A 288,358-nucleotide genomic window follows, 5' to 3' on the forward strand; every position below is an offset into this window, starting at 1 on the left:
ATAGGTTTGTTGTTAATTTATATTGTTTCTGTAAATTTGTTATTTATTTTTTAATTTATTTTAATGTAATTTTGACGATTCGAAAGAGGTTGTAAAATCCTACTTGAAAAAACGATATTTTATCTTTATCTTTAAGCTGCCAGGCTAAATTAAATATTAAAATGATAAAACATATCGCTGTGAGACGCCACATTATGTGCTCGTATGTTACAAAGGAAAGGAGGCAATTAGATTCAGATTCAGATTCAGATTCAATAGTTTATTCATGGTAACCACATAAATTATTTACATAAGTAATTTCATAATTACAAAAAAAAATAAGCCAAGAAAAAAAAAAGTATGTCGGGTTTACCACGAAATGGTCACGCCTAATTAAAAAAATAATTACACTAAATTATATCATAAATTGACTTAGAGATATAAAGGTCTCTAAGTGTCAGAATCATTAAAAATATAGATTTATACAATTAAATTAAAATAAAATCGAATAGGTATTAAAATATGAACTCGGAGATGTATATGGTTTCCAAGTGTCCACACTAAAATTAAGTAAAACAATATAATCAGTAGAGAATATAAAATATGATGTTCTCATATGTCAATTGGACGGTGTTATGGAATAGCGAACTAAGCGCCAAAATCCGAAAAAAAAGTTATGAATGCAGTTCGGATATAAATGTGATAATCTATAGTATTGATTATTTCTTTGTTGAAAAATCATGCTTACAGCCTTATTTTAAGGGGTAGAATCAAGCGACACGTTAAAATTTGTATGGCCCTGTGTACTAAGTCGTTACGTAAAAACGAATTGAACGCCAAATTTACTTTTACAAATTATAATAAGCGTATATTCTAAATCGCAAAATCGAGTTAAACGCCATAAAGATGTTATTAATTCGTTTTGGTTTAAAGTTTTGATGATTTATAAACGCAATATCGATTTAACCGCCCTATTGGTGTCGTTTAATTCGTTGTTACATATTTGAAATTGCAGGATTTCGCTTAATGAGAACTAAGTATCAAGAGGTTTTGTTATATGATAATATCTTATGTGTGTAATCCTGGCTAGTACTAATGAATTATTATTAGTTACAATGCCAATTTTGCCATATATGCTGATTTTTTTGACATTTATTAAAAAAAGTTGATTGCAGAACAAAACTAAATTGTTAGACGGATTAGTCCTAATCATTGTGGAGGAAAACATTGTTGTTAATTTATTTACAATAGCACTATTTACTCAAATATATGGAATTTTATTTTATTCCAGTATTCACTTTACCTCTAACAATTTGCATTAAAGAATCAAGCGACAAAATATGTCTCATAGTACGCTACGGCGAAATAAATTAACCTCATCGCAGTATTAGTTCAATAAAGAATCAAGCGGAAAAACGTTAATAACTTCGAAACTTAAATAGGTATGGTGTTATTTTTTTTATCAATTTAAATTATGAACACTTTTATAGGTTCAATGTCAAAATTAACTTTTTTTCTTTATAAATGAACTTACAACAACTGATTCAAATTTCAAATCTTTCTAGCTCATTTTCTCGATTTCAACTAACTGTCGCTTGATCGCTTATTCCATAACACTGTCCAATTGAACACTAGTATGCTTAATTACACAATGAAAGAAAAAGAAAAAAAAACATATATTTACAACTTTATCAATCTATTGACTAGCTACCGACTTAAAGGCATCATTGTCTTCTATAAAATCATTGACAGTGTAGTACGCCTTACATAACAACAAACGCTTGATGTGTGCCTTAAATTTGTCAAATGGCAAATCCACAATATCGGTTGGTACTTTGTAATAAACTGTTCCTCCGTGTCTTACAATACACGCCGCAGCTCGTACCCGAGTATGACGACTGTGCAGATTATCAAAGGCTTCAATAAAATAAAATCAATCATTTATTTCAGACTCAAGGTCCATAAATGGTTAGTAGAACATTAAAGATCTAAAGAGCTAATATTAGTGTTAGTAAGACATTTACCTAATGAGGACTTAAAAAACTAAAACAATTCAAACTTAAAACCTAGCGACAGAGTGCAGCATTTGCCATCGGTTGAGCATGGGGCGATTTTCACGCTCCATAAATACGCTCAAGATGCTGTTGGGGCTGCCGCGCAGGCGACGCATTAGTGAGGCGCACCTTTTGCGCATTATTGCCGCGAATCTGTCTACGTTGGCCTCTGCGAACATACCCGAGGCACTGCAAAAACGCGGCAGCCCCATCAACACCCGGAACGCATTATTATATTGGACGCTCATGCCGTTGTACGCCTTCTGCGTAAAGTTGGTCCACAGGCTGCAAGTATAGAATGACTAACAGTACGCTTTGAAAAGTGCTACTTGCGTGCTCGTGCGTGTTGTACTTGTGCAGTACATTTCGTGAACCTGCGGGCCAACATGTTACATCGGACGGCCAACGACCTACGCTCTCTCTCCACGTCCAGGTCGTCACTCGGGTTGTCAGTCACCCAGTGACCCAGGTACTTGAACTTCGTGACGAATTTTAAAGGGATACCGTAGAGTGTCACTAAAGGTACCGCAGGATACGTCTTTCTACTGGCCTTAAAAATCATCACCTCGCTTTTTTTAACATTGTACCTGAGTCCATGGGCCACTGCATAGGACTCGCATATCTTCAACAGCCTTCTCATTGCATCAATTGAGGGGCCAAGCAGCACCATGTCATCCGCGTAACTAAAATTATTAGCCTTTGTTTCATTGCGGCAGTTGGGCATTCGGTTCTGTTTTGCACACATTAGATCCGGAGATCTGGGACCAGGGCCGATTTATCATCCCCAAACATATTCAAGTGTGATGTTAATTACTGTCTTTCTTCTTCGAAACTACACGACCGATTACTTAATTTGAAATTTGGTTCATAGATGTAAACCTGTGACCCAAAGACGGGCATGTAACTTAAATAAATATTTTTTTCATAGAGGTCACTTTTGGGGAATAAACGTGCTGGTAAATACCTAACAATTTAAGTTTTTTGAAGTGTGTTGTGTTACATATCAAGTAAAAGATTGCATTAAAAAACCGGCCAAGTGCGAGTCGGACTCGCCCACCGAGGGTTCCGTACAAACTTTCAATCATTAAAATAATCTCATGGTACTCATATAAGACTTGTCTAGAAGCACAGTATAATAACGAGTACTATCGTACAGTATGGCCACTCCCGCTCCCCGCTGAAAGTGCCGCCCACCCCCTCTCGGTTACCTCACAGTTACCGCCTGTCAAAAACACGAACAGTCGACCTGTCATATTTCACTCATACAAGCATAGTACGCGTTCACCTACACGAGCTAAGACTGTGTGCTAGGAATGCGCCTCTTTCAATATATTTGATCGCCAGTGTCCGAGGTGTGCTAGAAGTATAGGTACTCTAATGAGTATTTGTATTTAGCGCCATCTCTCGGCAAATTTTACTAAGTAATTTACGCGACTTGTAACTTGTGTGCCTTTAGAATTGTGGAAAGTCACATGAAAAGTTGTCGAAACTAATAAAAGATGGCGCTGCATTTGAATATCTTGATTGATAACTCTATACCATACTAAATTGAATATACTCTAAGGTAGAGCAGAGTCTAACTGGGGAAGTACCTCCGCTTTACAAAAGACCGCAGTCAAATAGCACTAGACCCTACTCATAGTGTTGTGTTCCTGCCGGTGAGTAAAGCTGCCAGAGCTCAACGAGAGTGCGGTGTGCTGACGACGGGAGGACCTACGGAACTAATTGTCCTTTGAGTCGTCGGCACCCCGGACCCTCCTTAGAAATTAGTACAGGTTTGTACAAGTTTCTAATGAGTCGGCAACGCACATGTGCCACCCCTTGAGTGGCAGGCGTCCATTGGTTACAGTGACCGCTTTCCATCAAGCGGACCGTATGCCTGTTTGCCACCTACGTGGTACAAAAAAAAACTCTCGACGAATTTACCTTAAACATTAAAAACTAAATCAAAATCGATTGATTCGTTCGGGAGCTATGATGCCACAGACAGACATGTCAAGCGTCAAACCTATTATTATTATAACACTCCGTCGTTTTGGCGTTGGTAGTTAAAAACAAGAAACCTCCTTCAAAACTATAATAAAAGACAACTTTCTGAACTTTCTATGAAAATTTGTCAAGTGCGCCTAAAAATATGTGATGGCAAAGTCCACTAAATTTCGTACTTTCAAGATTTTGCGTATATCTCGGAAACGATAAGAGATAGAGCAAAATGGACTTCATTTGGGCTTTCGGTGGCACAAATTTTATGTTTTCGTTTATAAGGTCCTAATTTATTAGTTGCAGATATTTTAACACATGATACTTTACATTAAAATAATTAACTTTAAATATAAATTAAGAAATCTTTTCATGTAACTTTTTTGATTTCATTATCCTAACAAAAAAATTAATTATAATTTCGTCTATAAAAAATCATCATGTGCATTATCACATGTCACAATAACACTGTCTGTCATGTCAACAATTGTTTCATAATTGTTTGTTGTAAATGTCGTAAAGGTTCGGCGGGAAAACTGCACATGTCATTGAAGTGGCCAGTTACAGTTAAGTGGTACGTAAAAGAGGTACTAGAATCTGTTCAATGAGTTTTCATTTAATACTTAATCACATAAACAGGGTGTTTTTACGTAGCAAATTTGTTTTTCCGTTTTCTCCAAAAAACATCGTAAAAGCTATAATGTTTCACGGTTTAATATACTCCAGATACCTAGTACTATCAGCTGTAAAAATATCTGCATCTAATAAATTAGGACCTTATATATAGACCCTTTTTTGGACCGATTTGGACAAAATTTTGGACAGTCAACTTATAAACGGTCTTAAGCGCCTCCTTTTTCGTAGGAACTTAAGTCATTTTGGCAAATGATCGAAATTTTGAACAATTTCTAAACAGAAATGAATTTCTTTCTACCTGTCAATCGCGTTCACAAAATTTAGTAAGTACTTGCAGCGGCAGTGAGTGAAAATCTTAATTTGAGTTTTTTTCTCTTAAGTCCGACTCACGCTATAGTCATACTTGTTATGGAGAATTTTTGGCCAAAAGCTGCACTTTTGGATGGAAGCAAGCCGCTTTGCATGGTGATAGTAGACATCATAGTAAACGATTTTTTCCGAGGATATCGAAATTTCATCCCTTAGGAAGCCGAGCGTAGCGAGATGTTTTATGAAAATGAAAAAACTTCTATCTTTTTATTGTATCGTCCGATTTTGACAAAACGTATCTCAAATGAAAGGTTTTAATTTGTGTAATTAAAAAAAAAATACAAAGAAAAAAAACTTGAAAGAAAAGTAAGAAAAAAATAAAAAAAGTAAATTTACGTCTCGCTCTGAATAACTTCAAAGAATGACAGACAAAATGTACAATGTCGATATCGAGTTTTTTTTATTCGAAGACAGATAAATTTTTAGTTGAAAACTGAAGACCGCATCGAAATGAGATTAGCATTTTTTAAGATACAAGTTGCCAAAGTTGGGAAAGATCGCTTTATATGGCCACTTTGAAATTCCTTTGCCAGAAAGTCAGAAATAATATGTTTTTCTGACACAGAAAAATACATAGTAACAGTACACATCAAAATAGAATTAAAAATTCCGAGGATATTATAATTTCATCCCTTAAAACGACGAGCGTAGCGAGGTCGGTTACGAAAACCGAAAAAAAAATCTCATTTTTTTGTACGTCGTCTGATTTTGACAAAACATGTTTCATTTGAAAGGTATCTTTATGTAACTTAAAAAAAAAATATTGAAAAAAATTGGAAAAAAAATGTAAGATTTAAAAAAAAAAAACCTTAATTTTCGTATCACACTGAATAACCGCAAAAAACGGTAGACACGGTGTATAATTTCGATATATGATTTTTTTAAATTAAAGACAAATAAATGCATGATTATAAACTAAAAACCGAATCGCAATCGAATCAGTAGTTTTTAAGATGCAAGTTGTCAAAGTTGGCTTAGTTTGTTTATATGGTCGCTTATAAATTCCTTAGGCAGAAAGTCAGAAACATTATATTTTTCTTACAGTTAAAAGTATGCATAGGTAATAGACATCATTATAAACATTTTTTTACAAGGATATAAAAATTTCATTCCTTAGAAACCCTTAGAAAGACGATCCAATAAAAAAAAACTGCCTTTTTTTTGTTTTTCGTAACAGACATCGCTACGCTCGGCTTTCCAAGGGATGAATTTTTTATATCCTCGTAAAAAATTGTTTATTATGATGTCTATTACCTATGCATACTTTTAACTGTAAGAAAAATATAATGTTTCTGACTTTCTGCCTAAGGAATTTATAAGCGACCATATAAACAAACTAAGCCAACTTTGACAACTTGCATCTTAAAAACTACTGATTATTTAGCATTTTGGATATATAATGAAACGTCTTTATTTTGTTTGTATGAGAGATCATATCAATTTAATTATGCGACCGAGTATGTTAAAGGGGTATAATAAACAGCCTTTTTTTGTTCAAAATAATAATCAACGTTTTTACTTCAAGAAAGGTGACTAACTTCCAAGGAACAAATTACGTTTACTCAAATGTCATATGACCTGAAGTGACTACTAATATGACGAAATAACTAACTTCCAAAGAACAAATTATCTTTACTCAAATGTCATATGACCTGAAGTGACTAATATGATAAAATAATTATAAACATATATTTGTTTTACAGTTTGGGCAATTCGCCGTTTAAGCAATCCTGATTTGTTTTTGGAATAAATTTAAATATGTAATTCAATTGGCAAATATGGGACATAATAAAACTGCATTGGTTATAAAGCAATGACACCAATATATTTACTTGTTGGAAACACATCAAATACTCGACAAGGGAGTAAAATCATAAACAGGGTTACTATTAAGTTTCGTATAATGAAATAGTAAAATATATCTACTAATTTTTAATTACAATTTCATTAGTCAACTTTATCAATTTATTCAGGTAGTTTTCATTAATTAATTTCATAGTTAAATTCAGGCAATTATTATGAAATAATCAGACATAAACAGTATTGTTGTCGAGTTATTACGAAACACTAAAACATATTAACTTTTTAAATACATTTTTATTAATCCATTTCATAAATTAATTCAGACAATTTTCATTGAATAATTCCATAAACTAATTCAGATAATTTTCATTGAATAATTTCATAAATTAATTTAGGTATTTATATTTATTAAATAATCAGATTAAGGTACTTAAAATAATTTCATAAATTAATTCAGGCAATTATTATTATTAAATAATCAGATTAAGGTACTTATCTCTGTTCGTGGCGCTGGTAGAACTAAAAGTGACTGCTCGCCGACGAGCAGTCCCTTTTATAACCAGTCCAGGTAAACTTGCCAACCGACCCGGTCTACCGACATTATTGCCATAAATTTAAATGTTTGTAAGAAACGTACCTTAAAATGTTACATAATTTTAGAACAAAACGGGACTTAATCGCGTAAACACTTACATTCATATTAGGCCCGACGTTTCGAACATCACATTATGTTCGTGGCCAGTCTACCCGTGACCACGAACATAATGTGATGTTCGAAACGTCGGGCCTAATATGAATGTAAGTGTTTACGCGATTAAGTCCCGTTTTGTTCTAAAATTATGAGTGCAAATCGTGTTAGTTTAAAATGTTACTATTATTAAATATTATAATGGCAAATCCAACATTCGATTTCGATTCGGTTTTTAGTTTATAATCATGCATTTATTTGCCTTTAATTTTAAAAAATCATATATCGAAATTATACACCGTGTCTACCGTTTTTTGCGGTTATTCAGTGTGATACGAAAATTAAGGTTTTTTTTAAAAAAAAATTTACATTTTTTTCCAATTTTTTCAATATTTTTTTTTAAGTTACATAAAGCAATAACTTTCAAATGAAACATGTTTTGTCAAAATCGGACGACGTACAAAAAAATGAGATTTTTTTTTCGGTTTTCGTAACCGACCTCGCTACGCTCGTCGTTCTAAGGGATGAAATTATAATATCCTCGGAATTTTTAATTCTATTTTGATGTGTACTGTTACTATGTATTTTTCTGTGTCAGAAAAACATATTATTTCTGACTTTCTGGCAAAGGAATTTCAAAGTGGCCATATAAAGCGATCTTTCCCAACTTTGGCAACTTGTATCTTAAAAAATGCTAATCCAATTTCGATGCGGTCTTCATTTTTCAACTAAAAATTTATCTGTCTTCGATTAAAAAAAACTCGTATATCGACATTGTACATTTTGTCTGTCATTCTTTGAAGTTATTCAGTGCGAGACGTAAATTTACTTTTTTTATTTTTTTCTTACTTTTCTTTCAAATTTTTTTTCTTTATATTTTTTTTTAAATTACACAAATCAATACCTTTTATTTCAGATACGTTTTGTCAAAATCGGACGATACAATAAAAAGATAGAATTTTTTTCATTTTCATAAAACACCTCGCTACGCTCGGCTTCGGAGTCTTGTCTGACACGCCGTGGGAGACGGACGCATCCCCCGAGAGCCCAAAGTTGTAAAACCTCGGCCAAAACAAAGGAACCCGCGATAACCCTACGGGTGGCAAGTGCGACAACTAGCCGACCGCAACCTACGCCAAGTTCCTTACGCGTCCAAATTGCACAAATAGTTGCTTATAGGTTTCACGTTACGAGTGTATTGTGTGTTATTTACATAATCATTTAGATTTACCTCATTTATAGAGACAGTGTTAGATCTATTTAGAATCACGAACCTCTTCCCGCGTTACGAGTGTGCAGTGTGTTTACATTCCTACAGTGTCTGTGGCTCAATCCTAGGGACAGTGTTAAATCAATAACTTATAGAGACACCAGATCTAGCAGCGAACTAGCCTAGTGTGTGACTCTCGCTCTCCCAGACCGGGCCAACTTTCCCGCGCCCGGCGCCTACGATCCAACGCCGAGGAACAGCAGCTGCTGCCAACTACACCTCCATGACCAAACTGGTGAGCTCGTTCCATCTCTGCTAGACCTTAGCACTAACACCAGTACTGCAGTATACTCAGTCCACTAGGTCCACGAGTCACAACGTACATATCACAAACGAACCGGTACAGAGACATAGCGGGGGTGATACACCACAACCAGCCGACTACAACTATTATACATGCCTAGTTCACCCGGAGTATACATACTGTTCCTAAGTACCTAACATATAAGTACCTAACTTATTTGTACACCCGTAACGCGACCATACTACTTAATGGACAAACCTCATAGGCATCGTATACCTGTCCAGTGTCCATACCTATAATATACTTCAGCTAATAACACCCTTATGAAACATTTCATTTTCCAATATTATTCATCTATTCATAAAATAATAATTTGCACATTACGTTTCCAAATTTACAACATTAATTTCTATTAGGTATAGTTAGCATAATTTATTTCATAATTATTTTTAGGTAATCTATAGCATTAATACCACCGTAGTTCTGTAATTTGTTATTCAAGTGGTATAAATAAATCTCGTAGGTATAAAATTTGTATAGTTTAATCTTTATTTCATTTAATTCCGAGTAAGAATGTTTTCTTAGGTATACTTGTGTAGTAAATACTAATTACTACGTTAGCCTTAATATTGCCTAGGCCTACACACCACATTACCTTGCGCCAAATATCAATTAGGTACCATACCTCTTGTACCCTTCTAACGAAGGACTCTTCCGAGACGAGATATCGCAGCCTGGAAGGCACATTAAGCATACAAGTACAAGCTTCATATTAAGTCATAATAGCAGCACCCGCGGACACAGACATTCGGAAATACTAAACAGCAAGATTCAAAGCACAAAAAACCCGGACCTTTCTTGGGAACAATTTGGATAACTTATACAACATAATAACAAACACATTGCGCACCCAACTCATAAAACAAACCAATAACTTCCCATTAAAGAAAAGGATAAATTTCCCCCAAAAAAAACGATGACAACTCCTTAGTAGAAACGCACACATATGGCGTCCAGCCCCAGCCATCACTTTGCTGTCGAACACGGTCATAAACGATAAATTACGTAAAACTCTATTCATGCAGGGTTGTTTATCTGACTCGCATTGAGCCGTATTGTCTTTACCCCGGGGCACTCGCTAGACCGTAATTATTCCCACCAAAAAATCGGGATCCTTGGACAACTTTACACCACGAACAGGAAACTACGAGTCAAAGAAGAAGGATAACTATACAAATTCATTTCGAACGTTAGCTATATCACAGTTATAAAAAATTGTATCTGTATGTACTACCCATTCATAAGTAAGTAGTATACATAAAAAACGCAACGGGCTACTCAATCGTGGCGCAGTCACACAGTTAGAAACTAATGTTAGTAAACAGAAATAAATATTAATTAGGCACCACAAGGCCCGAAAGCCATTGCACACTACTGAAAAATAACCTAAATCACACCATACCCTGTAAAACAGTATAATCCCAGAAAGCGCAAGTACTGCATACCTAATAAACATTACTTAATTCTATAAGCACACAGCAAATATTATACACTTAATTATATTCTTTACTATATAAGTTAATTAGCATAACCCAAGTTCTATGTAATTAGATACGTAGTTTGGTACAAGCTCACTTTTATTTGTAAGTTGAACTCTAGTTTTAATGTTGTTTAGGTCAACATAATCAGTAATTAAATTGTTCATTAGTTAATGGTTAGTAATAATAATTCAACCAAACATTACTTAGCCCTAATATAACATATAAGTACATCACACTAAGTTGCACGAACTGCATGACACATTAGTAAGAAATTAACCCTAAACATAAATTAGACACATAAGTCCTCCCCACAGCATACTCTAGCAACGCCAACTGCAACATCAAATTCAAGCCCCAACATGGATAACAAAATCATAAAGATACAAGGCGACGGGAATTGCCTATACCGCGCACTAGCCCACCAAATAAACGACCTATATAACCTAACATTTGACTACCAGGCAATCCGACGAGATCTCGCGCGATATGTGGAAGAAAATAAAAACGACCCTAAAATACATATGGCAATCATGAGCAACCTGGACACCTTTGCGCAAAACGCAGAAATCGACAATTACATAAAATCACAATACGTAGATGGTACATGGGGTGGCACCGATATACTAATTGCAGCGGCTGATTATTATAGCATAAATGTAAAAATATTCCAGGGATCCCCTCCACAAGAAACAGCATGCTTTTCTCCCACCATACCACATGACGCGGTCGGTAATATAGGCCTTATTTTTAGTGGCAATCACTACGACTGTTTTGAAAGCCATCTAGGAGTATTAACGAGAAATATACCACATAACGATCTCAGTCTTACGGCTGGAACTGGGACCCCAGAAGATATACCCGATAAGACCGGCTACAGAATTACCCGCACCAAACCGCGGCCTGCCACCCATAAACGTGATGTAGAAAACATAAACGTGGCCACTTGGAACGTAAGAGGTGCGGCGACACAAATTAAAAAACGTGACATTGACTCACTACTGGAAGAAAAGTCAATCCACATCGCATGCTTACAAGAAACACATCTCAAATCTGGCACACTCGACTCAAAACACTACACGTGGAATCTTAGCGGAAACAACAACAGAAGAGGCGTAGCCATACTAATCAGAAAAAACACCGGGCTTAAGCTAAACTGGTCAAAAGAAAACACAAACAACATGGTGGCCTCAATAGACACATCTAACGGACACACACTATTTATTATCACAACCCACTGGTCTAATGCAGCGTCTGCCGCCGCCAATGACCTAACACGCCTTCTACAACTGTTAGATAAGAAACCAAAGAATGCAACACCTATCATCCTAGGAGACTTGAACGCTCACATTGGCCTCAAAGACACAACTGCACTTCGGGATCAAAAACTAATAGGCAGGAACCTCTTTCATGAAAAGACTAACGACAACGGGGAAATCTTATTAGACCTGATTCGCAGGGAGAAATTCCGATTAGAAACTTCTTTTGGACGGACAAGCTGTAAACTGACTTGGAGGTCAGGAGAGAAAAGGTCTCAAATCGACCATATAATGACAGACGCAAGAAGTCGACCCATATTTAACTTTATCAAAGGGGAGTACACACACTTATCTGATCACAAAATGATATGGGGTAATCTGAAACAAAGACACGGTTTAACCCGTAAGAAAGTTTCTTATCAGACAACCAACGAGACGATAACCGACGAATTCAACTACAGGACCCTTAATTACGAACTGCTCCAAAACAGCTCAACAGTTAAAGAATACCAAGGTTGCCTTATGGATCTAACTGAGAAAAGCAGAGCGGAGAGAACAATGCCACTACCGTGGGACAACATCATGAACATCATGAAAACTGCCGCTAATAAGACCCTAAAATATCAACCTAACTACTCCACAGAACGCAAAGAGGCACTAACAAATCTACAAAAGGCAAAATTTCAAAGTAAACAACACCCACAGGACCCATCAGTTAGAAACAATCTCAGAGAGTGCAGGCGTCGTTTAGAAACGATCGAAGCAGCAGACGACGAAAAAGAATGCAGAGCGTTCTTCAGGGGGCTAGCCAAAACACACCCATCGATGAGAATGAAGATCACTTACGACTTCTACAGAAGACATAAACAAAAAGAAAGACGGCAAATCAAAAACACTTTTATCCCAATGTCAAAATGGGAAAACGAACTAGACAACATGGAGGGGCCTTTCATTGACGGACTCATCGAGGAGGACCCATCAGAACTAGGAGAGGACCCCACAATGGAGGACATTGATAAGATCATCAGCCAAATGAGAAACGGTACCCCCCCGGCATCGATCAAGTGGTCACGGAATTATACAAAGCAAACACCTGGGAGCTAAAATCCGAGATTCTAGGACATATAAAAACGGCTTGGACAAAAAACGTTTTGCCGGCCACCTGGACACAGTCAGTCCAAGTACCCCTCCCAAAAAAATCTAATCCGAGAACGATTGACGACTACCGACGCATCTCTATCTGTACTACCGGCTACAGAATATACGCCAACTTTCTTTTAGCAAAGTTAGAAGAATCAACCAAGGAACTTGGTAATTACCAGGCAGCATTCCTGAAAAACAGATCCACAGACGACCACATGTTCACCCTACGGAGAGTTTTGGACGAAGAGTGGAAAGCAGGCAACAAAACGTACGTTCTATCAATCGACCTGGAAAAAGCCTTCGACACCGTGGACCTAAACGCCCTCAGGGACATACTATTGAGTAGAACAAACAGAGCTATGACCAACAGAATAATCAAAGCGGCCATGAACGATTTAACCTGTATAAAATGGTTCGGGCAACAAACAAGGTGGATTAAAAAAGGCAAAGGCGTCAAACAGGGGTGCCCTCTTTCTCCCAGGTTATTTACGATACTAATGGATGACGTATTCATAACCCTTGAAGAAGAGCTTCCCTTTGTGAAGCTCAACCAGGACCAAGAAATACAATTACCTATCATTTTGGCATTTGCGGACGACGTAATCATTATTTCTAATTGCCAGCAACAGCTTCATACCATTTACGATAAAGCCAAATCCTTATTCGAAACGGTAGGCCTCAGAGTGAATGAGACTAAAACTAAATTACTAGTGAGAGACCCAGTAAATACAAACCAAAACCAGGGAACCTTCGTCACCCTCGGTAGCTCACTAATCTCCCCAGTGAACGAAATTAGATACCTAGGAACATACATCACGTCTACGCTATCTAGAAATAACACAGTTCACACACGTTGCAAACAGGCTCTACGAAACGCTAAAATTCTTACTAAATTCGTCAAAGAATCTAGAATGCAATGGCAGATCACACTTCTACTATATAAAATGGTCATCGAACCTACCATCACATACGGGCTCAAGTGTGCAGCCCTTACTAAAGCCAATAGATCCAAACTCAGACGCTATGAGCGAATAATATTAAGAGACATGATAAACAAGTCAGGAACAGCACCGAAACCAGCTAAGATTCGAGATATCCTCAACGGTAAAACAATCACAAAGAGGATAAAATGCCTCCGAATGTGCTACCTAGGACACATCCTAAGACGCCCTAAACCCCACCTCTTAGAGGCCGCCTATAGATACAGAGCCAATAAACTTAAAGTGGGCAGACCTATCTACACGTGGGAAAATTCACTGATGCAAGACATGGAATATTACCCCAGACATCCTTCCGAATGGCTCAACATGGCAGAGGACAAAAGCCAATTCGTAAAAGCAGCAAGAGAAATTTATACACTAGAAGAGACCGACAGCGAATCAGAAGAAGAAGTAGACCATCGAATCGACGAGCAGCCAGAATTCTAAGATTATATTGCATACAGCTAACTCGAAACAAGTTAGCTAATCGAAACTAAAACGAGGAACAGACATATTATTAATTTTCTAACGCTCTCCTTTAATGACTTAACCTACCCCTCCTACCTTCCAATATTGGCTCAAGGCTGCATAGCCGGCTGATTGACTATCCTCCCCCTATCCCTGAGCGTGTCACTCCCCACAAAACTACGCCCCCTGGTACGCCGGCTAGTCCGGAGCAGGCATGTCCTGGCTGGGTACGGCGTCTCTTGTCTTGTCTTGTTGTCTTGAACACCTCGCTACGCTCGGCTTCCTAAGGGATGAAATTTCGATATCCTCGGAAAAAATCATTTACTATGATGTCTACTATCACCATGCAAAGCGGCTTGCTTCCATCCAAAAGTGCAGCTTTTTTTTCATAACTAGTATGACCTGTAGATTTCTAATATGTTTTCCTGTAATCTACAGGCAGAGGGCTATGTCGTGTATTTTTTTGAAAATTTTACACTCAGTAGTTTCGGAGATAAGGGGGGGGGTGGTCATTTTCTGCCTATTTACTTAAATTACTTCTAAATTACCAAAATAAAAAATTAAAAAAAAATATATTTCAGATGCTCATAAAATGTTCTTTCATTTGATATGTAACACAATATATATAGTTTTAATAACTTTGATTTTTAATTTTCAATTTTACCTCCCAAAAGTGGCCCCTATGATTAAATTTCATTTAATTAAATTACATGTCCGTCTTTGGGTCACAGGTTTACATATGTGTACCAAATTTCAAGTAAATCGGTCCAGTATTTTCGGATAAATCGGCTGTGACAGACGGACAGACACACGAGTGATCCTATAAGGGTTCCGTTTTTCCTCTTTGAGGTACGGAACCCTAAAAAAGATAAACAAATAATTTGTATATTTTCGGATAGTTACATCTGTCCAATCAAATACATAAGTGGCTCTACAACTGTGCGACCTGTTTTAAACCTTCTTATTTTAGTCGTGTATGAGTGTTTTCATTTACCCTCATGTGGAGCAGTTTGAGGGTAGATTTTTTTCATTTATTTAAATACCTAAAGATACATACTATATTTTACGATAGGTCGATCTGTCAAACATGTCCACCAATATATATTCGACCCGAATATGCCAAAAAAAAAAGGTACCTATTAATTTCGTTGTTAACTGATTTCCGTGGCGAAGGTGTTAAAACGTGCTATAAATGTTTCTTTTATGTAATCTAATAATGTATTGACATATTTGGCTAAATCAATTTAAAAATAATAAACCATCATATCAAATAATTACATTTTATTGCGATGTGTAATATGTAATAATATTACATTTCATTAAAGTGTCGAAAGGGCCTCTACGAGTTGGCTTCGGCCCCGCGCACGCCTCCCAAAGGTCCGGAATACCATTGTTCCGTGATGGGAAAGACATACTTATAAATAAATGAGTTTTGGCTCGACTCTCTCACTCGTGTCTAGTTACAAGATAAGCGCTGACTTTTTTAAAAGTTGGTTTTTGTTACGATCCCCTACGCAGTGCGCACGTGCTGCAGGCAAATTTAACTTATCCGGGATCAAAGTGGGCGGCTGCAAAACCGACGTTTATTTATTTCACCGCATCGTTTTAGGGACGAATCTCGGTCTTATACTTCTTATACGGTCTTATATATAAACTATAACAGTATTAGATCACAAAATTATTTGGACCTGTGGAAAAAAATGTTTTATTAGGGTACCCCGGCCCTACACGTAAAGTGGGGAGTGACTTTTTTTTCATTTCAACCCTAACGTGTGATATATATTTATTTTTTTAACTCTATTGCACAAAAATCAAAATGTACAAATGGCGGACTTAGTAGGTATGTAAAAATGAATAGGGGTTTACGAAAATCATTTTTTGATTAATATTTTCGGAAATAATCGCACTAAAAGTAAAAAATATGTGTCCCCCCCTTACCAAACTTATTTTGAACTTGATAGGTTGAACAGTTTTTGAAAAACATACCTACGGATCATTGATGTTCTTCCGTAACTTCCGTCCGTTCCGTTTACGATACGAAATACATTTGGGATTAGAGAGCTTGCTTTCAAATGCCTATACGATATTAAAACCAAATTAATTGAAAATACATAATTAACATAATGCATCTATTTTATTAGAGCAATAAATAGACTCACTAATTGAGTGAATGTAAATATAAAGCAACGTTAACTTAGGTACACATTTACAGCGTGAACAAAACATAGGCACGATTTAAAAACTTATGTCAAAATACTCAAAATACAATTGTTAGTCAATAATAGTTATAATTATAACCCTTAAAATGCATGATGATGATATATACATATATATGCATCATATCTTTGATGGCCCGTGGCTCAATATGTAGCTATCCAAAATTACATTTATTACTTAATTATTATTCACTGTTATTAGTATTTGAGAAATAATTTAAAAAACTTAATAGTATTATGATTTATTTTTTAAGGATTAAGATGAAATGCCGGAAAAGTTGAAAAAACAGGATAATGGCGATTTTTAGTATGTGATTTAGGCCGATTTTTCAGTTAGTATTTATTTTAAGTTTAAACATTTTACTATAGGGGTTTGCCACATAGTGTACCTTTCTAATAGTAGTAAAATTTTTCATATAAAATTTACCAATAATTATATATTTGTATAAATATGATTTAGCCTATTTAACTTCCAACACTGATTAAGTATTACAATCGATGTAAAATATTTTTTTTATTATTTTTCCCAGAGTCAGAAAACCATTGTCTATCATATATATTAATTTCGCGTTAAAAGAAAAAATCATGCATTTAAGGGATAATTCGCATACTCACATCAGCCCGCTTTAATTACTGCATTACACCTCATGGGAAGACCTACGGGCCGATTTTTGAGTTTCACGCGTTCGAATTCAGAAAATTGTCACTGAAAATAATAGGCAAGTCACCGTTTTCAACCGGTATTTTAGTGACAGTGAGACTCAAAAATCGGCCCCCTAGCAGCAATTCGCGACGAGTGGAGGGACAGCCTTTTCAGAGACCGTGAAAACCATGATAGGTCCTGGTTTCAAAACTTAGCCCGAAAACGGGCAATAAGGCACAATGAGGATCGCTTTCGTACAGACTCTCATTTTAGTTTTAATTGTGACAGATGTGGTAAATTATGCCGATCACGAATTGGATTATATAGCCACAAGCGGCGCTGTCGCTCGATCAGAGATGCTGCTTTTTAAATGATCTGTAAAGATGCACAATGCCTAATGATGATGATGATGACTACCATATCATACCATTTAAATACATTGTGACCAGCTGCACGGAAGAGTAATTCTTATATTTAGAGGTATGTACATAATGTATAAATTGCAAACCAACCAGTAGCCGTCGTACATAAGATATGTTAAATACTACCAGATGATAACTATGCTGAAAAGAATTCTCTTCCCAGCGTAAGATCCATTCAAGTTCCACTCAGGGGGTAACTTTGGTAAGTCCACAAACTTTCTTCATATGAGGTTCGCAGCCGCTTCACAATTATTCTGTGGTCCAAGTGGGACCGTAGCTATTTGCTAAACTTTGATAAAGATGCGTGAAGATGAAATTGCTGATACATAAAACAGTAGAAACAACAACATATTGCTTTAGCCGTGTAGTAACTGTTGTATATGTATGATAATATGATTGGCTGTGATTTTCACACAAAGCAATATTAAGACGCTACAGGAGCGAAAATGATAAGGAGCCCCCTTTCAATTTGGGAATTTTAGTTAAATATAATAGTGTTATTAACTAGATTTAACGAAAAAAATGACCATTCAGAACAACTCAGTTAAAAGATATTGCGAAAAAAATCTTTAAAATCGAGATTCCGCTCTCGACTGTTTCCTCCTTCAAAACTTAATCAATCATAACAAAATTTGAGAATCTGAATAACAATGAAATTGTTTTTGTCGGACCGTTTAGTTTTTTTGGCTAACTGTTACCAATTTTGAATACCACACCTTTTTTTGCGCCATAATCTATAAGGCCGTTTTTGGACATATTTGATGAGCTCTAGCGTCTTTAAAAAATAATATCAAAAAAATCAAAACAGTCCAACACAGATAAAAATAATAATAATATGTGTTAAAAAATCAATGCTCTCTTCAAAAACCAGGGAGGAAATAGTCGAGAGCGTTTGTATGGAGAATTGACCCCTCCTGTATCGTCTTTAACGACTTAGGCGTAAGTCATATCCCGAACGAAGCGAAGCATATATCTTTTCTACCGTGTAACCTCGTCATATTGGTACCTAATACCTATAGTTATACCTACTGATGTTCTGATAAACATACTGAAATTCCTGGTTTTGTGGTGGTTGTGCTGGAGTTTTAGAAAGAGGTTGAAAGTAATTAACAACACGAATTATTTCCGCTGACACTATGTATATTAGGTATTATTTTCAAAAACTTATTTAAGCGAAGAAAATAAAGTAATCCACCAATTCCCGTTATTTTTGTACATTTGGATCACATCTCCGATTTGGATAATAATTGGTAGGCTGATAGAGTCCATGATGCTGAGCAAGATCCACTAGGTTTCCCAAAATGTCCTAGGTGGATTGTATGAAACTTTCCTTTTTTGTCACCGAAAATGTATAGAAATCTGGTAACAAAAAAGGAAGGTTTCATACAAACTACCTAGGACATTTTGGGAAACCTAGTGGATGTTGCTCAGCATCATGGACTCTATCAGCCTACCAATTTTTATCCAAATCGGAGACGTGATCCAAATGTACAAACTTATCGGGAATTGCTAAAACAATAAAAATAAAGAATAGTATCCTGGGACAAAATAATGCGACTTTGATTTCATATATAAAACGGGCAATAAGGCATAATGAGGATCGCGCTCGTGTAGAGATAGAGACTAATTCTAGTTTTATTTGTGACAGATGTGGAAGATTATGCCGATCACGAATCGGGTTATATAGCCACAAGCGCCGCTGTCGCTAGATCAGAGACGCTGCTTAAATCATCTGTAAAGATGTACAAGGCCTGATGATGATGATGAGCAGGGTATAAAAAGCCTGAGTAGGTGATGTTAAAAATAAGTTAGCCAATTTAAAAGTTATTTTAAAAGGACAAAACAAAATCTCTAAAAAAAATAAGAGAATTTCAAACGTTCTTTATAATGTTAACCTATTTCGACAATTTTTACTTCATTTGAAAAATAATATTTTACTTAAAATTTCGTATTAATTTGAAGTACGATGTATATCTGCAAGGGTGATTAAATGAAAAGTTAAAATCTGAAAAGTTTTTTTTTATTAAGTCAAGTTCCCAGACACGACTTTATTTTTCCTGTAATATTTGGCATAAAACCAATGTTTCGTAAAATTTTCATAATTTTTCATTGGTAAACTTCGGAGATAAGGGGGAACATCATTAAATTTAAAAAAAAATACTTTCAATTTGTAGAGGTTAACAATGTTCATAACTATTCCAAATTTCAAATCGACAGCATAAGTAGGTCTCGAGATATTTAGGAATGTGACAGACGGACCGACAGACAGACGGACAGAGCGTAGCCATAAGGGTTCCTTTTGTACCTTTTTGGTACGGAACCCTAAAAAGCAACTAAACTGGCCCGACACAGATAATTTCATTACCATTCAGATTTCCAAATTTTGTCACGATGAATGTTTCGGAGAAGGAAACAGACGACAACGAAGCCTTTTTTTACAGATTTTTTCGACTGATTACTTATAAGTAGCATTTTTTTTTTCGTAAATTATTAACAAGTGCAACCGCATAATATATAATAGTACGAGTTCAGAAGGCTCACTCTGATTTGATATTCATAAAATGCCGCCTTCCATAATTCTTACAGACCTACATTAACAAACAGACCACACGCGAGCAGCCGTCAATGATATGAGTTCTATTGCGCCGCGTGAAGTTCGTCACCAGTCACCACTGAATGGTCCGCGAATGCGCAGCCCCTGGCATAATTATTTTATACTTGTCCCGCAGAGTGAGCCGCGCATGGTGCATTGCATCGGGATATTATATACAAAGCATACCAAAGGCAATGTTCTTTTCGACTTTTGAGTTTTAACTCCAGTTCCGTCTTAAACCTAGCAGGAACGAAGAGAGAGATATAGAAAAGTTGAAATATAGAACAAATAAACAATATTTAAAAAAATACCTCGTACCAAGCTTGTACAAAAACATTATCTTGTCTCAGCCCGCACCCGACACCCGACTAATGGTACCGACCATTAGTAGGGATTTGAAACTGGCAAAATTCGTTGCGGAGCAGGTCTTGTATAATGACTATACGAAGGCTCCACATAAAAACTGCAAAAATAAACTAGATTAGAAATTACGATAGGAAAACTTGTAAAAAATCCATTCTACGCTTATTTCTTACTACTTGTACTGAGAATAAACCATGTTTTGCTTTTTCCGCCGACTGTGCTGGTTTACGTTAACAATTTGTGCTTATTCGGCACTTTGCCTCATCATTATGTTGACTAACGCTAAAAATGCTGTTTTTGTTCCCATTAATTTCATTTGCATTAAATTACACTCACATTAGTATTAGTCGGTAACGGGTATAGTCATTCATGAAAACTGTACCTAACCTTTATAGTGTGATGAGATAACCAAAAGGTTATAGGTTATAAGGTTAATTGGGTAAAGGTTATGTGGTAAAAACCACACATTCTTATTACTTTTTTCTATTCGTATTCAAAACTAAATCGGCTGTTAGATATAAATACGCACGGATCTTTTCATTAAGTCGAAGACTAAATCAGCATGAAAGACGAATAAATACATACAAGCCGATTCCCACCGGCTTGCCTAAAATTGATTACTAGGAAAGTACCTAATGTCACAATATAATAAAGAGTACTATCGAGTGTTAATGTTAAGGAAGGATTTCTTTTTGCTCAGTGTTGCCTAGCAGAAATTTTCACCAGCCGCCACTGATACTTATAGAAATACAAAGGAGAAGTCACGGCTCAGCGTCAAGGAATAAGGACGCTCCTGGCATTGGCATGAGACTACAACATAACGCCGTGTCTTGCGTGGGCGACGGTCGCGCGACCGTCGCCGTCGCGTCTCATACTTCCATATCGATAAGGTTTGATTACGTATGCGTCGCATCGCCGTCGCGCGACCATCGCGCGACCGTCGCCCACGCAAGCCACGGCGTTATTTGGATTAAATTTTTCACTCCTTTATGTTTTTGTTCTATCGTTCGTCGTTTTAAATTTTTAATTGGAGGAAGCCGATTGTAATTTAATTTTAAAACATGGTAATTAATTTATTTAAATATTTACATGAACAAATAAAAGACTATAAACTAGGTAAATTAAACTACAACTATACCTCATAACTAATAACAATTTAAAAAAATATCCGCAAATATTGTGATGGATAAAGCGAATACAAAACGTCTTCGTAGACAAAAATGTTTACGTAGCTTGGTGGCTAGCCAAGACGACAAATTGACAATCGACGTACATTAACAAACGCTGTACAAAAATGTATCAGGTTCGACGGATGAAAATAATTGACATCAAAGCCCGTTATAGCCTCAGCGACAATTGATTTATTTTCAAGTCAAAGAACGGGTTCAAATATCAGTCGTTACTCGTCACACACGTCGATATTAATTACAGCTGTATTTATCCACGTGACTATATTTCTATACAGTATTTTAAGTTGTAGTACTGGTCAATATTTGAACGGCTAAACGGAGATATTATTGCGTAATAACAACATCAAAGGAACATTTAAAAACAAACACAACACAGGAAAATGCGTTATATCTACGCAGCCTGAAATGAAACGCACAGCTTAATTTAAGAACCCAGTAATCCGACAAAGAACCCGTATAAGATGGTCTAATTCGTTTTCCCGTTCTCAAATCTTTCCGTTATATTCGCATATAAAGGCGGATAATTTTTTAACTCGCCCACATCAGTGAAGTCTCGGCGAATAAGGCAATGTTTCTTAAGAAGATTTTTTTTCCCATCCTACTAAATACGTGACTAAAGGATGACTACTGAGAATTTACGGTTTCCTGCCATGGAATTATGACAAGCATATTTACTTTTCGTTATAATTCAGTGATTTCACAGAAGTACGCAACTTTCACATACGGCCAATAGTAGTATACTAAGAATCGTTGAAGTAGATCTGTTAAGATGGTACAGGAGGGTAAGTAATACGAGATATAAGAACGTATCGTATATTACTTATATAAAATATACGCTCACTTTGTATAAGCTTGTTCAGCATAACGTTCACTGGTTATAATGCTCAAAATCGATAATAGCAAATCATCTAATTTCGAAGTGGATAATGTTTATTCTCTATAATATCAGTGTATATAAAGATTAATGTATATAACGTTAGGTATACCTAATATTTATAACATATATTAATCAATTATTCTAACATCAAAAGGTGTAATGTTCATAATATCTAAGATTTATGTTTATAACGTTTGGGATACCTAATATTAATAACATATATTTTTCAATTAATCTAACATCAAAAGGCGTAATGTTCATTCTGTGTGTAAGATTTTGAATGCATAATAACCTAACCTAACCCACTTTCTTAGCAACAGTTTTGTGTGGGGGTCGCAGTTCTAACCTAACCTAAACCTATACTCTCTTAGCAACAGTTTTGTATGGGGGTCGCAGTTCTAACCTAACCTAAACCTACTTTTTTAGCAACAGTTTTGTGTGCGGGTCGCATTTCTAACCTAACCTAAACCTACTTTCTTAGCAACCGTTTTGTATGGGGGCCGCAGTTCTAACCTAACCTAAACCTACTTTCTTAGCAACAGTTTTGCATGGGGGTCGCAGTTCTAACCTAACCTAAACCTACTCTCTTAGCAACAGTTTTGTATGGGGGTCGCAGTTCTAACCTAACTTAAACCTACTTTCTTAGCAACAGTTTTGTGTGGGGGTCACAGTTCTAACCTAACCTAAACCTACTTTCTTAGCAACAGTTAAATGTTATATATGGAGAATGGTATGTTATATAAACTGATATTAAGCTAATATAATCGTTATATTAAGTAATGTTATTTATGGTGGACGGTATACTTAGTGTATGGCGTATAAACTGAAATTAGCTAATTTAAACATTATATTAAGAAATGTTATGCATGGTGAACGGTATACGTAGTGTATGGTATATAAACTGAAATTAAGTAACGTAAACGTTATATTAAAAAACGTTATGTAAAACTAATATTATGGCAATTCAGCGTTATTTCTTACAAAAGTATTGATGTTGGTGTTATATCTAACGTTGATTATTGCTGCTGAACGTTAGTAACATGAAAATTATATATACATATTAACGTTATATCTCGTGGGACGCACCCGGTACAGGAGGGGTCAATTCTCCATACAAACGCTCTCGACTATTTCGTCCCTGGTTTTGAAGATAGGTAGAGCACTGATTGATTTTTCAACACAGATTATTATTATTTTTATCTGTGTCAGACCGTTTTGATTTTTTTGATATTCTTATTTTAAAAGACGCTAGAGCCCATCAAAATTTTCTAAAAACAGCCTTATTGATTATGGCGCAAAAAAGGTGTGGTATTCAAAATTGGTAACAATTAGACAAAAAAACTAAACGGTCCGACACAGATAATTTAATTGTTATTCAGATCCTTAAGTTTCGTTACGATTGATTAAGTTTTGAAGGAGGAAACAGTCGAGAGCGGAACTTCGATTTTAAAGACTTTTCGCAATGATAATATCTTTTAACTGACTTGTTCTGAATGCACATTTTTTTTTCTGCAAACCTATTTAATAAAACTAGTATATTTAACTAAAATTCCTAAATTGAACGGGGGAGCTCCTTTCCATTTTATCATTTTCGTTCCTGTAGCGTCTTAAGGTACTTATTATATAAACTGTAAAATATACGTTGCGGTTTAAAACTAAACGTCTGAACTAGTATAAAAGCATCTTTATGGTGATTACGCGCGCGGACAAAGCACGTTTTATTTTGCCGGTAACCGCCACGCCATGATGGATGGTGCCGGGTGACAAGTGAGGCGAGGAGTGCTCGCCACTAGCTGCTGTGTTTTGCCGATGAGGAAAAAATCGTGATGGAGTAGAGGGAAACATGAAAATTGTAGTGTCGCTTACTGCTAGACATGTTTAAAGCTTTCTTTACCGCAATTTTGCAATATTCTTATGAATGATATGTGTTTCCTTAAACTAAATTCATCAAACAATAATCAAACAAAACATTTTTTTACAAATTGTCCAATAAAAATTGATAGATAGAAGCACTGAATCGTTGCGTCGTAAATATATTCAACTTTATCATGTCATAACATTTAAATTAAAACTTTCTAGTATTTGAACCAACTATTAATTGATCGGTTTTGAACTTAAAACATCAAAGGTATTATTTATTAAGTAATAATATCTGGGCGACCGAGCTTCGCTCGGTTCTGTTTCGTATCCTTGACATGTGTCGCCATCTAGTTCAAAAATGAATAGTACCTACATCGAGCGAAAGAATTCTCAGCCTTAACAACACAACTACTCCACACGAGATGGCGCGCGATTCGCCACAAAAACTCAGTGTATTTTTCTATTCATTTTAGCCTTGACCTGTGTCGCCATCTAGTGTTTGCAATAAATAGTACTTACATCGACCGAAAGAATTCTGTCTTAACAGTACAACTACTGCACACGAGATGGCGCGCGAAGAAAAACACATGAAAACTCGAAAAGTCGCGTTTTCCGGAACCTAAGGATAAGTTAGACCGATTTTTCACCCCCAAAAACCCCCACATAACAAATTTCAGCGAAATCGTTAGAGCGGTTAATTTCCGAGATCGTCAGTATAAATAAATATATAAATAAATAAATAAATAAATAAATAAATATACAAGAATTGCTCGTTTAAAGATATAAGATAACTAGACGAATCCTTAACGAATTTTCTAACGAAGGTAATCTGATTAAAGTTTCAAAAGTGTAATTTATTTCACTGTAGGGAATACTCGTACCTATATATAAATAGATAACTCTAAAACAAGTGCTAAGGTCAGATTCCAAATAAGGTTATGGATACATTGATGTAAACAAGAAAATAAAAGCAAAATATAGGGTAATTGTATTCACAAAACAAGTCTGTAAGCCCTCGGCCCATGTTTTATTGAAAAGGTGTGAGCTTTCAGAGATTTATCGTCGTACAATTTCTTAAAGGTTGGTTCTGCTTTGTTTTACGAGAAACTTCACTATTCGCCTAATACTTAAACGATTTTTTTCGTTAGTTTATCTATATGGCCAATGAACAATAGATTGAAATATTTTTACAAGCTTATATTTAACTTTCAATGTGTGTAATAATAATAAATTTGACCTCGTACCTACTTCCCAGTTTCCGCTTAAACTGAAAATTAGCATACATAAATACCTTTTTGTGTAGGTCGATCGGATGACAATTCTATAAGTAAATATTACCAATATGATACCATCGAACTAAATCTAATGTAGACAGAAGATGGCTATGAGAACTCTATAACAGAACAACTCAACCTAATTGTAACAGAACTGACCTGCAACGTATTACCTTATAATAATTGTAGTACCACCTACTTATCGCAATAAAAATATGTAGTTGTTTTTAAATTCCGGGCACTTATTTCGCTGAGTCGGTGAAAAAGTTTGTTAAAATAAACCTCGAATAACCTGAGTGCCTTTATTTTTCGATAACATTGTTAGACTTGTTTTAGAACTACCGTACCTGGTTTAACTTTCGCACTTTACTCTAAAGGAAATAACTTGCTGTAGTTTTGTTTATTTTATTAGTCCACCACATCCTAGTAATCCTTACCACAAAATTAAGATTTTGAAAAAAAAAACCCGACATGGTGGACCGTTTTTTTTATGAAACATGTCTAAGAACACTCCCGACTAACTCAGCTTTCAAACAAAGAAACTAAATCTAAATCGGTTCATCCGTTCGGGAGCTACGATGCCACAGACAGACACACACACACAGACATACAGACAGACAGCCACGTTAAACTTAAAACACCCCGTCGTTTTTGCGTCGGGGGTTAAAAAGTGAACCATGTTATTCAGTTACCGAGCGTCTCGGATTTCCTGACATTGAGAGAGACTTAAATATTCATTATTTAATCGTACAGAGAAGACATATCCAGGAACCTAAATCTCTTCTCGATAACTATTTGATAATGTAAGAAGTGCTTAAATAGTATATTTTTATTATGAGTTTGTGTTCAATACGTCGTCATCCTCTTTGCGTTATCCCGGCATTCGCCACGGCTGAGATTGTGTTCAAATGTGAATCGTGACATAATAAAATCAATTAGTGTGTTGCAACGCGACGCGATTGCTGAAGTAGCAGCAATTTGTTAATAATGGCGGCGTCCTCACTTCCGAGTATATTCCGACGTCCGGTATATATTCCTCGGCCCGGACCATTGTGCCCGCCGACCGGAAACGGCGTAATCGTGCACCCCGCACCGGAAGTTGCCTCGTTCATTCCCTGCTTTATTGTTTGAGCTGTTTGTTACTGATGCAATGGGCTGCGGGATTGTTTTTCATCAGTTTGAATGGTGGAGTAACAATTGAGATTATTTTACCCTTAATCTGGATTGCATAAAAAAGAGACATGTGCTGACATGTGCAGCTTGGCTTGTGTGACGTAATAATTTGAAGTAATAATTTGCACCTATTTCCATCATGCACAACATCAGCATAGCAAAGATATGTATTTACGCTTGTAACCTGTCCTGAAGACCGGCCAACTAGATAACTTAAGTTGACGGTGCTTCAAAATCTAGTAGCTACATGCAACAGCCTATTGCAAAAAGAGAAGCGGGTCTCTCACATAACTCCACGACTTCATGGATTGCTGCAGGTGGATATCGAAAAAAATCAGAACGTCAAAACGTAAGCAGAAAAAAAATTCTAATGAACACAAGTTAAATTAAATATTGAAAATATTTCAACTTGTGCTAATATGAAAAAAAAATATTGCTTAGACTCTACATATTCTTTGGACTCTACACAAGTTACAGTCTGAATCTGAACGTCTCGTCTGTAAAATCCCTCTTAGTTTTTTTTTTGACTGCTAAATACTTACCTCGATGTTAGATCACAAATATCCGTGACTGGAAATTAAAAAAGAGGGCTTTGTCGGCCGGCTTAGGCCTGCAACATTTGTATGAAATTCTAGATATTAACGACCTCTTGTTTCCATGTCGCACCTGAAACGTCATACTTAGCAGCCTTTATTATTTATAAGGAACATAAAATCAATATTTCATACCATGTATGAAGTGTAGAAAGGAAATACCATGTTTGAGATAGTACATTACGATACAAGTGCGTAAAAAAGGAAGTTCAAACGAGTGGCGATAAATTAAAACACGACCGAAGGGAGTGTTTTAAATCGACATGAGTTACGAATTTCCTTTTCGCACGTGTATCGTACGACGTTTTTCAGTACAGATGAGCCTCCGAAGTTTCGACCTGGCATATAATGAACCACTTCTCGCACTAGTGTGTAAAAAAACACCATCTGCACTGAAATAGTACATTTCGTTATAAGTATGTCATTACTTTATGACATTATCTCGGGACGAGTGAAGAATGACATTCTCGCACGTGTGACGAACGACGTTTTTTAATACAGTTGCGAAAAACACTACTACAACGAAATAAAACAATCCGAACTATCAATTTTCCCATGGACATTGACGGATTATTTGACAACTCAAAGGCGTATTTTTGAAGCTTTTAAACTTGCGTGCATATTTTCGAGTTTGCTATTCATCTAACATAATTTATTTCATTGGGTGCCATAAAAACATAAACATTTACAATTTGGGACGATTCGTTAATGTACAACTACATTTTAATTTAATCGATCCATTTATTCCCCGACGTATTGCAAATACTTAACGTAAAATAGTTATGACAAATCTCGTAACATATTGAGGTTTTTGCACGTGCATTAAGTTAAAACATGGTAGACGCCTCTACTGTGACAGTAGAAGGCGCGTTTCGTTCCAATCATGTTCTGTTTACACGACTCATTATGACCGATTTTTCAAAGTATAAACCATTTTAAAAACTATGTTTAGCATGACTAAAAGTAAACAATTACATATGAAATATTAACGTTTTAAATATTAGTCACTTAATAGTATGTTTATAGTTTTATTCTGTCTTAGTAAACTAGACTAATATGAAAATAGCTCGTTAAGTAGTCGTAAAATGGAACGTACTTATACTTTTTACGCACTAGTTCGTAAAATGCAACTTCTCGCACGCTAAACAGCCAAAAAACGGGCACTTTTTGAGCAACTGTATTAAAAAAAATTGTTACTGGTTTCGTAGAAATACTGATAGATGTCAAAGTGGAATATCGATACTTACAACGTTTTTTAAATAAAAAAAGTCTAAAGAAGACAGCGATTATGTACATTATAAATTCTATGAATAGGTAACCTACGGTCAAACAAAATTTAAGGAAATCAGCTTTCAGATTCGTGACCTAAAATTTCGAATTCTGTGCATTTTGTTTATCGTTTAGTAACAGAATCCGCATTGTACATAATGTAGTTACATAGGTAGCCAACTACAGCTCAAATTCCCAATGCAGAGAAACAAGACATTTCGATTGGACATAATTGCATGTCGCTGTATACAAGTGCCTACATAGAAACGCCACATGCCCTGTGTGTGAAGCGGAAGCCAATAAGAATGGAAATATTAACACACAATGCTTGCTTTCAAATCAATTCTACTTTAAATTGAGTATTTTTCAAGTGAGTGAAATGAAGACTAACAACCAAGAATATATAGGTAATTTAAGAACGAATTATTCGTAACTTGACTTCGCTGGCTTTTTTAAATATTAACCAACTAGGTAGTTCGTAAAAAGTGTGTGAAGCTTTTGACTCAAAATATTGAGCCTGATCACGAAACCCTCGTATCAACAAATATTCAGTAGTGTTTCTTCTTCTTCCTAGAGCTATCCCAGCATTTTGCAACGGCTCATGAGAGCCTGAGGTGCGGTTTATTAACTAATTCCAGGATTTGGCATACTCTCGCTTTTGCGAAAACGACTGTCAACCCGGTGGGTAAACTAATAGACTATATTGGGATTAGTTTGGTTTCCTTACGATGTTTTCCTTCTTTGTAAAGCAACTGGCAAATATAAAATGACATTTCGTTCCTTAGTTGGTGGGCCATTTTCTTCAAAGTTGTCCACCCCACTTTTTTTTTTGGATTTGGACATTTTGTGTGGTTTCCACTCAGTATCGTGAGCTATTTCAATCCTAATAGGAGAAAAAAAGTGTCCCAAGGTTTTTTCCCATTCCGTTACCGTTTTTTCATATATTTTGTATGGCGGTAACGGAATGGAAGGTTTGAAAAATGTATGGAAATCTTGGGACATTTTTTTTCTCCTATCAGGATCGAAAGACCTCGCGATTCTGAGTATGAATCGCGTAAAAAATACCCATGTTACAAAAAAAGTGGGGTGTACAACTTTAAAGATGCAATTTAGGTAAACTCGCCCAACTCCCGATTAAAAGCTGCACGCTCTTACCTTTAAGCCACCGGCGCTGATTTAATTTTGAGCAAATACAATAGATACAGTTTTCATGACTTTGTCATCATATCAATTTCATCGTACTGTATAAGGTTTACATAAGGTAACGGACCCAATCATGGACAGTTTAAGATAAAATTTTGACTATTTTTGGTATTTCACTGATCCATGTATAAATTGAATGTATTATCCTTCTTTTACATTTCAAGCATATTGCAGAATAGCCTATTGGTTACTTCATAGTTAACAAATTAAAATGAGATGTTTTTTCTCCAATCATGGACAGCAGTTCTCCAGTAATGAATCCCCCATTATGGACAGAGAAATAAGTTTAAAATTTTATTTTTTAAAGCCAACTGACACACAATAACTTAATTTTATATACCCAAAATAAAATTAGTTTGGGTTATTTTAATTTAACATAAGATTGTTTCTTGTAAATTTTGGTTTCGTAAATTGTTCCTTGTCCATCATAAGAGGTAGGCAGTTTTCCGGTTCCAGTTATGGACACTCGCAAAATAACATAATTTTTTTATATCGTTGCACGTTGGAGTAACAAACTAGTAGGTATGTTTTTTATACCTTATCTCATGGTTAATGCAGTAAGTAAAACATTCAAGTTTACATCGAGTATTCTTTTTTTATTATTTTATACATGAACTCAACTCTCTTTATTAGCAACATTACTAAGAATTCATCGTGATATTTTTTTCAGTAAACTGATGACTTTTATCTTGCCGCCATATCCATCAGAAATAACCGAATTAAATGAAACTTCAAAATAAAAAAAAACCGGCCAAGAGCGTGTCGGGCCACGCTCAGTGTAGGGTTCCGTAGTTTTCCGTATTTTTCTCAAAAACTGCTGAACCTATCAAGTTCAAAATAATTTTCCTAGAAAGTCTTTATAAAGTTCTACTTTTGTGATTTTTTTCATATTTTTTAAACATATGGTTCAAAAGTTAGAGGGGGGGTGACGCACTTTTTTTTCCTTTAGGAGCGATTATTTCCGAAAATATTAATTTTCTCAAACATGCAATGAAATATTGTCTTTACGTTCCTTAAAATGGGCTGGGAAGTATCGCTTTTTGGGCGCAACAACTCGAGAGGACTGTAAAGGGATTTCATATTATTTTTCAGGCCTAGGCCTGCAAAGTAACTTTTTTTTATAAAATATTGTCCTTTAGAGCATTTTTTTTTATTTCATTGTATGTTTGAGAAAAGCACTATACATGCCTCGGCGTAAAAACGGATTCCTGGCCTCGTATCCCTATCCGGCCCTATATACCCACTTGGCCGGAAATCCTCATTTTCCCGGCCTCTGATGTAATGTACTATTTATCAAGAAACGATCTGAGTAAACCCTTATTCATTTTTAAATACCTATCCAACAATATATCACACGTTGGGGTTGGAATGAAAAAAAATATCAGCCCCCACTTTACATGTAGGGGGGGTACCCTAATAAAACATTTTTTTCCATTTTTTATTTTTGCACTTTGTTGGCGTGATTGATATATACAACGTGTTTCCGGTATCACTCAAAACCTCAGACACCCCAACTGATTTTTATATTTTTAAACTCATCTAGAGTATTCATCTTTTAATCTGATCGTTACTTTTTTTAAAATTGAATTTTTAATTTTCTGTACAGCTCTACTTGACTTTTAGCTCTACACTCAATAAAATAATTGCTAACTACCATCATAAACCATAAGACTATTTATTTGTGTACGTTACTGCAACGACATAAGGTTTACCAATAGACAGCTAAGATGTCACTGTAAAACACTTTAAAGCTTTATCACAGTAAACTTCAAATTGGACAGGTAATCGCAGTAAGCAAATTTAAACCCAATATTCAAAATGACAAGGTTGTAATTAGGTACGACTTCAATTTGTTATGACTTATGATAAACATTAAGATTAAACTGACAAACAACGTCAAACTAGTAGCGGAAAAAATAATCGTCCAAGTAACCAGCCAGTATTAATACCCCTAAATACTGAAAAAGGTAAACAACCTCTAGCAATGCGATATACACAACGTTGTATTACGAGTACAATAGAATGGGCACGTAAAAAATAACTAATAATACTAATTTAAATAAAAATATTACCCCCATCAAGATATAGCTCAATCGATTCTACTCTCGATTCTGAACAAACTGTTTTCAGGTTTTTAGTGTTAAGTGAAACACGGTGTATATTGGTACCAAATTTCAGCTTTCTAGTGCTAACGGTTACTGAGATTATCCGCGGACGGACGGACGGACGGACGGACAGACAGACATGGCGAAACTATAAGGGTTCCTAGTTGACTACGGAACCCTAAAAACGCTAATTTTAGATACTTATTTTTAAGCATTTGTGTTTATTTTATCCATAATGGCATCACCATCCATTATAGAGTATTTTACGTTACACCTATTTTTTCATCGGAATATTCCCTAGTATTTATAGTCCTGCGGCGCTGGCTATATTTTGAGCCTTAAGTTAAAATAATATTAAAGTCGATTTTGTTTTCGTTAATAGATACATTGTTAATTTATACATTTTACATTTCGTTTTGTGCAAAGTACCTAAGTTGCTTTTTCAGTAATTTGGTAAATTGTCGTTATAATTTTTGTTTTGACCTAATTTGCTCAAAAAAATATTCGAGATAAAACATGTAACTGTGTTGGATTTAGAATGATATTTTTAACATGTATAAGTAGTTTGTGCAAATTTTGTCAATTGCGATATGGTATTATGTCATACCTAGCGAAACAGATACAAAAAAATATTCATGTTAAAAAAATAAGAAACGTCGCGTTGACTCCTTAAAATATACCAATAAACTGATATTGTGCTGTCTTAAACAATTGCTTTATTAAAATTGCAATAATTTAGCTAAAATGTATTCTTAACATTACAAAAAAATATTAGAGTTACTAGAGTTCACATCTCATCAACTTAAAAGACATGATAAATAAGATACATGAATTTGTGCAAGTTTAATCAATTGCTCCTTAAATAATACGATATTAATATTAATTTTATTTGCGTACGATCGAGTCAAGCGGGCGCAATCCACGCGGCGCGGGTAGTGTAGGTATCAGCGCGGCATCGGGGAAGGGCAATGACCTCTCTCGGCAATCGACAAACGACGCGATGCGTATAAAACGCAAGTTTATTTAAACTGTGGGCCCAAATGAAGCTATTTAATTCAAAGCCTGTTGTGTTCGGTATTAGAGTAGCATTTTAACTAAATAATATTTATGTTGCCCAGTAGCCTATTTCCCAGATATAAATTATTTCAGGCATAAAATAATTCAATTAAAAATTAGCGTGCCTTGTTACTCGTAACACGAATTAGTATGAATATTATGGTCCCGGCCGGCAAAAAGCATTTATCGAAATCTGTATAATTTATTTTGACATTTGTCAAAATATATCAAAATGTCATTTTTCATATCCACCCGCTATATCGCTTTTTGTTGTACATTATTTTATTTTTATAATAGACATTACGATTTACGATACAAGTGCGGAGAAAAGGAAGTTCGAAACGAGTGGCGATAAATTAAAACAGGACCGGAGGGAGTGTCTTAAGTTGACACGAGTTATGAATTTCCTTTTTCGCACGTGTATCATACAACGTCTTTCAGTACAGATGGCCCTTCGAAGTCTTCCTCTACTTATACTTCTCGCACTAGCGCGTAAAAAAACACCATCTGTACTGAAAAGTAACTTTATTATATAATTATTACAAACAAATTGTCAAAAGTCATTTTGATCATATAATCTGTCAAAATGTGATTTTTGGTAAAAAATGTCAAACTAGAATTACGAGTCTAAAATGTCAAAAAAGCATGTTGAGTCAACAAGACAAGACTGTCAAAATGTCATTTTGAGTCAGAACTATCAAACTGACATTTTGGCTCGAATCTCATTGACATTTGCTGTCATAACTGTCAGAATGAAATTTTGGGACCAAACTGTCAAAATATATTTGGATCAAAACTGTCAAACGTCTGAGATCAGACCTGTCAAAATGACATTTTGAATCAGAACTGTCAAAATCTATCAATTGCCATTAAGGTACTATATCTTATACAACGGAATGACTTCAATTTACATTTTGGGTTAAAACGATCATATTGACATTTGCTGTCAAAAGTGTCAAATTGACATTTTGGTCAAAACCGTCAAATTTATATTTTGCTCTAAACTGTCAAATTGACATTTTGGTCTAAACTGTCAAATTGACATTTAGGTCAAAACTGTCAAATTGACATTTCGGTCAAAAGATCAAAACTGTCAAATTGACATTTTGGTCCAAACAGTAAAATTGACATTTTGGTCAAAACTGTCAAATTGACATTTTTCGTCAAAACTGTCAAATTGACATTGTGTCAATTCTGTCATATTGACATTTTGGCTCAACAGTGTCAAAATGTCACTTTGGGTCAAAAGAAAAATGTAAAAATAAAATGTAAGGGCAAAACTGTCAAATTAACATTTTGCTTTAAAACGATCAAATTGGCGATTATCTGTTGAACTGTCAAAGTATATTTTCGATAAAAACTTCGGTCATATTGCCCTTTGGGTTAACAATGTCAAAATGTCACTTTTGTCCAAAAATGTAAAAATGAAATTTTGGGTCAAAAAAGTCAAATTTACATTTTGGGTTAAAACGATCAACTTGGCATTTGTAGTCAAAATTGTCAAATTGACATTTTGGGTCAACTCTGTCAAAACATCATCTTGGGTCAAAACTGTCAAAACGATATTTTGGGCCAAAACTGTTAAAATGACATTTTGAATCAAAACTGTCAAAATCTGTCAATTGTCTTTAAGATACGTAAGTAGTTTATACAACGGTATGACTTTATTTCTAAGTAAGAACCAAATTAGTCTACATAATTTGACTGTATGACTCATACACCGTGTTTTTCGTTTTCCATGAAATTCGACATGCAGTTAGGTTCATTATCGGGAACCACCTGGTATACAACGTGTTTTTATTGATTTCCGTTAACTTTAAGGGAAGGTTGTTTAGGTGAATTACAAATAATTTCTGTAAGAAAAAGAAAGTTATTAAAAAATAAATTTAATGAATCAATTAGTGTAGTAAAAACCGGCCAAGTGCGAGTCGGGCTCGCGCACAAAGGGTTCCGTAGCAGCAAATATAATAAACTTATTATGTCAATTTATACACCTGCCAAAATTACAGTTAAATCAACCTATCTCAAAAACTATAAGAGATACTTTGATCAAACCAAAAATCGTTGAAAGAGTTAATTAGCATGCATCACCTCTATTTTTTTTAGAATTTTATACCCCGTAGTTATAAAAATAGAGGGGGGGGGACATACTTTTTACGACTTTGAGAGCTGATATCTCAAAAACCGTTCACTTTAAGAAAAATGTTTTTTAGAAAACTTTATATCATTTTAAAAGACCTTTCCATTGATACCCCACACGGGTATGTACATCGAAAAAAAAATTTTCATCCCTCAGTTACATGTATGGGGGGGCCCCACCCCCAATTCTTTTTTTTACTATTTAGTGTCATAATTTTGTAGCGGTTCATACAACACATATTCCCATCAAATTTCATCACTGTAGTACTTATAGTTTCCGAGTAAATCGGCTGTGACAGACGGACAGACGGACAGACGGACAGACGGACAGACGGACATGACGAAACTATAAGGGTTCCGTTTTTGCCATTTTGGCTACGGAACCCTAAAAAAAAGTGTAGTACGGCCTTTATACTTTCAGAATACTATTTATTATGACATGTGACGTCAATTACTAGACACTGAGTTGAATGTTATTTTATTCTTGTTTCTCACACGGATTTAACTTTAGGAAATTTTATAGGATGTTACACACGTGTCCAGTAATTAAATTTATTTTTTTAAATAGATCGATAACCGTACAAGTTAAGACGCTGGTTTCATAGAAAAATAATTGTTTTTGACCTAAAGAACCTTTCCTTAAAGTTAACGGAATTCAATAAAAACACAGTGTGTACATACACACACGCTGGTTTCTCGTCCATTTTGTGACAATATTGCCTGGCAGAACTAAATTTGGGAAAGAAATCGCGAACGATTTTATACTCCATTTACTGTACCGCCGTGCGTTTAATTTGCATTGTAATTGGAAATCTAGGAAAATATAGAAAAAAACAAGTTACTCTTTTTTGGGTTTTGCATCAGCTCTATGATCAGTTAATCACTTCCTTAAATACTTCCCTTTATAAAAAATACACCCTGTATTGTGTAACGAAAAACTGAAATCAATAGTTACAATAATAAATATAATCACGGTGTATGAATAGGATACTGCACGGGTAGCATGGTCGCGCGATAGACGATAAAATATCAGGCCGTCCCTATCGCACTATTAGTAAGTGCGATAGGGACGGCCAGATGTTTTTATCATTTATCGCGCGACCATAATTGCCTGCCTGGATCAAATTACCTCCATATTGAGATAAAAGGCGAATTTACCGCAATTACGAGGATTTCGTAGGGAAATGTAAAATGAAATCATATTAAAGATTTTCGATGGTTTTTTCGTTAATAATGTAATAAAATAAAGTTCAGTAATATATGTGTAAGTTTTAATTGGGAAGTCATGCAAAAAATTGGGAGAATCCCGTCAAATCCCGACCATCTGGCAACCCTAAATTATGCATGACTGCGGACGAGCACGAGACGTATGTACTTACGCCGCGAGGCAGCGCGGCGTCGCGCCTTAAGAGCGTTATAACATTTCGGCGTCGGGCGAACTTTGTTTTTAGGTATTTTTTTTACTGCTTAAAAAGAGAAATACCTAAAGTTCGTGCTAAGCAAGCGAGCACAAAACATTATTTTTATATTTGATGAATAGTCTAAAAACAATATGCCGACCCTTTCTAGCACGTCTTATCACTCGCTCGCACTACAATAATGGACTAAACAATCTTGATCCTTTCTATGGAATTTTGATAACAACCACAATCTACTATCTCGATATAAACTTTTGGTTTCTAATAAACATTATTTTGTACGAAAATACGAGAATATAGCGCGAAATAATATCAATTATGTTAAAATTTATTTAAAAAATTAAAGTAATAATTATAAAAGTAGATCCCATCCCAAATATTTGCTTTTGTTATATGATAAGTATTAGAGTAAAGTATATATTAATATGACATTGATAAAATAAGACAAATACAATTCTAATTACTTCAAGGTGGTGCTCAGGGTCTGATGATGGAGCCAGATGGTGGTCACCAATACCAATGAACAATATGACTATACAACTTCGTGGTTTACATGTCATTCTAGCATTTTCACTTTCACATTTCAAGTGCATATACCACGAGTATAAGGGGTAAAATTAATGACCGATTTGGAATCTGACATTGCTGACTGTCACTTTGACACAAAAGTCGTCATGGGTGTCGTAAAATAGGTTTTAGGGGGTGCTGATTCCAAAATTAATGACCAATGTGGAATCTGACATTGCTGACTGTCATTTGACACAAAAGTCGTCATGGCTGTCGTCAAATAGGTTTGCGGGGGTGCTGATTCCAAAATTACTGAACAATGTGGAATCTGACATTGCTGACTGTCACTTTGACACAAAAGTCGTCATGGGTGTCGTAAAATTGGTTTTAGGGGGTGCTGATTCCAAAATTAATGACCAATGTGGAATCTGACATTGCTGACTGTCACTTTGACACAAAAGTCGTCATGGGTGTCGTCAAATAGGTTTGCGGGGGGGCTGATTCCAAAATTAATGAACAATGTGGAATCTGACATTGCTGACTATCACTTTGACACAAAAGTCGTCATGGGTGTCGTAAAATAGGTTTTAGGGGGTGCTGATTCCAAAATTAATGACCAATGTGGAATCTGACATTGCTGACTGTCACTTTGACACAAAAGTCGTCATGAGTGTCGTCAAATAGGTTTGCGGGGGTGCTGATTCCAAAATTAATGAACAATGTGGAATCTGACATTGCTGACTGTCATTTGACACAAAAGTCGTCATGGCTGTCGTCAAATAGGTTTGCGGGGGTGCTGATTCCAAAATTACTGAACAATGTGGAATCTGACATTGCTGACTGTCACTTTGACACAAAAGTCGTCATGGGTGTCGTAAAATTGGTTTTAGGGGGTGCTGATTCCAAAATTAATGACCAATGTGGAATCTGACATTGCTGACTGTCACTTTGACACAAAAGTCGTCATGGGTGTCGTCAAATAGGTTTGCGGGGGGCTGATTCCAAAATTAATGAACAATGTGGAATCTGACATTGCTGACTATCACTTTGACACAAAAGTCGTCATGGGTGTCGTAAAATAGGTTTTAGGGGGTGCTGATTCCAAAATTAATGAACCAATGTGGAATCTGACATTGCTGACTGTCACTTTGACACAAAAGTCGTCATGGGTGTCGTCAAATAGGTTTGCGGGGGTGCTGATTCCAAAATTAATGAACAATGTGGAGTCTGACATTGCTGACTGTCACTTTGACACAAAAGTCGTCATGGGTGTCGTAAAATTGGTTTTAGGGGTGCTGATTCCAAAATTAATGACCAATGTGGAATCTGACATTGCTGACTGTCACTTTGACACAAAAGTCGTCATGGGTGTCGTCAAATAGGTTTGCGGGGGTGCTGATTCCAAAATTAATGAACAATGTGGAATCTGACATTGCTGACTGTCACTTTGACACAAAAGTCGTCATGGGTGTCGTAAAATAGGTTTTAGGGGGTGCTGATTCCAAAATTAATGACCAATGTGGAATCTGACATTGCTGACTGTCACTTTGACACAAAAGTCGTCATGGGTGTCGTCAAATAGGTTTGCGGGGGTGCTGATTCCAAAATTAATGAACAATGTGGAATCTGACATTGCTGACTGTCACTTTGACACAAAAGTCGTCATGGGTGTCGTCAAATAGGTTTGCGGGGGTGCTGATTCCAAAATTAATGAACAATGTGGAATCTGACATTGCTGACTGTCACTTTGACACAAAAGTCGTCATGGGTGTCGTAGAATTGGTTTTAGGGGGTGCTGATTCCAAAATTAATGACCAATGTGGAATCTAACATTGCTGACTGCCACTTTGACACAAAAGTCATCATGGGTGTCGTAAAATAGGTTTTAGGGGGTGCTGATTCCAAAAATAATGACCAATGTGGAATCTAACATTGCTGACTGTCACTTTGACACAAAAGTTATCATGGGTGTCGTCAAATAGGTTTCCGGAGGTGCTGATTTGAAAATTAATGACCGATTTGGAATCTTGACATTGCTGACTGTCACTTTGACACAAAAGTCGTCATGGGTGTCGTCAAAAAGGTTTCCGGGGTTGCTGATTCCAAAATTAACGACTATTTTGGAATCTCACAGTGCTAATTGTCATTTTGACACAAAAGGAATCATGGGTGTAGTCAAATAGTTTTTAGGGGGTACTGATTCCAAAATTAATGAAATGATTTAAAAAGTAATGACCGATTTGGAACCTGACATTGCACAGTACCCCTGGAAACCTATTTGACGACACCCATAACGACTTTTATGTCAAAGTGACAGTCAGCAATGTCAGATTCCAAATTGATCATTAATATTGAGATTAGTACCCATGAAAACCTATTTGAAGACACCCATGATCACTTTTGTGTCAAAGTGACAGTCAACAGTGTCAGATTCCAAATTGGTCATTAGTTTTCAAACACCTCCGGATACCTATTTGACGACACCCATGACGACTTTTGTGTCAAAGTGACAGTCAGCAATGTCAGATTCCAAATTGGTCACTAATTTTGGAATCAGCACCCCTAAAACCTATTTTACGATACCCATGACGACTTTTGTGTCAAAGTGACAGTCAGCAATGTCAGATTGAACATTGGTCATTAATTTTGGAATCAGCACCCCTAAAACCTATTTTACGACACCCATGACGACTTTTGTGTCAGAGTGACAGTCAGCAATGTCAGATTGAACATTGGTCATTAATTTTGGAATCAGCACCCCTAAAACCTATTTTACGACACCCATGACGACTTTTGTGTCAAAGTGACAGTCAGCAATGTCAGATTCCACATTGGTCATTAATTTTGGAATCAGCACCCCCTAAAACCTATTTTACGACACCCATGACGACTTTTGAGTCAAAGTGACAGTCAGCAATGTCAGATTGAACATTGGTCATTAATTTTGGAATCAGCACCCCCTAAAACCTATTTTACGACACCCATGACGACTTTTGTGTCAAAGTGACAGTCAGCAATGTCAGATTCCACATTGGTCATTAATTTTGGAATCAGCACCTCCTAAAACCTATTTTACGACACCCATGACGACTTTTGTGTCATAGTGACAGTCAGCAATGTCAGATTCCACATTGGTCATTAATTTTGGAATCAGCACCCCCTAAAACCAATTTTACGACACCCATGACGACTTTTGTGTCAAAGTGACAGTCAGCAATGTCAGATTCCAAATTGGTCATTCATTTTGTAATCAGCACCCCTAAAACCTATTTTACGACACCCATGACGACTTTTGTGTCAGGGTGACAGTCAGCAATGTCAGATTGAACATTGGTCATTAATTTTGGAATCAGCACCCCCTAAAACCTATTTTACGACACCCATGACGACTTTTGTGTCAAAGTGACAGTCAGCAATGTCAGATTCCACATTGGTCATTAATTTTGGAATCAGCACCCCCTAAAACCTGTTTTACGACACCCATGATGACTTTTGTGTCAAAGTGACAGTCAGCAATCTGAGGTACTACATATTCGTAATCTGAATGTAATCAAGTCAATAATTTCAGTTATTTTGAATCGACTATGATTCCGAATTATTGGTAATAGTAATGATTGTATAGATGATTAGTGATTCCTTTACATGTAATGGTAATTTACCGTTTCACTTGATTACATTACAAGTAATCTGACACCCAGTAGTGTCAGATTAGAAAGTAAAATCAAGTAATCGTGTAATCCGGAATCGATTACGATTTCCCCATCTCTGGGTTTAGTTATATGGTTCATTGGTACTGGTGACCACCATCTGGCTCCATCATCAGACCCTGAGTACCACCTCTTGTCAAAGGTCTTGTTGAGACGAACCCAACGAGCCTAAACACGAAGTCGTTTACTTACATGATTCACTGGTACTGGTGACCACCTTCTGGCTCCATCATCAGATCCCGAGTACCATCTTGATGTGTCTTATCATCTTGACCGTATTGTAATTTTCACATTTTTATCATCACAACGTTGTAATACTTTAACATTCAAACATAACAAAGTATTACAAAAGCAAATATTTACGGATCTAGGATCAAATTCGTTGGTCGCTGTTTACACACACACAATGCGAGGATAGCCCGTGTAGAAACAAGGCGTCCGACCCACACAACAATAAATATTCTCGACGTTTGCGATGAAAACTCGGAGACCAAAGCGACATACGTCTTACCTGCTCGAGCTCCGGCGCGGCACTGAAATCGCAGGCGTCCGTCGCCGGTAAAATAGCGACAGGAAGGCTAGTTTTCAAAAAATTGTCAAAAAATCATGATAAAATATTATAACGACAAATGGATAACAGCAGTTTAAGCACATTGTGCAGATTATTTATATACTAAAATAACTTCGATAACATGTAGATTTTCGGAGAAATGATCACTTGTTTCGATGTATTTTCAAGACAAAATTGAGTTCGTTTTACTTTCAATTTCTCAATTTCAAAGGATTAAATGATAAATATTGTTTAATGGGCCTTAAGTACAAGATATTTGGAACTTAAATTTACCTCATTTATGAGAGTGATCTTATCAAATTGTACATAATAAGAGCTCCGAATTCTGTGCTTCACGCGGTTTTTCCTAAACGAGCATCAGAAAAACAATCATTACTAATTGAAAAAGCTTTTTTTTTCATATATTTTTTATTTAACCGACAGTTAATAAGATGTTCTAACTGAAACAAGTACTTTCACTGTCTTTTAGTATGAGTAAAGTGTACAATTTTGTCGATAAATATTGTGCATTTTACAATATATCGCCTTTTTTTGTCATAGCGCTCTTTGCGATTCCGGACGAGTAACACTTGAGTGTTGTAACACTTGTAACTTATAAGCTATGCTTTTGTGTGTGTTTTACGCCAATCCCTGTTGGTATTATCCATACCAATATATTATAAATGAATAGGGAAAGTGTGTGTGTCTGTTTGTTTGTCCGTCTTTCACGACAAAACTGAGCGACGAATTGATGTGATTTTTTTTAAGTGGAGATAGTTGAAGGGATGGAGTGTGGCATAGGCTAGTTTTTGTCTCTTTCTACCCCCGAATTTCCTAAAATGGGGGGAGGGGAGTGGATGTTTGTATTAGGGATGTCACGAATGTCGATTGTGTCACATTCGCGAATGCGAATGCGAATGCGAATATTCAGAATGCGAATGTGCGAATGCGAATGCGAATGCGAATATCGCTGAATTTCATAAAAAACCAAAATAAAAACCAAGCAATCGTCTACATACAACGCAATTAAGACGATACGGTAGGGGTAAATTCTCCATACAAACGCTCTCGACTATTTCCTCCCTGGTTTTTGAAGATAGAGCAAAGATTTTTTCAACACAGATTGTTATTATTTTTATCTGTGTCGGACCGTTTTGATTTTTTTGATATTCTGCTTTTTAAAGACTCTAGAGCCAATGAAAAATTTCCAAAAACGGCCTTTATCATTGTGGCGCAAAAAAAGGTGTGATACTCAAGATTGGTAACAATTAACCAAAAAAGCTAAACGGTCCGACATAGATTATTTCATTGTTATTCAGATTCTCAAATTTCATTCCGATTGATTAAGTTTTGAAGGAGGAAAGAGTCGAGAGCGGAACCTCGATTTTAAAGATTTTTTTTTGAAATATCTTTTGACTGAGTTGTTCTTAATAGACAATTTTTTTTCGATAAATCTAGTTAATAACACTTGTATATGTAACTAAAATTCCCAAGTTGAAAGGGGGGCTCCTTTCCATTTTAGCATTTGCGCTACCGTATCCTCTTAATAAATTATGTAACCTTAGGGTCTGTAGTCTAAAGGAGGCAAAAGTATCACTCTGGAATTTTTTGCATTCACAGAAATATGCTGAGACAGAAGATTTCGTAGCTTCAACCTTTTAGTTTCAACTTGAGCCTTGGTTGTATAAATTTTACTTTTAAGTAGTTTTATTTAAAATTGTAACTAATTCAGTAACACAATGTAAATGGTTCCCCGCGACACAGGCACAGCCTAGTGCGAGGACCCCTGGAAATGTAGAAACCTAACTCTGTTAATAAACTTTCTTTCTTTCTTTCTTTCTTTGGTCAAAATGCCGAGTACGAAGTAGTACGAACTTCACGCCGTACGAATTTGACCTATCTGCGCATGCGCGAGTCGACAGTCGACAAGTAGCAATTGGAGCGGCCGGCGCGGGCGAGGAACAAGCTGCGACTTGCACACATTCGCATTCGCAAAACATTCGCATCGTTTGAAGCGAATGCGAATGTCAATGCAAATGTTTAAAAGAATGCGAATCATTCGCATATGCGAATGCGAATGCAAATATTCGTAACATCCCTAGTTTGTATAACGCGAGCGAAATCGCGGGCAAAAAGCTAGTATGTATTATTTATTTCAAAACAAATTTATTATCCTTAATACTCATTAACGGCTTGTTCTCAAGGGAGCTGAAGCGTGGTACTGGGGACGCTATTGCTATGTCTTGTATGGGAACCCTGCATTTTATGATTAAGCACTGAGACTTGGCACAGTTGTTCATTGGGTGGCCCTGAGTAGATAAAGATCGGGAGGCATCGAGAGCCCCCCTTAATTTAGGAGGGAGGAGGGGGGGAAGGCTGGCGCCTCCGCGCTTCCTTTGAAACCATATTTCTCTAAAACTATACAAAATAGGGCATGCGATATATCATTTTCGGATAAATGAAGGACGAGGAATTTATTTTTGGAACAAAAAAAATGTATTTTAGAACAAAAATACAAAATAAAATGGGAAAATCTACAAACGAGATTTTTTTTTATACATATTATTGCACATTTTATGAAAACTGTAATGGTTTTTTTTTAAATAAAAAATATTATTTAATAGCTACATTAATGTAGTTTTAGAAAATGTATAATTTGTTATATAAATATATTATAGGACGAGTGATAAAAAATATTTTACATCGCCCGATAGGGTGATTTGAATGCTCATTTTAATAAGTTTTGTCAATGATTTCAGGTATCACTATTTTTAACACACGAAAGCCATAATCATTGTAGTTTATGGCTATTTTAGTGATTAATGTACTTAAAATAAAAAAAATACAAAAATTAAAAAAAAAATTAAAATGTGATAACTATTTTATAACATTATCCTATTTTGTTCTTTCTATACAATATATATCTAAAAGCAATAAATATGAATGAAAAGCCACATTTATGTAGTTTATAAAAATATATAGTTTGTTATATAAATATATTACGAAACGCGAGATAAAAAATAATGAAAGTGACGTGGCAGGTTGATCTTGATGTACGGTACGGGTCAGCATTTATGATTCGATGAGGTGAGGTAAAGGTACTCAAAGCTCTCAAAAAGTGTAGTTATTTAGAGTACTTCAAATTAAACAACATACTCCTATATAGTCTGAATTTAACTATTTATATCACATGAAATGATCGATTGATATGATAGGTCAGATATATACATCTGATCCTAATACATCTTGTGAAATAGTAGTTATCTATATGATTTGCATAATATATGGATAGTTCTCACTTGACATATTTATTATTCCAGATCTGCGTTCGACCAGACTTTGGTTAACGAGTGCCGAAAATAGTTATTAACCAAAAAAGACCGCCAAATTAACAGCATTTCACCGACAAAAGCTGCCTTGCACCATTTTTGTAAGGGTTATAGGTATATCAAGGTGTCCATGTATGGGGTCAACTAAACCCAATTCAAAATTTGCCATTATTTGCTACTTGTGGCTGGACGAAAGTCTGTAACAATTGGGATTTGGGAGCCTACTTGCCCGCAACGTTGCCTGTTGCTGCAGAAACATGCCTCGAAATTGTCGGATGCAGGTGTAAAAAACAGTGCCGCGTAAGGTGCAACCGTAAAAAAAGACTTTTTAAATTAAATGTTCGGAGCTGATGTGCTTATGCAGTGGATGTTGTGATATATACATAATTAAATTCAGACTATTCATGTTGTTTTATTTGAATAACTCAAAATAGCTACACTTTTTGAGAGCCTTGTAGCCCCGATACACATGTTTTCGTCTAGTCAGACCAGTTTTTGATGTTCTCCTTTGTACAAAAGCAATGTCTTAGTTCAAAAATCATTAATGTTTAATGCTTTTAGGAATCTAGTTTATTTTTTATGGCACTATTGCGCAATAACTAACTATCATTGATACTGAAAGGAAGAATATGACTATTTTTATTTTATCTTTTATGGATGGGTAAAACCGATTTAAGGGGGCCCAAAGGAAGTAACTAAGTTCTCTAAAAAATCTTCAAGCCTATGTATGCAGAACTGCTTTAGCAGAGGAGAACGTGATTAAGACATTTTTTTTTTTACAATATAAGTCACATGCAATTTTATTTTACAATCAAAATAAACTATATTATAGGACTTTTACAATTTTCTGTACTGGGTCGTGATATACCTATATGTGTAAACGTTATTAGAATAAGTATTTATTTCTGTATTACTAGACGAACTCCACTGCATAGCGGGTAGTACCTTTACCTCGCCTCATCGAATAATGCAAGCTGACCCGTACATTAAAATTTTCATTTTCATTATTTTTTATCTCGCGTTTCGTAACATATTTATATAACAAACTATATATTTTTATAAACTGCATAAATGTGACTTTTTATCGATATTTATTGCTTTTAGATATATATTGTGTAGAAAGAACAAAATAGGATAATGTTAAAAAAAATTATCACATTTTTAATATTTTTTAAAATTTTTGTATTTTTTTTTATTTTAAGTACAATAATCACTAAAATAGCCATAAACTACAATGATTACGGCTTTCGTGTGTTAAAAATAGTGATTATACCTGAAATCATTGCAAAACTTATTGAAATGAGCATTCAAATCACCCTATCGGGCGATGTAAATTATTTTTTATCACTCGTCCTATAATATATTTCTATAACAAATTATACATTTTCTAAAACTAGATAAATGTAGCTATTAAATAATATTTTTTATTTTAAAATAACTATTACGGTTTTTATAAAAAGTGCAATAGTATGTATAAAAAAAAATCTCGTTTTAAGATTTTCCCATTATTTTTGTATTTTTGTTCTAAAGTACATTTTTTTTGTTCCAAAAATGAATTCCTCGTCCTTCATTTATCCGGAAAAGATATATCGCATGCCCTATTTTGTATAGTTTTAGAGAAATATGGTTTCAAAGGAAGCGCGGTGGCGCCAGCCTTCCCCCCCTCTTCCCTCCTAAATTAAGGGGGGCTCTCGATGCCTCCCGATCTTTATCTACTCAGGGCCACCCAAGGAACAACCTGTGCCAAGTCTCAGTGCTTAATCATAAAATGCAGGGTGTTGTGCAATAGCGTCCCAGCTATGGCACTAATGAATGAATTAAATATACCCACCCGTTCATGATATACCTAAAATTAAATATAGGCAAGTGGCGCTACTAATACGGTACTGAATGATTATTTACATCCCATACAACCATTTCAGTCGCAAAATCTTCAAATCAGTAACTAACTGTCAAATGTGACACAACGCGTGGTAACTTCGTGCAAACAATGCGACCGTATTGATACAATAACAAAATGTAGTCGTCGTGTGCACTCGTTACGGTAACAAAATGTGTACGAATTTGTGGCTGTCAATGTCACTGTCAGAATGACTTTTAACGACACTTTATTAGTCGACGTTTGCACACATAACGGTAACAACATGTGGACGAATTTGTGGCTGTCATTGTCACTGTCAGAACGGTTTCTGACAGTGACATTGACAGAATTTGTACACACATGTGTAGGTCTGATTACCGAACTGCTCCTAAACCACTGTATCCGCAAATGACAATCTGAAATACGAAGGTTTCTCAAACTGTCTTGTGAAGTTGTGGACTGGTTGCTTTGAATCATTTAAATATGAGCGAATTAAATAATAATAAACGACGACGACCATTTAAGCACTCTTCGACATTTTATAGAAATGTGGGAAAGTTAAGAAAAGTGCAGAATGATAATACAAATAAATAAGCACTCTATAGTTACTTAATGTATTAAATATATAATTTTTAATTCTTATTGATAAAAATGAAGTGTAGTGTTGCTTTACACAATAAAAGTAGGAATCAAATGAAATAGAGTATTTACTGTGATATTAATAGAATTTCTGTTGCGCAATGATAGTTTTTTTCAGTACAGATGCTGCTTTTTAGGGTTCCGTAGTCAACTAGGAACCCTTATAGATTCGCCATGTCTGTCTGTCCGTCTGTCCGTCCGTCCGTCCGTCCGTCCGTCCGTCCGTCCGCGGATAATCTCAGTAACCGTTAGCACTAGAAAGCTGAAATTTGGTACCAATATGTATATCAATCACGCTAACAAAGTGCAAAAATAAAAAATGGAAAAAAATGTTTTATTAGGGTACCCCCCCTACATGTAAAGTGGGGGCTAATATATTTTTTCATTCCAACCCCAACGTGTGATATATTGTTGGATAGGTATTTAAAAATGAATAAGGGTTTACTAAGATCGTTTTTTGATAATATTAATATTTTCGGAAATAATCGCTCCTAAAGGAAAAAAAAGTGCGTCCCCCCTCTAACTTTTGAATCATATGTTTAAAAAACCGGCCAAGTGCGAGTCGGACTCGCGCACCGAGGGTTCCGTACAAACCTGCATTTGATATGAATTTCAACTTGATAGCTCTACGCGTTCATGAGGAAAAAAGTAATAAGTTTATATTTATTAAAAAATATATATTTTGTAATGTAACTAAAAATTTAAGGTTTTCGGAATGTTTCCTTTATGTGTGCTATAAAACGTTGCTTCATGCCAAATTTCAAGATTCTAGGTCGACTGGAAGTACCCTTTAGGTTTTGATTCCCTTGCGAGTACTTGCGAGTTTCAAAATATGCAGCTTAAATTGCTGTTTCTTTTGATTGCGTTGACATAGAAGTTTGATTTTGTAACAGCTTAAAGGTATTATAGACCTGAGTATTTGGTATGAATTTCAATTTAATACCTCTACGCGTTTATGAGGAAATGGGTAGTAAGGTTAAAATTATTAAAAATAAATATATTATGTGATGTAACTAAAAATTTATGGTTTTCGTAATTTTTCCTTTATCTATGCTATAAGACGTTGCTTCGTACCAAATTATAAGATTCTGAGTTCACGGGAAGCACCCTGTAGGTTTTGATTCCCTTGCAAGTGTCGAAAATTTGCGGCATAAACGGCTGTATCTTTTGATTGCGTTGGCTTAGAAGTTTGATTTTTTCACAGCTTCAAGGGACAGTAGATCTGAGTAATTGATATAAATTTCAGCTTCATACCTCCACGCGTTCCTGAGAAAAAGGGTCTTGACAGACGGACGGACGGACGGACAGACGGACAACAAAGTGATCCTATAAGGGTTCCGTTTTTTCCTTTTGAGGTACGGAACCCTAAAAATATGAAAAAATCTCAAAAGTAGAACTTTATAAATACTTTCTAGGAAAATTCGCGAGATAGTTGAAAATGGTGTCATAGTTATTAAGTACATGCGTACTGACGACATGCTGGCCGATGCTTTAACAAAGCCTCTATGTATAGAAAGGTTCCAGCGTTTCGTTAGAGACTTCTATATGCTTCGTACTTAGTAGGTAATTTATAGTAATGTGTATTAGATATTATGTTACTATGAACATATAGTTTAAGGGGTGGTGGCAACATGTACCTTAAAAACTACTGATCCGATTTCGATGCGGTTTTTAGTTTTCAATTACGAATTTATCTGTCTTTGATATAAAAAACCTCGTATATCGATATTCTATATTTTGTCATTCATTCTTTGAAGTTGTTTAATGCGATACGTAAATTTACATTTTTCAATTTTTTTGTTACTTTTTCTGAACAATATTTTTTTTTAAATTTTTTTTTAAGTTGCACTAATCAATATCTTTCATTTGAGATACGATTTGTCAAAATCGGACCATATGATAAAAAGATAGAATTTTTTTCATTTTCATAAAACACCTCGCTGCGCTCGGCTTCCTAAGGGATGAAATTTCGATATCCTCGGAAAAAATCGTTTACTATGATGTCTACTATCACCATGCAAAGCGGCTTGCTTCCATCTAAAAGTGCAGCTTTTTTTTCATAACTAGTATGACTAATATGAATTATCCAAGAATCAAGAGAGCCTTTACTAGTTGGTGTGGTGAAGTGAAAATAACTATTTTTGTGGGTTTTTTTCCTAATAATAAAACAAAAACTAATTTTCTGTTCTGCTCTGTAACTTTCGTTTCAGCGCCATCTCTAAACTGAGTTATAAACGATACGCAACGCCAGAGTTACGTTTAAACCACGTTTAAACTGTGAGTAAGTAAAAGAAAAGATGTCGTTGTTCGCCAACAGATCAGAACATATTTATATAAAATAATGATTATATCGATACATCATTAAAAATAGAATAAGCAATTTTCATTTATAACTTACAAGGTTCTTGTAGTTCAAGTTTTAATTTTATTGGTTTCAAGACACTAACTGGCAACATCGCACAGCGCCATTTTTGTTTTATGGAGGAAATCACGTCGTGCCGGTGTGTCGGTGCCGGGTACGTGAGGGACCAAAGAGAATACAATCACAAGCAGTCCGTCGACACTCCATAATACGGTCGCTCATGCGAGCACTTTGTGCCAACATCACGGCAAAAAATAATCTTATTTAATTAAAATACCAGCTATTGTATTGTGGTGGCACAAAATAATACTTCCTTTCCAACATAGACGATTAGACGCATTATCAAAACGTCATACGTCAAATGATCAGTCATGAAAGCGGTAATTCAGATGTAATTTTAATTTATGTATTTTTTTATTCTTTATTGCACATAAAAAAATAAGTACAAATGGTGGATATACCACTGGGTTAAAAAGAAACATTTGATACGTGCAGGCATCGTGACAGAAAACAATAATCAGATATCACTTTCTATTCTACTATTTAATTGTGTGTTAAGTGTTTCATAAAATGACACGTTTTTATTGAAATAAGGCCAACTCTAAGAATAATGTGACATTTGTGGTGTCAGATGGGACATAAGATTAAGGCACGTCACAGACAGTCTCAAAAATTCATAATCTTAAAAAAGATTTGTATGCAACCTGTCAGTTCAATCTGAAAATTCTGTCAGTTTGAACTGTATATTTGACTAGATTTTCACTTGAACCGCACAGGTCAGTAAACTGATATTTTTATGCAATATTTTGTTTTTGAGATGTTTACAATTACTAATTTAGGCACGCCACAGACAGTCTGAAAAATTCATAATCTTAAAAAAGATTTGCATGCAACCTGACACTGACACTGACAGATCTGTCACTTTGAACTGAAATTAAAACCACTGTCGATAAAAAATAAAATGGATGCGGACAGGCTTGAATAGCGCTGAACTGAAGTTTTCTTCCGTTAGTTTGGCAATCATTTCCGTAATAAACTTCATACACTACTTTATATTTTGTTACTAGGGACGTTACTATCCGGGAGGAGTACAACCTAACCAAGTTTATTCACTGTGTTCTTGTTCTGTTCTGTCGTTCGTTGTATCTGTCACTTGCACGCCGACTTCCGAAGCGGAGATCGTGTGATTTGTTTGGAGTATTCTAGTACATTTTCCACATACTTGTAAGTTGCATTTGATTATTATAATTGTAGAATTTTGTTACCTTGTTGTTTTAAAGATTATGCGCTCTCGTGTTTCTCTTAAAATCAAAGTTTTTGCATGTCTATTGTTAAGGTACACTTAGAAAAACGTTATGAACCGTTAAAAGAATCCTCAGGTATATGAGTAACCATGTGACCTTGGGTCAAAACTGCAAGCTATTTCTTGTCTAGAAGACGTAGTGTACTAGCGGTTTTAGTGTTTCTAGATGTACCCACTTAGGTTTTACTTCGATAGTTAATAACTACCTTGACATTCGGCTTTTCAAATATAATAATTACACCGTTTTTGATTTTGAAAAGGACAAAGTTCATGATGCCCTCAGAATCTAATGATAGGAAAAGACACCGAAGTGAATCCGACACCGAAGCCAGTAGCAATGTGGCCAAAAAAATTATGACAGTCACACAAAGGTACTGCTCTCGTGGTGTCGGGGTAGCATGTTTTGGTTAAAAATATTATTTGCTTTTTACTTGATTACATTATTTGACTCTGAAAAATTATTTCTACAAGTATCCATTTCTTTACGACATTCATTTATAAACAAGAATGAAAAATTTGATGTACATATCAATATCTTGAAATTTGTAATGCTTTGAATTGAAATGTTGCTTGACTTCTTTCCTATTATAGTTGAAATTTTCATGTAAGGGCATTTCTCAGAGCGTTTAAATTTTTTTGATTTCGGTGGCAACATTTTTACGTGAATCCTGTAAGAGTCACATGAAATTCGGTCAATTTAAATAGAAGTCGCGGATTTCTACCAGAAACAAAGAAAACTCATGCTACGCTTACGGGGTTCGGGTAATAATGCTGCCACCGAAATCAAAAAAGTTGAAACACTCTGAGAAATGCCCGTAATAAAACATGAATTTGCATGAACAGATTATTAGCTTTTAAACAATTGTAGAATTAAAACATCACCTTAAGCAAGGGGTTTGTCTTTTTGTGGAATATTAATGTTGCAGATTGTCTTAATATGTAAAGAGACGATTGCTTCTCCATACACTTATATATACGGTGCTCATGAGGAAACCAAATAATTTTAACAGCGTATTGCTGGTCCCAATACGCTGTTAAAATTATTAATTGAATTACTAATTGAATATAAATATTTCCTTATTGTAAATCTGTACAAAAATCCTTTTTAACAGTGTTGGTGCCATTATGAAGAACTCACTATCTGCATTGATAGATGACAAAAAGTGAGAAGTAGGTACATAACTTTAAAAAATGAGATTTTTAGGAACCACTAAAACACCTTTTAAGTGTGAATTTTATGAATAACATTTACTTTTCATGTGAAAATACATTGAAAAATAATTTTAAAAAATGCATTTATCATTTTTTTGAAAAATTTTCACTTCTGTAATAATAAAGTTTTTCTTATTTATGGCCTCAGAAATGTGTGGTTAAAATTATTCTGTTTCCTCATGCATGAGCACCTTATACATATAGTGCAGCTTTTGTTTCTCTAGATGTTGACATTATGAAATATATTTTTATTTTTACATAATTTTATCTTTTTTAACTATAAAACTCCCGTGACACTCATACATATTTAAAAATATTTTAAGCGGGTTACTCACGTATTAAGTCGATATAGCGTTCGACATGTTTCGGTTCAATTTCGAGAAAGGTTCTCGAAATTGAAATTGAGAAAGGTTCTCGAAATTGAACCGAAACATGTCGAATGCTATATCGACTTAATACGTGAGTAACCCGCTTAAAATATTTTTAAATATAATTTTATCTATTCTTTTTAGACTTGTCCTTGTTAAAATTAGAAGAGACCAATTGATTTCTTAGAGTGTGTAGTTGTGTACCTACTTAAAAACTTGTATTAATTAATTTTTTATTTAAGAGTTTGAATATGGAAAATTTAGAGTGTGTAGTTGTGTACCTACTTAAAAACTTGTATATTTTCTTTATTCAAACTCTTAAATAAAAAATTCATTGTTTGCATGTTGCAACAATTTGTGTAAATTTTTTATAAAAAAAAAAATTTCCAGAGGGGAAATTCAGTTCAGGTCTATGTTTGTATGAAAGTTAATGTTGCATGGGACCTCTACTTTTGTCTTAAGGTATTTTTTTGTTATAATCAGAAATAGGAATCCTGCGGGCAAATTTTCTTGACAGATAGGTAATTTCTATATTGATAAACCAAATTGCTATAGCTCCTTCCATATACTAGTGATCACTCAAAGGTTTCCTTGCAAAAATATGTTTTCATTTGAACTGTAATTTTTTTTAAATAATAACTCAGTTCTCCTTTTCTTTTAACAGAACTATTTCAAATTGTACTTGTTAACATATTTTCTTCATCACCCAAACCACCAGAATGTGTTCCATATTTTCATACTTGTCTTTACAATAGTTAGAAAAAATGTACAATATTGTTGGTGGTCACTAGTACCAGGCGATAATGATTGCACATCGGTTTTTGTCTTCGTAGAGCGGACAGACTTTTTTATTTTGTTAGGATATTACGGATTGTTGAAAGAAAAGTCAAAATCATCATTACAATTTTATTATTTGGGCAAATTGGCATCTGATGTCCATAAGTATTTGAACAGCTTTCAAGAACAAATTAAGTAGTGATATTTAATTCAGTCGGACTTATTACAGTTGTCAAAATAAAGAAGTGTTAGCAGCCAGGATGTCTTTGGAGCATAAATGTTACTGTCGAGGTGATGAGGTCTCCAGCTTAGAACTGAACAGGCCGGAACATCTGATGCCCATGATGAGACCTTTTTCAATGAGGTTTCATTTTGCAATAAGTATTTGTAGAGTTGTATTGTAATCATACCCCACCCCAACAGACAGAAACACATTTACAAAGGCACATGAAAGTTTAAAATCAAGTAAATATGTGAAATATGTCTCATCATCTTATATATCTCAAATTAAATTACATAATAATAATATGTCTGCCTATTTGATTGCACTATTTTAAAATATGATTTCTGTCTGGGTCCAGTGTCCGTGATATGATTATAATATGTAGTTAGATAGTAGGTATTTTTCATAATTTGTATAACTAGGTGGTATATAAGTATTTATGATTACAATAGATCACATTTACTATTAAATGACTAGAAAATAATATGACCCCGTGAATATGACAACAATACAATTTCAGTTAGGTCAAGGGAAAAAAGTGGAGCTATAGCTCACATGTATAGGTAGTGCCTACCCATAATATGAAAAATATCAATTCCCATGAATTAAAAAATGTAGCCTTTACGGAGCAGTCGCGAGCCATTTAATCGGTATTTTATTGATTTTTTTTATTAGAAAACATGAAACTATCGAGCATATTAAACTCGCAATAAATCTAGGCATAAGTAAACGCAAGTACAAGAATTGTACATTTTATTGTTTTGGGTAGAAGTTCAAATGAACGAGAAAATAATTTATCTGTGTGGTGTTCGAGAAAGTTAGTTGACTGAGCTCTTTGTTCTTTTAGAAATGCTTTATCAGAAATTTCTCGATGAAAATAATATTAAAGCATTTCGCTATGTTGACTGCGTATTTGGGTGACAATGACAACTATTGCCCAATCCACTGCTATCATGAGGCTTTGTGTAGGTACTCTATTGATAGCCCGGGTAGGCCGGGTATAATAATAGTTGTACCTTTTTTTGATGATGAATTAAAAACATGTTATACAACACCTATACTCGTTTAGTCTCTGTAGTGAGGTACCTACTAATTAAAAGTTTAGTTAAATCCATAGATGCATTGTCAAAGGCCCTCATTCCCCAGGGTCAATAAACTTGAAGCAATCTTGACTAACATGCTAACGTGCGGGATTCTCACCGAGCACTTGTACCGCGGCGACGGAACTTTGCTCGCCCAGCTATGGAATACTTCCAGAACGTTACACGAGGTGTACATTGTGCCCCCGGAACATTACTTTCAACTCTTGGAACCGATACACGTTAGGTTCGTTTGCTAACCCATAGCTTTGTATTATCCATATACAATATTTCTTAACATCAAGCTTAGTGGTTAAAACGTTAAAGGTAAACTTTCTCATTGATGTCAGTCTGCCTAGACATAGAATAGATTTTTTTATCAATGAACAAGGTCGTTGTTTAACTCCACATGTTCATTTAACTTCTTAGGTTAAATGACTGGTTACCTATATTTCGACACTAGAGTCGTTATGTTCCTGTATTTATAAAATAGGCTTTATTAATATTTAGAGAAGGTCAGTAAGGTCCCACCGAGCGCGTATGTACGACTGTTATTACAAATTATTATTGACCAATGAATTATACAGGGTTATTGCCGAATTCCGCAGCTAAGTAAATAGAAGCCACTAGTGTGACTGAAACGTACTAATTTATTCCTCATTTATCAGAATACGCCGAATCATTTATCCGCGTACACTGTATTGATTTGTCATCGACCGACTGTTACGCAACATTGACTACTATTGTGTAATATTCATTAATTAGTTATGTAGTTAGGTTTGAAGTACAACCTTTCATGTCAAATTAATTTAATGTAAAATTAAGTTTTAACTGGCTGTGTAGTGTATAATTTAATACGTACCTAGTTAAAAGTAAGTTGTTGCGTTATCACATTTATGTTATCTACGTAGTACGAATAGTTCAGTAGTTAGACATTAATCATTAGGTATATGTATATCTAATTTGCTTCGAGCATTCTGGTGAGACTCCACCTGGCATATTCCTCATTGTAGGTGATGGTTATTGTTAGTAAATATTTATTTATTAACTTGGTTGCACTTTTGAGATTACTTTAGTATATTTACACATTATGAACTTGGCTTATATACAGTATTTATGAAGCGTAGGTATGTAGAATATTAGGTAAAGTTTATAAGCCACTACATGTGACTAAGTGATATTTGTGTGCCGCAGCTTCAACAAGATGCCGCTCCAGATGACCAAGCCCGCCCCCCAGTTCAAGACCACCGCGGTGGTCAACGGCGAGTTCAAGGACGTCGCTTTGTCCGACTACAAAGGCAAATATGTAGTCCTTTTCTTCTATCCCCTGGATTTGTAAGTATCTATCTGTATTTCGAATTCTTATTTTCCCCCGTTAGTACCTATAGGTTTTATTTTCCATATCATGTACTCTCGCGTTACAACTATGTACATGATTTGAGATATGAATTATAATTAGAATTTATACTTATACACCTATAATTTTATACTTTGGCAATTACAATTTTGAATATTACTAAAGAATCTGTAATTTAAGTAGGTTGATAAGAAACTATCCTTTATTTTATAGCCATCAAACTTACTCCATACCAGACTTGCATCTAAACAAACAGGCACTACAGGCAGAGTAATTTTCACATTTACCTGTAATTTTATATTATTGGGAATTACTAATGTTACATTACAAGTATTTTCCTGTTAAAATTGCGTAATTTCTTTTGAATTTTTCCTTTAATCGTTTGGAATCATTTGAAACGGACAGTGACGCACTTCAGTAATTGGTAAATGACATTTAAGTGGATTTTAAATATTTGTAACCGTTCCATGAGTTGACACTTAATCCCATCTCAATCGAAATGTATTATTGTGAGGCGATCTAAAAAGGACTAGAAAGCAGCTCTCTCCAGTTCACGCAGTCTACAAGTTCCTTCAGAAGACTCAGAAGTTGAAAGCGATGCATGTTTTTTTTTTCTCAATTTATATTTCTGTTTGACCAGTTTTAACTGGTTTCTACTACGTCATTATATTATTACAGCATCTAGTTATTTATACTAAACGCGGTGTTTTGACATCGATAAACATATTCTTATGGTGAAGAGGTTAAATGTCGTAAGATCATCGTTAGTAGATAATTCTAGAACACACTTATATAATTTTATGATTATGTAAATACATAGTATTAAAACACAAAATAGTCATACCTATCATTTGTGTGTCGCTTAACACTTTCGAAACCGGGCTCTACGCGGCGCTACGACATTTTCGCTACATACGGGGAAACCCATGTAATCGGCTACGCTTCTACGAGCGGTGTGCCCGACAGTCGGGTTCTTGGTAGCGAAAGTGTTAACTTCAAACCTGGGTAAATCCATTTCTGCTTTAAGGTTGAATATATAAAAAATACAATATGATCTGAAAGATAATCAACCTTATAGCAGAATGGATTTACCCAGTTTTGAAGTTAAGCGACACATTTTAATGTAGGGCAAATGTCAAACGAGCCGCTTCAAAATTATATGTATGTAGGTATACGAAGTTGCATTGCATAAAAAAATATTAGTAGAGGATGTCGTACTTAGAACGGCGTGGACTATATTTTATAATTAGGTGTACTCGAAGTAAGGGTAATTCACCTTACTTCGAGTACTAATTATAAAACACACCTTATAAAACAAAATCCTCCGCCGCGTCTGTCTGTGCTATAACTACTGAACGGATTCTCATGTGCGTTTCACCTATGAATTATAATTTATAGATATGTTTTTAGATTTTAACTAAATCTTTCATTTTAGCACTTTCGTGTGCCCTACTGAGATCATCGCATTCTCTGAGCACGCTGATGACTTCCGTAAAATTGGCTGCGAAGTGATCGCCGCATCCACCGACTCCCACTTCACACACTTGGCTTGGATCAACACGCCACGCAAACAAGGTACGTTACTTATTAACTGACATACAATTAGATGGTTCTCGATCGTCGGAATCTTCTCTTGCATCACTCTGCACATCTGAGCGGCGTCAGGTTCTGCGGTTTTAACTTTGTAGATTGTTAGAATCTTGATTTGAACACAAAACCGCATAGTACTCGTACGGCACGGCTCTGCCTCTGCGAGAGTTCTTTCGCGCTAAAATTATGATGGGATTGCAACAATACAATATATTTTTCCCCTCACTAGCTCGGAAACACGTGTTTTGTCCTTTAATACCAGCGGGTAAAAACGCATTTTATCCACTAGTGGGTAAAGTAATTTGACCTTGAATAAAATCAAATTAACTGCTTTAAAATTGACAAAAGTAGGTGAATCTAGTAATAAAGATGATTTACCACCTGTGAAACTACTGGAAGCAGTGATAAACGCATTTTTTGCGTTTTAGTTTCCTCGCTAGAGTTAGGGGAAAAGTTTTGTGTTACACTCGGGTGCAAATGTATTTTACTTCTCGTGTGTTAAAAATCTCGCAAGTTCAGGATTCTATTCTCGAACCACTCGCTTCGCTCGTGGTTCAACTATAGAATCCTTTCACTTGCTCGTTTTTCAATTCCACACTCGGCGTTAAAATACAACTTTGCCCCCTTGTATAACAAATAACTATAATTGGGTACTATGTAATAACTAATAAGTTATAAGTTAATGCCATTTTGATTTGGCAATTGTTACTTACGATTGTGGCAAACAAGCACAGCGGCCCGCCGGGTAAGCCATCACCATAGCCAATGATCACCTGAAATTTGAGAAGTATTACATGCTCGTTGCCGACCTTAAAGCAGAGCAATAGTCCAAACACGAAAAGCGAATATGAAAACCTGTATAGTAAATCAGGTTTGTGAAAATAATTAATCATAATTGATACGAATTTCCAGGTGGACTTGGGCCGATGAACATCCCCATAATCAGCGACAAGTCGCACCGCATCGCGCGCGACTACGGCGTGCTGAACGAGGAGACCGGCATCCCGTTCCGCGGCCTCTTCATCATCGACGACCGCCAGAACCTGCGCCAAATCACCGTCAACGACCTGCCCGTCGGACGGTAAGAGTCTGCGTTCACCCGTACAAAAGCTGTAATAAGGTATCAGATCTATCGACATGGAATCACCCGTACAAAAGCTACATGTGAAGCATAAGGTAATCAGATCTATCGGCATGGAATGGAACGCCACATAAAATACTATAGACTTCCCACGTGCTTACTTACTCCCGTAATGGAACAGGCGGTTTAACACAAGTTGCGTTCTAGCGCGCTAGTCTATACATCATGCGCGACTACAAATTTAAAGAATCAAATAGCATAATATAACCTAACATAATAAAGCGATCTGCTTTTAATCAGATCCCTGCTATACCTAAACATTAAGTATCTGATTTATGTGTAGCACCCGCGCTCCGCGACAGTGTATAATTTAACTTTGTGTTACGTTAACCTTGCATTTTAAGTACTTTACCACGTGTTGTCGAAACCGGTTACATTTTTTATTATTAGTTTCAAAGTTCAACTCTGCTGAGCTGCTGATTTTCAAACTTGTCTTTTAGAAAGAATCCTTTCTTACATGCATTTTCTTGTCTTTACATATAGCTCGTTTCGTTTCTGTTAGTCTTTTTCAAGTGTGCTATTAGTATTATTAGATATTTAGAATATTTTCCGTACTAAAACAGAGTTAACGCGAGGCGGCACGCATGCAACATTTTGTCTGAAATTCTCGCAACTAGTCATTTACTTAATATGTCAAACCTACTATTTGCTTTTTGTTTGATTAATCTTTTTGGCAGTTGTAAATTCGTAATTTTGCATAATCATAATTAGTATTTATAGACAAATCAATCAGTTTTGTATTAGAATTGTCAATTTTCAAACGATCCTTTAAAAGATAAGAAACAATAGGTACAGGTGTATCCTTGTATGATAACCTATGTAATGTGTATTACTCACTATCTCTACAGCATTAGCAATCATCTGTCTGAATCGTGCGCGATAAAACTCCTTATTGATACGTAATCGTGTAACTCTTAGCGAATAGGCTAGTTTCCTATACTTAAAATAATAGTTATTTGTTATACAAGGGGGCAAAGTTGTATTTTAACGTCGAGTGTGGAATTGAAAAACGAGCAAGTGAAAGAAACCTATAGTTGAACCACGAGCGAAGCGAGTGGTTCGAGAATAGAATCCTGAACTTGCGAGTTTATTAACCGGCAACTCAACGCGCGTTTCAACGCAGACACGAATAATCTTGATAGTTTTGAATTAAATTTTATTAGGAAAATTTTAGTTAGGAACTTGATATTAGAGAATAGTTTAATAGTGATTGCTGTTTTTTAGAGTTCCGTAGTCAACTAGGAACTCTTATAGTTTCGCCATGTCTGTCTGTCCATCCGTCCGTCCGTCCGCGGATAATCTCAGTAACCGTAAGCACTAGAAAGCTGAAATTTAGTAACAATATGTATATCAATCACGTCAACAAAGTGCAAAAATGAAAAATGGAAAAAAAAAATTTATTAGTGTAAAGTGTAAAGTGGGGGCTGATTTTTTTTTTCATTCCAACCCCAACGTGTGATATATTTTTGGATAGGTATTTAAAAATGAATAAGGGTTTACTAAGATCGTTTTTTGATAATATTAATATTTTCGGAAATTATCACAGTTATAGTGACTTTCATATTTTTATAAGAACAGCATGCACTTACGTCCAGAACAGTGACATTTGGTGCATTGGAACTGCTCATGATGTGTCACTTTTTAACCGTCGCCTCGTCGAGGTTCTCAATTCGTCTGTATGTTTATTTATTTTTTTCATTTTTTTATGTTTGTTCCTCGATATCTCCGTTGTTACTGGACCGATTAAAAAAAAATATTGAATGTATATGAATACAGATTAGTCCCATTTTTCTCAGAACCCAGTTCTGATGATGGGATCCTGGAGTAATCGAGGGAACTCCTCGAATCTGAAAGGCATACGTATGGTGATTTTTGTGTTTTTAAAGGAACAGCATGCATTTAGGTACGGAACAGTGACATTTGGTGCAGTGGAACTGCTGATGATGGCCAGAACGGAACTTCTCAAATCTGAACGGCACGCTTATAGTGACTTTGGTATTTTTATAAGAACAGCATGCACTTTCGTCCAGAACAGTGACATTTGGTGCAGTGGAACTGCTGATGATGGTCAGATCAGAACCGATCTTCTCAAATCTGAACGGAACACTTATAGTGACTTTGGTATTCTTATAAGAACATCATGCACTTACGTCCAGTCCAGAACAGTGATATTTGGTGCAGTGGAACTGCTGATGATGGTCAGAACACTCAGAACCAAACTCTTCAAATCTGAACGGCACGCTTATAGTGACTTTGGTATTTTTATAAGAACAGCATGCACTTACGTCCGGAACAGTGACATTTGGTGCAGTGGAACTGCTGATGATGGTCAGAACCGAACTCCTCAAATCTGAACGGCACACTCATAGTGACTTTGGTATTTTTGTAAGAAAAGCATGCATTTAAGTTCAGAACAGTGACATTTATTTAGTTATGTTTGTTAAGCATAATTATTGAGTTTTCAAGTCAAAGTTTGTCAAGCTTCGATTTCTTATAATCGGATTCATGAGGAATTGAGAAACTCCTCAAACCTTAGCGTTAAGTATACGTATATTGATTTGTATTGCCATCAAATAATTAAAGCATTAAAAGCAGTTTTAAAAAATACCTACACATTTCTACATAATCCAACATTCGCAAGTAGCTTTCACCACAACCCGAAAGGCGGCGGTTTTTTTTTCTTAAAAAATATTAAACGTTTTTTTATGGGATAGGAGGCAAACGAGCAGATAGGCTGCCTGATGGTAAGCGATCACTGCCGCCCATGGACACCAGAAGCACCAGAAGTGTTGGAGGTGCGTTGCCGGCCTTTAAGATGGATGTACGCTCTTTTCTTGAAGGTTTGATGGTCGCATTGGTCCGGAAATACCGCTGGCGACAATTCATTCCACAGTTTAACTGTGCATGACGTGACCAAATTTGCAAAACATTGCGTCTTAGAAACATTTTAAAGGGTGAAAATCAAAATATGTACATACATGTTCGTTCTAAAAGTAGCTGATCAAGCATCGTCGGTTTGGAAAGCTTGCGGTAAAATTTTTGCTCATTACTATACATATTCGATTTAAAGGGTTTTGAGATTTAGGAAATAAAACAACGCTTCATTAGATTTAATTTAATAGCATTATGTAATTATAATCTCAATGTAAGTGCAAGCAGTCTTATTTACAATAAACTTAAAAGCGGAAACAAATATATGCAGAAAGAAAAAAAAAGAAGCTGTCAATACTGAATCCCCTAGGGTGGCTATGTATGAATAGCACAGAAAAGTATTAAAATAAAATGAAAACCGGCCAAAAGCGTGTCGGGCCACGCTCAGTGTAGGGTTCCGTAGTTTTCCGAATTTTTATCAAAAACTAACCTATAAAGTTCAAAACAAATTTTCAAAGAAAGTCTTTGTAAAGTTTTACTTTTGTGATTTTTTTCATATTTTTAAACATATGGTTCAAAAGTTATAGCGATTATTTCCGAAAATATGAAAATTATCAAAAATCGATCTTAGTAAAACCTAACTCATTTTTAAATACCTATCTAACAATATATCACACGTTGGGGTTGAAATGAAAAAAAATATCTGCCCCCTCTTTACATGTAGGGGTACCCTAATAAAACATTTATTATTATTAACGACCTTCCACATATTTATAATGAGCCCAAACATGATGGGGTTATGATGAGGAGAATAGCAGTTCTGTTGACCACCTCCTGACTCCATCATGAGAACTTGGACCTCGTCTAGTTCGATGGTGCTCGTCAGCCCAAATCTAATGAGCCCGAACATGATGGGATTATGATGAGGAGAATAGCAGTTCTGTTGGCCACCTCCTGACTCCATCATGAGACCCTGGACCTCATCTAGTTCGATGGTGCTCGTCAGCCCAAATCTAATGAGCCCAAACATGATGGGGTTATGATGAGGAGAATAGCAGTTCTGTTGACCACCTCCTGACTCCATCATGAGACCTTGGACCTCATCTAGTTCGATGGTGCTCGTCAGCCCAAATCTAATGAGCCCGAACATGATGGGGTTATGATGAGGAGAATAGCAGTTCTGTTGGCCACCTCCTGACCCCGTCATAAGACCTTGGACCTCATCTAGTTCGGTGGTGCTCGTCAGCCCAAATCTAATGAGCCCAAACATGATGGGGTTATGATGAGGAGAATAGCAGTTCTGTTGACCACCTCCTGACTCCATCATGAGACCCTGGACCTCATCTAGTTCGATGGTGCTCGTCAGCCCAAATCTAATGAGCCCAAACATGATGGGGTTATGATGAGGAGAATAGCAGTTCTGTTGACCACCTCCTGACTCCATCATGAGACCTTGGACCTCATCTAGTTCGATGGTGCTCGTCAGCCCAAATCTAATGAGCCCGAACATGATGGGGTTATGATGAGGAGAATAGCAGTTCTGTTGGCCACCTCCTGACCCCGTCATGAGACCTTGGACCTCATCTAGTTCGATGGTGCTCGTCAGCCCAAATCTAATGAGCCCAAACATGATGGGGTTATGATGAGGAGAATAGCAGTTCTGTTGACCACCTCCTGACTCCATCATGAGACCTTGGACCTCATCTAGATCGATGGTGCTCATCAGCCCAAATCTAATGAGCCCAAACATGGTGGAGTTATGATAAGTAGAATAGCAGTTCTGTTGAACATCTCCTGCCTGACTCCATCATCATGAGAACCAGAACCTCATCCTGGTCCCAAAATATAATAATAATTCAAACTCTCAACAAACTTCACGTATAACTTAAAATCCAAAATCATATGAAAAGCATGTCGAATGCTAAAATTGCATAAGGTGTAAAAAGGATCAAGATTTGTTTAGTCGCAGTTTACGGCACTTCTCGGAACTATCGAGCTGCTTACGAAAGCTAGGTGCGCCGGACGATCAAACGCAGGTCCGTTGTCTTCGAGCGCTCGGCGCAGACTGAGCGGCCTCGCGTTAGCACAGTGTCTTTTATTCGAATTTTAGGTGTTTTAAAAACATATCTATCGACAGAAAGGTATGTCTTATATGTATGATTTTTTTCTTATAGGTCAATAAGAGGTTCTAGTTTAGGATAATATTATTTAAGAGTTACAAAAAATGCAGGAATCGCAGGAAAAATACATAATGTAAACCTCTTTTTATCGAAAAAATGGGGAGGATACGGAAGGTTATTTATCCACCATTTCAAGTAAATCTTAAAATGTCAAAGTATTAGCTAACTTGTACAGGATATAACAAATAGGATTGTGATCATTTATTACCCCAAATAACATTTTTAACAGCACAATCACGATTCTAAACGAGCTATCCCACTATGAAAATTGAAAACGTCTTCCGAAAAAACTGATTTTTCGGAAGTATAAAAAGACATATTTTAAAGTAGTACCAATTGACTTTCTAGCTTAAGATATGTACTTTTAGGAACATTATCATTTTTTTAATAATCATTTATAGTTTCTTTATAATTTTGAATGAAAAAGGTTCTATTTTGCAAAAAACGCTCGTCTTTAGGAATAAGGCCTCTTAACACACGAGAAGTAAAATACATTTGCACCCGAGTGTAACACAAAACTTTTCCCATCACTATAGCGAGGAAACTACAACGCAAAAAATGCGTTTATCACTGCTTCCAGTAGTTCCACAGGTGGTAAATCATCTTTATTACTAGATTCACCTACTTTTATCCATTTTAAAGCAGTAAATTTGACTCTATTCAAGGTCAAATTACTTTACCCACTAGTGGATAAAATGCGTTTATACCCGCTGGTATTGAAGGACAAAACACGTGTTTCCGAGCTAGTGAGGGGAAAAATATTTTATGCAGTGCACGAAATAAAGCACCAAAACATTTGAAGAAACAGATGGACAGTAGTTATTTTTGAACACAATTTCTATTTAATAAGTCAAAGAGAAAGGTATAAAGTAAATGAATTGACCGTGACGTAGTGACTCCTCACGATTTCATATAAATTCCATATTAGCAAATCGTTTTGTTTTGACTAGTAGGAAACTAGCCTATTCCTACCGCATACCTATACCACAGAATATAATTATAATAGTACAAGTACAGAATGCTCATTTGATATGATATTCACAAAATGCTGCCATTTCTAAATTCCGACCTACATTAACAATCGGACCGCACGCGAGCAGCCGACATTGAATTCTATTGCGCCGCGCGCAGGTCGTCACCACTGATTGGGCCGCGAACTCGCGGCCCCGGCATGTTTTTGTAGCGCAGCGATAGAATCGCGGAGTGAGCCGCCCCTGCCTATACCTAAAACCATAAATTAAATAATTATAACAAGATCATACTATCCCATACATTAAAATGCGACCGCCTACGAACGCGCTTACACTCCACCACACATAGATGGCGCCACAAAAAAATGCCTTGTTGCCACCAATTATTTGTAGATTGACATTAAGGGTCAATTCCGAGCCGTAAATTTATGTCAAAAGTGACACTTAACGCCATCTACAAGTATAATCGAAAGCTACAAGACATTTTGTTTGTGGCGCCATCTATGTGTGGTGGAGTGTAAGCGCGGTCTTAGGCGGTCGCATTTTAATATAAGGGATGGTATGATCTTGTTATATTTAATTTATGCTAAAACTGAAAAATGTATTCAATTGGAATTCACATGATAGTTCTAAATCCCTACTGACTAATGATTCACTGAGATTTTACCGGATGCGTCGAACCACTACGCTCACTACCTAACATATCGAGACATCTGCGTAATCTTTGATTTGCATTTATTTTGCACTATTTTCAAACTCTAGAATAGCTCCTGTCTGTCCGGTGTATGTTTATAAGAAAACCATTTTAAGATGCGTTTAAATGAAGAGTTGTCAAATAAATCATTATATTGATTTTTAATATGATATAAATTACACATATTTGTTCCGCAAGTTGATCACAACACCTTTTTTACTAGGCAATAGGTAAATGTAAATTATGACAATTGAAGTGGTCGATTTTTTCAATGTTTTACACTTTATTAACTTGAGCTCCATGTGTATCCACTGAAAACGCGTGCCATGTGACCATATATACCATAACTTTACAAATAATGCAAATAAATATGGAAAACAAATCGTTGTAATTTGCCCCCCAGCCGTAATTTGTCCCGCTGTACCTTACAGTCATAAGTAACTGCAAATGTAACTTTAATTATTTTACAATGTTTGCATTATTAAATAAAATGTCCACCGGTTATATATGGTAGGCGTGTTCAGTGGATACATGTAGATCTCAACATCATAGTGTAATAATCTAATAATGGAGAAAATGGATTAGTTACAATTGCCCCCCAGTCGAGACTTGTCCCGCTGTACCTTATATATATATATATTTTTTTTGCTTATACAATATGTAGAGATTGGAATAAGTACGCACGGCTAAGTCAAAATTAGTTATAAATTCGTCATACGAACGTAATTAGAGTTGAACATAAAACTACCGTAGATATTTTTGTAGATCCATACAATAATTGACTGCACATATTTTATATTAAATTATTTTTGAAACAGGTCTGTAGAGGAGACTCTTCGCCTCGTGCAAGCCTTCCAGTTCACGGACAAGCACGGCGAAGTGTGCCCGGCCAACTGGAAGCCCGGCTCCAAGACCATCAAGCCGGACACCAAGGCTGCACAGGAGTACTTCGTCGACGCCAACTAAAAATACAGTCTGCCGCTGCTAGTAAAAACGTTCCGATGCCCACTCGATACATGTAAAATGACATCAAAATCGTGATCTTGGCGTGTGATAAAACTGTTATCAAATAACGGAATTAGAGCGTTAAGCCATTTAGCATTTTAACGTTTTTATTAGTATTTTTTTTACATACGGTTAGTAGCGATAACTTGCAATTATGAACAGTCGAGTAGCCAACTTCTAGAGCATTCTCTGGTCTTCATGAGCGCAGTTTTCGATTTTGTATGTTATTAAATTTTAAGTGGGGGATATGGTAGTTGACAGCGATTACGTATGTGAATCTCTCAGCAGTGATTCTTTTTTTTTCTGTTTTGGAAAGTCTATACACTTTACACTGCTCGAATACCCGAAGCATTTTATTGTTATCATTTTATTAGTTAGCAGAAAAACCTAAACGTTGATCCTTCACTTTTAATAGTAGTCGCATTTATGTCATTCACAAGTAATATGATTAACAAGTAAATGTACCTATCCTAGGACAGTCTTGGTAGTGCAAATAGCATTGTAGTTAACACATCAGTATTTACAGAGATCCTACCTAGGTATATGTATAGAATCACTCGAGGCTGTTATAAATAAACTGTGCTGTGCGAAATGTAACTATATAAAATTTGTTTTATTTTTGAACCTACTGAACTGAACCCCATTAGAATACATAGTGCCAACGTGTCGTTACAGAATTGTAGAATGAATAATGGCCAAATGAATTACAGGATTTTTATGAACAACGAAATAGCGCATCACTGCAGTGTCGGGCAGTAAGGGTTGCCGGCAAGTAGTTATAGAAGCAAGCTTAGACAGCGAGGCATAGTGATGTCACTTTCCGTCCCTTCAAATATCTCCACTTAAAAAATCACAACAATTAGTCGCTCCGTTTTGCCGTGAAAGACGGTCAAACAAACAGACACACACACTTTTCCATTTATAATATTAGTATGGTTTACGAGCTGTGCTAATTTGCTGAAAATAAAACGCTTTCTGGGCGTAGTTTTTTTGTAATATCTTCCGTTCCAAAATATTGGTGGATTTGAAAATATAGGTTTTAGGTTCTTTGCGATGAAAAGCCTTAAAATGCAAGGACGATTACAATTGTAAATCGTTCTTGGTACTAATAAGTACATCTAGTTAGATACCATAGGTACCGACAAATGCTGCAACATTGCCTTGTTCAAAAAATGGTAATTTGCCGAAAAGGATTTTATAATGGTGGTCATGGTCCTATCTCCCAAGACACCTATTTTGATTAGAACTACCATTTTAGTCCCAGGCAATGTCGGGCAGGGTGGGCAAAGTTGCAACATCAACATTTGACGGTAATCAAACCACTAAATGAACAGCGCTACCAAGCGATTATCACAAAAACTTTCAAGCATTACATCTACTGGTCTGAGTAATACTTTGGTAATACGTTTTATGGAAGACATGTTCGACTTGCTATCACTAGATGTCGCGTAACGCGTAATATACAATGATAACACTGCCATCTTACCAAAACTATTGGAAACATTACGTGCTGCGTGCATTAAGTGTTCTCGCGTGCTTTGGTAAGATGGCATTGTTATCAACGGTTTCACGTCATCTAGTGATATAAATTAGAACTTACATGTCTATCATAGAACCAAAGCCAAACCAAACCTTTAGTAACCCCGTATAGACAGATAAAGTTTAAGAAAAAAACGTACCTCTGTACCATACAGAAAAAGGCACGGTAACCTAGATGGCATTACACCTTTGGGGTACGCTCAGCTAGATGGCGCTAATATTAATATTTGACATTTTAAAACATATCAAGCTAAGAATATGGACCAAATTGTCAAAACGGAGGTTCAAAAGTTTCAAGCCTGTGTCAAGAGATGGCAGTCTATGAACTATGATTACACATTTAACTTCGACCATAAATTAAATATAACAAGATCATACCATCCCATACATTAAAATGCGACCGCCTACGAACGCGCTTACACTCCACCACACATAGATGGCGCCACAAAAAAATGCCTTGTTGCCACCGATTATTTGTAGATTGGCATTAAGGGTCAATTCCGAGCCGTAAATTTATGTCAAAAGTGACACTTAACGCCATCTACAAGTATAATCGAAAGCTACTTTTTTTTGTGGCGGTTTGACTTTTAATGTTTGGGATGGTATGATCTTGTTATACAGAGTGGGGCCTGTAACAAAGGCGAAGAATTGAACTCTAGGCTATTCTCTTTATACTGATCAAGATTTTTTCGGCGACTTTTAAAAATAACTGGTATTTTGATTTTTATCATCCTTGAAAGTTTTTTCTAAGAGGTAATGTATTGCGAATTCTGTTAAGTCTACAGTGTGACAGACAACGTCAATGACAACAATAATGGCGTACATTGAAGCTAATATTTATTTTGTATGAAAAATTAAAAATTTAAAGACTTCATAATAACACACATCACCATCATCACCATTAACATAGTGGTAGTATTAGGTTTAAGTATTAACCTTGTATGGATTTTGTGGTCCGAAATAAATGATTTTTATTTTTATTTTTTTTTATTTTTTATAATTTTTAAAGTCACTGAACAAATGTTGGTCAGTATAAGGAGAATAGCCTACAGTTCAGTTCTTCGCCTTTGTTACAGGCCCCACACTGTATTTAATTTATGATTCGACAGTAACTCTCTATTGGTGGTCCTCTAATCAAACCGTTGAATGAACAGCGCCACTAGGTAGCGCTGTTCATTCGCCACGAAAATTCTCGAAACAATTAACGAGAAAGGAGTTTACAGATTTCCTTGCTTATGCTTATAATGCTTCCTCTGTTGCTATTGATTGATTAACAGGCAGACAATAATGGTCGCGCGATAAATGATAAAACATCAGGCCGTCCCTATCGCACTATTTGTAAGTTTAATAGGGACGGCCTGATGTTTTATCATTTATCGCGCGACTAAATACTTGCCTGCCTGGATTTGGCTTCAAAGTTTAGTTTCCACTTTCCAGGACATACATTTTGCTTGAGTTGGAGTCGTTTCCCTAAATTAGGGTGCTACGTCAGTACAGTTCCACGTCTATCGATCGGTTTGCCTGTAGACATTAAAAAGCCTGACCAGAAATAATGACTATTGTCAAGAGGGCGCTGTTTTTCTGTATGCGGTGACAGTTCAGTAATATGAAGAAAATAGTTCTAAATGAAATTCAGCATCATGGCGCGTACTGCGCGTAGTCAATACATTTCTAACAAAGAACAGTCGAGTCAACAAGTCGATTGATTGGTGTGGTAAGGTAACACTAACACCTAATGGTGTGGTGAGGTCAGGGGAGTTGGTAGGAATAGAATTGACATTTGATTGATGATGTTGTACGATGAATCTAACTACCTTCACTATCTTACATAGTGAAGTTTCAGGCTACCTACGCCTGAAATGCAGAGTTGGATCGCTGCGCTGCGGTTACGGAATAGTGTAGTTACAGTAAACGGCGATAAAAAATGCATATCGGTCATGGAAAGAGACAATTAACTCAATAAGCAAGAAAGAGACAACGCTCTACGAAAAACGATGTGCAATCATTATCGCCTGATACTGTATGATATACTGTATGGGTGGTAGGTGGCACTAACAAATGGAGGTGAGGTACGTAGGTTATAGTTGTCCTGTCACACCGCTATGACAGCTCAGTGTAGGAGCACCATGAGGTGCCCATGTGGGAGCATCATCAGGTGCCCATCTTACGAGGGGCGAGTGACCGCCTCCTCGATAACACTTGTACGTCACAATTGTATGGCTGGTGTCCGGAACTGTTAGCAATAGCCCAGTTTTATTTTCCATTTAGATTTAAATCATAGAACCAGATATCTTTCCATTTTTCTAAAACAGTCTCCAATTCCAACTGAAACCGGTCAACGGGTATCTACTTTTATAATCTAAAGTTTTTAGGCATAGGGATGTGACAACCCCATCGCCCACTGGTTTGTTTACCAGTGGTGCAATCAGTCAGCGTGTGTGCGTAGCCAAATTCACAAACGCTCACGATAGTATCTCTTTCATACATATCTCTATCGCTCTTGCATATTGGCGCGACCACAGGGCGCGACAGAGCTAGACTGCATTTCTGTCGGCGTCTGGCGTCGCAGAAATGCCATTCGGCATTTGAGGCGAGAGTGCTCCTGGGGACTTCTGTTAGTGCGTTTTTGCATTATCCGATCCGATATCGGATGTAGGACCGATACAATTAAGCCGCCATCTTTGATTTTTGCTATGGAAATCCTTCTGACATCCGATATCGGATCGGATGTCAGAAACAGGAAACGAGGCACTGTAATCACGGTGCCTCGAAGGTAACAAATTAATACCTATTATATTAAATTTACCTATTTCATTTCTCTCGGTGTACCTACTCATTTAATAGATGGAAAATAGTACATTCTGCAACAAGGGGAGGACGTTGAATATTACCAACGAGAGTAAGTTCAATCGCGACGGCTTGCCGGAGCGATTTAAAGACTCGAGTTAGTAATATTCATACTCCCCGAGTTACACACAATGTTTTACATTACACTCGCAATGTAAAAAATATGTAAATAGATGTAAAAAAGTTAAGTACGGTACAAGAAATTATTTATTCCCTCGGGGGAACGATTTTTCTATAACTCACGCTCCGCCTGCGTGCAATATCACATTTAAAGTGCGTGTGTGATGAAAATATAATTTGCACTGATTGATCATAATCATAATAAAAGTTCTCTTTAGGAATAGATACAATAATAAAAAAAGCCTAAAGAGAGGTTTGAGGTTCTTTGCAGACCATACTAAAACCCTTATACCTTAACTTATTTTTACTTTTTAAATATGAAACATCTACAATTCATACAATTTATTTAGATACAATTGAAACATAAAATTCTAATACATAAATTAATAACTCCAAAAAAATAGGACTAATACAAACTACTCACTAAATCTACTCCGAGTCCCAGCTCAGGATGCAAAGGAGCCCAAAACGCTCGCCGCGTTGCCACGTTGACCAGCGATGGTAGCCTATTATGTAGGTATACTTAAGGTAAACCAGGGTACTAATTAGAGATGGGCCGAATATGGACTTTGCCGAATACGAATATTCGGCCGAACATTCGGTTCAGCTTTTACCGAACCGAACATTCGGCCGAATATTCGGTTCCGCCATATTTTTAAAGCGAATGTTAATGTTAAAGATTAAAACTATGAAATGATTGATAATGGTTATACATACTACAACTATGTTCTTATGATTTAGTGGATAACTAAAACTTAGTTAAAACAACTCTGAACTCTTCTCAACTCTTAAACTACGGTTTTTTAACTTTATTACAAAACAATTGTGTTTATATTTTGACGCATTTTTAGTAGTTCCTTAGAAAGCTACTAGAATAGAAGCTTATTATCCAATGAAATACGTAAGATCTTCATTAGTTATTTACTTTGTTTATTCGGCAATGCAACCGAATTATTCGGCCGAATACGAACATTGAAAAACTTGCCGAATATGCCGAATACCGAATATTTACCGAATATTCGGCCCAGTACTAATTATTATACATAAAAGTGCCACTAAGTATATTGTAGCGATAGCATTTTTCGGTAAAATTATATGTTATTTCGTCAACTGTAGGTAATTAGGTAGTTTAGGTTAGGTACCTATAGTTAATGCAGTAAATCTAAACCTACCATTTGTGATGTCTTTTTTTGTGTTATTGACTCATTAAATAACGTTCTAGCAATTCTAGCTTCAATTTTATTTCTGACGTTTGGTGGATTAGCATAAATAACCAATTAGGCCCAAATATAACCGAAAGATAGTAAAAGTTAATGTGCATAACTGTGCTTAATTCTAAGCCGACTACTTAGCTCGGCAAACAGCGTGGATTTAAAAAGTCGCACAAATCGAAGATTTAAGTATGCAAACCCTGCTGTGACATACCTTTTTGCTCAAAAACCTACTAATGCTACAGCATAAATTTAAACCTTAATATAAGGCTTTATGGTCCAAATTAACACGAAGAATTCTGTGAAGCCTTTTAAAAATCGACCAAAATTAAACTCACGCACCTCAACTCTGCATACCGTTTTAATTCATCGAGTAACTTTCAATGTCACTGTAAAACAAACCTTCGGCTCCAGTGCTTGGTGTCATTTTGTATTGTATGGAAGACGTCATTGTAGAACGAGCTTATTGTAGCGGCGTTCAGGGTCCACATTGGCTTGGGATCGGGAGCTCCAAAATATCTAGGCCCCAATCCGGTTGATTGGGAATGTGTGTCGCGGAAGTGGCACGTCGCGGGGCGCGGGGCAGGTGAAAGGGGGCGGGGGAGGGGGATAACTTCGTTAAGATTATGCACACTGCTCAACTGTACCTAAATCCAACGTGTATTTAATTTTGTGCGTTAACTTTCTTTCAAATACATAAATATAATAGATACTTACATTTCACAGCTACATCATCAGTGAAGCGCTACAACAACCCCTTAAACTAGGGGATGGAAGATAAAACGAGATTCTGCAGATAATGATTTAAGACGATACGGGAGGGGTCAATTCTCCATACAAACGCTCTCGACTATTTCCTCCCTGGTTTTTGACGATAGAGCAATGATTTTTTCAATACAGATCATTATAGTTTTTATCTGTGTCGGACCGTTTAGATTTTTTTGATAGGTATTCTTATTTTTAAAGACGCTAGAGCCCATCAAAAATTTCCAAAAATGGCTTTATTGATAGTGGAGCAAAAAAAGGTGTGGCATTAAAAACTGGTAACAATTAGCCAAAAAAACTAAACGGTCCGAAACAGACTATTTCATTGTTATTCAGGTTCTCAAATTTCGTTACGATTGATTAAGTTTTGAAGGAGGAAACAGTCGAGAGCAGAACCTCGATTTTGAAGTTTTTTTCGCAATAACTTTTAACTGAGTTGTTCTGTAGGGACAATGTTTTTTCGATAAATCTAGTTAATAACACTAGTATATTTAACTAAATTTCCCAAATTGAAAGGGGGGCTCCTTTCTTTCAGGCTACAGGAGTGAAAATGCTAAAATGGAGGGGGGCTCCTTTCCATTAGCATTACCTTACCAGCACCTTAGCATTTTCGCTCCTGTAACCTCTTAAAGAGGTATACAAATTGATAGGACTGCTTGTCACGGATAAAATAGGGGAAGTCCGGGAAAAGCGATCACCCCATACAAAACGAATTCAGCATCGCAAATCCCAATCCTAAAACTATGCGTCGTCTTTGATACTCCAGGAGCCTATATTTAAGAGGGCTTTCGTGTGAAAAACAGTGAAATCGCAACCGAGCGCTCGATCATACCGTGTGTGGTATCAAATTAAAGGGCTTTGCGAGTGGTTTACAAATATATATCACATTATAGGACTTTTTCTACTTGGTCTAACAAAATATGAGAAAATGTCCAAAAGTGGTAACAATTGTACCGGTGAAGGCTCGTTTTCAAAAAATTGCCAAAAATTAATAATAGCAATTTATAATTACTAAGGCATAAAAGCAATTTAAGTAAACGTTGCAGATTAATTAAGTACAAAAATTACTTCGATGTGATGTAGATTTTCAAAGAAATTGACACTTAATTTTGGGTGATTTCTGAAAAAATTGAATTCGTCTTAGCCTCGTTTACTCTTTTTCAAAACCTTATAATAAAAATGTAGTCTGAGAAGATTGCAGTACAGGATATACTAATTATAAATTTACCTGTTTTAGTATTCAAAATTGTCCAAATTTTACAAATAAGATCGACTAATTCCGCTCTATATGTGAGTTTTTCTAAACGTGCATTAGAGAAAAATTCATAATTAATTCAGTGAGTTAGTTTTCAAAAATCCAGTCTTACAAAAATCAAGATAATAAGACGCTCTAATTGAAACTTGAAGTAAATAAATCCATTGGATAACGGAAAGTGTAGTATTTCACCGACTAAAACTATCAATTTTACATTATTTTGACGTTTTTTTTGAAAGCTGCCTTAAAGATGCTCGTGACTGTTTGCTCTATGAAAGGCAGGCAACATCTGTGACGAGTCGAAAAGTGATTTTAGTGTTAAATAATCAATTTCGAAAAGTAACGGCTATTATTTTACAATTTTTAATATCGTAAACTGATACAGTTAGGCCCACTTGCACCAAACATTTAACTCGAGGTTAGTGGGCTGTCATCTGTCATATTCCATATAAAATGGTGGGTTAACCCTCCGTTTTCGTTGATGCAAGTGGTCCTTACTGGGCAAAGTGGATAGGTCAAAGCGGATGGCGTATTCACTTTGAATATACATATTGGGCTTTATTTTAATGTCATTTTTTTAATGGTAGGTATACAGAGTGTTACCCGTATTTAAACCGATAATGATATGATCCATAAGCAATCATTTGCATGTATCAGTTATTTAAATTAACTGCAAAGTTAACTAATAACTACCTATCCGAAATCCACCACGTTCAATGTAAGTACTGCGTGCTCTTCGTACCTAATTGTCATTACTCACATCGCTGATGCTTTATTAGCTGTCATATATTTTTGCCCTTGTGTGTAATGTCTGTGCTGTAGTGTAGTACATTGCTGGCAATATTTTTTTATTAGAATTAGAAACTTTATACTTATGTTATTTAATTTATTCATTATTAAATTACGCTCCTTGCTTGCTGGTAACACACTTTATTTGGTATAAGTATTGAATATATCTAAATGAACTACTAACTAAAAGATAACATAAAAATGGATGACAGAATGTAAATCACTACACTACCTACGATGAATGTCTTGGGTAATAGTATGAAGGCTGAAGATCTCGTGGTCTCGATCAAAAAGTTTATAATAAGTACTTAAGTTACTACTCGTACTATTCGAATGAAATTTTATTTAATGAAGAGAATAGGTATCTAATTTTATTTAAATAATAAAATTAAATAGAATTCAATTCCGCCATTTCCGCCTTGCAGCGAGTTCAAATTTTTTGCGTGAGATATCTTTGTACCACATGTGTATAAATGGATCTTTCTCGTCAGTTTTTGAAGAATCAAGTGGGCCTTTGTCAGCTGGTTTGGTGAAAATATACCTAACCCTATTACCATGTGAACTAATCACATTGAACTTAGGTATATGTTGAAATCCCAAAGGTAATTTAATTCTAACATGTAGATTGAGAGTAGCTTAGTTCATATTTTCATGTACGCATTGCCATCACATTCGCGGTGCTTAGATACATTTATATTAAAGCTACATTAGCATAGTAACAAAGTACCATACCATTGCGCTGACATTAATTTTCGGGTCAATAGTTTAATTACACCCACTCCGAGAGGAAAAATATAATGAAGTCCGATTGTAATATCCTCATATCTGTAGGTAACTAGTGTTTAGTAGCCGAGCTCGAGTTTGCAATATTGTCACATAAATATTGACTTTGCCGTCTATTTTATATTCTAAGTTCCGCGTTATCAGTTCACCACATCATACTTTATCCTGGAGGAGGAATATCTTTATGTTTCAGAAGTGCACATATTAAAAAAACAGATGGCTTTGCAATCGGAGGTGCGTAACTGCGTTTTCACATTAATCTGATCCGATATCGGATGTAGGACCGATATCCCATATATTTCAGCCGCCATCTTTGATTATTGCCTTTGAAATCCTTCCTACATCCGATATCGGATCGGATAATGTGAAAAGTTGAAAACGCACTAAGGGCTTGACAATTTCTTGAACCAACTACTTAACTCATTGGCGCAAGTGGCCCTTTCCTTGAGTTAAGCGAGTGGTGCAAGTCGCCCTTAAAGGCTTCTTGTTAGTAACCCCGCCTACGAAGCAAGAGGTCCCGGGCTCAAATCCTGATACTGGATGTGATATTTCGTATAATGCAATGTGTTACTAGTATGAGATGCTCCGTCGTAAGTGGTCATACCTACTAATAAAAAAAAATTACACTGAGAGAAAATACAACCAGTTTTCATGTTCGTTCAACAAGTTTTTTGGTTAAAATAGCGCCTACGTGCTCTTTGGTTCGAACAACAAGCTACTTGTCATTTGAATCGGCAATATATTTGAATCAACAAGTCGATTTTCTAAAAACAACCTGACACATATTGTTTTAAACATACGTTTGTCTGATTCAAACGGATAAACCTCAACAAGTCGAGCTTGTTAAATTCACAATGCAAATTTCTCTCAGTGTAGAATGTAATTTTTTCATAGGTACTTAATTTTTACGGCAGGTAGGTACTGTACCGTATACTAACTGTTAGGATATATTTTGACTTTTTTAGAACTTGGTTGACTTGGTTTCAACACACAGATATGGAATTTTAGTCCTAGAAATATTGTTTAGTTGTATTGGGCTATATCTGTACCTTTTGTTATTGGTTGAGTATGCTCAGGGCATAAGTTTAGCAATCAGAAACAGTCAATCTACATCTGCGCCTACACAGCCTTTGCCCTCCTTCCCCCCACTGAGGAGCGCCGCGCAAGAGAAATGGCGTGACCTTGTTTCTTGACCCACTGCCGACGTCGCGGCCATGCGCCACGCATACGCTCACACCGCTCGCACACAACCAAACGAGTTAGCTTTATACGCATACAAACATAGCTTTATTTTTATTACTTTTTTGGTATTATACAGACCTAAAATTAAAGGGACTAATTCTAATAAGGCCTAATAGTTACCCTTCGGGTTGGAAGGTCAGATTGGCAGTCGCTTTCGTAAAACTAGTGCCTACGCCAAATCTTGGGATTAGTTGTCAAAGCGGACCCCCGGCTGTCATGAGCCGCGGTAAATGCCGGGATATCGCGAGGAGGATGATGATGACAGACTTAAAAGTAAAAATTGTAAACGTGATGGGGATATAAAGAAGTATTTTTCCTTTTGATTTCTAGACAGTTATTTATATAATAGGCTAGTTTCCTACTAGTCTAATCATCTTCTTTTCAAAACGATTTGGTAATATGGAATTACTGACGTCACGGTCAATTCATTTATATCTTTCTCTTTGACTCATTAAATAGAACTAATGTTTAAACAACTACTGTCCATATTTTTTTTTCTAATTATGTGGTGCTTTATTTCGTGCACTGCATAAAATATTTTATTTTAAGTACCTATAGGAAACTAGTCTGTTATTTCTGGTCTAGCCGTAATTGAAAAGTGTGAACGCCATCTACCGTAGATAAACCTCCTCTGAGCAAACCAGTGGATGTCTAATGTTTTATTTTAAGTTGGAAATCATTTTATGAAGGAAACTATCAGTAATACTTAAATTTAGAATGATGGAGGGCAGAGCTTCATGTGACAAACTATAAAACAAAACTTTTGGCGACTTAGGCGTAATATATCTTCTTCGGAACAGGAGTGCATGCCGTTACAGAAATATGACAGAGAATACATGATTTGATAGTATTTGGAATACAGGTGGAGTACAGGTAGACAGGTAGGGCGCCGCCCCCCGTGTGCCATGGCGCCCAGGTGGCCCACGAGAAAACGACGCTTCATACGAGCTCGCGTGTGAAGCCAGCCTCAGTAGCTCACCCATAAGCCTTACCATATTTATAATCGTAAAACCGGCCAAGAGCGTGTCGGGCCACGCTCAGTGTAGGGTTCCGTAGTTTGCCGTATTTTTCTCGAAAACTACTGAACCTATCAAGTTCAAAACAATTTTCCTAGAAAGTGTTTCTAAAGTTCTACTTTTGTGATTTTTTTCATATTTTTTTAAACATATGGTTCAAAAGTTAGAGGGGGGGGGACACACTTTTTTTTCCTTTAGCAGCGATTATTTCCGAAACTATTAATATTATCAAAAAACGATTTTAGTAAACCTTTATTCATTTTTAAATACCTATCCAACAATATATCACACGTTCGGGTTGGAATGAAAAAAAAATCAGTCCCCACTTTACATGTAGGGGAAGACCCTAACAAAGCATTTTTTCCACTTTTTATTTTACCACTTTGTCGGCGTGATGATATACATATTGGTACCAAATTTCAGCTTTCTAGTGCTAACGGTCGCTGAGATTATCCGCGGACAGACGGACGGACGGACGGACAGACAGACATGGCGAAACTATAAGGGTTCCTAGTTGACTACGGAACCCTAAAAAAGAGGGGCTTATAACAAAATTCAAACTGCATGGGCTTCATATAACCAATCGGTGTAACATGAGGAAACCGAATAATTTAAACAGCGAATTCCTCATCATATTAATTAGAAGAGTAAAATGTCATATTAACTTTTCTGAATTTGCCTACTTTCAGAGTTTTTAAAAGAGATAAAGATAAGATAAAGATACTTTATTTGCATTAAACATTACCAGGTACAAGGTCTTAATAATATTTAGTGGTAGGTTTACATGCTTAACCTCATTTGGTATGCAAAATGATAACTTAAAACTATTACAATTATTACAGTAGTTAATAGAGCATTTAAAAAAACAGAGTCGCACCATAAGGGTTCCTTTAGTAACTTTTTGGTTCGGAAGCCTAATAACAATTTTATTATGTACTTATTATTTCTCAGTACAAAACGTTGTTTTGATGGCGATGATGCCGTTATCGGACATAACCTAAATTATCCTCGTTGATAAATATCAAAAAGTAACTAGTGACTCATTGCAAAATAGCACACTTACGATACAAATGCGTAAAAAAGGAAGTTTGAAACGAGTTACGAATTTCCTTTTTGCACGTGTATCGTATGACATTTTTCAGTACAGATGGCCCTCCAAAGTTGAACAGAAAAACGTCGTACGATACACGTGCGGAAAGGAAATTTTCGAACTTTTTGTCTTGTATCTTGTATCGTAATGTAGGTACTATTTTTGATAAAAAAATGTAAATTTTTATTTTAAGTGCGAGTTTTAGGTACCTATTTTTAGGTAGTTTTAGTAATACATACAATAAAACTAAAAAAAAAATACCCCATTTCCGAAATTTGCTTGAGTGTGTAGTTAAAATCGGTTTCCTCATGTTACTCCGATAGCAAGTTGGGCTTGTCTGTCACTGATCACTGTCCAGATCAGGTTATCGCTCAACCTACTGCTACAATAATCCGCTTCAACCCCAACAATAATCAGGTTATCGCTCAACCTACTGCTACAATAATCAACCAAGCCAGCGAAATTTTCCACTACTATGGTCAATGGCTGTTTTGGCTTGGTTGAAGTCTTGGTGGCTCAGTTGGCAGACATCGATCCAGAAGTTCAAGTCTCACATTTTCCACTTTTAAATTTATTCTAAGCCTAGTGGCATCGATTGTAAAATAAAAACTTGCTATTGTTATATAAAATACTGTTAGTTACCCGTGTGGTGACGTGGTTAAGAATTTCACCACCCCCTTTCTTCCCGTGGGTGTCGTAGAAGTCGACTGTGGGATATGGGTTAATTTGTGGCGTAGGCGAGAGGCTGGCAACCTGTCACTGCAATGTCACAATTTGGATTTCTTTCAACCCTTTTTTGCTAAGAGTGGCACTGAAATTTAGTAGTTCATGTGCTCTGCCTACCCCTTTATGGAATACAGGCGTGATTGTATGCATGTATGCAACTTGTTAGTTATTTCATTTCGTACTGGACATGTAATGCTTCAGGGGCCTGTCATTGCAATTGTATTGTATTCAATTAACGAATAGTGTTTTAAATTGTAATGGGTTCTTTCAGAGTACAGATTCCATTCGAAGCTGCCCCTATCACAGATAAAGAGAATCGTGTATGCATGGAGTTCTGATAATTTGCCAACAGGCCGTCGGTACCTGTGGCTTGATTGCGCGAGCGGCGTGCGTCGAGAGCGAACGCGAGTAGGTACACAGTTAGATTCTGCCATGACTTTTACTTTTGTATTTCACTCTTCCGCTACTTCTCTTTATCGTGGTCAGTTTTGTAAGTTGCGATACGTTGTTTAATGTTTACTAATTTATTTAAAAATATTTGATTTCAGGTAATATACGTAAGTAGGTATGTAGGTATATTAAATTTGCCCGATCGAATGGTCTGTAAATTTGATACTTTCCACACATAGACATTAAGTAGGTACCTGACTACAGAGCAGAAGCCTAACAGGCAAGTAATTTTACTTGGTGCAAAATTAATGTCTTTTCTTTGCTTGAATAATATTATACCAACGAAAGCACGAAGACACACGTGTTGACTTAAAACGGTGTGATTTGAAACGTATTGATTTACAGACAACTCGAGAAAATATAAAAAAAGGCCCGTAACCGCCTGGCGAATAGTCTCTGGACTGGACCTATTTGAATAAGTAATATTTCATTCACAAAGTCATGAAACAAAATGTAAGATGTGAAATAATGTACAACGCGTTTAGCTGAGACACTTTTTTTTTTATTTCTGGTCGACTTATGATTTATTCTGCAGCAAGAGTAGGTACAGTCGTTGACGAGCGCTCCGTGGCGAATGATAAGCAAGTGGCTCTGTACCACAGATACGGAGGAGCGATAGAGAGAGAGATAACTAAGGTACGATACGGAGCTCCAACGATTGTACTCTTGGCCACAGGCCTGTTCCACCTTAACCTTTGGCGTTCGATAAAAACTATATGTTACTTAAAGTCTCCGCCGAAAGGGTTGTCATATAATGTATCGAGTCCCATACTGCAACTTTTCTTTCCGCACATACTCCTGATCAAAACTGTATATAAGTATATCTAACTTGACTTAATGCCCATATCAGCGGAAACACGACATTCAATACCTTTTAAGTAGGTATGTAAGGAACATACCCAATATATCCATTTTAATGAAATTCTCTTACTTCCTAAATTTAAATAGGTAAGTAACATTTTTATTAGGGTGCATACAAGAAGTAGTAATCTAATTCCCAAGCTGTCAAGAACATGTTTACGGATGTGGTACCCACGGCTAACGTCGGAACTCAAACTGTGTCACTAGCACACTTTCCAGTGGTGCCGTCCCGCTCGCTCGCGCGCGCCGTGCGCCCGCGCCGCCGCCGCCGCCGCCGCCGCCGGCGCAGGCACAGCTTCCCCGCGTAAACGGAAGTGCCATTTAAGGTCGGTTATGGTCAAGGTTATGGGTTATCGTTTACGTCTTTCACGTCATTTTATTTGCTGCAATTTTACAAAAAGTTGGCTAGAAAATATGTATAATATTGCGATGTGTTTGCCAGAATACATAATTATATTACTTAAAGATCACAGTAGAAATTTCGTAGCTACCTATTTACCTCACATAAGATAATTATTTTAGTTTTTTTAATATGACATCGGTGGCAAACAACCAAACGGCCCATCCGACGGTAAGCAGTCTCCCTCCTCCCTCCGAGGCTTTTGGACTAGTGTAACTCCAGACTCCATGCGAAATATAAAATAGTTTTGCTGGTCAGAATTGTCAGAAAACTTTTTCCTTTTTTAACAGGTCATTTTCTGATATTATTAAAACCAGTCAGATATACGCACTTGAAACTTAGCTATTTATTTTATTGTTATATATAAAATACCTACGAAAAGACTTTTACCCTCACTAGCTCGGAAACACGTGTTTTATCCTTTAATGCCGGCAGGTAAAAATGCATTTTATCCACTAGTGGATAAAGTAATTTGACTTTGAATATACTTAGTCAAATAAATGTTTTTTTGCCTTAAAATTGATAAAAGGGGATGAATCTGGTGATGATGATGATTACTAGATTACTACCTGTGGAAGTACTGGAAGCAGTGATTTAAACGCGTTTTTAACCGCCGGCCAAATCTCAAGGAAGGGGGCTCTCAATTCGCCTGTATTTTTTTTTGATGTTTGGTATTCGATAGAATCGATATCTCCCTGATTACTGGACCGATTTTGATTTTTTTCCGATCGAATGTACATACATACAGATTGGTCCCATTTTGTCAAAACCCAGTTCTGGTGATGGGATCCTGGAGAAATAGAGGGACCTCCTGAAATCTTAAAGGCATACATATAGTGATTTTAGTGTTTTTATAAGAACAACATGCATGTTCAGAACAGTGACATATGGTGCAGTGGAACTGCTGATGATGATCAGAAAGGAACTCCTCAAATTTGAACGGCACACTTATAGTGATTTTGGTATTTTTATAAGAACAGCATGCATTTAGGTACATTCAAAACAGTGACATTTGGTGCAGTGGAACTGCTGATGATGATCAGAACGGAACTCCTTAACGACGCATAGCTCATGTTAATTAGGACTTAGGAGATTTGTTCTCTTTGTTATATTGGGTTTCCATGTCACATTTTGCACCAGCTCGAATTCTGGTGATGGGACCCATGAGAAACCAAGGGAAGGAAACTCCTCAAGTCTGAACCGCACACTTATACTTAGTGACTTTTGTATTTTTATGAAAAAATCAAGGAGTTACATTACAAATGTGACATTTGGTGAAGTGGAACTACTGATGATGATCGGAACGGAACTCCTCTCAGAGAGTCAGAGACGCATAGCTCATGTTAGGAGGATTTTTTCTCTTTGTTACCTGTTTATGTTTGTTTTCAAGTCAAATTTTGTCAAGCTCGATTTCTTACAATCGGTTTCATGAGGAATTGAGGGAACTCCTCAAACCTTATCGGTATACGTCTACCTATTCTATTTGTATTTCCATCAAATATTTTATTAAATTTTTACATTAACAGTTAATATTCTTCGACCTAAAGTTACAAAATATTCAAATAGGTCATTGTTTATTAAGTACTAGCTTTTGCCCGCGGCTTCACTCGCGTTAGAAAGAGACAAAAAGTAGCCTATGTCACTCTCCATCCCTTCAACTATCGCCACTTAAAAAATCACGTCAATTCGTCGCTACGTTTTGCCGTGAAAGACGGACAAACAAACAGACACACATACTTTCCCATTTATAATATTAGTATGGATTGTAAGTACATGTATAAAAAAATACCTACACTCGAAATATAATCTGGGGAATAATAATTGTAGATGTGCGTTCTATTTTATAATATTGATTTATTTTAATAAGTATAACCTATTATTTGACCTAAATCACAGTGTTTCAAAGGTTACGTCGTTGCGTCCAAGTTTCTAGCGCAAGCGGTATTCAAATCACTAACATATTTGTATAGTTTTAGTTTGTATATTTTTTGTACGAGTATAGTTCTACATAGGTAGATAATAGTCCCTTAACTAAGTACCTACCTATTATTTAGTACCTACCTATTAAATAAGTCTCACCGGACATCATCTACAAATGATCGAATTAACCTTAGAAACCAGAGATTTTTAATTCATGTACAATCGACTACAAAGAGATGTATCCACTTTTTCACCTTATTACAATGCAATAAGGTGAAAAAGTGGATACATCTCTTTGTAGTCGACTGTACCTATTGTATTTCTATAAATTGTCAATGAAAGGCGATATATTTTTTTACTCCCATACGTTGTAACCAATCGAATAAACTAGGTAAGTTGGCAATTGGATATATTTACTTTTTTTTTCTTACATATTCTACTCAGTAGACATCAAATTGATTGCAGAATCGGTGCGGTGTGCATTTGCAGCATACCTAAATATACGTTTTTGTAATGTTTATAACAGGCAACATAGGAGATGACTATAAGTATAGCTGATACAGAACCTTAATTTTATCTTCCAACATTTTGCTTAAAATCCGTAAGTTACGATGTATAATATGCATAATTTACGGAATAATATGAGTAATAAGTGTGACCAGGTGTAAATTCCAAAGGTGACCATGAAGATATAGAAAATAACGATAGGTACCTACTAAAAAAATATATCTTCCTATTAATCCTTTTGCCGCCATTGACTTGACATGAAGTCCGAATCCGAACATTAATAATTATAGCATGAAGTGTCTTAAAGACGGCCCTGCAGACATGGCGTGCAGTACCAATACAAGTTGCAGTTGGTTCGTAGCCCGTCTGTCTCAGCCCCTTTGGCCGATTTTTCGCCTCGTGAGGTATTATTAATCGTACGAATGGGTTACTTACTATGTTAGTAGGTGCAGCGCCGTCGTCGCCTGTGTCTCGGGCGCGTCAAAAGGTCACGTGCAAGTTCAAGTATGAAGGGCAAGGCGCGGCGGCGCACGCTTATTATCGGTAGGCATTTCACCTGATCACCGCGCATGCTCTAAAGGTTACACTGACCTTTCCTTTACTTATTTGGGAGTGCATCTTCTGCTTTTACTTATTCTCATTCACACACTTTATTACCTACAAAAGGTTTCGATATTTCTCTACATTAATAGGTAGGTATACAGGATATTACAGGTGTAATGATAAAAAATACATATTAAATAGGTATATATTAATTTATTTCTTTTTATGCTAAGGGGAACGCAAATTTGATTATTTTTGCGCTACGACGCACGGTTCAGGAAAAACAACCATTCAAAGATTTTTTTCAGTATTTTTTTATTTATTTCGTAACATTTTTATGTCACACATATCTGTGACTGGAAATTAAAAAAGAGGACTTTGGCGGTCTACGGCTGCAAGATGTGTAAGGGTAAAGGAATATAACATCTAATCTACATATATTTCGTACCAAAATTGGAACCAAGTTCGTACCAAGAAATAAATAACGTAGATTAGAATAGCGAGAAAGATTCAAGCGAGCAATACATTGCGAGTTGCGACGGTTACCATAGTGCATAGGGTTGTCAGATGTCTGGTTTAGCCGGGATTCTTGCATGTCCTCCCGACCGGACGCAAAAATGTCTGACCCGATCTTATTCGTAGAGTGGTAGATACATTTTTGCTGCCTTACTTATACTTAACATCAGATCTTATACTTAGCCGGTGACTGTACATAAACTTACTTTATTCTATTTTTAGCCCCTTCTTTTTTGCACTGTCTCTACGTTTCCGTTTTCCATTGCTTAAACATATACATAATCAGTCAAATACAAATGCGAAAGTCGAAAGTCCGTCTGATGGTAATGGTAGATGGATTAGCTCTACATACTGACCAACCCCTACAACCCCTAAAACAGATTTTCTGAGGCTCTACTCTACAGAACTAGGATGAGTTCTGTGACGCCGTGTCTTGCGCGACCGTCGCCGTCGCGTCTCATCGCATTCGTCTACTTCCATATCGACAAGGTTTGATTTCGTATGCGTCGCATCGCCGTCGCGCGACCATCGCGCGACCGTCGCCCACGCAAGCCACGCCGTGACACTTGAAAAACACATACTGGGCTACCTATCTTCGCCAAATATTTTTGAGAAATAATTTATATTTTGTCATTAAATGATGAAAAATATACAAAAACTATCCTTTTTTGCGTATTATTAAATATATGAGTGTATATTAAATATATTCCATCAATTACGACACAAAAATATTATTACTTTTAAATAACGCAGTGTAGGAACATTCGCCCCTAGTATGTATGTTATATATTTAAAATAAATAATAATATTTGTTATCTCATGTTTGATGGAATCTATGTATTTAATAGACACTGATAATGCATTTCATTATTTTACGACAAAATAATAGTACATTACGATACAAGTGCGTAAAAAAGGAAGTTTCGACACGAGTTAGTTCCTTTTCGCACGTGTATCGTACGACGTTTTTCAGTACAGATGAGCCTCCAAAGTTTCGACCTAGCATATAATGAACCACTTCTCGCACTAGTGCGTAAAAAAAACACCATCTGTACTGAAATAGTACATTACGATACAAGTGCGTAAAAAAGGAAGTTCGAAACGAGTGGCGATAAATTAAAATACGACCGAAGGGAGTGTTTTAAATCGACACGAGTTACGAATTTCCTTTTCGCACGTGTATCGTACGACGTTTTTCAGTACAGATGAGCCTCCGAAGTTTCGACCTGCCATATAATGAACCACTTCTCGCACTAGTGCGTAAAAAAAACACCATCTGTACTGAAAAAAATGTTTCATGTAACTGATCACCAAAAGTAAAATTAATTTCACACCAAATAATAGTTATTTGTTTTACAAGGGGGCAAAGTTGTTGTTTAACCGCACGGGCCAATATTGATACCCGAGGAAGCGAAAGATTCCAATATTGAACCGCGAGCGTAGCGAGTGGTTCAAAAAGTGGAATCTTGAGCGTTGCGAGGGTATCAAGGCACGAAGGTTAAACAAACTTTGCCACCGAGTGAAACACAAAATTTCACTACACCAACACTATGAAAATATGAACTGTAAAACATCAACATAAATAAAGTACTTCAATTTATTTAACATTTATGGTTCAAAATCATCATTTATACGTGAATTCCAACACCCAGTTTTAGACATCAAGTTAAAATTTGTATGAAATAACTTTGCACTTTGTTCAGTAGGAGGTAGGGCATAGCGAATGATATTCCGCTTTGTGTGGTAGGGCACAGCACAGCGGATATCGTCTCGTTCGAATCTAGAGCAGAGCCCAACTGGGGTAGTACCTCCGCCTTACAGAAGACCGCAGCCAAATAGCACTAGACCCTACTCATAGTGTTGTGTTCCTGCCGGTGAGTAAGGTTGCCAGAGCTTAACGAGGGTGCGGTGTGCTGATGACGGGAGGACTTACGGAACTAACTTGTTCTGTTTATTGTCCTTTGAGTCGTCGGCAACCCGAACCCTCCTTGGAACTTGTACACTCCTTTTTGCTGTGTACTTAACACAGCAAAAGGGAATGTACAAGTTTCTAATGGGGTGGCAACGCGCATGTGACACTGTTTGAGTTGCAGGCGTCCATAGGTTACAGTGACCGCTTTACATCAGGCGGGCCGTATACTTGTTTGCCACCGACGTAGTATTAAAAAAAAAAAAAAACTCTTGTGGATAAAATGCAATTTTGCTATCAGTTTTCGAATAGCAAAGAACGCCTTTATCAGTTGGTGTGGTGAAAATACATTTTACCACCGAGGAAGGCGAGGAATGTAATGTAGTAAATGGTCTTCAAAATCAGTAGATTTTACCTACTTCATGTTATTAAGATGAGATGACATTATTGTACCTACAATAACTTAGTACAGTCGAGTTCGTTTTGATCTATTACACACTTAAGCCAAAATAAATATCTTAATACGCTTTTACAATCATAATATTAGTCGTATTCAGATTTCAGATATTTTAAATATTCTCGTATTGTGTAAATGTAAACGAACTCGACTGTTCTCCTGTGAACTCCTGTCCAATTTGATAATATTTAATTAGAACACAGGTATGTACCTAAGTTCTCGAACGGGCAACTATTGCTGAATTTCTAGTTCCTACCCTAGCTAGACTATAACCTATGGATTATTTTAAATTCAAGTAATGAGTGGTAAGTCGTCACGTCGTCTGTTTTTATAAGCAACAGAACGACGGTCGCGTAGAGGTGGCGGCGGCGGTGAAATCAAACCTCTCTATGTAAGTGGGTTGGTGAAAGAATTTCTCCGCCGCGCTGCGCCGTGCGCCGCCGCCGGTACCGTCGGCACGACAGCGCTGGCCTACACACTCTTACTCATTCAATACTTATACGTACGTTGCTAACAGTCAAATAATATGCAGTATCAAAATAAATATCAATGATTACGTGGAGCAATATATGTAAAAATTCTAATTCACAGGATTCATAGATATATATCCCTTTTAAAAAAAAGTTTAAATAACATCAATCTTAGGTTTAATTTTACCCTTGCCATGTTTGAATAATTAAGGAATATAATTAATACATATATCGCCGGAATCGGATGCAATCAGTATTAAATCGTGAATTTAATCAGGTAAATGAGGATAATTTGTGGGCGGTGTGGCACGTTAGTGTGCGCGGGCGACACTGGGCGCGTGTGTCGGCGGCTGTTTTCTCTCTTGCGCCCTGCACTTGCGCAGTGATCGCAAAAAACCAATTGCTTGCCAGTATGTGCATTATGACAATTTTCACATCCGACTTTCTTCCGAGTCACGGGAACATTACGTGTGTTGTGTGAACTTTTAGTGGAATCTTTCACTTTGTCTGTTTCACACCTTTGTTTGCGACATTGACGTCGTGACCTACTTACGCTAGCATTAAGCAGAAATGGAAAAGTTTCGTGCCAGGAATGCGTTTTAGTGTGTATAATTTAAACGGCGGAGGAAATGTTGATAGGACAAAAACATAGGTTTAGTTAACGAAATTCTTTCATTTTACATTAATTTACAATTTACTTAAGATAATTGGAAAACCTCTCGAAAAATATAACAGTGTTTCTTACAACAGTAATTATATATCTACAAAGAAAGTCGGTGATGTATTACCGTAAGCATTGGAAAAGATTTACAATAAAAATAATTACAAAACTAACGTTACCAATAAATACTTAATAACTATCAATCACTTAGTTACTACATAAAAGGTACTTGATAAACATTATGACTCTATTTATAAGCTGGAGTGTGACATAGTGATCAAAAAGTCAATGAAATTTGCTTTGGTAATGGTAATATGATTGAGGAATAGATTGGAAGAGACAGTTTTTTCTTTAATTTAATGGAGAAGAGATTGGTTAACACCTGTAGGTAATAATAACAACAACAAGATTTATAGATAAAACGTAGTATTCTGAATAGATGAATAAAATGTTTCTTCACTTGATACTAGTTATAAGCCATAACTTCACCAAACCATGTTTAGAACTAGAAAATAAATAACTGTTGAGTCAGATTCAGATCCGATGCAGACGGTCGCCGGCGCGTGAACCAGCGGCAAGAGCGAACCTCAACTATTTTCATTCCAAATTAATCAAAAGCAACTACTTACCTATTATAGAATAGTCATTAATAACAATTTAAAATAGATGTCGATACAGCACTAAATATTTGGTAGAACGAGTAATTATTAAAGTGAGAAAAGATATTGAGATGATTCTCATTCACGTCATGTCATCGTATGAGATAAAGCAATAGATTTAAAATAATTACATACATTATTATTATTTAGGAAAGCGTGAATTTGTATTGTACTATTGTATATTATTAAAGCAAATGTATACTCCATCTTTAAATGCATATGGACTTTAAGATGTTTTAATAAGAGTCTACAAAACGAACTATTTATTCAAAATTAGGTTAAATCAATTTATTATAATCATATTTATGATTCAAATTGTAGTCAGTTAATATTAAGATTGAACTAATAATTGTTTTTAATACTTATTATTTATTATTCATTTTTCTACAGGGGTCTCTTCGGTGAACAAGAAATAGTCGAGAGCTGGTAAATTAATAAGTATGTACTTTTAGGGTGTTGACCGACGGGTAAAAAAGGCATTTTTAATAGATTAGAGGTACCTCACGAACGTAAACAAATTATTTGACTAAACATGAGCCGAATGCTGTATTGTGCAACATCGTTATTGGAACATTTTTTTTAAATATTTTTTCCATCCGCTTCCCGGACGCGGCCAGTTCCGGAGCTCGCGTGCGCCAGCGCAATACGAAAGAATCGATCGACTCGCGGCGCCGCTCAATCAGCGTTTAACTTAACAATGCTACGGTTTGTGTTTCTTTACAAATCATTTTACTGTAAAACCATAAAATAAGGTATTAAAAAGACTTCGCCGGAAAAATAATGAAGAGCTGTATTACTGAGATGTAGAGATAGTACAAATGTAGCAAGTTGAAGTGACAGAAATTTTTCATTGAATAGATTAACAGTATCTGAACGATTCATGCACCTAATTTCATATAATTTACAATTAATATATTCGTTAGAATTGACTATAATTAGGTAATCGGAGTAATCATTCACATTTAGGCATTATAATTATGTCAATTACATTTTGAAGTCGACTTCTTAACATACGTACAATATTAATATGTAGTACAAATAATTAAAGGACATCAAAATAACTGTTATTTAGCCAAAATTGAAATAAATAAATCTAGCTAATGAGATGAAATTTATTACTAAGTGAATAAGTACAGAAAATATCGATGAAAACGTAAATTAAATTTTCATTAAAATTAATATAAATAATATTATCTACACCAAAAGTAATTATGGAAACATTTCTTAAAACTAGTTAACATTGCACTTGTCCTTAGGAGGAGTGTAACCTAAAAGAGTTAATATAAAAATAATACAAGACTATCGCTCATAACTAAGTTAGAAGACATATACATACATTCAATGTTGAAATACTCATGAACGATTAATAACCTAAAAAGTGAGATTCCGCTCATATTGAGGTACTAGCAGCACACAATAATTCGTCCGTCCACAAACAACAATCACTCACACATATCTATGATCTACAAAATGCTTCATTTTGAGCTAGTGGCAGGAATGATCCCGTTTAGTCTTTGCTCTGTGGTTAGTCTCTCCCGATTCGCTTGTGTATTTGCTGGTGCTTGATGAGGTGCGCCTTCTGGCGAAACGCTTTGGCACACACATCGCACCTGAACGGCTTCTCACCCGTGTGCGTTCGAAGGTGTACCTTTATGTTCGACTTGTTGAGGAACCCTCGGTTACATATACCGCATCGATGAACTGGCTTTTCTTTTCCAAGAAGACCGCTAAGTTCGGCTGCCGTTGCTGTGGGAAAGGCCAAAGAACTTCCGTGAATATTCCCTCCATTACTTGATTGTTTCGCCTTTGCTCGACTTCTTTTACTTTTGCTGGAAGGAGTAGCAGTTGTCGTGTGGGCGTGAGGATATCCCAATAGCCGATCCGGACTACAAAGTCCATCGGGCTTCAAACTGAGAGCATAATGAGGTGGGTACCGGCCATTCAAGAGGCCACCTACGCCGTCTGTAGTTGACACAGCGTTTCCGGGAGGGGAAGATGTCGATATTACATCCATACCGAAACTAGTAGAACTGGGTGCTTCTTGTTTCACCGGTGGGCCATTTTGTAGCCTATTTTGTAGCAGAGGCATATAACCATGGGTGAGAAGAGTTTGTAGAGTAGAACCAGCTTGTCCGTGAGATGAAATCTTGTGCAGGAATTCTTGACTTTTTGAAAACTCCTGACCCGGTTTGCATGGAAAATCTAACCCCGGATGGTGAGAATTTGGAAGCGACGGTGGTGGAGAACTAGGTAAAAACTCAGCCAGGTCTTGTGGTACTATTTTATCACTGTGTTGGCTGCAGGCTCCTGCTATCCATGCATCGATATCCATCCAACTGTCTCTTGAATCATTTCTTTCAGGATCTTCTGGTTGTGAGGGTACTGTTGTGTCAGCTATTGCCGAACCAATTATGGCAGCTATATCCTCAATGGAACTAATGTCGTACATGTCTTGTTTGTGACCATCATCAAACATTTTTGCAGGTGGCGAGCAAGATGTTGCGCAAGAATCAGGTGCTCCGGGAGCAGAATTTTCAGCTGAGAACGGTTTCGTATCAGCATCTAATGGGAAAGGTTTAACATCTTCGAGATCAGGGGGCTCAGTCTCCGCAGCACAAGTCGATGATGAGACAACGTCATGATCAGCACCATATCCACTTTGTGTGGGGTAGTTATTGTTTTCTTCTGGAAGACGTTGAGCAATGGCGTGGTAATGGTGACCAGAGATACCGTTTATCGAAAGATGACCAGTATAGCCAGTAAAAGGAGGCAATGGTTTTAGTTCTGCCAGTGGAGGTGGAGCTAGTAGAGAATCCAACAATTCATGGCAAGTCGGAGGGGGCGAAGCGGCGTCCAGCTTGGGGTCGAGCCAGCACGCGCCGAGAAGGAGCTCGTCGCCGCCCCCGCTGCCGGCGACCCCTGCGCACTTCATGCCGCGTCTTACCGCGACCCCAGAACCCAGCGAGATCCCGCCACTGCCATACTTAGACGCCGCCACCCTGACGTGTTATCTGCAACAATTATTCAAAACATATAATCAATACTATAACATACTTTCTTAAACTATGTAAGAATAGTTATTTGTTATACAAGGGTGCAAAGTTGTATTTTAACGCCGAGTGTGGAATTGAAAAACGAGCAAGTGAAAGGATTCTATAGTTGAACCACGAGCGAAGCGAGTGGTTCGAGAATAGAATCCTGAACTTGCGAGTTTTTTAACACACGAGTAGTAAAATACATTTGCACCCGAGTGTAACACAAAACTTTTCCCCTCACTGTAGCGAGGAAATTACAACGCAAAAAATGCGGTTATCACTGCTTTCAGTGGTTCCACAGGTGGTAAATCATCTTTATTAAGTAAGATTCACCTGCTTTTATCAATTTTAAAGCAGTTAATTTGACTTTATTCAAGGTCAAATTACTTTACCCACTAGTGGATAAAATGCGTTTTTATCCGCTGGTATTAAAGGACAAAACACGTGTTTCCGAGCTAGTGAGGGGAAAAAGTTATGAACTTATGCAATGTACCTAAATCAAAATATTACATTTTCGAAGACAAATCACGCGGTATTATTTATTTGCAAGGTCAAACGTTGTTACTGATGGCGAAAATCGTAAATAATGATTTGATCAGGATTGTAAATGTAGGTTCTAAACGCGTACGCAATCAAGATGTAGGCGCGAAATAATCGCTTCCATTTAGCCGCTACGCTTCAGTGGCTATCGGTGTTGTTGCCGTAGCTGTGGATAGCAATAGCAACACTACTTTATGCAAATACTTTTATTCCTATTATTTCATTGGTAGAATGTATTTTGGTTCACAAAAGATAAATTACTTGAGAAGTACGTAAACTATGGTTTACATTTTGTCAATTCGTCGTGCTATTTATGTGCGTTTGAAAGTGGTGATATATCTTCTCTTAAGAAGGGATAACGTACCGTACCTAATAAAAAGGCAATAATAAACAGAGCCAGCAGTTTTGGCAACAGTCGTAATACATAGTTATCAATATTTAGAAAACCTGCATAGCTTGGACATAGTATACATATTGCACAAATTAAACTACGTCATTAACGTCATTTTAAGTTAATAATACCCAAGTAGTGGATTGTGTAGCGTATAGCGGAGTAGGGTGCATTGGGGTAACTTCGAAGTACAGAAATGCTTGGGTAATTTCGAAAGGGGAATCTTGATATGATAGACATAATGGTGATTTTTATGTGATTTTAGAAATTAGACGGCTTTCGAAATTACCCCAATGCACCTAATGGTCCCAATGTTTGGCGTTAAAACAAAAAAATGGTAAAAAATAGTATTGGGTCAATTAGGTAATATATGTAAGTTAAAGGAGAGCTTGAATCCGCTCTATGATAGCTGATGGGCACCCCATCAGTAATTGCACTCATTGCCGTCATATTTACATCCCGCACGAAATCTTTTTATAAAACCTCAGTTCTTATTTCCTCCCTGAATAGTATCATTATTGATTTGATGACTTTCCCGTGGAGTTAATTATTACGACTGAAATTATTTCATAGTTAAAAGTTTCGATTGATTCACGGTTATTTTCATTAGACTTATATTATATTGACCGGGGATGTAGACGTTATTGTTAATTACCTTTTTGATTTTTATCTAGCTCTGTGATATTTCAATGCTATGTGTATATGACGCCTGATGGAAAGCGGACACCGTAACCTATGGATGCCTGCAAATCAAGGGGTGTAACATGCGCGTTGTCGAAACATGGGGATTTCCGATCGGGATTCGGGATCGGGAAACTGCTTTTGTAAAGAGATGCGGCCTTCCCCTTCCATCAGATCGTTAGAATATCTATTGCTAGGTTTTTGAAACGACGGCTCACATATGCAACTGCATTATAAGCTGAAACATTTTATACCAAACATTAAATTTATCAAGCCTTGTTCCTAACCCATATACATTCGAATTTATACTCTGAAGCATGCAAAATTTTTAACATTGCATTCCGATTTGAATATAATTTCGTAAACTAATTTTCAGTTCAGTGACTTAAGGAGCATCTGCGCTTTGTCCAACAACATGACGTATTCAGAAGATTTGAGATGTATTTTATTACTACGCAGTAAGATTGCCTTTAAACACTTTCAGCGAGAAAGATGAGCGGTGGCGGTAGACGTATACTTTGCTGTCGTTAGATATATATACTGTTTTTAGATACAAGACGATATTCTTTGCCAAATTTCATAGATGTTGGTCAACGGATAAACGGCCGTATTTTTGTACTTTAACTTAGGCGCTTGTTTTTTCACACTTTTGAGGGACCGTAGACTTGAGTAAGGGCAGTGCGGACAAGACCGGCATAATTTATTTGAAATAAAGTTTGAGCGGATAAAATTAGATGATTATTAAAGTAGTCTGGGGTTATCCGCACGGTCCTAATATTATATTTTACAAAGCTGTTAGGTATATATAATACTTTAGTGAAATAAGGTACACTTATGTGAAAAAATCTCTTTTTAAAAGGCTCAGCGGGTTGACCATCCCCCGGGATAAGTAAGAAAAGACCGTCTAGTGCTACACTGAGAGAAAATACAACCAGTTTTCATGTTCGTTCAACAAGTTTTTTGGTTAAAATAGCGCCTACGTGCTCTTTGGTTCAAACAACAAGCTACTTGTCATTTGAATCGGCAATATATTTGAATCAACAAGTCGATTTTATAAAAACAACCTGACACATATTGTTTTAAACATACGTTTGGCTGATTCAAACGGATAAACCGCAACAAGTCGAACTTGTTAAATTCACAATGCAAATTTCTCTCAGTGTAGTTCATATGGGAATAAATAGGTATCAAAATCATGATCATTGGTATTTTCCGCAATAATAGTGAATAATGTGTTAGATATTAAATCAAATAACGTTAAGAATTTTAACATATGAGCATTTTCTTTTAATTATAAGGCAAGACGCCATATGTCCTGTAGATGGGATTAAAAAGATTTTTTTTCAGGCCCAGATAAAAGCAAAGCCGGAACTTACAATTAAAGTTAATCTACAACACCCGATTACACTCGACTTATTTCACATAAAGCCTAAAAAATGTTGGTAAGTACTTGTTTATCATCGGCGGGTCTTGCCTTACTCTTATATGACTTTCCGATTAGGCATAATTTCGAAGTTACATATTTCAAAACATAGTATAATATAGTTATAGTTAACTTGAACGCGTTTTAAGTGTATTAATAGTACTAGACAGGAAGAACGATTGTTAAATTACTACGTTACATACATAATGCACAAATATTCCGACTGCTTTTTTATGCTTCTGTCTCGATGTTCGAGTTCGAATACGAATCAAGTTTATTGTTAACTAGTGTTCGTTCTAGGGATATATATTAAAGATCAATGGATTAAAAATGAAAAACTGGTATACCTTCGGAGGTGTAAGAAGCGTAGATATATAAATACAAAAGTTATATTCAGTAGACGGACTTCCCAGATAGACGGTCTTCCCGACACTGACCTTACCTGTTACCTTACTGTTTTAATTACAAACTCGATATCTCCACGCGTTCCCGAGATAAATGTGCTTGACAGACGGGCGGACTTTATGTACATACTTAGTACTTAATCATTGACTGATTTAATCTGATCCCTGGCCGTAACTAGAGGGTAAATTAGAGAGACTTTCAAGCGTCTGGTAAAAGTTACGGCTGGTGGAAATGGTCAGGAATTGATGATTATCAAATCCTTACAGTTTTTTCTATTATGAAAATCAGCCTTAAGAACTTAAGTCCATAAGACTATATTTAAAAAAAAAACCTTGTATAAAAAAATGGTCGACGGGCCGAACAAAGTAATATGCGGACATTACGTCGATACGAACTCTACATGATCCCAAAGTTTCATCGTTGAGATAATGAGGAAGGCCTGGCGGCTCAGGGCTCTTAGTCCATTAAGACTATGCTTCATGATGGCATCCTCGCCATAATAAATTCTGAACTGTAATCAGGAATACGCTGTTAAAATTATTCGGTGTCCTCATGTTACACCGTGTATACTACTGACTTAAATGAATATTTTTTGAGGATATAAATGCGCCATTTGATCATCTAAGTACTTGTATACACAATATGGCAGCTACTTTGGCCAGCGAATAAGTTTGGCCATTCAAAAAGGCAACGCTGCCAGCCTACTGGGCACCATCACCTCCGAGGATGATCTGGGGAGCATTTTTTATTTGTAAATATATATTAATTTGTGTAGTTTTTAGTGCATAATTATATTAAATTGTTTAGTTTAAGTTATATATAAGTCATTGTTTTGTGTTTTTTTTGCTCATAATAATAATGTATCTGATGTATCTTAGTATGTATACCATATTTATTGTTTATAGCAATAAAGTCAAGTATACACAATCACCCTTTTGCGTTATATATGTAAACGAGGTTGTCCGATGTTTGTCTGAATGTAATAGAGGAATCCGCCGATGAGCATGCTGGCATGGCCAGTGGCAGTGCCTGACTACCACCGACGGGCGGCGGCGGCGAGCACTTAGCGCACACGCTAACAATTAACCGAGTTATTCGAGTTACCTGACCGTGTTCTTTGCAACTATCTACTGCCAATCGTAACGAAATCAGGATGCGAATAATAGAAGCATACATGTAAATTTTCTTATACTTACCTAAGTATAAGAAAATTTACAAGTATGCCAAAGTACCTACCTATGTAAAATATGTATGTAAGTTTACTTATACCAAGGAGATAGGTATTTATTACCTTATGAAACGTAACTTACCTACGTTTGCGCATGATAGTATTAACTAAGTAAACCTACATATTGTGGTTGTTGAATTGATCCATTGAATTAGGTTTAATGAATTAGGCTGTAAGTCTATCGTCAAAATTATACGAGATTTTCCATACTGACAAGAAGTTTTTACATCAATACTTCTTATCAATCATTTTAATTTGTGTCTATTATTGTGTTATTTTATGTTTACATATAAATAAAATTCTTCGAAGATATCAAATCTAATCACCATGTTAGGTAGGTATGTGTGTTTTATCGTCCTGAAAAGGAACCTGATACGGTACTACTTATACACATATTATATACTAGTAGAGCTTTAAGCATGAATTAGCGTTACCAGGCATCTATGTCAGATACAAAAGATGAGACCTGCTCCGAATGCGTATTCGCCTGGTTAGCCATTATTTTTTTGCTAGAAACCAATGTTTTTAAATTGAATAACATAGTTTGTTTAATTGTTTTATTTCGTTTGACACTCAGATGCACATTTGAAGAAGAATCTTGGTCCTATTTAGGTCGCACATTTCAGACGTTTTTGTATTTTTTATTGCTGGCGTCCGTTTCAGGACAAATATACCTAAAATGCTAGTTATTGAAGAAATTAAAGTTTACATGTTTAAATCGTTATTAATAACTACATTGACGTACGAACACTCCAAATATAGGAGACCAACAGGTCAAAAAAAATACTTCACAATTTCCATGGCATCATGCAATTAGTTGACCAACAAAGTACTGCCGCACGCAATTTGCAATATCGGTCCAAAAAAATGCTATTAAAATATAGATTTGTTTCGGCTAAGAGCGCGGCCTTGAGTCATTTTTCGCAAAATGGTCGAGTGTGAATAAAGCCCGATTGCACGGGTCAATGGCCCGTGGCGATGGCGGCCGCATAGCGCAATACATCGTTGTAAAAAATACTGAATTACAAGACTGCGATTGCGTTCCGAACCTCGGAACGAAACGTGACTTGAGCGGTGACAGAAAAACTCGCTTTTGTATGCACTTTTTGTTGATATTTAATATTTTGACGAAATACGACTTACAAATACAATTCTTATCTAAATTAGATCCTATTGTATCTGTTACCACTTACGTTTCTGTTTTCACATTGCATGCATGGTTTATATCAATTGGCTTAATAGGCAGGCACTAATGATATTCACAACATAATATGTATTCCTTTTAGGAAGGGCTATTTAGGCTAAGACTAGCTTTAGTATAAAATTTATATTTTGCATGCCTTGTGGCGTAATATGCAGTCATGGAGATATAAAATTGAAAATAAAAAGTAAACGTTCACTCGAAAAAATATAGGGCCATTAATATATCACACAAAACCAAGGATGATTTATAAAGGATAGACAATGTTCACACTAAGCATCGTACCTCCATTTGTTAGCGCCATCTATCAAAAACTATCATAACTACACTAATGAGGCCTACAATTTTTTTTTTCAAATTGACGTGATATCTTCTTCTTCCTCCTACCCTTATCCCACGTTATGTGGGATCGGTACAACACGTCTTCCTCTTCCATTCTCCTCTATCTTTCGTCATTTCAACACTCACATCTTTCTTCCTCATATCCTCTTTCACACAATCCATCCAGCGTTGTTTGGGTTTACCCCTCCCTCTCCATCCATTAACCTTCATCTCCAACATTCTTTTGCCTATATGAAATTCATCCCTCCTCATTACATGGCCATACCACGCCAACCTGCCACTCCTCATCTTTTCCGTTATAGGCGCAACTTTCAAACTTCCCCTAATATACTCATTCCTGATCCGATCCATTCTGGTCACTCCACACATCGATCTCAACATTCTCATTTCCGCTACGTGCACTCTCCTTTCATCCTCCACCTTTGTCGCCCAGCATTCAGATCCATACAATACAACAGGCCTCACAATCGTCTTGTAGATTTTCCCCTTAAGTTTAAGGGGCATCCGTCGATCGCACGTTGTCCCTGAGACCTGTCGCCATTTCATCCATCCCGCATTTATTCTATTTTTCACGTCACAGTCGATGCTTCCGTCATTTTGGAATAATGACCCAAGGTACCGGAAGTCGGAGCAGACTGGTAGGTATACACCATCTAAGGCAATAGGGGAAAAACTGGATATGCCACCGAAATTGCAGAACATATGTTCAGTTTTGGTTCTACTGATTTTTAGTCCCACACTTTCCAGTCTTTCTTGCCATTTTCCCAGTAAGTCTGCTCTGGACCTCAAGTGCATTTTCCCCGACAAGAACAATGTCATCGGCGAACAGCATACACCAGGGTGTTTCCTCCTGTATGTCCGATGTCAGAGCATCCATAACCAGGAGGAACAAATACGGACTTAAAGCCGACCCCTGGTGTAGACCTACCGCCACATTGAACTTGTCGGTGACTCCAGCTTCAGACAGACGTGAGTACTAGCTCTATCATACATCGCCTGAACAAGCCGCACATACTTCTCTGGCACTCCCTTCTCTCTCATACCTCATACACCACCACAGAACCTTACGTGGAACTCTATCGTATGCCTTTTCTAGATCCACGAACACCATGTGCTAGTTCTTTTTTGCTTTTCTGTATGACGTGACGTGATATCATGACATGACATTAAAATAAAAAATAAATATAATATGTCAATAATATGTCATTTATTCTTAGAATAAATTTAAAACACGCAAAAATATTGTGGGGAAAATATGATTTTTGCCCACAGATGTCATATATACCATAGATCAAGCAAACGTATCTACTTAGCGTGTCAAATGAACTCAGTGAAATCCACTGAGTTGTCCGTCTTTAATCGCAGCTTGCAGCTTTCGGGCGTCAATTTTTGTAAGTTGAAGTCAATCAAAACATAAAAAATGCCTCGTTACGTGATATTCAATTGCAACAACACAAAAATTATGAACAATCAAGAGCCTGAGACATATTTAAAATTACAGGCAAGAAACAACTTCAGTACAACATTTGACACGCTCGGCCCCTATACAAATAGATGAACTTGTTTCTTCTATATAAATAAAGTTCTGTGTTTTTGCCCGTTCTAGGCTGCGAAACAGCGCTATCTAGTTTTATCCATAAATAGCCCATACATTTCAGTGTGCGTAGCCGAATGCACAAACGCTCACGATAATATCTCTTTCGTAGCTATCTATCTCTATCGCTCTTGCGTATTGGCACGACAGAGCCAGATTACATTTCAGCGGCGTTTCGGTGGCGTTCCGCGTCGCAGAAATGCCATTCGGCTACGGGGCCTGGGGTACACTTTTTTATATGAGATTGTCAGTCCCGGTACGCCCGGTATATATCGTCCTTGCACAAAACGTATATTTATCAACAATCTCTAACGAATTAAAACGAATTATTATTGAATAAAGTGATATTAAATAAAGCCTTTCTATGTCTATGTCTGTGAATAGGGCACTAAGTAGATCTACGAGTAAATAATATAGTACACATACGGAAAAAAATGAAAACGATAAGTAAATAAATCATGTGGTGACTGTCACTTTCTTTCTTCCCGTGATTTCTACGACAGAAGTCGACTATGGGATATGGCTTTAATTTTGGCGTAAGCGGGAGGCTGGCAATCTGTCACAATTGCGTTTTCTTTTAACCCCTTAATTACTAAGAGAGATACTAAAACTTGAACAGTTTCATGTGTTCTACAAATAATTATATGCGTAAGTATACGTAATTACGGATCTATGTACCTATTTAATATAACACATTAAGAATAGCTGCAAATTGAATAATTTACATTGTATTACAATAATAGCATGAAAGCATATTTCAAGACGCAGGCGTAGTGTTACCAGCGTAGTATTTGGAAACAGAATTGAATATGAGATGTACTTAGCAAGTTATAGTTTAAGCAACTGCTACATTAAGAAAACCGTTATAGTACATTTCGATACAAGTGCGATAAATAAGAAATTCGAAACAAGTGACGATGAATTGAAACTAAGTGAGTTTTAAATCGACACGAGTTTAGAATCACTTATTATCAATTTTTGACATAGTTGCGTAATGAGCTTATTACCTAACAAGTACGGTAATATATCGCCGTAATATGTACTGTAATAGTACATTACACACGAGTTACAAATTTCCTTTTCGCACGTGTATCGTACGACATTTTTCAGTACAGATGGCCCTTCTTCGAAGGTTCGACCTGACAAGAAATGAACCACTTCTAACACTAGTGCGTAAAAAAACACCATCTGTACTGAAAAAATACTAGTGTGGGATTATGAAACGAAGTACATAGTATGTTTTATACAACGGTGACACGTGTTTTAGGTATGCGCAGGCCAAATTCATGATTTTCCATAGTCAGTGTACTATATCATCAAGTTTTCAAAATATTCATTCATCCAATTTCAATTTGAAATAACACAATCGACCACGAGGCAATGGTTTACCTCTTGTAGGGTTAATTGGTTAAATAAGTATCAAAATTATTTTTTTACCAACCTAAAAGAATCAAATTTTTCATGGGTGGCCAACGCTTCTCTTTAGCCTAGTTATGCTTTTACTGGTGACAAAGTGGCAATGCCAGAACAGGCGGCATAATAATTTGAAATGAAATTGGACGTGAAACGGTAAAGATTTTTTATTTTATACATATATTTCATAGTCGCGTCCTGTATATCGTTAGATATCAGCTAAAGCAATATACGAGACTTGTCTAAATCACAATGCAATTGAAACATCATTTAAATAAAACATCATATCGACTGTGTATAGACTAATGCTCAATAAAGATCAAATTAACGTATGGATAGAGTCGCACCATAATCGTTCCTTTTGTACCTTTTTGGTACGGAACCCTAAAATTATGGGCATGAAGAACTTTGCCTCATTACTGGTTATCATGATATAGAAATTTTTAGGCGTATTTTGTAAATAAGGAGTAAGTATAAAAACATTAAATTAATGTCATATACAAAGAAAAAGTGACCAATATTTCCAGTTCAGGCTGAAAATATTTTCCATGATTTAATTTGTTCTTAGAGTATTAAGCGGTATATATTGACATGTATATAAAACGAAGTACAACCTAAGTATTAAACCGATTCGATTATTTTTAGTGGCTGTGATTGTTTTCGATTTCATAATAACCATTAAGTACAAATCAGAGACATTTTGCTGGAATAATGACTCTTGAGATGGTGATAAGTGTGCCGAAATACAGTTCATCCCTGGAGTGCCGAAATCCAAAATTTTCTAGGCACTTAATAACGTTAGAATTTTCAAATAAAGTTCAAATTGTCTGCGACGGATACGGTCGAAGTGGACCCCAGTCTCCTATGAGCCGTGTTAAATGCCGGGACAACGCGAGGAGGATGATGACGGATCCGATTCGAGAGGTTAAATAAAATTGACCAGTATACAAAGTTAGCAAGATCTCATTTTTATAGTCCTATAAATTTCTAAACCTAAACCAGTGCCAAATCGTAGGAATAGTAAAAAAAAGTTTTTTTTTTTTGTTTTACGACTGCCTGGCCTTGTGTTCACATGGGGCCAACGGTTGGTCCAACCCTTGGTGGAACCCCTTGGCCGAGATAAGAGTCACTGTTTACACATTGGTGAACCAATCACTTCGCATTGGCCCTTCATAAAAGATGGACGTAGAATGGAAAAGGCTAGGTAATTATAAGTCATTCACGTTGTCAGCAAAATTTAATTAATAAATAATAACCTCGTGATAAAATGAAATTATCTGAAATATTAACAATCTTTTAAATATTCTGATAAGCACATTTATCTTTTTTAGGCAATACATTAAACATTTGCAAGGGTATTGTATTTCCTAAAATCAACACTATTATTGGCATAGGTAAACATATTATTTTCGTAAATATTTCACTACTGTCCTCTCTGACGGCTGACGACAAACTGAATGAGGCGCCAACGTGTAAACGCAGTTGGCCATTGGCGTCAAGATCCTTTGATGTGTGGACAAAAAACCGACACCAGTCGGTTGGCCGGCCAGCGCTAGCGCCAACTGCCAACATACGGCCAAGTAGCCCTCTACACGCTTGGCCAAGGGGTTCCACCAAGGGTTGGACCAACCGTTGGCCCCATGTGTACAGCGGCCATAAGAATGAGTAAAAGAGGGAGAAGTGGAGAGGAGATAGAAAGTCAATCGCGCCGCGCTGAATTGCGACAGTCCACCCGCTCATCAATATTCCATGAAATCGCTCCTGTGCCCTAATTTTTATTTTTATTGCGGCTACATTTCCACGCTGCTTTATCAAGGGAAACATTATTTCCTTGATTAAACATGTGAAACATATTGTTTCTTGTACACATATAATACGTACAGTGCTGTACTGTATAAATACTGTAAGTACCTAATTGATAATTTATAAAAAGCATTTTTATAATTATGTGGTCAGAAATATCTACAATTCCAAATCACCCTTGAGGTAGGTTTTAAAGTAGGCTGTCTATGTAGGTATTAAAACAGAAGCATAGAACGCTCTATTGTTGTGAATCAGCACCGTGAAAATCGAAAACCAGATTACTTTTCATAGTACTTACGAATCAATAGTAACAGGTCAAGGTTGGTATTTGACTGTTGCGGTGCAGCCGCTTGCTGCCAATCGCTTTTGAAGCACGCTTTACGCTACTGACACACTTCCGTGAGTGTACCGTTAGCCGGCCCTGTTTTTCTTATACCCTTCTCTTTCACTCTCGTTTAGATTATATCTACCTTCTCGCTTAATGTGCGACAAATTTTCGATGCGGGCATAGCGTGTGGGCTGGCCTCAAAATTAATATTGTGATACGATTATTTGTGAATTTTAGTTAAGCTTAAGTGGCTATCGATTACCTATCGGAGAGCTCAGTGTATATAATTAGTTGAAAACCCTAAACTGTGAAGGTAGAAATAGACAACTAAAATTATAAAGTTTAAATATTTTCCTATTTTCATTAACATTCGTGATTCGAAAAACCCCAAACCTCGCTTGAATTGAATTTTTACTGACTTAGTAAAACAGTGATTGGTTTCCCATTAATAAATTTACTTTTCCCCTCACTAGCTCGGAAACACGTGTTTTGTCCTTTAATACCAGCGGGTAAAAACGCATTTTATCCACTAGTGGGTAAAGTAATTTGACATTGAATAAAGTCAAATTATCTGCTTTAAAATTGATAAAAGTAGGTGAATCTAGTAATAAAGATGATTTACCACCTGTGGAACTACTGGAAGCAGGGCCGGATTAAGGGTAGAGCGAGTGGAGCGGCCGCTCTAGGCGCCACATGGTAAGGGGGCGCCAAAATCGAGAATGTGGATCCATACAAAAAAAATATACCTACATTGCGTGGCCGCAAAATGGCGAGAGGAGTCGGGAATGAATCCAGCTATTGAAAATCTAGATTTGTAATTCAGATTAAGTGGAAAGTTGCACCACATTGCCAACATATACCAACACTAATAAGGGTGCTGTTGCTAGGGCGCCGTAAATGGAGGATTCTCCCTTGACGAACCACATTGTTGTGCGGCCGAACGACAAAGTTAAGTCGCTATCCAAATGCAAAAATATGAGTCTATCCGACAGTCCAAAGCGGAGTTCCTCATAAAGCCAAAGGCGCAAAACGTCTCACAGAGGCGCAACTTTGTGAGTCACAGAAGAAGATGGGCGAACTTCAAAGCACTAAGATCCCGAAAGGCACTTAGTGGCAAAATACCGAAATGGGCATCCCGACGGTGACGATCGAGTCCGCAGTTAATCTCTTAATTAACTCTTAGTATTATAAAAATAATAGTGATGGTGAAATATAAGGCCTAAAAGTCGGGAACATAGGCGCCCTGTGAAGTCAAAATATGCCAAAGACGCAGCTCTGCAGGAGATCAAAGCTTCAAAGTTCGCACTGTTCGCAGATTCCCCGCTAGCGGGTTGAGTCTAAATAAATTGCGTCAATAGGAAAAAAACCTTCGCTTCGCTCGCGCTTATTGTTTATATCAGTTCTCTTTTATTTATTTATTTAAACTTTATTGCACAATAAAAAAGAAGTACAAATGGCGGACTTAATGCCTTAAGGCATTCTCTACCAGTCAACCATAGGTCAAAACAGAAACACTTACGAAAAATTCTGCGCTCGCGTTTTCATTTCAAGTCTGCTTTCTTGACTTCATGACTTGGCCACTATAGTACTCCATTTTGTTTGTTATTTTATGTATTGTATTTGTATTTATTTATTGCAATTCACATGTACATTACAGGTTTTACAAGTACTTAAAAGTATAGGTAGGTACACAAATGACACATGAAGCCCTGAGGGGCGCAGCAATAATTAATGTAGGTAGGTAGGAGGCATTTCGCTTATACAATTTGTTAGGTACAATCTTTTTCACGTCATGACGGTGCGCCAACAAATAAGGGTAAACAAATGAAACTGGGTCGGCTATGACTAGGTACTTCATAGTAATTATAGTAAGTAGGGGTATAGGCTTTCAATAATGTTCTTTTATATATATATATATATATATATATATATATGTTTAAAAAGAAAGGTGACTCCGAGCGCCCGAATCGTTACCCAAACGATCTCTGTGTAAGTCCCCACAAACTCGCCATGACACAAAAATTGACAGTGTTTCGTGCTCAAGTGAAAGAACTTTTATTAAGCAAGACTGTGTATACCATTAGTGAATTTTATGAAATGTTAATGTGAAAATAATGAAATGCATTTATTAATTTTTAAATTCTAGACTAGTCACACTTGTTAGTAGTATAGATATTTTGTACACAATGTATATTTTAAATGTACCTATTACCTTGTGTGATGAATAAATGACTATCTATCTATATATTTACTTTGTTTATTCATTATCGTTAAAAAAGTCTTGTAAGCTGTAATAACATTTTTCGATTAAATATTGTTTCAGGGTTTTGTTAAATATTTTATTCGATTGGATATCTTTCATGTCATTCGGTAACTGGTTATACACTTTAATTGCCATATTTTGTGGGCTTGTGCTATGCAGTTTTAGTTTTGAGTTTGTTGTTTGTACGAGGTTATTTTTATATCTCGATTCGTATCGTCTAGGCTGGTCACCGATTTTTTTGAATAATTCGGGGTATTTTCGTACAAACTTACAGAGCTCAAAGATATAGATTGAAGTTAGGGTTAAGATTTTCATATTTATGAAATGAGGATGGCAGCTATCGGGAAATTTAATGTTCGCTAATATTCTTATACAAGTTTTTTGGAGAATGAATAAATCGTTTATATCCGTACTATTTCCCCATAGGATAATAGAATATTTTAGCCACGAATACGCATACGCATAATAAGCTGCGAGGGCAGATTTTAAATCAGTGGTTTTTTTAAGTACCCTTAATGCATACGTAAATTTTGACATTTTGGTTGCTATTTTCTTTACGTGCGCTTTCCAATTTATGTTTGAATCTATGTCCATACCGAGAAGTGTAAAAGTATCAACGCATTCTAGTTTTATGGTGTTGTACGAGAATTCTATTTCTAAAGGGGTTTTTTGGTATGGCCTAAATTGCATTAACTTAGTCTTTGCAAAATTGATTTCTAAATTATGGTCGTTCATCCAGTGCGTAATATCTGTTAATATGTTGTTGAGATTTTCGTGAAGATTTTGATCGTTTAGACATGGTGTAAGCACGGAAATATCGTCAGCGAATAGTACACAAGTTTGATTTATTATTTTTGGGAGATCGTTTATATAGATCAAAAATAATATGCATCCAAGGACACTTCCTTGAGGAATGGAATTCTGTACGTGTGGTACATGTAGGTACATGATATCCACGTTCAGCCCCACGTAACTATACTAGGGTGCGACTGAGAAAGTTCAACCCTTTATCCCTTTCGTACTCTGTATGATGAAATCCATTAATTCTGTATTATATATTACGGCATTACTATGAAAAAATTTCACGCTCGCTACGCTCGCATCTTTTTTCCTGCATAGTGAAACTTCTTGTCTAGGGCGCCGAAACTCAAACTCGCTCTACCCTGATCGAGTGCACGGGCCGGCGCTGACTGGAAGCAGTGATAAATGCATTTGTTGCGTTGTAGTTTCCTCGCTATAGTGAGGGGAAAAGTTTTGTGTTACACTCGGGTGCAAATGTATTTTACTTCTCGTGTGTTAAAAAACTCGCAAGTTCAGGATTCTATTCTCGAACCACTCGCTTCGCTCGTGGTTCAACTATAGAATCCTTTCACTTGCTCGTTTTTCAATTCCACACTCGGCGTTAAAATACAACTTTGCCCCCTTGTATAACAAATAACTATTTCGTTGCTGGTCAGACTACGCGACAAAATGATCACATTTTCCAACTCCTTTACTAAGTAAATATTTGGAACAATTAGACCGGTAAATACTATAGCGTAGATCCTCTAATTTTATCTCAAGTAAACCTCGCTTAGATGCATTTCTTACGGAATTTAGCAAAGCAGCGATTTGTTTTGACATACACATTACTTTTCATCGTCTCCCTATTTGTATTGTCTAATAAACAGTATCAATAATAACTGGTCAGACTAAGCATTAAAAGTAGGTATCTAATTTTCTAACACCTTCACTAAGTCGAACAGTTCATTAGACTGTGGCAAATACTTTAGTGTAGATTCTCTAATGTTCTCTAGTGATATCTCTTAAGAGGGCTTTCGTGTGAAAAACAGTGAAATTGCAACCGAGCGCTTGATCATAGCATGTTTGGTATCAAATTTAAGGGCTTTGCGAGTAGTTTACAAATATATATCACATTATAGGACTTTTTCTAGTTGGTCTAACAAAATATGAGAAAATGTCCAAAAGTGATAATAATTGTACCGGTGAAGGCTCGTTATCAAAAAATTACCAAAAATAAATAATAGCAACTTATAATCACTATAAAGGTATAACAGCAATTTAAGTAAACGTTGCAGATTAATTAAGTACAAAAATTACTTCGATGTGATGTAGATTTTCAAAGAAATTGTCTCTTAATTTTAGGTAATTTCTGAAAAAAAATTAATTCGTCTTAGCCTCGTTTACTCTTTTTCAAAACCTTATAATAAAAATGTACACAGGATATACGAATTATAAATATACCTGCTTTATTATTCAAAATTGTCCAAATTTTACAAATAAGATCGACTAATTCAGCTCTATACGTGAGTTTTTCTAAATGTGCATTAGAGAAAAATTCATAATTAATTTAGTGAGTTAGTTTTCAAAAATCCAGCCTTATAAAAATCAAGATAATAAGATGCTCTAACTGAAACTTGAATTAAATAAATCTATTGGATAACGGAAAGTGTAGTATTTCACCGACTAAAACTATCAATTTTACATTCTTTTGACGTTTTTTTTGAAAGCACCCTTTGAAATAAAATTCAATTAAATTGTTAATCGCTTAGATGCATTTCTACAGACTTTTGCAAAGTGATTATTTTGACATTTAAATTAGGTAACTCTCGTTAATTAAGTATTTTATACAACCGTTCGCCAGAGATAAAAGTTATTTACCACTTACAAACTTACAACATTTTAGTTGTAGGTATAAAGAAAAAACTAGGACTTAATATTAATATAATTATCACTATCACAACACCTTATAAAAACAGGAAAGTGAAATGAATAATATATGTCTATCCTTTAAGGGTAACTTGCTAGAGGCCAGTTTTGTATTTACTCTCCGTGCAAAGCAAAGGCCACTTCGGGAACGAACCCGGGTCTTCAGCTGGCGTGATTACTTCTACACCACCTCTACCGCCCAATTCCCAGCTCTACCACCATCAGTCGACATTATCGCTTTCTCTTTAGCGTATGGAATTTACTATAATTTATAACTCAAACGTTATTTGTTAAATATTTATATTATTATCTATCTATTATACTAATACCTATTGAGAAACCCATAGAATGTTACTATTGTTACAACTGTATAAAAACATTTCCACCGTATACCCGACTTCTTGTTCCCAATAAAATAGGAATACTCGAAACAAAATAGGTAGGTAGTCTAGTAGTCTAGAAACAACAGTCGAGTAAACATTTTTGAAGTACTTATTACAAATACTTCGGTTTGGTTGAAAGTTAAACATCACATTACACACAACACATATATCTTGTTATATTGGTGAACAATAAAGAATATTTGTATTGTATTGTATTGTAACACATACAGTACATAGATGTGTTGTGATTTTGTTAAGTTTATTTATAAATGTTGTTTAATGAAGTCTTTTCATGTTTTACTTTCATCAGGAGTACTTACCGGATGTATGTATGCAGGTCTGTTATATAGTATAATATATTTGTAGGTATAGCTAAGATATACTACTAAGTACCTATGTACTCGGTAGTATGTTATGCACTAACTGCAAGTAATATTATCTACTTAGGGTAAGGTGGGGTGGATTCGTATAGTTTTTCTTCTAAGCCTTCTAGAATAACACAAAAACGAACACAGCATTTAAAATGAAACTTATGCTACTTTACCGCCGACTTATCTGTCTATTATAACAATGTCGTTTAGATTTGATAAAAAACAACGTGTCTTAGTTGTAACAATTTTTTCACAAAATGAGAAATGGGAACTATAAAATGCACCCTACAAGTGAGGTTTCACACCATTCTTTATTTCGCGAGCTTTCGTATACAGCTAAGTATTTCATTTATTCCTGCCACCTTTTAGACACATCTTACTTAGATACGTCATACGTGGTTTGTTTACATTGATACAATATGGGAATCTCACTGATTTAAACATACACGATTTTCACACAATATACGCGATTAAGTCCCGTTTGAATTTTAAATAATATGGAAATCTGATTACCTGCATAAATGATCTTATTAATAGTATACATGTATCAAGTGGCAATAATTTGAGCTTTTTAGCTGCCTGCTACGCCGCGGTCCCGGGTTCAAATCCCGGTAAGGGCATTTATTTGTGTGATGAGCACAGATATTTGTTCCCGTGTCATGGATGTTTTCTATGTAAATATATATTAAGTATTTATATATTATATATATCGTTGTCTGAGTACCCACAACACAAGCCTTCTTGAGCTTACCGTGGGCCTCAGTCAATCTGTGTAAGAATGTCCTATAATATTTATTATTTATTTATTTTTATTTATTTATTTATTTTATTATCAATGAACATAACACTGTCGCGATCTATGCTTGTCTATGCAATGTGTCTTCATTCATAAAATTTTTATTGATTTTTGATTTTCATTGCAATGCTTATATGAATTAGCCATTTGTAAAATGTAACACAATATATTAAAAAAAACCCTAATCAAAGCATAGTTTTCGCGCAATAGTTACCTATTGATTGGTGTACGTGACCGTTAAAAACAAGAGGGTGTTTTTTTTATCTAGTCGGTGAGTGTATTTCCGATATAGACTGATAAAATATATAATAAAAAATAGAACAATCTGAATCCAACAAGGTATGTATGTATAATTAATTCAAATATTTTTAATAGTATACCTAACAATAGGTCAAATAATTGTAATACTTAAAAAAAATATCGGTTAAATACCTGCCTATCAATATTTCTGGTCCGAATTATGTAAATATCTTGGTTATTAGCTTGTGTAGAACAGCAATTAGTCTAGGACTTATGTCACATCATTTCGGAAAAAACAACCTGCAATAAATGTAGATAACGTGAGTACATTTTTTCGTATTTAGTCTTTTTGGTCTAGTTTCATTTGTTAATGACTGATTTGTGTGTATCTTTCCTATTTAAGAGTGGCATTAGTTAGGTATCATATTATTTGAGTGTTTTTTCAATTGATTTCGTTAATTTGCTAGTATGACAATATTTATACAATAACGTAATATGGGGCTACAAGTTCCCTCCTAAAGGGGCCGGTTGTTCCTCGGAACAACTTACCCCATTCATTTTGTACTGGATACATTTTTTTGATGAATCTTTTTTTTAGGATGGTACGTACCTACAGGCGCAAAACTGAACGCGGTAAAACTCCCAAAACTTTACTGCTCCAAGCTGCCAATGCCGTCATACAAGATGGAAGGAAAATAAAAACGGTCGCCAAAGAACTGGAAATTTGCCACATGACGCTATATCGATTTGTTAAAAAAAACCAGAGCTGGTAAAGATCCTACCGTAGGCTATAAAAGCAGAGCAGTGTTTGCTCCGGAACAGGAGAAAGAACTAGTAAGCTACATTTTAAAGTGTTCCTCAATATACTTCGGTTTGTTGCCAGAAGAGGTGCGAAAACTCGCGTATGAGTGTGCAGTTAATTTTTCTTTGGACAACATTCCCCCTTCGTGGCACGAGAATGGAGAAGCTGGGGACGATTGGTTCACTGGGTTCATGAAAAGAAATCCAGAATTGTCAATTCGAACACCTGAAGCGACCAGTGCAGGACGTGCATCTGCATTTAACAAACATAATGTACATGAATTTTTCACTAAGCTCGGCGATATTCTACTCAAATATAAGCTACCACCTTCTAGAATATGGAACCTTGACGAGACTGGTGTCACAACTGTTTTAAAGCCCAAGAAGATAGTAGCTCAAAAAGGTACAAAACAGGTCGGTGCTATAGTGTCCGCTGAGCGTGGGACTTTGGTGACTGTCGAGTTAGCAGCAAGTGCCGCAGGAAACACGATCCCGCCAATGTTTGTGTTTCCCCGCTTGAAATTTAAAGACTTGTTTTTAAGAGATGGGCCCTCTGAGTCTATTGGAGCTGGGAATAAGTCAGGGTGGATGACTGCCACTGAGTTCCTTATATATATGGACCACTTTATCAAGTTCACAAAACCCACTCCGGAAGAACCTGTGTTATTATTGCTAGACAACCACTCTTCACACATAGACATCGACGTAGTAGAGAAAGCTAAAGCAAACTCAATAATAATGCTGTCATTCCCACCACACTGCACACATAGGCTACAGCCTCTGGATGTGGGCATCAATGGGCCTTTTAAATCGTATTGTAGTAAAGCTCAAGACAACTGGCTACGAAATAACCCTGGAAAAACAATGTCTATTTATGAAATTCCCGGAATCGTTAAATCAGCGTGGCCTTTAGCAGCAGCCCCTGTAACTATTATGAACGCTTTTAAAAAGACTGGAATATGTCCCTTTGATCCTGACGTATTTACAGAGGAGGACTATGCACCATCTTTCGTGACAGATCGGCCATTGTCACAAGCTGCTTCGTCTCAAGCGATGTCAAATGAGGAACCCCTCCAGCCTTCAAGCAGTTCAGTTGCGTCCAGAATAGATGACCAGCCTGGACCATCCAATATTCAATTATTACCTCAAAGTAATGTGCAGCCCGAACCTGTAACCATGAACACTTCAACATTGGGTCGGAATGGTGAACAACCTCAGCAACCGGCAAAAGATCAGGGTGATGCGTCTCAGGCTGCCGATTTGACCATCAATAGTGGACAAGAACTTCAATTAACACCAGCAAAGACAAATTGTCCAGCTGTGTTTAACCCTGCAATCGTAAAACCTTTACCAAAGGCACCACCAAGACTGCAGACTGCTACAAAGCGCCGTATAAGAAAGTCTGCTGTTTTGACCGACACGCCAGAAAAAAACGCATTAGCAGAAGAACAGGCAAAGAAGAAAGCAAAAAAGAACCAAGACATTACTAAGAAGGGAAAAGAAAACAAAAAAATAAAGGAAAAGGTAAAGGAAAAGGAAAGGAAAAAGCTAAACGAAGAGTATTACAAGAAAGTGATAGTGATAGTAACGAGGATCTGGAATGGTACTGCATAGTTTGTTGTGATTCATATTCAAATTCTCGTCCAAGAGAACAGTGGATAGAATGTACAATGTGTAAAAACTGGGCCCATGTTAAATGTATAAATGAAGCTGGTATAACTTATGTCTGTCCCAACTGTGAGTCAGATGAAGAATTTAATGATGAACAAGAATAAAAGATGCCAAAGTTAAGTATGACTCCTTAAAACAAGACTAATTGTTTGTCATTCCACCTGAAAATAAATAATCATATATGTCAAGATATAGTGCTTAAATGAAAAAAGTAGGGACGTTACAAGTTTTTGTTTTGTTATTTGATTAGAACTGAAGTTGTGATCTCATTTGTCATTAGACTTATTAAGTAATGAAACGTTTCTTTAGTCTGAAGGTTACCGGTTGCTTTATTTAGTTAAAATAATACTGTTTAAGCTCCATAGGCGGCATGGCGGCAAGCCTGCAGTCCCCGAACCTTCACAGACATACAAAACAATTAGGATGACCTGCGCTAACAAAGCGGCGGCACTTTTGAGAATCCTCTCATCCTAATTGCCTAATATGAAGTATTTGCCCGTCGGTTTGTCAAGGCTCGGTAACGGCGCGTACCGTTACGAGCCTACAACGGGTTTTTGGGAGTGGACCGTGGACGCCGTCGTCCGACCGTAAGGCTTGTTACCTACAGCACGCCACTGACTACGATGCGATGGTATTATTCTCTTACGTTAAAATTCTACCACGTAATAACGCATTTGACTGTCCTTTAGTGGCATATCAAGTTCATAATAATTTTCCTAGAAAGTCTTTATAAACTTCTACTTTTGTGATTTTTTTCATATTTTATAAGCTTATGGTTCAAAAGTTAGAGGGGGGGGGGACACATTTGAAATATATTTAACATAAAAATTGATTTTCGTAAACCCCTATTCATTTTTAAATACCTATCCAACAATATATAACACGTTATCGTTGAAATGAATAAAAAAACCCTTCCCCACCATACGTGTAGGGGGGGGGGAGTTACCCCCCTAATAAAACATTTTTTCCACTTTTTATTTTACCACTTTGTCGGCGTGATGGATATAAATATTGGTACCAAATTTCAGCTTTCTAGTGCTAACGGTCACTGAGGTTATCCGCGGACGGACGGACGGACAGACAGACAGACAGACATGGCGAAACTATAAGGGCGGTCCCGGGTTCGAATCCCGGTAAGGGCATTTATTTGTGTGATGAGCACAGATATTTGTTCCTGAGTCATGGATGTTTTCTATGTATATAAGTATTTATATATTATATATATATCGTTGTTTGAGTACCCACAACACAAGCCTTCTTGAGCTTACCGTGGGCCTCAGTCAATCTATGTAAGAATGTCCAATAATATTCATATTCATTTATTCATTTATTCATAAGGGTTACTAGTTGACCATGAAACCCTAAAAACGAAACCTATAGCATATAAAACCCTTCTTAACGAATCAAATAACCCATCCCGCATCGCCTCCGAAAGGTACCCATTGCGCTTGCTGTGCGATTCCGCGATGAACCGCGAAAGACAACAGACAATCATCAGCTGCATCAGGCAGGAATAACCCGGTGCGGCGAGGCGAAAATTAAGTCTTCAGATGGCATACTATATTAAAATATAAACCAAATAACAAGAAGCTTATCAATTTCTTCTGTACATTTACTTAGTATATCGATTAGAAAATGTTATTATAGATTTACAAAGATACACGTCTTATTGAAACAAAGAAATATTGTCGCTGATTTTGATAATGCATCCATATTTTTTTCTTCATTTTTTTTCTTTAGATAAGTAAGTACCGGTGCTTTAGTATATTTTTTTGTTTTCCTGTGCTAACTATTGAATAAGCGTAGGTAATATTAAGGCAATCCATTGGTTTATTACAAATACAAATTATGCAGGTTAATATAATTATGTCATAGGAACAAGTGCACGTAAGCCAACATCGTGCATCGCGTTGGGCAGCCGGTGGCTAACCCGGTCTCGGGCAGAGATAATTCTAACATCCTTCCGAGTAGAGGCAGCGGGCCGTTCCCGCGGTCAACGGCCCGTATTCATTCTGGGATAGCCTGGGGAAGGACTGTTTACACCGCGTTTACAGTTAGCGTTCCCGAAGAGGTCGTCGCCCACGTGGCGGGAACGACCCACTGCGCGCATTTGGCCTTGAGGATTCTCCGCTCCGAGCGTACCGTTTTAATTCTTGGTATGCTCCTTATCTTACATTTTATTACCAATATTACCTATGCCCAACCAATTTTAACTTATGTTTTTGCTTCCTTTTTTAACCCCCGACGCAAAAACGAAGGGGTGTTATAAGTTTGACGTGTCTGGCTGTCTGTCTGTCCGTCTGTCTGTCTGTCTGTCTGTCTGTCTGTTTGTCTGTCTGTGTGTGTGTCTGTCTGTGGCATCGTAGCTCCCGAACGGGTGAACCGATTTAGATTTAGTTTTTTTTGTCTGAAAGCTGAGTTAGTCCAGCGTGTTCTTAGCCATGTTTCATGAAAATCGGTCAACTATGTCGCAGTCGGGGGTTTTTTCAAAATTTTAATTTTGTGGTTATTTATCTAGCTCTACAAATAATTAGGTAGAGACCTTTGTATAAAAAAAATAGTTTGGTTTATTTTTATTTTTCTGTGTTATTTTAGGATTTAAAACAGATATCATCGTTTACTGGAGCTACGCTCTATACTACTGCCCCACGTAAATAAATCCCTTTATATTTGATTCAGCTGAAAAACGTTCCTTCGTACATGTTTTCAAGCAATAAAGTATGCATTTCAAAATTACAGTAGGTATATTTTGTATAGCAATTATATTATTATATTGTTATTTTTAATAGCCTATAAGGTGTCCACTGCGCGGCAAGGTATATAGATATAAATTACCAATATAAAGTTTATTACTAATTATAATTATGTAAGTATTTAAATAACTGGTAAAAAAAGGTAGTGTACCTATAGTATATTTTATTTGAATAAATGTTGAATTCGTTACTTTAGTAACTATTATAATTTCCTAACTTATAAAGAGATTAATGTCGCCATTTACATCGACCGTCCGAGATATTTCATTACTAATGAGGGCATCTTTCACACTATTCATAACTAGGTAAAAACTAAAAAAATATATTTGAAATAAGCCCGTTTGGAGCACACTGAATTAATACATAGATTTCAGTAACTATTCTATATACTAATAAACGTACGTAGGTACCTACAATATATTAAAAAGTTTGTATGTGTTCAGTTTGAATGTTGTTGATGATATTTCTAATAATTTTTGATGCGGTAGGTAACTATTGTGTTTGTTTGTTAACATTAAATTCATTTTTATAAATGACAAATCTGCTCTGACACTGAACCCACCGTGACAATCCTTTATCGACAACGCCAATAGATAAATAAAAAAACTATAAGGGTTCTAGTTGACTACGGAACCCTAAAAATGTAGGTATCAGGGTGACCGACGTCACCTGACCTACAGATTGGTGTTTGCAGCAAACGTTTGCCACTTTTCCTATACAATTGATTTCCAATTACGATAATAAAAAGGGAAAACTTATAGAACGAAGACTTCCACGGAAGGACGACTTCGGCGGGCACAGTTCTTTCACAGGTTCCAGTTAATATGACGTTCTCAAGCAAAATCTAACATACCACATTGACGCTTACCATAAGGACGAAATTTGCTCTTATCTTTATACAAATTACCAGTTAGAGAGTCCTTATACTTAACCGACTGTAATTCTTATACATATATGTAAATTACCAAACGAGCTTTGCGATTGGACAAAGTTAAGCTTAGTTTCTGTAGCTGTATTCGCATAAGACTAGTTTGTAGAACTAAACAGATTTATCGCAGTGCAACTAATTAGTACATTGCCAATCTGCCAAATGATTCGCATAAGCATAAACATACTACTTAGATAAATAATTCGCACAGCATATAAAAATAGTTCGCACGGCAACATCTTTATCTCGCAAAGCGTTACATTAAGTTAGGCATATGACTTCTACACACGACACAGGTCTGCCTTTAGTTAAGCAAACTGTTTGGCGGACCATGTCCTGTAGCCTGAATATTTGTGTGAAATGAATCACATGTGACAGGTTTCTTTATAACGGGCATTAGGTCTGTGTATGTATACGAAACCAAATGTCTAGTTATAAAAAATTAATGTACAAAGTTATTTATATTCTTTACAATACTATAAGAGGGGTTCAGAATAGGATAATTAAATAAATGTTTAGGTTACATTGAAGGTTCGGGTGGTGCCTAAATATATTACGCAAAGTCATAGTTCACACACAAGAAGCCCGCTACGTATAATTCTCGAGGGGCAGGTCAGCCCGGATCGCGGAGGTCAAGCACCCCAACGAAACACTACATATGTATGTTTCATAATTATTTTTGTTCCGTCTGAAGTTCGTTAAGGTGCGTACACACAAGCAGGTGGAAGGACGTGGCTCCTTTGTGTATACCTACATGTGAACAACAGGCACATCGTGCTCGAATCTACCTAATTGACAGTGTAGTTTACCAACTTTGTCATTACTACTTTAGTCCTATAACTAATGAATTTATATTTTTTCTTATATGGTACCGTTATTGACAGACACTAGTAATGAAACAAATATTAAACTGAAATTATCAAATGATAATCTCATATGCTAACTAATGCGTCTTCATCGTATTTTTTAAAAACACTTATACACGTGATACACGAGACATTATATATTATACCTATACAATTTGAGCTTACCGTGGGACTCAGTCAATCTGTGTAAGAACGTCCTATAAGTATTATTTATTTATACAATGACTTAAATTATTGTCTTGGAATATTAGTTATTACTTATAATAACATTCTAAACTTACCTCTTTTTTAATACACATATGAAAAAGAATCTTATTACTCGAACACTTTTTTTAAATATGGAATTAATAAGAAATGTACTTGCACTACACTTTATTTGCTAGACTTGTTCCGAATATAACCTCTTTAAAGTTTTATAGTGGTTGCAGCAACAACAGACAGAGTAAATAAATGACAGTTTATCACAATACTGTACACGTGGTTTTTTAACTGTTTGTTTTATTTTTAGGATCGTGTCCAGCCAGCGTACCCTCCGCGCCGCACCGCGCTGTGGCCGCGCGCCGAGCCGTGGATGTAAAGACATCAACGCGCGGTACACTGACCCACTGGCGTGCTCGTGCGCCTCCCAGCTTTATGTAAGCAACGTCCCGTTGGGGCTAGCCTTTTAACGTGGAGTGATCATGATAACTGATATCATAACAAAAATATATTTTAAAAAACATCAAGTTAACCTCTTTTTTGACTACCTATTTGCTATTTGACTCGATCCTCTTTGAATCTGGCAAGCTATAGGTACCTAAAGGCTGGTTCTAGGAGGGCAGTCAGCAGATATAATCTCGCTCGAATCAGGAGCAGAGCTCAACTGGGGAAATACCTCCGCCTTACAGAAGACCACAGCCAAATCTTAACTCTCAACGAGGGTGCGGTGCGCTGGCGATGGGAGGACCTGCGGAACTAATTTGTTCCGTCTATTGTCCTTTAAGTCGTCGGCTACCCGAACCCTCCTTGGAACTTGTAGACTCCTTTTTGCTGTGTTAAGTACACTGTTGTTTCTTGAGTGTGTGTTTGTGAGTGCACGTTTCTCATGGATTGGAAACGCGCAAGTGACACTCCTTGAGTTGCAGGCGTCCGTAGGTTACGGTGACCGCTTTCCATCAGGCGGACCGTGTGCTTGTTTGCCACCGACTTAGTATAAAAATAAAATAGATCGAGTACCGATATTTTGTAAATTTGGTAAACGACATTTAATTATTAAAATTAAATAGGGTATAAATGAATAATATAATAAACCTTAATTAAATAAGTGTTACGAGTACACTAGTAAGAAGGGAATAATTTTCCCCAGAGCTTAAATTTCATATCAAATTCGACGCACATTAACAAAAAAAAAACATGATTCAACAGTTTAGCGCGAAGCGTAATATATCCTAATACACGACAAATAGATTTAGTATTGCATTAATATCAGAAGTCGGCATAGCGGTCCGTCTCCAGATTGGAAGACTCCCAGAGATGTGTCAAAGAACGAGGGGAGCGAGGTGGTGCAAGTGAAGGGCCGCATAAGGCGCCAGTTTACAATGACTGCCAGGAGGGAGTGCAAATCAAGGCAGCAAGAATATAGCAACATAATCTGAACAGGGGCCCATTTCTCGAAGCTACAAGTTACAATTTACAAGTGGTTGTCAATGTCTAATATGACAAGTTGGAAAGAGACTTCCGCTTGTAACTTGTAACTTTCAGTTTTGTGAAATGGGCCCCTGGTCGACGTCTTTGAAAGTAATAATCAAAATGTAATAAGTTAAATCCCTCGGCCATATTTTTTTTTACGAGATAGGAGGCAAACGAGCAGGCAGGTCGCCTGATAGTATAAGCGATCACTGCCGCCCATATTATTATTTTTTTTTATACTGCTGTTGAACCTATAGGTACTGCTGTTGAACGTATACGGGGTAACGATATCTGTACCTAAGTACAATTTCAATTATTTTCAGTCAAGTGAAAATATATGTACAGAAAAAAATCGTCTGGTACTACGCTCTTATTAGGTACACCGGACTAAGATGCTATGGGACATATTTTTGAGTGAGATGTGTACACCCATATTTTTACACTTGATGAACAGTCAAGTGTCAAAATATGGGTGTACTGCACATCTTACATTTATAGTTTACTAGCTTTTGTCCGCGGCTTCGCTCGCGTTAAATTCGAAAATTGCAGTGGGGGATAGAAAGAGACAAAAAATAGCCTCTGTCACTCTCCATCTCTTGAACTATCTCCACTTAAAAAATCACGTCAATTAGTCACTCCGTTTTCCCGTGAAAGACGGACAAACAAGACACACACACTTTCCCATTTATAATATTAGTATGGATTATTGAATATATTTAAAAGATGTCTCTTTTGGTTCAGTCCGTGATTGCTTACATTTTCGTTCTAAATTGTTTAAGTCAGTTAATTTGGGCAACCAAATTCGACTAGCTTTTTATTAAGAGTTTTTTCAGTTCAGTTAAGAATAAGATGCTATTATAATTTCATATAGTTTACATTTAACTAGGCAACCTATAAGCAAAATGTGATGTCAATGTGAATATTATTAATACATTCCTTATACGGGATCTCCTACTAAATATGAATATTAGTTACATTAATAGGTAGAAAGGCATATAAGTATAGTAAAAAAAACGAACTACCAAACATCATAATTTTTCCAGCATTTTCGGTGCAGCATGGTAGAAATATATTTAGGAATTCATACATGTATTTTACTGTTATTAATCCTAATTAACTATTCCAGCTTGCTTCGGAGTCTTAGGAGATATATATATGTATATATTACATTCCTTTGATACGACAATGCTGCAACAAAATTGCTGAAAAGTTACGATGTCAGACAATGAACTGAATTGGCATCCCATTGAATCAAAAGACGATAGGTTTGTGAATAACCAACCCATTACCATTAACTATTTTTATTATACCTATTACTAAGTCATAGTACCTACCTACCAGCAGCGGCTGATCCATACAAGGCGATTCCCACAGGCTTGCCTAAAATTGATTACTAGTAAAGTACCTAATGTAAAGGTAGGTTTATTTTTGCTTAGTGTTGCCTAGCAGAAATTTTCACCAGCCGCCACTGCTACCTACCTATTAAAAGTGAGTATGTGCCAATGTGAAGTATTAAAACATTTAGTTAGAAATTGATCCGTTTGGATTTAATAAATATGTAGTTTAAGCATTTCTATTTAAAAAAAAAACTATTTATTAGTGACTTTGAAACTATTTGAATCTATGAAAGTAGAAGTTCTTTTTTATTTTGCTCAATGAGATGACTTACTTATTTATTGTTTTATTTAGTATCATACATAAGTCAAGTATTGCTGTGTTCGTAATGGAGTCCTGCCAAAAGTGCGGCAGCAAACAGGTCCGTCCCTCGTCCCGGGGTAACGGGACCAGCGCGTGACCTCAATAACGGCTTTTTGGAAACCGGCTACATCCCATTCCATACCACGCCTACAATAGGACATTACTGATCTTCTTCACAACTGCGCTCCTTCCAATTATTTAATCTATGTGTATCCACTTTTAAGGAGTTAAGTAGTTTAGGAAACGACGAATTATTTAAAATATTACATGTGATAGACTAAAATAAATGATCAAAGTCGCCAAAGGATTGAAGAATAATTAATTTAGAATTAAGAACAATTTTATTATTGTAGTGTTAACTGATCAATAACAAAATTCAAATGATTTATTTGTGCAACATAGGTGTACATAGATTGTTAGTGTTGTTACAGTTCAATCAGTTTCACAATGTGGCGTCTTACGGCATACACATTTTGAGAGCATGCATGTGAAAACATAACTCAATTAAATACCTACATTGCATATATGTATTTATTTAAAAATCTTTGTTATTAAAAATTATTTTATACATAGAGTACATACCTAGTACATAACTCTTTTGAACTAATAACAATTTTAAGGCTTTATAACTTGTTAAGATGTAATAAAATAATTCAATAGTGTATTGTTGAATATTCTTGGGGCCATATAGATTACTTTTTTTTAATAGCATTATCTTGGGTACAACTGAATGCAATATTTTCCCCTGTAGTCGATTGCTTTTATTGAAACTTAAGAGTAAATGAATTCAAACGAATTGAAATCTTATCTACTCTCTTGGGAAATGAATAAATGAATTCAAACGAATTGAAATCTTATCTACTCTCTTGGGAAAAATCTAATCGATATCTTTATCTATCAAATAGCTTTTTCATATGCCAAAATCTTTAAAATCTGACTGTCGAAATTATCCAAGTTCTGTTAAAGACTTGTAAGTTACGCTATTACACTGGTACTAGTCTCCTATTTGTGTTTTAATTTAACTTGAATGTTCTAGGTCAACATACGTATTGTTTACACAAGCTCCAATTAAAATATTTTCAGCTGAGGCAAATAATACAGAAGATAAGAGTTACAAAGTCTTTCTCCGCCACTGCGCGAACCTTTAACCGGTTTCAGCAACCTAATTATTTAAAAAAATATATTAAGAGCATCCTGTTCGTTGTTCGATGTCCACTAGCGACGATCAGTGGCAGTGGGCCATGTGACACCATTTACAAGAAATTAATAGCAAGAAAGTCTCTCTAACGCGCATATAGCCACCGAACAGACAACTACCATATTCTCACTTCGAACATGATTAAGAACCTCGTCATTTTTTAGGGTACAGTAGTCAATTTCATTATTTCTTTCTATCTTGCGGCTTGTCTCACTGAACAAAGGTTCGGCGACTTCATAGTTATGAAAATATCTATGGCACCAGCCATTTCCTGACTGACCGATATACACAATAGTTGCTTGTAACTAACTACCTACTTACATACATCATTATCATGGTTTACAGTTAAGTTAGAATATTGTATTTGTAATCCGACTATGGATATCAAGCAGCTATCGACTTAAATATAGCGGATAGACGAATTTAAGAGGGGTCTTTTCTTGAATACTCATCTTCTTCGACAGTCACCGCAATTAACCAGGAGAACCAATCCGTGAATCAGTCGAATACTGTTATGGACGTTTCACTTTTAGAGACACGTCCCCCGCGCCACCCGCCGTGTCCGCGAAACCTCGTTTCAAAGTCAAGTACAGCCTACGTGAGGGGCGAGACCTTTCCCCCGCCGCCCCACCAGCGCGCGGCAACTAGCGCGAGAGCTCCACTGACTGGCTGCTTCAGGCGGCATGGTGAAAACTCGATTCGATCGACGTCAGCTCTAAACTTGCGTTTAGTGTCCTCCTTGTACCGACGCGTAGGTTTCGTTAGATCAATACAATAAGCTAACATTATGTTTATTTAAGTATATATTAAAATGATATACCTAACAGGATTTTGCTGATAATTTAACTGGGATTCGTATTAAGATGTTTCTCTGTTAACTACCTATATAATGAAATTATTTTTCAACAGCGCAGCGAATGTGCTCGTAATTGCTAAAATGTAGGATGAGATCTGACACCGAATTAATAGAATGGGCGGTAATGAGCATCGCATAATCGTGTCGGGTCCCGTGGTCGCGACTTCGCGACCACGTGCGGTTACAGTTAACGTACGGACCGCGTGACGTAGCTAACTGCGCGCACGCTTCAGCGCGAACAAGGCCGTTCGCCGCCGCCGCGCGCCTGCGCCGGCCGAGCGCCCGCGCACTCCACGTGCTGGGGAACCGTACGTTCCTCGGGACCCCTGAATCGCATTTACATAATCTAATCGTGTGAATACACACGCACGCTGCATATTGTACGCAGATACAGAGGATACGGTTTTACTTGATGATGGCAGCTATATCACATTTGTTTCTTAGTCCTCTTCCAACGCGCCAGGCATACCAATGTAAATGTAACAAAAATTTCAACTTATGAACTTTAAATGTAAGTGTACATAAAATAATCTACTACTAGAAGAAAATAATTAGGTACATATGTAGTAAAATTTTCATTATCCGCCATTAAATAAAATAAAGTTATACTGATATACAATACTAGCTTATGCCCGCGGCTTCGCTCGCGTTAGAAAGAGAAAACGTAGCCTATGTCACTCTCCCTCCCTTCAACTATCTCCACTTAAAAAATTACGTCAATTCGTCGCTCTGTTTTGGCGTGAAAGACGGACAAATAAACAGACAGTTCTTTCCCATTTATAATATCAGTATGGATAATTACTGGTTAAAATAATTACAAAATGATGCAACACGCCGAAGCGCCCAATTCGCGGCCCTCGCAGACCGTTACTCCGGAGTCGGACGAGCTCGCGAAACCCGCGTTTGCAGACCCTAGCGTCGCCCGCGCCGGCATGTGGACGCGGCTCACTCGCTGACCTACATATTTATGATTCCGTAGCCGAAATGGCTAAAGCGGAACCCTTGCTGTCTGTCTGTATGACAAATCCATTTTACCTACTCGAAAATACGGTAGATTTATTTTAATGACATTTTAACGAAGATTATATATTTAAATAGTAATTATACGATCATAAACACTAATATTATTTATCGGCCTATTATTACCGAAGGTAACACTTTATTTTCTCACTTGTCTCTCAATGGGAACAACTAAGAAAAAGGCAATTTACCAAAAGTAAAACTTTATTTTAATGCATATACAGGGTGGTGCTTTACTATGATTTATCCTGAAAGTATATTGTTATTTAATTAATTTTAAATCAATTTGTTATCATTTTAAAGCTAGGTTAAACAAAACAAAAAGGCATTAAAATTTTATAATTTTATTGTAGGTGACAACCCTAACTACCGCTATAAAGTTACTATTTACATTTGCACAGTATGACACATGTCACTTCACTTCACTTACCTAAAATATTACACTATTTACATGCGATGTTCGAAAGTACCACCATGTCTGATTATGCACGCTGCTGCCCGTGCTCGCGTATGTCGGTGTACCTGCGACAACATTTGGGTGTGGATGTTTCTCCTACGAAGGGTTTCAAAGGCAACCGTAAGCCTATGCCTCATCTCTTCTGCGGTGTTACACTCTTCTTTGTATACCATATCTTTTACAGTACCCCACAGAAAGAAATCGAGTGGCGTCAGGTCCGGAGATCTAGGTGGCCAACGGCGTGGTCCAAATCGCCCAATCCACTGATTTCCGAAAAGCTCAGTAAGTTTCAATCGAACTTCATGTGTGGAATGGGCTGGTGCTCCATCTTGTTGGTACCAGATAAGTCGTCTTTCGGCCAATGGCAAATCTTCGAGATAGTCGTAAAGTTCCGTATCTAAAAGGTTCATGTATCCCGCTCTGTTGAGGGTTGGTGGTAAAAACACAGGCCCTATAATGGTGTCTCCGTGAATTGCCGCCCAAACGTTCACTGACCAACGATACTGGTGTCCTGTATAACGATACGCGAATGGGTTTTCTTCAGCGTAGATATGCTCATTACGGCGGTTCCACATTCCGTTTCGTGTGAATAAACTCTCGTCGGTCCAGATTACGCGTTTGAGAAACTCTCCATCGTCCGCCAACCTTTCCAAAAGCCACCGGCAATATGCTTCCCGGACAGGGCAGTCTCTTGGAAGCAAAGCCTGAACCCTTTGAATTTTGTACGGGTGACGGCCGGCACGTTTTAATATTCGTAGTATTTTTGTATGGTTCGTTCCAAAATGTAGGCCCGCCTGTCTCGAACTAGCTCTTGGATTTCGATCGAAGTATTGCAGTACCCTCTCTTCAAATTGTACAGCGTGCTGCACAACGCGTCCACCGCGTTGGTCATCCTGCCCCGTTCGTGGTACGATGTTTCTATTGTTGGCAACACGATCAATAGCACGCATAATTGTCATATGTCCTGTAGGATGAGGTGGTGGGTACCTATTTCGGTACTGGCGTAAGGCCTCGGCGGCATTGTAATTGCACTCTGCGTACAAGAAAAGCAAATTTAAATAACCTCTACCATTTAATTGAGGCATTTTGAAATAATTTTTAGCACGATATGAAATTTTTGCCAATGACAATGTCAAATTGTATTCAATCAATCGTCAAGCACAAAACTGGCCAGTATCATTGTCTTAAAACAATGTTTATGTAAAAAGTTTCGTTGCTACACGATAGTTGCGTTACCTACTCTGGTTAAATATTCTTAGCGAAGATATTTCACTATTAAAACATTAGATTAACTTACCGATGGATATTTAACAGTGTTATTAGAAAAAAAAAGAGATAGTATGATTTTCTTTGCCTGTAGTTAAAAAGAGTAACTTCCTTGCCAAACTTTGGTTGGCATAACCTTTTTGTTTATTATTTATGATCGGCAATCTAGACCTGTCAAATCATACATTTATTTAGCAGTGACACGTAATTGTCATTTTATTTATGTTTAGTACAAAAGGTCATTGAACTTAAATACATCAGGTCATCGCCCGATCAACGTTCTAGGGTTGAAACAGGTGGATTTATGCACTAAATTTTAACAAGCTTTATCTCGTAAACGGAAAAGAATATTAACATAGTTTATTGGGAAATTATAATGCTCCTAGGGTGAACAATGTCCTGTTTAAGTAAAAGATCGTCGTTCTGTTCCACCCGGTATATCATAAAAAACCGTAAGCTTGTACTATTATATCTTCTGTACCGAAGTAAAAACCGAATTAAATATCTTAGGCATTGTAATAACCCATACCGAATTTTATATACCTAGGTACATACCTACTTTTAAGTTTACATATGTATCCCAAAAATAATTTTAACAAGACTCCTAGTCCATTTCTGAATGAAGTGAAATGTGGGTCAAGTTGATTGCCAAATCAGGACAATGCCCGTGCGCTCTCTCGCATGCTCGGAGCAAGGCTCGCACCCAAGGTCTCCGCGGTCAGGTTCTTGCAACTGACATGGCCGATATCATTTACATAACTCACCTAACTAAAATATTCACAGGGGTTGAGCTTTTTATTAGTAAGAGGTTATTTTTAATACATGCACAATATTTTTAATCAATCAATACAGTAGTCCGTACAAATGTAATACTTAAGTTTAGTTTTATACCTACTTATCTGGAATAAATATTTTTCATTTTCAATTATCCGGATAGACGTTTAATTAATTAATGGTTATTTATCGCCATACAGGGCAAAAACTTAGTAAGGTGCATTATGGTAATTTCGAATCACAGAAATGCTCGTGTGATTTCGAATGGGGAATCTTGATATGATGGAAATAACGGTGGTTTTTATACAACTTTCGAAATTATCCTATGCACCTTACTTAACTTATTATTGATATAAAATATTAACTAACTAGCGTTTGCCCGCGGCTTCGCTCGCGTTAGAAAGAGACAAAAAGTAGCCTATGTCACTCTACATCCCTTTAACTATTTCCACTTAAAAAATCACGACAATTCGTCGCTCCGACAACAACAAACAGACACACACACTTTCCCATTTATAATATTAAGTGTTAAGTATGGATAGCATTTCTTAAGCTTCAGTCCAAATTACGTTCGAGTGAGGAGATGTTAGTTTCTCAAATTGCGCTCAAGGAAATAAAACCTCACAATCATTATTTAATAATTTTCTCAATTCTACTTAATTTAAAAAGATAGTTTGCAGCCATTGAAATTTTACTCACGCCCCCGTAGTTATCTTAAGCGGTTGAACCCATCATTAGAGGCAGCCTATTGTGATCACCCCTTTATTTACATCGTCCTTAAATCCGGAACGAACCGGAAATCGTTTTAATAGGTGCAGGATGTTGAATCACATGGCCGGGGTAACCCGAGCTAGCCCACTAACCCATTGAGGCTCTAGCTCGTCAGGTGTCTCGGCTGTCCCGGCATCGGCACGGGAGCCCCTGCTATTAGTTCCGGTATTTACTTTATCTACTTCATTCCAGCGGCATCAACTTCGCCTTATTAATACCGTTTACTATGTGTGTATTGGCGAGTTTTTATTCCGCTAACCGACATAAATTGTTCATTCCTTCTTTTTTTAATGTTACAACAATATTTTAAAATATCATTGGGCTGTCTTTAACAAAATTCAGTTTTCTACTAATTATACATAAGTAGGTAACTTTAAGAATCATTGCGTATTATCTCCCTTTTATATAAATTCATATTACAAATTGCAAAGAACAGTCTTTACCTAAGACACGTAGGTATTTAAATACTTATCACGCATCATCACCAATTAAACCATTATGGTTTATAACCACCGACAGGTTCAGTGTCACGGTGGGCTTGCACCAGGGATCGGCTCTAAGTCCTTACCTCTTCCTGCTTATTATGGACGCTTTGTCGTCGGACATACAGGAGGAGGTACCCTGGTGTATGCTTTTCGCCGATGACATTGTGCTTGTTGGTGAAGACGGGCTCGAGGTACAGAGCAGACTCGAGAAGTGGCGGCAAAAGCTAGAGAATGTTGGCCTGAAGATCAGTAGATCAAAAACAGAACATATGTTCTGTGATTTCGGCGGTCTCTCTGGTTTTGCTGCCATAGAACTCGATGGCATTTTATTGCCGGTCTGCTCCGACTTTAAGTATCTTGGTTCGCTCGTACAGTGCGATGGCGATATCGACCGCGACGTGAAAAACCGTATTAGCACGGGGTGGATGAAATGGCGACAGGTCAAGGGAACCATTTGTGACGCCCGGATGCCTCTTCGACTGAAGGGCAAAATTTATAAATCTGTCATCAGACCTGTCGTCATGTATGGATCAGAGTGTTGGGCCCTAAAGGTAACGGATGAAAAGAGATTGCATGTAGCAGAGATGAGAATGTTAAGATGGATGTGTGGCGTCACAAGAATGGATAAGATAAAAAATGAGTATATCAGAGGAAGCCTGAAAGTAGCACCGATAGTTGAAAAAGTAAGAGCGAATCGACTAGCATGGTATGGACATGTAATGCGGAGGGATGAAAGGCATGTGACGAGAAATATATTACGAATGAATGTGGAAGGTGGTGGAAGTAACGGGAGGGGAAAACCGAAGAAGAGGTGGATGGACTGTGTGAGACATGATATGGAACTAAAACAAGTTAATGATGAGATGACGAGTGACAGAGATGTATGGAAGAGAAAGACATGCTGCGCCGACCCCAAGTGACTGGGATAAGGGCAAGAGAATGATGATGATGGTTTATAACTCAATATTATAACAACATAAAAAGTAATGTGTAGGAAATACACATTTTAAGATTTATGTAAAATATTAATAAATAAGTATTAATTATTAGATATTTAATGTATCTGTCAAAACGGTTATAAATAAGTACCCTTTACAAAATAACATTTATAATATGCAGTTAAACAACTGAGTGCCCCGAACACAATGTTCCCACACCATACAAGCACATGTTCTTTTTTTGTACCTGCCGTTCCAAATTTCATTCAAATATTGACTGATTGAAGGGTTCGAGGTACATCTGTCGCAGCCCTTTATCTTGCGCTCGGGAGAAAGCCTCACGCGATGGGAAAGCCTTACTTAACGTGTATTTTGGGCAACATGTGTTGCAGAGCTGTATTGTCCTGTTAGGCATGGCATGTGTCCTTTAAGTCTCAAAATGTTTTTAAGAAATTCCTTATCTTTACCTGCATTTTGAACAGAATGTTATTAAATAAATACTATGTCATAAAATACTCATGTCATGTTATATACTAGTAGGAAGGTACTACCAATGTGAAATTTATTTGTTTAGAAATTTTAATAATGGTTACCAATTTAAGGAAAATTAAAAAAGGACTATACTTAGCATAATATAGTCCGTTGCTTCTGGAAAGTTATGTATGAAAATGTTGGCATAATTAATGGAAGATTTTTTTTGATTGGGATATGTACATTACAGGCCGAAGTTATTTTCATCAACCCTCCCCGTCCCTCCCCCTTCTGCGTCACCCCTCTTCCCCCCTTAAATAGCCGAAAATGCGGTTTTTCGCGATTTCTGACAAAACCGTTGTAGATACAGAAAAAGCGTGTAGGAAAAAAGTAATCCTTGATAAATTTACTACAAATCGTTTATTGACACTTTGGTTCTAGCACTTATAGGTTTCGCGTGATCCATCACGAAAGTTGGTCCTTTACTGCAATTTTCTTTAGTGAATGTTAAGTTTTCTCCCAAATTGCTTACGAAATCTGTTTGATATTACTAAAATATTATAAACTGAAAATGAATTTCAGGGGGAAAAATCACTACCATGGGTGGGACTTGAACTCACGGCTGCTGGATTGATACTCCAGGGCTCTACCAACAGCTACCAAAAGCTCATCCCCAGTCATAGATACACTATATAGATCAATGGTACTCCTAGCGACTACTACCGTGAAAATATTACGTCTTAAATAAATACTGGAATTCCAAGACATATTGGTAATTCCACCCATGGTAGTGATTTTTCCCCCTTAATTTTATTTTAGTCATAAGTTACAATATTTTAGTTATATCAAACAAATTTCGACGATTTCGTATGCATTTTGGGCGAAAACTTAACATTCACTAAAGAAGATTGCAGCAAAGGACCAACTTTCGTGACGGATCACGCGTAAACTATAAGTGCTAGAACCAAAGTGTTAATGAATGATTTGTAGTAAATTTATTAAGGATTACTTCGTTCCTACGCGCTTTTTCTGTATCTTCAACAGTTTTGTCAGAAATCGAGAAAAACCGCATTTTCGGCACTTTAAGGGAGGGTAGAGGGGTGACGCAGAGGAGGGAGGAGTGGGGAGAGTTGATGAAAAATAACTTCGGTCTATAACGTACATATTTCAATTTAAGAAAACCTTCCATTAATTATGCCGTAATTTTAGCTAATTTCCCCCTGCTAAATAGGTATTTTAAGTAAATTTAATGGCATGGAAACAAGCTATCAGAATCAGGTGTAGCCGGCTAGTTGCCGGCTGTCGCGATGAGCAGCTTTCTCCTTGCTCGCACCGAGGCAGCAGCTACACCGCGTCATCGTCATCATACTCGTACTAACTATAGGAACCTGTACCTACTTTGCCAAACCCGCTCAAGTCGACAAATTTCAAGGCTTTCAAAAACCGTACACCCTACGTGGAAATTAGTTACTTAAAAGTTGAAATGTAAGTTAAATATTAGGAATCATAAACACACTGGTAAATTTCGCTTTCGCGGACCTGGTATCCGCATGTCGACTTCACAAAATCGCGTCTATTTTGCGTGAAAAGCTACTAACAATTATATTACAAAACGAATCATAGACTGATTTAATTCTGCTTTTGCTCGCAAAGGTTATGGAACATTAGATTGGTCACAATCACAACTCACTACTAAAGGACAATGCCTTTTGGTACACCATAGACAAACTCTTTGTTGAGACATGTCTGTTGCTACATATGTGTTGTTATCTTTTGCAGAACAAGTAGGCAAGGCACTAGACAAGTACGTATAAACTGCGCACGCGACATTAAAATCAATACAACGATCGGGCGGCCAATGGCCATCGCGCCGTGGTGAAAGCGCTCCGCTGACTCGGCCGTCGGGATCAGCTGATCACCACAATCCTGACCGATGAATATGATTCATTTTGAAATAATATACTCATCTAATGTTTAAAAGAAAGAAAGGTAATGTAGGTACATATAGGTATCAATAATAAAATATGGACATTTTAACTCGTCCTATAATAAATAAATACATACTTAAATCTGATCACCAAGTAAGGCCTGACTCGTAACGGATTTGTCAAATTCAAAACTGTTTTAACGGTACCAGAGCCGGCCGAATCAAAGTATGTTTTTCTATAATGTGTTTAAAATGTATTTAAAATTTATTATTTATTAGTAAATTCATCATTCTCCATTTCTCCTCGCTCATGTTGTAAGTTTTGTTGTATGCCCTCCATCGTACATCCGACAGTGTTTTTCGACACATTCTTAGTTTTAGTACTATCAAGGACTATCTTTTTTTAAATATTTTGGTGGCTTATGGTTGGTGTCATTTAAATGAATGAATTTCTTAGACACTCCATCCTATTCCGGTTAATAGGTGAATACTATGAGACTTCGTTAAATTAAGTTTTTTACCCGATTTGAAGAGCGTTGGCTTTAGCAGGCTGCTGGCTTCATAGCTGTGGTGGATGATATCCAGCTATTGTCAGAATAAAGTTGAAAGATCATATTATTAAATAAAATCTGCGAACAGCTTCGTTCAGCAGTTTTTGTTGTAGATTTTTTATCGAAAAGTGGTTACTTTGCTTTAAATGCTTAGTAACGGACACTGCATCGACTGAATTCCTAGTAAAGTGGATATTTGGAGACTCATCTACATTATCATTGTTTCATAGGAATCGTAAAGAAATTGCCTTTCAGATAAGGTATAATTTTGGTTGCCTGGTAGTGTTGAAAATGATTTAAATGCAAGTTTCGTCAACAGGAATCAAGTTTTTGACAGCAATTTGTCGCCGAATTATTTTCAGCGATCACTTTAATTTTATCTATCTAGTTAGTTGAGAATTGCTTTTAAACATGATTCTAACATAATAATTTTGTGAATCTGGCAATTTGAATGGTGTAATGTATATATAAAGTAAGCTAGAAATTATACAAGAAAAAGCACTCTGAATTTGACAAATCCGTTACGAATCAGGCCTTACATAACTAGAACTGTGAAACTGTAAGGAGCTCTTTGGCTAGTTCCCCGTTTCAAATGTTTAGTATGCAATGACCCCTCGTAATAGTTCTAGGTATCATCAGTTCTACCATGTCATCAATTCATCTTGCCTGACATAAGAATGGCCGAATTCGTTTATCATCCGTGAACTCGGTCAGGTGCAAGGCGATGGTTGGCAGTCGTGTTGCACTTGACATGTCGCCTTGTTGCCAGTTCGCGTGGTCATTGCCGCGGATCTAGCGTGCGCGGGCGCGGCGCACATCTCCGGCGCGCGAGTGAAAGTTGCGCAGCACCCGCCGCCGCCCGCGCGTCCCGCGGTATATGTGTCACTGGTAGACGTAGACCTTAGCGCTTGCCAATGTTAAACACTATTGACGACTCGCTAATAACAGTTTTAGCTTTCCACTGTATTTTACTATATGTATGGCGTACATGCAACTCTTGTGTTGTGTGTGATATAAGTATTATGGTAGTAGTACGCGTACACCTGTACGATACTCATAAAATTGGCTCTATTTTGGGGTTACACGATTTCCATGTCACTTTCCACGCGAGCTAAGTATTCAATAAATAAGTGGAACTTTACTACAGAAGAGGCATGGTATGGCTGAAAGAAGAGCGCAGAATTTTACAAGTCCTTACTATTGCACTCATCAATAGGCTATACAATATATTTGCGCCATTGAATTGAAAATATAATGTGACCGTATAAAATAAGAGCAAATAAGGCTATAAGCGTGTATAGCGTATACATATTTTCGGCACTGTCTGTATTCATAGCTGTGTTGTTGACTGTTCACTTCAATTTCTCAAATTTCCAACGTGTACCTACATAATTTCAGTTATGGTCCCAAGAACATAGTGGTTTAAATTTTATTTTTCTGGGCCGCTGAATGTGTCACCTAATAGTCGTAGTTATCACTCTCTTAAGGTCGTAGATGACATAGATTATACATTCATCCTTCGCGTTGAATCCCAAAGCTTAATGAGTCACAGTATAAGCGCGCCGTGTAGCAATCAGCGGCGGGTCGCGGTGGGCGGCGCGAGCGCAGCTGAGGCTGTCCTGCAGCTCTAAGTGCGGAGACATCAACCATGGCTTGGTTCACGTGGTCTAGGATACAGACGCGATTGTACCCTAATTTGCTGTTACTTATTATTATTTAGCTCACGTCAGAATAAAATTTAATTAGACGATAAAAGCACCCATACCTACTAAGCACTAACTATGAATATTTAGTGAAAAATTAATGTTCCTTTCATCTTAATTAACAAAATAGGTACATATTTATATTTTTCTAACGATGATAGTGTTTGCATTTCTAGATGTCACGTATTACAATTTACATCAGCCAGGCAGGCAAGCAATGTCACGTGATAAACAATATAACGTCAGGTCGTCATTTTCGCACTATATTTACCTAAGTGCGATAGGGACGTACCGATGCGATAAAGTTTATCGAACTAATGTGCTATGCCCGCAGGAATTACTAAATTACAAATTATTGAAATTAGTAATTCAAAAACATTGTCCGGCTGTGTAAATTATTGACTTATGATTTTGGATTGTCAGTAGGTAGGTACAAGAGTTACATTAAATAGACTAAGTCGAACTCGGGTAGGTACTACTTAAGTATTTACTTAGATTAATTCGATCTTGCGAAATAATGTGTGAAACCCGTCACGCCTGTGCCCGACTAATAGTGTCGCATCCAAGCGTGTGCATCAGGAACTACCCGACAACCTTTGTTCAATAAGTCACAGGATATTTACAGTTACACACCCACACCTACCTAAAGTTTTAAAATCTTAATGTTAAGTGCCGATATCAGCGGTGGTCTTCAAACCAAAGACTTTGGAATTTATTTTAAGAAGTCGGTTTGGGATCTACAATCTACCTACTATTTTTACCTACGTCGTTGTAAGGGATGTAATCTATTTCATAACACGTAATTATGATCTGATATTAATATGTCGGACATTTTTTGTTATTTTGATAGAGTTTATGAATTGATTCAATGTTTTTATTTTGTTTTAATCATTTTTTTTATTTATTATAATTCCTTATTATCATCACTTACAGTCCAGCTACTCATGTTAAAGGAGTGACAGTTACCAAAGTAAATTTACTTAATTACAACATAGAATGTTAGACTATTGTAACTGAGCTCGTCGTCGTTATGGATTCTAGGTATCGGCTAGGGCTACTAAATATCGTAAAATATGTCTCGGTACTTTAGAATATGTCCAGATTGATGCATGTACATTTGCGGTATATGTATATATTTGTTACTAATCAGGGCGTAATGCAGGGCGTATTCGTACGGTATATATTAATTAGCGTTGAATATTATTTAAGTCGTGAAGTTACCCTAACCACGATAGATACTTTTAATTGTTTTCTATAACAATATGTTTTACTCATAGAAATTAAAGGTGACTAACTAAACTAATGCATAAAGTTATAAATGGAAATAAGTTAATATTAACTAGGTAACTTAATTAACATACACAAAAATGTCATTAAATAATTCGCAATCAATCTGTAAAATGTACATATATTATGTAGAAACATGACGACAAAACAACATAAAATAGAACATTACGATACAAGTGCGTAAAAAAGGAAGTTCGAAACGAGTAGCGATAAATTAAAATACGACCGAAGGGAGTGTTTTAAATCGACGCGAGTTGCGGCCTTTTCGCACTTGTATCGTACGACGTTTTTCAGTACAGATGGCCCTCCGAAGTTTCGACCTGACATATAATGAACCACTTCTCGCACTAGTGCGTAAAAACACACACCATCTGTACTGAAGAAACATAATTAACGTTGTATTATAGTTTTAATATGTGTATTATGTATTAGTAAACACGACCTGCCAATCATTGAAGCTGGTACCTACTAAAAAATTGACACTGATAATTTTTAAAAATCAAAAATATGTAATAGAATATCAGGTTAAATGCAAGGCAGGCCGTGCGTAGTCAAGTGATATGGAGAAGCTTCCAAGACTTACCAGGTTGGAGTTGGTGGAGAGCGGGTAGGAGCGCAGCGTGTCCTGTCACAGCCGAAACAACATCATACACAGTCCACTTGAACAACAGTTCCTCGAGAGTCGTGTCACTTTTCAAATGTCACAGGAGTCACTTGTGTGCCTTCAACAGCGAACGAGGGAGAACCCAGAGTCGTAAATGGGGCAACAAGCACGGGATCAGGGTGGAAACTAGAAAACAAGAATGACAGACTTTAGTAGAATAAGTAATCTACCTATCGAGTTAGAAAACGATGTCTACCAAAAAAAACGACCACAAGATACAAAGCAATTTTACTATATACCCACGAAAGGTCAATAACATGCGTGTTACGTAGTAGGTATCTACATAGAAGCTTAGTAAATCATGATATTAATTATGCCGATATGTGGGTAGATCATACTAGATATACATATTAAAACATTACTAGGTAAGTATTTATATTTACTGACGATTGATATTTAATTATATTGTAATTAGAACAGTGCTAATTAAGTGAAATAAATAATTTCTAACAACGATATTCATAAAAAATAGTGTCGCCGCGGACCGGCGCGCGCGCCGTTAGAACTGTAAAAAACCAGTCGGGGAAGCCGAAATCTCAACAAGCCACGGACTCACGAATTTTCCACCTCACCGTGGCAGAAGACTATATATTACGGTAACTCATAAAACTTTATTGTTTCACACTGGTAACTTTAATGCTAGGCACATGCTGTTAGTTTTGAGAGGCAAATTAGTTTATTACGAACGTTAATAATGAAAAATAAGACAGAGGAAAAGTGTGATTGGCATAAATAAAAATTAAATAACAAATCCCTCAATTATTTACAAGGAAGAAAGAAAAAAATAATTAGAAAATAAAACGGCGTCCAGAGTGCTTATCCACTGTGTACTCCAACAATCCGCGGCACTGTCACGTCACTTTATAAATGCCAATTACAAACATTTCCCAAAAACACCCGCAATTTGCTCCATTTTTCACAAAATTTTTAATATTTTTCGAAAATGGAACAAAAACGTGTTTCAAATTTTTTGAACGTACACTGGTTTAAAAGTCGCTGTAGTGACACTATTATAGTTTGTGGTCCAATTTTAGCGGGAGTGTAACCGCACTGCACGAGAAAAAAGCGGGCGCGTACCGCGCGTAGCACCGACGGACTGTGGCGCGGGCGCACCCTACTTGCTTCCCACCAAAATTTTCTACCACCACCGAGCGGCCAGGGCGGCTCACGCGCGGCCCGCTGCGGCCCGCGCGCTCTGTGCAGAACCGTCGCCGCCCATCGGGTCGTAGCGCACAAATTACTACATTTTCGCAAATGAGGTATTTATAGTACTAATGTATAATATATCCTTAGAGGATATATCCTTAGAGTATATATTATACTATATAGTAATTTATATTTTTTCTTATGAGTAAATGTTGCCAATTTACTTCTAACTAATAAGCTACAGAGTTAAATGAGTCCTTTTGCAAAACGTTTCTTTGCAGAGTATATAGGTCAATTATCACTACAGTTGTGTTCTCTTTCTCATAGTGTTGTGTTTTCTTTATCTCTTATAATGTGTAGTTTATTAGTTAGATACCTGATATTTGTGGTTAAAGATTTTTTATTAATCTCAAAAGAAATTTACATTTTTTGCATGGCATTTCTGCTGTAACCGCTGCATAGAAGTTTAAGTATGTGGTAACGTAATTTCGTCAATTTAGATTCATGTACACGTACAATACAGATGTATCGAAAATATCTGGCTTATAAATACAATGAGAGTTAAGGCAAGACGTACAAATGAGATTAGCGGCACATTTCTCTTTAAGTTGGTAGCCCCCGCGGGCAGCTACTCGTATCTCCGTTGCGTACGGGCACTCGCTCGCGCACGCCGCGCCGCCTACTTCCAGCAGTTGACAGCCTACAGACCTACAAACGATGCTTTCACTCTGTCTAACCGTTACCACCATCCATTTAGACATTATTTTTGCTTGTATTAATCTTTGCGCAAATTTGCAGCCACATGGTAAGTGGCACATCGAATGATTTTCTTTATTGGCCCTTCAGTGTCTGGTCCTCCTAAGCTTCAGCTTCGAGATGGAAATATTTTATCCATGTTTAACCTTGACTTTAATTAGTTTTTGTCTTAGTAACTGTACTTTATTGGAATGCAGTTATATTTTAGCCAGTAAGGTGACCTCGATTAGCGCTGGTGGCCTAGCGGTAAGAGCGTGCGACTTACGATCCGGAGGTCGCGGGTTCGAACCCCGGCTCGTACCAATGAGTTTTTCGAAACTTATGTGCGAAATGTCATTTGATATTTGCCAGTCGCTATTCGGTGAAGGAAAACATCGTGAGGAAACCGGACTAATTCCAATAAGGCCTAGTTACCCGTCGGGTTGGAAGGTCAGATGGCAGTCGCTTTCGTAAAAACTAGTGCCTACGCCAAATCTTGGGATTAGTTGTCAAAGCGGACCCCAGGCTCCCATGAGCCGTGGCAAATGCCGGGATAACGCAAGGAGGATGATGAAGGTGACCTCGATTAAAATTTAAAAATAATTAAAGACGTGAGTAAATAGAATATCAATTTTCGTGGATATATATTGAAGTTATAATAGAAAACATAATTTGACCTGATATCTCGAACAACTTGAACAGGTCCAGATTATTCCTTATCCTCGTCTACTTTACCTACAACATTGCTGCATTGGCATCTTCAGTAACAACCCCCGGTGCCAACACGGAATCAGAACTATCAGAAGTTTTAGTTCGTAAGTTGCAAGCATACCAAAGTAAAGTAATATTTGTTAACTCAAGTACAGTCACCGGCAAAAATAAGTGATGATTTATGTACCTTGTCTTATTAACGTCTTGTTTGAAATGTCACACGAAATTGTCAACGATAAAAATCGACAGGGTACAGAAATCATCACTTCTTTATGACGGTGACTGTACCTAGTTAGATTCCATCATCATAGTTAGATTTCAGGCTTTCTATATCTACAATTAGTTATTTATAATAAGATAATTTTATTGTACTTTCATTAAACTGTTGTATTTTATGTTATTGTACACAAGTGTAAATGTTATTTGACGTGTAATATGATTTTACCAATAATTATGATTATGATTATGAATGCGGGTTCTAGACCTGCCCGGAAGCGTATACATATAATAAAATTTTCCCAACATATAAAATATACTAAACACATCTGAGGGTGCATATTTTTTAAGAGGATACGATACCGAAGCACGAATTCAAATTTGAGATTTTTAGGTCTTTATCGCCGTCGCGCTGACGGGGGTGGAACCCACAGAGAGGCCCAAATTTGTGTGCGTGCGCTGACGGGGGCGCACGCACACACCCCGTGCGTGCGCGTGGCGCACGCACACGCTCCGCGTCTCCCCGCCGGCGCAAGTACTTACTCGCGCTCAAGCGCTCTCTATATTTGTCTAGTTTCGGACTTCTGATGCATAATGTTTTGGACTCCGTGAAGATATTAAGTGTACTGATTTGACTAAAATGCAAATTTGTAATGTTTTAAGGAATGGTAGAAACAATTCCTTATCTTATACATAATGTGATTATCTTAAAAGATGATTTCTTTTAAGATAGTCACATTGTTAGCGAAATAAAGTTATTCGGTATGTAAAAAGCTAAAACCTTTTCGATTTCAAAGAGAAGCCATATTATAGGAGTAGGTACGTACAATCAACCAATTAATCTGAATCCTAGGTCATAGGCCAATCTAGACCCTTTCACAGTAAAAGTAAAACTGACTTCTGTAGCAAATAAAGGACGGTGTCAATACGACAGGGTTCTAGAGTGGCCTAGGATTCTACATAATTGGTTGACAGTATCTACCTACCAAAAATGTATGTGAATCTTATTCTTTTTTTTTTGCACATGTTTGACAGAAGTGACAGCGTAGGAAAATTTAACTAGGTAACAATTTGGTACCTATTATACTTACCAGACACCGGATTATGTTCCAAGGTAATTAGAACTTTTTAGCAGAATTCTAACAAAAAATCTGCCAAACAAAATCTTATTGCATATGAAGCATAAGGACCTTTTTCAGATGGAAAGCTACATATGCATCTTATATTTCTAATTTTCTAGGTTGTGTATACATATTACCTACCTAGCATTAGAAATACAAGGCTTAGCACAGAACAAGACCAACCATAAAAATGCTTAACTAATTTGCCAGCTAAATTTAAACCTAGGTATCGGTACTTAAACGTATAGATACTTTTGATATTTTTATTATTTAAAACTTATTTATACTTACATATCAGCATTTCTGTTACCATAGAATTAAAACGTATATAACACTCATTTCATCTACCAACTAAGGGCATCTGTAATCTACATACAAATAAGGCCCGGTTAAAAGTCTCGAAATGTTATGTACATTTTATAATTAGATAAGTGTAAATGGGTCAAAAAATTGGGTCCATGTGCAATTGTGCATTAAGTAGGTGCACTTTTCCCAAATTGCTGCATGTATGAAATAAGGCCCATCAGTAACTTAACAAAAAATAAGGTATTTCTTACATACCGAATTAAGCGTAATTGTGTCGCTTAACTTCAAACCTGGATAAATCCATTCTGCTACAAGGTTAATATATATTTTTTATATATTCAATCTTAAAGCAGAATGGATTTAAGTACCCAAGTTTGAAACTAAGCGACACAATTGATAGTATGTATCTAGGAGATATTTTCTTTACAAAATCGTATTATTCAAGAGCGCTATGATAAACGCACGTCGAAATAAAGTAAAATTGACAATATTTACCGATGAGATTGTGCTCTGTGTGTAATGGTAAACATTAATAATATGAAAAGTAATTGTTTCAGTCAGAGCATCTTCACTCGTCAATTTCGTCTTACTCTTTAGTTGTGAAACATGGGTGACAAAGGACGGTCGCCGGAAGGAAAAGAATAAAAATATATGGATACCTATATATATTATAATATTTATCCCGTAGGACAGCAGGTTACTTCAAAGTACTTTAATTAACTACCTAATTTTAATGTTGTCTTCGGTTCCCGTCGTCGTTCGTCGTTCGTCGAATCCCGGTAAGGGTATTTATTTGTGTGATGAGCACAGATATTTGTTCCTGAGTCATGGATGTTTTCTATGTATATAAGTATGTATTTATCTATTTAAGTATGGTTTTGTATTTATCTATGGGATATGGGTTAAATTGTGGCGGCGAGAGGCTTTCGTTTTCTTTCAACCCCTTATTTGCCAAGAGTGGCACTGAATCTTTAGTAGTTTCATGTGTTCTGCCTACCCCTTTATGGGATACAGGCGTGATTGTATGTATGTATGTTATCTATTTAAGTATGTATTATTTATTTATTTATTAGTAAAAACATGTTTACATGACATTACAGTAAAACCAATGCGTCACGAAACTTAGATAAAAAAAAGAAAAAAAAACAGTAAGTAAGAACATGAAAAAAAACAAACAATAAAGTTTAAAACTAAACAATTTATTTGGGCGATGACGTAACAGCGTGGCTCCTTTGCGTCGTTTGCCCCGGTGTAGGATTCGGCAAGTTGCCCCGGAATCGCCGAAAAACCACACCTTTCGGCCAGAAGTCTGCGCTCGCGATGGTGTCCTGCGCTATATCGTCGCCTAGCACCCATAGTACAAGCTTTGCTTAGTTTGGGCTAAGTTGATCTGTGTAAAGTTGTCCCCAATATTTATTTAATTATTTAATTACTTACCATAATCATAATGTAATAAAATGTGCATTTTTTCGTGGTTACCAACATGCATACCAACCATAAAAATGCTTAACTAATTTGCCAGCTAAATTTAAACCTAGGCTATTTAAACGTATAGATACTTTATATACTTTTATTATTTAGATCTTATTTATACTTTTCGGCAAAGCATTTTTGTTACCGCAGAATTAAAACGTTGGTAATACTCATTTCATCTACCTACTAAGGGCATATGTAATGTCAATGCAAATAAGGCCCGGCTATTAAGTTTCGAAATGTTATGTACATTTTATAACTTGATAAGTGTAAACGGTTCAAAAATTTCGTGCAGTAAGTAAAAAAGTAAAAAGTAAGAATTATAAAACAGAAAAACTATAGGTCTTATTTGATGCAGGTATGAAATAAGGCCCATGCCGCCCATGTGTCCACATGTTCACAACCTTCGATACCCAAGAAGTAGCGCTGCGGAAATAGAGATGGATCGGATATAATCTTCAAAGATGAGCTATCAACAGCGCCAGTATTTGAGTGGTGGCCTCAGAGTGGAAGGCGACCCCGCAAACGCCCAGTACTTATGATACACAATACACATAAACACAATACATTATAATATTTATTGCCCCGTAGGACAGCAGGCTACCCCACACTACTTTAATTAAGTACCTAATTTTGTCCCTTTAAACTTAATATGAAATAAAGTCTGCCTATCTTGACCACATTGACCTTGACGCACTGCTTGTCTTAACAAGGGGTTCAAGTCTTAACTTGAACCCCTCTAATTTAGAGTACCATATCCTAAATGCATAGTCCTGAATAAATGTGTTTTAGACGACAGACCGTAGTATAAATACTTATCACAAAAATTGATGATTGAATTCATGAACACAATGTTTACACAAAGTTATAAAACTTAAGAAGCGAGCGATGGGCCTTATTTAGAGAAGTAACTATTTAGGGCATTTTTTGATTCTATGTCTGCGAAGAAAATATACAAAACGGCATGATTGATAAAACTTAGAAGAAATATAAGCACTGGGCCTTATTAAGGGCAGGTACTGGTACCAACCTGAACAAACTATGTATTACTAAATAAGGCCCATCGTTTTTTTAAATATTTTAAAACATGACTTAAATTATTAATATTATGTCTGTTTTTATTGTGTGTAAAATAAGTACATATAATATGACTAATATAACTACTTACCTAATTGGTGTTCGGCAGAATAGTAATAAATAAACAATGATGACCGAATACCAAATTTTCGGCAAAATGGCTGAAAAGACCGAATACAAAATAGTTGCCTAATATTCGTGGAATCTATCGTAAAATACAGCATAACTTTATAATTGTTACTAGTAAACCAATGACGAGAAAAGTTATGCATGTATAAAATAAACCTATACCTGTATGCAATTGTTACGTACCTACTTATAAAAATATGGACTTAGTATTTCCACAGAATATATAATACAGATTCAAACTTTTACGATTTTTACACATATTTAAAATTGCAAACGGGACTTAATCGCGTATTTACTATGTTTTAAACACTAACCTCCGACGTTTCAAGGACGGCATTGTCCCCGTGGTCTCGGAGCAGACTGGTCTATTTTGGACCACCAATTTTAAATATGAACATATAATAGTACGTATTTCTAACTAAAAAGTTCGTCAAACACGGTATGTCGATATTTCGACGTAGTATATCGATAACTTTTCACATCACTAGATTATCGACATTAGATGTCGAGTATTTCCCATCACTTTATTTCAGTGTACGTATATAAAAACTTAGCCCCGCCCCTAAATTTGGTGCGATAGGGACAACTGCAGCTCAGGCGCGAAATCCCGCGTAAAAACTGCAAAAATCGAGGTTCCGCTCTCGACTGTTTCCTCCTCCAAAACTTAACCAATCGTTACGAAATTTGGAAATCAGAATGACAAGGAAATTATCTGTGTCGGACCGTTTCGTTTTTTTGGATAATTGATCTCAGTTTTGAATACCACGCCTTTCTTTCTGGCAAATTCAATTAAGCCGTTTTGGCCAACTTTGAGAGGCTCTAATTCCTTTTAAAACAAAAATATCAAAAAAAGCAAAACGGTCCGACACAGATATTGATAATAAAAGTCTGTGTTGAAAAAACCATTGATCTAGCTTCAAAAACCAGAGAGGAAACAGGCGAGAGCGTTTGTATGGAGAAATGAGGGGTATCGTAGCGTCTTAAGACGATACGATAGTTGTCATGCTTACTAAATTTATTTTTCTCACTGCACCCACATTCGCGAATTTCTGTTTGGTCCTATGGTTGACTGGTAGAAAATGCCTTAGTTAAGGCATTAAGTCCGCCATTTGTACTTTTTTCCAATTGTGCAATAAAGTTTAAATAAATAAATAAATACAGGTCAATTCTCCATACAAACGCTCTCGACTATTTCCTCCCTGGTTTTTGAAGATAGATAGATAGCAATGATTTTTTCAACACAGATTATTATTATTTTTATCTGTGTCGGACCGTTTTAATTTTTATTGCTATTTTTATTTTAAAAGACGCTAGAGCCAATCAAAAATTTCTAAAAACGGACTTTTTCAATATGGCTCAAAATAAGGTGTGATACTCAAGATCGGTAACAATTAGTCAAAAAATCTAAGCAGTCCGACACAGATTATTTCATTGTTATTAAAATTCTCAAATTTCGTTCCGTTTGAATAAGTTTTGAAGGAGGAAACAGTCGAGAGCGGAACCTCGATTTTAAAGATTTTTTCGCAAAATCTTTTAACTGAGTTGTTCTTAATGGACATTTTTTTTCGATAAATCTAGTTAATAACACTAGTATATTTAATTGAAATTTCCAAATTGAAAGGGGACTCCTTTCCATTTTAGCATTTTCGCTCCCGTAGCGTCTTAAATAATATGTATTTATTTGCAATTCATATGTATTTATAATATGTATTTATCAGTCGTTTTATACAGGGGTAAATGTAACATATCTCTGATATATCAGTTATTTACTTCCCTAACAACTGGTATAGTCAATAGATATGCCGTTGGTGAATTATTTTTTGCTCTTTAGGAAGGCCTACACAGTCAAAATTTTAACTTTTACAGGGTGGACCAATAATGCATTCTTAAGGTTCATTTTCTTCATTTTATCGTGAACGAAAAGTAAAATATACAACAAAATTCAATTACTGTCCCTTTATTCTTAAATAATACCTAATAGATCGCTGTTAGTAATTCGGTAATTCATGCCAAGTGTACTCATACGTCACATATTAAACACATAATTTTTCCAGATTTTCCATAACCTAGAAATTTGGTGTGACCGATGTAAACACCTTACCTGAATAATGTACATGTACATATATCGAAGGTAATAATTTTAAGTACCTACAATAGGTCGTGAGTGTTGGCCAAAGCTCGCGCCGCGGCCCCACGTAGCAGCGGATTCGGCGCAAACGACGCGACGCTAACTGATGCCCCAAGCGCGGCACACTGACCTGCTTCCAGCTCGCTTTATTGTCTTATTTTGATATGCTCCTTTGTATCATTATCATTTGTCTCACTCATCATTCACACAACTTCATCGGAACATTTTTATACAAGACTTTTTCTATTATAAAATCCGCCTTACAGATAATTTTTTTCTTTCATCAGTTTTGTCAATTAGGTCCGAATAGGTAAAGTTTTGGTTACGCAAATAGACGAATTAAAGCACAGACTTAAGACGCAACAGGAGGGGTCAATTCTCCGAACAAAACTCTCGACTATTTCTTTCCTGATTTTTGAAGCTACCCAATAAATTAAAACATTTTCTGTACAGATGGCCGTCTGAAGTTTTAACCTGACAGAAATGACCCACTTACCGCACTAGTGCGATAAAAAGCACCATCTGTAGACACTGAAATAGTACATTACGATACAAGTGCGTAAAAAAGGAAGTACGAAACGAGTGGCGATAAATTAAAACACGACCGAAGGGAGTGTTTTAAATTGACACGATTTACCGCGACGTTTTTCAGTACAGACGGCCCTCCGAAGTTTTAACCTGACAAAAACGACCCACTTCCCGCACTAGTGCGATAAAAAGCACCATCTGTACTGAGAAAAATATTGCAATATATTTCACCTGGGTTGTTCTTAACACAATATATATTTTTTTACAGGTATATTAGGTCACATACTACCTAGGTATATTTAAATAAAATTCCAAAATTCAAAGGGAGCTTTTTCTATCTTAGCATTTTCGCTCCTGCTACCTCTTAAGCACTATTCATACAATGATCGCTTGTAACCTGCAGACCAATCCTAATTCGAACGTGTCCCTGACATCCAAACGGTATCTGAATGATGTCAGTTAGTCATCCATCGTAAGTAGGTACGTGTACGGACAAGCCCGAGCTAATGAACGAGCAAATTATCTTTAACTGACACCATTCATATATCGATTTTGATGTCAGGATGTAGGTATGGTACATACTTCATTTTTATCTCGAGACCTATACTTTCAAATTATGGAACAAGGATTAATATAAATAATGGGAATCCGCCATGAGTTAGTTTAACGGCAGTAATAATAGTACATTACGATACAAGTGCGTAAAAAAGGAAGTTCAAAACGAGTGGCGATAAATTAAAACACGACCGAAGGGAGTGTTCTAAATCGACACAGTTACGAATTTCCTTTTCGCACGCGTATCGTACGACGTTTTTCAGTACAGATGGCCCTCCGAAGTTTCGACCTGGCATATAATGAACCACTTCTCGCACTAGTGCGTAAAGAAAACACCGTCTGTACTGAAAATAATTTTATTGCGGATTTTAATTAGACTTACCTTTTACATACATTTAGTAGAACTATAGACAGAAGATAATAGGTACCTTAACATGGCCAAACGAGATGTAACTTTCGTTTACATATTGCAGCTACAAAATATATTTACAGATATTTCATATAATGAATGAGGCTATATATTAAAGCAACAGGAATCCTGAAGCGACCTTATACATATCAAAGCATATACGAACACTGACACCATGTTCTTATTTCAAGACATACCGTTACTTACAGTTTACTTAATTAAGTGAAAAACTGTAAGTCATTTTTGCGTAAGATTTGTGTCATTGTAACGGGTCTGTGTTAATGCCCCTATTCTGTTCTGTGTAGGCGATCACAATTGCACAACAAGTTGACATCCCTCCCGAGAGCGCTGCCGAAGACCCGCGTCGTGGTCGTGGCCGCCTCCCAATGAACACCTGCGATGCCCTCGCCCTAAAACTAAATCTTTAGTATCCTTCCTGTGCAACACATTTATACAATGTTTCACTTCTCTTCAAAATGTACCTAATTATTTTCAAGTATATGAAACTGCTTAGTAGGTCAACTTCTTTTACAATATAAATGCATACTAAACTTTAATCGAAAAAAGTAAGGTACAGCGGGGCAATTTCGACTGGGGTTGTTCGAATTGCAATTGATCCATTTTTTTACAATTTTTGCACTGGAATGGAAAAATGAATCAGTTACAATTGTCCCCCAGTCGGGATTTGCCCCACTGTACCTTAGGTATATTTTCATAGAAACATGATATTTCCGATACTTATTCTTCACTTCGTAGTCTTGATTGAACTTACCATGGCTGATATACTTATATATAACTGACTATTAGCAGCGATTGTTAATTAGTTAATTATTCGTTTTATTGAATTAAATAACTTAATTATGTAAGTAGTTAGTACGCTGTATCACCTGTATCGTAATGCTGATTATTTTGTTAGAATCACACGTTCTTATAGCCCCGCCAAGTCATTATATAATGGAATCTGACGTATAAAATAAGGCAAGGCTGTTAAAATGGCTGCCAACTAAGCTAAACAATTCTTAATTTTAGGCACTTTCCATTTGCCTGCACCTGAGTCCCGTCGATTTTGTGCGACTGTACGACGAAGCAGTGCACGCACTAATAACGCCACGACACCACAAAGATTTGCTCGTATCATTATTTATAATAATTGCGCATCCGATTTCACCGTTACAGTCGTTTCGTAGCTGGCCGGCCAGGCAAAAGGCACAAAAGATTTCAACGCGCGGCGGTGGCGCGGTGCTGTAATTTCTTACAATATGTACTTCTAAATCTCTGCCTGTAACTACGCTGGTTATTTCTTACCCTAAAAACATAGGTTAGGTTTCAATATTTATACGACTACACATATTTATAATTATATTATACTAGCTTTCGCCCGCGGGTTCGCTCGCGTTAAACTCGAAAATTGCGGAATGCTGCTTAAGAAAGTTAGAAAGAGACAAAAAGTAGCGTATGTTACTGTCCAGTCTCTCAATCTCTTCAACTATCTCCACTTAAAAAACCACGTCAATTCGTCGCTCCAGGGTAGGTACACTAGAAAAGACAAGCCAAGGCATGACGACCGTAATGAACAGTAGATATGTGTATATTTATGAACAACATATCGATAGTAATACAAGCGTAATCGATTGACAGTACTAAAAAAAGGCATATAATTAACCGGGCAACTAAAATATTAAACGGGAAGTTAAGTCGGGCATACAATAATATAATTTGGCTGTGTTTTAATATTGTGGCGACAAAAAAAATATATGAGCCTCAAATATTAAGCATCATTATTATTGAAAAAACGGCAGCAAATTTCAAGCGACAAAAATATTTCCGAGGAACATTAAACAATACTTTGGCGACTAAAATAATAATTGGCACCTAGTTATTGTAAAGCGTAAGATTTTTAATATTTGTAGTCATATAGATGTTAGCACCTAAATAATTATACTTAGCTCATCGTTTAAAGTAGTATTTAAAATGCGGAGGCAACTAAAAAAATTAATTGGGAAGTAGGTTTTTTAAAACACATATAAAATCGTTTCTTTATGAAAACGGATTGAAAGGTAGCTACGTACCGATGGTCTCATCGGAAGATCAGCGCTGGAAGTCACCAGCAACACGCTGAGGTGAGGCCATTTCGTGGCACTTCATTCCTTTCTGTCTTGTTGTTATTATGTGTATTTTGTCTTGCCTGTATTTATTCGTGAAAAATGTTTATTCTACTCTATTCAAACATCGTATTTGCGACCCGTAAATCACGAGTAGTATTTAAATATCTCTATAAGGGAACGCGTACCAAATCATTTTATAATAAGTACACAGCAAAAAGGAGTGTATAAGCTTCTAATGGGTCGGTAACGCGCATATGATACCCCTTGAATTGCAGGTGCCCATAGATTACGGTGACCACTTTCCATCAGGCCGATCGTATGCTTGTTTGCCAGTTTGGTATTTTAAAACATTACCATGATAATCGTATAGTATAATATTACAAGAACAGAATTATTTACTGCTAGCAAAAAAGTGGGTTAGAGTTTGGTTATTTTTTTAGTAGAATATAAGTCCTACCAAATTTTGGTATGGCATGATTCTTAGATACTTTGTATAAACAAAACAACGATAGCAAAAAGGAAATGAAATACAGTCCCAGAGGCACCGTTAGGTACGACGACGAGCGAAGCGAGGAGGAGTGTTAGGTATCTTGCATCCCCAACACACATGACTCGCTATCAAAAGAGAAATAGGAAAAAGATGGACAACTTTTTACCGCCTAAATATTATGCAAACAAAAATCTACGGAAGTACTCATAATTTAGAAGATTATTTTGCTCATGAACATCATGCCAGCATAAGATTCGATATTTTAAAATCTGCGGAACGATTTATGCCAAAGCATATTCTGAGTAAGGTTTTCCTGCCAAAAAAATGAATCTTTCAGAGTGATGTTAAGACTGCGTAAGGCCGGCCTTAGATTCGATAGAGTAAACGTAATGAAAAGTTAAATTCATTGTATAGAGACGAAGTTGCCAGCACTCCCAAACACCTAATTTCTTACCCATAAGTATAATATTTTGTAGACCATTATATTTTATAAGAATCCTTTTTTTTATTAAAATGAAAGCTCAGGTGAAGAGTGCTGATGTATAAATTTTAAATGTACTTTTTATGTTAATTTGCTATATAAATATTTTAAAAGAACTGTATATTTTATATTAATAGAAGGCCGTTTTCCTATTAAACTGTATCTCTTAAATTGTTTCCAATATAATAATTCAGTTGCCAAATAAATAGTTGGTACTCGCGTCTGAATAAACCGTAGCCGTAATGACATTAAAATGATACCTCATATTTAAATAATTTGAGGCCACATTTTAGTCGCCAAACTATTATTTTTGATACCCATTTCTATGGTTATTTAGTCGCCCGGTTAAATACGTACCCTAAAAAAACTTGTTTATTTGTGTAACGGTTTACCAAGGTAAATGGGTAAGGAAAACTCAATAAACCCATGTTTTACAACTTTCTTCAAAGCGGCACTTCTCAAACAATGTCCGACTATTCACAAAAATAAAGAAATGTGACCACCAGCCTTTACCTTTCGCCGATAAACACAAATAGCGGTCGGATGGGTTTGCTAGTTTATTTATTTATAACACCTGCAATTTAGGTAGTGCCGTGTCGAAGCGAACAATCGACAGTTAACCGTTGAAATGCAAACCTTTAACAATCACTAACACATTTTTGAGTTGGGCCCGAATATAAAGTTAGGTAAGGTCAATGTGGCCAATTCTTTCGGAGGAAAGAGTTCGTCGTCAGAGTATGAACATTATTTTAATTGGTAAATATATTGGTATTTTGATTGCTAAAATTAACACCAATCCCTGCGTTACTGAAGAAGTTATCATGTACGTTGTTCGAAAACGTTCGTTAACGGCAGCAAACAAACCCTGACGTGTGAAAAAATAGCTAATAAAAAAGTGCAATTGTCTTCCAGCTCTTAATCTGCAGCAATATTTTTTATAAGAGGATGTACTTTATCTACTTATAGTTACGTTTGCAATGCAGCGTACTTGCTATTGTCCTCGCCACGATACGAAAAAAGGTTTGCTAACTAAAAATATCTATTTTGATTTACCTAAATGAATATGTAGAGATAGTTTTTTCGTTGATGCAGGCGAGGCGAGTGTGGCCGATAGTTGATCACAGATCAGAGGCATCTCGCCGGACGCGCTCCGCAGCGCGCGCGGAATGGCGGTAAGGCTCACGATACGTTGTTACATGACAATTGACACACTTCTGTCCAACAAAAGGAGTTAATCATACGAGTAAATAACTGTACCTACGTGTTCGACAAATTCAAATATTATTAGATGGCATTGTTTAGGTAAAAGGTTTATACAGGTACCCGATAGGACAGCAGTTATAAAGAAGTATCTGTATAGGTACTTGTGTATAGATTCGGACGGTAGGTAAATTTATGAAACGCGCTTGCAGCTGCTATGTAAGGTTTCAAAAATGCCTGTATTCCCAAAAGGGTCAGGCAGACCACATGAAACTGCTGCTTTTTTGCTCGCCAGTTGACGCCACTGTTGAATAAGGTCCAAAGAAATAGCTGTCAAAGTCAAAGGTGACTTATAAGATCGGCGCCGAAGCAAAGTTTGAATCTCATTAATTAATTTTAAATGTGAGCGTGCACTGGAAAACGTCCCACTTTTTCGATTGCTATAAAGCCGCTTTGTCAGTTTATTCATATAAAGGTACAAGTAAATCTCGCCTTAATGGTAACCGACAAAGTGGGACGTTTTACTAAACACACTCACAAATAATAATCTTCGTACCTTATTAACGAAATTCATTTATTTATAACACTTAAATAAAAATTTGGTACAATAAGTATTATAAACTAGGCAATAAAAAAGAATAATAATAAAACTAAAAATCTAAGTCTAAAGAGGCATAGGCATAATCTAGTTTGTCAATTTTATATAATTATCATCATGTTTTTGCGCCTTTTTTTATTAATAAGTACCACTTTCAAAGCGTTCACATTAAATCGCTAAATAGGTAATCCATATTTTCGATATTTTCACGAAGGAGATCATTTTTCAACAGGCAAATTATTAAAGAAATTATAATTTCTGTCTCGAAGCCCGCCAAAACCAGTGGTAGTAGTTTTTAATTATTGGTGATCCCATTCCCATGTGCAATGTAGGCAAAATGTATAGCGCAGTGTGCTAATAAATTGAACAATAAATCTCACTTATTGTTGCGTTTTACTCACGCACCCTCGAAACGCAGTTTACTGTAAGTACTTTCACTGAGTAGGTGCCTACCCTGCTAAAGCAACATATGGACTTTTGTTGCTTTCTGTGTATTGTTGACCAAAGCGAGTCAAATTCATCATTTGTTAGGAACTAAAACTATAATGACCGAAACAACAGCATTATTTTGTAAACATTATGAAAAATAATTAGTGAACAACTACAAAAGTTTTGAGACACGTGTGACAAGAGAGGCGTTCGTTATTTTTATAACTATTTCTTTCATTCCTTTCTTTTAACGTCTGTTTTTTTTCTCATTAGACACACTGCATCAAATAACGTGTACCACACCAATAGTAGCTGAGGGAAATGCTGAATGTAGGCGAGTGCTCAATAAAAGTCTTAGTAATGAATGATAGTTCACAAGAAGGCCCACAATTATTCCGGCGTGGGCAATCAGCGGAGGAAGCTAACCCAAAATGGAAGTGGAGCGCGCGACACCGTTTCCGACAATTCGGAATCACTGCGCGGCGCCCGGCCTTCGGGCACACAGGGAGCTCGCTGCGCCGTGAATATTATTGGGTCATTCTACGAGACAGCGTTTTTTGTCTTATTCCTCTGTCCTTTTTTATTTTTGAAATTTGACCAATAAGGACATACTCTTGTGAAAATAGATTTATTTTTAGACATAACTATGGTTTTGGCCCATATTTTTGTGAACTCATTCATAAAATAAATTCATTTTAACTTTTTGGTCCAGAGGAATAAGAAATTTAGGCCCAGAGGAATAAGATAAGTCAGGATAGGTTAACAAAAATGTTAAAAAACCGTATATTTATAAATTATATATTGTACTTTTGTTCACAAAACTATCAAAAAAGTATTCTAGAATATTTTTATATTTATTTTTATTAATAACATTCAGACTGTAAATGCACTAGGTGCTAAAAAGGTCTAATTTTTTTTATTAATATTTTAAAAAAGATGTAAGTTTTTTTTATTAAGTTACTTTAAAATAAATCACTTGAAAACTACTCTTCTTTTTGAAAGTCAGTTAAGAAAAACAAGAAAAATTTAGGAAATTCTTATTCCATTGTCCAAAATCCATAGGAATAAGGGACAAAGGAATAAGAAATTATCGAAAAAAAACCAATGATTCATAATGTGTATGTACAACGCGGCTGTCGTTAATAATATGAATAGATAGTACGTAAAGCAATTAATTAAGCAAAAAAGTACATTTTTAAAAGTTACATAAATCCCAAAAAACCGAACAGAGTAATAAGAATGATACCTGAACCACGGACAGAGGAATAAGATATTTACCTTCGTAATTCCGGAGCCACGTGCAACAGCCGAAACTTCCACCTCGTACCACGTTCCGAACGCGACTGATTATTCCCCGCGGGGGAAGTTTGTCTACAATCTTCAATACGTTTACGATACAGGCGAATAAAGCCCGCACCAGAGAAATAAGAATTTTGTCGCGGACATCTCTTATTTCCTAAATTTTAAATACAAAATTATAGATAAAAAAATACTTGTTAAATTTTAGTAATGTAGTAACTAATAATGTATCCACGTACTCAATCAAAATATTCGTTAAGATGACTGAATTGAAGTTATCATCACATGTTTAGAGAAAAATGGAGAACGGACACGACAGAGTAGTAAGAATAACGGATATATTTTTTTAATATAAAAAATTACAATGACCTTATACTAAAGCTAATCGATGTCCCAGTCGACTAGAGATATAAAGTATCTCTGAAAAAAAAACCAGGATTTTAAACTAAAGTTTTCAGTGAAATAAGCCTCCGGACATTGAAAATTAGGGTCTCGGAGAATCACCCTATTGCCTTCTTACGATAAAAAAAAAAACCGGCCAAGAGCGTGTCGGGCCACGCTCAGTGTTTTCCGAATTTTTCTCGAAAATTACTGAACCTATCAAGTTCAAAACAATTTTGCTAGAAAGTGTTTATAAAGTTCTACTTTTGTGATTTTTTCATATTTTTTGAACATATGGTTCACAAGTTAGAGGGGGATAATTTCCGAAAATATGAATATTATCAAAAACCGATTTTAGTAAACCCTTATTCATTTTTAAATACCTATCCAACAATATATCACACGTTGGGGTTGGAATTAAAAAAAAAGTCCCCACTTTACATGTAGGGGGGGTACCCTAACAAAGCATTTTTTTCCACTTTTTATTTTACCACTTTGTCGGCGTGATTGATATACATATTGGTACCAAATTTCAGCTTTCTAGTGCTAACGGTCACTGAGATTATCCGCGGACTGACGAACGGACGGACGGACATGGCGAAACTATAAGGATTCCTAGTTGACTACGGAACCCTATAAACCGGCCAAGTGCGAGTCAGACTCGCCCACCGAGGGTTCCGTACAAACTTAAAATAGTTAAAATCTGAAGTTTCTCAGATAGCTCTAAAGACTGTATACAGTATGTACTAATGATGATTGATGAGTATTATTGTGTACAACGCCATCTCTCGGTGAATTCGTTAACTAATTTGCGCGACCTGTATAGTATGTTGGTTTTTCAGGGATCAATCTTTATAATGTTAACCTATTTTTTTTACATTTTCCTTCAAAATTCTTCTTTTTCCACAACAAAAAAATTATAAAAAGTAGTTTTGATATGTATCTACAATTTGAGCTCTTTCTAACGATACCCCACTTGACCTAGTAACTTGACATTTACAGTTTGCCCCCCTTTCATTTTTGTCATTTTCTATATTTAATATTAATAAATTAAAAAAAAATACCTTCAATATGTAGAGGTTAACAATGTTCATAACTATTCCAAATTTCAAATCTGCAGCATAAGTAGTTCTCGAGATGAGCAATGTGACAGACGAACAGACAGACAGAGCAGCGCCATAAGGAATCCCTTGTACCTTTTTGGTACGGAACACTAAAAACTACATTTACACAAAATAAAACCTCAAATAGGAAGCAAATGTATTTACGTTTGGTAAAAAAAAATACAAAATTTAAAAAGCAGAAGTATTATAATGTATTTTTATACATGGATGTTTTACATGTACCTATATTAAATAGTACCTACATAAGCATGCACATCGTCGCCTAGTACCCATAATACAAGCTTTGCTGAGTTTGGAGCTAGGTTGATTTGTGTAAGATGTCCCCTGATATTTATTTATTTTATAAAATCTCCATCAGATACAAGTATGCACCTATTTTTTAAACAGTTCTAAAAGTTCTGGATAGACATACTATACTATGCCATCTGAATGAAATGAAAAGAAAATTAACTTTATTTAGGAGATATTTATTTTGATATTGTATGCCCCCGACCTATACTAGTTCTGCCGAAAACGAGAGCGGACCGATTGGCCGCGGCGACAAAGCAGAGCGCGGCATTCATTACCCGTCTCTGCCCTCGCCTCACTTTCCTACTTCGGTTTACCCCCAGCTCCACTGTGCTCATCAAGCCCTTAAAACAAAAAGTGCTTATGGGCTGAATTACTTTAAAAAGTAAAATTAAATTACTTGAACATATTGGACCTACATAAATAGTATGTAGATACTTATAGTTTTTCCCCTCACTAGCTCGGAAACACGTGTTTTGTCCTTTAATACCAGCGGGTAAAAACGCATTTTATCCACTAGTGGGTAAAGTAATTTGACCTTTAATAAAGTCAAATTAACTGCTTTAAAATTGATAAAATTAGGTGAATCTAGTAATAAAGATGATTTACCAACTACTTGGAAGCAGTGATAAACGCATTTTTTACGTTATAGTTTCCTCACGAGGGGAAAAGTTTTGTGTTACACTCGGGTGCAAATGTATTTTACTTCTCGTGTGTTAAAAAACTCGCAAGTTCAGGATTCTATAGTTGAACCACGAGCGAAGCGAGTTTCACTTACTCGTTTTTCAATTCCACACTCGGCGTTAAAATACAACTTTGCCCCCTTATAACAAATAACTATTAAGAAGACGAATTTCTCAGGTGCTGTAAATAAAACTTTTCACTACAGATGGTGTTTTTTTACGCACTAGTGCGAGAAGTGGTTCATTATATGCCAGGTCGAAACTTCGGAGGGCCATCTGTACTGAAGAACGTCGTACGATACACGTGCGAAAAAGTTCGAATTTTCTTTTCCTTTCTTCTTCTTCCTTTTTTACGCACTCGTATCGTAATGTACTATTTCTTAATCGATTCATAAACTTAATTATGTATGTATATCAAAAAATGTATTCAGCGTTTCAGTACATATGGTGCTACTTTATCGCACTGTGTGTGTGTGTGCAGACATAAAGGTCATGTGCTTATGTCAAAACTTCAAAGGGCCATATTTTCTGAAAAAGTCTTACCTACAATAGATCATCATCATCATTGGCCACAGCATCTTTCCAGATGATAGTTGCAGCACTTGCAGCGATTAAGTAAGAGGTAGGTATTCTGAGTAGGCAGTCTACAGCCTACATCGGTTATGATGGCTGTACAAGCTAATGGCGGATCGGCATTTTTTGCCGCATCGATCACAAATGTGCCTTGACTCCTGGGGTGGTCCAGCAGCTCTACGGAAACGCTTTTTCGCTTGAGTTGGTCCAATCAAAGCTCGTCAAGCTTTACCATACCCTCCCTCAAGCTACGACGCCACTCCGGTCTCATCTCCGCACGTTCCTCCCAGCTATTATTAGGTACACGCGTGCAAAAAGTCCTCGTGTCGATTTAAAACACTCCCTTTGGTCGTGTTTTAATTTATCGCTACTCATTTCGAATTTCCTTTTTTCCGCACTTCTATCGTAATATACTGATTAAATCGTACCTGTTCCGAAATAGAAACCAATAACAGACACAGACGGTCAGAATAATAGGTCAAAATTATGCATTTTCTACAATATTTAAATAACATTCTCGTCATATTATGACGGTTCCATTTTAGGGTGTCTTGGCTATGTTAAGTAACTGCAAGCGTCATTGCACAATAGATCTATGGTATCCATTTTTCAGTTTAATGCTATTTCATTTCGACAATTTCAACAATACCACCTGTAGCTTCCTCTGTTCTCAAACACAATTGTCCACCAAAACATTACCTTTATTGGCTACTGCAAACGTCACCACCGTCCTTTATCTCTTTGTCCTTTGTTCATACCAAAGTAACTCTAAGGTAAAAATTTATGACCGTTTATAATTTTGGTAGGCAGCATAGTTTTGTTCAATGTCGGTGCCATATTAGAACAAGTCTTCCTTATGACCACCTTGCACTTCTGGGAAAGTTATGCACTTTGATACATCCAGCGTAAAATTGAACAACTACTGGTATTTTAGTCTATTGTTACCGTGCATTTTTTTTATCTTAGACATAGTAGCGTATAAATTTGTGATGTCTTATATTCGAAAGAGCACGAGTCTCGGCAATGAATAAGGTACGAATACTTTTTAATTATTAACTTTTAAACAAAATGTTTATAGCTAAGCTACCAAGTTTGATGGCAAGAGGCTTGATGGAATGACGTCGGTGCCTTGGTCCATCCCGCTCGCTCCTGGTTTATGATAGATTTAACCTCATTTTTATGGTTCCGTACCTCAAAAAGGAAAAACGGAACATTTATAGGATCACTCGTGCGTCTGTATGTCCGTCTGTCACAGCCAATTTTCTTCAAAACTACTGAACCGATAAACTTGAATAATAGTATAATTATAAAATAACGATTCGCGAGTGTAACGGAAGAGAGAATAAGTGCAGCCGCCCTAAATTACAAGGACAGTATACCAACACCACGGTAAGGCCGGCTCATCAACAAACCATAATTTTATTTTTTTATTATAATTTTACGTTTATGAGCTAAGCTCCCGCTGGTCCTTCAACACTTGGAGCATGGGTTGTCTGCTTGAGCTTTGTCTGGGATGCTAACCTATGTAGATACCCTAACTCCATCCCTGTGCTGGTGAGACTGCATCCTCGGCTGAAAACCTCAACGTCGCAAGTAAGTCATTTTCGGCAGTAAATAAAATAAATAAATATTATAGGACTTCTTACACAGCTTGACTGAGTCCCACGACCGCAGCTTAGCAGGCAGGGTCACTAACGCTCAAAACCTATTTCACAGTCGTGAAAAAAGGACTGTCCCTTCCTTACGAAATAGGTTCTTCTAATACGTCTGAAAAATGTAAGTAAGCGATTTCGTCTGATAATATTGTGGGACATGGCTAACAAATTGGCAGTACGAGTATGTTCTAGAGCAGCCATACTCAAAGTGTGCTCCGCGGATCCCTAGGGTTCCGCAAAGCCTCTCTGGGGGCTCCGTATAACCTTTGGTTACCTGATATGCAACTTCAACACTCTTCCATAAAACCAAATATTCACCAATTGTTAAAAAATGTTTCATTTTCACATTAGAATATAATGATTAGATTTTACTATTATGATTACCTACTTATTAAAATAAAGACTGCAATAAACTATTATTTTTGTTTATTTAATTTAAGGGTTCCATCAGATATTTTGCTTTCTAAAAGGGTTCCATGGGAAAATAAGTTTGAGAACCGCTGTTCTAGAGCCTTAAGGCCGATAGTCCACTATCATATGTTTATAGAAATATGATCATAGGCAACATGCCGTCCTTTTTCTTCACGTTGGAGAAAAAGGGAGGCATACAGACCCTATGATCATATTTCTATGATAAACATATGTGGACTATCGGCCTAAGGGTTTAATTGAAGTAGCAGTCATAAGTAGTCTGGTGGATTTGCATTGACAGCCATCTATCGACACAGGTTTAAAGATATTTAGAGCCTCCGTTTTGACTATTTAATTTAAGCCCCTTAACCAAAGAGCAGGTATATGTTACATAAGTATGTCTTACCTTTAACTAAAAACAATTTTTTAATTGGTAAAATATTATACCTATAAATCCATTGAACTCGTTTATCTCCACTTACTGCAGTTTTCGTCCAAATACGAAATTAGCAAATAATTTACAAATGTTTGAATATGGTAGGTACTTTTTCAAAATATAAATTCTATACCTATCCTATAGATAATAAATAGATAAGTTGTTTAGGCAACAATGATTGCAATTAGTACGGTAAAGAAGGTTTTATATTCAAATTTTGTCGAACTCCCGCTAGGCCAGACGGTAGACGGAAAGCTACTTCAGATGTTCAGTACTATCACAGTGACCATAATAATAGCTAGTTAGGCCTTCTATTTATATAACCGAGTATCACAAAGACATGCATAAGATTTTCTTGATGTTTCCGTGGTACATTAAATTTATTTTCACTACCATATCTATACCACACCTCGGACACTGGCGATCTAATATATGAAAGAGGCGCGTTCCTATTAGCACGCAGTCTAAGCTCGTGTAGGTGAACGCGTACTATGCTTGTATGAGTGAAATATGACAGGTCGACTGTTCGTGTTTTTGACAGGCAGTAACTGTGAGGTAACCGAGAGGGGGTGGGCGGCACTTTCAGCGGGGAGCGGAAGTGGCCATACTGTACGATAGTACTCTTTATTATACTGCCTATACGGAGTTATATTATTAATTTATTATACATCTAGCAGTATTATACTGCCATCTATAAGTTTGCACTTTACACACCTTGTACGAGACCAAGCTGTCGCCGTAATCGGTCGCTACCGACACCTAGCGGCAGTACCTGATACGTTTATTACAGCGCTTGTAGCAACTGGTTGTTTCGTTATAAGGTTATAACAATCGACCAGAGATGGCGCTTTAGTGTGTCTAAACTAAAACATGTAGACAATATTTATTAGAATAGTCTAAATTATGGTCAGGCTCAGGAATACGCTGTTAAGACGATACAGGAGGGGTTAATTCTCCATACAAACACTCGACTATTTCCTCCCTGGTTTTTGAAGATAGAACACTGATTTTTTCAACACAGTTTTTTTATTTTATCTGTGTCGGACCGTTTTGATTTTTTTTATATTGTTATTCAAAATTTCCTAAAACGGCCTTGTTGATTATAGCGCAAAAAAAGTTGTGGTATTCAGAATTAGTAATAATTAGTCAAAAAAACTAAACGGTCCGACACAGACAATTTCATTGTTATTCAGGTTCTGAAATTTCGTTACGATTGATTATTTTGAAGGAGGAAACAGTCGAGAGCGGAACCTCGATTTTAGTTTTCTTTGGCAATATCTTTTAACTGAGTTGTTCTGAATGGACAATTTTTTTTCGATAATATATAACTACAATTCCCAAATTGAAAGGGGGGCTCCTTTCCATTTTAGCATTTTCGCTCCTGTATCCTGTAGCGTCTTAAAATCTTCACGCTTAAAATCTTCGGGCTTCGGGCACAAACATTCACGAAACGCTCGTAGATATCTATCTCTATCGCTCTTGCGTATTGGCACGACAGAGCCCGACTACCTTTCGCGGCGTTTCGTTTTCGTTTCGCATCGTAGAGATGCCATTCGGCTACGATGCCTGGTATAATAACTTTTCCAAGTTCAAATATAAAGTAGAAATTTTAGAAATCTTCATATGGCTGCATCTCCTAAACCGCGCATCGAACCATATAATCAAGATTTTGTATACCTAAGCACTGAATAAGCTAGCTATTAAGTTAGGATAGAAAACAGTCAAAATCATCATTTTTGGTTTTATTATTTCATTGCATATTTTAGGTAAACGCACTATACCTAACTGTTCCAAATTACAAATCAATAGCAAATTTACACACAAACATACGGACAAAGTCGCACCATAAGCATTCCTTTTGATATACTAGGTAGTTCACTAAAGCATAAATTAAATATAACAAGATCATACCATCCCCTACATTAAAATGCGACCGCCTACGAACGCGCTTACACTCCACCACACATAGATGGCGCCACAAAAAAATGCCTTGTTGCCACCAATTATTTGTAGATTGGCATTAAGGGTCAATTCCGAGCCGTAAATTTATGTCAAAAGTGACACTTAACGCCATCTACAAGTATAATCGAAAGCTACAAGACATTTTTTTTGTGGCGCCATCTATGTGTGGTGGAATGTAAGCGCGGTCTTAGGCGGTCGCATTTTAATGTAAGGGATGGTATGATCTTGTTATATTTAATTTATGACTAAAGCCAACTTGGCGAACGTTGACAGCTCCACAATCTGCTACCGTACATACAGTACACCAATTTTAGTGCAATCGTATAATAAAACTAATGAATAATTAGCTGCATCTACATCAGTAACAATGAAGATTCTTGCAGCATTGTTTGGGATGAGTTGTCAGTTTATCTGGTATTATGTAATACGTAAGGCTTCAGATAAATATTGCAATAATGTGATTTGATAAAATTATTTAGACCGCCTCCTGTAAACAAAAGTTACATTGCTGCATACTGATACGTAATGAGCGGTAAAGTGAATACCTGGGTGGGGCTTTCCACGACCTATCAAATATTATAAAATGTCGGACGAATTTCGAAATGTCAGCGTAGGTATTTTTTAACCCCCGACGCAAAAACGACTGTCTATTTGTGTGTGTGTGTCTGTCTGTGGCATCGTAGCTCCTGAACGGATAAACCGAGTTCGATTTTTTTTTTTGAAAGCTGAATTATGGGTGTTTTAGCCATGTTTCATGAAAATCGGTCCACTATATCGCGGTCGGGGTTTTTTCTAAATTTTAATTTAAGTTATAATACATTTAGTTTAAAATTAAAAGGTTATTGCTTCGCGAGTGTGATGAAAAACATTGTGTATATCAATCACTGTTACATACGTAGCCACTGACCACTTTTCAATTTATAATCTTTTTTGTTGTCACAGCATTAGTTAAAAATATTTCTGTTAATGGGCCTGAGTTCGAATTCTAGTAGGGGCATATAGTGAAGTAAATGGCAAATTTATCAATGCATTCATAATTTCGCAGCTCACTGTACAGGGTGAGCCAGTGATTAATTTCCTTTTCGTCTCGACCTCATTTGTTTATTTATTATAATTATTATAAAGTGTTGGCATACAACAATAACATACCATATAACAATGGTGTCATTTAGAATAAAATGAAGCAAATCATTATTCAAAAAAAAAAGTCGAATTGAGAACCTCCTCCTTTTTTTAAGTCGATTAAAAATGGTGTCTTACACTACACGGGAAGACAGCAAGTTTTGCATCTGAGCCTTTTTTTGAAAACAATTTATTATAATAAATGTTATTATATTGTTGATATCGAGACAGGGTGATAATGCTTGGCCTCCAAGAAGCTGTCCTAACTTAACGCCGGCAGACTTCTTTTTGTTGGGTTACCCGTACTTGAAGTGTAAGTGTACTCCAAAAATCCGGCAACCACAGCAAAATAAAAGGAGATTATTCGCCAAGAAACCAATATCCTCACAACTTTAACTTTGACTTCCATCTTTCGTTTAAGACTGCCACGGACTCGGACAGACTGTCTCGATTATTTAATTTTTAAGGTGCGGTGCGGTGCGGAGGGGTATTGACTAATTACTGTTTGTAATTATTTTTAGTTAAGGTTTTAGTTTTTTTTTAGTTTGGTTTTTTGACATGTTTTAATGCAATCAATAAATGAACTATAGTTATTTATTTACTTGTCTAAATACTAAATATACTTTATATAATTATGAACACACAAAATTTGTTTTCATTTTGAAAATGCATTTATCACTGCCCCACCCTGTGTGTTTATGTGGTAAGCTCATATTATTATTATTATTTGTTCCCGAGTCTATTACATACAATGAAAATTATGAAAGTCAGTTTTCAGTCAAGTAAGAATTTGTCGGTTATACTGTGCTTCAGGTAGAGGCGGTCAATAACGCGAGATTAAGGTTACCCCTGGGGCTACAACCCAAATCGGGTCGTAGCTATGACGACTGATTCCAAAACATTCTCCCGTAGCACGGTAGCCTCTTTGTCAATCGTTTTGAAAGGAAATTTCTGCGTTGACTTTTAGGATTCCGTAGTACAATGACAAAAACTTGGCGACACTAACTATTTGCTGTTACTTCTTGCATTACAGTTGCAGTGTGGTCTCGTATAATAATGAAATATATGTGTATGTAAGTTAAGTACATATTGTAAATATCAAAAATGCATGGGTTAAATAGGAATACAAATAACAATATTTTTGAACCCTTTAACTATTTTGACGTTTGTTCTAGTTATTCGATTTTAAGCGGCAATTGTTATTGTAGAGATGCGTTTTTGTTTTATGTATGACGGCAAGTATTTTGCCGCTACCGAATAAAGGGTTAAAAAAATCCTGTTTTTGTCATAAGTACTCGACTTGACCTTGAATTATTTCATATCCAATGTTGAAACATTGCGCATTGCTCGTGTATGTACGATTATCATACGAAAACAGCGAAAACCTCATACTGAACGTATTATTAGATTTTTCCCCTCACCAGCTCGGAAACACGTGTTTTGTCCTTTAATACCAGCGGGTAAAAACGCATTTTATCCACTAGTGGGTAAAGTAATTTGACCTTGAATAAAGTCAAATAAACTGCTTTTAAATTGATAAAAGTAGATGAATCTAGTAATAAAGATGATTTACCACCTGTGGAACTACTGGAAGCAGTGATAAACGCATTATTTGCGTTGTAGTTTCCTCGCTATAGTGAGGGGAAAAGTTTTGTGTTACACTCGGGTGCAAATGTATTTTTCTTCTCGTGTGTTAAAAAACTCGCAAGTTCAGGATTCTATTCTCGAACCACTCGCTTCGCTCGTGGTTCAACTATAGAATCCTTTCACTTGCTCGTTTTTCAATTCCACACTCGGCGTTAAAATACAACTTTGCCCCCTTGTATAACAAATAACTATTATTTTCAAATTAATAATTTTTTGATTTTCTTTTGTATTTAGGTATACCTTAATACGCTTCGACGCCTTTGACACAACAAATAACGCAGGGAACAGAGTACGGAATACTACTGTAAGTTGATATCATTAAGAATAGGTATAAGTAAGAGATCAAACGAAAGATCTTAATAAATGTTGCTTCTGTGAAAAACATGTCTTTTGTGGTATTAACTACAGTACAATTTTTTGATGTTAAATGATCTTGTTGACTTACTTACTTAAATTGTTTAAATTAACTTGATACCTACCGTTCCCAAGATAGGTAATCGATCTCTGTAGACAGAGAGACGGACGGACTGACAACAAAGTGTATTAAGGAGTATAAGAAATCTGTAGTATCTAATATTAAGTTACAGGTTATTTAATAAGATTCACCACTCTATTGACATATTTATTATTTTTCTTTATGTATCGTACAATAATACGATGAACATAATGAATGACCCAATATTACGGTTTAATTCGTTATGGAATGTCTAAGTACAATCTCAGAATTACTATTATATTATTAATAAATCCGCTATTTTATGTGTCCATACTACCCGCAACTTATAATCAACACCCAATGCCGTGTAAAATATTAAAAGAGTTCTACTATCTGTGGAATTTACAGGTAGGACATATAATCCGACGACACTAATTCGCTACCACATAAGACTGGAACCGACTACTGGGCATTCGTAACAATCAGGCTAATACGAGTATGTTATGCAAACAAATATTATGTTTCGGGTTCTTTAGTCATATTTAAGAATTAGGAGCTATTACTACAATATATACATAAAAAAGATAACTGGTTCTAGTAGATCCTACTATTAGCATAATTAAGATGTACAATTTTCTATGCGCCCATTCTAAATCGCTTAAAAATTAACTAATAACCTTTATACATTACGGTGCACATTTATTTTAAAAATATGAGTTTTATTTATACATTCACCGAAAAAAGTAAACTGGTTTCACGGTTTAGATCAAACCATAATAGTACTACCGATGATACTATCTTTGCCATTTTCGACTAATTCCGAGTATCCAGACTCATCAGAGCAGGCACTGTCGTTGTCCCCTGAATTTTTAAAAACGTCCGTTTCCGAACTAGAATTGAAACTGTCAATATCAGTGCCATTGTTAATAAGTGACCCAAACTTGCCTTCAAACTCATTAAACACGGCGTCTATGCGTAATGGTGGATACGTCGATCTGCGACGGAATGAACTCTTTTCTCCGATCGGCACAAGGTTGACTTCATTTTGAGTTTCAACTGCACTGGAACAGCCGCCCTCATTGCCGATGCATTCAAAGTGTTGTGTTCTTTCCGACGCAGCAATCTTCTGTTCGCTCTCTGAAGCTTCCTTAATCTCATCTTGAACGTAATGCGATGGCAAGGAGGACGGCTCAGCGTCAGAATTCACCGTGCTGGCCGTCTCACAGCCAGAAGAAACTGATCCGTCGTCGCTATCCGTGACGAGGAAGTTACTTTGAGATAATAATTGTAAATTTCTGTTCTGGCCCATGCAAGTCGGATTATTAGGCAATTCGCTTGATTCGGAGATTGATTCTAAAGTATGCGTTCTTTGTTCCTGTTTCTTGGCTTCATCTTGACTAGCTTCGTTATCGCTTAAATTATTGTTCATATTTTTTTGGCTTTCCTGCACAAGAATGTCAATTAGTTGATCCGAGACAGGGCCACTGTCCGATTGCGAGCGTGTCCTGTGCATGACGCTCGGGCACGATAGTTTTCGCGGGGACTTTAGGCGTTGTAACATTGGCGAAGAACAATAACTCGTGGCAGAATCCTCCGACAAGGAATTTCTTGCCCAAATATTACAAATGTTTTGCTTGGCATTCATTTCCGCTTCCTCTTCGTCCTCCTCTGAACAGAGTTCTTCAATAGCACCAAGCTTGGGAGCGGATTTTGATCGTTCTAAAGGCGGACGATAGTTCATTGCACCGACGCTCAGAAGAATTTTTCTTCGTGGCATGCTTGGATTATCATATACACTATTAGCAAGGCTTAATCGGGCGTTTTGTTTTGATATTCGATCCTTTTTAAATTCAAGAAGTGCTTGTTTTACTCTAATTTGGAGTTCTTCTGTGATCTTCTTTGACACAATTTCTTTGGCGCATAGAACGGCGTGACAACGTAGCTCATGTTTTAATTTTTTCCCCTCGTGTCGATATACCCAGCAAAAAAGTTTAGGGTAATGAGGAGGACTGGCACAGTATGTGATTCGGTGGGACCAGTATTCAGTGAGACCGTGTTCTTTGGTGACGCCTTTCAGACCGGAATTAGAAACTGACAATTTCATAACCACGTCAGGCTTTGAAGACTGCTGGTAGTTCCGCCACAAGGTTGCCAGAGGCTTCTCGACGCAGCTTTCTCCTGTAAAAAGAGAAAATACTAATTACATTTACGTTTCAGATACAGATATAGATTTTGAACTGCAATGTCGGTTCTATTTTAAATCCAAGAGTCTGGTAGATTGGTTAAGGTAAAATAGTTTACGCTAAAAGTTTTAGGTTGAAAGTGCTATCTATTCGATCTTACTTTCTTTGATATCCGTTTATCTGAAAAAATGTCTAAGCTAACTTTGCATCGATTTGACTATTACTAATGAAGAAATAAAATACAGTAAAATTTTGAAGTTTAGTAAATCACTACATAGTATAAAACATAGTCGCTGTTTCTGTCCCTATGTATGCTTAAATCTTTAAAACTACGCAACGGATTTTGATGCGGTTTTTTTTAATAGATAGAGTGATTATAGAGGAAGGTTTACATGTAGGTATAGTACCCATGCGAAGCCGGGGCGGGTCGCTAGTTAGAAAAATAAAACAGAATTTGTTACATTTTACTTTTTCCTTTTTGAGGGTCCTGGTTCTGCATCTTGATGGCACAACTCCTGTAGTGATAGAAAGTCCACTTGAGTTGTATTTTACCACCAATTACTGTGGAATAAACTACGGGAAGGGAAAGCGCCCACGCCAATTATTAAGATACTGGAGAAGTGGTATTCCCAGCAGAAGAACGTAGTAAGATGGAAGTCAACTCTGTCCACAGCCAGCGGGCTAAACTGTGGCGTGAGACAAGGAAGCAGTATGTCTCCAGCTCTCTTCAGCGTGTACATGGATGGGCTGTCGCAGGCTTTCACCAGTACCGAGGTTGGCTGCTCCATCAATGGGCAAATTATAAATCACATCGCATATGCAGACGATATGGTCCTACTAGCACCATCGGTGGGAGCTATGCGTAAGTTACTTGCAGAATGCGAGAGATACGCCAGCCAGCATAACATGAGATACAATCCGGACAAGTCTGAATTTATGCTCATGGAGGCAGCACATATGCCCACACATGTACCACCTCTTTTGCTTGATGGAGTTCAATTGCGGAGAGTACACGAAGTCAAATATCTTGGCCACATCTTGTTGTCCAGTTTAAAAGACCAGGAGGACATAGAAAGGCAGAGGCGAGCCACCGCAGTAAGGTCAAACATGTTGGCTAGAAGATTCGCCAAATGTAGTGACAGCGTAAAAAGACAGCTGTTCCTCAGTTTTTGTACAAGCGTGTATACTGTCGAGTTATGGTCCGACTACACCTGCGCGGCGGTGAGAGACCTGCGCGTGCAATACAACACATACTATGTACTGATATTTCGTTAAACGGAGAATACTATGATTCGGGCACGTCCACGACAACGCTCGTGAGATTGCATCGATGTAATTGACCCTCAGTGATATGCTTTAAAAACCAGTCCGTACAAGAACAATTTCGGAACAATATGATTCAATTAATTTTAGGGTTTTCTACTCGTAAATATTTTTTTCCGCCAAGCGGCGTTCCTGAGCTCTTTCTGACCGTAAACTTAACTTACTAAATAAATGTTGATTTGATATACGCAAATATGTGTCTGAGTAATACTTGAATAGCCCCCAAATAATAATAATTCGTTCTCCGCTACGCCTCCTGTAAATATATGTAAACTATCCCATTTAGCCATTACCATCCACCGATTATTTCTGATCCAGTTATACTAGACTTATGATATAATCCTATTTTTTTAAATAACTGGCACTCTTTTGGTCTTAAATGAAAGCTAGTGAAATTTTATTTTACAATTTATGTAATAGCCTGAGTTGTTTTGCTGATATCAGTCTCAAAATATGAGCAAAACGAATATTTTCATAGAAAGGGGAAAAATGCTCTTTTTTGACGCTTCATATCTCAAAAAATATTTGACAGACATTGATAAAAAGGATGTCAAACTGTTTGGAATTTAATGCGCTTTCAACATTACACAGCAATTTTTGACCAAAAATGCATAGTTTTTTAATAAAACGGCAAAAACCAAAAAAAGTCTGATTTTTTTACTTTTTTTTTTAAATTACGAAGTTAGCACACCATTTTTTTGCTTGCAAAATATAGTCCTACATTCCCCCAAGGACCCCAAATAACATACCAAAAATGCAGCTTTACATCACACTTTGTTTTTTTATTTCTCTTTTTGACCAGTGTAAATTGGGCGGTCAGTAGCGCTTCATCCGCCGTGTCGGCAACATGCCTAAGTGCTCCGTAAAAAAGTGCAAAAATAACACCTTATATACGTTGAAAAAGGATGACGTATCGTATTTCCGGTAAGTAATTGTTAATAATTTTATAATGTTATGCATTTGTGGTCAAAATGGCTTCCTAACTTACAAAAAACATTTATTTTCTAGAATAATTAAAGTAAATTCCTTGATTTGGTCTTACGCAGTTTGTCTCTTTCTCTCGCGCTATACTAGTAATGAGCGGACGGCGACAAAAGATGGATGAAGTGGAACATAGTTAAAAATGGAATGATGGAGTCGCTAATTTATATTTTTTGTAAAAGAAGCCTATTTCATATTAATAATGTATGTATTTATTTATTATTATGTACCAATAAGTCTGAAATAAATGATTTCAATTCAATAATATTAATACATATCTTATAAATTACTTTAATTATAAAAAGAAACAACCCGGGAATAGCAAATTCGTTTTTAAGTAATAAAAAAGCTTTTTATTCCAGATTCCCAAAACAAGACGTTGAAAGGGAAAAATGGCGCAGCTGAGGAGCGGAGAGAAGATTTACCCAAACAAAGCTTTGAAAGAAATTATACGTAGAATAATAAATTAATGTCATCGTTCAATTCTTCTTTGTTTTAATAGCTACTTAATTCATATTCTCCAAGTGCACCCTCACACACACCACATACAATCCCTCAACTGTTTACCTTCACATAATCGCTACACATACACTCACTACACGCACACGCACACACACACACATATGTTATATATATATATATACATACCTACACACACACACACACACACACATATATATATATATATATATATATATATATATATATATATATATATATATATATATATATATATATATATATATATATATATATACCTCAGTTGAGGGTGCCCTCTATTTCGCCTATCATTAATTCGCATAATTAGAATTCGCATAACAGATTTGGCATAACATAATTGTTCATAACATTGAATAAGCATAATATTAAAAATGCATAATTCTTATTTCGCATAACAATGAATCTGCATAATTGAAATTTGCATACTATTATTTCGTATAACTTAAATTATTCTAAAATGAATTGCCATACTTACTAACTGTATGGAGCAAGCGATTGGATCAATCAGGGGCTGATTTTTAAATTTCGAGCGCTCGATTTTGAGTGTTTAATTTTATACTGTATCACTTATTAAGCATGAAAAAAATAGGGGTAAGTAAGGTACAGCGGGGCAAATCTCGAGTGGGGGCAAATGTAACTGGTCAATTTCTTCCATGTTTTACAATGTTTGCATTATTAAAAAAAACTGTTTATTTTTAAGAAACATACATGCATTTATGAACTTATGTGCTAATCTTAAATTAAAAAGATTATTTGAGTTAAGGAGTGTTTATTTTATTTATACATTACTAAGTGTTTTTCAGAAAATAGAGTGTCTACCAGTTATGTAGTATGCGTGTTCAGTGGGTACATGGAATAATGGAAATAGTGTAATAATTTAAAAATGGATTAGTTACAATTGCCTTTTAGTCTAGATTTGCCCCACTGTACCTTACTAAAGAAATTGAAAATGGATAGTATTTAAATAGGTAATATTATTTCATCGTTCAGATTTTCGCAGATCGCACGTGCCAATACTGATACACGAGCAAGCGGAAGATTCCAATATTGAACCGCGAGCGTAGCGAGTGGTTCAAAAAGTGGAATCTTGAGCGTTGCGAGGGTTTCAAGGCACATTAACCTTCGTACGGCACGTTAAACATTGCCACCGAGTTTGAAAACCAAAATTTTCACCACCCCAACATGAACAAAATACTGGCTATAAAACATCAAACTAAATCAAATCCATCGATTACTTCAATATTTATGATTCAAAATCATCATTTATAGGTAAAATTCTATCAGCTAGCTAAGACATCAAGTTAAAATTTGTATGAAATTATTTTGCACTCTTGTGGATAAAATGCAATTTTCCTATCTGTTTTCGAACAGAAAAGTAAGCCGTTACCCGTTAGTGTGGTGAAAATATAATTTTCTTGTATGCCATTTAAACATTCTACGAAACAAAGTTATGCTTATTATACTTATACCAATTTATCGTTATAACAATTTACATTATGCGCATTAGCATTATACGAAATCTGTTATGCGAAATAATGATATGCGTATTAAACGTTATGCGTAATAAACGGTATGCCAATTCATATTAGGAGTATTCAGTTATGCGAATTAATATAGACCCCTCAGTTGACTCTATTTAATAATGCAAACATTGCAAAACGTGGAGATATTAATCAGTTCAGTTGCAATTGTCCCCCAGTCCAAATTGTCCCGCCGTACCTTATATATTTTTTTGTTTGAGATAATATCAATAAAAATATCGTACAGTAAAAACTCTCGATGATTTTAAATAAAATGTTCAAAAACTAAACTGCAAGAGGTCTACGATTGAGCACTGTTTTAGTTAATATAGTAAGTAATAACAAACGTAATTTCCGTTTCGCTTTGTGTCGAAGTAATAAACATCTGTGACTAATAACTTCAAAACAACTATGTTTTCCTCATGAGTTTACGAATCTATTTAGTAACTTAATTAGCATAATTATGACCTAACTAATATTTAAAATGAAAGAGCAACAGATAATAAGAGCTAATAAGGGATATGGGATATGGTTAAGGGATATGGTGGAAGTAATAAGGGATATGGTTTAAGAAAATTAAGACCTAAAACCTAAAATTAAGAACAGGAAAACACGAATTAAAATAATTAGTTATCACGCTAATGTATTTACTTAAAGATACATATAAAAATCTTATTTTTAATCGTATTTGCATTCATTTCAATATATGTATTTAAGTCGTTTTTTTGCCGGTTACCTACATATGTACATTATATTTATTATTGCGTGTACAGATAATTAAATCAAATGACATTATTTGAATATTGAAAGAGACTAGGGAGATAATGGAAATGGAAACATCACAGAAGTGAAATTACTGTAAGTTAATTTTATACGATACAAATTCGTATTTTAAGTATCAATGCATGAAATCGCAATATTTAACCAAATTCCTCCAACATATAACTCTAGAAGTCCGGAGTCGTGTTTATAAAGTTACTATTATTATATTTGCTTACTATTTTCCTATTTGAGTACATTTGTTTTCCTACCATTACGGCATTATTACCCCAATTACTTGTATAGTTACGAGTACGTTTAGGTCGTATGTATTTAAGTTTTCAGTACAGGTGGTGCTTTTTTATCGCACTAGTACGAGATCTGAGTAATTTTTTGTCAGGTCAAGTTTCATCTGTAGGTACTAAATAAAAAACGTCGTACGATACACGTGTGAAGAGGAAAATCGTAACTCGTGTCGATTTAATAAACATAGCCGATTTAAATTTATCATCGCCACTCGTTAAATACATAAAAAGGTCATTTACGAAACAACCTACTTAGCAGTTATTACTTAGTTATGTATTTTTATTTCACAAAAAGAAGTGTCTTTTCGGGTAAAAGGCGCAATTTCATCCCTTGATTATCGATCTCCTACTTTTTACATTATGGTAAATAATTCTCATTTTACTCTATTAAGAAAACACGTCCTTTGCAACAACGGAACTGACCGACACATGCAAAATACACACTGTTATAAAGAATATTTATAATTAAGTAGTTTCCACGAGTTTCCACCGTACTGACTCTGATAATTGAAAGAATCGGACGTTGATTTCCTTAATTTAGAAAAATTAAAGCACATCCTGATTTAAGGTATGAAGCTATAGATAAAAACTTTTTAGGGTTCCGTAGTCAACTAGGAACTCTCTTCTTCTTTTGTTTCACCAGGCCCGTCGGTCTGATCGTCGGAGGATTTGCTCTGAAACCTTTTGTCATACATAGATCTGCAGTTTGGCATGGTTGGCGAGTAAAATACCTATATCCGACAAAGTAATAAAATTAACTGCTTCACTACTTGAGTGTGAGATGGTTTTGTTAAATCTCAGTTGTGGTACGGTAACCGGAGCGGTGTCTTTATTTCCGTGTGCACATGATATTGTGCAATCGACGGATTACCTCACTGGCGTGTAATGCCCGCAACACACCGGCTGGCCGTCGCAACTCGGCTGGTTGTGTAATAGCGGCCTTATAGTAAGGGAGCCCAAGAAGGGATGTTTGGAGTTTGGAGTTACTCGAGCGCGTCTGTTTAACTCCTGATTAATATATGAAAGCTCGCCATCCACAGGAAAACCCAATAAAATAGTAAAAAAAATCATTTATGCTCTTGCGATTTCTTTATGCTCGCTAAAAATAACACATTATATAACATTTTCTTTCTACCACATGAAAAAAAAATGAAAATTGTTTTATTTCCTTGAAAGGTTTACAATATTGCCATCAGTAGTTGGGACTCCCTTTAGGTAAGTAAACCTGTATTGGGATGCCCCGCTCCTCCATGACTATCCCATAGAATCTTTAGAATCCAATGGTCACATTTAGCATCGCCGGCTCCGGTCCTATTTGTACCACATGTCCCGCTGCAGCGTGTCTACACACTGTGCACTTTTAAATATAATTACGCCGATGATATGGTTTACTTTTCCTTATAAGGCTGTAGGAACCAATCGGAACAATTTTCAAGTTATACGAACTTAAGTATATGAATCGGTTTTGATCACGAAAGTGTTCACTTTTATGTCACTTCCCATGTCGTCAACAAACTAGTGCAATTAAGTCCTAGAACTGAGCACACGCTTTGATATTCATTGAATGCAATACCTAGCCTAGAGCATTTCTAACTTAGCAATAGCATATAAGTTGCAGTTTTATAGCTATACAGTGTGAGTCGAATTGTTTTAGCTATTAAATGATAAAAATATAACTAAACGAAGTAAAAAAGGATACTTCAAAACCCAGTCCTACAGAGTCGCAGTAACCTTCATTAATATTACTTTAAGGCTACACTCGATAATAAACAGTTGCGATCAGCTTTCATTGAATAATTTCAAATTTCAAGATACCACAAACGCTCACTTATGTCGTGCAATGAGTCATTGAACTGTCAGTACAGGGAAATAAATCTTAGTAGTGTGCGATGAGAGTGAAAGCTGCAAGCAGCGGCTCCGGCGTCCGTCTGCCGTCTGTGTCGGATCAAGGACTACACTACATTTACTCTTTTTCACCCCAAACCTACACTGTGTAACAAGGTTTACATAATATAGAGTTAAATAAGAGTCTGACAATATAAATAAAAAAAACCGGACAAGAGCATGTCGGGCCACGCTCAGTGTAGGGTTCCGTAGATTTCCGTATTTTTCTCAAAAACTACTGAACCTATCAAGTTCAAAACAATTTTCCTAGAAAGTCTTTATAAAGTTCTACTTTTGTGATTTTTTCATATTTTTTAAACATATGGTTCAAAAATTTGAGGGGATGGAGGGGGGGGGGCACACTTTTTTTCCCTTTAGGAGCGATTATTTCCGAAAATATGAATATTATTAAAAAACGATTTTAGTAAACCCTTATTCATTTTTAAATACCTATCCAACAATATATTTTTTCCACTTTTTATTTTTGCACCTTGTCGGCGTGATTGATATACATGTCGCAGTAAGATAGATAAAGCCGTTATATAGTTATAACCCTAGGGATATAATTATATGTCGTAACATAGTTAAACGAAAGCGATTAATTGCTATCTTACTAGGAATATAACTATAATACGTTACTAGTTTAGTCATATAGTTATATGACTGGATTCAGTTTAGTGAAATGATTGTAGGCAGGAGTGCGGCAGTGCGGCGGAATTATAGTTATAACCCTAGGGATATAATTATATGCCGTAACATAGCTAAACGAAAGCGATTCCTTACCATCTTACTAGGAATATAATTATAATACGTTACTAGTTTAGTTATATAATTATATCACTGGATTAAACTTAGTCTAGGGATATAATTATAATACGTCTCTAGTTAAGTAATATAGTTACATTACTGGATTAAGTTCAGTAGTATAATTGTAGCAGTGTAGTGCGTGGGTGCAGTGGAGACGGGGGCGGGGCTTACCCGCTACCACAAGGCAGTCGTTCGGCATCGGTTGTCGTTCACGTCACGGTTGCGTTTTCGTGCATAATTATTTATTGAATTTTCGCCACTTTTTCTGTGATATTTATGTTACGGCATATAATTATTTCCCTAGGGTTATAACTATTCCTCCGCCGCACCGCCGCACTCCTGCCTACAATCATTTCACTAAACTGAATCCAGTCATATAACTACATGACTAAACTAGTAACGTATTATAGTTATATTCCTAGTAAGATAGCAATTAATCGTTTTCGTTTAACTATGTTACGACATATAATTATATTCCTAGGGTTATAACTATATAACGGCTTTATCTATCTTACTGCGACATACATATTGGTACCAAATTTCAGCTTTCTAGTGCTAACAGTCACTGAGATTATCCGCGGACGGACGGACGGACAGACAGACATGGCGAAACTATAAGGGTTCCTAGTTGACTACGGAACCCTAAAAAGAGTAACGCATTTGACACGCGACTGACGTCATAAAATGGCATTAAATTCAAGAAGCTGCTTAAAAGTTATTCAATCATAACTTCTAGTCAAATCCTATGTTGTTTATTTAAAATTGCCGACCAATCTGCGTAGGTAATACGTGCCTATGCTATTATTAGGCGTGACATTCCCTATTAATTTGGTCAATGTCAATTCTATCTCCTACGACGGACGAAATTTATTAACATAAGCACGACATGATGATCGATCCCTTTTTATGTCAATAAATAGTTTTTTTATCATAAGATTACGAACAAATCTCTAGGTTGTTTTGTTTAAGATTGAATCTCAAACAAAACAACCCAGGCTCCTTTAATATGATTAACACCGTCAGTTGAAGACACACAATTAGCCATGATCCTCAAACATAACATTATGTCAATCATACCTACATTAGAATGTAACCGTAGATTAAAAAAACCAATAAAAGCAGTGGTAGCCGAGTGCATAATATGACATTGACGCCTGACTTTCAATCGGGAGGTCACGGGTTCAAATCCTAGTACAAATGAGTTTTTCGAAATCTATGTACGAAATAGATTTTGATATTTACCACTCGCTTTTCAGCGAAAGAAAACATTATGAGGAAACCTGTGTAGGTACTCGTATGTACCTACATCTGTGAAGAAGTTCAAAGGTTCAAAGGGCTTAGCGTCATCGGGATTATAGCCCAGCAGTAGGTATATAAATAAATAATAAATAATAAGGGCTCAGCTCAGTTATTGTTTTTAGGGTTCCGTACCAAAAAGGTACAAAAGTATAATAGGACATAGTTAACCTCTACGAATACGAATTGAAAGAATTTTTTTATTTATTAATATTAATTATAGAAAATGACCAAAATGACAGGGGGCAAACTGTAAATGTCAAGTTACTAAGTCATAAGGGGTACCTATCGTTAAAAAGAACAATTTTTTGTATTTTTTTTTGTCGTAGAAAAAAAAGAATTATGAACAGAGATCGGAGAGTTGGGCGTCATTTGTATGACGTTTCCGGAATAATGAACCTTAGTTGTTAGAATGACGCCCAGTCTTCCGATCTCTGATTATGAAGGAAAATTAAAAAAAAAAATAGTTAGCGCAAATTAGTTAGCGAATTCACTGAGAGATGGCGCTATACACAATAATGCATCACTGCACCTACACTTTTAGTCAAGTCTCAAGAGTTATATGAGAAACATGACATTATTTTAAGTATTGAAAGTTTGGATACGGAACCCTTGGTGGGCGAGTCCGACTCGCATTCATTGTTATACTTAAAAGTGTGGGCAATGAATCTGTGTGTTGATGGAATGTTAATGAGGTGGCATCAGCTCTAAAATTGGGATTAATGGACGCCAACTGAATCTTACACGGACAGGTTAAACAAATTAGGGCTAAATAAAGCTTACTCTGACCATTCGTTCATTTGTCATTTCATAGTTCTGGGTCAATGAGAAGTGCCTTAGTTATGAGATTGACCTTGATATTGTAGCAATATGCGTTTTTTGTGGCATAAAAATTAGATGTTAAATAGTAGTATGCAACTTGATGCTTTGAGCTGGTAGAATTTACCTATATATCATAAATGACTATTATTATTCAATTTAAGAGCCGGGCTCTTGTCGGTGCAGCTTGTCTCCACTTTGGTCGATCCGAAGCCAGCCTTTTAGTGTCCTGATACGACACGGCCCTTACTTGTTCCTTTACTTGGCTCATATAACTCTTTCTTGGCCTTCCCCTAATAAATGACTATTGAATCATAAATGTTTGTTGGATTTGATTTAGTTTGATGTTTTATAGTCAGTATTTTGTTCGTGTTGTTGTGGTGAAAAATATTGCGTATAATTTGGTGGCAAAGTTTGTTTAACCTAAGTGCCTAGAAACCTCGCTAAGCTTGCGTTTCAATATTTGAATCTTTCGCTTGCTTGGGTATAACTTTGCCCCCTTGTCAAACAAATAACTATTAAACAGCGTTGGCGAGCCTCTTGAATACCAACATCCTCCCATCGCGTGCGCACCTTGCGAATCAGTTTGCAACAGGATGTGCATGGATTAAAAGAAGTAGCTCTAAATTGCGATACCTACTCGTGAAAATTGCAGCATGCAATTATGGCTCTGCACGTGTAAATAATATAACAATGTGCATATGTGCTTCATGATTTTATGTTTACGTGTAACAATTTTAGTTTGGAAAAGTTTATCGAGTTCTTGGTTTTTAAACAATAGGTTTATTAAACAGCACGTATTGCAACATAAGAAACATACTGAAATGAGAAGAAAAAAATACAATTTAGCTTAGTATACTAACACATTTGCATTTTAGCGTCTGTATATTTCAAACGCTTTTATATTAAGCACTTGATATGATTTCTACACTGAATGTAAAGTTTTGTTTTGTTTTATTGGTTTACTTACCTTTCGATTTAAGTCTGTTATACCACAAATTCTTAGATCTTACTTAGTAGCTTAGTTGTATAATATAAACTGTTAACAGGTTCCCCGCTAAACAGGCGTAACCTAGATAGTGCGCCCCTGACAATTTCTGTTATGTTTTTCTTTAATAGGTAGGTAATGTAATAAACGTGTTTCTATTGTTTTTTTATAGTTATTTTCACCAAACCAACAAGGCTCTTGATACTTAAAAACAAATGACAAAATTGCATTTTGTACACAAGAATGCGAAGAAATTTCATACTTTTAACTTGATGCCTAAAGCTGACTGGTAGAATTGACGATTTTGAAAGAAATGTAAAAAAATATTAATTCAAAGTTAAAATTTGTTTGAAATTAATAAAAGGCGACTGTCTTATATTTTTGAAGAATCACAGGGGAGCCTTTACTAGTTGGTGTGGTGAAATAGTTATTTATTTTACAAGGGGGCAAAGTTGATTATATTAAACCGCACATGCCAGTATTGATACCCGACCCGAGTAAGCGAAAGATTCCAATATTGAACCGCGAGCGTAGCGAGTGCCAGCTTAAGACATCAAATTAAAATTTATATGAAATTACTTTGCACTCTTGTGGATAAAATGCAATTTTGCTATCTGTTTTCGAATAACAAAGTAAGTCTTTACCAGATGGTGTGGTGAAAATATATTTTCAGTACAGATGGTGTTTTTTTACGCACTAGTGCGAGAAGTGGTTCATTATATGCTAGGTCGAAACTTTGGAGGCTCATCTGTACTGAAAAACGTCGTACGATACACGTGCGAAAAGGAAATTCCTTTTTTACGCACTTGTATCGTAATGTACTATTATAGTGTCGTGCTAGTATTTCAAAAGAAGAAAAAAATACGACTGTCGGCTTCGCCTCACGGTGCGCTGTGCCTTCCCGACACGCATGTCATTGAAGACCACAGACGGTCCCACACTGTGCTGGTCCTGTGAGCGCGGATGACTCACTTGACCCCAGTGCTCTGGTTGCAAGCACTTGCGACTAATTAACCGCGAATTCCACAAGGACACTTCAATGAGTTAAAGGTCAATCACAGTCAATTTACATGGCAAGAACGATAACACGCACAATCCGTGGGTTTTATGGTGACCATGTAACGTGTGATAGGACTGAATAATACCAGTAATTACCAAATGAATTGTAATCCCAATATTATAGTAATTTCGTTTGAGTAAAAATGTAGAAATGCAGCTTATGACGAGGAGCGTATTCATCGTAATAATAGTGGTAAACAAATAACCTGGATGCACGTGATGTGGTCTCGAACTGCCATAAAGATCCGTTTACAACTTTGTAATTCCTATAAATTACCCATATCCGTCACGATCTCTAACATGCCTGTTGTTCAGAACCGTCACTGATTCCGTATATTATGGAGTGAATTCACGATTTATTGTGAAGTAATGGTAAATAATAACGACTCGTAGATTACGAGTATGTACGTGAAATGCGTCGCCGCAGCGCAAACATAACTACTTCACTCTCAAGAGAGATGTGCCACATTAGTACTTGCGCAGTACGGTTCCATTTTCGTCATTAAAGTTATTGAATTGATATATATGTATAAAAAAACAACTTGGTAGTGGATTCCACAAATATACGTATATTTATATGATATAGCAAACGAGTAGACGGGTCGTCTAATGGGAAGCAGTCATTGCCCCCATGGACAGGCAACATCAGGAAAGCCACTTACTACAAAAAAAAAAAAAAAATATTCAGCAAATAGGCCACAGGGGCACTTTTACACGTCACATGTACTTATTTAGAAAATATTTAAAATTGAGTTGAAATTACAATTGATACTATTTTACAGTAATTCTAAGTTCTAACTAAAGTTAACTCTATACACTTATGCGTTGCTCTTGATTACCCAAAATAGGCTATTTCGTGAAGAACCTTCTGGGCAAAAACGAATTATAGATACCAAGAATTAGGACATAACGCTACGCATTCTTGATCACTAATATCACTATACTTCACTTATAAACTGTAAGATTTATGGCACACTAAATACTTACATAGTCAATCTAGTTCGTACGAAGTACCTAAACGCTCTGTCCACGAATGTTTTTACGTGTAAAAGCTTTATTATGCAATGGTTATGTCACAATTTACGTAACTCTTTACCATGCTCTTCAGATTCACGTTTGTGACAGTGGCAGTGTTATACCTATGATATTTAAGTATATAAGTAATACCTAGTACATTCGAGGTTTTCAGGTTTTTGTTTAGAGGCATTTTAGATTTGTGATCAAATTTGATAAGATTTTGACTTATAAAAGAGCCATTGCCACTTTAAACGAGTTTTTCCTTCATATGAATATGATATTTCACATTTGAAAGGTATTTACTTTATCCCTACACCGTCTGACTGAGCATAACAAGTTGACATGGTCAGAGTCTTGGCGTTTCAATTTCAATAATGAATAAACTGTAAGATTTATTTGGAGATTTTAGAGCAAGCCGAATAAATATTTTGATTAAGTACTTATTTGTTTAGGCTATTGCATGTCTTTCCACATCTGATGAATTTTCGTAGAGCAAAATGTGCATGTTCCATTGCGTGCGGTCTTGTTGATTTGAGTAACCTCGTGTCCGCAAGTCTTGAAAATCATGCAATGTATACCTATTAAATGGCACTACGTGGGCACTACACACTACTACATACAAGCAGACACACACAGCTATGTAAATTTACGCTATTGAACGACAGAGACACACCGATTTATTCCGACGGTGGTGCGAACGAGACAAACGCGCGCATCGAGATGAGCCTCTTTCCTAGTGTCATGTCAAAGCTCTTTAATAAAGATTTAAAAAAAAGAAATGTCATTGCAAATAATCAAGAAGCGTCAGCAGACAAATTGGAGTACAAGAATTATGCAACATAATTATTTTTTATGAAAACAAAATAAATTACTTATTATTTATTACTTTACTATTTTGCACTGTGGAGCGATGTTTGGTTTGGTGTAAGTAGGGTTACCAAAAAAAAACATAATTATAAGTATATTTTTTAATATTTATTACGTCTTATTTTTAAACTAAACTGAACTTATTCACCAAAATTTAGATGAGGCACTTTTTGCCACAACTGTCAACAATATCTTATTTGATACAGACATTAGAAAAAAGCGCGTGGAGTTCCTCCGCGTGAAAGAAATGAAACTTCGTAAAATTGAAATGAAAATATAAGAGCTTGATGACATGTATCTCACTTAGGGTTGCAAAAAATACGGTTTTTTCTGGCTTAAAACAAACATGAAAAAAAAACCGTGAAAAAAAAAGTTTTTTTTTGGAGTATTTTTTTTTCTAAAGTACGAAATCTCAAAATTTGCAAAGCAGTTAATACTTTTATACGTTTTTTTAGACTTAATGTTAACTATTAAACGAATTTAATCAAATTACTTTAAGTTCTGGTCTTATAAAAGTAACATTTACGAAATCTGTAGTTGGTAGTTATCACTATTTACTGTTGGCAACACGACCGCCTCTCCACGCTGCACGTAGCATCGGGGATTCCCCAATAAACGTTTGTATACTGAATGTTAATCGTATTAAAATGTACGTTATTGTTATTGAAACACGTTACAAGTCACGAAAAACCGTTATTGTCGAATTATTTGTTCATGTGAAAAAAAAAAACATATTTAGAAAAAAGTATCATAATGCTCGGTTTTTTTTTCATAATTCTGAAAAAAAAACATTTGGTTTTTTTTTCTATTTGCAACCCTAATCTCACTCACAACACACTATTACTTTTTGAAAATAGAATAGATGGCAGAAATTGATGGAACTAAAATAGTGACCTCATATTTTTTCTTTAAGACAAACTTTATAAAAATTGCTTACGATAGGGTACTTTCCTATACTTAGAATAATAGTTATTTACAAAACTTTTCCCCTCACTATAGCGAGAAAAGTCGAGGCGTCCAGTCTGGCTCTTGTCGTTGTTTACGCACTACAATACGCCTTTTTTGTCTGACAAGTTCATCTCCAGGAAAACTAGAAAACAAATAAACATATTTGGTGCGAGTGAATTAAAAAAATCTTGTTGATAAGGCAAGCATTTTTGCAACAAACTTTAGTTGATCATCATTTTATTATTTGTAAATAAAAATAACAAAATAATGTACTACTAAAGTTTGTTGCAAAAATGAGGTCAAATATCATTTAACAAAAAAATAATATAATCAATCAACAATCAATACCAGGTAAAAGTATTATTATATGAATTATTTATTATGATCAACATTTTATGCTGACGCTACCGCGAAGGCAAATCTCAAAAGGCAATCTTTGAGCGTCATTAATGTATAATGCGTATTTGGTCGCACGTCAATGAAACTTATATTTCTATCCCGCTCTGCAAAATGGCCGTCAAAACAAAGACTGAATTTATAAATTATCTTAGAAAATATTTTTTTTTCATGTACTTACGAGTGAAATGTGATTCCCTGCGATTTGTTTTTCCTTTTAAAATGGTTTGTGCAACGCATTTTGGTTACGTTTTACCAATAAAAAATAATTTATAATTTCCTCACGTCACACGTCTCACGACATCCGATGCGCACGCAGTGCCGATTGCAACTGAAAGCAATCAAGCTCCCGGAGCTTGATTTTTGAGGGCATGTATACCTATTACCTACCCGTCATAGATATAGAGTAAATAAATAGTGGACTTCCAAAGCGCTTGACACTTCTACAAGTTCTACATGACCAGTCATGAAAGACGTTTATAGCCATCTTGGACATTTACAATCTATAGGTTTTCGTAATTATTATTTTATAAAAAATGTATAAAGTAGACAGTAGAGTTAGTGAAGTTAGAATTGTAAAGATAGAAGGTTGGTTCTACATTAGATCTGATAATATTGGGTTGGCACTAGGGTTGTAAAAAAACGGTTTTTTTTCTGGCTTGAAAAAAAACATGAAAAAAAACCGTGAAAAAAAACAGTTTTTTTTCTGGAGTATGTTTTTTTTCTAAAGTACGAAATCTCAAAATTTGCAAAGTAGTTAATACTTTTATACGGTTTTTTAGACTTAATATGTTAACTATTAAACGAATTTAATCAAATAACTTTAATTTCTGGTCTTATAAAAGTAACATTTACGAAATCTGTAGTTTGTAGTTATCACTATTTACTGTTGGCAACACCACCGCCTCTCCACGCTGCACGCCGCATCGGGGATTCCCCAATAAACGTTTGTATACTGAATTAAAATGTACGTTATTGTTATTGAAACACGTTACAACTCACGAAAAACCGTTATTGTCGTATTATTTGTTCATCTGAAAAAAAACCATATTTAGAAAAAAAACCAAGGTGCTCGGTTTTTTTTCATGTTTTTTTTCATAATTCTGAAAAAAAACATTTGGTTTTTTTTCTATTTACAACCCTAGTTGGCACAAAAGTAATGACACACTCTACAAAACTCTATACATTTCCTTTCTTAAGTTAATTGTTTTCGATAATATTCTAGTATGTTGTAGAACATTCTAGGTACTTCTAATGTGAGGGTACGAGTATATAAAGCCGCCCTCGTGATTGGTTTAGTTAGATTGAAATAAAATGGACGAGCGACAAGTTCGAACACTTTACTTATACGAGTACTTGTTAGGCCACAGTGCGCGGGCTGCGGCTCACAATATCAATACTACATTGGGCGCTGGAAGTACAAGCCATGCCACGGTGTCCAGATGGTTTGACCGTTTTAAATCAGGAGACAGGAGCCTTGAAAGTCAGTCACGCTCAGGGCGACCACCTGCATTCAATGATGACGATTTACGCCGCGAACTACAGTCGAATCCTGATGCTACTTACTCGTGAATTAGCGGAAGCACTTAACTGCAGTCACCACGCTGTGGAATACCATCTGCATGAGCTTGGGTATCGAAAAGTTTTGGCTCGATGGATACCGCACATCCTTACCGACGCCAGTCGTGCAGTCCGTGTCGCCATCTGTCAATCACTTTTGCTGCGACCCCGACGTAAAGAGTTTTTGACTGATCTGGTTACGGGAGATGAATCATGGATTTATTGTGAGAACGATACACGTCGTGCTTTTTGGCTGCCTCGAGAAGAAACGCCACCAACTCAACCGAAGCTGAGTCAAAAGAACCGCTTAAAAGTTTTGCTTTGTTGTTTCTGGGACTCGCAAGGCATGCTGTTTCATGAACTATTACACAATGAAACTGTAAACGCTAACAAATATTCAACACAGCTCACCGAATTATCTTCTGCTATCAAGAAAAAACGACGAAGACGAGCCATTGTAATTTTACTACATGATAACGCTCGACCTCATGTCGCATCTACCGTTCGCCAACAGCTGCAGAATTTGGGCTGGGAGACGATACCCCACCCACCTTATTCTCCAGACCTCGCACCATCAGACTTTCATTTGTTTAGAGCCCTGAAACGACATTTGCGGGGTAAACAATTCAATGATTTCCATGATGTACAGGTGGAGTTGAACAACTTTTTCGAGGCACAGCCATCAGAGTTTTGGGCGAAAGGCATCCAAATTTTGCCGGATCGTTGGCAAGAAGTCATAGATGCTAATGGTGATTACATCATCGACTAAGCTTTTTGTATTGTAATAATAATAAAAAATATAAAACGTAAACCAAGAGTCTCATTACTTTTGTGCCAACCCAATATTTGAGTATCCAGCTTTGTAGATCGTCTTTAGATATATTGTTTAGACAATAACGACTCCAATGTAACTGCGGCAAAGGTTTTTCATTTAATTCGTCAAATAGGCGAAAACGAGTGCAGTAACCTAAACCTTCAAAATGTACCTAAATGTCTAAGGGCCACTTGCACCAACGAAAAAGAAGATTTAACCCGAGGTTTAACCCACCATTTTATATGGAATTTGACAGATGACAGCCCACTAACCCTGAGTTAAGTGGTTGGTGCAAGTGGGCCTAAGATGACCATAAATGTCGTTAATGGCCCTTCATTTATTGAAAACTACGGACGCTTCGCAGAAGGAGCACGCGAGTAACGACACCACGCTTGCGCCTGCGCTCGCGCTCGTGCGGCGGCGGTCACGTCACGTGGCCTCATTTGGGTGCACGGAGACTTTCTACCGTGGCCAACTTCTCACAGGCCATTCGATCCACTAATTACTAATTATTTATACAATAATCATTAGTTAATATTTTGGTCGGTCCTTATAAAAGTATGTCATAAGAAAGTAGGGTTCGTCATTGGTCATGTTGTATGTTACTTTACTACGATGGACTAGTCGCAGCATTATTCCGTTTTGCGTGTCTTTAACAAGATGCAGGTAGCAGGCATTTGTAAAATCCACAAACGTGATCGACTAAAAAACTTATGATAATAGTTTAAACATTTTTTGCAAAGAATACTCCGTAAATGCATGGCATAAAGATTTGCGTGGAAATGAAACCGCAACAATCCATTTGTATTGATATTGCTGAGTGCGGCAGTTTACTGTTGACTGGGTTTTATTATTCGATAGGTGTTTGTCGAGGTGACGTGCTCGTGTTCATAAAGGCGTGTTTAGCTTAAACTATTTGCTTATTGTTGAACAAATGTGCTTAAATGACTTCACTGTATATACATATTGTATACCTTAATTTCACTAATATAATATTCTTTTTAAATTAAGAAAATCAATCTGTGTGGGCAGCGTATTGAATTAAAGCCCTTGAGTAGCTCCATTTTTACCAACTTGATTAATAAACATCGTTATATTTCAAACAATTCAGAATAAAACCTTATGAAGTTATAAATTTAAATCTCATTATATTAGGTGAAAACCGCATGAAAATCCGTACAGTAGTTATTGGGTTTATCGCGAACACATACACAGAGTGTAGAGATTTCCGCGCATTTCATGGGAGAGAAGAGATAGGTACGACTGGTACGAGTATTATCACACAGTAATTATTTTCACGAACACGTAGATAAGATCACGGCATTCCATTTCAGTCGATCACCATACACAAAGTTTGGAGGTTGACTGAAGTAGCATATCAAATGCCAACGTTTTCTATATAAAAGACAATGGGTTGTTCAGTATATACATACATACTATGTATTACCTCTTTAGGCCGTTACTAATTTCGCTTAAGGTCATTCGATATCGCCAAACGTCGCAATGATTCAATATTATTCATAATCATAACATTCGTCTGTGTCGTGTTGACAACTTGATAGTGACATAAATTTTATTTTACCTTAACGTACCCAAATGCACCAGCATTCAATATATTTCGTTTTTATTTAGTAGAAAAAATTACAACTATCAAGACTATTAAATATTCTTGTTGTCATATAACTACTGACTCAAAAAAACTACTTTTTAATATTTATAGAGAGATGTCAAGTAATCTTGGTCTGACTCGACGACGGGCGCTCGCCTCTCATCGACTGCCGGAAGTCACGAATAAGGATGACTCCTTGTGACCGGTGCACGGTGCACGGGCAAGAAGTCGCCGTTGGCTCACTAAGGCGAGTCGTTTTAGCAGTGCAGCAGAAATGTATTTTAGGAACATTCAAGTGCATTAGCCTTTGTGTCGCCGCCGCCGGCGATTTTTGCCACGCCGCCGCCGCCGATTATTAACCGGCGTGAAATCGGCGTGACCTTGGTGGTTAATAAACTGCTCAAACTTAGTATTTGATTAAATTTTTGGACTTTTTATGCTTTTATTTGTTACAATTTCCAATATCTATACTTTACTTTTATTAAAATATTATATATTCAGCACTAAGAAAGATTAGGAACCTTAATGTGAAGTTATAATGGCATGCGAAAACCGGATATGCGGGGGGATCTGTGGTAGTGACAACGTTGACGTAGCATACGACTTGACACAATGGTTTTCAGCGTCTACGAGAAAACCACACGTGGAGAGCCAAGAACATTCCCTGTTGGATCTTCTGTTATCGTTTCATCTGGATGACTACCATATTGTAATCCATTCAAGGTTGCATGGTTCCTTGAAATATTATCCGTTCTAAAATGCCCACGTGCCCACCGCGTCGGGAAATTGCTTATAGCCGCTGTGTGTAAGACTGTAAATCGGCAGACTGAAATAGGAAGCGATTATTTTTTGCGTCTTACTCTTAGAAGTATACTACCCAGGTAACCCAGGTTTGCTTCACTTCGCATGATCCTAATTTTGTTCTGCAGGAAATGAAGCTTTTCATTCCATTCTCTGTGGTTTCAAGTGCCAAACTTCATTTTGATCGTATCGTGTTTTAAGTGGCCTAATATGTGTCCCACTGCTGAGAAAACGCCTCCTCTTCTTTCCCCCACTCATCACGATTTGATGCCCGCTCCCGCCAGTCAGTATAAAATGCGTCCAGGTCGTCCTGGTATCTCTTTTTTTCGTCTGCCTCTGCCCCGGTTAAGCTGCGGTAACCATTCAGTTGCTACTTTTGCCCACCAATCCAGGTGCATTCGGCAAACATGTCCTGCACGTATCGTATAGCACATGGAAAATTAATCAGTGATCCAAGAAGAAAAAAACAGAACGTCTGCGTCCAACTCAAATTGCCGAGAGCTATATGCCGGACGTTCGTTTCCAGCATAGTTCAGCGTGTAAAGCTCTTTTTTCCTCGACAGTGATAACGATGGAATTCTTGTAATTGTGCTGAAGTTGTATGCTTCTGAGAGGTCATCAATATCGAAGACCTCTTTTTCAGCGTAGACCCAACCTCATAATAAAAAATGAGCTTAGGCTTTGATATACGTAGTTCCAGCCTACGATCGCGATTGGCACAAAGTTCTTGTTTCGAAGCTTCCATCATAAGAGATTATTCGAATGGTTCAGCAGCTTTCTCGCAAATACAAGCATAAAGGTTGAAGTTAAATGTTCGGTTCAGACTACATTCATGCTGGATTACTGGTAGCCCTTAGGGTTATACTATATAATAATATCGTTCAGTAGCAGTAGAAGTAGTGTAGTAGTAACATTCTGCAAATCAAATAGTTGCTGTTATGTTGATGATATGAATCTTCTTACAGCGCCAATGGAAAACTTAATTGAGAGACCCAATTTACAAGTTTCCCATTATCATCACTAAGCTCATGAACATTTAAAGAAGGAATCCTTAAATGCAAGCCAACATTGATCAAAAAAGGTTTTGTGCCAGCAAAGGATAATTATTAGCGTATACCTACTCGATTAACTCATAGTTTGTATAAAAGTATGCGTAATACACCTGTATTGATCAATATTTCAAGAATAATAACAAATAAATGATTTTTATATAAGAAACATAAAATCACGGTCACGCCGATTTCACGCCGAAAATACGCCGCCGCCGCCGATTTTTTGGCAAACGCCGCCGCCGATCGTTTTATAATCGGCGCACACGTCTACTCTCGGCCTTAAAGGTTGGTTTAATATTTTGCCGAATCCAAATTTTAAATGCATGTGATTATTTTTATGATCAGCTTTTTATGGTCCTATGCCAAAATGGATACGTTAGAGTTTTGTAAAATTGTCATATCTGTCTGTCCAAGTGTCCGTATGTTAAGCCATTTTACATAGAAACCATAGAATTTATTTAACTAAGTTTGTAACGCATATGTTTACTTGTTTTTAGGGTTCCGTAGTCAACTAAAGTTTCGCCAAGAAATAATCGCTCCTAAAGCAAAAAATGTGCCCCCTCTAACTTTTGAACCATAAGTTTAAAAAATGTGAAATAAATCTCACAAGTACAACTTAATAAACAAACTTTCTAGGAAATTTATTTTGAACTTGATGACTTGAACAGTTTTCGAAAAAAAATGTATAAAATAATGTTTGTATTTTAACCGTATATGCAAGCATTTTTTTCTTAGTTTACCTACGTATTTTGTTATCTTTATCTACAACATCTAATCTTTCAAATAAAAAAAAAATATTATAAAATCGGTTCACACAATCCAAAATTACCACCCAACAACAACATACATAACCCGCCTAGTTTGTATAAATTAGTAACCCAATTTCCCAAAAGATGGCGTTGTACTTTGGGCTGCTTCGTGCTGTTAAGATTTTTCCTGAGTTGATGGGGTTGGACCGTTGGAAGGTATGAACTATTAAATTGTCGATGTGTAAATTTTCGGAAACTACGGTTTATTGTGGGCTCCTTTTACATTTGTGTGGTTTGGCGCTTCAATAGAAAATGTCTGGAAATTCTGCTTAGGCTCCTAAAATGGTGGATTAATTCCTGGGTTAGAGGAAATATGAATTAAATGCATTTAGAACCAAAAAGTATTAAGATGATTTCCAGTTTAGATTTATCCCATAAAACATTTATTGGGAATCTAATTTTTCTGACGCATTTGCAAATTCAGGAAATAAAATAAAAGTTATTAATGTTAGCTAGATTAAAAAATTATACTCAATGATAGTTTGGTACCATTGAGTGAATACCTGCTAAAACCAAGCAAAAAAATCGATTCACATGTTTACATATAATGGTGAGTAACAGATGGTCCTGGCCACGACCTTGCCGCCGCGACGGCGCGCGGAGAGAGCGCGAGCGACGGCGCTCCACAACACACACGTCATGAGATGTTGCCATTACGTACTTGTACAACAAAACAGTGTCGTAATTGGAATACCTACAGTAAAAACTATTTCGGACTGTTATGAACTGTAAAACCGAGTAACGAAGGACACATGAAAAGCTAACGTCGTTAATGGACTAAGAGTCCTGAGCCACCAGAAAATCCTCATTTTCTCAAGGTTGAAACTTTGGGATAATGTAGAGTTCATATCATATCGACGTTTAATGTCTGCATAGTACCTAGTTCGGCCGTAGGCCATTTTTTTGCTATAAGGGTTTTTTTTAACACTAACTTTGCTTAAATTCTCATTACTGATTTTTATATAGGTATGTGTTAGAAATATATTGATATCAATTCCTAACAGTATTATAAATATTAGTAGAGCGGCGAGAGGGTCTCGGAAAAAGTTGATGTGACTGGAGAGTATACTGCTGACAAGTGGTATCGTTGTGATCGGTAGACTTTACTGAGTACGAAATAATGACTTGTCACATTCTCAGACTGTGGGGGGGTTAACTATGACGTCACAAAGATCGCGGTCCCGGGTTTCAATTTTTTGCCAATTTGTCTAGAACCCCTTATCCAATTTTGAAAAATGAGGTGTCGATTGAAAGCGTATTACATGCTGATTAAGATTTCTTATAAGTGAAAAGTATAGGTTTGTTAGTTATTTTTTAATTAACAATAATGCAAAAAATACTTTTTTTTACTCTCTTTTTTAATTTTTGTGACTCAAAAAAGCAGTGAAAACGGCCACTTAGCTAAAAAATATGTTATATAAATCATTTAACTACATTATTAAGCTATCTGTTGATTTTTAAATTTCTACGATCGGATAATAAATAAGCAAACTACAAGCACATACCTGTAGGCGGGGAGTACCGCTTGACACGCGTTCCCATACATTCGGCGTCTACCAAATTACACCTCGCGCAAAATTCGTTTCAAGCAGATATACCTCTAATCTTATTCATTGTAACCTATCAATATTGGTATCATTTGAAAGTACAATTAAAGTACCTTAAGAAACAATGTCAATCATTTTCTTAAAATCAATAATCGCCAGTCTGCGGTGGTTACAAAGGAAAAAAGTGGGTATGGAATTTGACTGGTTTCCTAGGTTTGATACCATAGACGAGTTTAAAATGGGAGGTAAAGGTGACATATGGGTTGTTCTCTGACATAAAAGCTACACAGAGGGTCAGGGGAGAAAAACTAGGGTTTAAGTTTAGTTTTAAGTTATTTTTTCTTTTATTTGTTGATTTTATTGTTTAATTTTTTTTGTAATTTTATCAAGGATACACGTTGGTTTCTTTTGCTGAAAATTCACTTTTTTATGAAAAATGTGATGAATTTCATGGCATTTTCCGATAGAGAATAAAATTAACTTTCAAATAAGGCCACATATACATACTTTTACTCATATAATATTAAGGGTAATACCGTTTGAACTCAAACGACTTAGAGGTGCGGTTTTTTGACCCAGTAGGTATTAAAAAGTAATCTTAAAATCAAGACGATTAGACTTCGGTCGTTATACATATTAAATCACTAAAATGAAGTTACCTATAATGTTTTAGTAATTATAATCATTACTTTTAGCCACTTTTCTCAGAACATAATTATTCGACAGAAGTCAAGATAACATTAAGAGCATATTTATTATTAATAATGCGTTATAAATATGAAATAGTTGTTGGGGTACACTTGTTAAGTACATGCAGCTCCTGCAAATACACTCAGTGTCAAAAAAATCACACATCTCAATCGTTTGCGTTGAAGCAGTATTGACCCACATATTAGAGAGCAGGGCGCGCAGGGCACCTCGTAAGACTGTGTGGCACTGAAAAACCAGTGAAGTCAGGTCTATGGATTGCTACACTGCTGTCCCGCTTGCACTACTCCGCCGGGGCTATTACCCTTAATATTATATAAGTAAAAGTATGACTATGTGGCCTTATTTGAAAGTTAATTTTAGTCTCTATCGGAAAATGCCATGAAATTCATCGATTTACTCATAAAAAAGGGCATTTTCACAAAAAGAAACCAGCATGTATTCTTGATAAAATTACAAAAAAATTAAACACAATTGAATGAGCCACGGGCTCGTGAAATTACTGCCACTCTTGGTCTCACGAAAAAAAGTATAATTGAATGGATTTTTTGAAAATAGGTACCTACGATAGCGGGACGAGAAAGGCGGGGCGGGTCTGCGATACTTGCGCCGATCAAGAACCTAAGATTTGACTTTGCCTAATCTAGGGAGCTTACTTGGTGAATCCTCGTGTCTCGCTCTGGCGTAATCTGGAGAATCTGGCCTTTGCTGATGGGTGCACCTCGTGGCCTGTTCAATGTTCGCCGACACTGTCACTTATCGATCTTGATCACAAAATCCGATGTTGTCCATACACTGACAACCCCGGGGCACAATATAACACACAATAAACATAAAAACAATTAAAAAAAGGCGGTTCTACGGCGACGATGCAATAATTTGCTTCCGAACGTAGGAGCTTCTAGCGAAAACTGATTTTAATCATGGCCGCGGTTGTTTACGCCTCTTCGTTCGGCTCCTAGATGGCGCTGTCATACTCGGTCTTAACCAGCGGGTATCGCAGTGGCTCAAACAACAATAAAATCAACAAATAAAAGAAAAAATAACTTAAAACTAAACTTAAACCCTAGTTTTTCTTCCCCTGGCCCTCTGTGTAGCTTTCAGGACAGAGAACAACCCATATTTGTCACCTTTACCTCCCCTTTTAAACTCGTCTAGGGTATCAAACCCAGGGAACCAGTCAAATTGCATCCCCGCTTTTTTCTTTGTAATCACCGTAGACTGGCGATTATTGATTTTAAGAAAATGATTGATATTGTTTCTTAAAGAACTTTAATTGTACTTTCAAATGATACCAATATTGATAGGTTACGATGAATAAGATTAGAGGTATATCTGCTTGAAACGAATTTAGCGCGAGGTGTAATTTGGTAGACGCCGAATGTATGGGAACGCGTGTCAAGCGGTACTCCCCGCCTACAGGTATGTGCTTGTAGTTTGCTTATTTATTATCTGATTGTAGAAATTTTAAAAGCAACAGATAGCTTAGTAATGTAGCTAAATGATTTATATAACATATTTTTTAGCTAAGTGGCCGTTTTCATTGCCTTTTTGAGTCACAAAAATCAAAAAACAGAGTAAAAAAAAATTATTTTTTGCATTATTGTTAATTAAAAAAAAAAACTAACAAAACTATACTTTTCACTTATAAGAAATCTTAATCAGCATGTTATACGCTTTCAATCGACACCTCATTTTTCAAAATTGGATAAGGGGTTCTAGACAAATTGGCAAAAAATTGAAACCCGGGACCGCGATCTTTGTGACGTCATAGTTAACCCCCCCACAGTCTGAGAATGTGACAAGTCATTATTTCGTACTCAGTAAAGTCTACCGATCACAACGATACCACTTGTCAGCAGTATACTCTCCAGTCACATCAACTTTAAAACTAGACGACTTTTTTCAATTCCGCCGCCTTACTATATGTACTTACTGTTAGGAATTGATCATTATTTTATAATCATTTGCGCCGGCATTCGTTCAGTATGTCCAGTTGCTACAACACAACAACAATATTACTCATTTTCATAATAGACCAAATTACTTACCTACATAATCACGAGACAGTGGGTTATTTTAATTACATAGAGTATGCAAAAAATGTCATTCGACAAATAACGCGTTGACGTAGCACACTTCCTGTTTTATTTCAGAATTAGTGTCAGTATTATTTTGAATAACCCGAAATATCACTAATTTTTTTTTACTAAAAAAATACCAGGGTACGATTTTTTACTATTTTATTAAATTATAACATATCACGAGTACCAAGCCATCAAACAACGTATAGGGTTAGCTTAGACGGACTAACTCCAGTAGAAGTAGGTGTAGGTAACAAATACTGTTAGATGATTTATTTGAAAAACTAAACGAACGTCACATTTTCCCTTAAGGGAAACGGGTCAAAATCTGGCAAAAATTCGTTCTTATGTAAAATTTGATGGCGCCAAAGATTCTAGTACGTTCAATAAAAACCATTAGTAACGAGCGCCAGAATTAGAACCGGTCAACGGTTTATTTCTTCCGTCCAGCTTCTCGTTCGCATTGCATAATTTTTGACTTTTTGTTGTTTAATATTTTGGCAAATAATGTTGCGACAATAGATGTCATCATAATTCGACTATGGCAAAGAGAGAAGCGTGATATTCAAAACCGGTATATCAATAAATCAAAAGCCGCCCAAGAGCGTGTTAGGCCTCGCTCAGTGTAGAGTTCCGTAGTTTCCGAAATTTTACACATCGATAGTTTGATAGTTCAGTTTACACCCGTCCTAACCCCATCAACTTTTAGTAGGTTTAGTTTCGCAGGAGAAAACAGTCGAGAACAAAACATTGATTTTAGTAACAATTTCACCTCAATTCAGTGCACCCAAGTATATATAACTAAAATTACGAAACCGTAAGAGGAGCTCCTTCAGATTTTTAGCCCTTGTGGCGTGTTAAAGTTAGAAAATCCCAAAGGTACGATATAGATACCGATTAAGCAGTTAATAGTGGGCGTGCGCTCCTGCCGTTAGGGTAACGGGATCAGATTCCGGCTCCCGGCGGCGAGCGCGGCTGTTCAGATGCTCATTTGTTGCCAAGACTACTCATAACTCGCATCTGACAACCACTACATACTTTTGCTATTAAGTACATTCATAATTACACCGTCGTTTTTACTCTTGAGAAATAGGATAAATTAGAAACTAACTATAAACCTATTATATGTGGTATCTATCTTATACTCTGATCTCACTGTGTGCTGCCCGCTCTTTGGCAGTGACAATAAAGAACTATGTATATATAAAATCTTTACGAAGTCGTATAATATCTAGAATAACTTCATAGAAAAGTTTTAAAAATTGTATACGCCACTTCTTTTATTTATATATGTCGATTTATTACAATCCTTGTCTATTTAGTAATTTGGAAAAATAAATACAATCATTTTTTGATGAGTCGTTTGGATATCAACTGCAGCATCATTCCTGTTGCGTCGTGTCGTGTATGCTTAAATTTAAATCAGATCTCATTCGGGTCCCTTTGACATAATGATCAAAAATCATAATGTAATGATTGCCAGATTATCATTACTCATAATTCTGAAACGGTTAACTTTGAGGGTTTTAATTTATTTATCAGGTTTTTTGCAATGTGAGTAAAAAAGTAAAACAAAAAAACACTTACAAAACAATATAAAACATATAAACACATTATAAAAAACCTAACCTAAGGGTGCCGCCAGCAGTGGGGCAGGGCCCAAGCTACCGGTGGTTAAGGCTGCAAAGAGAAGAACCGTCTGACTATCCGCGCTGTGTCCAAGATCACCGCCTTCTGCATCTGACCCTTGATCCAGCCACCCAGCGAGAGTCTCTTAAGATGTTGGTCGAGACTCTTCGCTATGAGACCGTTCGCTGAAACGACTATCGGGACATTCGGGACAATGATCGTCGAATCAACATCCCACGGTTATTAAGGTCATCTATAGATTAGGTTAGGTTTGTTTAATGGCAATCCTGAAAAGTGAAGCGTTTTTGAGAAAATAGCAAATTAAGTATATGAGTAACGAAAATATGGACGAACGATACATAAGAGTTTATGGGAACCAATAGAGACCCGATCTTATTTCCTGCAGGTCAGAGACAGACCCGCCCACCCAAAGGTTCTTACAAATTAAACTTACTGTTTTTTATTTACGTATGAGTTCGCCAAATTTAATAGTTAGGAAAAGCAACTCATTAATGTTAATTCTTTTGAGAGTGTATTATGAATATGTATTTACATTTTTTTATATTAATTTACTATGTTTTTTCGGGCGTTATCGTAGAAGTTTCATTTTTTTCACTCTCTAGGGAGATATAGCGTTTTTTTTTTCATACTTAATATGATTAGTTTAAGTTAATATTTTAAATTACATTTTGGCTGAATGCCAAAGGCGTCGAGTAACGTGTAAAAGAATGACAAAATACAAAGTATACGATTGTTCCAAACGTAGTAGTAGTAGTAGTAACTCTTTATTGTACAAAAACACATTAAAAATAACATACATTGAGATGCGAAGTACAAAGGCGAACTTATCCCATAGAGGGATTTCTTCCAGTTAACCTTTGAGTAAATGAGAGGAAAGAGTTAAAGAGGGTAACAAAATCACCGTATTTGAGAATAATTACGGTTTGTTTTTTATATGATGACGAAACATTGTGTTTAACCCAACCCTTAGCAAAGTTACAAAACAAAAATTGGCTACGTGCACGGCAATTACGCCATCTACCATGTGAACTTAGAGTAGCACCGTGGCAGTTGTCAAAAAATGACATGTAAACAAATATATATTTTAACGATTTTTCGTTAATTTTAAATAAATCGAATAACAAGAGCTACTATTTCAAGTGTAATTTAGGTAGATAGATTATAAAGACATGGATATAATAATAAAAATCAGTTTTCAAAGCATTACTCACGGTATAAACTTCCAAACCCAGATCACAGAAAGAGGAAATAAATTGGTGCTGGCACATATAAGGAATATTTAAGAACATAGGAGTAATGGTAGAATTTCTACGAGTGAGTGATATGGTATTTATTCGCGAAACCTCCGTCCCGTTAATGTCATATACAAGTCTAAACGTAAGTACCTAGTCATGTCCGCGGCCGCAGAAATTTTTGACACGGGCCTATTCCTAGGCCAGGCCTGAATCTTTAAGCATAATCTTTTACGGTAGGAAAATACTAACAGCGTATGAACACATATTAGGTAAACAAAGCTTAAAATATAATTTATTATAATGTTTTGTTTTAACATATCACTTTCGTTTTCTTTTCACGGCAGCTATCCATTTATTTCTTTGATCCAATTTCCAGTGCGGTCTAGGAAACGCATAGAACGTGCAACGACTATTTATGCCATTCTTTTTACAATTAACAACGAAACAACATTGGTGCCCCATTTCAAACATTACACATTGTATTATATTGTTATGAGTTTCGAATGTTTCGATAGATGACAAGCCATTTTTAGTGTCAATTTTGACCACCGCAAGCACTGCGATCGCTTTGCTTACCCCCTCCATGCACTTTGCACGAATCATCATGTCTAGCAAATCTTAAAGCAAAGTAAGTAAGTACATACGTACATATTAAAGGTTTTTCATTCTCGAGGGCACGTTTTATATGGCTCATATTTTCATGCTGTTAAAAGTTAGATTTGGCAAATGTACGCCTCATTGTGATTGACGCGTTGTAGGTACATAATAAGTTGATTACAACTCGGCACCGTCATTCACACATTGCGTGCCCTGGGATCTTCTTGTGATATTGATATCAACGTTAATGCAAATGACAGACAATCTATACGCATTTCAGCGATTATATTTGTTTACATACTTTATAATACATAATCATATAATGATACGGGTATTGCGTATTATCTCCATAGCATATGTACGTGTCAATAAGTCTGCGAGAAACAGTTGTTATATAAAAGTATAATTGTTTTATTCAGCAAATAAAGTCGAAGGTATAAATATAGTTTTACTCACTACCTCAAATGCATTACTTAAGCAATAAGATTATTAAGAACGACATTCTCGGCCTCGATTCGGGCAGTAGCCAAAATTGACTGTGATTATAAATTGTAGATATGGCGAAACTATAAGGGTTCCTATTTGACTAAGGAATCCTACAATTGAGGAATTTGCTGATTAGAAAAAAAAAAAAAAACATTCAGTCGAATTGAGAACCTCCTCCTTTTTTGAAGTCGGTTAAAAATCACAAGTTTGCAATTGATTAGATAATTAATTTCGTAAACAGGTGTACCTTATCACTTGTCAACCAAATCACCACATTGATTAAATACTTTTTGATTGAGGCTTCCGTTTATCTTTATAATATAACTACATATATGTATAATTAAATAGCATAATCAATACGGATTGCCCACGCTCAGAGCACCAGCAGCAGCACCCCGCGAATGAAAGAGACCGACACTGTCATTAACACGACATCACGTGAACAAGTGCAACCATCAGATCCGTATTAGGCATTAATCCTCAGAATATAATCACGCTTTGAAAATCGAATGCTTTTAACGACCGGTTTGGCCTAGTCGGTAGTGACCCTGCCTGCTATGCCGCGGTCCCGGGTTCGAATCTCGGCAAGGGCATTTATTTGCGTGATGAGCACAGATATTTGTTCCTGAGTCATGGATGTTTTGTATGTATATAATTATTTGTATATTAAATATATATATCGTTGTCTGAGTACCCATAACACAAGCTTTCTTTAGCTTACCGTGGGATTCAGTCAATCTGTGTAAAAATGTCCTATAATATTTATTTATTTAAAATCATGTTAGCTTCAGCAGTATAATCACTTCGGAGTTTAAGGCTGCCTGTCCGCAGGAGCGGAGCGAGACAGCGTGCAGCGGAGCGATGAGCGAGGTAAAAATCCATGATATTCTATTGGTAGATTCTTACATTTCTTACCTCGCTCACCGCTCCGCTCCTGTGGACAGGTAGCCTATGATGATACATTAGTAAGTGCACAAATAACAGCTACAGGACTTACGGGGACACCGAGGGATCTACCTCTTTTATACGGCCTTTTAAATATTTAGCATTTAATCAAGAATAAGAAAGTCTCAATCAAATAGACATACGACTAGCTAGATTAAACTGTATGTATGTATGCTATTACAGTGTTATTGCTTAGAATCGATTGCGGTATGTGGAACGACCGAAGCAAGGACGCCCGCCCCGAAAGCGAACCTAATAGAACCTCTACCACTCGACTCCGAGCTGTACTTGCAACAATAACAATAGTCTACGCTTTTACGAAAAGTATAATTATTCCTTTTAAATGAAGTTTTCTTTATTTTACAAATCTAATTTTATTATGATTTGTCTATTGTCAGCGAACCTTGAACCGCTTTGCGGGCAGCGAATAGAATTTTGATACAGAAAATTTAAGGTTAATTCAATACTTCGAAATGAGATGAAAGTAATAAATAAGCTAAAACTCGTATATACCTTTTTGGCGTCTAAAGGTTCTACTTATAACTAAAGACCGGCGTGTCGGTTATTGAATGTCAAAAAAAGGTGAAAATATATTTTTATTACTTTTATGCGAATATCAAAGTTTTTATAGATCCATTCCTGTTTTTTTTCTGTTGATAAATTGAAGAGCATAAGGTTTGCTACCGTTTAAACCATTTTATTCAAGCGATCACCTGTTTTGAAATAAAGGGCACAGAACGCACAGCGGTCAGCCAAACGTGATGCAAGGTCAATTGAATAATCTCCGCGAATTATGCGTAATATAATCATTAAAGGCATTCATGGCTCAAACAATGATATTTAACAAAAGTTTATTTTGACATTAAGGCGAGATGATCTGTCAAACTAACCAATCCAAGGGGGTGAGGTGCGCGGCGTCCGGGCAGCCCCGCCCGCGCGGCTCTGTTCGCTTGTCACACACGGGAACTCAAATTCGCGCGGCAGCATGGCACAGACGGATCGCAGTGAGGCAATGATCGCCGTATTTTAACTGAGCTAGTATTTTCATGAAATAGGAGGCAAATGAGTAGCTGTATCGCCTGATCACCGCTCGATTACCGCCTTTATTTTTTTTATTAGGTTTCATCATTTGTGTAAGTAATACTAATGATTTATAGTTACAGTGTGTTTGGTGACGTACCTAAACTACAATCAATTTTATCGATTTTTTCGGATTCTCCAACTGCCATCGTCGAAACTTCTTAGTAATCGCACTTAGCTACAGATCGACAGGGTGAAATAAAAAGGACCATTCAAACTTTGCATAGTGACTTTTGGACATTATGGTCATTATGGACAACTTTCATTAAGGCTCCAATGCTGAAACCACGAAAAAAAAATTGGATGTTCCATAGAAATGAGCTGTATCATGACAGTCAAAGATATTTTTTTGCGTTTTCAGCATTAGTCCCATAGTAAATAGGAGCACAATTTGAAAATTACGAGTTACAACTATTTACCTGCAAAGATAATACTGTGTAGAGAATTTTATCTACTTCCCCTAAACATCATACTTAACTGTAGCTTTTACGGTTTTCCTGAATATAAAAAAAAAACTGAGAATGAATTTAATTATGAAAAACTGAAGGGAGCAGGGGAAAGATTAACATCTCGGCAAGTTTTCTACTTCATGTAGAAGTTTTTTCTTATTAACATATTGTTAACAGAATACAGTAACCGTCAGCTTCTTTGACCATAGACTTTATGTAATAAGATTATTATGTCATGTCAGTGTTGTTTAAAAATACACATTAAACGGCAACGCACCTCCAACACCTCTAGTGTTTCGGGTGTCCATGGGCGGCGGTGATCGCTTACCATCAGGCGACCTGTCTGCTCGTTTGCCTCCTATCCCATAAAAAAAAAAAAAAAAATTAAATTTGTCAGTCGTGAATAAATAACGCTTTTTCATTTTCATATTGAAAGCTTTTAAGCTGTATACATGCCAAAGTTTCGAATTTTATTCTTGTTGTTTATGAACCTACTAATAGCAGGTTACTTGTATATTTTGATGACCATCATTCAAACATGATGAAATCACTCATCCAGTCACTGACGAAATCTGTGCTATTTATATTAAGATATGAATAAAATCTGAAGTATGAAAACTATGCAATTGAAACTTTGTCTATTTAATAAAGTTGCTATTGATATCATATCCTGACAATTATATTTATCTGGTTTAAACCAGACCCAAAATTCGAGGATTCGGAAGAACGACAAAATGCTTCAAGAAAACAGCTTTTCTCTTCGCTTGACTCGTGTTGGCGGGGGCACTACCGCCACTACCGTACCTCCAAATAAAATACAACCCAGCACAAGATAAAGTATCAATACCATTCTATGCCTACCTTGAATTCTCAAGTATATTCATATCAAGTATCAACTGTTGTCAAAGGAGTCAGACAGCTTGTTGAAGGATTTATATAATCTTGCAAATTAGACAAATATCTGTAAATATAAAGTACCGTAATCATACCCACCAAATAAAAATAAAAAAAATTGTCCAGCTTTATCAATGTATGATTATGGACTTTCATCAAAATTTATTGAGAAGTTAAAATACTGAAATCTTTTAACTATTGTGCAAAAATGTCGACAGTTGTCAAACAAAATTTCTGTCAGGCTGGCCACATGTTTGGCATAGACACAGGAAAAATATAGACGGAGGGTAGCACGATCTAATTAACCTTATACCAAATTTTGAAAGACAGAACTACCTACCCTACCTGATCTTCAATCAGTACTGTACCTACCGCCGCCTTTTCTTTCGAACTACTCAATATTTTTATGAAAATTATACTTAAGTTTCTTCACTAGCTGGACATCAGTCATATATTTTCCAAGTGGAAAAGTTGTGCTGTAATGACGTCACAGACGCGTCATCTAGGGGTTTCTAAAATCTATGATGTAAAGATATCGTAAATGTCACTTGATAACATCATATGAAAATGAAACACTTACAAGTATATATAAATTATCATTTTCCTCCCTTTTCACAGTCTTTGATTAGAATTTTCTTTATTTATTTGTTTTCTAGCACGCAATTATTTTTTCTGCCTCCTCAAAGCTTTGTTCCCCGTTGTTTCAATGACACGTGACCACGCGGAGAAAACTGACACAGGTCCATCCTCTGAAAGCGCCGCCGCGCGACTGAAGAGGCCATAAGTGCCATCGAAAATGTTTTCAATTTCGAAAAAATTAAAAAAAAAATTTTTTTTTTTACAAAAACATTATTAGTAACAGGTCTTAAAATTGGGTTCATAGTTGTTCCATCTTTCCTTTGCGGATTTGGTAGTATTTGGTAAATATTATATTATTTTAATGACGCTACCGGCACAAACTCATCAGATTCGTCTAGATAATCTTCTTAGCTATATATTGAAGTAAAAAAAAAGTCAAAACAGTTTTTATCCTAGCTATGGGAACGATTTATTGTTAAAAGAAGAGGTAACTTTGGAGTCATTTTCTATCGAGCGAAGTTGTAACATTCATGTTGTTCAACTCCATAACATACTCACCAGATCCTGAAATTTAACATATATCGTTTTCAGATTCTTCCATTGCGTTTTCCTATGTTTTTAACGGCTTCAAAAAATGAGTGCGCGCAGCGTCTACGGAAATATATCGCCTTAATTAACAAGTTGTGTGTATTAAGCCATATTTTTTATAACATTAGACTATGTATACCTAATAAAGGAGACTTCTTTATTCGAGTACTAGCTTTTGCCCGCGACTTCGCTCGCGTTAAATTAGAAATTTGCGGAATGCTTCATACAAACTCATGGCTCAAGATGTTAATAATGTACAATAATATTAATGCCAGACGACCGGTCTGGCCTAGCGCGTAGTGAGCCTGCCTACTACGCCGCGGTCCGGGGTTCCAATGCCGATAAGGGCATTTATTAGTGATGACCACAAATATTTGTTCCTGAGTCATGGATGTTTATAAGTACTAGCGGTTTGGGCTGTGCGTTGATTTAAGTCATTCAGTCAGTCAGGACTTTGCCTTTTATATATATAGATTTGTATATTATATATATCGTTGTCTGAGTACCCACAACACAAGCCTTCTTGAGCTTACCGTGGGACTCGGTCAATCTGTGTAAGAATGTCCTATACTATTTTATATTTATTTATTTAATAAGGACGCGCGCTAACCATGTGCTATCCCTGCCGTGCGTGCAGGGATTTGATGTTTGTATGGAAATAGTGTCGTCAAATTGTCAGTAAACCATGCTAGAGAGAAGGGAAGCGCAACCCCAAGTGGGCACCGGAGCAAAAGCGCAAGGCATACGAGGAAGCCGTCACAAATCTACGGACTCTCGAATACGGTTAACAAAATTATATTAGCTAACTCTCCCATTTGTATAATACTAACCTACGAGTAATTATTTAATGTACGAAGTGAAGATCAGCAATTCCCGTCAACTTTGTACAATGCCACGTCAGCAAATTTTAATTGATCCTATTTTGTTACCAACATTTAGTAATATAATTCGACTTTCGTAAGATATATACAGGATAATTGTTATAATTAAGAAAATATAGATACTAGAGAACCTTAATGACGAAATAAAACTTAATAAAATCTCAATTCATCAACAAAATCTTGGTAACAAAATAGGAATTAATAAAAACAAATTTAACTTTTCCCTTAATTTTTGTACAAAGTTGACGGGAATTGCTGAGATAACCGGCTATGGTCAGTACCTACCAGTACACTTCCAAAATTGATACATTTTCCTTCCTGCAGCTAATATTGTTAAACGTTAACCACTACTCAGTAATCATGTAGCGTAGCTGCTACGTAAGAAAACCATTTTTAAAATGCTGTCCGTCTACGTTCACATCACATATTCTAAGTACGTAGCGCACACAAACACGAGCCAATCTGTTGCATTGTGCGTGTTTGACTTGGACGTGGAGTAAATGTTCAGGGTACTTAGCCAACGTCACTGTTGCTTACGCTTATATCGTTATCGTAGCTAGCTCTCTCTATCGCTCTTCCATCTTGGTGTGCGACAGAGCCAGATAGCTACGATAATGATCTGAGAATTATGAGCCTAAGCGATTGTGACTTTGGCTTGATACCCTGTAGAGGCGCGTGGAGTTTTTGTACGGAACCCTAAAAAAGTTTATATCCAAGGACACTCGGGACAGTCGGGACCGCATATTTGCATAAATAGGCAACCAGAAAATTAAGATACATACAACCTGTTTTTATTGATCTCCGTTAACTTTAAGGGAAGATTATTTAGGTCTAATACAGTAATTTTTTCTAGGAAACTAGTGTCATAACTCTTACAGTTACTTATGTACTCAGAGTAATTCAAAAAATAAATTTAATGACCGCACAACTCAATCATAACCTATACCTTCCTAATAGTATGTATATTAAAAAGTGCCTTTAGATAGTGCCTTTACTAGACATTAACTGGTAATATGTTATTCTTAAGGTTCTCTCACACATTAAGTAATTTATGTATTATGTATGAAAACCAAACAAAAAAGCTTTTCGAATGAACAAAAAGCGATATACCAGGTGGTTCCTGTTAAATATAAAATAAAAAAACACGGTGTATAAATCTGTACCACTAAACGACGTACCATTTTCGTATGATGCAGTTCTACCTTTGAAACGAGAGTAATAATGATTGTTCAAATATCTAGCCAGTACGACAGTTAATACACGTAGTTCATGCTGAAATGAACTGAGGCTATTTTGAGTTGTATAACATGATTCAGTTGTCATGTGTATTTTAGGATTTATAGCCATTAAATGTCGTAAGGTGTTTTTACAATTTTCACACAAATTATATTATTTAGGTGTAACGAACGATTTCACACAAATTTCAATATAATATTCTGTCAACAATAAAGCAGAAAGGAGCCTATTTAGGTCTTGATTTCGTAGTATAGGTAATTTCTTGTCAGTCTGGTTGTCGTAGTAAGCTTTTTTAATGGATGTAACATCTAATTTCATATCGCTTTAATGCGGTAAATAATAGAGAATTAGTTTAATCTGAAATTAAGTTTTTTATGTAGATGCTTTTAACCCGAATAAATTACACATTAATTTTATAGACAATTTTTATTTTATATTTAATAATAGGTATTTATCCTCCAAATTTTTGTCTCTGTATCTGTAATAACTTCTGTTGTTTAAAGAATAACTGGAATGGAACATAGATGTAAATAATAATTACGTAGTAATTATTTTATATTTATTACCTCATTGTGGCAACTACATACATATCTTCGTTGACCACTATGATATTATTTAGAAAATCTGATTGCAAATTATTTTCTTTTCTAGACGTAATTGCAAGACCTGACAAAAAAGAGTAGCCATTAAAAATGTCAAAATCATAGTGCCATTCCGTTTTCTTACACATATTGACTTGAAAGGGACGAAAATACGATGGCACTTTTAAATTTCTACTCTGTTTTTTCAGGCCATAAACAGTAAATCTATTGAAATAACAGTAAAATCACAATTTCGCTAAGGCATCAAAGCAGCAATTTATTAATCATCACACAAACATTCAATAGAACATCATTCGCAGGCAAATAAGATTTATAAATTCGCTTAGTTGTCAAGAATATCCGGACAAGTAACCATCGCCACGGCTGCACCAGACATTTTTTATAACTGAAATAAATATATAACTAAATATTTCATAATTCAATCACTGTGCGAGACTACTAGTCATTTAAGATATACAATAATAATATGTAAAAGGATCTTAATTGGTTAAAACAAAAGTATTGTACATTTTTTTCTCCATTCCTTTTCCATTTAATTTTGGACAAATTCCTATAATGGATTACCATGCTTTATGCTTTGCAAGTAGTTTTCTAGATGCGTTGTCACAGATGGTATTAAGGTAAAAATATGTACCAAATCTGTACCAATCTACCTGATGTACTATTTACTGAAGTAAGCATGATATTTAACGACAATTCTAAATAATTTAATTCATCAAGAGGATATAGTCAGTCCTAGGCCTATCCATGTAGCTTAAATTTATAAAGACTAAATCAGTAGACGTTAATCAAAATACGTACTTATACTTAGAAGATGCAGGTGCGAGGAGTATGCACTAGTATGTGGGTTAACAACCCGAGTCCCGGCGCAGATAACCGCTAGTCGCGTGGTTATCGCCGCGGTGCAACATACCTAATCGTTCGACCGCGCCGAGACTGCCTAGTGAATGCATACTGACTATTAGTACTATTACTTAGAATAGTTGTAGGAAACTAATTCAAATTGTACGTACGAATAACAGCTTACTAAAATGCTAATTATATCGTCGTCAAAAACACTTGGTATGAATATAAGCATTTTCTATGACTACTTCAAAGGCTTCCGTTAAGAAAGATAATATTTAGAAGATGGGCACATTCCTTTTAATCTAATCGTTTTCTATCCGCTATTTTAACCGCGTTGACAGTTTAACGCAGATAACGAGGCGATCAATAAAATACTAGGTCAGCAATATGCGAAACGTTTAGAGCTGAACTGAACCCGGCGGCGGAGTAAGCCCTCTTGCAAACATACACCAAACAGCGTGTATCTTTGATACAAATACGACCACATATTCTAAGGGTAGTTATTTCGTGGAGTCACTAAGGATAACAAATAACCTTTGCTGGTGCCGCTTTCAACTAAAAGTTCGCCGTAATATCTATATATCGTACAATTTGAACTTAAGACTTATCGTCAACTTCCGATGTGGTAACTTTTACACGAAAACTAACCAATCCAGGCTAGCATAATGTATGTATGTTGGTATAAAAAAAAAACATTCAGTCGAATTGAGAACCTCCTCCTTTTTTGAAGTCGGTTAATAAAGTAACATCCATATTATGTATGTCATGTCATGAGACATCCACTTAAATAATTTATACATTTATTTTGATGTGCTGTTGTTTTGTATGTCAATCACTTGAAATTTTATTGCTCATGTAAACTATGATTTCCATGCTTAATAATAATCAATTTAAATCATAATAAAAAAGTTTTTTTTCTTGTCGTATAAACTGATGTGAAGTCACAATTATTACAAGTGATATAGCTTGCCTATCGGGTATCGTCACTTTCCTCACGTCCTGTGATAACACGACCATTCCTATTTATCTAGTGATCTATGGTCCAAAATTCGAATGCTAGGATTAAGGACTCGTATGCTGAAAATATGGCACTGTGGACGATTTTACGAAGATTAAAAGATGACGAAATAGGATTGTGCCTGTAACAACTCAAAATATTGCAAAAAAACATGTAAGTAGGTATGTATATTAATGCGAACTATTTTAAAGGAGACAAGAGACACATGCCTACTCGTTTATACCGCCAAACCCGTCCGTGGGAGCAAACCAAACAATGGTGTTCGGAATGCGATACAAAAAAGTGTGAGGGAGAAGATGCACTAAACAGAGAGGCACACAATATTTTATAACGCGGGCGAGTTTACGCTCTGTCAAACACGGGAGCTAAAAAAGGAGGGTTAAGAGGTTAGAAATCGTCTACATTTAAATTATAATATACCTGTACGGAAATAAGCGTCAATAAAACCGTTGGTACAGTAATATAATATAAATATTAGTTTATTTTATGGCCTCATTTTCATTTTTAACTGATAGTTATGTTTAAATATTAGAAACAACATTAAAAAATAGATTCGATTTTTAATGTGAAATTATTAAGCAAGAAAAAGTCTACAAAAAGTCTAAATACTTAATTGTGATTGTATAAGATTTCGGACTTTTAACTTCATTACACACCCATTGTTTAAAATCTTCACATTTACTATTTATTTATTAGCATTACATTGAGTTTATAACTAAAATTACTGTCACTGTAGAAGTAGGAACGTTTTATTGCTTATTAGCAGAGATCGGACGAATTTGCGACATTCTTAGTGACTTAAGTCATTTTAATGACTTTTAGTTTATGAAATGACGCACAAAAATCCGATCTCTGCTTATTAGTGTGTCGTACATGTACATAAATAGTCAAAGGTTGTATCAGAAAATAATAAATAATAGATGTTCCTTCGAACTTTCCAGCTCCCAAACTTACACCTTTCTGTTGTGCAGGGCGTGCTTGTGTAAATTGTGACAGGACATAATCAAGATTTATCCTTGATCTTGAAATCTCTCGCTTTATGCAATCTTATCTTATCTTGAAGTAATCCACGTCATAAGTAATTTAATCTCGTTAAGAATTTTCTTCTAACAAGTTAATGTTGCTCGAGAGATTTGTTATTGCAATACCTACATAATTAAGAAGCCTTATTCCCTAAATACCGCTCATGAATTTAGTACTTTTCATCACAGCCACACCAACTGATAAAGGCTCTCTTTGCTATTCGAAAACAGATAGCAAAATTGCATTTTTATAACAAGCTATTATTCAACTTGCCTTGTTGTTTGGGTCAAGTATGTTAGTTTGGGTCAAAACGTAGAAGCTAAATTTGACCCACTTCCCGGTTTGTATTGTACCGAAGTTTTGCACACATATGTAAATCACGTGACAATGCAATATTGTGGTATCATGGAGCTGATCTGATGATGGAGCAAAAAGAGAGAGGAGGTGGTCATAGGAACTCTGTTATGAAACGTCGTATCCCCATCGAGTAAGGGATTTTTAGAAACGTCTCGGAGAGCAGTAGATGACTGTTGAAAGAAAGGTACAGTCGGCGATAAAAGCTTGTGCCAAAAATGAAATTTTTGCAAAAAAACTTATATCCACAAGAGTGCAAAGTAATTTCATACAAATTTTAAGTTGATGTCTTATTCTGGCTGACTTGAATTTAGTTTGATGTTTTATACTTAGTCAGTATTTTGTTCGTATATGTGTGGTGAAAATTATGTGTTTCACTCGGTGGCAAAGTTTGTTTAACCTCCGTGCCTTGAAACCCTCGCAATGCTCAAGATTCCACTTTTTGAACTACTTTATTTCGCTTGCTCGGGTATCAATATTGGCACATGCGGTTAAACAACAACTTTACCCCCTTGTAAAACAAATATTTTCAGTGTGATGTAACGTTAATCATAATATTTTCTCAGTGTTCCTTTAACTGTAAACTGTTCCTTTTACTTGATTTAATAGGGCTATTGTGATCTAATAACATACAATTTAGATGTACTTTAGTGACTTTTAGTGGAGAAATCTCAATTCAGCAATCACTCGAAATGGACCAAACTTTAGCAAATAAACGGATTTTTCCACGTATATATTACTACATGCAATAAATTCAAGTTTTGGCTGTTTTACTTGCTCAAAGCTCAAAGTATTATATATATATAATATATATAATCAAAAAAGCAAAAATGAAAATACAAAGACTACAGAATGCCTGTGCCAAGTTTTGCTTTCCCATACCAAAGCGCGCCCATGTTACACCATTCTTAAAAAATAGGAAACTGCTTAAAATGGAGGCACGCAAACGCTACACCTCGCATCCTTGTTCTTTTGGGATAATAAGTAGCAACAAACCCTCATATCTAGGTACTAGACAAACTTACTTTTTCGCAAATGCACGAAAGACATACCTCCCGCCTTATACAATACCCGCGACACAGTTCGGCCAGCTTTCGGTATGCTGCCACAAAATGTTGGAATAATATTCCTCCGGCAATAAGAAACGCTCAATCACTTATTTCAAGTTATTTCATTTAAAAAACAAGTTGAAACTTCATCTGCTCACTCTTCAAATTTCCAATTCCTAGTCGTCTGTGTCACTCATGATTTAAAGTCGTAGTTGTGTCTCATCCTGCCCCTAACTCTCAACTGCCCATTTTACCTAATTCTGTATTATGCCGGTCATTACTTTTGTATTATGTTTCTTTTTTAACTAACATAACATTGTACTTAGTAATATGTATAATTTTTTCAGTACAGATGGTTCAGTTTTTTTTACGCACTAGTGCGAGAAGTGGTTCATTATATGTTAGGTCGAAACTTCGTATGGCCATCTGTACTGAAAAACGTCGTACGATACACGTGCGAAAAGGAAATTCGTAACTCGTATTTCGGTCGTGTTTTAATTTATCGCCACTCTTTTCGAACTTCCTTTTTTACGCACTTGTATCGTAATGTACTATTAACCGCCGCCCAAATCTCAAGGAAGGTGGTTCTCAATTCGTCTGTATGTTTTTTAGGGTTCCGTAGTCAACTAGGAACCCTTATAGTTTCGCCATGTCTGTCTGTCCGTCCGTCCGTCCGTCCGTCCGTCCGCGGATAATCTCAGTAACCGTAAGCACTAGAAAGCTGAAATTTGGTACCAATATGTATATCAATCACGCCAACAAAGTGCAAAGATAAAAAATGGAAAAAAATGTTTTATTAGGGAACCCCCCCTACATGTAAAGTGGGGGCTGATATTTTTTTTCATTCCAACCCCAACGTGTGATATATTGTTGGATAGGTATTTAAAAATTAATAAGGGTTTACTAAGATCGTTTTTTGATAATATTAATATTTTCGGAAATAATCGCTCCTAAAGGAAAAAAAAGTGCGTCCCCCCCCTCTAACTTTTGAACCATATGTTTAAAAAATATGAAAAAAATCACAAAAGTAGAACTTTATAAAGACTTTCTAGGAAAATTGTTTTGAACTTGATAGGTTCAGTAGTTTTTGAGAAAAATACGAAAAACTACGGAACCCTACACTGAGCGTGGCCCGACACGCTCTTGGCCGGTTTTTTTTTAATGTTTGTTCCACGATATCTCCGTCGTTACTGTATTTGACCGTGGACCGATTTTGGATTTTTTTTGATCGAATGTATATGCATACAGATTGGTCCCATTTTAATCAGAACCCAGTTCTGATGATGGGATCCTGGAGGAACAGGAGGATCGAGGGAACTCCTCAAATCTAAAAGGTATACATATGGTGATTTTTGTGTTTTTATAAGAATAGCATACGTTTACGTACGGAACAGTGACATTTGGTGCAGTGGAACTGCTGATGAAGATCAGAACGGAACTCCTTAAATCTGAATGGCACGCTTATAATGACTTTGGTATTTTTATAAGAACAGCTTGCGTTTACTTTCAGAACAGTGACATTTAGTGCATTGGAACTTCTGATGATGATCTGAACGGAACTCCTCAAATCTGAACGGCACACTTACAGTGACTTTCGTATTTTTATAAGAACATCATGCATTTAAGTTCAGAACAGTGACATTTATTTGTTAGGAGATTTTTTCTTTTTGTTATTTAATTTTTTTTTCTTAAAAATTATAGAATTATAATAGTAACCAGTTTGTTTTTAGACGTAACTCGTATAAATAATACTAAATCGAAAAAGTGAAATGACGTAGGCTTTATTTAAATTTTGCCTTGTAACATATTTTCCTTAATATTAACACACCTTGCAAGAAAGGAAAATGAGAATTACTATGTTTACGTATTTAACCACCATGGTTTGTGGGAGGCAGCGCTGGTGACCCAGTCTCAGACTCAGTTCGAACCCCGGCTCGTACCTATCAATCAGTTTTTCAGAACTTATGTGCGAAATGTCATTGGATATTAAATTTGGCAGTGGCTTTTCGGTGAAGGAAAACATCGTGAGGAAACCGAACTAATCCCATAAGACCTAGTTAGAGTTACCCTTCGGGTTGGAAGGTCAGATGGCAGTCGCTATCGCAAAACTAGTATCTACACCAAATCTTGCGAATAATTGTCAAAGCGGACCTCAGACTCTCGTGAGCAGTGGCGAATGCCGGGATAACGCAAGGAGGGTGATATATATATATAATGTTTTATGGCATCCAAATAGTGCGTTTAATATTTTTAACGGAAATCAAAAGTAACTATATATTCCGAAGGACCATTAGATATCATTATACGACTAAGTAACCTTTTATTTATGATTCAGAATTACATTTCCCGGACAGAAGTATGGTGAAGTCTGGTGGTGTCGTTGAGTTTGGGTGACTGGACTCTGGAGTAGCCTGTCTCGCCTCCGCCAGGCTGAGTAAATAATCAGTTGAGGAATATTAAACAACTGGCAATCGAACTTTTTTTGCGATCGTGTTCACGGAACAACGAGTGACAACCTGACAACCAAAAATCACTAAGTACTACCTCAAATTAATAGCCATAGTGCACCATACATGCAACACAAGGTTGTTTTATTTTAATTAGTGAGTTTTGGTTGTCACCCGACGATTAATAGTATGTGTGAGACTGTTGATTTGGTACTCATATCTTTCACACTGTCAGTGGACGATATCGTACTTAGTAGAAAAGCGACTGGATAACTGGATACTTACACTAAAATGTTAGCTATTTAATCGCAGCTAACAAACTCAGTTGGTAGCAACTACTGGGATTTTTTTCTAGTTCTTATAAAAGGTAGGAAATTATCGCTGTATGTATGTCGGTACGAAGAAGTTTCTAATGGGTTGGCAACGCGCACGTGACACTCCTTGCCCGACGTAGTATTAAAAAAAAGTACCAGCACGGGTAGCATGGTCGCGCGATAGACGATAAAATATCAGGCCGTCCCTATCGCACTATTAGTAAGTGCGATAGGGACGGCCAGATGTTTTATCATTTATCGCGCGACCATAATTGCCTGCCTGGTATGAATTTATAGCAAGTAATGGAAGTAATCCTATTATGTACTTATTTTGTTTTACAATGAAATCCAGAATGAATACTATTTTTTATCCTGTTTTTTTAACCGACTTCAAAAAAGGAGGAGGTTCTCAATTCGACTGAATGTTTTTTTTTTATTTTTTTTTGTATGTATGTTACTCGATATCTCCGAGAAGCGTGGACCGATTTTCAAAATTTTTTTTTGATCGAACGGGTATAACCCCGAGATGGTCCCATTGGCACCAAGTCGGGGTCTGATGATGGGATCTTGGAGAAATCGAGGGAACTCTTCAAATGTTATAGGCACATGTAATGTTTTTAGTGTATTTTTCAAAGGTACACCAGTATTTACGTCTGATGGTAATAATTTTATGTGGCTGAGCTGATGATGGAAGGTCAACTCCTCAATGGTTAGGAGTTAAAGGATAATTCTTTCACTACTGTACATATATTCGGACTGATACATATAATATCACTAGGAACCACTAAAAATCAACAAATAAATTAACTTTTTAACAAAAAATTAAACCGCCTTCAAAAAAAGCGTGTTACAAAACACGGAGAAACTAAAAAGCCAAAAATAATAAACCTTCGAATTCAGATTTCTTATCGGATTTCAATAATCTAAACATCCAAATTATAAACAAATCAATTATTTTAGGAGTCGGGGCCAGCCTGCGTATGGTTGGGTGGGGCAAACAGGAAATAGCAAGGCGACGAACAGGTCTGGTACCGACTACAAAAATAATTGATTTGTTTATAATTTGGATGTTTAGATTATTGAAATCCGATAAGAAATCTGAATTCGAAGGTTTATTATTTTTGGCTTTTTAGTTTCTCCGTGTTTTGTAACACGCTTTTTTTTTCTGTTGATTTGAGCAATATGCATACTAACTAGATATGGTCAGCGGTTTATTGCAAAATCACCCGAACCGAGATAATTTCATAATTTGACATAAAGGTGCGGTACCACTAATCGCCTAATAAACATAAGGAAAACACAAATATGGACACACAAATAATTAGGATGCGATTAGAATTATAGCCAGCCTAATGTTGTCATCCAGCCATTTCAGTTTATTCAAATAGCATCTCACTTTACATTAGCATAACGTTAAAGTAAATGAATTTTATTAAAACAACAGAGAACAAACACGACAAAGACACATCAAAAATGTCAGTATTTTATGTACCAAATGTACCAAATATTCCAAATTCGTCACAAATACAAACATACAGGTAAATTCGAAAGTAGGTTGACTATTTAATATCTGAATGATATTTGAATGATGTTATTTTTATTTAGTGGTATTAATGTTATTAGGCGACTCACCTGCGCTATATGTTACGGACAAGCACGAGCCCGATGCACGATATTTGAATAATATCAGATTAGATGTCATTTTCGAATAGGAGGTCTGCCACTAAGACTAATACCTAATACTAGATAAATTTCTATTTGGAATAATATTAGTATCGATTTAACCTAAACCAGTGATGATACTGATGATGTAGTCGTAAAAGTAGATATAGATAGGCAGGTAATATAATGTGTCAACTTAAAGTCGCCGTCAATAGAACTTGTGAACAATGTAAACAAACCTTGTAGTCAAAATGTCTTTAATTTCCATTCTAACTCATCAGATACTGGCTAAATCCATGTGTTATTTAATCAATTCATATCACATTATGATCCTCAACATTTAAAATGATAAAATTGTGCTAAAATATTGATATTTTATACAATGGTTTGTTTACATTGTTGACAATTTCTATTGACAGCGATTTTAGCAATGAGTATTACGGAAACAAGAAGGAAGCTTACCTCTAGCCCAGCCAGTGAGGACGTTGCCGAGGTAAGCCACCTTGTAGGTGGGGTCGGGCTCGCTGATGCGAACGCTGTTGGTGCGGCGCAGCAGGCGCCCGATGCCCTTGGATATACGGCCGATCGTGCGAGACGTGAAATCCTTAGCAGAGTGACTTTCAGCGAAGGAGCCTTCAGCTGGCAGAGTCGATTTTTCTGAAGATGTATCGTGTAACTTATGATTCTTCAGTTTGGGCATAAGTAAAGGCAAAGATTTCTTCTTTTCCGGTGTTAATGTTTTTGCTTGGTTAACGCTGTACACATTACTGTTTCTCTTAAAGCTCTGGCCAATAATATCTTTGGTTTGGTCACCTCCCTGCTCAGTCTTATCATTTCTTTCGGTCTCTTTGTTCTTGGCCAATACACGGCCGTTAAGGTTTTCGGAGAGCGAATTATTATTCAGATTTCCAGTTTGTCCATCGCTAAGACGTCGCTCGGCACTCGATCGTCTCTTCATCAAAGACGGGTTTCTTAGGAGAATGCTAGTTTCGCTCGAACTCCTGTTCTTAAGAATGTGAATTTTCTTGACACGCGACACGACAGCATCGGTTTCATCGGCGCTGACTGTCCTCTCGGTTTTGCCTTCTTCGTCGAGGAAACGGACGCGCAGTCCATTAGATTTGCATTCACTTTGTTTTTCTGTATCTTGCAAACACTCAGATTGACTTTTTACTCCAGTTTCTAGGCAATGGCGGTCGTTTTCGCTCAGTGCGCCACCAGCCATTTTTACTCTTGAATAGATTCACTTTTTTGCAACGTTTTATTACATTCTGAATGGAGACCTCATTTACTACTGTTCACACGATTTCAGTTCATAAAGAAGCTGAACTGAGCGTAAGCGTCGTTTATGTGTCCTTCAATAACTTCAAAACATAGGCAGAGAGTAGTACCAACCTTGCCTGTTAAAGAACGACACCGGTTTGGAATGCAGCCCTCTCCACACTTACTCAATGCACTTGTCCGCTTACTTAAGACACTAACAAATGTAACATTCAGATTTAGGTGAAACAGTTTTGCGAAATTACATTTGACACAACCGTTGTTTATGATTGCAGCACTATTGAGAAGTCACTATTAATTTGTTCATCCGTTAGAGCACAATCGCGACGCGAGCGACAGTCGCGGTGGACGGCGACGGAATGCGTCGGCGAGCGGCGCGGGAGGCCCGGGCGGCGCGGAGCGGGCGGGCGCGTGCGCCCGCGCAGTGCTTCAACACACCGGTGCCGGCTGAGCTTCCATTTTATTTATCATTATCAACCAAGTTGCCATCGCAGTGTCAGCAACGGTGACCTGTAACAAATACAAAATAAACATTATGATAATAATCTATATAGAGACAGGTACACAGTATACATATATACAGTACCAAAACATGGGACAATTATAATTACAATCAAAATGGTTACCCACCTAAACATTAGATATTCTTTACTTAAGATTTTTATGTCGCAAATGCCAGTTTCGTAGATCCGTCAAATCTGTTTAGGTATTTAAAGGGAGACAGTAGGGTAGGTGGAGTTGTTGGGATCAATGATCAAATTATACTTAAGATAGTGCCAGTGCGCTAGATTTCTTCCAAATAGGTAGATAGAACCCTTTTAATACAAAAAATGAGGTTTTTAACTATTTTGTTTATTTCTTCATTCACCATCAGTAGGCCTAGCACATGATGGCCGCGGGAGTATGTCGCCGCGAGATAGATGACACGTCTTTGTCTAATTGTATTAATGACATAAGGACAGGTAGTCTATCTCGCGGCGACATACTCCCGCGGCCATCATGTGCTAGGCCTACAGGTCATAAAAGCACCGTTAGTCTTTCATGTTGTTGTATTGAGAGTAGCAAAATATAAGTAAAAGGAGTATTTTTTTCAAATTAAGTGGTATAAAAAATAAATAAAGATTTTGTATGATAAATATTTAACAACGTTCATTTACATTTTATTATTCAATTACTTTCTACTTTTCTAAGCTATGCATCCAAGCATTCTCCGTTTTTAGATGGATTGTAGGACTAACATTTTTGACAAATAGGGACTGTATCGCAGCTTGCCAACGGCTATTTTGCAGATATTTATTATTTATAATATTTATGATATTTCTTTATTTGTCTCTCCAAACAAGGAGGAAATTTTATTTCCATATCCGCGGGGGCTTTTGGCCAAACGAATACAGAAAGTATAAAAGCCTAATGTTCTAAACATAGGAATTTCCGAACTCTGCATGTATTCAAAACAGCAGGTTTTTTGCAAGAGGGTATATGACAAAACTACTTAGGTACCTGAATTAACTATAGTTAGATAATTGGCCAATAACCTTTACTTAAGGCTGCTTTCAAAAAAAACGTCAAAAGAATGTAAAATTGATAGTTTTAGTCGGTGAAATACTATACTTTCCGTTATCCAATAGATTTATTTAATTCAAGTTCCAGTTAGAGCATCTTATTATCTTGATTTTTATAAGACTGGATTTTTGAAAACTAACTCACTAAATTAATTATGAATTTTTCTCTAATGGACGTTTAGAAAAACGCACGTATAGAGCTGAATCAGTCGATCTTATTTGTAAAATTTGGACAATTTTGAATATTAAAACGGGTAAATTTATGATTTGTATATCCTGTACCACAATCATTTCAGACTAGATTTTTATTTTAAGTTTTTGAAAAAGAGTAAACTAGCCTAAGGCGAATTCAATTTTTTTCAGAAATTACCTAAAATTAAGTGACAATTTCTTTAAAAATCTACATCACATCGAAGTAAGTTTTATACTAAATTAATCTGCAACGTTTACTTAAATTGCTGTTATGCCTTAGTGATTATAAATTGCTATTATTGATTTTTGCCAATTTTTTGAAAACGAGCCTTCACCGGTACAATTATTACCACTTTTGGACATTTTCTCATATTTTGTTAGACCAAGTAGAAAAAGTCCTATAATGTGATATATATTTATAAACTACTCGCAAAGCCCTTTAATTTGATACCACACACGGTATGATCGAGCGCTCGGCTGCGATTTCACTATTTTTAACACGAAAGCCCTGAAGTCATTAATGTTATTCTCTAAGCACTTTGTCATTTTCTACATGTGTAAAATTACATACCTATATGATGCTGTAGGTCACATAATGTTTACTTTACTATTCGGCTACTTGCCGAACAATAACTTAATTGTTTAACTATAACATAATAGTTAACGCGTATAATTTTATACGTAAACTCAATGTATCAATGTATGTCTCGATGAGAACTGCTGTGGAGGTAAATGCATGTTTACCATATACTTAAGTTAGTTTTTATACAAAATTATGTACATTTAACTCTGTTTGTTCTCCTAATAAATAAATGTGAGTGAGTGAATAACAAGGGTCTTCAAGCTGGTATGCAGAGTACGAGGAATAACACCAGTGGATGAAATTATAATCGAGAATTCCCCCAATCCTTCTTAAGGACTTTCAGTATATTTATCTGGACATGACAAGACAAGGTAGAAATAGGTAGTAAGTACATCAATACAAGTGCGGAGAAAAGGGAAAAGGAAGCTCGAAACGAGATAAATTAAAACACGACTTACACGACAGAAGGGGATACTAATTTCCTTTTTGCACGTGTATCGTTCAACGATTTTCAGTACAGATGGCCTACCGAAGTTTCGACCTGGCAAGAAATGAACCACATTCCGCACTAAAATTTTATTTTGTAAATTGTGTTGAAATATAGGTACCACTTGTTCAAAGACAACAATAGTTTTAAAATATATAAACTCCGACACTTAGACACTCTACAGTAGTTATATTATTATTATTTTGTCAGCGATTCGCACTACGTAAGATTTCACATTAACCAAGGTCACGCAGAAGGCATAACCGATTAATATACATAGGTATCTTAATATGCAAATTGAGTCTTAGCGGAAAATCAATGCTAATTGCGTCTTCAACAGGCAGTTAAGTTAAAAATACTTCACATCGGCAATTGTCTACAATTGTATGATCTTCCGTTTCACCAAAAATCTTTTCACCAAATTTCACTTCATTTTCTTATCACAGTAGTTTCATTACCTAAACAAAGTGTAATCAATTTGAATGGTTGGGTATAATTTTATTATCATTCGGCATAATTTTTATGTCTAATTGTATTATGACAAAACGTTATTTTAGCATACGTTTTTAATAGAAAATAAATTCCAAAAATATGTTTCATGTATATTTTGCGAATTTGGAAAATATTTTTGTCGCTCTATTTACTTTTTCCGTACAAGATTTCCCATTTTTAGGGTTCCGTAGTCAACTAGGAACCCTTATAGTTTCGCCATGTCTGTCTGTCCGTCCGTCCGTCCGCGGATAATCTCAGTAACCGTTAGCACTAGAAAGCTGAAATTTGGTACCAATATGTATATCAATCACGCCAACAAAGTGCAAAAATAAAAAACCGGCCAAGTGCGAGTCGGACTCGCCCACCGAGGGTTCCGTACCTACAAAACTATTAGGTACTTTTACGTTACTCACATAAGTCTAAAGACTGGGCTAGGCTAGAAGTATAGGTTCTCTAATGAGCATAATTGTGTTTAGCGCCACCTCTCGACGAATTCGCGAACTAATTAGCACAGCTTGCGTGAGGTCTTTTATAATGTTAACCAAATTCAACATTTTTTATTTTATTTTAAAGGTGTTTTATGTAAAATTTCGTAGCTATAAATTTTAACACCTTTATTCATAAATAAACGTACACTAAAGTTATCCAGCCGATAAAGTTCGTTTGTCCCTTTCTATCACACCAATACGTCGGAAAGGGACAACCGAACTTTATCGGCTTGATAACTTAGTGTACGTTTATGAATAACGGGGTGAGTTGAGTATTACCGTACCTACTGTAAAAATGTAATGTATACGGATTAATGAATTTAATATAGATAGGTAATTATTGATATGTGGCAAAACGAACGAAATTGTTTACACCTTCGCAATAAGTATCTAATGATATTTTTTTAATTTACCATGTTACTTCACGTACCTACTTAAGTACTTATTTTAAAAACTCTAAAAATGTCTATTGAGTTTCTGTCGCAGACCACCATGTGGCTTCTGCATATTCTGAGCTGTGATAGAGTTGCCATAGTAGGTATGTATATATTGTATAATAGGCAATAAGAGGCAAAAAACATATTGTGCTAAAATATTTAAAATACCTACAGTCATTTCCGAAACGTGTGAATTCATGTCAATACTTTCTTTTATCAGTATTACACGGAGTAGGTAAACGTTTCGTGGCAGCGGCAGCGCACACTGCAGAGCAGAGAGCGCACGTGGACACCGGCGCGGCGCCACAGAATATATAATAGCACAAGTAAAGAAGGCCCACTGCTTTGATGTTTCCGAAATGCCGCCTTTTTAAATACCTACAACATTCTTACAAAGAAACGAGCCGCACGTGCGCGGCGTCCGGTGATAGGGTTACCAATGGATCCAAACGAATTAATACTCACATTAAATGTTATATTATTATTATTCAAGTCTTGAGTACTTTCTAGGTATATACGCTGTATTTATATATTAAGGTTCCAACATCACAAGCCTTATTGAACTTTTCCGTGGGACTTAATCAGTAGTAGATCTGTATAAGAATATCTTTTGGTATTTATTTTATTAAATATGTCTATTTAATTAAATATTATTAGCCATTCCACCCGCGGACATCGCTTAAAAAACCTCGCGACGTAAAGTAACAATAGAAAGTGCGAACGTGCATTCCGTGAGAATGTGCGCCACCCCTGAGTAGGCCGCGAACTCGCGGCCACAGCTCGCGGCCGCCAGGATATACTTGTAGCGCGGCGATAGGATAGCGGAGTGAGCCGCCCCTGGCGGCGCCAGCGGACGCGTCTGTGTGCGTGAGCTAGGTATACATACAACTACAACTGCTGTAGGCACCGCCCCCCCCCCTCAGTGCGTCCTCTGCGGCGCGGCGATAATCACCTAGCCCTAAGGCCCTGGTTTCTCTGGCCCGTCACACGCGCCCGGCGGCGTTTGGATGTGAGCCGCATGTGCCGCTGTGCCACACGCTGTCGGTCGCGGGTGCGTGGGTTTTCTGACCCTTGGTCACCCGTCGTCGGCGACGGAACTCAGAAGCTCTGGTAGACTGATTTTTGAACTGTTGTGTTGTGCTCTGATCAAAATGAATGCAAAAATACTTACATTGTAATTCTTAGAGGAAGAAGATTATACGCGACTTAATCCGTTTCCATATAAATATTGATATTACCCAAAAAAAGAGACAGTCAAACGATATTTTTGTATGAAACCGGCAAAAAGAAAGTGAAATTTTTAACTTGGTACTCAAACACTTGCATTGTAGTAAAGAAAAATTTACATCATATATTCGATTAAGTATATCGAAAACAGTTCACAGAAGTACAATTCATCCATTGAATTACTATGTACTAACATACTAGAAATTACACCCCAAACAAAGTCTGTGCTCCGGCCGGCAGCGCGCGGCGCATGCGTGGGGAGGTACCGTGTCATAGAGTAAGACTTGACCAATGACCACCTAGACGCGACACTCTTAGTGTAGACCTTTTTTATACTTTTTGTAAAATACTAACCCCCTTATTCATAAACGCACACTAAAGTTATCAAGCCGATAAAGTTCGTTTGTCCCTTTTCGGCGTATTGGTGTGATAGAAAGGGACAAACGAACTTTATCGGCTTGATAACTTTAGTGAACGTTTATGAATAAGGGGGTAAGTAGTTTAATTTTAGCACTATCATACATTGTGCTATGTTTAAGTTCTACTAAGTGAAACAAAAATACATTATTGATTTTTTTCATATACCTACTTTAATTGCCCTTGAAGAAAATCATAGGTTATTATTGTATGAAAATATCGATTACAACTCGTGTTAGAACTGTGTAGTATTCATAAGTATAACGTGAAATAAATTTAACATTTCTCTTTTATATATTACAAACAGAATATAATCACAATTACTATACTTCATTACCTACATGTCAAGTCTGTGCGATTATGATGCGATGAATCTATGATTTCGTTCAACAAAATGGCAGCGATAGCTCCGCGTTTGAGGAGCGCGTCCCTTCATTGAAATAATTACTTAAATAAAGATCGATTAACATAGCGTGTATACTAACCGATGAAATGTGACACGTCAGTTTTATTCGATTTTCTCGTATGGCTTAAACAGCATCTTGTTACGCAGGAAGGCATTTTTGACATTTTATTTGTGTGCAGGCAGAAACATAAGTCCATAGAAACATAAGTCCAATGGACTTATGTTTGTAGCGCAAACGTTTTGCTCGCAGTGTCCTCTCTAGTATTACCTCAATGAGTTCATCATTATCTTTAGTGAAGTCAGTCATTTTCCATATCAAGACGCAACCCGCCGTCCGTTGCTATTGTACAAAACGAATACAGACCGTCGCGTGCGGCGTGTGACCTTCGCCCGTCGAACCACCCGCCGCCGGCGACGTTTCAAAGAAACCACCCTCAAACATTTCCGAACAAAACATTCGAACGTCGTCAGTCGCGGACACGCGTAAAAAACCACAACACGTTCTATGAACATTGAACTTAACATGTTTTCGACTTTTCCATACAAAGAACTCATGAGCGCCTGAACGACTGTGATGGCAAAGTTAACTTTTCGCACTTTCAAGACTTTACGTATATATCTCGGAAACGATAAGAGATAGAGCAAAATGGACTTCAGATTTGGGCTGTCGTTGGCACAAATTCTATGTTTTCGTCAACAGAGACCTTTTTTTGGACCGATTTGAACAAAATTTTGCTCAGTCCACTTACAAACGGTCTTAAGCGCCTCCTTTTTAGTAGGAACTTAAGTCATTTTGGCAAATGAAAAAAAAATTGAACAATTTCTAAAAAGAAAAAGACAGAAATGAATTTCTTTCTACCTGTCCATCACGCTTACAAAATTTTAAGACGTTTAGTAACTGCTTGCAGCGTCAGTGAGTGAAAATCTTAATTTGAGTTTTTTTCTAGTAAGTCCGACTTACGCTTGACTGTAGATTTCTAATAGGTTTTCCTGTAATCTACAGGTAGAGGGCTATCTCGTGTATTTTTTTGAAAATTTTACGCTAAGTAGTTTCGGAGATAAGGGGGGGGGGGAATGGTAATTTTTTGTCTATTTTCTTAAATTACTTCTAAAGTACCAAAATTAAAAATTAAAAAAAAATATATTTCAAATGCTCATAAAATGCTCTTTCATTTGATATATAACACAATATAGTTTTAATAACTTTGGTTTTTAATTTTCAAGTTTACCCCCAAAAGTGACCCCTATGATTAAATTTCATTTAATTAAATTACATGTCCGTCTTTGGGCCACAGGTTTACATATGTGTACCAAATTTCAAGTAAATCGGTCCAGTAGTTTCGGAGAAATCGGCTGTAACAGAGGGACAGACAGACACACGAGTGATCCTATAAGGGTTCCGTTTTTCCTCTTTGAGGTACGGAACCCTAAAAATGGAAAAAAATGTTTTATTAGGGTACCCCCCCCCCCCCTACATGTAAAGTGGGGGCTGATATTTTTTCATTCCAACCCCGACGTGTGATATATTGTTGGATAGGTATTTAAAAATGAATAAGGGTTTCCTAAGATCGTTTTTTGATAATATTAATATGTTCGGAAATAATCGCTCCTAAAGGAAAAAAAAGTGCGTGTCCCCCCCCCCCCCTCTAACTTTTGAACCATATGTTTCAAAAATATGAAAAAAATCACAAAAGTAGAACTTTATAAAGACTTTCTAGAAAAATTATTTTGAACTTGATAGGTTCAGTAGTTTTTGAGAAAAATACGGAAAACTACGGAACCCTACACTGAGCGTGGCCCGACACGCTCTTGGCCGGTTTTTATATTTCTATTATACCTCAATGATTTGTATTCACATTATCATTTTTTTCTATATCGAAAATATATCCTATATTTTTTCGCTTACTTAAAATATGCCCATAATAATAACAATTTATAACATTATGTGTGACTTCGGAGATATTTTTGTAGTATTATAAAAACAAAGAAAAATCTAATAAATATTATTAACTTAAAAAGTATTAAGTATGCCCTTATTAATAATTAGACGTGCTACTAAAAAGTTTATTACAAATAATATTTTAATGGTTGTGGTTCACTTTTTGACTACATAAAATTCAGTGACATCCATTGAAAGCAAAAATATAAAATTATACTCTTACTAAAATAAAGGAATAATCATAATACATAGCTTTCAATTGACATGTAGTAGGTAAATCCTCTATGTCTAGCAATACACAGGGTGACTGGTAAATTAGAAAATATAAACGGGTACCTCGGCGGTCGGGGTGGTGTAGCGGTCGAACACGTCAGCCGCGTTAGCTGGAGACCCGGGTTCGATTCCCGGCTTCGCCACCAGTGAGCTTGATCGCTTTTTCTTTAGTGTATGGTATCTATTTCAGTTTATAATTTATATATAGTAGTGTTACTACTTAAAAAAACAAATCAAAAAATATTTCATAAAATAATTTGATTTGTTCCCTACATACATAGAAAATATAAGTTATGTTAAATGATCCTTAGTAAAATCAAACTTAATCAAGTATTTATTTAGTCAACATAAACTTACTAAAAATAATGCTAACTGCTCAATTACCCGGTCGACCTTATTTCTGTTTTGTTCTAAATTATAAAGATTTTGTGAAGACGTTATGAAATGCCAAACACGTCCCAGCTGCAATAAAGCTAGCCAGCAGCTAGAGCCTGCAGAGTCCGAAAATTTATGAGAAAGGGTGCAAAGTAATTTCATACAAAATTTAACTTGATTCTAAGCTGAATGATTTCAAATTACTCTACGCAACGCGTGCAACGCGGCGAGCGTGTTGGGCTCCTTTGCGGCGGGAGGGACTCGGAGTGGATTTAGTTAGTAAGTAGGTTAGGTTATTCCTAGTATTTTTTGTAATTTTTAATTTATTTAGTTGGTATAGATTTATGTGTAATTGTTAGTAATTAAGGATTTATTGTATTAACTTTTAATTGATTGAATAAACTAATTACTCTAATTAAACGATTAATGTATTCGATTTCGATTCATGTTCTACAATATATTGATTTATAGTTCCAGTTAGTGAGCATCATGTTTTACAGTTAGTAAAAAATGTTGTGTATGTGTACACTCAGTGGCAATAGTTATTTGTTTTACAAGGGGTTGCCCTACTTGCCCCTTCATAAATTTCAGTTGCACATGCGGTTAAACAATTTTGCCACCGAGTGCAACACAAAATTTTTCACCACACCAACACTATGTATATATTAACTAGTAAAACATCAAACTAAATCAAATAGACACATAAATTTATTTTACATTTAAGATTCAAATAAATTATTTATACGTGAATTCCAACAGTCAGCCTTGGGCATCAAGTTAAAATTTGTATGAAATTACCAGTGATCGGTTTTTTGGATTCGACATGGGGTGAACGACCTCAATCATTATGTTAGTATGGATATGCCCCGGGAATCCGGGCTTAATGTTGTTAGAAAAGGCAAAAAAATATGTACAATGTCCACAATGCCAAATGGTTTTATTGCTCAACCAAAAATATAAAGCAACAACATTAACATTATAAACTTAAACTAAAAATAGTACATCACGTAATAGGCCTTACTAAACATGCGATTTCATAACCACTATAAATCTCTCCAACAATTTAAAAATGTCTTTTTGTCTCAACTGGTTGCCATGTAAGAGTAAAAAGTTCCTTAGAGATAATTTCGTCGTATCAATATTAACTTTTCTACTTGATATATATCCCGCACGGGTGAATCCAAAAAACCGATCACTGGAAATTACTTTGCACTCTTGTGGATAAATTGCGATTTTGCTATCTGTTTTCGAATAACAAAATGAGCCTTTACCTGTTGGGGTGGTGAAATAGCACATTACGATACAAGTGCGAAAAAAAGGAAGTTCGAAACGAGTGGCGATAAATTAAAACACGACCGAAGGGAGTGTTTTAAATCGACACGAGTTACGAATTTTATTTTCGCACGTGTATCGTACGACGTTTTTCAGTACAGATGAGCCTCCGAAGTTTTGACCTAGCATATAATGAACCACTTCTCGCACTAGTGCGTAAAAAAAACAACATCTGTACTGAAAATTAAGTTTTCACCTCACTAGCTCGGAAAGGACTTTTTTATTCTTTAAAAATAGATATGAAAATCGCATTTTATCCACAAGAGTGCATAGCTTGGTCAACAAGCGATTTTAGATGGAATGGCCGAAAGCAGAAAGTTTCACTACGGGATGTTGTTAGGGATAGTCAGGAGACATACATACTAAAAGTCCTCGGACTTTGGACGTGAGCTCGAAGAGGGGGGAGATGAAAAAGGTCCCATTTTTTTGGTTTTTTGCTCATATTTCAAAAACTATGCGTCATACGAAATTTTGGTTTAGTTCACTTTGAAAGCTTATAAAATTTTCTAGGCACGTGCGGTTTTACAACAATTTCGTCCCCTTGTAAAATAAATATGAATATCACAAAAAATATCCCATTGTACAAATGTACATAGACCAGAGTTTCGTCAATTCTATATTAACGAGTATTGTTAATCCAATCCAATTCTATACGAATCAAGTAATAAAATAAATACAAAATTGTCATCAAATCAATTTATATTAATGTCGAAATAAGGTGATTAGATTAGCTATACTCATCGCTCATCGTAGACACGATAGGAAATAAAAAAGTACGAGAAAAAATGTAAGAATATAAGTAATCTTGGTAGTAAAAGTAGCGAATTATTTGAAATAATAGATATACGTACCATGCTAATATAGCTTTAATTTTTTCTCAAACATGATATGAAAATGTCATTGCGTTCGATAAAAAATAGGCTTCAACGAAACTTCAAAGAATCGCGTTGCAGTTGGCGCAAGTCTAGAGAACTGTAAACTTAAAGGAATTTCATACAAGATTGCAGGCCTAGGTCGGGAAGTACTTTTATTTAATTTCCAGTCTGTATGTGTCATAACATCCAGGTATTTATCAGTTAAAAAAAGTAGATCTTTTACAGTTGTGTCGGCTAAACAATATTGGAATTTTGGTGCGTTTTCACAATATTTCCTTCCTGTTTTTATTTCTGTCTAATTTTGGAATCTTTTAATGAAGGAATTTATTTTAAAACTTAACCACCCCTGCCTCAAGACAAATCAAAATCGATATGTTTGTATCGTTTGACTATGGAGTTCATATGGCAACCTTCTAGATAATCTAGATCAATCATCAGATCCTGTTTACTATAATAGTATCAACAAAGTACTTGTCAAGGCGAATCAAATGAGCCCAAACTCGATGGTGTACGGAGTTCCTATGGCCATCTTCCAGCTCCATCAGATCAGCTTCAGCTCTATGTCATAATAATATGATTATTGATTGCATTGTCATTATTTGTCATACGATTTATACATAAACACTTCAGCTCAATCGAAAACCGGGAAGTGGATCAAAAACTTGCAAGATTTGACTACAGACTGACAATGGGACAGGTGAAAGCACAGAACTTTATTTATATAGAAGAAACAAGTTCATCTATTTGTATAGGGGCCGAGCGTGTCAAATTTTGTACTGAAGTTGTTTCTTGCCTGTACTTTTAAATATGTCTCAGGCTCTTGATTGTTCATAATTTTTGTGTTGTTGCAATTGAATATCACGTAACGAGGCATTTTTTATGTTTTGATTGACTTCAACTTACAAAAATTGACGCCCGAAAGCTGCAAGCTGCGATTAAAGACGGACAACTCAGTGAATTTCACTGAGTTCATTTGACACGCTAAGTAGATACGTTTGCTTGATCTATGGTATATATGACAACTGTAGGTGAAAGTAAAAATAAATAAATAAAAGCTTGTAAAACTTTACACTTTAGCTCATTTGCCGAGAGATGGCGCCGTACGCAATAATGATTTTTATCGTTTTTTCTTTAATGTAGGTAACTTCAATGAGGTAACATGTTTGTACTTTTGTAGTACCGTTAAATCTTGGTTAAACTGTAGACCATTATAAAGCAAGAAGAGACTTAATACAAGGGGAAAACGAGAAATCCACAGAAAAAGGAGAAAAAGAAGGGATTTTAACCTGTTCACGTGTATTTCCCATATAGCAGCAATTAGAATTAGAAAGGAAAGCTGGTTTCTAATTCCCCATAACAGAGGGCGTAACACGCAGTGGTCCACAAGGTGTCGTTTATGCGCTCAATGGACTGTGTAATTATATAGAATTGTATTTCGTTCTGACTTGTTGAACTAACGTCTTATAGTTTCCAATTCCATGGCTTTATCATACTTACATTAAAATAGACAGAATCTTTTACAAACACCAGTAGCACCCAAAAGAAAGGAATGAGTAGGTATAATTATTTCCTAAACTATACACATCTGTCCCTTTAGCACAAATTGCCTTGTCGCGCGCGAGTCCATACATCAAGCGCGACTTCAAGTATGGACTCGCGAACGACAAGGCAAGTTGTGCTAGAGGGGCAGGTGCACATATGTATGAACAGACTTTACCCTTTGGGTTGGAAGGTCAAATGGCAGTCGCTTTCGTAAAACTAGTGCCTACGCCAAATCTTGGCATTAGTAGTCACAGCGGAGCCCAGGCTCCAATGAGCCGTGGCAAATGCCGGGATAACGCAAGGACGATGATTTCCGATGATATGTATGAACAGACTCGTTTGAACGTTGTATCTTACGTAAGTTCACAGAAACATTTCACGTAAAATGTTGCCAAAATAAGACCTCATGCTGACTGGATTGCTATTATGGCTGGCCTGTCGAAAAGTTATGAGTTCTTAGTAGTTAGAGCAAGTTTCTAACTCTACAAGCCCTAACTTCAAAAACTCTGCACCTTAGTCAAAATACCTTTGATAGAAACACATTTGATAGAATAGAAATGATAGAGCGGAACACGTTTGATAAAAATGATAGAGCATTTGGATGACGACAAAGCCGTGTATGTAACTATGGGTACACTGTTAAGAAGGCACTAAAATATTATAATGAGTCTTTGAAACGATGAGAGTGATGAGTGACTTCTAATGAAATACAAAAGCAGCGGCACACACTAGTTGGATACACTTTATCTTATCGCATTGGTGCGTCCCTACTTACTCGTACACTTAGAAATAGTGTGAAAAGGACGGCCTGACGTTATGTCGTTTATCACGCGACCATGCTTGCCTGACTGGAGTTCATAATCTGGGGATAATAGGCTACTTGACTCATATCGAATTTGGCACAATAAATTATTGTCTTCTGTAGTATTTGACATAAAAAAACAATATAGATTTTGGGTATTAAAAGTGTATGATGACTACGTATTTTCGATTAAAAATGTGTGTATTTTTTTATTTATTTCGGCTACCGAAAACGCTGTCAGCGATGTAGTGACGTCATCGAATTCGAACCTTACTGCATGTGAAAACAATCAGTGTCATATTGAACTTTATTATATATACTTAAAAAGTCAGAAAATGTTGTTTTCGAGTAGAATGACCTGATGCACAGATAATCTATATATTAAGTACGACCATGTTTCCAGCTTCCGCCGAAAACTAAACTGGCTCCCGATCCGCGAGCGTAGGTCGTCTAGAATACTTTGTATGCTCTATAATATCCTGTTTTATCCAACTGCACCAGATTACCTTAGATCCAAATTTCAATTTATAATAACTCCTCGTCCAGATTGCGATCTTCGTAAGTCTCGGAGCCTTAAGCTCGCTATCCCCTTCTATCGCACCGAGTTCATGTCCAACTCCTTCGCTCTGCAGGCAATTCGTCTTTGAAACGATCTCCCTCTTTCAATAAGACAAGCACAGAGCAAGTTTTCCTTTAAATTTAAACGTCAATTACGTAAACACTTCTCGCAGGTACCCCAAGTGACCCCAACGTTGTTAGACAGTAATGGTTAAATGGGTACTATATATGTATATGTATGTATATATTTTTAGTTAGTTTATGTATGTATATGATTGTACTTATTTATGTACGAGTATGTATATTGATGATACATATAGTATTTAGTGATATATCTATTTAAATTTCTGTTTTATTGTGCACCAATTGTAAGTTTCTGTTTGGTCCAATGGTTTACTGGTAAAGAATGCCTTAAGGCATTAAGTTCGACATTTGTACTTTATGTTATGCAATAAAGGTTAAATAAATAAATAACATGAAGTTCTGTGGTATTTTCGCCTGATTACCGTAAAACGATACGTTAAAAATATTTTTTCAGTACAGATGGTGCTTTTTTTACGCACTAGTGCGAGAAGTGGTTCATTATATGTCAGGTCGAAACATCAGAGGCTCATCTGTACTGAAAAACGTCGTACGATACACGTGCGAAAAGGAAATTCGTAACTCGTGTCGATTTAAAACACTCCCTTCGGTCGTGTTTTAATTTATCGCCACTCGTTTCGAACTTCCTTTTCTACGCACTTGTATCGTAATGTACCTACTATTTGCTGTTTTTGTCATAATAAAATATGGTAAAATTTTATTTCGGTTCATTGGACCGTAGGTACTTAATCATATAATAAGACAGACTTTAAAAAAGGGTCAAGTAGCCTATTATTACCCATGGTATAAGTAGCAAGTTGGTAATTTTCGGGATGATAAGCTAGTGAAAGATAACTATAAATACCTATATTATGGTTTTTTTTAAATAAAATAAGTACATCCCTAAAAAATAACCCTTCAATCTTCACCCACCTTACTTAAATAAATAAATATTATAGGGCTTCTTACACAGATTGACCGAGTTCCACGGTAAGCTCAAGAAGGCTTGTGTAGTGGGTACTCAGACAATGTGTTTATTATTATGTTTTGTATTGTTTTGTAAGTGTTATTACATTTTATTTTTATGTACATATTGCAAAAAACCCTAGCCTAGAGAATTAAAATAAATACAGACAGAAAACCTATTTAAAAAAAATATGTTAATGAGTATGGAGGAGGGGTAAAATCAGATTCCCTAGTAATTCAAAGGGGTAACAGCTCTGTAGCACTGAAAAGGTTAAGAAACAGTGGTAACACTGTACTAAGTACCTAAGAACCACGTCTTTTGAGATTATAATTAAATAGCATCCGACATGTCGTGATCTTTATTACGTAAAGTGTTATTATTCCGCAGATTTACCATCATTTATATCATTACTCGGCTCCTGCGCGGCTCGACAAATAAATTAATGTTTACCCTATTAAATGCTAACCTGGATAGAAAGTGCTTTTTAATAGTACATTTCGTTATAAGTGCGAGAAGTATGTCATTACTTCACGAATCCCGAGACATTTTGCCACGAGCGGCACTCGAGACGAGTGAAGAATGACATTCTCGCACGTGTGACGAACGACGTTTTTTAATACGGTTGCGAAAAAACACTATTACAACGAAATAAAACAATAAACAATCCGAACTCCCAATTTTCGCATTGACATTGACGTACCTATCTTTGAAGCTTTTAAACTTGCGTTCATATTTTCGATTTTGCTATCCATCCAACACAATTTATTAATTTCACTGTGTGCCATAAAAACATAAACATTTACGATTTGGGACGATTGTTTAATATATACCTACATTTTAATTCAATCGACCATTTATGCCTCGAAGTATTGCAAATAACATAAATTAATTATGACAAATCGCGTAACATATTAAGGTTTTTGAACGTGCTTGCATTAAGTTGGTAACATTGGTAAGACGCCACTACTACACTACATGACAGACGACGCGTTTCGTTCCATTTCACGTTCTGTTTACACGACTCATTATGAGCCACCTTATTTTCAAAGTATAAACCATTTTATAAATTACGTTTACTATGACTAAAAATAAACAATTACATATGAAACATCAATGTTTTAAGAGCGCTATGACAAAAAATGGCGATATATTGTAAAATTCGCAATATTCAACGATAAAATTGTACACTTTACCCATACTAAAAGACAGTAAAAGTACTTGTTTCAGTTAGAACATGTTATTAACCGTAGGTTAAACAAAAAACATATGAAAGAAAAAGCTTATTCAATTGGTAATGATTTTTTTTTCTGATGCTCGTTTAGGAAAAACCGCGTGAAGCACTGATTTCGGAGCTCTTATTATGTACAATTTGATAAGCTCACTCTCATAAATGCGGTAAATTTAAGTTCCTAATATCTTGTACTTTAGGCCCATTAAACAATATTTATCATTTAATCCTTTGAAATTGAGAAATTGAGAGTAAAACGAACTCAATTTTGTCTTGAAAATACATCGAAACAAGTGATCATTTCTCCGAAAATCTACATGTTATCGAAGTTATTTTAGTATATAAATAATCTGCACAATCTGCTTAAATTTCTATTAGAAGGATTTTACCTGCCAATAAAATCCATATTGTGGTCCAGAAGTCCTCTCCGGTGTTGTGAGAGAGCGTTTACTGGATTTTTGATGAATATTTGCCTCAAATAGCCCATCTGATGACTCCTTCCTGTGGTGACGTCACTTCCCCTGCAACAGATTTCACAGACGGCGCCAAATAACTGGTTTCTTACCCCCATTCAACAGGGCTCGGTACGGATTGAGCAATTATTTCTCATTGCGTCTCACCAGGTAGGCCTTTATAGGCCCGGAGAGGACTTCTGGACCACAATATGGATTTTATTGGCAGGTAAAATCCTTCTATTGTGGCCCCTTCGTCCTCTCCGGTGTTGTGAGACCTGTCTGTTATCACCTGGTGAATGGCTATAGAGGATAATAATAATAATTTAACATACACATTCGTATGATTGCATTTATTAATAGAAACATAACTAAGTACATAATCACAATCGTAGTAAAAATTACATGCTAAATTAGCCTTATTAGACAAGTAATGGAAAGCATTAATTAGATTGGTTGAAAAAGGCGAGCTACGGATGAACCATCGCTTACTGAATCATTATTAATGATTAATTGCCGTCTGTAGAAATTATTAAAGGTATTCTCACTTCTCCAATTCCCTCTTAAAAGAATTTCATCAATAGGAAAATTATTTATCCAGTTGGATGAAGACACTGCTGATCTAGTGCTCCCTGCGGAGTGATGGATTCCAGCTTCATGCAAAATCGATTTGATCCAATTACTGATCATAGTACGAGTAGCGGCTCTAACTTCACCTCTACATGTCACAAATAAAGCAGAAATATTACCTCTTCTTTCAGAAGACAGTGACAGTAACTTCCTAACCCAAAAGACTGGACTTATTCTGGAATCAGGATGGTCCAACAGTTTCCAACCAGACTGACGATAAGTCGCTGAATCCGTCTTAGACCCGAATATTGGATTAAAAATAACCTCAGACCCTTCATTAATCATATTGTTAGAATTAATATCTAACAGGGTAAGATCGTGAACCCTACGTCCCGACGCGAGTAATAATATTGTAGCACATCTACGAGAGACCTCAAACAAATTGTCTAAATTTGATACATTGCTTTTGAACCAATCTACTACCACAGCAGGGTTCCAAATAGGAGCTTTGGCCTTACGAGGATTACGCAAAGCTATAGCTTTTAAAACATGTTTTACTATAGTATCTTCACTTAGCTTCTTGTCCAGGTAAGGTTCGCAAAAGGTAGAGATGACAGATTTATGTAAAGCGATAGTACTATATGACAAACCTTCCTTAGTACCTAAGCCAGATAAAAATTCTGCTAAATCAACTGCCTTCGGAGTATTTACAGATATCTTGTTTTCGGAACACCACTTAACCCATCTATTCCAAGCCGGGCGGTATGAAGATAAGGTGGATTCACGCCAGCTTGATTTTAATAAGGAACGATCCTGCTCCGACCATGAAGTAAGAAGGGACTCCCACCCCCAACTAACCATGCTTCCAGCTCCAGATCCGCCAGGTTCGGTGGGGGATGTCGTGTCGTCATGTCGATGAGGTGGTGATTCAGGTTCGTAATTTTGATCGGGCAACAAAGAGCTCGCGCGCGTAAGTCGCTCATCCAGAAAGTCTTTTCCCACCTGGGAGTTATTATGATGAATTTGCCCTGGCATTGGTTCAGGTGAGCTAGGACACGGGGCATCAACGAAGGTGGTGGGAAGACCCATGCCAGGTCGTAATGCCATCGGCGACTGAACGCATTGTGAAAAATTGCCTGATGATCCAATGGGTCTCGGCTTACATACCTCGGGACTACATGAGCGTTCCGCGAGGCAAACAGATCTATGTGTGGTGTGCCATACGCTTGAAATATCTTCTGGCAAGCCCGTGATGATAGGTGCCACTCCGGAAGAGGTCGACCGCGGGACAGGCGATCCGCGACTGTGTTCAGCGTACCTGGTAGATGTTGGGTTACCAGATTCAATCGTAGGTCGTTCGCAAGAAGAAGGATTCTTCGGGCTTCCTCTAACAACTCCATGGATCTGGTTCCTCCTTCGTGTTTCAAGTACGCAAGAGCTGTCCGATTGTCTGACTGGATTAATAGTGTGGAACTTCGTAATACGTACCTGTTCGCTCGAATTGCTTCGTGTATCGCATGCAGCTCCTTCAGATTCGAGTGCCAGTACCTCTGCTCGCTGCTCCATGTTCCTGAGAGAATCCTGTCGTTTAACTGTGCCCCCCAGCCATAACTGGCCGCGTCCGTGGTCAGAAAGTTCTTTATCAGAGATTGATGAATTACCGAGTGCAACTTCACATTCCTCATCCACCAAACTAAGTCTTTTACTATTGGCACTGGCAGTTGTCGGAGGCGACAGGGACTTGACCTCTGAAGCTCGCGACTGAATACTTGGAGCCTGCGGCAATGTAACCGACCTAACGGAATTACAAAGCTCGCGAAATTCAACCTTCCTAAGAGGGACTTCACCCACTTGGAAGAGTGGACACCTCGATTTAAAAGTCTTTGAATTTGTGAGAGTATTTTGGAGATCTTCTGCTCTGGCAAGTATTTTATGTTGCGCGCTGTGTTCCAACAAATTCCTAAAAACTCGAGGTCTTTGCAAGGCACAAGTACTGACTTTTCGAAGTTTAAAGTCCAGCCAAGGTACTGTAGGAAATTGATGACGAAAACTATCTGAGACTGAAGTAGGGATCGACTCTGGTTTGCCAAAAGGAAGTCGTCTAAATAAACAATCACGCGTATTCCCTCTTTCCGCATTTTTTCTGCCACGAAATTGGTCAATTTGGCAAACATTTTCGGTGCGCAAGCCGCCCCAAATGGAAGACAGGTCATTTGGAAAATCTGACCTTGGAATACTAACCTTAGAAATCGTCGGTGAGAGTTGGCGATGCTCACGTGAAAGTAAGCCTGACTCAGGTCTATTTTTGCTAGATAATCCCCTGGTTGCAGAAAATGTGGGATTTCGAAGTGAGATATTAGGGAGAAACGACTTACTCTTAAATATTCGTTCAAACTCTTGAGGTTGAACACAGGACGATAGCCCCCGCTCCCCTTTTTTACCAGGAATATCTTTGACAAATAACTCGGAGAGTGAGGTACAGGTTCTATTACTCGATCCGCTAACATCTTTTTTATTTCTACAGTCATGTCCGACGACGGCTGGATTTCGAAATTTTGAATTATATTGGAGCTTGGCCAAACCAACGGAGGCTTTCGGTAAAATGGAAGACGTGCGCCCGTTACTATTTTTAGAATAGTTTGACTTGCTCCCATCATTTCCCAACGACGACGATAAAATGTCAGACACCCTGCCCTGAACGCCCCCGAGTCAGAACTCTCGCAATCGCTTGTTCCGCTCGTGGTAACTTCCTCGACGCGGCTGCCCGCGTCTAGGTTCTTGCCTCTCGACTCTAGGGGCGCGGGGCTGGTGGAAGTCGTACGATGCGAAATTGGGGAATGATGGCCTATTCGATCGAAAGTTAAATCGGAAAGGGGGTAATAGTGGCTGAAAATAACCTCTGTTGGCCGCCGAAGATCTAGGGAATTTTTGGTTTTTACGCGGTTTATTCTGAGTGGGGAACACTTTATTCAAACCACCCTCGTCTTTTAGGAATTCTTTAAGCTTATCTGCCTGGAACAAATTTTCGTAAGATGGGGGTATCTTTCGAAAACCAGCCGCGGTCACACTATCCGTTACATTCTTCAAAATCTCACTTCTACGATTTAACACAACATCAGCCCGCTTTCCGCAAAGAATGTGCAAAATATCGTTAGTACTTTTGTTGTATTTCTCATCCTCTATAAATAAATCAGTTATTTTGTCTTTTAACGACACGGCAGTGATATTCTCACACTGCCCTGCCCACTTCAAAATATTTTGCAAACACGTTTGCGTATGATCGCGATGAAGAAGAAAGGCGTGAGTTAGAGAGGCTAATGTCTTTTCAAAGGATGCTAAATATTTCGATTTATCATAATGACGCAACTCGTCATTCGTTTCTAGTTCCTTGAAACCCGGCACGGCTATGTAACTCTTCTGAATATCAAAGAAAGAAATCTCAGCCCATTCCCGAGAATCGAATCGTTGCAAATTCTTCAATAACTCAAACTTCGCTTCTTCAGTCTTCCCTACACCTTTGTCCTTTAAGCTAGTATTAAAGTCTTTAAAAGTCACATTTTCCAACGGCTGTTCGTCGTCTGAAGACGATTCCGATCGATTCTGGGATTGGGCTTCCGGTTGCATAGAACGATGTATAAAATCAGTAATAGCGTTCACCTGATACGAGAGCTGATCAAACCTCGCTTCAAAGTCCTTTTGACGGCCACCACTGCTATCACTGCCACTAGAAGACCGACGACGCCGCCTCGGCTTAGGTGAGCGCCTTCGTTTAGATCGAGATGGTCTTTCCTCCCGACCACGTGTTTTCTTTGTTGAAGGAGCCTCCTCCGCGGAGGATGTAGACGACTTACGCCGTCTTTTGTGATTGCCATCTTGTGATCCAGATGGGCTTCCCATCTTAAGATACTACTACTAGTAATCACTATTTAAATTTCGAATGATAACTACACGAAATATACTTTGAGGCACAACCTGCCTCATCAAAAATCCATAACGCAATGAGAAATAATTGCTCAATCCGTACCGAGCCCTGTTGAATGGGGGTAAGAAACCAGTTATTTGGCGCCGTCTGTGAAATCTGTTGCAGGGGAAGTGACGTCACCACAGGAAGGAGTCATCAGATGGGCTATTTGAGGCAAATATTCATCAAAAATCCAGTAAACGCTCTCTCACAACACCGGAGAGGACGAAGGGGCCACAATATCCAGTTGTCGTTATAATATTTTATAATGTAAACAAAAGCAAAATATACCATCACTTTTCTTTTACATGAAGTAATTTTTCAACTACTTTACAGCACTTCTCAGTTGAACTAATTTTGAGGCGTTTGCAGAAAATTCCTATGATTTACTGTGCCTGACGTTCATATTTGGCACTGCCTCCTAATTAAGAGTTTTGTTATAAACATGCAAGAAACACGAAGATTGAAGCAACAATCAATCTTCGTGTTTCTTGCATGTTTATTACCAGGGAAAGTTAATTTTTACTGCAAAAAGCCTTGAAAACCTTTGCCCAACATTATCTTCATACAGGAGATGGATAAATATGCCGATTCTTCGTTACCTGTTAAAATTACCCATAATCGTCATCTGAAATAAAGAGATTATCGATAAGTTGGTCACACTCTATTGGTATTTTAGGTTATTTGTTTGTTTACGAAAAAACTTATTTACAGAATGTTTTCGCTTAAATCGTAGACTGTACATGATAAGTACTGCTTTAAATTGATTAAATGAGTAATTGTTAGCAACTCGAAACGAAAATATAATAAAATACTAGTTACCGACCTGCATATATCCAGTGCAAAGCTAGGCTACTTTAGTACTATTAATAATAGATGTCATTTTGATTTGATAGCATTTTTTTTGTGTCGTAATGTTGGCAATCATAGCTTGATGATATTATCATACTATGGAGTGACGACGGGCTGAGTAAAATATACTAATATTAAAACAGCTCGGTATGTAGTCGTAAAATGGAACGCATACTTTATATGCACGAGTACGAAAACTACAACTTCTCGCACGCTAAACAGCCAAAAAACGGGCACTTTTTGAGCAACTGTATTAAAAAATAAATTATGTAGCTACTCAATTTAGAAGCAAGATAGATTAAGACACCTAGTTACTGTAGTACTTACCTGTTTTACCACGCCATGCAGGCAACATCCGGTCATCCATACTTCCATACTTATATTATAAATGGGAAAGTGTGTGTGTCTGTTTGTTTGTCTGTCTTTCACGGCAAAACGGAGCGACGAATCGATGTGATTTTTTAAGTGAAGATAGTTGAAGGGATGGAGAGTAACATAGGCTACTCATTGTCTCTTTCTAACGCGAGCGAAGCCGCGAGCAAAAGCTAGTTCGTATATAAGTATGTATATGTATGTATATTCTTTAATACAGGTAACATCTTATGCTGTAACCGGATTAAATTAAGGCTCATATTTAACTGATCACCAAATTTTGAGAAATTTCACTCAAAAAAAAATACACATTTTATCGCCAATTATAGTACCTAAATGATCACCAAAATCAGTATACAAATCCATATTAATATTATAAATGGGAAAGTGTGTTCGTCTGTTTCTTTGTCCGTCTTTTACGGCAAAACGGAGCGACGAATCGACGTGATTTTTTCAACTACTTTTTGTCTCTTTCTAACCCCCCCGCTTACCTAAAATAGTGGGTGAAAGTTTGTATGGAGCATTTCGTATTTTTCGAATTTAACGCGATCGAAGCCGCGGGCAAGCTAATCCATACTAATATTATAAATGGGAAAGTGTGTGTGTCTGTTTGTTTGTCCGTCTTTCACAGCAAAACGGAGCGACGAATTGTCGTGATTTTTTAAGTGGAGATTCTTGAAAGGACGGAGAGTGACATAGGCTATTTTTGTCTCTTTCTAACGCGAGCGAAGCAGCGGGTAAAAGCTAGTGTATTATAAATTGTAACATTTGTAACCATAAATTTACCCCCTTATTCATAAACGTAAATACACTAAAGTTATCAAGCCGATAAAGTTCGTTTATCCCATTCCGACGTATTGGTGTGATAGAAAGGGAAGACCAAAATAATCATTGTTTACCCAAATATTGTAAATGATCACATTGATCACATGATACGAAAATCAAACTTATAACATCTTGCCGTGATTTTAAAGTACATATCACCAATCGTTATCTATCCAAAAATAATTAATTAATTGTTACCGCATTTTAATAGTAAATGAAACGCAAATATGGTTGTCCTAAGGTCCTAACAGTGCGTTTGTGTGCGGGTCGCAGTTCTAACCTAACCTACGTTTTGGTAGCAGTTCGCCTACATGTGTGTGGGTATCAGTTCTAAAGGGGCATTTTCCTGATTTGCTCAGATATTTATATTTTATTCTTATAGGAGCGCTGGTAGCCTAGCGGTAAGAGCACTGGTAGTCTAGCGGTAAGGAAAATCGGGAGGAAACCGGACTAATTCTAATAAGGTCTAGTTAGTTACCCTTTGGTTTAGAAGGTCAGATGGCAGCCGCTTTCGTAAAACTAGTGCCTACGCCAACTCTTGGTCCGCTTTGACAACTGATTAGACCCCAGACTCCCATGAACCGTGGCAAGTGCCGGGATAACGCAAGCGGGAGGATGATGATGATATTTTTATTTTATACATTTTATAGCAATAAAATTTAATTATTTTAAAAAAGCGCATTCATGGTGTTTAAGATTTGGTGATCAAATTTAAGAGGATTGATTAGTCCGTTTGAGGTACTATACACTGACTATACAGATAGCATCTCTGCCAATCAGGCCACTTGACATAATCCCTGAAAATTGTGGTGGCAAGTAGGTAATTTGTAATAAAATACACTAGTCTACACAATTTACTTAGCTAACCGTAATCGTTCGAGAACATCTGTAAGTACGTTTGTGGAACACTCATCCGGTTTTTTAAAACTAAGGTCTTAAATAGAACTGATTTCGATTTTATCTCTTTTGGATCTGATCTCACGCAAGTTTCAACTATATACAATACGTAGGTACCTTAATTTGATTAGCTGGCCACAGTAGTAAAACGTTGATAAAATATAAATAAAACAAAACCATAGGTATATACAGGATGTTCGGCACATAGCCCTACAATTTTTTTGGGAGGTTTGTGGTGTCATTTCTTTCCTCTCGTCCTTGGAACCTTGGTCGTAGGAGCCACGTTCTGGAGATACGGCTTTTTTTTTTTCCTAAATCATCCAAAACCGACCTGAATATCCAAAGCTCCATAACTTTCTTTTTGTATGGTGTAAAATGCATAATTTGTTAAATCCCCAAAAAAATGTTGTCGGATCATATGCCAAAAACCCTGTATAGCACAGCTTACTTGCATATTAGCGCGACAGCGCCGGACTACATTTCTGTGGCGTTTCGGTGGCGTTTGGTGGTGGAGAAATGTCATTCGGCTACGGGGCCTGATGCTACTCCAGAAATGTCAGATCCTTTAAAAATACTTAAAGTGTTTTTTTACATTCCAAGACTATGTATATCACTGTTGACGCGAAATCGACTATGGATCAGGCTAATGATGGATCTAAGTACAGTCAACAAAACTATTACTTTAGAACCTTTGATGCTTGCATACCAAATTGTAGCGGTACGTCTTACGCCGTGTCTTGCGTGGGCGACGGTCGCGCGACCGTCCCGCGACCGTCGCCGTCGCGTCTCATACTTCCATATCGATAAGGTTTGATTTCGTATGCGTCGCCCACGCAAGCCACGGCGTTAGTCTATCGTTGTCAGTACGTCCGAAAATGGCGTGAAGCAGCAAAAAATGAAAATATATAATAATAGATAGTAGTAAATATATAGGTAGGTATTTATCCAAGAACAAAGGTGTTCCGCTCTGTGTACGTTCGACTTAAGAAGTGTAATTACTGATATTTTCTTAGTGACTTCACAATTGACATTTGCGAGGTCAAAGATTAAGAGTACCGGTAATTAGTTTAAAAATAGTTCATAACTTGTGTTTTTGTTTATGTTATGAATACTTCCTTTTAGAAAAGTGCTTTTTAAGGTGGTTCGCTTTTCATACAAAAAACAACTCCCATTTATTTAGTCACCGCACACTACTTACAACTAAATAAAAATATGCGCATATATCTACTTTACATTATCCATTATCGCGATATTAAAACAAATCCATGAGAATTTTTTATTAATTTTACGTAAATGTGCGTGCCAAATTTTGTGTACAGACACAGAGCCGTCATATTTCGCGCATTTTTAGTTGACATTGTCATCAGTGACACTTAGCTCGTGACAAGTAATTTTTTAAAGATATTGGTTTAGTTAACTCAAACAGACTCAGAAATAATGATGCAATTTGTCAATAAAGATACATATCGTGTATTTCGACACTGCTAGTGTAGATCGAAATGACGTCTTGGTCAATTGATTGACTATGATGCAGGAGATCCCAGGTTTCATCCCCAAGTTTTATTTTATTTTATCATTGTTATATCATTTGTATTTTATCATTTTTATCATTGGATTTATTAAGTTTTTTATATTTTTTAATGGAATATTTAACTATTAATTACTATATTGCTTTTCTATTTTTTATTTTTATACAACAATACAATCCTTTATTATGCCTTTATTGATAAAATAAAATATTGCACGTCAGGTATTACATAGGTCATAGTGTGAGCATAGTATTAGTAGTGTGCTGTACTCCTTGCATTTACTGAGTTGATTGACCTATGTTATTGTTGTGCTAATGTTTTTCTTCAACAACTAAATGGTTACAAATAATAATTATCATCAATATAATCTGGTCCACGAGAGGTATATAACGTACTTATACTAGATTCTCTTTGGTGAAACAACGAATTCTTCCACTTTAGATTATTACTGGGGACGCTATTGCACAACACCCTGCATTTTATGATTAAGCACTGAGACTTGGCACAGGTTGTTCCTTGGGTGACCCTGAGTAGATAAAGATCGGGAGGCATTGAGAGCCCCCCTTAATTTAGGAGGGAAGAGGGGGGGAAGGCTGGCGCCGCCGCGCTTCCTTTGAAACCATATTTCTCTAAAACTATATAAAATAGGGCATGCGATATATCATTTTCGGATAAATGAAGGACGAGGAATTCATTTTTGGAACAAAAAAAATGTATTTTAGAATAAAAATACAAAATAAAATGGGAAAATCTGAAAACGAGATTTTTTTTTTATACGTATTATTGCACATTTTATGAAAACTGTAATGGTTTTTTCTTAATAAAAAATATTATTTAATAGCTACATTTAACTAGTTTTAGAAAATGTATAATTTGTTATAGAAATATATTATACGACGAGTGATAAAAAATAATTTACATCGCCCGATAGGGTGATTTGAATGCTCATTTCAATAAGTTTTGTCAATGATTTCAGGTATAATCACTATTTTTAACACACGAAAGCCGTAATCATTGTAGTTTATGGCTATTTTAGTGATTAATGTACTTAAAATTAAAAAAAATACAAAAATTTTAAAAAATATTAAAAATGTGATAATTTTTTTTAACATTATCCTATTTTGTTCTTTCCACACAATATATATCTAAAAGCAATAAATATCAATAAAAAGCCACATTTATGCAGTTTATAAAAATATATAGTTTGTTACATAAATATATTACGAAACGCGAGATAAAAAATAATGAAAATGAAAATTTTAATGTACGGGTCAGCTTGCATTATTCGATGAGGTGAGGTAAAGGTACTACCCGCTATGCAGTGGAGTTCGTCTAGTAATACAGAAATATACTTATTCTAATAACGTTTACACATGTAGGTATATCACGACCCAGTACAGAAAATTGTAAAAGTCCTATAATATAGTTTATTTTGATTGTAAAATAAAATTGCATGTGACTTATATTGCAAAAAAAATGTCTTAATCACGTTCTCCTCTCCTGAAGCAGTTCTGCATGCATAGGCTTGAAGATTTTTTAGTTTACTAGCAGAATTTAGTTACTTCCTTTGGGCCTCCTTAAATTAAATCGGTTTTACCCATCCATAAAAGATAAAATAAAAATCGTCATATTCTTCCTTTCAGTATCAATGATAGTTAGTTATTGCGCAATAGTGCCATAAAAAATAAACTAGATTCGTATTAGCATTAAATATTAATGATTTTTGAACTAAGACATTGCTTTTGTACGAAGGAGAACCTCAAAAAATGGTCTGACTAGACGAAAACATGTGTATCGGGGCTAGTACTCAAGGCTCTCAAAAAGTGTAGCTATTTTGAGTTATTCAAATAAAACAACATAATAGTCTGAATTTAATTATGTATATATCACAACATCCACTGCATAAGCACATCAGCTCCGAACATTTAATTTAAAAAGTCTTTTTTTACGATTGCACCTTACGCGGCACTGTTTTTTACACCTGCATCCGACAATTTCGAGGCATGTTTCTGCAGCAACAGGCAACGTTGCGGGCAAGTAGGCTCCCAAATACCAATTGTTACAGACTTTCGTCCAGCCACAAGTCGCAAATAATGGCAAATTTTGAATTGGGTTTAGTTGACCCCATAAATACTTGATATACCTATAACCCTTACAAAAATGGTGCAAGGCAGCTTTTGTCGGTGAAATGCTGTTAATTTGGCGGTCTTTTTTTGTTAATAACTATTTTCGGCACTCGTTAACCAAAGTACAGGACGCAGATCTGGAATAATAAATATGTCAAGTAAGAATTATCCATAAATTAGGCAAATCATATAGATAACTACTATTTCACAAGATGTATTAAGATCAGATGTATATATCTGACCTATCATATCAATTGATCATTTCATGTAATATAAATAGTTAAATTCAGACTATATAGGAGTATGTTGTATAATTTGAAGTATAAATAACTACACTTTTTGAGAGCTTTGAGTACCTTTACCTCACCTCATCGAATCATACAAGCTGACCCGTACCGTACATCAAGATCGCCCTGCCACGTCACTTTCATTATTTTTTATCTCGCGTTTCGTAATATATTTATGTAACAAACTATATCACTACATAGTATAAAACAAAGTCACTTTTTCTGTCCCTATGTCCCTATGTCCCTTTGTATGCTTAAATCTTTGAAACTACGCAACGGATTTTGATGCGGTTTTTTTTAATAGATAGAGTGATTCAAGAGGAAGGTTTATATGTATAATAACATCCATTAAATAGTGGAGAAGTACTGTTATTTTTGAGGTTTCTAATGTGATGTCGTAAATAATTACATGCGGGTAGATTATATTTATTTGTCTACCCCGAACATTTATATAAATTAATATCGGGTAGTTTTGTGTTGTTTACATCTCCGGTGACATTTTGCTGGGACGTCAGTCTTCCGCGACTACGGCCAGTGCAACCTGGCCGAAACGTTGGGAAAAAAGGTAAAAATAATGTTAATTAATCGCATTCGACCTGTATGTGACTTTAAATATGTGTACAAAGCGCGAGAACTTAGTGTTATCTTGATAAGGGATAGGGATAGCGATAGGGATAGCGATATCACTACATAGTATAAAACAAAGTCGCTTTCTCTGTCCCTATGTCCCTTTGTATGCTTAAATCTTTGAAACTACGCAACGGATTTTGATGCGGTTTTTTTTTTTTAATAGATAGAGTTATTCAAGAGGAAGGTTTATATGTATAATAACATCCATTAAATAGTGGAGAAGTACTGTTATTTTTGAGGTTTCTAATGTGATGTCGTAAATAATTACATGCGGGTAGATTATATTTATTTGTCTACCCCGAACATTTATATAAATTAATATCGGGTAGTTTTGTGTTGTTTACATCTCCGGTGACATTTTGCTGGGACGTCAGTCTTCCGCGACCACGGCCAGTGCAACCTGGCCGAAACGTTGGGAAAAAAGGTAAAAATAATGTTAATTAATCGCTTTCGACCTGTATGTGACTTTAAATATGTGTACAAAGCGCGAGAACTTAGTGTTATCTTGATAAGGGATAGGGATAGCGATAGGGATAGCGATAGGGATAGCGATAGCCATAGCGTTAGCGATAGCGATAGCGATAGGGATAGAGATAGGGATACGGATACGGATACGGAAACGGATACGGATACGGATAATATGGGTATCGTTAGAGGGATACGGATAACCGGTCGGCGGTCTCTTACAATCAAAGTGCTCTAAGACGATCGTTGTTTGCTTGCTTGAAGATTACGTTTGCGATAAGTATAAGCAAAATGTAAAAAATTGTAAGGGATAATAGAAAAAAGTACTTTTTACCCACCGATCATATAGTGTCGAAATACGGGCTATGTGGGATGTTTATAAAGGTTTCCCCAGCGTATATAGAATTACCTACGCTGTGGTCGATGTGTAATATTTCTACAATCATTTCAAGCAAAAGTATTATGTGCAATCGAAATAATCGCAGATAAATATACCAGAGAAACCTAAGGATCCAAATGAAAATCTTAACCTCCTGAGTCCCCGCGTACTTGTACAAGTACAAATTAAATTCGAGTTTTGAACTCTTAAACAAATAAAAGAAAGTTCCAAATTCAAAATCGGAAAAATTGGCCCGGGACCCAGGAGGTTAATGAATACTTTTATTACGCGGGCGAAGCCGCGGGTAAAAGCTAGTATTTTTATAAATTACATAAATGTGGCTTTTCATTCATATTTATTGCTTTTAAATATATATTGTATAGAAAGAACAAAATAGGATAATGTTATAAAAAAGTTATCACATTTTTTTTTGTATTTTTTTTATTTTAAGTACATTAATCACTAAAATAGCCATAAAATACAATGATAACGGCTTTCGTGTGTTAGAAATAGTGATTATACCTGAAATCATTGACAAAACTTATTGAAATGAGCATTCAAATCACCCTATCGGGCGATGTAAATTATTTTTTATCACTCGTCGTATAATATATTTCTATAACAAATTATACATTTTCTAAAACTAGATAAATGTAGCTATTAAATCATATTTTTTATTTAGAAAAAACCATTACAGTTTTCATAAAATGTGCAATAATATGTATAAAAAAAAATCGTTTTCAGATTTTCCCATTTTATTTCGTATTTTTATTCTAAAATACATTTTTTTGTTCCAAAAATGAATTCCTCGTCCTTCATTTATCCGAAAATGATATATCGCATGCCCTATTTTGTATAGTTTTAGAGAAATATGGTTTCAAAGGAAGCGCGGAGGCGCCAGCCTTCCCCCCCTCCTCCCTCCTAAATTAAGGGGGGCTCTCGATGCCTCCCGATCTTTATCTACTCAGGGCCACCCAATGAACAACTGTGCCAAGTCTCAGTGCTTAATCATAAAATGCAGGGTTCCCATACAAGACATAGCAATAGCGTCCCCAGTATATAGAGTAATTTGACATTATTATTTATATTTAAATAAATATAATATATAGCCTAATTTTGTCAATAAATGCGTGTTATATAATGGCGTCGTTGGTCGTCTGTCACGCCGTGAAGCTGCGTTCGAATCCTGGTGTGTATCAAATTTTGTATTTTTTTAAATATAAATTTCGTATTTGTTATTGATTACTTGTTATGTGGGAAAATGAGTCTTGAGGGATTTAGTCAAGTCTGTAGAGTTATATGAATAACATTTAATGATTCAACTATTGAAAGTTTGTACGGAACCCTCGGTGGGAGAGTCCGACTCGCACTTGGCCGGTTTTTTTAAGTGACGTTGTGAAATTCAATCAGCTTCCAAAATCTTTTTTGTCGGTAAATCAGCAATTCCCGTCAACTTTGTACAAAAATTAAGGGAAAAGTTAAATTTGTTTTTATTAATTCCTATTTTGTTACCAAGATTTTGTTGATGAATTGAGATTTTATTAAGTTTTATTTCGGTGAGCGTCAGGACCCCTGGACCACTACAGATATTTGATGTTTAGTACATACTAAAATTTAGTACCTATTTGATACTATTTGGTACCTGAGTACATATATTTGGTACCTCCACTGATATCGAAAAATCGAGCGAATAAAGTGGCCAGACGTTCTGACGTCAGGATGTCTGGACCATTTTTGGTTTACATAGTTCTAGACAACACTAGTAATTGATATCTTAGTCAATATTTACTACCTATTTGGTACCTGTCAATATATTTTTTTCAAATTTTTTTGGCGTACCAGAAAAAAGTTATGACGGAATTTAAAGTTGTGAGCCCGGCCGTGCAGTTGAAGTATGTAGCGCCTGTCAAAAGAATAGAGGCAAATCCGCCTGCCCTCCTGCGCGTCAACTTAAATAGGAATTTATTTTTAGGCACTCGCACATCATCTCTACTGACTAGTGGCATTAATATAGTCGAAATATAAAAGTAATTAGTGTAATTACACTAGTTTTCCATTTTCCTCCTGAGAGAACCTCCTACCCTACAGTCTCAATAACGTCTAATGTCATCTCATGTCCCTGAGAGACATCTCCTGGCGGAGAAATTTGTAAATCAGTTTACCCCTGACAGCCGGTCATTTTTGCGACTGTTCAGCAGCTGTAGAGCTGTATGGCAGATTTGGCGGCATTGTGGTTGTAGGTACTGATAGTAGATGATTGATTTGATGTTTGTATTTATTCTTAATTCATAATTGACACTAATCGATGCAAAAAAACAAATCTTACCGAAAGCAGTGGTTTATTTATATGATAAACCCCTATAACGGAGCTCGTGGACCATAGACTGGTCCACATAATCAAAATACATCCTATATACCAATATTACCAATGACGCTGTTAATTATAACAGTTTATGCTATTTCCCCCCTAGAATTTGCCCAACTGTTGCCACGTGTTTAGGTCTCTCAGGAGGAAAATGGAAAACTAGTGTAATCACACTAATTACTTTTATATTTCGACTATATTAATGCCACTAGTCAGTAGTAGAGATGATGTGCGAGTGCCTAAACTAAATTGCTATTTAAGTTGACGCGCGCAGGAGGGCAGGCGGATTTGCCTCTATACTTTTGACAGGCGCTATATACTTCAACTGCACGGCCGGGCTCACAACTTTAAATTCCGTCATAACTTTTTTCTGGTACGCCAAAAAAATTTGAAAAAAATATATTGACAGGTACCAAATAGGTAGTAAATATTGACTAAGATATCAATTACTAGTGTTGTCTAGAACTATGTAAACCAAAAATGGTCCAGACATCCTGACGTCAGAATGTCTGGCCACTTTATTCGCTCGATTTTTCGATATCAGTGGAGGTACCAAATATATGTACTCAGGTACCAAATAGTATCAAATAGGTACTAAATTTTAGTATGTACTAAACATCAAATATCTGTAGTGGTCCAGGGGTCCTGACGCTCACTTTATTTCGTCATTAAGGTTCTCTAGTATCTATATTTTCTTAATTATAACAATTATCCTGTATATATCTTACGAAAGTCGAATTATATTACTAAATGTTGGTAACAAAATAGGATCAATTAAAATTTGCTGACGTGGCATTGTACAAAGTTGACGGGAATTGCTGAAATGTCTTTTGTGGACTGTCATTTAGTAAAAGGATAGATTGTTCAAGTCGTAATGCACACTTATTTAATCAGATACTAAATATCCAAAGAGCTAAGCTACACACACATAAACATGATACGATTTGATGGCCGGAGTCACAGTAGGTATAAAGACAACTCCGGAGTTCCCAACAGTATGTGTGTATTTGTACCTATCTGTATCTACGACCTACACAAGGCGAGGCACGCGAACAAGAATTCTAGCTATCCGAGGACGCGCAAGTAAAACTCCCAGACGATCTGTTTTATTGCTTCTAGCTATGTAAATGTATAATATTGGGTTGTCAGTCCTTGGACTAAAGACAAAGGTGATAGGATTATTCAACTTAAAGTTCAAGTTTACTTAAGGACGCGACAAAGTTTTTTACGTGTTAATCATAATGCATAAGAAATACCATATAAAATGTTCGGGTTGATTTGATTGTTTTATTTATTATATAAATATTAAATTTATAAAAAATAAACCATACTTTTAACCGACAATTATTTGAAAAATGACTCGAAAATTCAAAGAAACAATATTCATACTTAGAAAAAATATATTTATGTAGAAATAATATTTAGGTACCTATACTTAGGTTTTACGACCGATTACCAAACTGTCATCATTCCTTAGATAAAAACTTTCAAGACTATTTGTACACGGTTCAGTTATTTCTGGCCTTAGCTGACATACATTTCTATTGTTGCATGTGATATTACTTTCATGATATATCACAATTAGCGTTATTTATTAAGATTTATTTCAATCTACCGTCGCGATGCCGGTTCGACACATGCTAATTGTATTACTACGATACGAGTTATTAGGTTATTACTCACAACGTTTTAATACGTATACATAAATATGTATGTATATTACAGCCCACGCAATATCATAATAATAAAATGGTTAATTGGTTATATGTACTTACTATGAAACGTCACGAAAGTAGATAACTAGTTATAAAAGAATACGAAAGCAGTTTTTGACGTGGCCAGCGCGGGCGGGCGCGGCGCTGCTCGAGCGAGGACTGAGGGCAGTGCAGTGAGGGAGCCGCCCGCCCCAGCGACCCACGACCCCGCCGACTCTAGCGAAGCCTTTAGGCTGCTTTTACTAACTTTGCTAGCTTTCTTCATAACATTCGGTTGTACAAACTAGATTACCCACTTATAACATTTATCTCTATTAAGTAGGTAATTAAAAATAGTTACAAGAAAGTAAATATCAGTCATCAATCATCATCCTCAACGACCTTAACTCATATCATCATATCAGTATCTACTTATTAAGAATTTATAACCATTTACAGCCACAGAACACCCCACTAGAAGCCAAATGCAAGCGATATTGTTCGAGACGCAAATCACCAATCCTTGCGGGGTGAGGCGGGCGCGCACGGTGCTGCCATTGGTCGTTTCAAATAATGGCGCGCCTTTATGATTAGCAGTAGGGATGGGAATGGGACATGTCTATTATAGACAATGGTACCGGTACCAGTACTGTGGTGAATTTGTTTTGCAACAAATTATAATATTATAATTAAATTATAATAAGGCCTAGTTACCCTTCGGGTTGGAAGGTCAGATGGCAGTCGCTTTCATAAAACTAGTGCTTACGCCAAATTTTGGTAGTAGTTTCCAAAGCGGACCCCAGGCTCCCATGAGCCGTGGCGAATGCCGATGCCGGGATAACGCAAGGAGGATGATAATTGTGATAGCATCTCAATAAAAATCATTCTAGTAACTAATAACTAAACTGTGCATTTTTACTTACGTTTACTAAGTTAAATAACCAACTAAATATTCTAAACTAATCAATGAACTAAATACCACTACAGACTCTACAGATTCTAGATAATTATTCACTATTACAAATCTGCTTTCTTTTATATTTCATAAAATGGTAGCACATGGTACGAACGGCAGTACGAAGTTCCCGCAACAGACATAAACTAACATGGCCCCATGCCTAGTCGTTTACGTGAAAGGGATAGCATATCACATTGTTAACTCGGTAAAGAGGGATGGACGCGCCTCGGCGCCGCTCAGCACAACCATATTGACCAGTATAAATGAACTCCGCGGACAATAAACAATATTCAACAAAATAATTAATTTGACTTAACTGTGGAATGTTGTTCCATCTTTTTTACATGTAGAAGTGTTAAAAGACTTGCCACACCACTTTATGCTGTAAGATACCATTGTTTGCAACCAAAATTGATTATTTAAGATTTTTTCCCGAGCGGACACGGACACTGTTAGCGGGTCGTATACTTGGGCGCTACTGATCGTGTCGCACGCGTTCAAACTTTTATAAACCTGATTTGTCGTATGCTTGGTGACCGCGAGTCGCCCTGTAAGGGCCATCTTGTTGTATTGATCTGTGTTTACAGCTTAGTCCCTTAAACGACTAAGCGTCTCGTATTCCTAATTCCTACTTCTTCTTAATCGACCTCATACTTTAAGGATTTTTCGGGTTCCGTATGAAAAGGGTAAAACAGGAACGGGACTCCGCGCTGTCCCTCCGTCTGTCTATATCTTCTGTCTGTCACCAGCGGGCCCAGCACACTAGTGTCATATAGATATAGCTATATCATGTAGCCTACGGCATCGATGTCGGTGCGTGCTTTATGCAACTTCTGTAACGCCGTGTCTTGCGTGGACGACGGTCGCGCGACCGTCGCCGTCGCGTCTCATACTTCCATATCGATAAGGTTTGATTTCGTATGCGTCGCATCGCCATCGCGCGACCATCGCGCGACCGTCGCCCACGCAAGCCACAGCGTAAGTGATGTAATTATATATTTCTGATGCTACTATAACAAGAAATACTAAAAACATAATGAAATAAATAAGTGGGCTCCTCCACGGTGTTTTCAATCAAAGGAAATAGTAAATCCGATGTACTTAGGATGTGTTTAGGAAACTCAACGATAGAAGGCGTGAAAAACAATTATATGCCATAGTGCAAGTTGTTCGCTAGATGTCACTGTTACCTCCGCAAACTGACTTGTTGTCGTAAAATGTATAAGTATATTTGATGTCCAAATTTTTCGCTAGATGTCGCTGTACCACCTGCAAACTAGCGAACAACATTCTATGGTTATATGTAATTCAAATATACAATTTTAATGCTAATTTTGGAATTTGGAAAATACGTTCGTTTATTTGCTCAGATTCATAATGAAACCTATTCAAAAATCCCGCCATTAAAATCTGGCGCTCTATGTCTAAAGGGTCCAAATGTTTTATGTGCTATAAGGAACCTTTAGGCATGGAAAGTCACATGAAAAGTTGTCGTAACTAATAGATGGCGCTGTATTCAAAAATCTTTACTGATAACTCTATACCATACTATTCAATTTACTCTTTGGGCACAGTATAAGGATATATCAGTAGTTAATCTCCGGCAGCGGCGGCGCGGTCGTTACTACTGCGCAAGGTCACGCAGGGTTGTACATGTACAACGTTACTATAATCGACTTCGTACAATGTAAGTTGTTGTAAATCTAATAGGTACTATTAACTGTAAGTAGGTTTTAGTATAACAATACCACGTCATGACACCACATTAGTCAGTATTGAAGACACAAAAAATCATTATAAATATATTACTCTCATACGCGCAATAGTAGATTGTGTAACAATAATTGCAAAAGCGTTAATTTAAGTGTTCATTTTATATGTTTTCTCTAGAATACACCCAATCCATCACAATAAAAAAAAGATTCGTTTGAACTAGAAACGTAGGTACCTACTGTCCTACTCGTATTAGTAACTGTGTATGGCGCTATGCTAGTACCAACGCTCTTTCTACCTTTTTATCTAATAAAGATTCAAGTACGTATTTGTTTCTTAAATACTGACGAAATCATATTTACATAAAATGTTTGAATAGATGTTTGCACAATATTTAAGTAGGTACCAAACTTTCGAGCTAGATAGATCGCAGCATCTACCTAAATGTCGTTACAGATAAATCCTTATTGATTTTAATGTGTCATTCTAGCTTTAAATCTCACTTTTACGCCATTTACGTAAGCAATAATGTACCTAACACTGCAAATATATAACAACCACTTACTTTTCTGGGTATCTAGGAATTCTAAAGAATGACATTTCCGCATTTTGAGAACTTTCCATACACCCATAAACACTACAGTAACGAAAATATGTCTTCGGTGCTGACGTCATTTTCTCCCGAACTCAACACGTCAACACAGCGCGCAAACGCGGCCCCGACTGTCCAGCCCAATAATCACCAGTTTCGCATGTTTTCGCCGCATGCGAGGGGAGGGAGGGGGACACACCGCGCGGCGTGAAGTTTGTAAGAAGAGTTATTACTGGTTTTATACTGTGCTTTGGGCTCCTCATCCAACAGGCATGATTTTTTGACGTTTTTATAGACAGTGACACTCCCTTCGTGCGCAAGTCCAGCACGACACGCACTTGGCCGTTTCTATTTATCTTCTTACGTAAATATAATACAACGCAACGCAATCAATTAAAATAGTAATATGTTAAGTATGTTACATTTGTGTAGTAAAAACACATATAAGGCACAGTATAAGAAATAGTACTATCGTACAGTATGGCCACTCCCGCTCCCCGCTGATAGCGCCGCCCACCCCCTCTCGGTTACCTCACAGTTACCGCCTGTCAAACACGCGAACCGTCAACCTGTCATATCTCACTCATACAAGCATGGTACGCGTTCACCTACACGAGCTTAGAATGTGTGCTAGGAACGCGCCTCTTTCATATATTTGATCGCCAGTGTCCGAGATGTGTATAAGGTGTTAAAACTTCTAATATTGAGTTTGAGAAATTAAAATAGGCCATAACATTTTTTGTTTAACTGAGTATGACCTTTATATTATTTGAAAATGAAAATGAAATGAAAATGAAAATGAAATATTTATTTTTCAAGTAGGCATATTACAATGCGCATATGAACGTCAAATAAAGCTACGCCGGCTCTAACCCTACGCCTCAGCCTCGAGAAGATTTAAACGCAACAGGAGAGATCAATTCTCCTTACAAACGCTCTCGACTATTTCCTCGACTGGTTTTTGAAGATAGAGCAATGATTTTTTCAAGACAGATTATTATGTATTTTTATCTGTGTCGGACCATTTTGATTTTTTTGATATTTTTATTTTGAAAAACGGCCTTTTTGATTATGGCTCAAAAAAGGTGTGGTATTCAAAATGGGTAACAATTAGAAAAAATACCTAAACGGTCCGACACAGAGTCTTTCATTTTTATTCAGATTCTCAACTAACTGTGTAACTATATTATTAATATATTTGTATGCCAATAGGCACGACATAGTGATACTGAAAACAATTATTGAACATCTTGTAACTTACCTATGTTGAACAAATAAATCTTTTGAATCTTGAATCTTGAATCTCAAATTTCGTTACGACTGATTAAGTTTTGACGGAGGAAACAGTCGACAGCGGAACCTCAATTTTAAACATTTTTTCACAATATCTTTAAACTGAGTTGTTTTTAACGGATTTTGTTTTTCTATGAATCTAGTTATAGTACATTCAACTAAACATCCCAAGCCTTGTGGTGCGACTCTGTTTGTCTGCGAATTAACGAGAAAAGAAAGTGAATTAACGAGGCTCTACTCGGCGCGCCTAGTGGACGACAGGCTTTACATCTCAAGAACTGTTTATGCTACCCTATACTATAGATTAGAAAGGGTATAGCAGGATAAGCTAAGAAAAATTGCATTGCCCCCAGCGTTTTTGGGTCGAAACTATAATCAAATGATGCCTTTTGAAGAGGTACTTAAAATACCCTGCTCAAAGTTTCGTCCCACAGTTACCCCTCGAGGGTGAAATATACCCGATTAACCCCAAAACTGTTTTATTTATTTACTCCAAAACTATGAAAGTTACGAATTCCAAATTTTGTACAAATATTCATGGCACCAAAAGTTATAATGTAAAAATATGACCCTTCTAATTAATAAATAAATAAATAAATAAATATTATAGGACATTCTTACACAGATTGACTGAGCCCCACGGTAAGCTCAAGAAGGCTTGTGTTGTGGGTACTCAGACAACGATATATATAATATACATAGAAAACATCCATGACTCAGGAACAAATATCTGTGCTCATCACACAAATAAATGCCCTTACCGGGATTCGAACCCGGGACCACCATAAGTCATTAAAAAAAATTGAACAAATTTTTTAATCATCCTGTATAACCAGTTCGGCTCTTGGTACAAACAAATATGAACCAATTCATATTCTACATCATACAAAAGTTTCGTCGACCTAGCCCAGAAGGAACATTACGAAAATAAAATGAACGTACTACTTATACTCTGTCAACCAAGTCTGTCAGTAAATAAGAACAAAGAAAACTATATGCATCCTTTTCTTTAGGGTGCTAGAGAAAAGGACACCTATAGTTTTCTTAGTTCTTATTTACTGACAGACTTGTTTGACAGAATATAGTAGGCACTACTTATTTTACTATGTATATCTATGCTTAAAACGCAACGTCTCGGTCCTGCAATCAAAATAATTTAAAAAAAATTAAAATACATTAACAAAATGTATTAATTTAGACTAAGCCCTAGATTAGTAAATATATAACTTTAAATAGTATTAACAATTGCCATACTCTACCAGGGTGCCATGTGATCCTATGTAGGTAATTATATGTAAATAACTTTAAATGTAAACATGGTTCGCAATAAACGATTATTTTATCTTATCATTAGAAGCTCAAACTGTAAGTATCAAAACATTTATCTTTAGGTACCGATGTATTATTTAGTTGAGGGAAAAAAAATTGACGAATATTGTAACAAAGGCGTTGCCAATGTCGATCGCGCCACTACGTGCACTTCAATTCTTAGGTGGTGCTAGAAGGATGTCGTGTTTCGGAAGTTAGGCAAAATGCCCAATCCGAAAGTTTTAATTATTACCTACGACTCTAGGAACCGACGACGTAAAGAAGAACGAAGGATCTAGGCAAAATATATGCCGTACAAAAACGAGTTGGAGCCTTAGAAAATTACAAAACTGCCGCGTTAGTAGTACGCTTTGTCACGTGTGTGGAGACCGCAAACCTGCCTGACATGCGATACCTACTGTCGCCCAGGGCACATGTTCACGAATGACTCATCCAGTCAGTCAACGCGTGACTAGTTCATCTTGATTTTCATTACTGACAATCGTAAAACATTCTTCCTGCAAATCTTCTCGACACCAACCTCAGCCAAGAAAAACGCAAGTGAACATATTATTTCGTTTCTATCACGTCATTGTAAGAGTGGTAGGTACTGGGATGACGTGCCATGTAATTTTTAAAATTGCCTAAAAGCCATTGGCGATTATGCCAGTTCAGACAGCTTGTACTATTTCTGTACAAATACTTCTGATCAGGGTGCGTAGCCGAATGGCACTAACGCTCACGAAACGAAACGCTCGTAGCTCTCTATCTCTATCGCTCTTGCGTATTGGCGCGACAGAGCCGGACTAACTGGCGTGGCGTTTCGTTTTCGTTTGGCGTCGGAGAAATGCCATTCGGCTACGCACCCTGTAGCGTAAAGCGGTAAGTCCGCAGTCCAAACAGGCTGAATCTGATCTGAACAAGGGGTTCGTTTCACACTTTTTTAGTTCCTTACCGATAACTCCTGTTTGTGGCCCAGCTGTGCGGCCAACAACGCGTTGAAACAAGTGTCTAAATGGGAGTATGTATGATGCTTTACCGACATAAATTTACGATTGTCATAATGAATCCGTATTGTATTGTATGTAGAACGGGCGATTTTCCGCAACTCGACGTCTTGCGCCTATTTTGCGTGATATGAGGGGGGGTTGGCTAGTCCTGCCATCCCAACTCCTCGAGAAATCCTACCAGACCCTTGATGTTGCTTGATGTTGAGTAGGAGACCTCGGGGAGGTCTCTCGGAGATCCGAGATATTTTGCCCTGTATGGAGCCACCCCTGTCTCCTGTTTCCTCTGTCTCCGTGCACCCTCGGCACAGGGGACTATTCGTAGCACCTATTATGAAAAGATGAATGAATGAATGAATGAATGCTTTATTCATAAATGATACATTTACAAGTCAGGTGTTTGTTAAATAGTCCATGACCTGTTATGACACTGGTTACCATTCTCAGATGGACCTTCCCTAGTTGAAGAAGCGTCCTTGTGAGTTTTCCATTGATGCTAGGCATGGCTAGCTTCACCTATCTGCATCCAGTATGGTTTAGCCAGTGTGCTGTGTGTAGTTTCCCTGTATATGCTAGTAGCATTGAGCGTACCTTGCTGAAGGGTATCGGGAGAATTGGTTCTGGGCCAATGGCCCCCGCATTCGACCCCTGCCTGGCTAGCTCGTCTGCAGCGTCATTACCTCGAGATCCGCTGTGTCCTTAGATCCATTGTAGGATGATCTCATTTTTATGACTTACCTCCATTAGTCGTTTATGGCATTCGTGTATGAGTTTAGATGTAATAAATGGCTCCTTAAAGCCATAAGGACTGCTCTACTGTCAGAGAGTATACCATTCCTTGCAGTTAAAGTAGCTGCCGCGTTAATGATGCCCATACACTCAGCTTGGAAGACAGAGTTGTGAGCTCCTAGCGGAGTGGTGATCGACATGTTCAGGTCTTCTGAGAAGGTCCCAGAGCCTGACCCATTGTCCGTTTTCGACCCATGTGTGAAGATTCTCAGCTCCCTGGGAGGGCTCACCCTTCGTAGTTGTCGTCCTCGTATAATTGTATCTTGTACCTTTTATCGAAGATGACATGTTTTCGAATTCGATCTGTACCTGAGCTGAGGATTGGGAATTCGTCGTATACTTTTTCCAGGCATTTTGTGTGAAGAGCTCCTGTGTTGGACCAAGCTTGCTTCCTGCTGTATATGCAGGTATAGCGGTGGAAGGCCTAACATAACCTCCATGGCTGCCGTCGGAGTAGGCCTTGTGCAGCCAGCGGTAGCCGCGCATGCGAGCCTTTGGAGTCTTTGTAGTTTGTCTCGCACGTTGCCTAGGTTTGTTCTCGGCCACCAGACCAGAGCACCGTAGCACAGCATAGGCCGGACTATCGTCTTATAGAGCCAGAGGGTGATTTTCGGGTTGAGTCCCCACCTCTTACCGATCATCTTTATGCATTGCCAGATGACGACTGCCGCTTTGTCTATTCGTTTGTTGATGTGGTTGTTCTAGCTGAGTTTGCTGTCGAGGGTTAGTCCTAAATATGTGACATCATCTGTTAGTTTAACTCAGCTTGGAGAAGTTTTGGTTTGGTAAAGTTGCCGAGAGATCTTTTATTAGTAAACATTACCATTTCTGTTTTTGTGGGGTTAACTGATAGGTCGAATTCTCGGCACCAGCGTTCTACAATCCAAAGCGCTGCCTGGGTGAGATCGCAGACTGTACTGGCAAATTTACCTGATATTAAGAATGTCAGATCATCTGCGTAGCCTATTGTATAGAAGCGTTCCTCGTTCAATTTGGTTATGAGGTTGTTGATCACTAGGTTCCATAGCAGCGGTGACAGGAGTCCTCCTTGGGGGCATCCCCTGACCGCCTCTAAGCTGTCTAGCTTGAGGTAGTTCGCCGGGTGGCCATGGCGCAGTTCGGGCCATTCAATTCTTTTAACGACACCCGTGGCCAACATTTAAGTATATTCTTCCGCAACTCTAGAACCTACACAGCGATCTTTATTGATTTGGGGATTCCTACTGTTTTGTCCCCATCCGAAAATATGAATGCTGCCTCTGGTGTTTGTCCGTAGTAGGTTTTCACCTCTAAAGAGTCTATCACGATCTGACGCTACTGTAAAAGTTCGAAGTACCAAAACCTAGGATTTACCCATGCTGCATTTTGCTATCAAATTATTGTAATTAAATGTTAAGTAAAATTTAATAGCCTGGCTGCACTATGTCATTAAGAATTTGGTGTATCCGGTGGTTGTCTTCCCCAGATGATGAGTCCTAATCCAACACAGAAAAGTTATTAGATATGCAGTATTCGAGTTTATGACTAATGGTAATTGAAATGTACTTAGTGATAACATTATTCTAGCATATAAACTACTACTTATAAGTAAGAAATGTAAGTTAATTGCTAAATTGCTTTGTCCTGATCAGGGTCCATGAGATACTGTATTTTTTTATCATTACAACTGTTTTTAAAATTACCATGGTTGCAATAAAATATACCTATCATTATTATTATTTGAAAAAAAAAGTCATTCAATGACCACAAAAACGCTACCTAAGAAGTATATGGCTTGTTTCGGCTCGCTTTAACACTAAATACATATATTGTCTTCTGATGATTTTGTAGATGTCCGGTCTGGATACTCTAAACCATACGCTTATATTGCAGACACAAGCACTTCTTTTTAAACAGCTTAAAGAGTCTCTCGATGACGGAGAAGTAATTGTACTGTGTGACTGCAGAAAATTACAGTTCTGTAGTCCAAGATTCTGCCCAACCGTTTCATTAGAAAAAAAAAGATCAAGCCACACTCTTAACTTCAGTTTATTACTATAGAGAGATAAAACACGGCACCATGTAATGATTTGCGACGACCTGAAACATGACACAGCTACCTAGTTATTATGCTTACCAAACATTACTACACCAGCATACTTATTGTAGAAAAATATATACTTACAGTGGGCATTTCTCAGGAGGCGCGTTTTTACGTGTCCGAGGCAAAAAACGTCAGAACGGACTGGTCTAAAAATCTGAATTAATTCAGGCACAATCATTAGCCTACTTGGTACAATATAACATTATTTATTTATTATCTGTATAATATAAGTAATAAAATATTAAACGCGAAAAATGTCCTTCGGTGGGCGTGTCCCGCACCCAGAATTTGCAAAACAAAAAATCATAACTCAAGATGGAGTTGTTGATCGCAGTTGATATAGATATTCACGTATAAGGTGTTAGTTAACCTATCATATTTTCTATATAAAAATAATATGTTAGCTAAACTCATCGAGTAAAGACAAATTTACGATGTGTCCCAAGTCCAGGCTAGTGACTGATTTCGGTGTAATTTGTTAAACATGACAGTACTCTTACAAATTAATAGATCAGGGACGTAGTAGCACAAATATAGTTAGTTTTAGCTATGTTTTATCCATTCAGTGTAGAGGAGATGAAGTACCGTTTTATAAAGGGGACTTTTTGAAAGTTTCTCAGTCGTTCGCTGGGTTTGGTCCAATGTTTTTTAAGATTCGGTGGATCAATTTACTCCCACAGTTTAGGTCAATTTGTCGTTATGTAAGGTACTAATAAATCCTTGAAAGTATGTTATTACGTCATTATGACATCTCCTCTGTATCATGCATGCTATTGCAGTTATCTCGAAAAAAGCTATAAAATTTGATATCAGTGGAGTTGATTTCCGTGGTTTCGGTGGATTTTTTGACCACCGATATCAAAAAAAGTGACCACCGACTTCGATTGCCACGTTGTAAACTGATTAAATGTCCATTATTTTCTAATATTTCATACTTAAATAGTAGGATATACCTTGTAAAAACATAGAACTATGTTTCTAAGCAAATTAAGCCGCTCTATGGGTACAAAATTCTCTACTGGATAATGACTAGCATATTACCATGTTAAATTTAGTAAAATTGCGCGATTATGAGCCTTTTTACATGACCTGTCATCGAATTAAAATGAAAAATATCAATAAATTGACTAATAAGTTACATATTAAGTTGAAATGTGGAATAATATTTAAAAAATTGAATTCGGTGGCGCAAATTGATTACAGTGCCCATACATAATTTCGGTGATTTTAAAATGTCAGATTTCTTACAAACTATAAGGTTCTAATGGAGGCCTTCACCACCAATATTTTTTATATTTAGGCTAGATTTTAGTAAATTGACTGACATATCAATAAAGTAGTAAATAAAAATCAGCACCGAAATCAGGCACCGAACGTCATCCCTGAGAACTGCCATTGTATTTAAAATATACATAACTGATCGAGCCTCACAAAGCGGTAGATAATTCTAGAACCAGTAGGACTGTAGGCGGCGGACGGTAAGATACTTGATGGGTGCACGCTAGTGCCCTGGTTTCTGGGGAGGCCCTTGGCATGGGATGTCACGTGTGTGGACAAGCTAGCGCCGTCCTACGTACCTACAGCGTTCGTTCAAAACGTTACGAGCTAATGCAGACGATGCTCAAATAGCCTAATGTTGCCAATACGCGTGATAACAATGATAGCAATATATCAAGTTGTAGAATATTTGGCTGCGATGGTATAAGAAGTAAAAATTATAAATTGAACAATATTAATATTGCAGCTTTTGAGCCAAACCCTGATAAGGTACAGCGGGGCAAATCTCGACTGGGGGGCAAATGTAACTGGTCCATTTTTTCCATGTTTCACAATGTTTGCATAATTAAATAGAGTGTCCACCGGTTATATATGGTAGGCGTGTTCAGTGGATACATGTAGAACTCAACATCATAGTGTAATAATGTAAAAAATGGATTAGTTACAATTGCCCCCCAGTCGAGATTTTCTCCGCTGTACCTTGCACAAATTTGCCTACAAATCTCATTATTCCTATTGCAGGCGAGTATTAAAGTGGTGTGGATTCACAATCAAACTAACCGGACTAACGGAATATGTCAGCTCGGAACCTAGTAAAGGTACCTGATAATTCTCGGAATATCACATATACGGAATGAAACAATGACACATACGGAGCCTACGCTCAAACGCAATGAAGTTTAGCTTACAGGGCAGATCCCCAAGCTACATACAAACAAAATCTGTCAGCACCAGATATTATTAGTGGAACTGGAAGGAAGCATGAACGATTGAACGGAAGTGAATGAATGGAATATTTCGTCACTACTTTTAAAAAAACTTGTATCTTCGTCTGTCAATGAAAAGAAAATTGTAGTAAGTATGTATGGAATGCATATAGACTTACTGCGTTTTAACTTTGAGGAGCAGCGTGAGATACGAGATTTTTTCAAAGTAGTGACGATTTGTTTAATTTTATAATTTTAGTTTTTACATCCTATTAATGAATGATATATTGAATTTTTATAAATTAATTTTATTTTTTTTTAAATTATAATTTTAAAATATATAGAAACATTTAAATAATAATCATTGTGATTTGGAATAATTATAAATCTATAATTAATATATTAGTCTTTAACATACTTTTTTATTTATGTAATATTTAATAATGGAATGAAGTTTATTATTATTGTTGATGAAAGTGTAGTTTTTTTTTAATATTAGTTATATACATATATTGTATAATTAATAATTACTTAGTTTTAAGAAACATTTGCATGTCGTCATGACGATGACTGAATACTTTTACTGGTACTTACACGACCATCTGTACCTTAGTTATAAGTATTCTAGTAAATAAATTTCTTATTCTTATTCTATTCTATTATAATTTGTAAATAAAATAGGCAACTATATTTGGTACTGGCCGGTGAAACGCTTCGTATTGCGGGGTCTATGTAGCAGTGTTTCGCATTTGACTCCACTCATCAAGAGTATCATATATATGATTATAAAAATAGCAAAAGCACGATCAAACGTGAGTTGTACCTATTGTACCTAATAATAGCATAGTACATTGGTAGAAACGCCGCATTATTGGATAATGACATGCGTCTGTTCAGTAGGAAGGCAAGAATATCTGCGCAGGCGTGCCCAATTGTGAAGTTCCTGTCCCGGTTGTACGACAGCACAACAACACGGACACAATAAATGTTCTATTTCAGAACGCGTAGGAATTACTTGATGGCGATTCTATATTTGGATAGGTACATTACATTACAATTTGTTAACTAAAACTCCGAACGTCTCGAAACGTTGGACTCCGAAACCCACCCTGTCAGTCTCTACGTACTTCTCCTACATTGAATATACCTATACGAATGCATATAAACATGTCGGAAATCGTGGGCGTATTAACCATGTCAAGGTCTTCAATCGTGGTAGATGAGAGCTTTCAATGAAATACCATATTCATATCACAAATTTTACTGGACAAACTAATGGTGACTGAAATGCGAGGCGGAATGTATTCTATGATGTGTACCTATACTGAGAGAAAATACAACCAGTTTTCATGTTCGTTCAACAAGTTTTTTGGTTAAAATAGCGCCTACGTGCTCTTTGGTTCAAACAACAAGCTACTTGTCATTTGAATCGGCAATATATTTGAATCAACAAGTCGATTTTATAAAAACAACCTGACACATATATTGTTTTAAACATACGTGTGGCTGATTCAAACGGATAAACCGCAACAAGTCGAACTTGTTAAATTCACAATGCAAATTTCTCTCAGACCTAACACATCTAGAATACAAACTGTCGCATTTGACTGAAGAATCTCTAGGCCTCCTCAGTGCTCACACATTTCTCTTGCAGATCGAACGACAGCCTTCAGTCATCTGTTTTCAGAACCTATTATTTTAGACAGCAGCGTCCTCTGTGACATTTTGGCAGAACTCAGTCGAATACCAGCCAGGTTGTAGGAAGTCCCAGAACCCTTGTATGCTTTATTTGTCAAATATAGCATGATAAAACGTGTCTTAAGGGATTGTATTTTGCTCGTTGCAATACAATTATGTAGGTATGAATTTGAGAATAACCGTGCTGATACGTTTCTGGGACGAGGGGACCGTTATATTGTGACGGGTTTGAACGACAAAGCGCTTCCTGTGTTTACTGCGACGTTCTGCTCTCGGTCTGACATCACTCCAGGTAGTACGATAATAACATTTTCAGTACAGATGGTGTTTTTTTTACGCACTAGTGCGAGAAGTGGTTCATTATATGGCAGATCGAAACTTCGGAGGTCCATCTGTACTGAAAAACGTCGTTCGATACACGTGCGAAAAGGGAATTCGTAACTCGTGTCGATTTAAAACACTCCCTTCGGTCGTGTTTTAATTTATCGCCACTCGTTTCGAACTTCCTCTTTTTCGCACTTGTATCGAAATGTACTATTTCAGTACAGATGGAGTTTTTATTACGCAGTAGTGCGAGAAGTGGTTCATTTCTTGTCAGGTCGAAACTTCGGACATCTGTAGCACAATATAATAAATAGTACTATCGTACAGTATGGCCACTCCCGCTCCCCGCTGAAAGTGCCGCCCACCCCCTCTCGGTTACCTCACAGTTACCGCCTGTCAAAAACGCGAACAGTCGACCTGTCATATTTCACTCATACAAGCATAGTACGCGTTCACCTACACGAGCGTAGACTGTGTGCTAGGAACGCGCCTCTTTCATATATTTGATCGCCAGTGTCCGAGGTGTGTCTGTAGTGAAAAACGTCGTACGATACACGTGCAAAAGTTCGTAATTCGTGTCGATTTAAAACACTCCCTTCGGTTGTCTTTTAATTTATCGCCACTCGTTTCGAACTTCCTTTTTACGCACTTGTATCGTAATGTACTATTTTAACGCACTAGTTTGCTCGTAACGAGGATGTTATTGAACCGATATTTTATTGCAGCATTTTTGCCATATTGCTGTGCCTCCTACTGTAATTCCCAACATTGAATTGAAGTAGTTCTCCAAGTTCTCTGGTACAAAACTACATACTAGTAAAATCTACAAAGCGCTTACGTAAGTAGTCTCTTTACATGAAATCACGAATGTGATATATCAGTGGTCGATACTGTAGAAATAATAGCAACGTACTTAATAGAAAAAAAAATCTAATTCTACTAATCGCAAATTGCTCTGTTTTTTCCTTCTGAATCGGAAATTTCCAAGATTGTATGAAAAACAACAACCACAAATTGAAATACATACATGTATTGTTACAAGAATTCTCCTGAAGTAAGTAAATTACCTCGCGAAGTTATTTAGCGACCTTGGGTTTGATGGGTTACGGCCGCATAATTTGCCTAGCTGATTGTCCAATTTCAGAAATTGGTCCTTGTTTATACCTCCCACAGGACAAATTTCTTTGATATTACCAAAGACCTATATAACTTCGTAAAGACCGATAAAGTCTAAGAAAAAAACGTACCCTTAAACCATACAGAAAACGGTACGGTGAGCTAGATCGCGATACACCTTTGGGGTACGCTCGGCTAGATGGCGCTAATATTAATATTTGACATTTTAAAACATATCAAGCTAAGAATATGGGCCAAATTGTCAAAACTGAGGTTCAAAAGTTTTAAGCTTGTGTCGAGAGATGGCAGACTATGCACTGTGATTACACATTTTACTTTGACAGTCATTCTCTATAATACTCGATCCTCTTTGATATTACCCAAACAGAGATGTCTCTAGCCAGTTCAGCCATGTACACTGTACAGTAACCTCTGTAAGTGTATTAAAGATGTACTATTTAGTAATAAACATACATATAGGTGAAAAACTTAAGAAAGTCACCTGTTGTATGTGTGAGTGACGTGTTCGAATAGGCGTTTGGTTTGTTTATGTTACTAATTTTAAATATGTGTTCTCTATTCGAACACGTCACTCACACATAAAGACTGTATCGTTAAGTATGAAGACAACTTTGAGTAGCCGTATTTATTTGCTATTATATTTTTTTCTTATAACAAGCCATGGGCTTAATAAGGCACATAATAAGGTACACATTTTGTCCTAGAAACTCGACGTAAAGCATATGGTTTAGACAGTATTGACTTAATCCTCCCGAGTACCAATTACGATTCCGGACAAATGCTACTAGAAAATTCACAAAGTGCGTAAAAGACGATACGATTGCGAAAAAAAATTGTATGGTGCGAACCTCAACGACACATGATCCACAAAGCAGAATATCTGGACATAGTCTAGCCCCTGTTATATTTTAAAAAAATATAGTTCAGGATCTGTGTATGGCGGCCATTTAGAGAATGTGGCATGGTGCTTACTCTAACTCCGACTTTGATGTCGAATTTGACTATCATACATTATTTATATCGATCTGGTTTAAGCACTGTTCAAACACCATGAATGTCAATTAGACTTTGGCCTATGGCTAATTTTTTTATCTGTTTCTCTCATCCTGCTAGCATCAAAAATTTACGGCAATCCGGAACGTTGCTCAAAATTGCGTTTTTTTAAATTATATAAATTCGCCGCATTTATTCTACAAGTACCCAATTGGAAAAACCATGAAGAGGACTCTTATAGAATATATTTTGGCAGCATATTAACCTTTGTTTGTTGAAATCGTACAAAGAGTCATTGAAATATTCTCAAATTAAACCAGATAGGGGTTGTCCGAAATTTATTTGCTAGACCTTAATGAAAGTACCATAAAGTCCCTAAAATAAAAAAAAATATCAGACCTTCTTATATCAAATAGTACTTACCAATACCTTAAGATCATAATCTCGGAACATAATAATACAAAATTATGCACATGTCAACATTTAGACGAGGTTTGTTTTGTCCTTATACTTAACGATACAGTCCTTACAACAGGTGACTTTCTTAACCCTTAAATCAGCAATTCCCGTCAACTTTGTAAGTAAAGTCTGCTTCTGATGTTGCTGGTGAACAGTTCTTACGCAGCTCTGCTTTTACTAATGCCCAATAACGCTCGATGGGCCGTAGTTGGGGGCAGTTCGGGGGTTCATATCTTTGGCCACACATTGCACGTTATTTGAAGCCAGACACTCTTGTGTGGCTCGGGCATAGTGTGCAGTAGCCAGGTCGGGCCAAAACAACACATCCCCTTCATGTTGCCGTATAAATGGTAAAATAAATCTTTTTATACATTTCTGGACATAAATATCTGCATTTATCGTACCTTTTGTAATAAATGACCCAGTGCGTTTCCCGCAGGAGCATATTGCTTGCCATATTAAATATTTTTCTCCAAACTTCTCCATAAAAATATATTTATTTTGATCGCTGATATTCGCCTTAGATTCGGTTGTAAAGAATTGATCACCTGGCAAAGTCGAAAAATCTTTTTTCACATACGTCTCATCGTCCATGAGCACGCATGCTCCGTTCAAATCGCAAAGCAGCTTGTACAATTTTCTCGATCTTGTAACGGAACTATTGAATTGTGTTATCGACTGTTTTGGGGCTTTTACTTTTTTATAAGACTTTAAATTTTGACGTACTTTCGCTCTCTGGACCATAGAAGTACTAGTTTTTAATTTTTTTGCCACGTCCCGCACCGATAAACTACAATTTTTCTTATAAGCAGTCACTATTTTCTTTTCTAAAATTTTATTTGACGGACCTATGGGGCGTCCACTTCGAGCTTTGTCTTGAATTCTGTATTCATTGAAGTAACGATTAACTATATTTCGCACCGTTGCACGACTTACATTTACCATTTTTCCGACCGCCGCAAAAGATGAACCGGGATTTTCCAGATACGTTCGCAAAACATTTTCTCTCCGAGTTAATTTATCGTCTTGCATTTTGAATAAAAACAATGCCCAGCCTAAATTAACAATGTCAATTGATACATTAAAATGACATAAGCTGAAAACTATAAACAGAAAAAAAAAACCTTTACCAGCCAGTATTTTAGTAATATGCAAACTTTGTAAAAAAACTTTTCGGTACGGGCCTTACAATGCCACGTCAGCAAATTTTAATTGATCCTATTTTGTTACCAACATTTAGTAATATAATTCGACTTTCGTAAGATATATACAGGATAATTGTTATAATTAAGAAAATATAGATACTAGAGAACCTTAATGACGAAATAAAACTTAATAAAATCTCAATTCATCAACAAAATCTTGGTAACAAAATAGGAATTAATAAAAACAAATTTAACTTTTCCCTTAATTTTTGTACAAAGTTGACGGGAATTGCTGAAATGATGAATTTTTCTTTTAAGGAGATATTAATATATGTGAAAGACAATGGTTTTCTGACTCTGGGAAAAATAATAAAAAAAATATTTAAGATGGATTTTTATACTAAATCAGTGTTAGAAGTTAAATAGGCCAATTCTTATTTATATAAATATATCGTAATTGGTAAGTTTTATTTTAAAAAAGTTACTACTATTAAAAAGGTACACTATTTGTAAAATCTTTATGATAAAATGTTTAAACATAAAATAATTACTAACTCCGAAAAAATCAGCCTAAATCACATACTAAAAATCGCCATTGTCCTGTTTTTTTACACTTTTCCCCCATTTCATCTTAATACTTAAATAATAAATAGTAAATCATTATATTATTTAATTTATTTAATTGTTTCTTGAATAATAATAAGTAATGAATAATAATTAAGCAATAAATGTGATTTTGGATAGCTACATATCGAGCCACGGGCCATCAAAGATATGATGCATATATACATCACCATGCATTTAAGGATTAAGAGGATACGGTAGCGAAAATGCTAAAATAGAAAGGAGCCCCCCTTTCAACTTGGGAATTTTAGTTAAATATACAAGTGTTATTAACTAGATTTATCGAAAAAAATTGTCCATTAAGAACAACTCAGTCAAAAGATATTTCAAAAAAAACTTTAAAATCGAGGTTGCGCTCTCGACTCTTTCCTCCTTCAAAACTTAATCAATCGGAACGAAATTTGAGAATCTGAATAACAATGAAATAATCTATGTCGGACCGTTTAGGTTTTTTGTTTAATTGTTACCAATCTTGAGTATCACACCTTTTTTGCGCCACAATGAAAAAGGCCGTTTTTGGAAATTTTTGATTGGCTCTGGAATTTTTAAAAAGCAGAATATCAAAAAAATCAAAACGGTCCGACACAGATAAAAATAATAACAATCTGTGTTGAAAAATTCATTGCTCTATCTTCAAAAACCAGGGAGGAAATAGTCGAGAGCGTTTGTATGGAGAATTGACCCCTACGGTATCGTCTTAAGTTTTTCACCTATACTAAATAAGCATGTGCTCGCCACTCTCAGCTATTGAGTGCTTGAAAACGAAATAGTGATATTGTAGAAATATAATAGCAACAAGTTGCTTGCTTGCTCATTGGTCGTTGGCTATCGCCCACACCACAGTTGAACTAGTAATATTAATTCAGTAATAGAGTCAGGTTTATAATGAGACCGAATTTATGGAATTACTGAACTCAGCTTTACTTTGATATTGTTTTACGCCATATCAGTGGGAATTAATCATGTAGGAAAATACTTATGTATGTTTTGTGGCAGTGTTCGATACGAAAGCGTAATATGTAGTAAATAGAGCGAGTCCGAGCCTACCGAAGCGTATTAGGTACTCAATGCTTGGTAGGCTGGTAGTACATAATCAGTGGTAATGGTAAGTGAATAAAAAACGCTTAAGGTTGGGTTAAACCTCGCAACTGTCAGTAAAGTCTAGGTACTCGTATACATAATATGAGAAAAACAAACAAAAAATACGACCGAAACTTACGAAACAAATATTTAACAACCGGTCTAAGCCGTTGGTTTTGGGATCGAATCCCGGTAAAAGCATTGATTTGTGCGATAAACATTAAACGATTCGTTCCTGGGAATTCTGACTGATGTTTTCTATGTATGATACATTTGCAATTACGTACCTACTTATAGTACATCTGTGTCGTTGCTCGCCTTCTGGGCACTATACCAGTACTTAACACATAATGACGACCTGGGGAGCATTTATATTTATAACCTAAGTACTTAGGTAGTTAACTAGTTTTACTTATTCTTGAATAGGTTCTTTACTTTTCCTATGCTTTACAAACAAATTGCTTTCAGAAAAACACGCATACAAGCTCGTCGGGAACTGCTCATTATTATATACGTAAAACCATCTTAAATCTATTTGCTCTAAAGAACATAAATATATGTACTTAATTACAAATTACAAAACTCGATCTGGAAATCAAAAGCGGCTAGCTGGTTAAAGCAACTGAGCATAAGTTACTTTGTAATGTAACTATTGATTCCCAATCAATGGGTCCTCGATATGTTCAGAAGTAGGTATCCATGTCACGGCTACTCTATTTCCGCAGCCACGGTGACATATATACCGGCACCAGCGATGGCCGTTCGATAGTGAACCTACTACCGACGAACTTATACCTACCTAAATACATGAAATATGGTTGTCGTATTTTATGTTACAGACAGACCACTTGAATTTGCCAAATAACATATTTAGTTCTCGGTCTACTGCCCTTTTAATTGTTCGGGAAATATGATTAAGGGCCGGTTGCATCAAACCACCTTTAAACGTAGGCTCTGTCCGTTACACGTCACGAATTTGACGGAACTTAAAAAAAGTTTTGGTTTGTCCTATTTCTTATGAGGATTACGCAAATACGATGCAGCTGAACGGCCGTATTTTATAAATAGGTACCTATAGAAATATCAAAATATGTCTAGTTTATCCGGATTTGTGCCAAAAGTGTTTTTCCCGTTTGCTATGAGCGTTTACCATTTCTTAAGGAATAATGTTCTTTTTGTTTTAGAGAAGGAGGTGTAAATTTCAGTAAGGAAGAAACAACTATTTGTGTCCACGGACACGGAATGGCTACGAAAAGTAATGCCGGTCTCGATGGATGACGATATTAGGTATATGTGGTAATAATGATGTAACTGATGTAAGTTATGACTTCTTGTTATCAAGTAAATCTTTGATTCGTACTTTTCACTTATGTATTTTTAAATGTTGCATGTTTGTGCCACCAATGCCTAGGTGTGGGTAAAAGTCAAACAAGTTCTATTGATACCATAGCTCCTAGAAGTTAATGCGTTGCTTTCAACATTATTATTAACTCATGAATTACAATTTGAGACCTTTAACCTGTTTCAGGAAAATGACAATACTAATACGGCTGATAACAGTGTGCAAGTATGAAGTACAAGATGATCTGAACATTATTTATTTTGATCACATTCGCAAATTTCGCAATGGGCATTAGGTATGTTTACTTTATGTATACTTTGTTTGATTCGGGGTTGGCGAAATAATTATTCATGAAGATATGCCTGTATCATATTACAAAGTTTATAATGAAAACGGCCAAGCAAATCTTGTCACTGAGAAAAGGGGGCAATTTTGAAAAATGTAGGACTCATCGGCCAATTGTCTTCATAAAGCGCGTGACTTCCAGGAACCTTGTCGCTGACGAAATCATCGACGAGCCATAACACTTAAAAAAATACTGAAAATGTAGCTATATTTATTCAGTGAATAGTAGTTTATACTTTACCTAAGATATTTTTACGTATGTACCAACTATCTTAAGTATCAACTACTATTTATATCTAGATAAGTAGGTAAGGTATGTTATGGCTTACATGCTATAGGAATCTCCGTTACATGCAGCCTGTTACTCCTGCAGCTGAATAAAATTCAGAGGTTCGTTACAATATCTATTTGGAGGTAGATTCTTGATGTAAATTATGAATAATAGTCACTAACCATTTTCTGGTTGATATTTTGCGAGTATTATGAGATTGAGTGAGAGTGACTCACTTTTGGACCGGCAAGTAAACGGAGTAACAACAGCTGCTTGTATTAAATAAAAATTGATTAATTTAAATAATACAAGTTAAAAAAAAGCTTATTATTTTAGTTTTTACGTGCGGTGAATGAGATTAGAGATGTCTTAATAAGACGTTGATTTCATGGGTTTACTGACGATTCGCCAAAAAACTTTTCCCAAAGTTTCATATCCCAAACTATTATTCCCAAATAAACGTTTGGCAAAACAACTTATCGCAAATTGACATTTAGCAAAACTTTGTTTGGCAAGTATTTGTTTCCCAAAATATTTACTTGGTCAAATTTCATTTTACCAAATATTATTTAGTCAAAGGTGTTGTTAGGCAAAATTTCCATTTCCCAATATATTGTAATTAAATGGCGCACTAGAAATTTGTTTGTTGATTTTATACTTTGTGTCCAAGATTTGTGTGAAATAATGTGTATATCGTACCTACTTTTTTTCCTCCTGCTGCAAATGTCCGGATACAAAAGAAACGTGATGTTTTCAAGAACATTATTTTCTATAATTTTTTAATTACTTTAAAAAGTCATTTCCGGTTTGCTCACTGTCAACCTAACACGATCCTCCTCGCTTCGCTCGTCATCGCACCTAAACTGACTCTGTCACACACGAGTTTTCTGTTACAATAATAATATAATTATTACATTACATTTATGCCTTGTAATATTTATTGTCAAACTTGGTGCAATTTGCATGGTGTAATTTGTAGAAACATTTTTTGACAAAAAAAATAGTTGACAAAATAGTTTTGTTCAGTAATTAATTTGACAAAAATAAAGTTGAGCAAACTTTTCTTGTCCAACTGAAGCACCTGGGAATAAAACTGAAGTTATCATTTGACAGATACTTCGGTAAATTAAATGGATACCGTAGAAATGCCTATATATTTACGAAATTTGCCATGTGAAATTTTGACCAAACATGTTTTTGGGATATAAGTTTTGCCATTAAAAACGTTTGCGAAATAAAGTTTTGTCTAAATAAAATTTGACTAAGTAAAATTTTGCCAAATGATAATTTGACCAAACAAATTCATTGCGAAACATACCTTTGCCAAACAATACTTTGGGAAATGAAACTATTGCGATATGATTATTGGGAAATGAAATTTGACGAAACGTTTTTTGGCGAAACGGCAGGATACCATTGTTGCCGGTTTTACAGGTGGTTAAAGGTTTTCACGATTGTTGTATGGGAGCCCCCTTAAAAACGTATTTTATTTTGTTTTTAGTATTTGTTGTTATAGCGGCAACATAAATACATAACCTGTGAAAATATCAACTCTCTAGCTATCACGATTCTTGAGATAAAGCCTGGTGACAGACAGACAGGCAGACGGACGGCTAGACGGAAAGTCTTAGTAATAGGGTACCGTTTTTACCCATTGGGTACGAAACCCTAAAAAAAGATTATATTTACAATGAGAACCTAGGTATACTGCCAATTTGGCAAACAAGTGAATTTGTTTATTATAATAGATGTCTTAAGTCAAACCTTGTATAAAAAATGTAAAAAGTGTAAATAAACTTATTTTGTTATAAGAGGTTTTTTATTACTCAACATGCCTAATATTATTTATGCGACTCCATGCATCCGATATTCTGATGACTTGTAGTTTTGACATTGATTGTTTTTCTAATGACGTTTCAGTAGTTGCCAGTATCGCGGTGATCGGACGAAAACGGTTTATATGTTACTTATTTGAAAACTCGTATCGAACGGTTCACGAATTTGATTCTTATGGCTTACATAACAAATTCGGTTTTCAAAAAACAGATAAATATATCTGATTTTAGGTTTAAGCTAGCGTTATTTGCACCTATCTGAATAAAGTTGGAATGTCATTTGAGGCCATTTTTTTCGACTTTTTTGTTCGGGACTGTGCCTCTATAGGTATATATTTAGTCTAAGATGTGCTCTGCCATACCCTTTATGAGATGCAAGCGTGATTATATGTATGTATGTTATTAATGATGATATTGATAATTCAATGTATTTTTATATAATTATTTTTTTTACATTTAGAATTTATTCTAGAAGTTTCTAGATTAGTATTTTTTTATACAATTTATACAGTTTGATGATCTTATTGTGAAATAATTATTATTAAGATTGAAATGATTTTATTAATAATTATTTTATTAGTTTTAAAACAATATTGTTCATTGCATCAATAAATTGTTCTGATATTTAAAATAAGATGATAATTGTACAAATGTACATTGTAACTAAACCTCCGCTCACCTTACTTATTTACTTACTTACTTGACTAACCATTAGTATAACTAACCCCCCTTTAAAAATACCCCGTAAATTTGGCCTTGTGATCGTCTAGCGTGAATAAGTAGAACCCTTCGATGTGAACCGTGATAACCTAGATCCTTTAATGAGTATCAGCTGTATTTTTGACTAATTTTTAAAATTTTATTTATTTATATTTTAAAGAAGAATAAAGGTTATTGTAGCATAATAATATAGTGTTATAGAAGAGTATTTTATCAGATTTAGGCCTGGAAAGTTATATGTGAGAAAATTAATGATGTAATGAAGAAATTTTAAAATAAAAGTTAGTGAGTGAAACATACATGAAATAAATATTAAAAAATATTTTGGTAATCATCCACTACGCCCTATTAGTAGTTCCAATGGGGCTCGGAGCTTGCGTTGTGGTCTGGAACTCCTCATCTCAACCAAACTGCTCTGTTGAGAGTCCTATGCCAAACCAGAAGGGCTATCTATCTACTAACTAACCCCCCTTTTATTTTGTTTCTTTTTCCCTAGCTAAACCCCCCTTTTCCCCAATACTGCTAATAGACCATAACTTCTCGATCCTTCTAATGTATCATCAAGGCTCCGAGTAGTTGCTACCACTGAGAACGAAGTAAGTCTAGTAACTCCTTGAAGCTTTTGACTTGTCATCAGTGGACGGCGCTCGCATGCCACTGGGCCCTATAACAAACCTATGCTTTTTATTCCAAAGTATAGTTTGTTTCCCTAACCAACTTGATAGAATTTACCTTGAAAAACTAGTTAGCAACACTCACTGGCTCGATGCTACACGAAGAATCAGAAATTGCTACCACAATTATTAATTTCACTCAGATAAATTAATAAAAGGTTTTATAAATTACCAGTTTTACCACATATTTTAAGATAATAAACACTACATTTAAAATCCATTTAAACCATATAAGTAGTAGTAGTTAAATTATTTCTCCACAATACACGTTGACCAATTATATTCCAAGACCAATCATAAAAGAACTCTACTTTCATAGAAATAGTGTGTGACTCTACCCTAATCCTATTGTTTTTCCTACTCTAACATATCTGAAACACAGACCCTCACTTACCATAGATCTTGTGTTCAGAATATGTACAAGTGTATCCCTACTAGAACTGTACCGTTCAGCCAGCGAAGCTGAGATAGGCAACCTATAGGCTTGTGTTCTGATCCCCTCCTCTGCTCTTGCCCGCAGGCTAGGGTAGCAGAGAGTAGATCGCCCTATCCGTGTATATATCCAGTATTCTAGGACACACCAGTACCAGCCACATGGGAGACCCAGCTGCGATCAGACTTTACTTAGATATGGATCGATCACAACCGAAATCTCCAGCGACCAACGCCAGCATGAACCAGACCACCGAGTAAATAAATATATATATATATAGGACCCCAGCCTCAAATACTGCCGACTTCAGTGAGCAAGGATTACTCCTAATGTCTTTCGTCAATCGTGAAAGTCCTCACTTCCATCTAACAGTTGGACTCTTTGAGACCGGTGAGAAAGTACGCCTTTTGTAAGTAAATAAAGACGCCCAAGCCTCCACTTGGAACAAAAAGACCCCTAAACGCCTTATGTTTAACAGCCGCAAGGTATAAAGCGCTTAGCCGGATAACAGTCTGTCACAAACAATGATCTGGCTTATAACTTTCACAAAATAACCCCACAGAAAATTACTTAATTCAATTTTACTGACCAACTAAATAAACGAATGAAGTTTCCTTTACGTGCTATAATCTAAGCTTAGTTTTGCAAGAATTACTCCCTACAAAACCAAACACAGACTTATCTCCAAGCACCAGCCATACATCGACCCAGTCTTTGTATTGCTTGACGGCACTCATGAAACAAAGCACAGAAAACTTCACTATACACATTAATTTAAATGTAACACTACACTACAAATAGAACACTAAAATAACCCCACAACTGACAGTAAAGCAATTCCACTACAGGTCTAAGTTCAACTGTACGACGATATTGTCCCCGCACAATCAAACAAAGACACAATTTCAAAGTTTACAATCACTTAGAATAATTTCCAAGTAAAAACAAACAGAGAAATAATAGCAGAACAACTTCACTCACCAGTATAACACACGAAAGCCAGAGACACTGTTAGTCTTGTAGATATTTTAAGAATGACGCGCGTCGGCTCGCTCCAACCCTTTTATAAATTCTATCTCCGACTTAAATCCGACCTATCCCCGACCTATCTCCGACCTATATCCGACATATCTCCGACCTTTCTCCGACATCCGACGTATCTCCGACCTATCCCCGACGTATCTCCGACATCCGACCTATCTCCGACCTATCCCCGACGTATCTCCGACATCCGACCTATCTCCGACCTATCCCCGACGTTTCTCCGACATCCGACCTATCTCCGACGTATCTCCGACTAGGCGGCTATTAAATCGCGCACATAAGAAAAAGATCATAAATGCTTTGTTTACTAAGTCATACGCCCTACGTAATAAAGTTCACGATCATCACGCGGATGTTTGCCTATTAACACGTGCAGATTGCAGCTGTTTTAGAAAGAGACAGAGCTATTGGAATTGATACCTATGTAGTCCAATAATGGAGCGTTAAGTAAATCGATAAATACTTTTACGTAAATATTATTTTGAAAAAGATTTATAAGATAGAAGTAATTCGCAATGAAATATCTCATTTGTTACTTAATATTACGTTAAATGATATACTCAAGGAGTTTAATAATCAATATTAGTGATTATTACCTCTGACTTGTAATTGGAACCAAGACGCAATATCGGAACGCCATTCGTTTGACAGATCAGATTGTTAGTGTCAACAATCCATCCATGTGAATATAGTTTGTAAATAAGCTTTTTCCAATAAGTTGTGCATCGAATTATAGTGATTTCTATGACTGATGACATAACTAAACATGTGATTAATCATCACAGATATTATTTGTTAAAATATTCAATGAAATCCCGAAGGAAATATGCACCAAAAAGTTGGTCAAGGAAAAATTGATTCGCCGTAAGTTTTATATGTAATAACGAGTCCATTTCCTCGTCACAGACGCTTGTTCTGTTACAACATTGTTGAATGTACATTTAAAAGTGCTTATTGTAAGCTTATTTGAATAAAAATATTTTGATTTTGATTTAATGTATAAAAATCAATCAAATCGGAGCCTGACAGTTTGATAAAATTTCTTGTAAAAGTACAAGTACCTACCTACTTACTTTATCATTATCGATCACAGTACTTTAGTTAATTTAATCCAAATATAATCAATTATTCTAACATATCAATAAGTACCTATGAAAAACATTCGCAAGGGTAGTTTAAATGGAAATTTAAATCTGAAAAATTTCTTTTTTCAAACTTTTGTCAATTAGGTAAGGTGAAATAGCCCATAATGGACGGTGATGCCATTATGGACAAAAAAACACAAATCCTTAAAAATAAGTATCTAAAATTAGTTTCTAAAAACCGACGATTATGTACCATAAACTAGAGTTGTAGAGCTGTTTCATTTTGAAGTTTCAATTAATTCGGTTATTTCTGAAGGATTTGGCGACAAGATAAAATTCATCAGTTTACTGAAAAAAATATCAAGACGAATTCTTAGTAATGTTGCTAAGAGAGTTGAGTTCATGTATAAAATAATAAAAAAATAATAGTCGGTGTAAACTTGAATGCGTTTTACTTACTGCATTAAACATGAGATAAGGTATAAAACATACTAGTTTGTTGCTCCAAAGATATAAAGAAATGGCGTTATTTTGCGAGTGTCCATTACTGGAACCGAAAAACTGCCTACCTCCTATGATGGACAAGGAACATTTTACAAAACCAAATTTACAAGAAACAATGCTATGTTAAAATAACTCAAACTAATTGTATTTATGGTATATAAAATTGACTCATTGAGTATCAGTTGGCTTTAAAAGTAAAATTTTAAACTAATTTCAATGTCCATAATGGGGGATCCATTACTGGAGAACTGCCGTCCATAATTGGAGAAAAAATACCTAGTTTTAATTTGTTAAGTATGAAGAAACTAATAGGAGTATCCATTCTGCAATACGCTTGAAATGTAAAAGAAGGATAGGACATTCAAGATTTAACACGCTTAGCGGTAGAATTTTTACATTTATGAGTGAAATATCAAAAACAGTCGAAAATTTTTCTTAAACTGTCCATGATTGGGTCCGTTACCTTAAATAAAAGTTTTAAAGATCCAGTTCCAGATACGATTTTATTTTTCCGGTTGTGTTTATCATGAAAAAATTGTTTTACAACACATTTGTATTTTCATTTTTATATAACACAATTAAAACGAAACACCACGGGAATAGGTATTTTTTATCGTAAGTGCCCAGTTTTTGTGAAACATGCGATTTTTCTGTCGTCGTGCTTCTCGTACAATATCTTACTGTTTAGCGAAGCCGGTTTTATTTAAAGGTTGTTTATTTTTTTGCCAGAATAATTTATCGCTTGAAATTAAGGTGACCAGGTCAGTCGGGTTGAATAAGTTAACAGAAAGTCAATTAAACTTTATAAGAAGTAATTTTTGGTTTTTAAACGAACTTCATATTTCTTACGTTTAATTTTTAACCGTCTTCCATATCTCAATTTAAGGGAAGAGGTTATTAATTTATCCGTATGGGTTTTAATGTTTGTTATCTCACTCATTACTGGGTCAATTTTGATTTTTTTGATTGAAAAGGCAGGTTTTCGTGCTGTAGGTACGTAAGTAAATTTATTATGTAAATACCTAATTAACCTATTAGGTATTTACATAATAAATAATAAGCAGCTTCCTCGCTCAGCGTATTAGCTTGACAATCCAGCGAGGAAATGCTGCCAGCGTCTTCGGTACTATGCCATGCCACAGGGGCCGTTTTTAGATTTAGTTTAGTTTAATTTTAGATTTATTTAGTTTTTTTTTTTAAGTTTAATTTTAGATTTAATAGTTTAGTTTTATTGTAAGATAATTTTATGTCCCTAATGTTTTATTATGTTGTATCTATCACATTATAGACAAATATACTATTTAAAAACATTAACCTGTTTATGTAAATAAACCTGCCTAGTTCAAATTCAGAAGTATTCTAAAATGGAGGACTGTGTGTGACGGCGAGTCTTGTGAATGGCAAATGTTTACCAGTGGATCAGGCTGTTGATGAAGATGATTATGATCGATTCAAAAATCGGTCCCCTGATCAGGGGATCGATTTTTGAATTTCGAACGCACTAATTCGCCGTTCAAAAGTCTGTAGAAAACGACTTAATGCTATTTTTGAAAAATGACGGCTAGTATAATTTTAAAACTAGTGGTAATGACCACTCGTTTTCGATTCTGTTAGTAGAATTTAAATCGCTAGTAGTGGAGATATTATTGAACGAGTTTCACCAAATCAAATGGCCGAAATTCAAAAATCGGCCCCCTGTTGAAATTCGAGATTTATTTGAAAAAACGCCCTGTTACAATTCCTAACCTTACTCGACTTAAGTCTTAACATATCTATATGTAGATGAAGTATCATTTTTACCCGACTACGGCAACGCAAAAGGAGGGTTATGATTTGGACCGGTATGTATGTGAGTATGTATGTATGTATGTATGTTCATCTGTTCCCTCATAACTTCTAAAGTACTCATTAGAATTGGACAAACGATATGTCATTCGAATCATCTTAATCTTGAATCATATTAATGACGTCACCGCAAACGAAACATGGCGCCCTCTAGATATCATAAAGTAACGAAGCAAAAAAATAAAATGAAGTTAGGATGACATGTTGTACACTATGTAACATAATTGCCGAAGATAAATCCTACGGCTTATACATTACCTTCTATAAGTAGTACCTTTAATTTTCATGGTGTTTATTTTAAAAAAAGGAAGTGGTATTCGATACCGGTTATGCTCTTAAATGGATCACCGGCATTAATGTTACGTTACATCCTGTATATCATTTGAAAGGACTTGATTAGCACATTTCAAATATGTATATGTCGCAGTAAGATAGATAAAGCCGTTATATAGTTATAACCCTAGGGATATAATTATACGTCGTAACATAGTTAAACGAAAGTGATTAATTGCTGTCTTACTAGGAATATAACTATAATACGTTACTAGTTTAGTCATATAGTTATATGACTGGATTAAGTTTAGTGAAATGATTGTAGGCAGGATTGCGGCGTTGCGGCGGAGGTATAGTTATAACCCTAGGGATATAATTATATGCCGTAACATAGCTAAACGAAAGCGATTCCTTACCATCTTACTAGGAATATAATTATAATACATTACTAGTTTAGTTATATAATTATATCACTGGATTAAACTTAGTCTGGGGATATAACTATAATACGTCTCTAGTTAAGTAATATAGTTATATTACTGGATTAAGTTCAGTAGTATAATTGTAGCAGTGTAGTGCGGGGGTGCAATGGAGACGGGGGCGGGGGCTTACCCGCTACCACAAGGCAGTCGTTCGGCATCAGTTTAAATTAAAACTGCCATCGCACAAATCCAAATGCAGATACAATTTAAAAAATGAATAAATCGGATATTTTGAAAAGAACCGGAAGCACCGGTTTTTAAATTTTTGTCCCGGTTCTTTCGCCACCATAAAATTACCGAGATTTCCCGGGAAATCAAGAACCGGGAAATACCGGGAGCATGTCCTAACTGTTACGTTTTAACTAATATAGCTTGGATTCGTTTGTTAGTAACCAAACCTTTCGTACTATGTTCGATACAAAATAAACTTTGTTCTAACGTCAGTGACGGTGTTGTTATTCCAAATCGTCCCGCTATACCTATTATAAATCACTGATTTAAACTTTCACGATTTTTACACATATTTAAAATTGCAAACGGGACTTAATACATAGTAATACGCGATTAAGTCCCGTTTGCAATTTTAAATACCGTATTATAATTATATTCCTAGTGACCCATTATTTGCCAAGAGTGGCACTGAAGCTTTAGTAGTTTCGTGAGTTCTGCCTACCCCTTTATGGGATACAGGCGTGATTGTATGTATGTAAGATGGTCGCTATTGTTTATATGTTCTATGTTACGGCATATAATTATATCCCTAGGGTTATAACTATACCTCCGCCGCACCGCCGCACTCCTGCCTACAATCATTTCACTAAACTGAATCCAGTCATATAACTATATGACTAAACTGGTGTGACGTATTATAGCTATATTCCTAGTCAGATAGCAATTAATCGCTTTGATTTAACTATGTTACGACGTACTTATAATTATATTCCTAGGGTTATAACTATATAACGGCTTTATCTATCTTACTGCGACATTCCCAGTTATGTTAGGTTTTATTCCCAGCTTTATTTGATTACACCAGGTAATTCATTGATTTCTCGGAAAAATTGACTATTTGCTAATCCGCAAGCGCTCTGACATAGTTCCACGCATTATCCGACTGCGATTACACAAGAAGGCTTTTGCCAAAGAAACACATTTGGCTGCTTTGTATATTAATTTTATTAAAGATTTGCAATATTTTTTCGACCTAAAGTTCAATTTCGTACAGCAAATTGTCATAATAAGAACTAGATGAAGTTTGACGCTGTTTTGACATTCTGACGTGTATCATAGATTGCAGGAAACCCTAGATGAATGTTATGTTACGTCATCGTACCAGAATGACTTTCTACTACGACAATATATTATTGAAAGCTAGTTAATCATCTAAAGTCATTATAATTTTCATAAAGAGAGAGAAAATGCGGTACCACGATACTAATTGCCAGCTATACCTGTCTCTTTCAGTATACGGTATGCTTTATGAGGGTGTAATACCGTGGACGCGGTCCTAAATCTACTTAGAGTCCTTACAGAGTCACGTTTATATATGTCGCAGTAAGATAGATAAAGCCGTTATATAGTTATAACCCTAGGAATATAATTATACGTCGTAACATAGTTAAACGAAAGCGATTAATTGCTATCTTACTAGGAATATAACTATAATACGTTACTAGTTTAGTCAAATAGTTATATGACTGGATTCAGTTTAGTGAAATGATTGTAGACAGGAGTGTGGTGGTGCGGCGGAGGTATAGTTATAACCCTAGGGATATAATTATATGCGTTAAACAAACAAACCACAGTGAAGAATTGTTAAGGGCAAGAATTTGTTAATTATTTCCAATTCAATGTGCTTATTCTCTCTAAACACACAGACGGATGGACAGAGTCGCGATAAGTGTTCCTTTTGATTTTTATGGTACAGAACTATAAAGAACCGGGACTCCCGGTTGCAGTCCCACTTAGAGACGTATTATAATTATATCCGTAGACTAAGTTTAATCCAGTGATATAATTATATAACTAAACTAGTACCTACCGCATTATAATTATATTCCTAGTAAGATGGTTAGCTAGGGTTATAACTAAACCTCTGCCGCAGCGCCGCACTCCTGCCTACAATCATTTCACTAGACTGAATCCAGTCATATAACTATTTGACTAAACTAGTAACGTATTATAGTTATATTCCTAGTAAGATAGCAATTAATCGCTTTCGTTTAACTATGTTACGACGTATAATTATATTCCTAGGGTTATAACTATATAACGGTTTTATCTATCTTACTGAGACATATACACAACAAATTTGACAAATTCAGAGTGCTTTTTCTTGGATAATTTCTAGTTTACTTTGTATTATACATTCCACCATTAAAATTGCCAGAATCACATAATTATTATATTTAAAGTCATTTTCAAAAGCAAATGTCAACTAGATAAATAAAATTAAAGTGAACGCTGAAAATAATTCGGCGACAAACTGCTGTCAAAATCTTGATTTCTGTTGAGGTTATAACTATACCTCCGCCGCACCGCCGCACTCCTGCCTACAATCATTTCACTAAACTGAATCCAGTCATATAACTATATGACTAAACTTGTAACGTATTATAGTTATATTCCTAGTAAGATAGCAATTAATCGCTTTCGTTTAACTATGCTACGATGTATAATTAATTATATTCCTAGGGTTATAACTATATAACGGCTTTATCTATCTTACTGCGACATATATATGTATTTTGTGTTTCTTTTCAACTTAGTGTATTTTTCTCATTCCTTTTTGTGTGATATAATTAGTTATGTTTATCCTATAACTATGTATATATTTTTATCCATTGTCTTTATGGTACCTTGTTGTACAAATTGCTAGATTTTTTTACCCTCTTTAACTCTTTCCTCTCATTTACTCAAAGGTTAACTGGCAGAAATCCCTCTAAGGGATAAGTTCGCCTTTGTACTTCACATCTCAATGTATGTTATTTTAATGTGTTTTTTTACAATAAAGAGCTACTACTACTACTACTACTAGAAACTTTCATTTAAATAATTTTCAGTACAGATGGTGTTTTGTTTACGCACTAGTGCGAGAAGTGGTTCATTATATCCCAGGTCGAAACTTTGGAGGCTCATCTGTACTGAAAAACGTCGTACGATACACGTGCGAAAAGGAAATTCGTAAGCTAGAGTTTGCATTATCCGACGGGTTTTTAATATTCGAATAATTCGGATAATACAATTTTTATTATTCGAATATTCGAATAATCGGATAATTTCGGATAATTTATTAAATGGAACAAAATTAATGTTCCAGGTGCGTATAAGCGTGGAATTGATAACGGCTGAGATAGATGAGTGCCATAATGCAAAATTTACCTACATATTTTTTTTTATTTTTTGCGTAAATCAGCAAACTGTAATGATTAGTTAGGTGTTAGGTATAAGGAGAAGTTTTTCTGACAACACCTTTACCTTGGAAATGTATGGTAGAGAGGATGGCTTGTGTAGAGTGGAACGTGAAACAATATCATTGGATATGATGATGGTTATAGGTCTATACAGCGTTGCATATAATCCGATCCGATATCGGATGTAGGAAGGTTGTCAAAGGCAAAAATCAAAGACGGCGCCTTGAATGATTTCGAGAATGTATAGGAGTCGGTCCTTCGCTCCATATCGGATCGGATACTTATCTCATCTTAAATCTGCGGGGGCCCTTCCGGATACACTTCGACCCATCGGGATCTTTTGTGCAATTACCCCCTTCGATCCTAAGATCTGAAGGCAGGTATTCAGGAGCTTCTCGACCATCTCCACGTATCGGATGATGAGGCTCATGGGTAGCTCTCTGAAGTCCTTTGGTACTAGGTAGCCTGCTCCAAAGTTCTTCATTCTTTGTCTGGCGAGGGTGTGACATTCACAAATTAGATGTCTGACGGTCTCTTCCTCTTCGCCACATATGCGACAATCAGTGTTGTCAGCGTGTCCCATCTTGGCCAAAATTCCTTTGATCCCGTAATGGCCTGTGAACACCCCCGTTATAATTTGGAGTTGTCTTTTGCCTAGCTTTCCTAGCTTTTTGCTCCATCCAGAGTCTACCCTCCGCATAAAGAGCTTTGAATGCTTCAGACCTACTAGGGCATCCCACTCTTTTTGGTGATTAGTCTTTGTTTGGTATTTCATAGCCGTTTTAATGGTTCCTTGTGAAAGGCCCACAAAAGGTTCCGGACCTATGAAGTTGTCTTCAGATCCGGCCTTGGCAAGTTCATCAGCATTTTCATTGCCAATGAAGTTTCGTGCCCCGGTATCCATACCAGTTGCACCTTGTTTTGCCTTCCAAGCTTGTTAAGAGCTTGGATGCCGTTTAATACCAGTCTAGAGTCACCTCTGGGCGATGTGAAGGCTTTGAGTGCCGCCTGACTGTCGCCGAGTATATAGATATTCTTCCCTTGGGTTTGTCTAACTACCTCTATATTCTCATGTAGTCATTTGCATAAATGCCTACGCCCGTACCAGATGCCATCTTGGACCGGATCGGATACTTAATATAAAAAGTTGAAAACTCTCTTCGTAGGCTCTAAACAAAAGCGTCCTGGTTAGGGTCTTAGAACAGGAATGAGCAAAGATATAGGGACTCGTGCAAAACAGAATAACCCAAAAAGAGAAGACCAATTAGACGAAGACACTTCCTATCCAGGTGTGGATCATTTTAGACCTTTGTTGCACAGTGGCTGGTACCAAATTACCAATGGAAGGTGAGAGGTGATAAATAAGTAAGTAAATTCTTTATTGTACCACCAACATAAAATATACAAGACATCAAATTTAGAAGGATGAAGAAGGAGGAGGTACAAAGGCGAAGTTATTTAAATATTTAAATCCTAAACGCCTCAAATTGCTCGGCACTCGGCAGCGATTTGATGGGTTTTAGTTTCCAAGCTGATCAGTAGATTGACTAAGATTTCAAAGTATAAATAGTAATTAGACCGATTTTTGTGTATGCATGTAACTTAGGACTTAAAAGGAAAATACCTTATATTTCTTAGTGAAGTGGAGGGAATTCTGGCGTACTAAATTGCTATGGAACTGGTAACAGCTAAATTCGGAGTGAGGCGCTAAATTTCAATTTCAATAAAACAAGGGACCAGGAAATCTAGGTATCAATCTCCCTTATTAAGTACGGTTTCACAGATAACTTCACGTTAGCTATTAGCAGTAATGAAAGTAGGTCGGGGAAACGTTTTCATATTAAAAAATAATAATTGAACGTTTTTGTGCTTTTCTAAATCATCCAATTAATAGAATTAATCGAATATTCGATAAGAACTGAGTGCGTGGGGTGACGGTGAGGCATTCTGCTTACTTCTTGTCCACGAATGCTTTCTTTGTTTTGTAAATAAAATAAATCATTGCCTAGAAACGCTAGAATGAAATAATATTAGTTTGATTTTAAAGATAAATAGGTGTTAACTTGTTAGCAATAACATTATCCGTATTAAGAATTGATCGAAATTGGTTTCAATGACGTCTATCTATTAAATATATTACTTATAAATAAAAAATAATGTTTATAGAAATTATCCGTTTATCCGGATAATTTCACTTGGATTATTCGAATATTTTCGGATAAAAATATTGGCGGATATTCGAATAATTCGGATATTCGAATATCCGGATTGCAAACCCTACTCGTGTCGATTTAAAACACTCCTTTCGGTCGTGTTTTAATTTATCGCCACTCGTTTCGAACTTCCTTTTTTACGCACTTGTATCGTAATGTACTATTTCAACACTACCTGGCAACAGTGGCAACCAACATTATACCATAATATATCTGAAAGGCAATTTCTTTACGATTCCTGTGAAACAATGAAAATGTAGACGTGTCTCCAAATATCTATTTTACCAGGAATTAAGTTGAAGTGGTTACTTTTCGATAGAGAAATTTACAGCAAAATTTGCTAAAAGAATCTGTTAGCCGATTTTATTTATTATCTTGTATCCGGAGCAAATAAATATGTATTGAGCTGAGTACCAGCCATAAATGAAAATGCGTTGTGTACCCTTACAGTTTGTGGTGCATTTAGGCTGCAAAAATACGGTAATTTTTTAACCGCCTTCCAAATCTCAAAAGAAGGGGTTTTCAATTCGTCTGCAGGTATTTTTAGGGTTCCGTACCTCAAAGAGGAAAAACGGAACCCTTATAGGATCACTCGCGTGTCTGTCTGTCCCTCTGTCACAGCCGATTTCTCCGAAACTACTAGACCGATTTACTTGAAATTTGGCACACGTATGTAAACAAGTGGCCCAAAGACGGACATGTAATATAATTAAATGAAATTAAACGAAATTTAATCATAGGGGCCACTTTTGGGGGGTAAAATTGACAATTAAAAATCAAAGTTATTAGAACTATATTGTGTTACATATCAAATGAAAGAGCATTTTATAAGCATCTCAAATATATTTTTTTTATAGTTTTTATTTTGGTAATTTAGAAGTAATTTAAGAAAATAAGCAAAAAATTACCATTCCCCCCCCTTATCTCCGAAACTACTTAGCGGAAAATTTTCAAAAAAATACACGAGATAGCCCTCTACCTGTAGATTACAGGAAAACCTATTAGAAATCTACAGTCAAGCGTAAGTCGGACTTAAGAGAAAAAACTCAAATTGAGATTTTTCACTCACTGCCGCTGCAAGTACTTACTAAATGTTTTGAAATTTTGTGAGCGCCATGGACAGGTAGAAAGAAATTCATTTCTGTTTAGAAATTGTTAAAAATTTTAAGCATTTGCCAAAATGACTTAAGTTCCTATTAAAAAAGAGGCGCTTACGACTGTTTAGAACTGCACTGACCATAATATTGCCCTAATAGGTCCAAAAAATGGTGTATATATACGAAAACAAAAAAATTGTGCCACCGACAACCAAAATCTGAAGTCTATTTGCTCTATCTCTTATAGTTTCCAAAATATACGCAAAATCTTTAAAGTACAAATCTAGTGTAGTCAGGCGCTCATGACCTTTTTGTATGGAAATGTCGAAATCCGACTCGCACTTTACCGATTTTCATAGAAAGTTGTGTTTTATTATAGTTTTGAAGGAGGTTTCTTGTTTCTAACCACCAACGCAAAAATATTATAATAATAATAGGTTTGACGCTTGACATGTCTGTCTGGCATCATAGCTCCCGAACGAATCAATCGATTTTGATTTAGTTTTTAATGTTTAAGGTGAATTCGTCGAGAGTTTTTTTTTGTACCACGTAGGTGGCAAACATGCATACGGTCCGCCTGATGGAAAGCGGTGACTGTTACATATGGACGCCTGCCACTCAAGGAGTGGCACATGTGCGTTGCCGACTCGACTCATTAGAAACTTGTACAAACCCGTACTTAGAAGGGGCCTGGGTGCCGACGACTGAAGGAAGGAGGGGGAAGGAAGGAAGGAGTACCGCACCCTCGTTGAGCTCTGGCTGCCTTACTCACCGGCAGGAACACAACAATGAGTAAAGTCTAGTGCTACTTGATTGCGGTCTTTTGTAAAGCGGAGGTATTAGACTCTGCTCTACCTTAGAGTATATTCAATTTAGTATTAGAGTTATCAGTCAAGAAATTTAAATGCAGCGCCATCTATTATGAGTTTCGACAACTTTTCATGTGACTTTCCATGCCTAAAGGTTCGCACAAGTCTCAAGTCGCGTAAATTACTTAGTAAATTTTGCCGAGAGACGGCGCTAAATACAATAATACTCATTAGAGTACCTATACTTCTAGTCAAAGACATATATAACTCCGTATAGACAGATAAAGTCTAAGAATAAAACGTACTTACCTCAGTACCACACAGAAGAAGGGCTCAGCTAGATGGCGCTAATATTAATATTAACACGCTTTTATTAGGTCGTCGTGTATGTAACTATGTAATGGAATCTACGGAGGCTAATTTAACCATCTTCCAAGGATCGTAGCGTAATGATAATTGGCAGCTGTATGTAGTTCTGATGACAGTACAATAATATGGTACTGTTGAACTGATCTGATGATGGAGCCGGAAGATATGAACTGGAACTACATGATGGAACATAGCTGTTTTTGGGTAGAAAATTGTAATGAACTTTGACTACGATTGTTTCAAGGTCTGATGATGGAGCCGGAAGATATTGGAACTACATGATAAAACAGTATCATCTTTTGGGTAATGAACTTTGACTACGATTAGGTTTCAAGGTCTGATGATGGAGCCGGAAGATATGAACTGGAACTACATGATAAAACATCGTATCATAGCAGTTTTTGGGTTTCTTAGAAAAGTCTTGAAATGAACTTTGACTACGATAAGGTTTCAAGGTCTGATGATGAAGCCGGAAGATATGAACTGGAACTACATGATGTAACATCGTATCATAGCTGTTTTTGCGTTTCTTAGAAAAGTCTTGTAATGAACTTTGACTACGATTAGGTTTCAAGGTCTGATGATGGAGCCGGAAGATATGAACTGGAACTACATGATAGAACATCGTATCATAGTAGTTTTTGGGTTTCTTAGAAAAGTCTTGTAATGAACTTTGACTACGATTAGGTTTCAAGGTCTGATGATGGAGCCGGAAGATATGAACTGGAACTACTAAAAAGATCAAAGTAGTATTTAAAATAAGTTGGGATAGGGTTTTCTTGAGACCCTTAAGAGCAAATAAAGGGGGGCTCAGGGGCGATCGAAGCCCCCCACAAAAAATACAGATCAACGTAGTATTTAAAATAAGTTGGGTTAAGGTTTTCTTGTGACCCTCCAGAGGAAATAAAGGGGGGGCTCGGGGGGCGAAGCCCCCCGCAAAAAAAAAGATCAACGTAGTATTTAAAATAAGTTGGGTTAGGGTTTTCTTGTGACCGTTTAGAGTAAATAAAGGGGGGGGGGCTCGGGGGCGAAGCCCCCGCATAAAAGAAAGATCAACGTAGTATTTAAAATAAGTTGGGATAGGGTTTTCTTGAGACCCTTAAGAGCATATAAAGGAGGGCTCGGGGGGCGAAGCCCCCCGCATAAAAGAAAGATCAACATAGTAGAGAATGCCTTAAAGCATAAGTCCGCCTTTTGTACTGCAAGATTTTCTTTTATCACTGCTTCCAGTAGTTCCACAGGTGGTAAATGATCTTTATTACTAGATTCACCTACTTTTATCAATTTTAAAGCACTAGTGGATAAAATGCGTTTTTACCCGCTGGTATTAAAGGACAAAACACGTGTTTCCGAGCTAGTGAGGGGAAAAATTCAATGCTGGCTGCTCGCGTGCGGTCCGTTTGTTAATGTAGGTAAGAATTTAGAATGGCGTCATTTTGTGAACATCAAAGGAGTGAGCCTTCTGTACTTGTACTATTATACATATATTCTGTGACAAAACTAACAACATGTGTTCCAAGTACAACATTCGAAATGCCGGAAAGTTAGTAGGTATCGACCGTAAATTGGCGAAATCCAATTTACGGTCAAATTAACACATGTGATGGACCCTGCCGTCTATAATAAATTGCCGCACTATGTGGTTGAAGCGTCTAAGTGTGTCGAACTTTAAGTACTTATCGCTTAAAAAATTGGCTGGTCGAGCACCCGTTCTACACTTATGACAATTTTTTTATTACCTAATTAGAAAAATATTTTTGTGCATTTTTTATGTGAATATTGCCTAACTTTTTGTAATTTCAATCTTCTGTCTATTTATTCTCTAAGTATTATTGTTGTATGAATATTATTTTTTTAAATCAAATATTGACGTGTAAAATGGCGTTGAATGAATAAATGAATATGAGTATGAGTAGTATGATTATTTTAACCATTGAAAGTTTGTACGGAACCCTCGGTGGGCGAGTCCGACTCGCACTTGGCCGGTTTTTTTTTTAATGTTTGTTCCTCGATATCTCCGTCGTTACTGGACCGATTTTGAAAATTTTTTTTTTGATTGAATGTATATGCATACAGATTGGTCCCATTTTTCTCAGAACCCAGTTTTGATGATGGGATCCTGGAGAAATCGAGGGAACTCCTCAAATCTGAAAGGCATACATATGGTGATTTTTGTGTTTTTAAAGGAACAGCATGCATTTGCGTACGGAACAGTGACATTTGGTGCAGTGGAACTCCTGATGATGGTCAGAATGGAACTCCTCAAATCTGAACGGCACACTTATAGTGACTTTGGTATTTTTATAAGAACAGCATGCACTTACGTCCAGAACAGTGACATTTGGTGCAGTGGAACTGCTGATGATGGTCAGAACGGAACTCCTCAAATCTGAACGGCACACTTATAGTGACTTTGGTATTTTTATAAGAACAGCATGCACTTACGTCCAGAACAGTGACATTTGGTGCAGTGGAACTGCTGATGAAGAGTAAGCCGCCCCTGGTTAGAGTTCCGTTCTGATAATCATTCTCATCTGTAAGTACTTCAGAATCATCCAGATTTCAAAATTGGTTCAGAAATGACGGAGATATCGAATAACAAACATTAAAAAATATACAGACGAATTGATAACATAATCCAACATTTGAAAAAAGTATTTATCACCAGAACCCCAAAGGAAGGCGGTTTTTTTTTTTCTTAAAAAATATTTTTTATCCCTTTCACATAAATACATAAGTCAATATGACAGGTAAAGACAAAAGATTATTATCTAATGGAAGTTGATAAAGTGTTTATAAATAATAATAATACGATTTTTCAACTTTATTCTGACAATAGCTGGATATCATCCACGATATTTATGAAGCCAGCAGCTTGCTAAAGCCAGTGCTCTCGAAATCGGGATGAAAGACTTGATTTAACGAAGTCCCACAGTATTGACCCATTAACCGGTATAGGATGTATTACGTAAAATCTCTATTAATTTGAAGTACGATATACATCTGAAAATGGTTGAATTGAAAGTTAAAACTGAAATAGAATATCCCGTAAAATGTTTGTCTTTTTTTTTTACATTTTCCTTCAGATTTTTTTCCGCTACAAAAAATATATAAAAAATAGTTTATTTACGTTCAATTTTGAGCTCTTTCTAACGATACCCCACTTGAAATTTACAGTTTGCCCCCCTTTCATTTTGGCCATTTTCTACAAGTAAAATTATTAAATTAATAAAAATTATGCTTTCTATTTGTAGAGGTTAACAATGTTCATAATGTTCAATGTACAAGTACTTACCAGATTAAAAAGGTCCAATAAAGGTTCACATGTATGTAGCAGGCTAGCAGCACTAAACTTGCAGTTTACACTACACGAGGCTAATGCGACGAATTTTAAGCCAAGTATTAATAAACCACACATAGCACCCAACAGTGACGCCCGCCGCAGACCGCCAAGCACTCGTTTGGGGAAACGCGATGAAGATACTACTAAATTGCGTTAGATTCTGCGTGCATACAATTGTTGCACAGAAAGTGTGTCCACCAACGAGTTGGTCAGGTAAAATCCCATATGTACGGCAATTATCAATTTACCTATTTACTAATTGAGGGGAGTTTTTATTTCTTTTGTTCAGGGTGAAATTGGTAATAGGTATCTAT

General features: G+C 36.4%; 4 protein-coding genes across 5 annotated transcripts; 2 read left to right on the plus strand and 2 right to left on the minus strand.

The window, feature by feature from the left end:
• The first annotated feature begins 50,826 nt into the window (after positions 1–50,826).
• Positions 50,827–67,133, plus strand: LOC125241267 (peroxiredoxin 1). Its single transcript, XM_048149656.1, has 5 exons — positions 50,827–50,984; positions 55,917–56,057; positions 57,515–57,654; positions 58,582–58,750; positions 66,345–67,133. Exons 2-5 carry the CDS (start codon positions 55,927–55,929, stop codon positions 66,490–66,492), a joined length of 588 nt encoding a protein of 195 aa, XP_048005613.1. The 5' UTR covers positions 50,827–50,984; positions 55,917–55,926; the 3' UTR covers positions 66,493–67,133.
• Positions 67,134–90,121: 22,988 nt separating this feature from the next.
• LOC125241956 (ichor) lies at positions 90,122–213,051 on the minus strand. Of its 2 annotated transcripts, none has more exons than XM_048150672.1 (3): positions 212,988–213,051; positions 135,086–135,292; positions 90,122–92,278 (listed from the first exon to the last, which is right to left on the minus strand). In XM_048150672.1, exon 3 carries the CDS (start codon positions 92,197–92,199, stop codon positions 90,793–90,795), a length of 1,407 nt encoding a protein of 468 aa, XP_048006629.1. In that variant the 5' UTR covers positions 92,200–92,278; positions 135,086–135,292; positions 212,988–213,051; the 3' UTR covers positions 90,122–90,792. The 2 variants fall into 2 exon arrangements, with proteins under 2 accessions (XP_048006629.1, XP_048006628.1); XM_048150671.1 differs by lacking the exon at positions 212,988–213,051 and adding an exon at positions 136,147–136,270.
• LOC125240449 lies at positions 127,724–132,433 on the plus strand. Its single transcript, XM_048148343.1, has 2 exons — positions 127,724–128,033; positions 132,282–132,433. The coding sequence occupies exons 1-2, from the start codon at positions 127,724–127,726 to the stop codon at positions 132,431–132,433; spliced, it is 462 nt and encodes a 153-aa protein (XP_048004300.1).
• LOC125241955 lies at positions 163,194–212,994 on the minus strand. Its single transcript, XM_048150670.1, has 2 exons — positions 212,055–212,994; positions 163,194–165,198 (listed from the first exon to the last, which is right to left on the minus strand). The coding sequence occupies exons 1-2, from the start codon at positions 212,815–212,817 to the stop codon at positions 163,787–163,789; spliced, it is 2,175 nt and encodes a 724-aa protein (XP_048006627.1). The 5' UTR covers positions 212,818–212,994; the 3' UTR covers positions 163,194–163,786.
• Positions 213,052–288,358: the final 75,307 nt, after the last annotated feature.

This window comes from Leguminivora glycinivorella, chromosome Z (genome assembly GCF_023078275.1).
Source record: "Leguminivora glycinivorella isolate SPB_JAAS2020 chromosome Z, LegGlyc_1.1, whole genome shotgun sequence".
NCBI classification, from domain to species: Eukaryota; Metazoa; Arthropoda; class Insecta; order Lepidoptera; family Tortricidae; genus Leguminivora; species Leguminivora glycinivorella.

Excerpts from the sequence above, each read along its gene's own strand:
- LOC125241267 (XM_048149656.1), top strand. The coding sequence starts at position 55,927 with ATGCCGCTCCAGATGACCAAGCCCGCCCCCCAGTTCAAGACCACCGCG. Across the intron at positions 56,058-57,514 it reads TTCTTCTATCCCCTGGATTT|CACTTTCGTGTGCCCTACTG; the intron begins GTAAGTATCTAT and ends CTTTCATTTTAG. Across the intron at positions 58,751-66,344 it reads AACGACCTGCCCGTCGGACG|GTCTGTAGAGGAGACTCTTC; the intron begins GTAAGAGTCTGC and ends TTTTTGAAACAG.
- LOC125241955 (XM_048150670.1), bottom strand. The coding sequence starts at position 212,817 with ATGGCTGGTGGCGCACTGAGCGAAAACGACCGCCATTGCCTAGAAACT. Across the intron at positions 165,199-212,054 it reads CCTCACTGGCTGGGCTAGAG|GAGAAAGCTGCGTCGAGAAG; the intron begins GTAAGCTTCCTT and ends CTCTTTTTACAG.
- LOC125240449 (XM_048148343.1), top strand. The coding sequence starts at position 127,724 with ATGGACGCTTTGTCGTCGGACATACAGGAGGAGGTACCCTGGTGTATG. Across the intron at positions 128,034-132,281 it reads CGACCGCGACGTGAAAAACC|TTCGCGTGGTCATTGCCGCG; the intron begins GTATTAGCACGG and ends CCTTGTTGCCAG.
- LOC125241956 (XM_048150672.1), bottom strand. The coding sequence starts at position 92,199 with ATGAAGTGCGCAGGGGTCGCCGGCAGCGGGGGCGGCGACGAGCTCCTT.